Consider the following 266,252-nt stretch of genomic DNA (forward strand, 5'->3'; position numbering starts at 1 on the left):
GTTCCTGCGGTGACGCGTGCTCCCAGTAGGACGGGGAGAGGTGTGTGTCTCAGTGAAGCCGGGCATATGGCATCGTGGAGGGAGACAGAGCAGGAAGTATTGTGCTCAGCTCTGGCAGGGGCTGAGGACCATTTGCCGTTGTCTTCAATGAGGCAATTAGATTTCTCACACGTGTTTGCTCTCCAAGGGCTGAAGGGTTTGCAGTGGGGTGGAATAGTTTGCCTAATAGTTTAAATATGTATATATAGTTTAAATATGCACGTGCACGCACGCACGCACACACACACCACTACCCACACACCCCGGGATAAGATAGGCACCCTGCTTTTGAAAGGCAGAATGAAGAAAAGCAGCTCTTCTTTTGCACACACTAACCCAGCAGCAGCACAAGAGAGCTGGGCCTGCTCAGTGCTCTCTTCTCTGGGAGCCACTTTTGCTTTTGCCTGCTAACCTAACCAGCAGAAACTGCACTTACCGTATTTCTCACTTATAACATGCAGTAACATTTCCATTGCATTAGTAGCATTGCCCGCAAATCAAGGGAAGTGATTCTTCCCCTCTATTCAGCATTGGTGAGGCCACATCTGGAGTCCTGTGTCCAGTTTTGCGCCCCCCCTGCATACAGAAAAGATGTGGACACATTGCAGAGAGTCCAGCAGAGGGCAATGAAATGGTTTGGGGCTGGGGGACATGACTTGTGAGGAGAAGCTGGAGGAATTGGGCTTATTTAAGAGAAGACTGAGGGAGGATTTAATAGCAGCCTTCAACTCCCTGCAGGGGGGTTGCAAAGAGGACAGAGCTGGACTGTTCTCAGTGGGGGCAGATGGCAGGAGAAGGAGCAGTGGGCTCAAGCTGCAGCAAGGGAAGTTGAGGTTAGATATCAGAAAAAACTCTCTCACTAGGAAGGTAGTGAATACTTGGGCCGGGTTACCCAGAGGCAGGATCCGGCCCGTGGACTGGCCCCGGGGACCTAGAAGTTGAGCACCACTGCTATAGCCAATGGCAGCCCTAGGAGTAATGTTGCCCCACAACCACCAGGGCATAGGGTGTGTTTGATACCCCTGCTTTAGCCATCAACAACGCCATCATGGCCCTGATCCTCCAGTCTCTTGGCATGCCCTCATCTCCTCGCAACCCCCCCAGCGCTGTTATCCCCATTTCACAGAAGCCTGGTGAGGCAAAGTGACTCTTCCACATCCTAACCATAGGCTCATCCATCCTTGCTGAGATCACTCAGCTGGAAAGTCAATTGTCCTCAGTCCTTTCCCTACCCCCTTCTCCGTGCTGGGACAGCCCCATCTCTTTTCCAGCATGAGGGGAAGGCAGTCACCCCCCTCAACACCTGTTTATCCATTTCCCACGTTGAAAACCCCTGTAGTAGGTGAGGGCAAAGGGGGTTGCTATTCCTCATGCCTCTGTCTGCTTTCAAAGGGATCCTTTCAAACACAAGGCATCTGTGTGCATGTGTCTCTCCCGACTCAATAAATCTACAATTCCGTTTTATAGGAACCAAACGAACTATTGAGCCAGCCCAATTGGAAAACTCAGGGCTGGCTCGCGTCCCCTCAACGTTTACCTAACAATGCGCATGCCAATCGCAACACCGCCACCCCACCGAGCTCAGAAAGGGCATTTTTGTCCAAGGTACTTTTTTTTTTCTTTTCCACCCGGAACCTTACTTAATTCTGCATGCCCGTCAGCAGAGGTGGTGTTTGTTCGGTCAACACCAAGGCCCGCCTACGGGAAATAGCTCTTGGACTCTGGGTGATAAGCTCAAGTCAGGACTTCCAGCTGTGTATTTGGGAGGGGTCTCTTCCGGGTTTTAACAGAGCTGTTCTCTGTGTGGCTGCCGTACGGCCTGCTCTCATCTCTGCAGGGACGGTAGATAGCACAGAGAAAACTTAGCTGGAGCCTTCTTCCAGGTCCGGTCAAGATCGGCTAGGATAGGCCTCCAGAGGCTGGTGGGGGGCAATCTCCAATAGACTTTCCCACCAGTCTTGCATAAGAAAATCCTTGGACTCTCACTGCCATGACATTTGAGCATGGCTAGAGGCAGAGGGGAGGGGTGCTTTGGTGTTGAGGCCTGGACTCTCGCTTCGGTTTCTCATATGGGACAGAGCTGCCTCCGTATCCAGATCCTGGTGGAGGTGGGGAGAACGGCAGCACGCCCCCAGACGGAGGAGCGGGGGGCCTTGGTGAAAGGAGACCAAGAATGGATGCTGTTCGAGCCAGCGAGTGAATGAGGGACATGCTAGAGGGAACTCATCAGAAAGTCCCTATGAGTAGTTCAGGGAGGACGGATGTGTCCTAAGACCCCAGAAAACAGGGAATATCCCTGCTACGGTGTGCACTGCGGGAAAGCTCCGGTGGATATCCAGGCTCTGCGGAGACTCACGGGCTGAAGTTTGCAAACGGGACCAGGGAGGGCTTTGCGGCAACAGTCGCATTGAAAAAGCCTGAAAACCTTGGCCAACGTTAAGAGCCAGTCGCTGCCCGACTAAGTGGGGAACTGAAATCAGGAGGGAGGGGAGGCATTCCCAGGAAGCGGCAGAACGGAGGGCCTTGACAGCTGGGCCAGTGCCGTACCCACTAAGCCACATTGCCTCTTGGACAGCATAGTCCTTAAAGGCACCAGGCAAGGGTACTATGGGGAGGGGCCCATATAAATGCCACGTTGTCCCTTCTGCACCCCCATTACAGAGGGCATAGGACGGTGGGACTGTGAAGGTCATCTGGAGACGCATGGAGACCTTCAGGACGATCTGGGACAAACCTGCAGGAGACCCCCCCCACCCCGAGGGGGCTGTTCCCTGCCCTTAGGCTGAGAAAACCATTCCTAATAGACAATGCAAAGCTGCCTGGCTGCACATTCAGCCCATGGAAGTGGCTGCAGCTCCTGGCTAGGGAGCCACGGTCGTCCAGCTCATGGTTTGAGTCTGGAGGTGTCCTGTTCAGTGCCCACCATGGCAGACAGGCCTCATCACATAAATGCTTAGCAAGAGGAGACAGCCATCTTCTCATGTACATGAAACAGAGCAGGTCCTTCCACCCTGTCTGCTTTCATCCATTTTTCCAGAGCCGTCAGGCCTAAAACTGGTCTGATGTGTCAGCTGGGCATTTAAGAGACTAGGAAACTCATCCCCTGGTGACACGCTAAAGAGATGCCTGCACTGCCAAAGAAAAATAAAGTATTGCTCACACGGGTGAGCCAACCCAGGTTAACCCAGCAGCAAAATGAAGGCCACCTGGGTTTTACTGCAGCTCAGATGAAGGTCTCCGCAGCTGAACTTGAGTTGCTCACGAGTTAAGACCCAACTTGCCTTGTTTTCACTGCTGCTTTAGCCCGAGCTAGCTAACCCAGGGTAGCCAACTGTTCGGACTCAGGGAAGGGGTCACACCTCATCACGGGGTTCAGGCATGGAGGTAAGGAAGCGGCTTAGAGAGCCAGGCATCCGAGGGGGGTGGGGAAGATGGTGAAAAGAGCAGGAATTTGGGATCGAGGACCGCAAGCAGAAATAAAGGGGGTGAGAGGAACCTGTGGATAAGAGCTGCGCTTGAAAAAGTGAATAAAGGTCTGTGACCATCCTAATCCTCCACGGAGCCAGAGAAGGAAGCCAAGACGGTTCCTAGGCACTGCTCTCATCCAACCCGGTCTCCGCCAGTAGACACGAGCATCCAAACCCATTGTCACAGAGCCACGTTCGTGGGCTTGTAGGGAAGGAGGCCTGAAAACCTTGGCAGCCACCTGCCCCCCGGTATTGGACGATACCTGGTTCAGGTCAATATTGGATCCGTTTTAGCTTTCCCAGGTGGAAGAGCTGGACCTGGCTTTGGAAATGGGAGGTGCCAGCTTCAAGGATAAAGAAGGCACTTTGCTCTGAGGCCGCCTCATCCCAGCTCAAACGCAGCTGTCCGCGAGTAAACAGCGGGAGCCCCAGAACTGCGTTGACCCCACTGCAGGAACGGGCCTGGCCAAAACTGGTTTTCAGGTTGGAAAAAACCACTCTTCCCTGTCACCCCTTAATCTTCCTCCTTTAAAAATGTAGGTACTGGTGGGACGTGGGAAGAGTTTCCCCAGAAACAAATGATTTGGGGGGCGGGTTAGTGGAAATCTTCGGGCTTTTTATGCAGAAACCCATCATCTCATTTTCATGTTGGGGGGAAAAATGGGGGGGACCCCCAAAACCCAAAGAAACAAAAAAAAAAAAGCAGCTGATTTTTCCAAAAGAGCAAAGCAATGCTTTCCATCTTACAGCCAGGGAAAGAGGTCACAGGTGTCTCTGCTGCTATGCAGGGCCCCCCACAAGCCTATACCTGCCAGTCCTTAATCCTGAACACACCTGAGCTCGGGTCCCAGCCTGCACGACCACTGGCCGGAGGTCAAGGTCAAACCTGCCTCCTGGCCCTTTTCCTCCCTGCAGTATGCCTGGGCCACATCTGCAGGCTCAAGCACCAGAAGTCATCCGGATGTTACCCACACATCCTTGGGCCTGACTCCTGGGCCTTCTGCTCCCCACTTTCTGTCTCTGCTGCCTGTAAGTAGAGCCAAGCACAGCTGGAGAGACAAATCCTGGACACATTGATTCCTGGAAGGGCTTCGCTCCAGGAACGGACTTACTATGTGAAGCAGCTGTAGGATAATGTAGAGATGGGGAAGGCTGGGCTCCTGAGACTCCATGCAGCAGCACAGAGAGGTGCTGGGTCCCTTGTCCAAGGCCCCACAGGATGTGAGGACCCAGGTGAAGAATACATGGTGGTCCATGGAGGGACCACAGACTTTCCTGTGTCTCATAGGGGCCATTATACCTTTCATGTGCTCATATCTAAACACAGCTCCAAATTTTGCTCCGTACGTTGGGCACGCTCTTCTTTAAGGAATTAGATTGTATTCACATGTGATCCATAACCAAGCCGGCTGGGGTCACTGCTTTGCTTTCCAGTTGGTGGATTGGTCGCAGGCAGACACGTGCGTGATAGCTTCGCTCTAGCCGAGACAGGCAAGGTAATGCCAGCAACAAGGAAACAAGGACCCCCGTGCTGTATGCAGGGTCTCCGGTGGGTGACAATCTGTGCTGAAGGCTATGCCTCTGTGTCTTTGCTGTCACACGAGCCAGAACGGGCTAGGCCAAAGTATGGCCACGCAGGACTTCACGCAACCACCGTGAAGACAAGGCATTTTCCCCATTGTGGATGCTTGGGATGGTGAAATCCTCAGGGATTTGAACATGGCAACGAAGGTGGTATTGGGGTATGGGGTCCTAGGAAGAGACTTATGGACACCTGGGGTCTAAGTCCTCATTCAACTGCCCAACTTGCTTCCCTTTCTGCCTGCGAGCACTTGAGAACCAGAACAATCTTTCCACGGGTTTACCCAGGATCTAGCACAGTTCTGGACATAGGCTCCCCTTTGCAAGACGTACCTCAGCAGTTCAAAACTACTTGCAAACTTGGGAACGTTCCCCAATAGGAACGATACTTTACCAGAGCCTGCAAAATCTAAATTGCCCTTTCTCCCCAGCTGCCCTTCAGAGTCTCTGTGCCTTGCTCTGTGCTTTTGATTAGACCCACATGCTGTGAAAAGGCACATCTGGTTTAAGCCCATGGGGATCCTGGGCAGGTTTGAAACCACAGCTGTATATAAATAGGCCTCTGCAAGGACCCCACTTTAACCCACAGGATGCAGGGCCTCATTCTGCCATGGCACAGACTTCCCTATGCGTTAACGAATAGAAAACATGACCCATTCCCATGACTTTCATTTCATAAGGCTCTGAGTTCTTCTTACAGCTCCAGTTCCCGGAGTCAGGAGACATCAGACCCTTAGCTTCCCTCTTAACAATAAAGGGAGACTCTTTTAAGGCCTCGGTATGGCAATTCTCAGCAGGGTGCTGGGGCACCCTGGATGCTGCCAGATTTTCTGAAGCATGCCATGAGGTGTGAGGCGATAAATGAAGCATTAGGACAACAGCAGCTCCATTGAGCAGAGCAGCACAGGCTCGGGCTTGTCCCCATTCCCACTGCCAGGCCCTTCGCCAAGGAGGTGAGTACCAGTCTATACATTAGTGATTGAGACTGGACTGAAGGCACCTTCCACCACTCTTGTGAATGGAGCCACACCCAGTCAGGGGCATCTTGAGGCCACAAAGGGTGAGAGCCACTGCCGTGGTAGCTGCTAGGAAAAAGCTTGCACCAAGATCTAGGAGACAAACAACCCTGTTTCCAGTTCTCTCCCTCGGCCTGTATCACCTTTGACATCCGTGGTTTATGGGAGTCTGGCTTGAGCCTGGTAAAGACTAATGGGTTACCTTCAACTCGCTATTACTGAGTGTTGCAGGGTCCAGGGCCCTGCTACCAAGTTTCACCCCAGAGCTTTGCCCTCCAAACTGTCTCTGGGGTCACCCCCATGCTGGGTCTTTCTTGCAGGGCGGTAGCTCAGCTGCTTTCAAGTTACTGGGAGCTCCCACTTGCTGCAGTGGAGGCTGCTCTGATATCAGCACCCCACTCAGCCAAGACCTGGGGGACAGCCCAGGAGCCAGCAGCCCAAGCTGCTAACTAGGTTCACAGACCAGAGCTTATCAGAAACCTGCGCCATGCAGGCCTGTCCTTGCCGTGGTGCCTGCAGTTCAGGCCTAAGCCAACTTTAAAGATTAACCCTTTAGCTCAGGGGTGTCAAAACCTTCTGGGCCTGCAAACTGGAAGAGCAGTGTGGGACTGGTCCACAGGCCAAAGGAGGGGTAGGGGCTCAGCCCCGCATGGGGTCCCCATCATGCTGGATCCAATGCTTGTTCCAGGACCATACTGACCACCCCGACTGGCTGGAGTGGCAAGGGGCTCATATGCGACTTGCATGCCAGTGCAGGCACTACACAATACACAGCGTGGTCCTGGAGGGGCTGGATCTGACATGCAGGTGCTAGGAGCAGCACGTCCTGGAGAAGACACGTGCTACACCTCCCAGAGGGGCTGGGGCAGGCACCATGGGCAGCTCAGGCCCTGCGCACAAGGCTGGTCAGGTATGCGCAGTGTATGGATCAACTCAAGACTCAGGGGCACCAAGGGCCAGATGATGAGGCTCAATGGGCTGCACTCAGCCCACATGCCAGACCTTTGACACTCCTGCTTTAGCTCCAACTCCTACAGTTGTTCAACATTCAAGGCCCAACTGCATCCTCATGACACCGACACCAACACCAGATACAGCAGCTGTCACAAGAAGCTAAAACAGACCCTCTTCCTCTGAACTCTGGGTGGGCCCAGTCATTCTGGGCCTGCTCCTTGAGCTATACATTCATTTAACGTAGCCTGAACGTGGAAGGGACTGTTCTCTGCCTCCACACGGCAGGCGCTGAGAGCGGCGGCGAGAGATGAATGGAGCCTTGTGCCTTTGGGTGGGAAAGAGCTACACGGGCTATTTACAGAAGCTGCTTGTGTTTGTGCAGTGTTTTAAAGATGCTAATTTGGAAATATTGGGTAAAACCCTGCTCATGTCTACGAATAAGGATGTAGGAAGGAGGGGAAAAAAAAGTCAACATGACCTGAAAATCCCCAGACAGGGATGGGCTGGCAGGCTAGGCGACATGATTTATTCTATTAGTAGGCCTGAAGGAGGGGCAGGTCTGAATGCTGAATGCTTAATTTCATGGCTGCAGAGAGAAGGGAGCCTGGTGTGGCAGTATCTGGATGCAGTGCTTGTAGGTGACAAGCAAATCTTTGCCACAGGCACAAGTGACTTTTGACACATTAGTTCTCCTGTTCTTAGGAGCCAGTAAAAATAGTACAGATGCTTTCTGAGTGTCAGGACCTGAATACAGGGCTCCTGGGTTCCCAGCTCAGAGCTTTGGCTTGGACAGCCTTGGAGCTCAAAGAAGCTGAAGCAGAAAGAAAGAGGCAGTGATGCCCAAACCACCTTAACTCTGCCCTAGCTTGGCACCAGAGTCAACCCCACAGCCAGAACAGCTACATGATACCCTATTCATGGGGACGTGCCATCTATCACAGATAGAGCCAGGCTGCAGGACAGGTCACATTCTGTTGGTGTGAACAATCATATCAGGCATCTTGAGAGGACAAAAGAGCTTTTAAGCACCATCCCAGGATGCCCCCAACTCAGTCCCCATTGCCGATCGAGACCACAAGCGACTCTTTCCTCACATTGTCACTGTGGCCATGCAGAAATGATGCACCGGCTTCTCACTACCTATGAGACACCTCCACGATATTCAAGATGTCCCCTGGCACAGAAAGGACCATGGGGAAAAATACCTGAAACTAGGCCACAGGTAAGCTTACTGAAAGTGATACATGTTAACACACAAAAGAATTATGTTAACCATTCAAAAGTGAGAACATTTTGCTAGCTATATAAAAAAAAGAAGTCTCTTGGCTTGCCACTTAAGAGTTTTACAGGCAATTTTATTTAACAATAAACCATTACAAAAAAAAAAAAATACAGGTGTGGAGGGTGGGGTTTTTTTTTTTGTTTGTTTGTTTGTTGTTTTTTTACTTGCAGTAAAAGATAGAAAAGGTACTAAAATGAGTTTGGTATAAAACACAGAGACAGAGAGAAAGATACAAACCTGTCTATGAAGAACACAACCTGGTGGGGAGAATATCTCTTTTGTACAAAACTACTGCTTACAGGTCCAGCAAAAAATGTATAAAATATTATTCCCTATTTGGAGACAAAAATACAAAAAATGGACATTATTTCATCCTTTGCTCATTTTTAAAAAGGTCTGTACACTGGGGAGAGGAACCGGGCGTAGCCGTTTGGGAAGCTGCTGTCAAATATTCTCTACTTCCCGCCTTCCCTTCCGCCTCCCCAACCTTGCTTTAAAATAAATTATACAGCTGAGTCTATCAGCAAAGACAGAGGCTGGGACTTTCAAAGGAGCCCAAGGGTGTTAGGCGCGCTGGGTACGTTTTTAGAAGCATGGGTGTGATGGGATGCCAAAATCCCTTTGGTTTTTAAAATCCAGGTTTAAATTCTTCTGAAAAGTTTCCTTCTTTCACTGCCACATGGGTGCCTAATTCCCACACACCCCTTTGCGAAAGTCCTAGCCTGAGTGTACTTAAAAATGCTGCTGTTGGAAGCACAGTTTAACCTGAATCCAGTTCCCAGAATTAAAACACAGCCTGTCGTCAGTTATGCCAAGGCAAAGTGTGTGCAAAACCATACTGAGAAGTGTCGGGGTGTAGGGGTTACCTATTTGGGAGGACTTGACACCCCTTGCTGCTCAGCTGAAGCTGCCTGCACAAGGAAAAACATCAGGAGAGAACCAAGTCCTTTGGCTTTTGGTAGGAATTTACATCAAGGAAGCAAGAACACAGGCACAGAGTAAGACACATGCTGCAACGGTGTGTTCTTTGTTGCTTTGGGAAGTGCTCCAAAGCATGCCTGACAATTCCCCTTAGCTGGGACACCATCTGAACCCATGGCAACACGTGGCTGTACCCAAATTCCATGAAGGTTTGCTGCTAAAAACTGGGAGGTGTCTGTTTTCCCTTTGGTCGGGGAGGGAAAAAAAAAAAAAAGAAGTGATTTTGCCAAAGCCGCACCCAATCCAAACAGATCCATTCTCAGGGATCTTACTTGGCTCTCAAAATGTCACCTGCACACTCAGGTTTCTCTCTCAACGCTGCCAAACAACAGAGGAGTATTCTGTTCTGCCTTGGGCACTACGGACGCAATTAAGAGGCAGGTCCTGATTGCAGGATTGTCCCTGGTGGTGATAAGAGGCTGAGCTCACGATTAGAAAAAGAGAATGCTGGCTTGGAAACAGAGAGGAAGGAACACGGGAGTCACCTGAGGGGACGGGCAGAGAAAACCCAGAAGCTCCTTATGCCAGTCACCTTTGTGACCAACCTTGAATGCTATTTTTTTTTTTCAGTTCTACCAGACTAGCCATTTAGTGGCCATAGAGCACCTGCTCAATGTGCTGGCTTCTAATAGGGCTTCCTCCTGTACTTAAGGGTAAGCCATCTTCACGCATTGAAAACCTACCCCCCCTTAATCACCCCTGCACCCACTGTGCAACTGCCCAGCTCACTAGACATTCAAAGCTGAGGATTTCCCACTTGTGGGAATGTTGAGATCCATGTAAATGCTTCTCCCTTCCCTGAAATCCCTGTGAAGCAAAGCACAGTCAGCCCTTTGAGACCGACAGCAAGAGATCTTAAAATAGCAGAGAAGGTCCTTGAAAGTTCCCCAAGCTGCCCCCTCAGTCACAGCACTGGCAATTGCTTGTTTAAAAAAAAAAAAAAAAAAAAAAAAAAAATCAGTTTCAGAATGAAAAAAAAGAAAAGAAAAGAAAAAAAGGCAAGTGTGCTTCTGAAAGTCTCCATTGCACATTGGTCCATGAATGGAGGTTACAAAAATACTATACAGAGTCCTTTAAGATGTCTCTGATTAAAAACCCGTGTGAGTGACGGCGAGAGCTGAGAATGCTGAAGGGGGCAAGTCTGAGCATTTCCGATATGAACTCTGAGGGAGCTGCCTCTTGGCACAAGGTCATCAGAGGAGTTTGCGATGTAGGATCTCCCAGGCCATTCTCTTCCGGAAGTAGGGCATGTGTTGCTTTGGGCACGAGGGAAGAGGAGAGAGGAAAGAACACGTCAACGCCCTTTGCTTTGGGCTAGCTTGGGTTTCTACACCAGATAACCAGAGAGCCCCCACAGCCTGAATGCTCCCAGCCCAAATCAGAAGGGGAAAAGCAACCAATTTCTCTGGGAATCATTTGAAACTGGATAATCAGTATGATGGGATCATTTCACACTTCCTCCATTTCCAGCCTCTAGGACTGAAACCTCTATGCATGGAGCTGGAGGTGTTACAAGCCACCCGAGGACGCTGGGAACACAATGCCCTTCAGCATTCAGGGAAGAAATTGGGCTGCAACGCTTCATTTGAAAGCCCCTGCCACAATCCTTTCCCCAGCACATGAGAGATCTCATCATGCGATAGCTCAATTCTTTTCTGTTCCTTATGGTACTTTTAGTTATCAACCCTTGAAAAGCAAACACAGTGATGTGGTGGAGTCGGATGGTGGCACACTTTGGCACAACCTGGAGAAATCCTGTTTCAAGCAAGTCCCAGCTTATTCTGAAAGGGATATCCCTGCAGAGAGGTAAATTTGATCGCACGCATGAAGACTAACACAGCTAATGACAAGAAGGCCAGTATGAAGACACTACAGGAGCAACTCTTGACATAGCAAAAGCTGCTAGGAAAAACTGGAGGTTCCAGAGAATAGATGTGCAATGAACTAAGATGCAGGCAACAGGGGAAGTAGACAAATACTTAGTATTGAATTGCAACACGGGGAGCAGGACAGACCCTCACAACATTGCCCCATGAGCAGGCAGCTTCCCATGGCAGAAGACCCCAGCCTGGCTATCAGAGGACACCTGTGGGCAGCTTACCTGAGTGAAGTTGATGGGTTTGTCTTTGGTGATGCAGTCTGCATACTTGCAGGCAAACATGCCACAGTCGCTGCCATTCATCTGCTGAGGGATTTCCTTATGAAATGGAAACAAACCCAGATTTTTACATGGAGGCAACAACAGACCTTTCACGTGAGCCTTCATGATTTCCCCCAAATACAAAGAGCCCTGAAGGAGCCAAAGACGCCTCTCCTTTTCTGGGGATTTCAGGTGTCATGACAAGACAGACCTTCTAAAGAGTTGAACCAGCAGCTGCCTAGTCAAATGGGGAGGAAGGCAACTGGGGCAGAGATATTCTGCAATGTATCCCACACTCTTGTTCCCAGAGCTGGCTGGGAACGTTTTCAATGGAGTGCTTTTTCCATTAAAAAGCAAAGCTTATCTTTAGAAGATCCCTAGTTCAATCAAATGTTCAACAGAAAAGGCACATTGAGAGGCCCAGGAAGGAATTCCTGGTCAAAACAAGAATGAGGAAAACACTTTCTATGGAATAAGCCAACAGCCCAATGTTCCAGGTCCTCACCAGGTGCAAACCCACTGCTCTGATAATTTCAGAACTGGGACTTGAAGCTCGGCATCCATCTACTTCCCATGGAAGCAACTTCACCACCAGACTGCTGGCCATCATGGGGGTCTAGCACCACTTTCTGAAGAGCCTCTGCTTCATCCCAACACAGAACAGAATAGTAAGTGTGGTACCAAAATGGTTCTGCAAGATGGGGAAAGTTTCCTTTCTGGCTGTGCTTGCCTGCCACCCCCATCCCAATCAACACCTCGCCTGAACACCTCCGCGCTTAGCTTTTACAACACGTTTGAGAAGCAAGGCAGAGATGGCCCTATTGTAATAACAGGAAAACGTGACTTGCAGTCACATGCAGTCTGTGGCACAGCCAGGAACAAAGCCCAGGTTCTTCCCAAGCCAGTCCCTGAATCACAAAGCTATCCTCTCTTCAGGGCAATGGTCAGCAACAGGTTTTAGCAGTGGTCTGGAATGACTCAGCTCAGGTCTAAGGTGAGCCAGTGCTAGGACTTGGTCACTGCAGTCGCTTTTCCTAACCGCAGCATAAGCAACACCTTCACTAGTGCTGTGGCCTGGATCCAATGGCTCCATGGTTGCTGGCCCCTGCTCTAGAGGGACAGCACTGTGTGCATGGACCACATACCCTATCACGAAGTGAAATCCTTTTAGAGGTGACAACTGCTGCTAATATATTTGAGAGGAAAGCAGCTCCATCAGACAACTTTCAAGGGATGCTGGAAGACCAACACTGGGAAATGCCCTGAGTCGGCCATGATGGATGTATCCATCTCTCCTTTCTATGAGCTCTTCTCAAAGCACAGTGGAACCAACTTACCTGGCTCTTCTTGCACAGCTGAAGCCAGCCATTATCATCAAATTCTTTCCGTTTTTTGTCCAGACTTTCCTGCTTTAAGTATTGCCTGCAGGAGTCAGAGGATAAAGAGAATGTGTTTAGAGGGAAGCAAAGAAAAATGAATGTTTAAAAAAAAAAAAATTAAATTAATCACAATTTATCTAATTTTTCCATTTCCAAATAATTCTGAGAACTGGGCTGGAGAAAGTCAATATTTTCCCCTCTCTCAAAGCTGGCAGCTCTTTCGTCTTCTCAGTGCAGTAATTTCAAGCCCTATACAATCAATAGGAGGACTGAGCAAAGTTTCAGTGCTCATCCTAAACAAATAGCTGCTGAGCAAAGGGTCAAAGCCGCAAAAATGTAAGCAGAACTCTCCCGATTCATTTAAAAGGAGTGATTCATGGCAAAGCAGAGCCAAAACTGACAGGGGCTGTCTAAGAAGCCTTCTGCAAATGGGGCTTTGCATTCAAAGAGAGACTGAATTCACTTCTCCCATGTATCTAAGGCTTCCAGTACACTTGGTGCTGCCCTTATTCATCATCTTCCACTTCACCTGCTGCCATCCGTGAATGTGGACAAACAGACATTTGTCACCATTTCAACAGCGCAGAGGTAGGTGTTGAACAAGCGCCCAGCAGCTGAGCGGTGATGGACACCAGCCACACACCACTGCTAGCATCTCCTCCAAGCCTCAGGTCTTACTTCCAGACCTCTCCCACCCACGACTCCCTTCAGCTGTTAAAGGGCTTCAGAGATCCTTTTCTTATCGAAATGGAGGAACTGAGTGAGGGTGTAGGCCAAGTCCAAAAACCAATAATAAAATATGGAAACTCAGAGCCTGACACGGTGAATTATAGAATCACAGATCATGAGGGCTGGAAGGGACCTCAGGAAGTCACGTAGTCCAACTCCCTGCTCAAAGCAGGACCAGCCTCAATTATAACCTGGTAAAGAAGGGAAAGTTCATACAATGAACCAGAACTTAAGGGGATTTAATTCTCTTCTTGAGAATTCAATCTAGTGAGCAAACAGCACTGAGAGAAGACTGGACCCAGAAGCAGAAAGAAGGGTGGGGAAACCAGAAATAACTGTGTTATCAGCATTGGACCATGAGGTCAATAGGAAAATGCAGAACAAGTAGCAGCTAGAATAACTCAATGATGAGAAGAAAGACCTACAAGCCAGTTTTGGGAAAAAACTATACCTACCGACATACAGACAGCTGCCAGGGCACAGCAAAAGGAGCTAATCCTAACCAAGGGGCTTCTACAAATCTACTCAAGGAAGAGAAGCAGCGAGTGGAAAGCCATCACTGAGTGTATTATGGCTTCTCTAGAAAGGCCCCCAGGGGACCAGGTGCCTTAATTGCTTTGCAAAATCTGCTTGCAATAGAAAGACTAACAAAGATACCTACTGCGATGCAACTACATGCAAGGGAAAAAGTTAGGAGGAAACCACAATGAGCCTGCCTCAGCATTCACACCTGAACCATCACTGGAGCCGTGGGCAGGAGCTCAAGAAGGGAAGCACGGTCCCAGGAATGAAAATCTGTTACCCAAGTACTGCCTTTTGGGGAGTGAGCTCTGCCTCAGGGAGACATTTTGGCTCCCTCACTTTCCCAGGATAGAGAGGCAGCTTAGGCCTCGCCAGTAAGTGCCAAACCCCAGAGCAATGCCTTTCAGGGCGAGTGCTTTCAAGGCTAGACTGAAACTCTAGGGCCAGATCCTATTCCACCTATTGGGTGTCTACGTGGATTTAAGTACAGTTCTATTCCACTAAGTTCAGGTCCCTGAAAATCCATCAATGCCTCCACCACTTTTGTGGCATGCCACGATCTTACCTTTCAGACTGAGCCCAAGAAAGTACGGAGGAAGAGGAGAACCCACCCACCTACCTACCTTTGGCCTTATTTATTTTTCAGGGAATCAAACGAGATAAAATAGGAGCTCACCTAGGTGCCCAAGTTCACTTACATGCCCAAAAATCTAAACAGACAACATACAAACCACGTTCCTCCTACATTAGCTGCCATCTTTTCCAGTGTATAAAATGTTCCTGCCCTTCAGAAAAGTTCTAAAATTAAAGTTGCATTATACCTCAAACCTATATAAAAAAATCCCAACTGAAATCACTGTAATAAAAACACAGACCAAAACTTAATTATGTTTAAAAAAACCCCAAAAAACTCTTTTCCCTACAATTATAGCTTCTTTTGGATGATGCATCTTAGCCACTAGAACATGGAATCTAATATAATGGAATACAAGATACAGACATGGACTTTGGAAAGGACTGAAGGCCAAGCCTTGGAGGGAAGAGCGTTGTTAGGAAACAGATTCTCAGTTCCATAATTTGATCAAGAGATCCATTCCTAGAACAGAAAGCAGTAGGTAGCTGTTAGGAGAGAAAAGCAGGTTCAAAAGAATGCGGTTCCCTTTCCCCCACAAAAATTACTATGGTTGTAAGGTATTTCAGAACTGTGTTTTCTCCAGAAGGTCGTCTTTGCAGGTTGAACCTAAAGGAGAAACAGGCAACAGCTTTCTTCTCGGATAGCCAAGATGTTTTCAGCTCAGTATCCTGGGATGCGCCAACAAAGCTCTGATCCATACAGTCAAATCTGCACAGCACTGGTGTTGTACAGTTCTACCTACATGTGGACATTCCTCCAGACAGGCATCAAAGGGTGAGATGTGAGGAACAAAGATGTTTCGCCTCAACGATTTGCTTGTACAGGGGCAAGTTTCCAGGATCTAGCTAATGGCATCCGTTCATCGGCAAGTGATGGTGGACAGCGCAGCTATTCTACTGACTGGTGGTGCCTTCTCTTATGGCTGTAGAGACCACTGTTAGACTTGCAGGTCTTGCTACAGCAGTCGCACGTGTACATGGCTTTAGCGGTCATGTTTCTTGTCACGATGTTGGACTCCATATTAAGAAGAGAGCGCCATTTTGTCCCCTCTCCTGCCAAGGCTTCCCAAAGGTTTGGGTAGATTCCAAAAGCCTTCAGATCCTGCTTGCAGGACATGTTTAAAGCGAAATTTCAGGCACCCAACTCTTCTCTCCTCACCTGCAGCTTGCCCATAAGGGATATCCTTTGGGGTGCACCCATTGTCCATCCTGCAGAGATGGCCAAACCAGTATAGGCACTGCTGCTTGAGTAGTGCAGTGATGTTTGGCAGGTTGGCTTTGGTGATGACCTCTGTGTTGGTGATTCTGTCTTGCCTCTCAATGTCAAGGATGCATGCACGCACCATAAGCAGCATAGGTGGATACTGTTTAGCTTCTTTTTTTGATATGCTATACAAAAGGACACTGAGGACGCAGGCTTTATACCCAAGCGGGTTAGTTTTGATTGTGAATTTTGCATTGTTCCAGACTCGTTTGGAAAGCTTACTGAAAGTGGTAGCAGCCTCTCCAATGCGCACATTTAGCTCTTCATCCAGTGATAGGTTGTTGCTCACTGTGGATCCAAGGTAGCAGAACTTGTTCTCTGCCTCAAGAGGTGTGTTGTCAAAGCTGATAGATAGTGACTGGCAAACACCTTGTTGGGACCACAATCATCTTGATGCTGATGGTCAGGGCAATCATCCTGCAAATATGGTAGGGTCAATTCATGAGTATGCATAGTTGGCTTTCATGGGTGGTGAGTGCAGCATCATCAGCAAAAAGGAGATCCCTAATGACCACGTGCCTCACTTTTGTCTTGGCCTTTAGATATGATGGACTGCAGGGTCTGCCATCTGATCTTGTGCGAAGGTACATGCCTTCCTCCAAGCCATCAAAAGCACAGTGCAGCAGCAAAGCGAAGATCCCAAAAAGTGTGGGTGCCAGAACACAACCCTGCTTCATTCAACTCTTTATCTTGAACCTGTCAGAGTATCTAGCACCTGCCATGAAACAGGGATGATTACAAAGGACTCTTGGGAGGAATCTGAAGAAAGCCACATCTGTCTGGAAGGTGACTAAGGGCTGGCTTCTTCTCAAACCAGCATTTTGAGGACTTTCCTCGCTGTTGTGACTGTGATCAGAAAGCATGGAAAGGACAAACAGAGGCTTCAATACCATTGACTCAAAAGGATGGGTCATCCGAGCATCCATCTCAATGGGACGCCATAAGGTAGGTTAGGCCGTCAGCTTGGATAGATGCGTCATCCGAGGGAAAGCCAATTTGCTACCAACATGGCTACCCTGGAGTTTGATGCTAACAAAATGGTTTGATGTGGGAGTCAAAATGGTTTGATGTGGGAGTCCAAAAGCCAGGAGTGGACGTCCAGGAGAGCGCGAGTCTTTCTGCCTTGGCTCTCCCAAAGCTTTGGAGAAGTATAAAAAGGGAGAAGTGGACTGCACTGTGAGCATCACTCCAGGAAGGCAGGCACAAGATGACACACAGGAACCCTCTGTGTAGACTCAGCTATTATACAAGGAAAGAAACAGCCCAGAGATGGAAAGAGCTGCACAGGGGTCACAGCTTCTAGACTGCCTCCTCTTTAATTGATTTTACCTCTCCTATTTCAGCCCCAGGACAGGGGGTTTAGGGAGCAAACTAAGTCCAAACCAATGGTGTGGGAAGAAGAGCCGAATCCTTGTACCATGCCATACGGCTCACCAGAGGGGGAGGATTTTGAGAGCAATTTAGGGGGTAGCAGATCCCCATACAAAAGCTGCACCTGGCTGAGGAATATACTGGATGATGGGCACTGAACAATCACAGGACTGAAGAATTGGGATGTGGGGGTAGGAAAAAAACCAACTTGCTCTTATCTCTTACAGTCCAGGGCTGTGTGTCCTTCAGTGCATAAGCCAGGGGTTCCCAAACTGTGGGTCATGACCCCAAATGGGGTCACAACATCAGCGGATGGGGTCGCAGGGGTGGGGGACCATGCTGAGGAAAAAAGTTTAGGAAGCACTGCCATAAACTTAAGTTAACAGTTGATAACTTTACTAAAGAAAAGAAGAAATTTTGGCCATTACCACCTGACAGCAAGTCTTACATCACTTGTTAGTCAAACAGTGTAACCTGGAAGGTCTGTAAACAGGTTAAAAATAACTAGGGGTAGGGACAAGAAACGGCCCTGATTTATAGAAGAATGTGTCACGTGAAACCGGAATGCACTTCAAAACAATGCTTTGACTCTGCAGTGCAAGCTGTCTGCTGAAGCCCAGGCCTGTGACTGCAGGTCTGAGCCTGGAGGAGAAGGGGCTCAGCCAGGGCCTAGGTGAGCTTCAGTGAAGAAACTGGTTTGACAGCTCAGTTAGTTCTGCAGCTGCCATGTACAGAGGCAAAAACACAGCAGTCAGAAAACTCCAAGCAACGGTTTCTAGAGCAGCACTGGGAAGAATGCACTACGTATTTTGTATTGGTAGTGGCCATCTACCATGACCACTGGAGTCCTGTGCCCAGTTTTGGGCTCCCCACTACAGAAAGGACGTGAACAAATTGGAGAGTCCAGTGGAAGGCAATAAAAATGGTTTGGTGGCTGGGGCACATGACTTGTGAGGACAGGCTGAGGGAACTGGGCTTATTTAGTCTGCAAAAGAGAAGAATGAGGGGGGATTTGACAGTAGCCTTTAGGTACCTGAAGGGTGGTTACAAAGAGGATGGAGCTGGACTGTTCTCAGTGGTGGCAGATGACAGAACAAGGAGCAATGGTCTCAAGCTGCAGCAAGGGAAGTTGAGGTTAGATATTAGGAAAAGCCTCTCGCTAGGAGGGTAGTAAAACACTGGAACAGGTTACTTAGAGAGGTGGTTGTATCTCCATCCTTGGATATGACCCTGCTTGGAGCAGGGGGTTGGATTAGATGACTTCTGGAAGTCCCTTCCAAACCTCATATTCTACAATTCTACACCGATTTTTTCTGCCATGTCAAAGCATCCTATAGTGATTTAGGGGCTACATGTAAAAAGGATCCCTGAACCAGCATGAAACTGCTGGCCACACAGAACACGGAAAGCACCTGGCATAGGTATCAATAAAGAACAGGCTTTCAAACGGGGAAGGGAAGAGGTACATCTCCAACTGGAATTCACGAGAAACTTTAAGGAAGCAGGATTGAACTATTTGGGCTGAATTTTGTTAGGATCCTGGGGTTCAGGACAAAAAAAACGATGGAGGTTCTTCCTGGTATTCATTCCCGCTACAATAAAAACTCACAACTTCCCAGCAAGTTGCTGTGGGTTTTCCACACTCCCTAATCCTCAAGGAATGTTTGCTTTCAAAAGACAGTCTAACAGAAGAAATCAACCAACCCCGGTGGTAAAACACTGGATCTGATTATGCATTGTTCTGTTAAATGATGCAACGCACACTTCTAAACGGTGAAACCCCCCCCTACCCCCCCCCCAAAAACAACAACAACAACCCACTCACTAAATATAACACTATCCCCTCTCATAAGCACCAGGCATCCTTAAAGGTTCTTCTAACAATTGGTAACAAGCTTTCAGAAATAGTTTTAGATGAATGCACCCATTACTTGTCCTAAAGCTCCAACTATTGATAACACAATACCGAGCTTTTTAATGACCACAGCAGGTGAGAATTTTAGTCTCCTATGAGTCAAAATGCTGCATCTGCCACCAGAGCATACCAGGCCCCATGAGATGGAGCCCTGGATTTACAAAGGGAGGGTCTAACACTCAATGCCTAAACCAAATTGCTAACACCCCCCACTTCCTAGACACTTTCTGGGAGGTCTTCCATTCACCCACTGACCAGATCCAACCCTGCTAAACTTGAAAGCTTTAACACACAGCTATATTGGCAGCCAACAAGGCCCAGGTCTCTCAAGAGCAGCTGACACCACAGCATTCAACCTCCACAAGGCTGTGGACTCTGTATTCTGCTACCTGCCAACTACATGACCCTTCAGTGAGCCATGCAACTCCTCTCTGCCTTGCATCTTCCCATCTGTGAAATGGGTCTAATTATTTAAGGACTCACCGCCTTCAGGAAGCTCTAAAGATTGAAAGCATGAAAGGGTCACTAACCATGAATAGGACCTCCGTCCCCTCTTCCCGGTGTGATCCTCCCAGTGCAATCAACCAATAAAAGCCTCCTGAAAGGAAACAGAAAGGGAAATGCAGTTACGGCCACGGCAACAGCAAGCTGACATGCTGGCTCCCTATCACCCTTCCCAACCACGCCGTTAGCCAAGAGGCCAAAATTCAGGGCCCTTACCTTGCATCCTGGCTAGCAGATAGTTCTGCTCTCTACAATGCCCTCAGCCCACACTCAACACAGCATGGGCTAAGAAACAAAAAACTCCTGGGGTCTTTGCTACTTAATCATGTTTGTATCTCTTTGCATCTTGCACAAGGCCTGAAACCACTATGTACAACCCCACTTCACATCATTTTTTCCCCTCTCCTCCCTTTCCGAATGAAGTTCCTCAAGGGCTCACACCAGACATTGGGACCTGCATTGTATTATTGAGGAGGTAATACTGATATACAGAGCTTGAAAACACTTGAAGATCTTAACATGATGAAAGTGTGCTGAAAAGGATTCTTCCCTGAACATGCATACTGTATCCCTCCCTCACCTCTGGGTCTCTATTACACTGTACTATCAACGTGGTTGCAGCCTGCTCCCATTTGACGCCTAAGTCAGTGAGAGCGTGCTCGCAGACAGCAGAAAGGATTTAAGAAAGGTACCTACGTGTGCTTCCAATACCCAAGTTCATTTTCTGAGCACCAGGATTAGGCACCAGAGCCATTCAGCCCCTTTTAAAGAAGAGAGGCTGAGCTGACTTTTCAGAAGTGCTTACAGATATAGGACCTTGCCTCCTGTTTTTCATTGCTGGGTGGTACGTTCATGCTGACAGCTCCATCTGCATCGCAAGGTCATTCTCATGGGAATGTGAACAGGGCCTTGAGCTCAGGACCAAAGGGGAGAATCTCTCAGTCCCAGCTCGGATTTCTAATGGTGGCTGAGACCATTACATCCCCGGTAAGACTCAAGAGAGGAAAGATATGCCCAGATGTTTTTTGGGAGGCCCACCATGTAAGATACTCCAACAACCCACCTCAGTCACCACAGGATTTACTTCTGCCGTGGAAGAGCTAAAAGTACTTACTCGGCTGCCTCTGCCATGGACAGGCCAAGGTAAGGACACAGGCACTACGACTGATAAACCTCAGTGGAGAAATGCCAGATCCAAGCCTGGAGGAGATGGCCAACAGGGGCCAGCTCTTACAGAGAAGGCCCTGCTCAAGAATGCCTCCGAGCAGCTGACTGACAAGTACCCTGCTCCATCTCCCTTCCAGGGAAGATCACCAAGAATACTGGCCTGGACAACAGGCGCTGTCAGAGTGCTCCATCACCCTTCATGCACAGGTCTGTCTGTTCTTAAGCCATCTGTCTGAGACAATGATCTTGTTCTGGCTACAAATAAAAATCAAGCATCCATCTTTCACACCTGCCCTTCAAGCTGCCCCAACTGCTGCAGACAAGACACCTACCAAGACAGACAAAGATGGACCCACATGCTTGCAGACTCCATTGCCAGGCCCTGAGAATGGCACGGTGCAACAGACTGAGCACCCTGACAGACCCACAGCATGGGGTCATTGCACAGTTCAAATTCATCAAATTCTCCCTGCAGCGTGGGAGGCTACTGGAGGGGTGAGGCATCATGGGCTACAATGGCTTCAGTATACGGGTGTCACAGCTGTACGCATTTACTTCATCAGGCTCAATGATCAATTTTCCTGGCAGCCAGCCGAGGTCAGGTTTCTGGATGACAGCAAGCTGAGCTAAGCTCACTCGAGACAAAGCAGAGGTTCACCACATGGGGAAACCACCGGAAAGACTGAGGGTAGTAACATCTGCTCCTTCAGTATGGGAGGACGCCTGTTCTTGGTTCTGTTGGTCACTCCGAGGGGGCGAGGGATCTGGCAGGAGCTGTGGCTGCCTCTGGATAGCCATAGAGCAGCCCAGGCTGAGTATGCTGTGCTCCATCTATTCTTGGAGCCTTGGTTTTCTAGTGAATGTTACAAGCATCTGTATTTCTCCCCAGCTGGGAAGCCAAAGAAAGCAACCCCAACAGAAACCTGCTACTCACAACAGTATGCTGCAGGCTTCTGTGTTTCTTCCACCCATGGAATCGTAATAGGTGATGGTTTTTTTCCTGAAGTCTACAACCTGCAAAGAGAGAGGCTTGTGAGATAGTAAACAAGGGAACCGATTCTTGCTCTGGGGGGTATTCTGCAAATCTAAAGCTAAGCTCCTATAAAAGAAGGAATCTAATCCATTGACTTAGTTTTCCCTAGTGACATGGAGAATTTTCTGATGACTCTGGTACTCCTACAGCTCCCATCAATGCAGTCTTTAATGCAGTTCTCTCCCTCCCTCACACAGGGCCGTGCTGAGTGAACAACATAGCATATAAAGGATAAATATGCTTCCTAACAGTCACATGGGAAGTCTACACCCAAGCACATCTCCTTAGTTCCATTCTAGGCACTGTCCCATCCTTTTCCTCCACTACTACTCTACTCAGCCTTGATCTTGGATTACCAACCTCTATTGCTATCATAAGGTACAAAGGCAGCTGATAAATTCTGCACTCCCTGCCACTTGTCCACATTGTTTGGGTACTGGAAAACCCCAAATAGCAACTACTATGCCAGGACTGCTGAGAGAGATTCATCTAGTTTTGCTGTTGATAATCACCTACAGCTCTGCTGTTTTACCATGCTGCTTTCACCAGACAGGTTTAGACACGTGTGACAATGTGAAGGTGACAGGGCACTGTGATTGTAAGATGGACAACAAAACAGTGCTACCAGAAGTGATGGTTAAGATCCCAGCCTGACCTTGGAGCCTAAGATGAGTTTTGCAGAACTGGCAGAAGGGAAAAGGAGAGCTCAATTCATGGAGTAAGCAAGTCTGACATGAATCCTAGCAGGTCCTTTGCCCTCTTCCACCCCACCACACAAACAGCAACTTTTTGGGGTAGAACTGCATATTAAGAAAAATACATGCATTTCCAGCTTGTCTCAGAATTGCTAATCTTTGGCAACAGCCTGACTTCTGTACAGGTCTGCCTAGTATGTGCATTGCATACAACTGTAAGGATGATGTAGGGTGAAACAACTGAATTCAGGGTGAAACAGTTGAATCCAACTGGATCACAGACAGATACAGGAGGGACACCAGCCCACCAACTGTTAGTGCAGACTTAGTGAAGGGGCACTTGGAGGGGCTGGATGTGTTCAAATCAACAGGCCCAGATGAACTTCATCCAAGGATGCTGAAGGAATTGGCCAGTGTCACAGCAGAGCTGCTGACATGGCTGTTCAAGCACTCATGGTGCTCCGGTCAGGTCTCAGAGAACTGGAAAAGGGCCAATGTGGTCCCTATTTTCAAGAAGAAGAAGAAACTCAGAAACTATAGGGCAGTTAGTCTCACCTCTATCCTTAGGAAAACTCTGGAAAAAATCATTAAGGATCACATTTGTGGGAGCCCAGCAGGGGAAATATGGCTGAAAGAAAAATTGGCATGGATTTGTTGCCTGACTAACCTTGTTTCTTTTTATGACCAGGTCACAAAATGTTTGGATGCAGGAGTCGAGGTAGATGTCATCTACCTATACTTTAAGAAGCCTTTCAATACGGTATCTCATTCTGTTCTCATAAAAAAAAAAACTGACAGGCTGTGATATACATGATTACACAATAAGGTGGGTGGCAAATTGGCTTAGGGCTCATACCCAGAGAATGGTTGTGGATAGGTCAACATTGACCTAGAAAGATGTGGGCAGTGGAGTCCCGCAAGGCTCAGTCCTTGGACTGGTGCTACTCAATGTCTTCATTGGCAACTTTGACGAGGGCGTGCGGAGCACCCTGTCCAAGTTCGCAGATGTTACCAAAACATGGGGCAAAGTTAATATGCCAGAGGGTAGGGAACGGATCCAGGCAGATCTGGACAGGTTGGAAAAAAAATGGACAGAATGAAATAGAAGGCAGTTCAACAAAGTCAAGTACAAAGTGCTGCACCTGGGCAAAAAGAACCACCAACACACTTACAGGCTGGGCAAGGATCTTCTCAGAAGCACAGCAATGGAAAGAGATCTTGGAGTCATAGCTGACTCCAAGATGAACGCGAGTCGTCAATGTGATAAAGCGATCAACAAGGCTAACCGCACTTTATCATGCATTAGCAGATGAACAATGAACAGGTCCAGGAAGGTGATGCTTCCCCTCTATGCAGCACTGGTCAGGCCAAAGTTGGATGACTTCGCCCAGTTTAGGCTGCTGTACTTCAAGAGGGATGTGGAGAATCTTGAAAGGGTTCAGAGGAGGCTACTCGTATGGTCAGAGGCCTGCAGGCAAGGCCCTACAAGGAGAGACTGAGGGACCTAGATCTCTTCAGCCTGCACGAGAAGGCTGAGAGGTGATCTTGTGGCTGCTTATAAATTCATCAGAAGAGGGCAGCAGGAAATAGGAGATGCTGTATTTACTAGGGCACCCCCTGGAGTAACTAGGAACAATGGCCATATACAGATGAAGAGCAGATTTAGGTTGGATATCAGAAAGAACTCCACAGTAAGGGTTGCCAGAATCCAGAATGGGCTTCCAAGGCAGGTGGTGCTCTCCCCTACTTTGGGGTCTTCAAGAGGAGACTGGATGAGCACCTAGCTGGGGTCTTCTGACCCCAGTGCTCTTTCCTACCCAGGGCAGGGGGGTTGGACTCAGTGACCTACTGAGCTCCCTTCCACACCAACATCTATGAATTCATGCTGCTATCCATTTTAGTTACCCACAAATTTTAACACCACTTTAACAACAAAACACTCACTGCTAGACACCAATGGACTCCAAGATGAATAGGCACCAAGAGAATGTCCACAGAGAAGATATCCACTTTCTTAGTCCACCGTTTCACAGCTTGGTACCCAGCAGTCTTTAATTTGGTAAAAAAGAAGGTGTTGAATGCGTGAACTGTTGGCAACCCCTTCTCTTTGCTTCGCTCCATCAGCAAATTCATGTAGAAATTTATTATCTGGAAAGGAAAAGTTCCCCCACACATATGTAACTGTTTTTGTTGGGCAACCTTGCAAAGAGAATCATCTGCCTTGCTCTCAAAACAAAATAACATTTTTTTATTTTTTTAAAAAAAAGCAATCTTGTACTTTGTTACTCATGTGTAAAAATTTAAGCAAGGCAATGGTATCTAGTATGGTTCAGCATTTTTGAAAGGCCCACCTGCTAAAAAGCCAGAGCCAATGAATGAGGAATTTAGTTTTCATAGTTTCATAGTTTCTAGGGTCGGGAGGGACCTGAGCAGATCATCTAGTCCAACCCCCTGCCATGGCAGGAAAGAGTACTGGGGTCAAACAACCCCAGCAAGGTGTTCATTTAACCGCCTCTTGAACACCCCCAGGGTAGGAGCCTGCACCACTTCTCTTGGAAGTTGGTTCCAGACCCTAGCCGCCCTGACCGTGAAGTAGCGCCTCCTGATATCTAACCTAAACCTACCCTCTGCCAGCTTGTGACCGTTATTCCTGGTCACTCCTGGCGGTGCTCGGGGGAACAGTGACTCCCCCAATGCCTGCTGATCCCCCCTGACTAGTTTATAACAGGCCACAAGATCCCCCCTCAGCCTTCTCTTTTAGAGGCTGAACAGGTTCAGGTCCCGTAGCCTCTCCTCGTAGGGCCTGCCCTGCTGTCCCCTGATCATGCGGGTGGCCTCCTCTGGACCCTCTCCATGTCGTCCACATCCCTCCTGAAGTGTGGCGCCCAGAACTGGACGCAGTACTCCAGCTGCGGCCTGACCAGTGCCGCATAGAGGGGGGGGAAAATCGCCTCTTTGGATCTGCTCAAGATGCATCTGTGGATGCATGACAAGGTGCGGTTAACTGCCTCCCCACACTGCTGGCCCATGTTCATCTTGGAGTCAATGATGACCCCAAGATCCTTTTCCGCCTCCGTGCTGACAAGAGGGGAGTTCCCTAACCTGTAGGTATGGTGCCGGTTGTTCCTCCCCAGGTGCATCACCTTGCACTTGTCTGTGTTGAATCCCATCCTAGTCTCATCCGCCCACCCTTGTAACCTGTCTACATCTGATTGTAGCCTGTTGCTTCCTTCTAGTGTGCCCACGTCCCCCCACATCTTAGTGTCATCAGCAAATTTGAACAGGGTGCTTTTTACCCCCTCGTCCAAAATCACTGATGAAGATGTTGAACAGTGCGGGCCCGAGGGCCGAGCCCTGGGGGACCCCACTGCCCACGTCCTTCCAGGCTGAGAAGGACCCATCCACCACCACCCTCTGGGTGTGGCCCTCCAGTCAGCTGGCGACCCATTTGACTGTGTGGGTGTCGACACCACAGCCCCCCAGTTTCTTAATGAGAACGGGGTGAGAGACAGTGTCAAAAGCCTTCCGGGAGTCCAGGAAGACGATGTCCACTGCTACCCCTGCATCTAATGATCTGGTGATCTCATCGTAAAAGGCCACCAGGTTGGTCTGACAGGACCTGCCACTGATGAACCCGTGTTGGCTGCCCCTAAGCATGCAGTCCCCTGCTGGCCCCTCCTGGATGTGTGCCAAAATAATTTTCTTGAACAGCTTGCCTAGGATCAAGGTAAGACTAACCGGCCTATAGTTTCCCAAGTCCTCCTTCCTCCCTTTTTTGAAGATGGGAACCACGTTGGCCCTCTTCCAGTCCTCTGGCACCACTCCTGAGCACCAGAGTGCTTGTAAAGCCGTGCCAGGGGTCTTGCAATGACCTTGGCCAGTTCCTTTAGAACTCTAGGGTGGAGATCATCCGGACCGGCTGACCTGAATACGTTCAGCCCCTCCAGAAGCTCCCTAACTAAATCCTCGCTACACCATGGCCCAGGTGTGCCTCCCCCGGGGCCCGAGGGGGGCCCAGCAGGGAGGTGGCTGTTCTGGTCCCTACTTAGGAAGACGGAGGCAAAGAAATCGTTAAACATGTTAGCTTTGCCGTCTGGTGTGACGACCAAGTTTCCCAACACATCCTGCAAGGGCCCCACATTACCCGGGACCTTCTTTTTACCCCCTATGTATTTAAAAAAGGACTTCTTATTGTCCTTAATCTGGGAAGCTAGTCCCAGTTCCATCTCTGCCTTGGCCTTCCTGACTGCCCCCCTACATCCCCGAGCAACTGCAGAATAGTCCTCCCTAGTGATGACCCCTTTCTATTGGGTGTAAGCCTCCTTTTTAGCAAGGAGACATTCCCGGATGCTTTTGGTGAGCCATGGAGGCTCGTGTGCTCTCCTGCTCCCTTTGATCCTGGTTGGGATTACCTTCCTTTGGGCTTGGAGGATCGTCTCCTTAAGGAGCGACCACTCTCCTTGGATACTTTTAAACACTCAGGATTTGGCAGTTTTAACTCCAACAACTTCTGTTGCTCTTCTAGTTGTCATGGAGGTGGGTCAGTATGTCAGTCTGAAGCCAAGCAGAAGATTGCACAGAGGGCATATGACATAGCAGATTGTTGCCTATGAAAGCTCATACCTCTCTGAACCAGTTAATCAGAAGAGGTCACCTTGTCCAACCCCTTGCTTGAGGCAGGACCTTCCCTTTCCAAGCCATCCTATACAAATCCATAACCTAAGCTCTTTGTAAAACTACTGTCAATCTGGACGCAACAGGACATCACACCCTAACCTGCCACAGGTAAAGCAGGTGAACCACGGCAGCCAATGTCCTGCTTCTGTAAAAGGTTGTTAAGTTAGGCTCTAGAGATGCCAGGTAGAGGGCCATGCCCCCCATTACAGAGGAAGTCCGAACCCCCCGCCCCCCCGAGCCTGTACCAATCTGAGTTTGTGGTAAACTTCCTTGCTGATCCTAAATATGGTGACTGGTCTGACACTGAGCAAAGGGGCAAGATCCTCTAGCCAGGAACCTCTGCCCTGCCTAGACATCATAGGTGATTATCCTATAAATTAAGACCCTCCCCAACCTCTTCAGGAAAAAAAAAAAGAATAAGCACTGCCTTGGTACTTTAGTCACTCTTGGCCCAGGCCCTCCATCTCAGAGGAAAGAGGAAGAGGTTTATTCACTTCAACTTGCTACCCAGCATGCTTCCCTTGGTAAAGGAAGGAACCTGGCATTACCTCATCATTAAGCCAATTCAGGTGGTTGAGGGTCTGAATGTCTTTCCGAGTGATTGTTAACCGAAAAGCTTCACTCAGGACCTCATCCTGGTGCCCACCACGGAAGACACTCCTTATTTCCTTCTCCATTTCCTACAGAGAAACAGTAGCATTATGAACTGGAAGGAGAGTTGCTATTTCAATCACATAGACTGCACTCAAGACCAGATTAACTCCCTGAACAAGAAAGAACTAGTTCCCATCTAATGGGATGATTGGTTCTGTGGCAGCACAACAAAGATCCTGAATGCTGCCCAATGCTAGGTTGAAAACAATTGCCTTTGAGAACATCCAACCCCTTGGGGAAGGCTGAATCATGGAGGCTTAAAGCTAAAGACAAGTCCACCGACATCTCTGTGAACTGAGCAACAGGATCACTGTAACAACAGGAGGAAGTCTGCGCTGCTCACTTGTTTGGTTCACTGGAACAATACTAAACAGGTTGGAAGCAATGGCACAAGAACAAAAACAAGGCAAAAGTTCTCCGTGCCGATACTTCTGTCTTTGGGATTTGTAGTTTTTAAAAGCTGAAAAGGACCATTACAATGATTTCACCCAGGGGTGCTTAACCATCAACCTGCAGGCCAGATCCAACCCATACTACCATGTCCTCCAACCCATGGGGCATCCCATAGGTCCAGAAATTTGGTGGTGGTAGAACCAGCAACACTCCCCTGCTGCCAAATCTTTAAACCCACAGAGCCCCAGGACCTCTGTCCTGGATCTGGTACCTGATAGCTGCCTGCAGGGCCAGCATGGGGCCCCAGGGCCAATCCTGGTGGGGACTGGGAGGGGGCAGTGCCAAGCCAAGCCCCTGGAACCCAATCCTAGCATGTGGTTGTGTGATTCTGGGCCCCCAAGAACCAATCCTGGTACACTTGGGGGTGGGAGGGAGAAAGAGTAAAGGGCCCTAGGGTCTTATCCAGCTTGCAGACTGGGCTGAGCCCCAAACTACTGGGCCAAAAGTTGAGCACTGCTGATCTGGTCCAAACCTCCAGCCTAACACAGGCCAGAGGACTTCTGTCAGCAAGTCCCATGTCAAGCCAAAAAAACTCCTCTGGGAAATGCAGCATATTTTTCCAAAGCTCATGGGAGCCTTCACTATATTGATTTTCCTTTCTTCACCAAGACATCCTGCACTTAATTCCCACCTCTACAAGTCCTTCTCCAAAACCTGGGAAAGGCCACCTGCAGTAACAGCCTGTGCAGATTTACCTCCGTGATCTCAGGGAACTCCTTCTCATTATCAGCTGACTTGGTGTCCTCTTTGACTGTGACTGGGATTTCTTTCTCAAGAGGCACTCGAAGATGTAAGTCCACCTGTTCCTGCACTGAGTGTTCCTGCTCCTGCAATCTCTGAAAGAGAGGTCATTATGTTAGAATGACAGCACCCACCGTCCAGCAGTCTGTCCCCTGTACGGCCCCTGACTTGCTTCTGCCCTCCTGTACAGTTTAAGGTAACATCTCCTTATCATTGCTTCAGATCCCAGGGACCAGAGGTTGCTGCACAGGCCTAGATATCACTCACCTGGCTCTGCAGCTGCAAGGCCAAAGCTTTTTGCTCTTCTATCTGTCGCCACCTCTCCCGGGCTCGTGAATCATAGACACTGGTTCTGGAAAAGCCAAGGAGTTTGGAACAGAAGAGTGCTTAAATACTTTAGGGGTTAACGAGGAGGAAGGAGAAAGGAAGACAGATCAGGTGAAGCCACTGAAACCCAATGGATGAAATCCTTGCTAGATCAATCAACGTGCCCAACACCAGACACATTCAGCTGGCACACAGCTCTGCTGCCAGCGGAGATGCAACACTGTCATTTGTGTTTGCTTACTTGATTTCTGGTGGCAAAGCCATTAACAGGCATCCAAACCCCATGGGCTGAACTTCCCTACATCATAGAGCACCAGGAAGTGCCTGAATACAGATTTCAGGCACAGGGCAAAAAATAATTACTCTCTCAACCAACAGCCATGTTGTCTCCCTCCAGCCCTAAGACATCCAGTGCTGGGGACCCTGACCAGGCAAACCAGCCTGGATAACTACCTAGGCAGCTATACCTCCCTTGAGTCAGTGGCTAACAAGCTCTGCCCCTGTTTAGGAACTGGGGTAGTCCACTTTGGCTCAGCTGTAGCCATAGGCTTCCACACCAGCCAACCATTTTTAGTCTGCTGTGGCAAGCCTCCTGTGCTATGATTTTCTGCCTGACAGCCTGGGGCCAAGAAAGTGTTACTATAGCACATCACCTGCAGCTTAATCCTGCACAGCGCTGAGCGCTAAAAAACATGCCTGTCGGACTTGACAGCACGCAAATATTTCTGCTGGGCTGAGGGTGTGTGCGTTACATAGCTTCCTATTTGATTCACAGATATCCCCTGGCAGTAGTCTGTAGGCAGCTTAAGGGAATCTTGTGAAAGGACGCAGAAAAGTAACAGCACATCTCAGAGTTTATACCAAGCTTAAGGGACCACAATGGGGAAAGCACTGAAGTGCTTAAGGAATAAGCCTGGTAGGGAGACAGTCGATGATGTGATAGTAGATCCAACAGATTGGGATGAGCTAAACTGCAGTGGGCCTAAGAGGCAAGGACAAGAAGCCAGTAGAAGATGGATCCAAGACAGAGCTGAGGAAAGGTTCAAAGATGGAGAGGATATAACTAAAATGCCAAGACAGGGGGTGGATTTGTGAGGCAGGGTTCTTATGGCAAGCAAAGCTAAAGCATGCAAGCAGAGGAAGGAGGTAGGACCTGAAAGCCTGGGTGAGAACCTGGCCATCTGGACAGAGACAGGGGCTGGATTTACAAAGCTATTTAGATTTCTGAAGACACGGAGATGTGCGTTTATAAGTCATGCTGGCACAGAGCACCTAAAATACTTCTATAAGCCTGTCTCTGTGTCTTAAGGTATTTGCCGACCTTCTGAATAAACAGCAAATCAAGGCAAATAGAAAAAACAAACTGAAATATTATAAACATGGAAAACTTACAGTTCTTTAATCCACAACTCTGCCTGGAAGAAGGGAGGGCTAAAAGAAAGGAAACAAGACAAGTGTAAACAACACCGTGTGCATGGGCATTGATTGCTTTAATTGCTCACAAAATGAAGAAATATGAGCAGAGAACAACATTATCCTTGGAGAAACAGTAAAAATATTACAGTGAAATCTTTAATAATAAGGTGAGTGGAGTGCATGCATCTCAAACCAAAAAATTGTAAGTAGAAAAAAAAGTTTGGCATAAATAGCTTGTTACAGCATCATGCAAGTATCCATAAGCACAGGAGTTCACATAAACTATTACATCCTGAACTCTCTCTTAGAAATCAAAGAATTAGAAGTAGGGCTTGAAAGGGACCTCCAGAGGTCACATCTAGTCCAAAGCCCTACCTGAGGCAGAATCAGCCCTGTCCAAAGCCTCCCAGACTAATCCATTGTCTAACCTGTTAGACAAACTACACAGTCAACCCTGACAGCCACAAGTCATATCACCCTCACCTGAGACAGGTAAGAGAGAGGTATAACAGTGGCCAACATCCTGCTGCTACAAAGATTGACAAAATATGCTCAAGAGGTCCAAGAGAGCCATGATCGCCATTACAAAGGAAGGCAAGCACAGCCCCCAGTCCATACCAATCTGATCATGGGGTAAAATTCCTTTCTGATGCCACATATTGCAACTGATCTGACCCTGAGCGGAGGGGCACGACCCTTTAAGCCAGAAACCTCTGGCCTTAAGTCCCAGCAGAAGCAATGGCACACCAAATCAAAATCCCCAGGCTTGACTGCAGCCAACACCCAATGCTTCCTCTTTTAATGCAAAGAATATTGCATTATTCTTTGCAATAACACTGTGAAAAAGTGCTATTTGTGGATACCTTAGGCAGAAGAGCTGCTGAGAGAACCAGGGGGGTAACAGAACTGCTCTGTGTGTGTCACCTCTGGAAATCCCAGCACTGGAGTCTTCAATTGAAAAGGGACATGAGGAAAAATGGAAGGAATGGACCATGCAATACCGTGGTGAGACAGAGCATGGAAGCTGGGACTCCAAATCCACAGAATCCAGGCAAAATGGATATGTCACAGAACCACACCAAGGGAAGTTGTCCAGTAAAGGAAGGGAACTGATCACAAGCCCAGACACCTACCAGACAAGAAAGACCTCAGCTAAAGAGGGAGGTGTTTAGATTAGATATTGGCATACAGTCCTAACACAGTAACTGGGCAGAGAGCCTTTCACAGGATGCGCTCAATGTATCCTCATTTCAGGGACATGCTCTGTTAGGGGAGTGATGGAGAAATGTACCCAACGTGCAGGTTATTGGAATGGAAGACAATCAATCCCAAACAATCCATGGGATTGATTGTCTTCCGTTCCATGTGTGGGGTACAACCCTTTGGAACAAAGAGAGTGCCTAATTAACCCCAGAGAGCGCGAGACACTTCAGTGCATACAGGAAAAGCTGCACGTGTTCACGCTGTACAAACCTACCTCGGCACTGGAGTTCTGGGATCTTTAACCTTGAGCACGATGACGGAGTCTGAGCCTATGGAAAGCAGAATTAAAACACTCAGGAAAGCCTCACAAAATTTTCACTGCAGTCCCTACAAATCTCAGTAACTGTTCTCCACATTAGGGTTTCACTTCACTTTCACCTGCCCTCCATTTAAATCTTCAGCCTGTGTTTTGCAAAATCTAAGGGAATTTGGTACCCAAGTTCAATATGCTATGGGTGCCCAATTCCTTTGAGCAGCTCAGCTTGTAAAGTGTGTTAAGTGGCAGATCATAAAATCATTCTCATCTGAATTTTGTTTGGTGCATCGAAATACCAACTGTGTTTGAAGTCACAAAAAATAACTTGGAAATAAATTCATCAAATTGGCACTAGGTTCAAGCTAATCACGCTTATTTTTACCTTCCGACTGTGTGTTAGATGCTGGTAAATTGTCTTGCTGATGCTGGGTTATGGTATTACTGGACTCAAAGGTGTTGGAAGGATAACTGGAGACAGGGTAGAGGGGTGGTTTGTGTGACGGCTGCTCTTGTGTTCTCAGGATGCTGGGGGGCTGGCTGGTTGGAGTGATGTTGTAGGTTTCAAACAGCTTTGCATTCTTGCTTGAGGCTTCTTTCACTACCGTTTTATTGGAATTCACACACCTGGACCTACAAAACAACAACAGGTTAAAAATGCCAGAGCAGACAAATGGTGCCAGGTTAGTCACTGGTGGCTGGGGAGGGTTTCACACACTCACGGGTGGAAGGGAAAATGCGAGAAGGGTTTGGACATGAAGAACTGCTTTCCTGTGACCATCTGAAGCAGCCGCCTGTAGATCTCTCGCTCTTCCTCCCGAACAGTCTGCAGAGAAATAAGCAAGATGCCTTGCAACTGTAGACTGAGGTCAGGTGTGAGTGCTTTGCAACACTGAGTGAGCAGGAACAGAGACAAAAGCTATGAGGTAAAGGGACTATGAGGCAGTGCTTCTTGACCTAACTCAGGGCACCCCTCCACAACTTTGAATGTGGCAGCACCCCGGGTTGAGAAACACTTACCTACTGCAATGTGCTTTTCCTACGGAAAGTGCTTTAAAGGAGGCATAAAGGCGCCATGAAAACCTTGCTGTGCTGAAAGGGAGGGTTGGACCCGACTGACAGAAAGGGATTGTGGAATCACCCAGCTCTAAACCAACAGTATTTTCTCTCCTCTCTGACAAGGCTTCTGATTTTTTTTATCAATCAGAACAGAGCGGCATTGACGAGCTAAAAGCAGACACTGCACAGTCTTATTTTTCCAAATCTGGGATAATGCATGTCTAGCTCTACCTGTTTTAAACAGCGAACTAACTGCACCCATTTGGGGAGTACACATGGAATTGTTATAATGTCCTGTGATCAAGTCCCATGTGAATCTCCTTCAGTTCCAGCACACAGCTCCACCAGACTGAAATCTGCTACCACAACCTACCTCATGGCTCTCAGCCAGGCTGCTGCCATTGCCACCACAACCAGATATGCATGTGTTGCGTGCCTACTGTGGAGCCAGACCAAGGCAGGTGAAACTGTTCTACATGTCTTTGTTTCTGAAAGGAACATGGCTGGGGAGGGTTTGGACCAAGAAGGGTTGTAGCACCAGCCTTTAAAGCCCATAGAACATGCTCCCCCTCCACCCCTGCAAACCTCATTATGCCTCATGAGGCTGACACGGGCTGTGCATCCCATTATGTCATTGTATTCAGTATATAGGTCTTCCTTTGCTTTTCCATACCTCTTCTACAGTGCTGATGAACCTCCGGGGGGTTTTCTTTGGGCTCAACAAGCTCCGACGACAGGAGCCGCTCCACGAGGGGCTCGTAACAGGTTTGATTGGGAAGGTTTTCTCATAGGCAGATGCATGACAATGATGGTTTGATTTTCCTACAAAGCTATTGGATGACCCACTGTGGAAAGCAGAAAACATGAGATTAGCCTGTTTTAAAGGTGTTACTCAAAGGCACCGATTTTTCCCTCCCACCTCCACCTCCACCCTGGAAAGAAGCTGGGAGCAAAAGGAGACAGAGAGGCTGGATTCCCTTTATTCTCTCCTTTCTCTCCTGTGTAGAATAGGACCCTCTTGTCAGGGTCCTGTGTGGAGTCAGGGAGCAATGGTTCTCTTGGGGTAGAGCAGGAAATGGGATGTTCTGCTTCCTGGGACTTCTCTGCAAGGAGCCTAGGAAAGCACTTAGATGTGTAGAGGCCCTGCCTAGCCTAGGCATGGGCAGGAGGGCAGGGTTAGAATACATTTAGTACTACTGATCTCAGAGGAGCCTTTTGACCATCACCAAACAGAAAATCCCTGAAAAGAGCTTTTGATCTCTTGTAGAAAATAGCAAGCCGTCCAATTATGATCAGAAGCTTGCATTTAGGCTCGTAGGAAAGTTGGGCTGGAAGGGACCTGGTGAGGCCATCCAGACCAGCCCCTTGCTCAAGGCGGGATCATTCCTGACCAAATCATCCCAGACAAGTGTCTGTCCAACCTGCTCTTGAAAGCTTCTAAGGATGGGAGATTCCAGAGTTTCTCTAGGCAGCCTGTTCCAGTGCGTGACCAGCTTCAGAGTCAGAAAGTTCCTCCTCATCTCCAACCTAAATTTCCCCTGCTGAAGCTTGAGGCTATTGCTCCTAGTCCTGCCCCTATGGTGACAAAGAAAAGCCCATCTCTATCCTCTCTATAATCACTCTTCAGGTATTTAAAGACTCATCAAATCTCCCCCCTCAGTCTTCTCTTGCCCACAACTTTCCTGAATTGTAGAACACAGAACTGAACACAGTGCTCCAGGCAAGGCCTCCCCAGTGCTGAACGGAGTGGGAGAATTGCTTCCCTTGATTTGCAATGCAAAGCAAGTGCTCTACCATTGAGCTACAGTTTCAAAGCCAAGAGTAAAGGCTAGGAACAACTGCTGCTCAGGGACAGCTCATTAGCTCGAACACCAGAGGGCACCGTGGCTTTGACTAAAACAACAAAGAAACTGGAGCTGGAGGAGATCTTGATGGAGACACCCCAGTAAAGCAGCTGGACTCATGCCACAAAATGGCTGCAAAACCATCTGATGGGAAGAACCCCAGCCCAGGATAAAACATGCAGCTGTTCTGCAGCTGGCAGCTTAGCGACTCATGCACATTGAGGAAAGTAGCGTGCTGGCACTGGGCACTAGTCTAGAACTAGTCTAGGCAAGTTAAGTCTTCCTGCACCTGAGTTCCCCCTTGGCGATATCAAGGCTGCCCTAGCTTGCAGGTATGTTGTGGGAATAAAGATATTAACACATTTCATGTAGGATAACCAAGGGGGACCAGGGGAGTTTGAGACAGATGAACGCCATGCCAAGCGTGATCCGTGCTAGGCTCACACTGGTAAGACGGCCCTTTCATTTATCTTCCGGGCCAGTCCCCTTTGCACCGGCCTCTCCCCCCTACCCACAGCCCAAAAACTGTTCCTTTAAAATAATCTCCACATACTGCCAACCTTCTTTCACCTCCAGTACGACACAGTATATTTCTGTGCTTGCAACACGGGGGGAAAATCCTTCGGAGTGTGATCTCCCTTATTTTTATTTTTACAGCGACTGCCACACAAGGATTTTCTACAGGCCCAAAAGGCAACAACAAGGCAAGTGCTGCACATCCAGTTTCTGGATTTTCAATACAGGCTCAGCACATCTGTGATGAACTTAATCTTCCCTTGAACAGTCATGAAGTCCCTTCTCACTCAGAGGTAATTCTCCCCCCCTACACACACACTTTGCTCATCTCTGCCTATGGGAATAATTAATGAGTTCACAAGGCAACTCAGATAGGAACTCAATAATTACTTCTAAAAGCAAAGGGAATTTGGTTTGAAGTCAGGAGTTTTGTTTTGTTATCATAGAAATAGTTCATCTGAGGAGGTAATTTTTTACTGAGCTAATTCAAGTGGTAGCCACCACTATGATTCCAGTTCTTATATTGCTTTAACTAGGCTGGGAAAATGCAATAGCTTACGTATACACAGACGAGGTAACTGCCGGGACTAAAATTGCCCTAACTGGTTTTATCATTCGCTTCATTGGTTAGATTAACAGCAATCATTCTGAAACCCCCTCCCCTAGGCTGTTAGGCTGCAGTGGTAATCTTATCAGAGACCTGCCAGATGCAGCCAGGAGCTCAGGTAAGCCTTGGGCTATGAAAAGTGAGAGCAAGTTCATTAGCCACTAAATCAGCTCATTCTATACAATGCTGAAGCTTGTCAAAACCATTTACTGACTGGTGGCTGTTATGAAAAGCAAGTCAGACTGATCGCACCTGCAGCCAGTGTACAACCTTCGGGACATAACCGCTAAGTGACTGAGGACCCCATGCCCAAGCGTGAGAGAACATGATGTACCTTGGGGTCTTGCGGGCTTCGAGATATGAGCCCCGGCTCGTCCTAGCTTTCTGAAGTGCGGGACCCGGGCTGGGAACCCTCCACTGCCCATTGGCACTTAGTCCAAATATTTGAGGCTCTGTTGGTGCTCGGTAACTCTCTGAGGATGGAACTTCTGCATGGAGAGAAATATTAAAGCAGTAAGGATGGAACCACACTTGTGCCTCCAAACAGCATAGCATCAAACACCAGAAGACCTCAGGTATCACATGCCTTGAGCAAGGCTGTCAGGTCTCTGTGTGCAGACAAGTGAAAAAGCTTGCAAAACTGGGGTTTTAATGCTGCAGTAACATCTGCGTCCTCCACCCCCAGGCTACACAATTTATATGGCTGCAAAATGTTATCCTACCACTCCAAAGCACACCTCAGCTCTGCTCTGATTTGAGACTGAGCATGAGGAACATGGGCACTGAATTTCAGCAGGACTTGGGCACTTAACACCCTTTTATAGATTCACAGCTGTTAGGGTCGGAAGGGACCTCAGTAGGTCACCAAGTCCAACTCTCTGCCCTGGGCAGGAAAGAGCACTGGGGTCAGACAACCCCCGCTAGGTGCTTGTCCAGTCTCCTCTTGAAGACCCCCAGAGTAGGGGAGAGCACCACCTCACTTGGAAGCCCATTCCAGATTCTGGCAACCCTTACTGTGAAAAAGTTCTTTCTGATATCCAACCTAAATCTGCTCTCCATCAATTTGTGGCCATTATTCCTAGTTACTCCAGGGGGTGTCCTAGTAAATAAGGCATCTCCTATTCCCTGCTGCCCTCCCCTGACGAATTTTTAAGCAGCCACAAGATCACAAGATCTGGGTCTCTCAGTCTCTCCTCGTAGGGCCTTGCCTGCAGGCCTCTGACCATAAGAGCAGCCTCCTCTGAACCCTCTCAAGATTCTCCACATCCCTCTTGAAGTGCGGCGCCCAAAACTGGGCGCACTACTTCAACTTCAGCCTGACCAGTGTCACATAGAAGGGAAGCATCACCTCCCTGGACCTGTTCGTTATGTATCTGCTAACGCACGATAAAGTGCAGTTAGCCTTTTGAACACTTTGTCACACTGACGACCCACGTTCATCTTAGAGTCAACTATGACTCCTTCCTCCAGGATCCCTTTTAGCATTTCAGCCAAAAAGGATATTAGAGAGCAAAGCAGCAGCTTAATTTTCACAAGAGCATTTTTACCATCATTTGAAAACAGTGAGGAATCACAGAATCAAGGACCTTCAGAGGGCACATCTAGTCCAACCCCCTGCTTGGGGCAGGATCAGCCCTATCTAAGCCATCCCATACAAATCCATAATGTAAACTCTACATAATACTACCATAAGCCCTGACCCAACACAAGACATAACAACTGAACCTGCCACAGGTAAAGCAGAGGGACAATGGCAGCCAATGTCCTTCTATAAAAGATTGTTAATATATGCAAAAGAGAGCCCTGATAGAGGCCGTGCCCCCTGCTACGGCGGATGGCAAAAACCCTCACAATTCGTGCTATGGGGTCGGTCTGAGCCTGAGCAGAGGAACCTCCGGCTTTAAGTCCCAGCAGGAGCACTGACAAGAAGGAAGTTCTTGTGAGCCTGATCAGCAACCAAGTCACTGTGCCTTACCTGGGTAGTAACTGGGGCTGCACGACGCATCTCCAGCTGGACATGTGAAAGCTTGTTCTGAATTGCCAAGCTTGTCTGGTGAAAACTAAATGAAAAAACAAAATGAAAATCAGGATTATGACCTGCCAGGGACCAGTTTTATATACAAACTACCTACAGTGCATGCCATAAGCTACACAACAGCAACAGCTTTTAAGGTACTAATTTACAGCAATGTGAAGCAATGTGATCATAGCTCAATCGTGCCTTATGACGGCATAGATTGTCTGACAAGAGGGCAAATTGTTAACAATCTACCCCCAGCTGCCTGGCAAAATTGTACCCTTGGAGATAATGAAGGGAGCCAACTACTCATTTTCTCCTTGCTGCACAGAGCAGGCAAGTAGATTTCATGCCTGAGCTAGTATATTTTCTGGTAAAACTGCACACTTCTTTTGCAAGGGGTGTCAAGAGGATGCCCCCCCTCCCTCCCGTTTGTTAAGCTTCCACAGGATGTAGTCATGGACAGGTTTGCCAACCTGAAGATTTTGTACGTGCATATCCACAGGCAAGTATGCACAAGTGTAGCCTCCACAGAGGAGAGGTCATTTGCACGTGTGTACACAGGCAGGCAGTTTTCTATGCCGAGTATGCCCAGACTTCAAGCTCTTTGCAAATGGCAAAGCAGAGTGACACCTTAGAGACTAACTGGTTCAGAGAGGCATCAGTTTTCATAGGCAACAGTGGACATCATCATCAGATGTCATCTTTTGGCTAGTGAGGTTCAAATGGCACTTGGCAGAACAGGGCTTGAGTACAAGCATCATCACAGTCCAAACAGTAAAAAGACCATGATTCTGCAATGTGCAAAGTGCCTGAATTGGGACTAACATGCACCACTACCATGCATCATCTGTTATGTGGGAGCCCCTGGAGATAAGCTATGCCAGGTGCTATATGAACATATCAAGAAGTCAGAGAGTTCCTGCCCCCCAGCAGCTTGTAACAGACTGGCAGGCAGATGGGACGAGCAGAAGAAAACTGGTCAACATAAGGAGGCCGCGGGACACCACACACTTAACCAGTGGCGAGGCGGTTGGCAAGCATCAAGGCAGAACTGTGAGGACTGATTTAAACGCCGATCCTGGCTCCTCAAGAGGTTAAGAGCCAGTTGGATTCACCAAGGATATGCGTCCCGGCAGTGCACATGAGCTGCCTGAATTGCTAGAAGGGAAAAGGAATGGCTCCCAAACCTTGGTTCCAGGCAGCAAAAGCTGATTCCCCAGAACTGCCCTCTGTGATGGTGGAAAGGCCTTGAACGTGGAGCTGTGGTTAGCCAAGGTTGCATCTCCAGCATCCATCCTCACAGGATCAGCAAACTCATCTGAGGAAACAGACAGTGCCCATGGCCACACACAGGATTGCTCCCCCCACACTCAAGCAGCATGGAGAGATGCAAGAAAGCCCCTAACGTCTACACACTAAAGTAATGACATGGCCAAGGACCATGTACACACCAGGACAAAAGCAATGGTCTCAAGCACTGAGCTGCAAGTGCAAAGCCCTGAGTTCCATACCTGGCTCCGTCAGGGACCTACTGTGAAACTCCAGGCATCTCTCATGGTCTCTGCTCCCTCCTCCCTATCATTTCATTTCTATTTTATCATACTCCTAAAACACAAAGGTCCTAATCTCAGGAGGAACCTCCAAGCACTACAGACATATTAATATTAATATTAATAACAGGAGGTACGCACCAGGAAGGGAGAGGAAGCTTCAGACTGGTGCCAGGGGATAGAACCAGGAGAAGTGAAACAGGGTGAACATCAGGAAACTTTCTTTAGAGCAAGGAAGCGATTAGTCTCTACAAGGCTCACATGAAGAGATGCAAGCCTTATCGAGACACCTACAATTTGTCTCAATCTCATGCTCACCTGTTTTATAGTCCTATATTCCTGTGCCCAATTCTTCACTCCTACTCACTTCATCCCTTGAACTTCTACACATTTCTCACCAATTTATATTCTTTTAGCAGGCCTGCCCTTTGCATCTCCATGACAAACTGCAGCAGCACTTGGATACTGATGCTACCAATGTGCATCACCATAAGGAAAAAAAAATGAACACCAGAAAAAAAAGCACCACACAGTTCAAATGAAACCCGTTCCTACAATACATCATAATTACGGACAGAGAAACCACGGACAGATGCAACATTGGCTCCTGCACATTTCACTCCTTCAGAAAAACTGAGAGACTAACATGTTGATCGGAAGTTGCTTGGTAGCCACTTGTTCAAGTGATTCTTTAGGTGATGTTATGCAGATGTGAGGTCCACACGGTCCACAGCGGGTTCCAGCGGCTGAACGTCCCTTCTATATTCCCCACTGGGTTCATACATTGGGCAGCATAAACCCTCCAACCTGGCATGGAGAGAACACACTCACTCACCCATCTCCAGGCTGCTCACATCCCTGACACGGATGACATAACTTCCAGAGGTCTGGGGGGAGGGAGGGAAACAAAAGGACACAATGACTATGTTTGCAAACACCCTGTATACAACATGAGAGTCGACGTCAGCATAAAACTCTGGTCCAGAACAGACACTCGCTTTTCCCAGCTGAAGAGGAGCTAGGAGCAGCAAATTGAAGCACAAGTCAAAGGCTTTCAAAGCTTCTGCTCCAGGCTGTGACACTGCACACCCCCGACCAGCCTGCTGAGGAATCAGAGGACAGCCAACGCACCAACACTTAGAGAATGGCTCGGACAAGCAGCACGGAGGGCACGGGTCAGCAGGCTCCCTCGAGCACAGCTGTTCACCCACGACACACGCCAGCTCCCTTACCACCCCCCCAGCCAACATGGAGCAAGACAGACGCCACTCACGCTGGCCCCGTGGACAATCTCCCAGCTCTCCGCTTAAAACAAGCAGCTCTTGCAACAAACCAGGTGCATCCGTGCTACATGGGGAGAGCCGATCTGAGGAGCAGGACGAGGGCAGAGCTCCCTGCTAGGTTCTGGGCAGACAGTGACCTGAAACCGTGCCGCCAGGGCAACCCCATCTGTCCCTGCGGCCCGGACAAGTCCCGGAGAAGCCCCGCCAGGACCAGGCAGGGCTTCCCTAGGCAGGGAAGCACCTGCCAAATGAAGTAAGGCGCGAACTGAAAGCGGAACAGGTCTCCTGCACTAACCCCCTAAAGGTGAAATGTGCGTGCTGGGGGGACCCACCCCTGGAGCCCAAAGCAACCCCAACCCCTCTGGCAGAGCTACCAGGACGCAGGGCTCGGGGCTCCGGCTTGCGGCCTCGCCTTTAAACCTACCTGGCCGCAAGAGGAACTTCAGCTCATTCCTTTCCGGCCAGTGACAAGCTCCTGGGCTCTGCTGCCTGCCCGCCCCCTTTCCGCCCTTCGCGCTGCTACGGGGCCTCGCCCGCTCCCCCGGCCCGGCCCCAAGCGGGGGCAGGCGGGGAGCGGCCTTCCGGGCCCGGCCCGGAGCTCCGCCTGCCCGCAGCGAGCAGCGCGACCGGTACCTGCGAGCGGGTCCAGCAGCGGCGGCGGGGCGGGGCGGGACGGGGCCGGGGCCGGGCGAGCCGAGCTGCCTCGGGCGCCTGTCGCCGGAAGCGGAACCGGCCAGAGCGCGCGGATTCGCCCCGGCCGGAAGTGGAAGACGAAGCAGCGGAAGCGGAAATGGCGCACAGGAAAGACACCGGCCCCGCCCCCTCTGTATATATGCAAATAAGCTTTTTTTCTTCCATTTGCCCTTTCCCCTTATTTCCTCCCTTTTCTCCTTTTCCCATTTGTTTTTCTCCCCTTTCACTCCTTTTCCCATTTTTCTCTCCTTTTCCCCCTTTTTCCCATCTTTACCCATTTCCTCACCCTTTTTCCCCATTTCTCCCTATTTCCTCTCCATTTTCCCCACTTTTCCATGTCCAGTAATAATTGGTGTTTAAGGGGTTACAATATAAAACACATGCTGGTAGGGTACGCGGGCAGCTGCGAAGTCTGGGAGTGGGGCCGCGAGAAGAAAACATTTGGGAATCTGTTCCAGGCCAGCTGAACCGGAGCGGCGCAGAGCGCGAGTTCCCTGAGCTCATGGGAGCTTAGCTCTATAGAAATGGGACACGGCCTCTGAAGTGCAGATCTCCCTTGCCTTCTACCTGGCTCCCCACCAACACAGCTCCCCACTTCTCTCTGCTCTGGGTCCAAACCATCCTGGAGCTTCAAACAAGCCAGTCCTTGCCCTTGGTCCTTTTTTTTTGTTGTTGTGATTTTTTTAAAAATTACTTACGTGCTTTTTTTCTTCTTGTGGCTTTAATTAAAACTGGTGAAATGCAGAGGCCTGAGGCTCATGGACCCTTTTCTTGCTCTTCAAGCAGGAGCAGAATGGAAGCTGGGAGGGAGTTTAAGGCAGTGATTCTTAACCGGGGAGCCATGGCACCTGGGGGTATCTTGAGATGCTTTTGGGGTGCTGCCAAGCACCAAGGAGTGTTAGCACTGCTAGGTGTGCAAATAGGATTCACAAGATAAGCCCAGAGATTTCAGATAGGAATCCCTAGGCATAGGCTTCCTGAGTTCTTGGCAACAAAAAAACCTGTTCTTTGGTTTTTCAAAGACAGAGTCCAAAACAGAGTGAAAACAAAGAGCTGGCATTTTCCAAGGGATGTCATGAGTTTAAAAAAGGCTGAGAACCACTGGTTTGAGGTACTTTACACCACCTTTCTGGTCTTCCACAGCTGTGCCTTGCCTGACTCTTTATGCTCGTTAGAACAACCTTGAGGCTGCTCTATACTCTGCTTCCTGGAAACCAGAAATGCCCCCCTTTCAGCATGCTCCACCCTCTCCCCATGTGCCATGCAGCAGCGGTGGAAGGGATGTAGACACCCTGTGATGGTTCTCTGCTAGCCAGGGAGGTCCTTGGCAGGGAGGGGATTCAGGCCAGGATGTGTTGCTATCTAGCATATGGCATTTTTGTGCTGGCAAACTGGCACCTAGAGGCCTTAAGCATAGGGCCTCAGGCCCTGTTCCTTTAAAATCAATTTGCAAGGCAATCCAACTCAACCCTTTCAAGGTAAGGCCATGCCCTTTATATCTGCCAATGAGGCAGCAGGAAGACAGAGGCAGCTGCTGCAGCGGGCTGATCTCATGTCTATAAATACCAGGCTGGAGAGCTGGCCCCTTCTGGTCATGTGGGCTCCCCTGAACCTCATACTCCTTTGGTCCAAACTCTTCCTTTCTGTGTCGCTCACTTTTGCTGCCGTTTTCTTTTTCTTCACCTTCTTCCCGTTTTCCCAGAAAAGGAAAGAGTTGCCAGGTGAGTGGGGATGGGCAGAGCATTGAAAGCATCTGGCTGTGCACAACCTGGATCCTGCCAGCGATCGCCCTCTTGATTTCAATGGGGCGACCGATCGCCTGAAATACACCCAGCCATGGGAGCTCCAGCCTGTCCTCAGTTCTAGCTCTTAGTGAGTGGAACCAGGGGGTTCTGGCCAGGATGCAAGTGTGCATGTACAGTGCACGACGGGAGGCAGCAGGTACATGAAGAGGTTGGGTATTTGGGGATGCAAGTTGGGGCCAGCAGGAGCAACAGCAGGGCAAATCTAGTGTGGGAAATGGTTCTTCAAATGGATGCATGGGCAGATATTTCAGAGGATGCTGGACTGTATGGAGAGTGAGCAAGACAAAGTCCCTGGAGCTGGGACTAAGCCTATGAATGGTGCATTAGAAGGCATGGTGTGCCTGGCTCTTAGGTGGAAGGGATCACAAGTAGGCTGGAGGGGTGGGGATTTCAGCAGGGTGTGGAAGAGAAGGGTCTCAAGCGTGGGAATGTCAGGCAGCAAGATCGGGGAAAGTACGCCGTGCAGGACTGCCAAGGTGAATGCTGTTTCAGGAGGCTGTTCAGAGTGATAAGCACTGAGAGAGCTCTGGCATGCCCCTAGAAGGAGGCTGGAGCAACGGCCTTCTGCTCCCCATCACCCAAGCCCCAGTGAGACGGACACTTTGCCAACAAATGCCTAGCAGTGAACACCAAGGGTCCCGTGCCACGCTGAGACTGGGCCGATGATTCAGCAGGCCGGTGTTACCCCAGCTCTCTCCGACTGGGTACTCTGGGCATCTACAGCTGGCTCAGGATGCCAGGAGTCCCCATGCTGGGAAGGAAAGCCTGCTGGCACTGCTGCGGAGGCCTGGGACTGGGCCCAAGGGGGTTCACGGACTGTCCCGATTGAAGCCCAGGGAGGCGCTATTGATCCTGATGCTGCAGCTGCTAAGTGAACCCCAGGGCATGTCAAACGATACAGTGCAGTCTCTGAGCAATAGCTGGTCGTTGCCCAGATGTGGGATGTAGAATGATCCAGATGTTTGGGGGACAGTTGGGATACAGGCAGAGCCTTCTCGGAGCAGAACAAGAGCGAGGAGGACGGTCTCAGTTACGAGAGGGGTTAGACAAGGCTGCTGCCTGCAGCGACAGACTGGATGACCCAGTCCTGTGCTCCTTGTGGCTAAGACGCTGGACTGAGACTCGAGAGGTTCCCAGCTCTGTCACATAAGCACCTTCTCTGACCTTGGGCAAGTCACTTAAGCCTTGATTCAGCAAGGCTCGATACCCCATTGCTGCCAGCATAGCAGGGCTGTGGGCTGAAGAAACCTCCATCTGGCTTCAGGGGGTGGGATATGCATGAGAAGGACCATCACAAAGAACAAAGGCACGGGCTTCTAGCGGCATCACAACCCATGCTCCATGCAGGGGAGAGAAAGCTTGTGGGGGCAGACTGACGCTGTATGGGGCAGAGGGCTTGGCCTGAAGGGTAGGAAGGCACTAGAGGTGCCTGGCCAACCATGGCATTTTGGAGGGTAGAGAGCCTTCAGCAAGGTGCAGCTGTAGGTCATAAGCCCCAAGCTTGCCCCATCTCTTTCTGGGTTGTTGGCTGCCTCCATGGTGCTGCCCTTGCCCCGGTCTGATTTCTGAGGGCGTCAGACATATGGGACAGGATGGAGCCAGGAGCTGGCAGAGCCCAGGTCTGGCCCTGGGTGAAGAAGGCATCAATTTGTCTCCAGCCAGCTTCTGAAGGGAAGACAAATGTGCCCTCAAGTTTCCTCAGCCTAGCCCTCCACCCTCCCGGCAGCAGGGGCACAAGGCAGATGTCAGTCACTCCCCTGGATGTTCCTCTAAGCAGCTCAGGGTGCTGCTGGAGTTGCTCCCAAGGGGTCCTCTGGGCTGCCCTCTTTCTTTTGCCTTGGGACAGCCCTTATCCGTCTCCTTCCCTTTGGTCCCCAAGTACTGCCATTCCCCTGGATGGCATCGAGGGCAGAGTTTAAAGGGTCTTTGATTCGGAGACAGCTGCAGGCCTTACAGAGCAGACAGAGGTGCCAACCACTTTTCAGGCTCTGCAGAAGCAGTGAAGCCCCTTTGTATAGAGACGGCTGGGATGGTAAGAGGCGAGCGCAGAGGCGCCGGGCTGCAGCCAGAAGATGTGCAGATGCTCTCCTGTCTTCTGCTGGCTCCCGGGGTCCTTCTGGAGCTGGCGTCTTGCTGGGGTGCAGCCTAGCAGCTTAGTGGTGGCGACTGCCACCAAAAGACCTGGTGGGAAAGCACTGCCTCTGCACAGATGAGGCCACAGAGGCAGTTTCTCCCTGCACCTTGCCTCAGCTGCAGCATCGCCCCCAGTTCAGGCTGGGTGGGCAGAGAGGACGGGGAGGTGCTTTGTATGCACAGACGTGTGGGTCTGTCCTCATGCCAGAGCTTTGTGTGGGGGCCAAGGAGCTTTGCATCCACCCTCCCTGTTCCTGGCCAGGCTGGGAGACCCAGATCTCCATTCCTCACTGGCACTACACTTGGGCTTTTGCTAGGCATGGGAAGGATAGTCCAATGGTTAGGACACTAACCTAAGGCTTGGGGCAGCCAGGTTCAAGTTCCCTCTGCCACATACTCCCAGAGTGACCTCAGGCGCATTACTTAGTATCTTGGTTCTCTCTCCCCATGCCTCGCCGGGACGGGGAATGCCTCTGTGATGGCAAGATGCAGCTGTCGGTAACATGGGGCAGCAGGGAAGCATTTCATTGGAACTAGAGCAGCACCTCAGGCTGAACTGGGTTGGGGAGGGGGAACCGATACCCAGCTCCACGGTGCAAAACCTATGTCTTAGACCATGCCCAAGAGAACTTGCTGTTTAGCTCCGTTTGTCACCTCAACATCAGGCCCCCTGATGTGGGGCTGGGGTGGAGGGACCAGCACTCATGGATCTGTTCCTGCTTCTTCCCTGAAGATGTTGATGTGTCGGTGGGACTTGGGACTCCACGGAGCCCAGGCAGGAGGCAGCATGAGGGTGTCCCATGTTGGCGGTGTCTTGGGGATGGCATGAGCAAGACCCCCTTGCAGTTAATGCCAGGCTGGTGCCTGCGTGGCCAGGTTTATCTTTCCCCTTTGATCTCTAACCCTCATTCAAAAAAATCCCTACTGTTCTGCAGAACTTCCCACCTGGTACAACAGGGGACACCCTTGGCAAAGCTTTCTGAGCACAGCAAGCAGCATCTCAGCCAAGTTCGGGTTTCATTGCTCTCAGACGGAGACCCTGTCCCTGGCCAAAAGCTGTACGGCTTTCACTACAGGGAAAGCACAGCCACCCTTGAATGCAGCTAACCTAGCATCAAAGTGCTTAGCCTGAAAGCTCTCCATGGCAGGAACCATGTTTCGCCATATGTTGGTACAGCGCCTGGCATGACAGGGTCCTGCTTTTGTCTGAGTCAGTGCAACACCAGCAGTAACCGTCCCCATTCCTGGTGTTTCTACAGATGTCTCACCTTGGGGTAGAAAGAGTTGGCCCAGTTTCACTTCTGTTCCAAGCCCCTTTCTGGACAGCTGCCCTTCCTCATTCTCGCATCCAGCACTTCCATGGTTCTGGGGGCCAACGCTGCAGAGAAATGCTCAGGAAAGGTTTCACTGGAGAGAAAAAAAAATCTGACGACATTTCTATTAACTTCTATTAATGTTAGACCATCATTTCTTTGAGACAAAACCTTAAAAAGCTGCCTGAAAATTCCCCTTTCGGTAAAAAGGGCCTGATTCTTAATTCCCTGAAGGTCGTCTTCACAGCAACTATAAAAACGGGTCTGGAAATGAATAGAAATGTCATTCACCTTCATTTTTGATTGATCCTAATCTGGCCTGGTGCAGCTGCTTTCATCGATTCATTTCACTGCATGAGTCTGGACCGTGATCTGTGCTTTAGGAACAGGGAAACTGAGGCAGAGGGCAGTGCCCGCGAAGTCGCTCAGCAAATCAATAGCAGAGCTGGAAGGCTTTTTCCACTCCCCAGCTAATGGCCTGGGCAGGACTGCTAATCAGTGCTTCTGTTTGGATTTGCAAAACCCTGTCTGTTGGACTGCAGGAATTTGGATCAAAGGCAGCTAGTGGTAGGTGCATGCTGCTTTCAGCAGTTAGGAGCATTCGAGGACAATATCAACGGGGGTGATATTAGGTTCTGCCATCTGGTTATTGTGTGGGGTCCTGGTTATTGTGCGTTGCAGCGTTCACTCCCAGGGAGTGGCTCTGCAGGGCAGTGGTGTGTAAAAGAACTTGAAATGCCCTGGCATATGGCCTGCTGCCGCGTCCCATCAGGCGCGCTGAGCCCTCTGCCCATACACACATCCCGATTTAGGTGTGGCTGACACTGCACAAGGCAGTGACATTTTGGCTTGTCATTCGCTGCAGGGAGGCACATCGAAAGGCGATAGCGCCGGCTGCACGAGGCGCATCTGAGCTCAGAGGCAGCACGGCCGGCAGGCGGGCGGGAGGCACCAAGAAGGGGCTGCTACGCCTCAGTGCTATTAGATCTACTCTTGTTTTCCAGCTAAGAAAAAGATGCAGCCACAGGAAAGAAGCGAGCATGCGTACAGCCTGGGGACCGGGAAGGCCATCGCCGTGCTGACCTCAGGAGGAGATGCCCAGGGTAAGAGGCCATGTCCACAGGCTGAGTTTGCATTTGGAGTTTGTTTGCTTGGTGAAGAGTCGGTCTGTGGCTGCCGTGGGTTTCTGGGGGCCTCGATCCTTTTTGGTGGGTGGAAGTGGAACAACCATGGTCCTGAGACTCTCACTCATTGAACGTCTCGCTTAGCTGAGCATCTGAAAACCTTCAGTTGCTTTTGTGCTTGCCCTAGAAATACGTTGGCAAAAAGCATTTGGGGAAATCCAGTCCTAATCTTTTGAAGAACTCCAGTCTTGAATCCACTATTCCTCCAGTGCTCTAAGTCATGCATCCAGCCCTTGAAAATCCTAAAATTGCCTTAGAAGTCCTGAGATAAAAACCCCAGGGCATTCTGGGTTCTTTTTAATTTGCCTTTTAGCATTTGGAGCCTTTACAGGGTCCTGTTTTTAAGCTGTAACCAGAGCTAGAAATATCTGGTTAGAAAGGGCAAGGGAATTCCCACATAATCACGTGGCTCCAGCAGCTGGGATCTGGAGAATACTAATTAGACCAGGACTCATGATAAGCATCACAGGGTGTTAGTTTAGATCAGATTCCTACTTAGCTCAGATGGTCAGGAGTTTAACCCCCTCTGGGGGAGCAGTGGAGGGCTTTATGCCACAGGATGGCACCACAAGTGTGTTATAAACTGAAAGGGGGCATCTCATTTCAGGGGCTTTGTTTCAGAGGGGAAGATATATAAAGCAGAACACTCCCCCAAAAAAGTAGGCATCATTAAAAGTTGCACCGCTATAATATTGAAACACTTCAAATGTGGCTAAACAATAAATTAAAAAAATGGGTTTTTATATATTTATGCACATTAGCATTTTAAAATATGCACATTTTAATCTGCATTCATTGGTTGGCTTTAAAATGTACCTTATTTATTCACATACCATGCTCACTTTTCTCCTCAAAAATTAAAAATTGAAAATTAGCATGTGTCTTGCACCAGGACATTGATTCAAAGCAGTTTGGTTAAAAGGAAAGGACCTCAGAAGATCACTGAGTCCCCCAGGGCAGGAAGTCAGCAGGGATCGTAGGATCCCAGCAAGAAAAGCATCCAAATATTTCTTGAAGGCATTCAAAGTAGGTGCTTGAACCACCTCCGGCGGCAGGCTATTCCAGGCCTTGGGGCCTCCGACAGTAAAGTTCTTCCTTTTGTCCAGCCTGAAACAGTCATGGAGGAGTTTGTGACCGTTCAACCTTGTCATCCTCGGGGTGCTCTGCTTACATCTTTTTGTCTTCATTCTGTCTTCCCCAAAGAAGGCATGTGTCTTATTTGGAGGCGTGTAGTATATGAGTAAATACGGTAGTTGAACTCAAAAGCAGCACTTTCTAGCATGGATCACTACGTAGTTCTGAAAACACGGAGTTGACCAATACCCTTCCAAATAGAGGATGGCATTTTCAAGTACTTTATTGCTGGGAAGGATTTTGGAAGTGGTGGGTTTTTTGTTTTGTTTTGGTTTTTTGTCCCAAATCGTGAGAGATTTTCTACTGAAACAAGAATTCTTCACAAGACTCGAAGAGAAGGCAGAAACCTGCCCTGCAGAAGCAACGTGCAGCAACAGGCGGTGGATTGGCATGTGATGGATTCGAGTGTGGTTGTTCAGCGTTCAACTGTGTGTGGTTCTTCTGCAAGGTGGCCCTGGGATATTGCCCCTCTGGTAGGCAGAAGGGGCAGGAAAGCACAGACAGGCTACCCAGCCCTCAACAGAAAGAAGCGGGGAGCAGTGGAGGGCCTCTGGGGTCTGTCGAGCCAGGGGAGCAAGGGCGATAGCTTGGGGTAGCCTGCCAGGATGTGTATATAAGGCACGAGGTAAAGCAAGATGGCAACGTCACTACCCAGTTGGAGGAGACTCTGGAGAGATGCAGATGGGGCCTGCTACGTGCACAGAGCGGGTGAGTGAGCTGCCCAGAGATGGCTGTTAACACTGGAGATGAACGCAGGCTCCATGCATATCTAGATGCATGAAAGCTACTGCACATTGCACTGAAGCATGGAGAAGTTCCCTGCGTAACTGCAGAGAGGCTGAGATGGGCTCCAGGACCTCCTCAGTAGAAGTACAAAGCAAACCGGGCATTGGCCAAAGAGCCCCCTGAGACAGCACGAAGTAGATGAGACAGGTTGGAGCACTTGGCAAGAGCTGGGAGCTGTTGGCGCCATTTTGCAGAAAGAGCCTGGAGTCTCGGTAGTGCTCCAGCAGCCTTGGCAAACAGAATTGAGGCTCCCACCTTGAAGCCACACTGCTGCAGGACAGAAATGAGGGAGGTGAGAGCCCTGGAGCTGGTCACCTTGGAAGGGCCACTCTGGGCACTGCATGCAGGTTCCCAGTGCCCCACTGCCTGGGGGTGCAAGATGAGCAGCTCTGAGATGAAGAGTCCCAGGAAGGAAACGTGCCCTCCCCTGCAGTCGTAACACCTGCCAGCCAGCCCATCGGGGCTCAGTGGGCACTGGCAGACCTTGCTGAAGCAGAGGGGCCAGCTCACTCCCTTGTCTCCAAGCTTAAATGATGGAGCCTTAAACACCCCTTGGTGCAGTGACAGCTCGCACAGCAGAAGCCACCACCCAAGGCACCAGGCTGAACCAGTGTGGGGCACCAACTGGTGGAGCTGCACACGTGGCAAGCCGAAGAGAGCCCCTAAGCAAGCTGAGAGCAGCTGATGGTGCAGCCAGGGGGGATCTAGGCTAGAGGTCCTTTGGAGCAGGGCTCCAGTGGGAAAGGCAGGTGAGGAGACTGGGAAACTGGGAGCCAGGAATGGACCCTGCTGTTCTTTGCATGGCCGGTGGTCGAGCTGGAAGGATGCCCAGTCTAGAGCCCAACACTGCAGGGGCGGAGCTCAAGCAGCCACCTCCTGTCTGAATCCGCTGGGCATGACTGCCTCTTCTGGATCCCCTCCGTGGGTTGAGGATTCAGCCAGAGTTCAGGACTCAGGGTGCCTTCTGACTGGCTATCTGATTTGAACCAAGCTGCCAGCCCTGTGGGAGACAGTGCAGGGCCTGTTCCTCTCTCTGACACTGCCCTACTGTGTAACCTTGGCCGGGTCCCTTGTCCATCCTGATGCCTCTGTTTCTCCAGGCCTTGAGCAGGTCAGAAATGGCCTGGATATACTGGAGCCTGCTTCAGTGCAGGGGCTGAGCCAAAAGATCCATCAACATCCTTCCACTCCTAGATTTCATGGATTAATCTCTGCATTCCCCTGCTGTTCCCTCAGCAGCCGTTTGAGGAGTTGAGATGAGGCTGGTTGTTAGCTGGACTTCTCCCCATCACCCTCCAGCCTAATGAGCTCTTGTCCTAACGATGCAACAGGCTGGCAGCTGTGGCTGCAGCCTCTCCTTGAGACAGTCACATGAGCATGAGGTGGGGGGAGGCTTCCTGGGCAGGCAGGGGCTTGGGTTACCTCCCTGGCAGGGTATCTGCAGGCAGGCTGGGCATCAAGGAGCATTACAGGCACTTGCTGGTAAAGGTCAGTGCCTCAAAAATAAAACGTGAAAGTCATGCCCAGGATCAGATGCAGGGACTGTGTCGTGTTGGAGCCACCGGCATGAGCGGGGAGCAAGGCAGGGCTGGGTTATGGGCAGAGGCTGGGGGCTCTGAGACACCCCCGTGAGAGGCAGAGGGAGGTTTTGGGGTGGGCTGTTGTTGCCCCTGAGCAAAGCGCAGGGAACAGAGGCTGCAGAGAGGACACCAGGGGGTGGATTCCTCCTTGTCCCCTGCTCTGTGCAGCCAGCCGGCCCCTGCAGACATGGGGCCTAGTCTCAGCCCTGCCACTGACCTGCCATGAACCTTGGGCAGGTCCCTTCTCTTCTCTGTCCCCTCCCATGCTTTGCCTCTCTTGTCTGCTGAGGCTCTGAGACAGGCCTGAATCCCCAACAGCCCCTAGCACAGAGGGGCACCCTCCCATCTCTCCCACGCTACTATGCATGAGGGGCAAAGCCCGCTCTCCACCTGGCTTTGCCGGCTGGGACCCTGATCTGGCGTGGAGAAGGCTGCCAAGCGGAGAGTCGGCCACATGCCTGGGTTCTACCCGTAATGGCATTGGGGATGAAGTCACACAAGGGCTCGGCCCAGGTCTGATGTGCCCAGGCCTGGTCCGTGCTCTGCTCTAAGTCATGGGTCTGCTCTGATGCTCGCGGCTTCTGTGGGATCCTCTCACCTAGGATCCCTCTGAGCCCAGCCCAGCCGGGACGTCACTCTGTACAGTCCCAGGCAGCTCCTTCAGGTGCCTGCTGTGAGGCCACATCCCCGGGCAAACCGCCTCTTGCCCCAAAGCTGTGGAGCTGTTTGGATCAGCTCTCCTGGCACAGCCTTTGGAACAGAGATACTTCCCCTACCCAGTCAATGGGCACCAGGGCTGCATGGACGGTGAGGCTGAGCGCTGCCAGCATAACAAGCACCACGGCCGGTGTGTCCTGGCCAGGGAATGGGGCCCTGGATTGGGGCCTAAGAGACTTTGGTTCACAGCCTGCCACTGACTCCCTCTGTGACCGTGAGCTTGTCACTTAGTGCAAAATCCAACCTGACCCCCACTTAGGCATTGCAGCAGCTAAAAAATAGGTCCCAAGAAGCGATACAGAGACATGGGGCTGGGGGCTGAGGTCCAGAGGGGAAAGGTGCCTCTAGGGCCATGCAAGGAGCCCAGAAGCTGGGTGGGAGCTCCCACAGTGGGGGGGAAGGCAGCAGAAGCACATCTGCCAAGCAGGCATCTCCATCCCCTTGGGACATGGAGTGCGGAGTCCCCTGGTGAGCGCCAGCAGTGCTCTGGGCAGTGCAGGGGAGTCTAGTGGGTAGAGCAGTCGCCGTAGAAACAGGACCCTCCATAGCCTGTGGGGATTCAAACCCTATCTCCCTGATGCTAAGACCAGTGAGGGGACTTGGGGCACAGGGAGAGGCCCCTGGTCTTCAGCTGGGGTCACCAGCCATGCCTCTGTCCCCAGGGTTCAGAACCAGCTGGGGCTGCTCTGAGCCTCTGGTGCAGCTCCCGGCACAGCCCTAGCCCTGTGGGCAAGCAGGTGGCCCATCCCGCATGCCCCAGCCTGCTGCTCCCGGGTGAGACTCATTTCTCTGTCTCTCTCTCCCTCCAGGCATGAATGCAGCTGTCCGGGCCGTGGTCCGAGTGGGCATCTACACAGGCGCCAAGGTGTACTTCGTTCATGAGGTTGGTACGCTCGCTTCCTGCTGAAGCGGGTTCTCCCCTCTCTGCCCCCTGGCCAGTAGCCCGGCCCCTCTCTGGGGCTGCATCCTGGAATAGCATTGCACAGGACAGCAAGGAAACCCCACAGCAAGGGGCAGCAGCCCGTGAAACTGCAAGAGGGTTCACTGGGCGCTTCACATACCCCACTGCATTTAGTCTCTAACCCACCTCCACCTAGGAACTGGAACTGCAGGTCAAGGGACCTCCAAAGATTAGTGGCCCATTGGGCTACTGTGGTTCAGGTAATGCCAGCTACTGCAGCCCTCAGCACGCCAGGAAGGTGGTTGCTTCACCCCCAACTGTCTTGGACTCCCCAGCCTGAAGGACCAGAAGCCACTGATGGGGGCGCAGATCAAAAGACATCACATGGAAGCGGTGCTCCTCTCCTGACCAAGATGCATGGGGCGGCAGTGAAATGCAGGCCAGGGCATATCTGTTGGTCTGGCAGCACCTGTAGGAACCATGCACCATGGAACATCTTGCCAGGGCCCAGGTCATATTATGCACTTAGTACTGGAAATATCCATTGTTGTGGCAGGATGTGAGAAGAAGAGACATGGACCCAGAAGGACCTTCCTTCACCCACTGGGAAAGATGAATAGATTCACTCTGCACCAGCCCCAGGGACCACATGTCCCAGAAAGATCCTCCAAGCACCATCCTGCATCCAGTGACAAAGCCAACAGGAAAGCAAGAGGTCACTTGAGGCCAAGACTCCCAAATGCTGATTCAGACTCATGGTGATGTTCTGGAGTTCAGGATATGCTACCTCAAATGAAGAGACCAGCATTAACCGTGCTTTGTTAGCTCCAGTCTCCAGCTTTGGACCTGACTTTGGATAGGAAGAGTCGTCTCTCTGGGTGGGAGTGGGTCAGTGCAAGGAGAAAGCTGGTTATCTTTAGACTGTAGCTTGCTGTTGACTGTTAAATATAGTCTGTCTCTCTATATATGCTCCCATATGCATCCATCCACTGCTATATGTAGCCGTCTCCCATATTTCTAACATCCCCATCATTGTGGTATCCGGGCATGAGAGATAAATTACCCTAATCCAAGTCTGCTTCCTAATACTCAGAGCTGCAGTTGCAAAGGCCCCTTTCCTACAAAAGCATCTTGAGCAGAGGCTGCTTCTGACTTGCCCTCACCTCTCACGTTTCCTTCTAGGGTTACCAGGGGCTGGTCGATGGCGGTGACAACATCAAGGAGGCCACATGGGAGAGTGTGTCAATGATGCTGCAGCTGGTAAGTCCTGGCAGAAATCTCCTTCTTCCCGGCAGAAGGCAAAAGGGAGAGGGAGAGAGAGACCCAGACCAGCTGAGGCTCAGGGGTTTTCAGAGGAGCCCAAGGGACTTAGACACTGAACTTCATTGAATTTCAGTGGGGTTTAGTTGCAGTTTTGTGGAAGTCAAAACCTCCTGCAGGAACTTGATGGTTTCACTGCAATTTTATTTTGAGAAAAAATAATTGAAGGAAATTCTTCGTTGAGAACAAAACATACCAGGCTTGAGAGGGGTCAGGCTTGAGAGACGGCGGTTTCTATTGGGAACGTATTGTGCAGCATGCTATGAACTCTAATCTAAAAAAGACCCTATTGAAACAGAATGATGCCATTTTCCCAAAATAGAACATTTTAAATTGCACCATTTGTTGGTGGGGGAATAACTGTTGTTCGGTTGGAGGTGTCACAGCAGCATTGGCCTGTGCCTTGGATTGCACGCAGTAGGAATACCATGTTTCAGCCCCCTTGTTCACTGCATGTGGAACACAGGGTACACCAGCCCTGGCTTTGCCCCCATGCCCGCACCTACTAGGCAGGGCTGGAGAGAGGGGGTGGGATCAGAAGCTGAATCTGCTTCTCATCTCCCCACTGCTACCAGCTGTGGGAATCAAGGTTTAGGTCTTAGTTCAAATCCCAGAAGAAGCTAGGAGTGTAAAACAGGCCGTGCCCCCTGTCCCTGACCCCTTTGAGATCATACAGTCACAGAATCATAGAAAATGAGGGTGGGAAGGGACCTCAGGAGGTCACATCTAGTCCAACTCCCTGCTCCAAGCGGGACCAGGCTCAGCTATATCATCCCAGCCAAGACTTTGTCTACTCGGGTCTAAAAAACCTCCAAGGATGGAGAGTCCACGGTCTCTCTGGGTAACCTGTTCCAGTGTTTTACTACCCTCCTAGCGAGAACATTCTTCCTAATATCTAACCACTGGACTTACACTGGACAGAGGTGGGAACGGCATTCAAAGTTCCCGCAGAAGGGCAGGCAAGGGGAGGATGCGGCTGCCCTGTGGCCTTAACCAGAGTCCCCTGGACTCACCAGCACCCAGACTCGTGTCTCCCACACTCCCCTCCTCCCTGGAGCTGTTTACTTGTCCATCAGCTTTAAATGTCAGGGTGATTTCAGGGAAAGGTCCCTGCGAGGAGGGAAATGAGTCAAACTTCTTGACCTTTTCCCACCAGGGTCATTGACAAGCATTTGGGCAGTCAAGTGTCACCCGATCCCTGGGGGTGGGGTACCTCCAGCCCCTGGGCCCAAAATAACAAGAAACTGGAGAGCCAAATGGCTGTGCTTGTGACCGGCCCCACACTTGGGTTTCACAAACAAGGACCCCAGGACCCAGGATTTGCCCTTCTCCTCACACTGGGCCATGCTAGAGACATGAGGGCTGGTATCTGCTCCAAAGCATGCATTCATTGCTGTCTGGGCCTCGAGACTCTCCTGTGGCATGGGAGCATAAAGGAGGACTCTGGAGTGAACCCAGACCATGACAGCGATAGCCCAAGGGCAGAACTGACCCTGCAGCAGGCTCTGATGCTGCCACAACAGTAGCACGGACAGAGTAAATGATGATGTTGGGGAATCAGCACTGTGTCAATGTAAAGTGGTAGCAGACAGATGAGCTCTGAGCTAGGGAACTTTGCCAAAGCTGATGAAGAATGAGCGCTGAAAGAACCAGGGGTAAAAGTTACACTGGAGTCGGTGTCATCTGTCTCCATCTATCCTGGGGTAGCTGTTCAGCAAAGGCAAACTGGCTACCTGTTCCCCTACCAGCTGGCAGGAAAGCCCTCTCATAGTCAGGCTAGATATCAGGAGGCACTACTTCACTGTCCGGACGGCTAGGAGCTGGAACCAACTTCCAAGGGAAGTGGTGCTTGCCCCTACCCTGGGGGTCTTCAAAAGGAGGCTAGACAGCCACCAAGCTGGGGTCATTTGACCCCTGCATCCTTTCCTGCCCATGGCAGGGGGTCAGTTTAGATGATCTGCTTAGGTCCCTTCCGTCCCTAACAACTATGAAACTATAGTCGCTGCCCATGTGAGCTACCCCAGGACAGTGCATATCTGTCCATGCCACTTTTCTATTGGCTTCTGTACCTAGATCAGCTCCCAGGCAGGGTCTACAAAGCCCCCCTGGGTGGGTCGGGAGAGTTATAAGTGCTCATTCCCCACTGACCTGCCTCATGCCCCCTTCCCCCAGGGTGGCACCGTGATCGGGAGTGCCCGGTGCCAGGATTTCCGCACACGTGAAGGCCGCCTCAAAGCTGCTCGCAACCTGGTGAAGAGAGGCATCACTAACCTATGTGTCATCGGTGGCGATGGCAGCCTCACTGGAGCTGACACCTTCCGGGCCGAGTGGAGTGGCTTGCTAGCAGACTTGGTGAAGACAGGTAGCACTGGGGATGGGGAAGATGCTGCCAGGATAGCTTGGGGCCCATAGCACATGGCACTGCCCTTTCTCAGCTGGTTCTGGCTGCTCCCTTCCCTTCCCTCCCTCCATGATGAAACCTGCAGCCCATGAGCGCAACAGCTCGGAGACACCGTCATGCCCACAGGACACAAACTCATCTAGGTACACGCAATCCCTGAGGCCCACTCTGGCCCCAAGACCCCTCTCTCACCAGTTCTCTTTCCCACAGTGCCCTTTAATACCCGCTAGTCCATGCATGTTACACTACTAAGGCCACTCCTGCCCATGCCTGCCCTATTCCCACCCCCAGGCATACACCGGAAGAAGGTGGGAACGGCAACCAGAAGAGCTGGCTGGGAGGTTGGGCAGAGATGAGGGTTGGGTTGGCCACCTCCCATGTTCCCTGGGCCTGTCGGTCCCTCCCTGCAGGTGGCATCACGGCGGATGAGGCGAAGAAGTCCAGTTTCCTAAACATTGTGGGCATGGTCGGTTCCATTGACAATGACTTCTGCGGCACTGACATGACCATCGGCACCGACTCTGCCCTGCACCGCATCATGGAGATCGTGGATGCCATCACTACCACAGCCCAGAGGTAATGCCTCGGGGCTCACATCTTCCCTCTCAGCATCCAGAGTGGAAGCTAAGACTGTCCGGAGCCCAGGGACCACAAAGGCTTAAGGGAGACAAAGCAAAATCTGCCTTTATTAGTGACTACAATAGCCCAAGGAAAATCAGGCCCAGTCCAGGGCCCCAATCCTGCTGTGAGACCAATGCTGGCACAAGAGTCCACCAGGGTGGATTTAATGCATTGGCAAGACAATGATGATGCTGATGAAGTTGTGGGAAGGCCCAGCTGAGATCAGGGCCCCGCTGTACTGTGAGCGGTTGGAGCAAAGACCATCTCTTGCGTGGTGTGTTTGTACAGCTCCAAGCACCCTGGGGTCCTAGTTGCTGCCTGCAGCTTCCGACCATGACTGCAATACAAATGACTACTACTAATTGGTGCATCTACACAAGGTGCTTACTGCACATTGGCCTAATAACACTGTGCAGCTAATAGCCTACTATATAGTGTTATTAGGCTAATGCTCAGTAAGTGTCATTAAAACTACTGTGCGCCAGCACTAATGCATTGTAACTTTAGGTACTGCGCAGTTAGTTTGTCCTTTGTTAAGGAAGTAGTAAACTAAATGTGTAGAATCTAAGGTGCATTAATGAAGTGTAGATGCTCCCGCTAAGTAGTAAGATTATGCAAATGATATGTGAAAGCCAGGCCCAGCCCCAAAGCTCATGTGCTCACAAGACAAGCCAAACACATGGGGGAAACTGAGGCAGAGAGAACAGACTTGTCCATGTCATGCAGCAGAACCCAGGCACCTGCAGCCCCAGGCCTGGCCCCAGCATATGAGCCTCATGCCCCCAGCTCTGTGGGTGTGGTGCAGTGTCCATGCTAGCTGCTGTAACCAGCCCTGCTCTCTTATTTCTTGTAGCCACCAGCGGACGTTTGTGCTAGAGGTGATGGGCCGGCACTGCGGGTGAGTGACCGTCTTCTGCCATCCCCCTGTCCTCAGAGGCAGCCTGCAGAGAGGTGCCCCTGGCTTGGAGGAAGGACCGGTGTACTCTGTCCTCTACACACCAGGCCTATTGCTCCCCAGCTCCCATGCCTCCCACCCCCTAGCTGATAACATAGCCCCAGGGGTGTTTCTTGTGGAGCTGGCAGGGGTCCTAGCTGGATCTGTGCTGCTGGAGGGAGTGTGGACCCCAGTGCTCATTACGCATCTCCTTGCCCCCAGGCTGAGGCCCTGATCCACCCCCCAGGGCAGGCAATGGGCCTGATCCTCGGCCTGCGTGTGGATGTGGCTCTGTTGAAATCCCAGCTGCACTCCAGCCTGTGTTAGCCAGGCTGGAGGAGCACAATGGACCCGGTCAGGGTTTGCTGCTGGTGAAAGCCTGCCCCCAAGGCACAGGGTCTCGGCTCTCCTGGGGGTCTTCGATATAGGCCTTGAATTGAGGACCGCACAGTGCCCAGGGCTGGCTCTGCCATGCCCAGGCTCAGGTCTCTGAGCCTGGACGAGTTCTGTTCCCAGCCTTGACCCCCCAAACTACATGCAAATCAGTATAGCGAGGAGGTGGGGCACTTCCTGTCACATCGAGGCTGACACGGAGCCTTTCATATTAATATTATTTTATATTAATATTTATAAGTTGAAATGTATATATATTTATATTAATCACCCAACAGTGTTTCTGCAGTGTCCCAGCATCCCCACACTGCTCCTCCCCTTCTGCATGACCCCCGAACCCCAGCAACTGCCCATCAGCCTTGCCTGGTGCACTGACCCCTCTCTCCCTCTAGCTACCTGGCTCTGGTGACTTCTCTGGCCTGCGGCGCTGACTGGGTGTTCATCCCTGAGTCTCCCCCTGAGGATGACTGGGAGGATCACTTGTGCAGGAGGCTCACTGAGGTAAGGGGGCAGGATTCCCACTCAGGTCCCGCTCATGGTGAAGCTCATTGCCTTGCTCCAGCTTCTTGCTGGATGAGATTCCTCCCTGGAAAGGTTAGACCTGGTGTAGACGTGCAGATGAGCTCTGGCTATTGAACTGTTCAAGGACTCCACCAATGGTTGGGATTTGGAGGAGATGCAGGTGATACAGGTCACTTATTTCCTTGGGGCATTTGCTGTTTGTTCACGGGGTGTGACTACAGAGGCCCCAGACAGCAAGAACAGCAAGGATCAGGCTGTCTCCTTGTTCGCAGCTCCCACATTTGCCTCTCCAGTGAGCTCTGTGCTCCAAGAAGCTTTGCCCTGTTGCGGAGCCTTCACCCCACTGCCTCTCAGACACTCTTGGCAGCAGCTTAGCAATTGCCTCACTCTGGCATCTGTAGCAGACGCTGGAGGAACCTCCTAGCTCTGCTTTGCTCAGCATGTACCTGGGGCGGCAGCCTGTTACTGAGCCAGTTGTCCTGGCACAGAGGGGCATTTAATTGCTTCTTCCATTTAGCCTGAGTGAAGGGTGCTGGATGGCAGCTCTTTCACAGGTTCTAGGCTCACACAGGGCAGGGGCTTTATTGGAATATAAGAAATGTCCTACTGGGTCAACCTGTCTAGCCCAGCAGCCCATCTGCAGGAGCGGCAGCTTCAGAGGAAACTGGATATATCTAGAGTGATATCCCCTCCCTGTCCTCCACTATTACTGGCCTAGAGGTGCCGAAGGAAATATCTCCAACCACTCCATTCAACAGCTCTTAACAGAGTTCTCATCTGTGAATTTGTCTAGTCCCTGGCTGTGCTATATGCCTCTACCACCTCCTGTAGCAATGAATTCCACAAGTAAATTATGCTTTACATAAAATAGTACATTCTCTTGTTAGTTTGCAACCCTTCTTCTACTAATTTCAGTGGATGCCCCCTAGTTCTAGTGCTCTGGAGCCTGGAGAACAACAGAGTTCCCTGTTCACTTTGTCCATACCACGCCCTCCATGATTTTATAGACCTCTGTCAAATCCCCCCTCAGCTTTCTCCTTTCCAAACTGAAGAGTCCTAGCCTTTTTAGTCTCTTCTGGCCTGGCAACTGCTTCAGGTTCTGGTCATTTTGGTTACCCTTCTCTATACCTTTTCCCATCATACTACATCCATTTCTACTGTATCCTATTCCATGCCGCTGTATGGGGTGGATAACTCCCACCTTTCCTGCCGTGTTAAGAGCATCACCCCATCTGCTTGCCCTCTCCTTCCTTTTTTTCCAGACCAGAGGCCGGGGATCACGGCTGAACATCATCATTGTGGCTGAAGGTGCCATTGACAAGCATGGGAAGGCCATCACTTCAGAGGACATCAAGAGTGTGAGTGGGGCCTAGGGCTACTGGGTGCCCACAGGATGCATCTCGTATGTACATGCTTTACCAGACTGCACTGGGTAGCTCCGGCACTAAAACAAAAGGGCCAAATCCTTGGTGGAGGCAAACCAGCATTGCTCCGCCACCTTCAAGAGGGACCCAAGTTTGCCCCAAATGGGTCCACTCAGAAAGGTCCAAACACAATGAGGATAATGCAACCTCTCAGGAGGACACCCCAGGAAGATTTTGCTCAGTGAGGCGTGGGGCTGGGTGAAGTTTTCCCTGCTGTTCCTCAGGCAATAGATAAACCAAGGCAACATCCAGCCAAAAGCTTTGGCTTAGTTTCAAAGCAATGTTGTTCTATGTCAGCGTTGATGGCATTTGCTTTTTTACAGCAGGGGAAAAGGGGAGGGTCTCACAGCTTGGAAATACAGTGGGGCGACCCAAAACAATGGGTTTATTCAAGCTTTTCAGGTCAGCCACTAAATGTCTCCTTGTTGTGTGGCTGGGCTGGGCAGGCCCTGGCTTCAGATAACTTCAGCACGGCTGCCATTCCCACACACAGACCACATCTACTGTGGGTTCAAGGCATGTCAGGGAAGCCCGGTGAGGGGTCCATCTCCACCCCTGCAGTGTCCAGCCCAAACACTGGAGGTGAAGGACTCTCCCATGTTTGTCTTTCCCCTTCAGTTGGTGGTGAAGCGCCTGGGCTATGACACGAGAGTCACCATCCTCGGGCACGTGCAGCGTGGCGGGACACCCTCCGCCTTCGACCGCATCCTGGTATGCACTGGGGGATGTCTCCTTGGCGGCCAATGTTAGGTGATGAAAGGAGGCTGCGTCTCGCACCAAGTCTCAGCGCCTCTGGGCAGCAGCTGGGGATGGGAATGTCTGCCAGGGGCTAGGATGAATGGGTTTTCCCCCCCAGACACAGCACATGGCCCAGGGGGAACTTGTACCCTAGACCTCCCTGGCATGGAGAGACCAGGGAGGAATCCCAGAGCAGAGAGAGGTCCCAGGACCTTAGTGGGGGTCTTCAGTGATGCATTTGCCCAGGGTTCGTCTGGCTTCCTGCCTACACTACATAACCTTGCCCCGTAATCCCTGAACCCAGCCTGTGTCTTGTAGTCAAGCAAGTGCCAGGTCAGCTCCAGGCCACTATAAAGAGAGGGGGGACTAAGGACTGGCCCCGTGTTTGGGGCACAAATGGGAACAAGGACTTCAAGGAGGGATTGAGCTATCCAGTGTGGAACAAAGCTGTGTCTCTTCTGCTGCCTCAGGGGAGCCGGATGGGGGTGGAAGCTGTCATGGCCTTGCTGGAGGGGACCCCTGACAGCCCAGCGTGCGTTGTTAGCCTGTCCGGCAACCAGGCTGTCCGCCTGCCACTCATGGAGTGCGTCCAGGTGGTGAGTGTTGCGGTGGTGTGAGCCACGCTAGATGCTGCATAGATGTGTGGTGAAGGGCCAGGCCTGCCCCAAGAGCTCACAGCCTGGAGCGATGAGACTGAGAGGTGGGGGATGAGGTCAGCATTCGCTTTAGGATTGATTAGCAGCCTGTAGCCAACAAAGAGCTGCCACTCACAATGTACCAACCACCTCCCCAGAATCGGGGAGCACTGTCGACCTCAGGGGGCTCCTGCTTCCAATTAGCCAAGTGGCTAATCAAGGCAGTCTGCAGTTTTACGCCTGGCTCATGGCCACATCTCCATGCATGACCCCACCTCTCCTGGGGGCAGCATCAGAGTATGATACAGCTCTGGGAGCTATTGTATGAAGCTCTCTGCAGACTCAGGCAGGCATCAATCACGTTCAGGCTATGTTTCCTCTGAGAGCCCTTGGCACAACCAGCCATCCCTATTCCTTCACCCAGATCTGCTCCTGGTTAGGCTGAGGTGGGTGCGTCAGGCAACTTCTTTCCTTCCAACAGACCAAAGACGTCACAACTGCGATGAAAGAGGGCCGGTTTGATGACGCCGTCAAGCTGAGGGGAAGGTGAGTGCCCAGCTACTTGAAGCAAGCACTGCAATGATCCCAGAGCTTGGAGGTCTTGAAATATGCTCTGTGACGATATCGTATCCCCAGCCCTTCTCCATCAGTTGACCTCACAGCCCTTCACTCGGGACTGGAATCATCATCCACACTTTCCATGTGGCAGAGTTGAGGCACAAAAGGGAGAAGTGACTTGCCCAGGATCAACCAGCAGGGCAGTGGTGGAAACAGAACAGGACCCAGGTGTCCTGGGACCCAGTCCAATGCTTCATCATCAGGCCGCTCTTTGATAGACAAACAGTTCTCTAAGGAGACCTGACTGGGAGATTTTCCAAGGCAGCCATGAGAACAATCTCATCTGCTAAGAAGTGGGTGCTGGGGAAATGATCCTTGCGCCCGGGCATGGGGTCTTATCTGTGGCTTCATTAGACATCCCGTTTGAAGCAATGCACTCCCAGACAGCAGGCTCCGGGCTGTGTGCAGGGATTGAGGACAAGGCCCCATTAGCTTTTTGCCAGTTGTGTAGTCATGAGTCCTTCACTGTTTCCTCCTTGCAGGAGTTTCCAGAACAACTGGAACGTGTACAAGTTGCTGGCCCATGTGCGCCCACCCTCCACCAAGGTATGAGGGGATCGGGCTGGCTCAGGGCCCCCTGCACTGCCAGCGGGGCTGGGCGCTCAGAGGGGCAGGCTCCTGACAGCTTTACTCTCAGCAGGGGTAGGCAGCCTTGTGTCCCTGAGGACTGCTATGGCCAGGGGCTGCGGGAGGGCCAGGCCATTGGGGAACGCCTGGGACAGCTCCAGAGGGTCCTGCTATGGAGCTATGCCAACATCACACCCTGGGGTTCCCTCCTGCCACATGGTGCCCATGCAGGCACCGCAGCATGCGTCATCAGTGGGACGTGGCCTGCCTCTTCCCTGGACAGGGATTTCCAATGCTGGGCAAGGGCTTTCTATTGTCCCCATGTCTGTCTTCCCCCCCAACCTTTGCAGAGCGGTTATAACTTGGCTGTGCTGAATGTCGGTGCCCCAGCTGCTGGCATGAATGCGGCTGTGAGATCAACTGTCAGGATTGGGATCATCCACGGGCACAGGATGCTGGCAGTGCACGACGGGTTCGAGGGGCTCGCGGAAGGAAAGGTACCACTGAGGGCAAGGCAGCTCCCCCTCCACTGGTCTCCCCCTGCCCTGTGCAGGGTCCTGGCAGCGTAGGAGTGCTGGGGGGAGAGGGGACAGCTGCAGGGAGCTGACGACACGGGGGTATAGCGTAGCTGTTCCACTTGGCAACAGCTACAGGGCAAAAGGTGCTTGAACCAAGGATGCTGTCGGAAGGCAGGGCTCAGGGGACTGAGGGGTCAAGTCAGCAGGCCAGGCTGGGAAAGCACTTGATAGATGAGCTGAGCTGCAGCCTAAACTGTGCAGGGAAGCCAGCAACAGGGCTGCTGCCTTGAGGGATGGCAAGCTCGGCAAGGCAGGGAACGAATGACATGGAGGAGGGAAGGCTCCCAGGCTGCGTGGACTCAGACACCGTGTCGATACCCAAAAGGTGCCTTTAGGTGAGCAGCAGTGGCAGCTGCTCCATTGGCCGTGACAGGCCGTAGGGAAAGCCCTGCGGGTTCTCCAGTGCTGGTGGAAACACTTCCCAAGGGCAGAGGCAGTGGAGAATCAAGCCCCATCTCATGCTGTCACAGCTACCTGGCCCCAAACCCACAGCAGTTCTTTTGGGGCAGTCTGCAGGCTCTGGTTCTGGGAGCCGTATCCACGGCTGCCACATTGTTTGTGGAAGCCTCTCTGCCTTTCCCTTTTTGCTAGTAGATTATGGGCTTTTCCTCTTCCCACAGGTGGAGGAGATCGGATGGGCAGGCGTTGGCGGCTGGACTGGGCTGGGCGGATCGAAGCTTGGGACAAAAAGGTAGGGCAGGCATGGGGGGCGGGAAACAATGGCTCGATCTGTCACATGAGGGGACCTCAGGCACATCACAGAGCAAGGCTGTGGCCCTAGGTAGCTTGGTCTTCACAGATCCTGCCTCGTACCAACAACTGGTGCTCTACATTTCTCCCAGCGAATGCTGGGCCCTCTGTCTGCCCACCCCTGCCAGGCCCGGCAAACCTGTCCTGCTCCCAATGCCTTTGGGGTGGCCTAGTCCCAGGAGGATGAGCTGATACCTCCTCCTGTATTTCTGCTTCCAACAGGACCCTGCCTAAGAAATACTTTGAGCAGATCAGTGCAACCATCAATGATTTCAGCATCCATGGGCTGATCATCATTGGGGGCTTTGAGGTGAGTCTGATGAGGCTGCAGTGAGTCTCTTCATGCCAGCTGCTGAGTCTCCTCTGGAGCAGGGCACAGCCCGTAGTCAGATTCACCAGGGCACTAACAAACTTGGCTGCTGTTAACAGTGGGCTGATCGCTTCTGGGCCCCTTCCCTCCACCTCTTCTCAGCTTCTCAAGCTCAGGGTCCTTCCCATCTTGCCATTGCCATGGGTAGGATTTCCCACAGGCTCCACACCCTCCTGCTCCCTAGTGCAGCTTCCAAGGTGCATTAGATCATGAAGCTCCTGAGCCCTCCAGTTCCTGGAGAGAACCCAGATGTGCTTGTGTGGGATACCTTCAAGGGAGCCTGGCCTTCTACCTTTAGGGGTGTGAGGATCTCCCACAGGATTGCTGCTGCCCCAGCCCTAAGTTACAATAGAAATTGTCTTGGTTCTTTGTCGTGGGGGTCAAAGAATCCCTTTCTGGTCCTGGCTGGGCTCGTGCAGCCCCTAGCACAGCAGGGTCCTGGTCCACACTGGGACTCCTGACCACTGCAGCCTTGCTAAACATTAAGCCAGTGGCTCTCGACCAGGGTGCCACAAGAACCTACCAAGGGTGCCATGACACTGCCACTGCCCGCTGCCATTGCCGCAGGGTGAAAGTCCCCCGCATGCCTGCTTCTGGGAGATACCATGTAGGGTCAGACCAGCAAGGGCTGCATTCCTACCACCGCTGGTTTCCACCCCGGCTTTGCAAGACACACATAGTGCAGATCCACCTGGCCATGGCAGCAGCGGCAGTGGGGTGAATGCAGTTATAATGACTGAATCAATTAAGAGCATGATAATTAATAACAGAATTATATTCATATTATAATATTCATAAATTAGTTGGCAAAGAGAACACCACTACATTTTGAGACACTTTGGAGGGGGCCTTGAGTCTCAAAAGTTTCAGCAGCACTGCCCTTGGCATTATGAAGAGCTCTCTACTCAGAGCTCCAGGGAGAAGCGTGACGCCAATGAGAAGCCTGGGTCTGCTCCATGCCACTCAGCCTCCCTCCCTGTGCTCTGCAGGCTTTCACCGGGAGCCTGGAGATGATAGATGGCCGGGCCAAGTTCGAGGAGCTGTGCATCCCTATCTGTGTGATTCCAGCCACTGTGTCCAACAACGTCCCTGGCTCTGACTTCAGCATTGGCGCGGACACTGCCCTCAACACCATCACCATGGTAATGCCCTTGGCTTCTTGCCTTTGCTAAAGAAACCTCCACGCTGGCCCCAGCTGATGCCAGGCTGAATGGAAAGGGGCCCAAGCAGTTCCAGCTCTGGCAGGGGACCCCAAGGGCCTGTTGTTCTTGCAGCCCGATGGGACCATGCTCTGGGTTAACGAGACACAGTGGGTTTGAAGGTCTCTCCCCTCCAGTGAAGGGTTTTGCCAGGTGTTGCTGAAAGCCCTCCCCCCACCCCACGAACAAGTGACTGTAGGCCATTCGAGGTTCCGTTTCATCCTTTCCCCTTCCACAGACCTGCGATCGGATCAAGCAATCTGCAGCCGGCACCAAGCGGCGGGTCTTCATCATCGAGACCATGGGAGGCTACTGTGGCTACCTGGCCACCATGGCTGGCCTGGCCGCTGGCGCTGATGCAGCCTATATCTATGAAGATCCCTTCACTATCCGGGACTTACAAGTGAGAATGCATCCAAGGGGAGTGGGCAGCGAGGGGCCTGGGATCCTTCTCTGAACACCCTTCTCTGTGCTCAGCCCTGTACAAGGCAAATGCATCCTAAAGGGATGGATTGGATTCACCTGGAGTCGCAGCACCCCCTGCTGGCCAGGCTTGGGTGACTAAAGGTGGGGTGTTTTGAGAGCCAGAGGTTTCGATCTCTCTCCCCACCAGTGCTCTTCACTGGTCACTCCCAAGAGAAGGGTCACTGTACTGAGTGGAGTTTGCTTGCTTGGTCTCTTAACTGAAACCGCTGGAGAGGGGATCTGCACTGATTTCTTACTCTGAATAGCTGCATTCACAGCCCTTTTTCCAGAGGGTCTAAGCAACCATCCACCATTTCCTCTGGTAACAGATCAACGTGGAGCACTTGACTGAGAAGATGAAGACCACGGTCAAGAGAGGCCTGGTGTTGAGGTAACCAGCTGGCGGACTGCTCTGCCTGTGGACAGGGTCTCAGGCTGTAGTGCTAGACCGAGAGCCAGGACACCTGGGTTCTACCCCCAGTTCTGCATTGGTACGATGGATAACCCCGGGCAGGTCCCTTGCAACCTCTTCCTCATGTAAAACCAACTGCAGCTGAAGAGGGATGCATATATGCCACAGGATTGGGAGAAGCCAGACAGGCCATCTGAATCCCAGGGCAAAGATCAAGAGGTGCTTTGGCAAACTGACCCATTCTCTGCTGCCAAATGATTCCAGTGCCTAAGTCTGACAGTCTTTCAATGAGGTTTAGGAGCATCTGTCACTTCAGCCCTTTGGGAAACGTTCCCTGCTGCCCTCTCAGACCTTTGCTATAGAAATCTCCCTACAGGACACAACAGTAACGAAGGAAATCCAGTCATAGTTGATCTCAAAGGCAGGCTGTTCCAAAAGGGCACAGCATCATAGTTGCTCCTTCCGGTCCCACCATATCCCTGTGCTACTGAATTTCCTCCCCATACCTGGTTCTTCCCTATTCATCTACTACTTGCAAGACAGGTTTGTTTCTAGCGTACCCTCACTCACTGCAGTGAGGGGGATGGTGTTGTACTTCCACAGGAATGAGAAGTGCAATGACAACTACACCACGGATTTCATCTTCAACTTGTACTCAGAGGAAGGCAAGGGCATCTTTGACTGCAGGAAGAATGTGCTGGGACACATGCAGCAGGTACAGCCAGCAGTGAGGGCATGAGGTCTCCCAGTCCCAGCTTGGGCTACATAAGCAGGATTGCTCCAATGGTGAGCAGCTGTGGGCAATGCCTGTCTTTGTCCCAGTGCTCAGAGCTGAGTCTATCAGGGGTCTGGGGATGGTATGGGGAGCATCTGACCTACCACAGCTGTGATCTTCCCTAGCTGTTACTTAATAAAAGGAGGGATTCTCCTGTGAGGCAGGGGGAAAACATGCTCCTCTCCCACTTCAGTGCCATCTACCAGCTGCCCAATGGCATCCTCCTCTGGGGATAAGCTGCCTCCAGCGCTGCCTTCTCACCAAGACAGGAGCAGGTTTTGTGAGCTCCAGTGGAGAGAACAGCACTGGAAGGAAAGCACCTGGTGGGGTCCTGCTCAAAGGAACAGGACAGGGATCAGGGCTGCTGGGGAGGTTGTACTGTCCCCACTGCAATAGATCCAGTCAGTGAAGGATCACAGAGCCTTTGAGAGGCAGCAAATGACACCCCTGCCTACATGAAATCATTGGCTCCCTTTTTTTCCCCTCCCACAATGGCAGGGTGGGACCCCAACACCCTTCGACAGGAACTTTGGCACTAAAATGGGCACGAAGGCCGTGGCCTGGATCTCTGGGAAGATCAAGGAATGCTCCCGGCATGGTAGGTGATGCTTCTCAGTGCTACGGTCGGTGCTTCTGGCAGATACCTGTCAGATGAACTTTGTGGGGCAGGGAGGGGTGCAAGGGCAGGTTGTTTCTCTCCTGCTGCTTGTGGGGGAGCCTGTTGCACTTGCAGTCAGTGCAGCCAGTCCCCAGAAACAGAAATTCACCAAGCAAACCCTCAAAAAGTGGCTAGATCTAGCACTATGATTGCCCAGTTGGCAACACTGCAGAGCTGGAGGCAAAGGTGCTTCTGCCACCTAGGAGCAGAGGTTGACCACTGCAAGCAGCCCACAATGCATCCTCCCACCAGATAAAGTTTTTTGCACCCATTTAGTCTAATAAAAGATATCACCTCTACCAAGAGTTCTTAATACTTTTGCCTGTAGACTAACATGCCTAAAACCTGTAGCCTCTTCCCACCAGAGGCCTTAGGACTTAAGGCCCCTGTCTTAGCCAATGTGATTTGCTTCTTCGTGTGGGGGGATGGAAATACTGAGTGGATCTCACTGTTCTTCCTCTGCAGGGCGCATCTTTGCGAACACCGCGGATTCAGCCTGTCTCCTGGGCATGCGCCGACGGAGCCTTGTCTTCCAGCCGCTCGCTGAACTCAAAGAGCAGACAGACTTTGAGTAGGTTTTCCCATTCTTCTCCCTGGTTTCCTGGGCTGACCCACTAAGGACAGGAAATTAGTCTTGGAAAGGATACAACTCTAGGAGCAGACCTGGTGACAGGGTTAAGATAGGGCACAGCTGGACATTGGGTCAGTTTCCCCATCAGCAAGGCCTTGCAAAAGAGAGTATTGCAAGGGGGATGGTGAAAGTGCTGTTGCTTCAGGAACAATCTGCACATGCTCAGAGCAGCTACAGCTTGGTCAGCATGAAAAGGAGGCTTTCTAAGCCAAAAACCAAACATGAGCCAGGGTGTGGAGGCTGAAACCAAAGCCACCTTGCTGGACACAGGGTGCTAGTTTAATTGAGATCCTTAGTCCACAAAGCCAGGTTTCCAAGGCCTAGACTGGACTGGCCACTGCTGTGAGTCTTTGCAGTAACACGGAGGGGGTTTACTTAATGTCCTACTCTGGCATAGAGCTGGTGGTTTCATGAGCTGTTACATGGAGGTCGGACTTGATCAGAACGGTCCCTTCAAACCCTAGGAACAAATCATAGAAAATGAGGGTTGGACGGGAGCTCAGGAGGTCACATCAAGTCCAATCCTCTGCTCAAAGCAGGACCAGCCCCAGCTACATCATCCCAGGAAAGGCTTTGTCTAGCTGGGTTTTAAAAACCTCCAAGGATGGAGATTTTACCACCTCTCTGGGTAACCTGTTCCTGTACTTTCCTATTCTCCTACTAAGAAAGTTTTTTGTAATATCTAACCTAGCTTCCCTTGTTCTGTCAGCTACCACTACTGCAAACAGTCCAGCTCTATCCTTTTTGTAACCACCCTTACAATCAAAACATCATTTTTGAGCCCAGTTTTTTCTCCTGCCCAGGCGGGGGGTCGGACTTGAAGATCTACAAGGTCCCTTCCAACCCTACTTCTACGATTCTATGATCAATACAAGTTAACACGTCCCTGCCCATTCCACATTACTTCCTCTTGAGAACCGCATCTGCCACAGACCCAGGGTCACAATCAGTGTTTTATCCATCGTGCCAACACCTCCAAGTCTTTTCCAATCGCACAAGCAATGCCAGAAATATGTCTGGTGATAAAGATTGGGGGGTCAGCAGGTCCCTTCCTAGCATGTCGATTCTTATCATACACCATTTCTCTCTTCCCACCAGCCATCGCCTCCCCAAAGAGCAGTGGTGGCTCAAGCTTCGTCCCATCTTGAAGATCCTGGCCAAATACAAGATTGACTTGGATACCTCAGAGAAGGCTCACTTGGAACACATCATGCGCAAGAGAGTATCCATGGAGTCCAACATCTAAATAGGCTGAGGGGAAGCTACACAGCAGGAACACCCTGAGATCTTGCATTTTGTTTTTCTTTCATTGCTCCAGGGACCTCTAAAATAAATTCTTGCTCACTTCCCCACCTCTGCAGGCAGCAGTCTTGCCTATAGGTAGGAGAGACTGCCACAGCCACATGTGTGCAGAGGGAAACAATGAAAACGGCATCACACCGCAGTAGATACAGATGCCTGGATTTATTGGTTGTAGAGCAATTGTGAAACAGTTCCTGTTTATAGCTTCTCCTGCATGACTGAAATGGATGTCAGGCTTTTATTTTTATATATCCAAGTTAATCTTTCTAAAACACTAAAAGTAATTTGTTTTACTGTTCTGAAAACACACCGTGTTTGTCAACTGCCTCCTGTTACAGCTGGAGTCTGAAGTGACACAAAAATAAATGCTACAGGTAGAATTGCTGTGATGCCTCATTTTAATCCAAACTAAACAGGAACCATTGGCTGATGGTTTCACATGCAGGTCTGCGTGAAATCACTCTGAGATATCTGATCAATGGCAGGTGGACACCATGCCACATGTATGTACCCCTACCACCAGCCGCTTATGCCCAGCTAGCAGCATACAGCTAAGTACAGACCTGTTTCTGAGCTCACACATGCACTAACAGGCTCTACCCCCAAAAGTAGGGGAGTTGGTTCTATGGTACAGATATGAACTGAAAAGACTAAGATGTATATAGAGCACAAGCTTTCATAAACTGAAGTTTGTGTAATCAGATGTTGTAAAACAATAGCATAGTGTACAAAGTGAAGTCAGTTATCTGAGTACAAAAGGAAGAGACGAAAGGGTAGAGGAAGGGGAGAGGAGATCAAACAGGGTCCCTGACTACTGAAAGCAGTCTTGACCAGGGCAGGTTGGGCAGGACAGCTAGACATTTTCTGCCACTGGGACAGATGGGATGCTGGACTTGACAGACCTGCAGACTGACATGGGACAGTATTTCATGCTCTTACAATGCTGAACACTCAGTATAGATTAAGTTAATGTGGACAAAAAGTGTTCTCCTGGCTGTATAGCAAACCCTAGTTCCATAGGTGCCAAGTACCTTTGACAGGTCCTTTGCTTGATAACCATGGCTAAGAACTTATCCATACACAGCATGTTTGGCCAACTGAGAAGTGTCACCCCTCCACTTCCCCCCAGTCGTAACTCAGATGCTCCCCAAGAAGGACAAAGCTCAAAGAGCTTTTACTCCAAAGACTACTGCTGGGCTCCTGCCCAACTACATGAGAGCAGAGGCCTGGATACAGAGACGGGTCCCACAGTGCCCAGCATCAGCAAGAAGGGACATTGGCATAGAGGGGGCTCACAGGATGCTCAATGCACTGACAACTTGTGTTGAGTGATTTATTTCTGTCAACAGAAAACACAGACAGCCACAACAAATTGCTAGGGAAACCAGAAGGAGGGGGGCCACGCTATTCTCAGCAAAGTCTGTTCATTCTTAGGAGAAGCAATTCAACCCCGTGGTTTCCTTGTGTTGGCGGGTTCTATCAGGTTGCACATTGCCACCCTCAGTTGCTGGAGATGTCCCGTTCACAATGGAGACGTGGTACCAGACAAATGGCACTGCTGGATTTCTGCCTGGCTTCCCCCAGCAAGCGCCATGAGCACCTGCATCTGTTGCCATCCTAAGTTTGTGAAATGGGGTGTAGGACAGTGCCAAACTTCAAACCTGTTACTGTGTGAATGAGTGTTCCAGAGAGGCCGAAACTCCTGGGATGATGAGCTGTGAACCACCCGTGCTGTTCCAGGGTGCAAAAGCACCAGGCTACATTGGAACTGATAGTGCAGAGTACCACATGCATGCACACACGTGCCCAAAAGAGGTGAGAGGTGTGTTCTTGGTGCAAACTCCAGAGAAGGTGCAAACTCTCACTGCACTTCGGCATTTCCTTCTTTCAGAAGATGGCTTGATCTGCTTGAAGTGGCTCTGTGGAGCTGTTTGTTAGGGTCAAGAATGGTGAGGCATTACTGTAAGGGTCCACACAGAGATGCAAATGTGCTTTAACCCACTCTAGTTATTTCCCAGCGTCCCTGTGTTGACACAATTTGTATCAATGCAAGGAGCTGACACCCTTTCAGGGAGCAATTATGTTCCTTCCCCCACAACCAAAGCGGATGCCTCTGGAGGATTCTGAGCAGGAAAAGCAGAGCGTGCTGGGGAGGAGAGACCAGAGTGTACGTAGGGCTTCCCTTCCCTCTCCTCGGCCATTTCTGCTCCCGATAGGGCGCTGGGCTGGAGCTGTGAGGGGTGGTGGTGTAGGAGACATGGTGCTGAGAGCATCAAGTACATGTGCATGTGGGCCATGGGATAGCATTACCTTCCCCTCACTATGCAGAACACACACATAATACACATGCCTAGGGCACCTGTTCCTGGTTTAGAGTTAAACCATCAATAGGTCTCGCAGCAAGCTGGAGGCCTGCTTTTTGCCCAACTGGCTCAGCTGAGACCACATGGATGCTAACTGCCACCATACACACTTACTACAGCGGGTCACATCAACCACCACTACCCAGGTTCTTCCCATGCTCCTTTCTTTGTTTCTCCACATTGATGCCTCCAAAGGAAACAGACCCCTTTGTCTACTTGCTCGGCTGACCACAGAAGGCCTCTCTCTAGTGAAGTCTCAAGAAAGCAGGTTAGATGCAGTGGCAGGGAAAATGAGCTATGCCACAGGAGAAGGCAGGACCCTGGAACTGAAGAGAAACCCTGAGGGCGGAAGGGCAGAACAGGCACCTGCTGGAAAACCACAAGGAGTTTCGCCTCTTAAGACACAAACGGTACCAGACATCATGGTGGAGGATGCCATCCCAGGCGCTGCTCTGCAGCAGGACTCAGCTGGACAAAGCAGAAGGAGCTCTAGAACTTGGAGGGGGGAATCTTGCACAGCAATTGGTCAAGAGCCTGCCCGTCAGAGCGAGGGTGAGGAACCCAGCGCGCGTGAAGTCACAGACCAAGCCACACATCTAGCTACTACCACTGTCCCCACACAGCACAGGGACTGGGGCCAGGAATCCAGGCCAGAATCCACTAGTGCTTCACCTCTCCCTTATCTAAGCAGCAAAAGATAATCTTTCAGGGACTGCGGCAAGGGGAGTTCCTTCACGGCATCCGGCAGGAACTGCACGCCCAGGCTGCAGCGCACGGCGTAGCGAGCCAGCGTCTTTAGGGTCCCAGGGGCCGAGCAGAGTACTGTGAGTTTCTCACAGAGCTGGGGATCCCGTGTCACTTCCCGGGGCATGTTCCCATTCTTCCGTAGCTCGAAGTGCCCAACAGCTTGCTGGAGAAGGTCAAAGCAGGAGTCTTCGCGCTCAGTGCCCAGACCCCGGACCAGCAGCGCCACCAGGCGGGAGATGGGCGTCTGCCCTTTCAAGTTCACCACCCGCACCTCAGCACCGAAGTCAAGGAGGATGCTCACACTCTCCAGGTTCCCCTTCATGGCAGCCCAGCTCAGGGGCGTGTCGTTGTTGTAGTCCCGGGCATTGACGAAGGCACTGTTCTCCAGCAGGGCACGCACACATTCAGCATTGTTCTTGAAGGCAGCCCAGTGCAGGGGAGTGTCCTTGTTCCCATCCAGCGCATTGGGGTTTGCACCATATTCCAGCAGGATTTCCACGCATGTGTCATCCTTCTCAGCTGCATAGTGGAGGGCTGTCCGGTTGTACCCATCAAGGGCATTGACCTGGAGGGGGAAAGAGCAACGAACCTCAGGAAGCATCAGGAAAGGGGGGGTGCCACTGAGCTCCCACCAAAGTACAGCACTGTTTTACTGGGGTTGGCCCACTCAGCTAATGCAAATCTACCTGGGAGGCCAACAGCTCTTGCTTCTGTCTTCTAGACAGGGAAGAAAGATGCACAGGAGCAAGGTGCTCACACGATCTTTGTGCAAGCAACCTCAGTCTTCAACCCCCTGCTGCTGGGTGCCAACAAACTCATCTGCTCATCCTTCCTCCCCAGATTGACCTATCCACGAGACCCCCAACAGCTGAAAGGCACTTTGCAAAGCAAGGAAAGCAGCCATTTCCTTATTCAGTGGTTTCTCTACCAAAGCACACTGGCCAGACGGGTTCGAGGTACACACCAGTAGTGCCATACAGACACATACTTTTATGTGTTTGAAATCAGCATTTGTGCATCCCTTAAAAAGAGCCAGAGTCTGGCAAAACCTCCAGCTTGCTGAGCATGTGACAGGCCCAGGCTGAAAGCCAAAAGCACAGCTCTTTCTAAGCTGCACGATGCTGTGCACTTGCTGCACCTTGCACCCAAATGCGGCCCCAGATTCGTTTATGAGGGGTGTTTCTAATGTGTTTACCTCTGCCCCCTTCTGCAGCAGTAGTTCGACACAGTCAGCATCAGCCACCATGCAGGCGCAGTGCAGCGGCTTCAGGGTGCCATGCATGCAGTTCACGTCCGCTCCCTGAAGCGACACAGGAAACCAAGAGTGGGATTATTGAAGCCAGCTGCCCTGGGCCCCTCAATGTTGCAGCATCTGTAGCTTGCACAAACCAGCTCAACGGAAGACAGTTTTGAGCCAGGAAGTGTTGCCCTTTCTTAAAGGAACGTTATTAGACAGAGGTTGTCAACAGATGTTCCACAAGCAGCATATAATGTTTATTCCAATGCTGCAGGCACCAGGGCCTTCTGGTGCTGGACAAGAGAGACCAAAGAGATGCTTCCTGCACCCAACTGCATTTCCTCAGGATCTGGGAATCCCTGGCAGCCAATCACTTGCTACTACATTACTTGTAGCACCTTTAGCTTGTATCCTTACACCCCACCCTGCTGCCGCTACCACCGCCTCCCACCCCCCCACACACGTAGTCTGACCACCTGGTCATTTAAAGGGAAAACCATGACTGCAGATGTGAGCCTAAAAATCAATCCTGCCCCTGAATCAACACCAGCACAAAGCCTCTGGTTCTCTCTGTTTTGTGATAGCTTGTTCTGCCTGTCTGAGGTTGCAGAGAGTCCCTCAGTGCCGAGTCTGAAGCTCTCTCCAGCTGCAAGACACAGCAGAGGAAGTGAAGGATTGATTGTGCCTACTTTCAAAGGCTCTCTTAACCACCAAGCTGATCTGCAGCATGTCTGCTGAGCCCTCATAACCTTGAAATACCTAGGGATTAAAATAGCTTGGCAGCTGCCTGGATCAGTCAAGCCTAATCTAGATCCTCTGCCAAGTATAACAGAGCAAGTGATCTCACCCAATGGTGAGTTCCCCACTGCGCCTTTGCAGGGGCTTAAAGAAGGCCTCAAGTTTAGTTTTCAAAACAAGAGTTTAACACTGAAGTCTGCTGGAAGAGGACTCTGGTTTGAGGTGCCTCAGTCTGGACTGAACTGGACAAGAGCCTTCTCTCTCTCCTCCCACCCCTAAAGTGGCTAACAGGGAAAACTCCTGCTCTTTGATTGCAGCTGGGAAAATATCCCACCCTGACTCACTGATTACAGGGTTGAGTCAACCTTGGCCCCACTAATTCAGTTCTAAGAGTTCTCGATATCCCCCAGATGTCCCCACACACTGAACTTCTGCAGCAGCTCAAACTAACAAAAACCTCAGTATTTTAATTTCATTAACTAGCATAGACAATAGGAAAACTAAATGTATTGGATTATTTAAAATGCTTCTACTTTTTTGTTATTTAAATACTTTAATCAGCTAATGCATAGGTCTGGAGTGCTTATATGTGGGGGCAGAAATTTCAGGACAGCCTTTACTACTGACAGTACAATCAGTGGGGCAACAGGCTGCAGGGCTGTTTTTTAAAATGTTGTTGGAGGGCTAGGAGTGTCACAGAGACAAAGATTAAAACAATAGGGATTTTTATTGCAGAGAAAGGCAGCTTTGTGTGGCTCCAGCAGCAGATGTGAGCAGGAAACGTGTGTAAAGCCATAGGGCCAGTTTTCAGCACTATTAAAAGCTCAGACTAGCTAAATGTTGAGGCTTTGAACTATTTCAAGTTTTTGCCCCTCCTCCACCAGCTTTCCCTTGAAAATAAGATGGTCAGGGGAAGATAAGAAAAGGTTTTGGTAATGGGTCCAACAGCTGAAGAGAATTACTTTAAGGAAAGAGCAATCACAAACTTGACAGCTGAGTCTTCAATTTCAGCTTTGCCCTTCAAAACAGTCCCTCTAGTCCAGGGGTGGGCAAAATGGCAGATCCTGCCAGCAGCCGGACTCCATTTCCCAGCAGCCCCTGCCCATGTCCCTGCAGCTGGTTTCCATGGAGATCTGGCACCAGGGTTGGGATCTTGCAGCAGTGACAATGTGGTCTAGAGCCAGGGCAGAGCTGCAGTGCACTGCCTGCATGACCCTGTCCAGGGGTGTGTGGACAGAGGGCTGCAGCTCTGCCCAAGCTCTGCTGCAAGATCCCAGCCCTGGAGCAGCTCCCCGCCCAGCCAGCACTGCTGGAACCAGTCTCCACAGAAGCCCTGGCCCCAAGCTGTCATGGTCCCACCACTCCTGGAATCTCCATGGAAGCCAACCACAGAGATGTGGGCAAGGGCTGCTGGAAAATGGAGTCCACCACAGACCCAATCCAGCCCAGGGACTGGACTTTGCCTGCCTCTGCTCTAGTCTCTTGATTTTGTGCGCTTTTTTCTAAAAAGCAAATTCTCAGCCTTGTGATAGTGACCAAAAAGGCAGAAAAAAAACCCCAACCTGATTCTTGAGACTCAAAATCCCAAGACACACCAGAACTCTCTCTCTCTCTCTACCCCCTTTTAAATCTAAATTTTTGAGGCTGTGCCCCACGGTGACCTCTGCATGCTTCCTGTCAATAACTCCATTCTGTTCTGAAAAGGGATGAGGGAGGCGAAAACAGAAGTGAGAACTGGAAGTGTGTAGCAATGTGAACTGCAGTGGCACAAGACACGTAACAGAAAGCCCCGTGGCAGCAGAAGCAGCGCTACAATCAGCCAACAAAACTACGTTCCCTGAAGGGGAAGAGGCGAATCTTGCTCTCCTGGAGCTATCCACAAGGTGCTCGCAACACCCCCGTCATCCCCGTCTTTCAGTCCATCTGCCGGGCCTCCAACCGGCCTTCCCTTTTGTTGACAGCTCCTGCTCTCCCTAGATGACGTTCATCTCCATGGCACCTGCCTCCCTGCGGGCACGGTCTCACCCAGGGGAGAGATACGGATCAACCAGAGGGAGCTCAGGCTGGAAGCAGTGGATAGTGAATGCACAACACAATGCAACACACAACAACGGGTGACTTATCTCTAGAATCGCCCCGAATTACACATCCAAGCGCTCGGTGACTATACATCCACCATGGCAGTGCTGCTCCCGAGTCACACTTCCCAGCTACCATGCTATGAAACCAGAGAGCCGTTGTGTTCAAGCCCCGTAAGAGCGCAATAAAACAATCACTGCCTTGAATCTAAGTGGATAAGATGCAAATAGCGGAGGAGAAACAATACTCAAGAGAAGCACCGACTGGGCCCAGGTCCGCACCGGCAACAGCCCGCAACAGGACGCCAGCCCCTGCTCGACCCGTTGGCTTATGCCTCACGCGCACGTAGGCTGAGCCCCCACCCCCAACACCCCCCGTGTGCGGACGTACCCGGCCGATCAGGTCTTCCACATTATCGTGCGGGAAAGAGCGTATAGCTGCGATGGTCCGGATCAACCGCTCCGACAGGGAGTATTTACTCTGAATGCTTTGCATAATATACCACATGCTGGAACTCAGGCTCCTGGGATTTCTTCACATGCTCTAAAGAGTCTGGGAGAAAGAGAGCGAAAGTGTGACTCGCCTCCACCGACAGACCTGCCCTACCAAGGAGATGCCATCGGCCCTGGCCTGCCACTGGCATGCCAGCAGCTCATCTCCTGCCAGGGGAAGAATGTCGAGACTAAGAAAATATTTCAGGGCAAGTTTTAACCACCTTGCTGAGCTACCTGGGAATCCCGGGCCTGCTCCAAACGCCTGGCAGGGGCCAGCCGGCTTCTCGCGCGGGGAAAAACCCCGGGCCCACGCGAGACCCAGATAAGCCGACTTTCCTGTTCGGAAAGGGGAGGGGAAACACTCACCCGCGCCGCCGCCCCTGCTAAACCGCTTAGCTCAGACCGGAAGGGGTTGTCAGCGCCACCCGGAAGTGGAAACTCGCGACCGGAAGTGGGGGCAGGGACACGAGCGTTGCTGCAGGGAGGGGGTAGCGCATGCGCAGCACGAAAGCGGCGCCCCGCCGCCTGCGTTTCACCCTCTCCCGTCTCTTTCTGCCTCCCCTCCCAGCCCGGCCCTGGAGATCCGCCCCTCCCCCAACTCTCCTCCAATCGCCACCTCAGTTGCTTCACAGGCTCCGCCCCTCACCTTGCTCTCCTCCAATCCTCACCTCAAGTGTTTCACAAGTTTCTCCCACACCCTGCTCTCGTCCAATCCCTACCTCAGTTGTTTCACAGGCTCCGCCCCTCACCTGGCTTTCCTCCAATCCCTACCTCAGTTGTTTCATAGGCTCCGCCCCTCACCTTGTTTCCTCCAATCTCCACCTCAGCTGTTTCACAAGCTCCTCCCACACCCTGCTCTCCTCCAGTCCCCTTGGCCCCTGCTCCCTTCTGCCCCCTGCAGCTCAGAGGCTGAGCAGGGGCGGGGGTTGCCCTGCACTGGGGTAGCTGGGACACTGCCCCCAAAAGCTGGGCAATAGGTGCCCTCCTGCCTGGGGCCAGAGCCGGCTCCCCAGTGGGTGTGGGCCAGGCCATGACCTCAACCCCCTGGAGCCCCTGCCAGGGATATAATCTACCCGGCGCCTGCTCCTCTCTGCGAGGCCGTCCCTGCCCTTCCACCTCGCCCAACGGGTCTGGTCATGCATGGGTTTGGCAGCGTTTCCCTCTGCTGACGGGCACCAGGTCAAACAGACGCTGCCAGGGAGAGGTCTCCCAGCTCGATGGGCCTCGGCGCGGTGTGCTGTCCCCAGCCCAACGGCTGCCACTTTGTTTTGCCCTACGGATATGTCAAGCCTGTCTTCAGAGGGCCTGGATCGTTCCAACCACTGCCCCAACGTGTGGGTTGTGAGCAGGGCTCGAACTGGGGAGCAGCAGGATGGAAAGCCTGGGTTCAGGCCGCTCGAGTGGAGTTACTGCCTTGCTGGGAGATGTAGCAAACCCTGGCTGAAAGCAGCAGGGCTGAGCAGCGTAGGGAGGACAAGACCAGGGCTTGGATCCAGCCCACAGCGCTGTGTGATCGAGTGCACGGGGCTCCATGCAAGTATTGGAGAGTGGCGCAACCACACACCTTATGCAGCTGGATTGGCCTTGGCCAGGTGGGCCACACACGGAGGGATTGAGCCCTGTGCAGGTCATTTCTGCATGCTGGGATCAGGCTCCAGATGGGCTGTTTGCATGCACCCGGACCATGCCTTAGGTAGGCTATTGCTGCGTGCTGCAATCGGCCCCTGGTCGCATGGTTACTACGCACCAGAACTGGACCCCAGGCAGGTGGGGACCAGGCCCCAGGTGGGTGGTTGCTGCCTGCAGTAATTAAAACCTGGCCATGCCCACCCCACTCACCAGATCCAGCCTGTTGTCAACCTGGCACCACGCACCCAACCTGTGGGGCAAAAAATGTGGGCACCACTTCCACAGACCACTAGCTTCACAAGGACCACACATCACCCGCAGTGTTTAAACGTCTCGGCCATGTAGTGCCAGAGCAGGCCCCAAACACATCTATATTACTAGTTTTTACAGGGGCATCTCCCTGTTCTTTCTTTCCCGTTGCCCTTTTTGGCGGCTGTGCCTTTTTGACAACAGGCAGGCGGGAGAGGTGAGCAGGAACAATTCGTTTTTTTGGGGTTGGGCCCATTGCTGTATTCTGCAGCATGCAGTACCTAATACAGTGGAACCTTGTTTTGACTGGGCTCCGGGGTGATGCCACAATTCAAATAATTATCAGCCATAAATCATTTTTAAAAAACAAGAAATAAAATGCATTCATCTCACTCGGCATTACTGTATTGTCTCACATACAACACACCTTTCCCCCCAAAAAATAACTGCTGGAAAATCAGAAGGGAGGAATTTCGGTACCAGCACCTTCTGTCACTTATATGTCGGCCAGGCTACAGCGCAAGTAGCCCTGCTTGTGATCCCCAGGGTGGAGAACACCGAACAGGCTCTGCTCCCTTGCTGCTGCTCAGTTACTTATTATAAAGAAAGAGGGTTTTTTTTCCCTCATTCAAAAACAAAGTGTGTATCTTCTTCTGGGGCCCGTGTATGTAAGAAAATAAAGTCGTTGATATTGCGAGGACACTCAGAGATCTGACGAAGAGCATTTTGAACCCCAGCCATTCCAAATAACGGGCCTGGCTTGCATGATTTGCTTTAAAATAATGAGATTAGCCCTAATAGGTTTGGGTCTCTGAAGCTCTGATTTTTTAGCCTTATAGTTCATACTTTTAAAGTTTTCCTCGGCAGCTGTCAGCTCTAGCAATGCCCCAAGCTGAAATTATTGCATGAGATCACATGATTCCAGGAGCTGGGGCTTTATGGGGAGGGGGAAAAAACTCACAAGAATTTGCAACAAGACAAGACAGTTGTTTAATCCCTTTTGGCAGAGTATAAACCCAAAGGTCCCATCAAATGTATAATCCAGACAGACAAGACTGACAGATGTCAGGTCAGAAGTAAAATAGCTTGTGTCTGGCAATATAGATCAGTGGCAGAACCATGACGACACACAGCTCTCCCAACTCTTTGTCTAGGGGTCCTACCTCCTTAGATCCTCCTGTCTCTGCCCCATCTCACCCTGCTCCCCTGCCCATACCCAGCTAAAGGCAAGCAAAACTTGGGGATATCCGAACCCCAAGCCTCCGGGCTTGGGCCTGCAAGTAGGATGCCTGCCAAAGGATTTGGAAACATCTGAAGCCCCAGGGGTGGGTGGAGGATGTTTGCCAGTAGTAGGGCTACTTATGGTTCTGGCCTGCTGCATGGATTTGAAATTTGATTTGGCTATTTTGGATAGGAACATGGATACATTTAATTAAAAAAAATCTGTCCTACCCGCTTGTTGCAGCCTGTCATAAATCAAGATCATGCATGCAGCACTGTGTACAACAAGTCCTGGATCCCCTTGGGATCTGAAAGCTACTGTGATGCATGTCAAAAATAACAGCTCGTCTAGGGACTGGGCGTGGGTAGCTTTCCACTAGCCCCAGTGGTTGCAGGGCGACTGTGAGAGCAGTCACACAGCATCCGTGCCTGGATCAGTGAGCGATGCAGCCCCTTCAGACCAAATATCTGTGGTTTGACATGCCCAGTCCTGCTATTGCAGCCTGTATTTGCAGGAGTGGCAATAAGCTCATTTCCCCCCTTATTTTTATTGTGCACATGGACCCCTGCAAAGCAAGCCCTGGATTGGCAGCACTGTGACCGCAGGCTCTTTGTTTGAGGTTTTTCCTTCCTGCCTGGGGCTTGAAAGGGTTAAAACCATAGAGCTCCCAAATCCGCCTCTTGGTGGAGATGAAGAAGCACAGCAAAGGGGGAAACATAATAAAGAAAGGACCTTCCGGTTCCTAGCCTTCCCCTAGCCTTCCCCTGACCCCAGCCATCTTCAGTCTCACTGCTCCTCTCCCCACCCAACCCCACACTCCTGCCATGTGCTTGCAATGACCCTGATATAACTGTGACACATGCAGGTCTGATTCATTCCTGCAGGGAAGGAGAACCAGCGAGGCTGGTCCAACACACATCACACTGCTAGACCTGCATCCACACGCGGGGTTCTCCTGAAGCAGTCAATAATCACTCCCTTCACCTACACGGTTGCAAGTTTAAACCAGTTGTACTTACATGAGCAGCACCTGGGGGTGCCTGTTTTGGGCTTGGACAGCTCCTAGTGCACTGGAACCACGGTCTGAAATAATGATAATAATAGTAATAAGATGAGGGCTTCTAACTCCTTTAGGCTCCCACAGAAAGCCAAGCTAGGGACCTTAATTCACAGCTTATTGCAAAGCCTGGGGACATAATAATAATAATAATAATAATAATAATAATAATAATAATAATAATATGAAGGCTCCTAACTCCTTTAGGGTCTCACAGAAAGTCAAGCTAGGGACCTTAATTCACATCTTCTTGCCAAGGCTAGGGGCATAAGAAGAAGAAGAAGATGAAGGCTCCTAATTCCTTTAGGCTCTGACAGAAAGCCAAGCTAGGGACCTTAATTCACATCTTCTTGCCAAGGCTAGTGAAATAATAATCATAATAATAAAAAGGCTTCTAACTCCATTAGGCTCCCACAGAAAGCCAAGCTAGGGACCTTAATTCACAGCTTCTTGCCAAGACTAGAGGTTTGTAATAGATCCCTCTTGCTGCTTCTGATAGAGACTGGACCCCACCTGACCTCCAGGTCAAGACCGACACCCAAGGGAAAAACGTGCCCCAGTTCCCTGACTCTGCCCCCCGAGTCCTCCCAGTTTTAAAATCCTCCTCATTCACTCATGGCTAGAACGAGACAAAGGCCATTCTCAGCACAGCTTAGACCAGCTTCGCCAAGCTAGGTAGGTCTGTTGACGCAATGTCTCTACCTTCCACCCTGGTCCACGACGCCACTGCATTGCGCTGTCCTCAACCCCAGGGTATGGGCAGACCCCTGCTGTCCTGTGAGTGCTGCTTGTCAGGCCGGCCTCAGCACCAGTGCTGCTAATTGTGCTAATGAAGCAGGCACCACAACCCACAGATATCAGTGAGTTTGGCGCCAACCTCCTGGAATTATTCACTTCTTTAAACATTGGGGTGTGTTTGTCTCTGGGAAACTAGCTCGTCTAGGGGAAACAGCAGTGCCATCCCGGGACTCCAGGAGCTGGGGACTTCTGGGTGGTGGTGGGGGGAGGGAATAGCACGAGGCTGGGCTGTGTCTGCAATGGCAGCCCCCTCCCTGCTCCCCCTGCGCTAAACCTTTTCACTCCAGTGACACCACAACTGATTTACCCCACCAGGAGGGCCCTGTTCACAGTGAATACCATGAAGCTGAGGCTGATTTGCGCTCGTGGATTTCAAGGGGGCTCTGTCTGATTTGCCCCAGCTGGGGATTTGGCCCCATGGCGACTCTGATTTGCAGCAGCAGAAAGCCCAGCCCTGCTGGTGCCAGCGCTGCCCTGCAGCTGAGCCCAAGGCAGGGATCAGGCCCCCCATCTCCCCACCACCCTGTGCAGGGGCCCTGCAGCTGCCCAGCCTGCCCACTCCTGGCTGCTGCACGGCTCTGACAACCATAGAGCTGCAAAATCCGCCACTCCTAGAGCTCACGGGCAGAGCTGCTGGTGGGGGATGGAAAAAAAGCAAGCACCTTCCTGTACCCAGCCTCCTCCGGAGCCTGGTGCCAGAGCCCGGCTGCTGGGAGCCCTCCCAGCCCCGCCGGTCTCCGCAGCCAGGCTTGGAGCCCCTGGGGGGGTGGGGCTCGGTCCCTGTCTGCAGGGAGAAGACCCCGAAATCCAGCCTCCCCTGGCTGCAGCGGTGAGTGCGCTCCGGGCAGAGGCAGCCCCAGGGGAGGGGAGAGCCCAGAGCAGGGAGCCCAGAGCTGGAGCTTCGGCAGGTCCTTGAGGGGGGGTGGGGGCTGGCTGCAAGGCCTTCTCCACCTGGCTGGAGGGAGAAGCAGGGCTGCCCAGACACCCTCCTGCCCAGACTGGGGTGTCTGGGCACCTCCCATGCATCTGACCCAGCCCAGCCAGTGCCAAGGAGCACGGTGTCGAGCCCGGCAGCCAGGCTGCAAAGCCCAAAGCCCCAGGGCCTCTGCAAGGAAAAGCTCTTTCACTGCACCCGTGGGGTACTGCAGAGGGCAGAGGGGCTCTTGGGGTGCAGAGCACAGGCTGGGGTGTCCAGGGCAAGGAGCGCTGAAGGGGAGCAGGGGCTGAGATCCCCAGGTCCAGGCTGAGGTGCTGGGGGGAGCCTTACAGGGTGCCAGCCCTGCGTTACCACCCGGATGCCCAGACCTGGGGCTGCACAGACAGCGACGGGCAGCCCTGCCCCAGGGAGCTCCCATCTGAACAGGCAGAGTTGGGAGGAGAAACTGGGGCATGGCAAGGCAGTCGGTGGCAAAGCACAGCGTCCTGAGCTGTCTGTGCACCTCCCTCCCTGAGCCGACCCTGCTAAGCCCCTTCGCTGATGCCATCACCTCCCCGTCCCCCTCCACTGGGGTTCTGCTCCCTTTACCCTCTGGATCCCCTCTGCGCCCCCCAAGCCCTGCTGTCAGCCACCTGCTTGCTTTACCTCTCTCCCTCGGGCCAGGATTTCCTCCCGCTGAGCCCAACGCGGTCGCCTGGATGGAGCACGAGGCAGAGCTGCGGGCCCGGGACTCCCAGGACACTGGGGCGGCCGAGCTGCCGGGCGGCACCTGTGCAGGTGAGGGGGTCAGGGATGGAGGGATGGGAAAGGCTGTCTGAGCAATATTTGCCCCCAGCCCCCAACCCCAGGGCAGCTGAGGGGTCTGGCATGACACCAAGTCATCATGCAATGCGCTGCCCTGCTGATGGGTGCATCGTGGCTATCCTAGACCCCCCGCGGTGAAACCACGGGCAGACTCAGTGGCGGTGGCTGCTGCTTCTCTCCCCGCCGACCTGTTTTCCGGGGGCACTCAGGGACCACAGGTAGGATGGGGCAGGGGAGGGATTGTTTTGCTCATCAGTCCATTCACAGCCTCCCCTTTCCCTGTGTTATTTGTAGAGCAGCTGAATCCCCCCAGCCAAACTGGGGGGAGGGTCCTACGCAGGCAAGGCCCCTGAGCCAGCCTGTCCGGGCATCTCTCCTCTCAGCACCCCCCAGCCTGGCTTGAAGACCTACCCAACGCCACTGGCAGAGCTGGGGAGGGAACGCAGGTGCCTCACGGGCCAGCTCAGCCCCCTACATGCCCTCCCTTCTCTGTCCCTCCCAGCGCCCGACGGGCTCCTCACAGACCCCGAGGAGGAGGAGACCCCGCTGCTGGGGGACACAGAGGCCGGCGCACCACCGGAGGCTGCCTCGCCGCCCCCCGCCCTAGCCGGGCAGGCCAGGCCGCGGAGGAAGGCGCCAGCGCGGCGGCTGGGCAAGGCGGCACCGTGCGAGCGGGGGCTGCGGAAGCTGCGGGACCTGCTGGTGCTGCGGCGGGCGCCAGCCCGGCTGCGCCCCACCATCTGCGGGGAGTGCGGCAAGGGCTTCAGCCGTAGCTCGGACCTGGTGCGGCACCAGATCACACACACAGGCGAGAAGCCGTACCGCTGCACGGCCTGCGGCAAGGGCTTCAGCCAGCACTCCAACCTGGTGACCCACCAACGCATCCACACGGGCGAGAAGCCCTACCAGTGCCGGGACTGCAGCAAGCGCTTCAGCGAGAGCTCGGCCCTCATCCAGCATCAGCGCACGCACACCGGTGAGCGCCCCTACGCCTGCCCCGACTGCGGCAAGCGCTTTAGTGTCAGCTCCAACCTCATCCGCCACCGCCGCACCCACAGCGACGAGAAGCCCTACATCTGCGTGGAGTGCGGGGAGGCCTTCCGCCACAAGGCCCAGCTCCGGCGCCACCAGAAGCTGCACGCTGCCTAGGGCGGTGGGAGAGTAGGAGGGGCATGGGGTTGGGGTGGGGGGCTCAGGGCTTCATTGCAGGGGGTGTTGAGGCATTGGTAGATCTCTCCCTGCCGCGGTGGTAAGGTGTCCAAGGGGGTTAGGCACCCTGGCAGGTTGCACCCGTAGGTTTTAGGTGCCATCAGTACTCGTGGTTCCTGGTGTCCTCAATCCCTGCTGCTTTTGCTTCTAAATCCTACAAGAAGCTTGTGTCAACCCTGCCTGCGGTACCTAATGCCCTTGGGCTCCTTGGAAAAGCCTTTCAAGCTTCCCTCTGGCCACAGACTCCACCCTGGAGCAACTGCAGCTTTGCCAGTAAGACTGGAGGGTGCTCAAGAAGCTGAAACAGCTGGAGGGGGGGATCATCGAGGCAGCACAAACTCACATCCCGGCCAGAAGGAGCCGTGAGGGCCTGAGGTATCGAAGAGCGAGCCGGACCCCCATGGAATAGCAGAGCCACACGCTTGCTCCAGCTGCCTCTGTGGGTGAGAGGCGAGAACTGGCCCTGCATCCGACCCATCCCTGACCGAGCGGTGATGCACAGTGTTCGTTCGCACCTGTTGCCGCAGAGCCACATCCCCGATTCCCGAGGCATGGGCTCGACTTGGGGCTTGAGCTTCAAGTCTCCCTGAGCTCAGCCACGTTGGTCCCGATTCAGGAGAGCGCAGGATGGAGCCACCTCTCCTGGCTCTAGACATTGCGACTGTCGTGAAGGCCCACTCCAGGAGCCTACGCATCATCCCAGGAGCTCGCCGGATGGCGTGACGATGAAGAGGAAGAAACAACAGATTACTGCTTGCGAGGAGGAGAGCGTTCCCTGAGGGAGAAACTAAACCCAGACACGATGGACAGAGGAGGGGCGTTCTAGGCTGGTAACAGGACTGGCGAAGACACCTACAAGAAACACTGTCAAAGGGAGCGCAACCAGCCATCCGGCAGCCAAAGCAGCGCACGTGGGGCAGACTTCAAGGGGTGGCAAGGGACCCCGGGCCCTCCGCATGACACAGGCAGATCCCCATGCAGTGGGGCAGCAGCAGTTGATGTAGTGCCTCCTCCGGCGAAAGGAGATCCCTGGAGACCTGCTATAGATAGTGAAACCAGGATGACTCTCTTGGGGGAAGAAAGGGCTGGAACAAGGGGGAAAGTTCCTCTTCAGTAAGAAAATCATCTAGTGGACACTGGGAGACCTAGAGACCATCCTTGCTCCCTGGTGGCTTCTCAGATCTCAGCAGAGGTTGCTGGCTCTGATCTAGACGCAAGACGAAACCCACCAGCTACCAGGACAAAAGGATTTTGGAAGATCCCAAGGGGGGAATGTCAAGGATTTCTCATTGATGTGGAAGAAAGCGGTGGGGCGGCTTAGAGATCCCATCTCAGAAACCCAACCCTCAGGTGTCGGCGACACCACGGTGCAAGTGCTGTAAGGATCAATACGTGGAAGATGGTGAAGCCCTTAAAATCTCGGCCTGTGACAATGCCTCTCGTGGCCTGGGAGACGACTGGAATTTGTTCCTGAAACCAGCTGCCTTCCTGCAGCGTTTAATAGGCAAAGCTCTCCAGAAGCTGACAGGCCAGGGAAAACTTTGGAGGGCCGGGGGGAGCGGGGCCTGAAAAACTCACAGACTCTCCCCAGCATGGAGACCTGCCTGGTAAATGGACAGAGACAGACCCAGCGACAAGGGCATTCCTAAATGCACATATGTATCATAGTGCTGTAACGGAGGCAGATGTTAGTCAGGTCCAAGGCAAACCTGGCATCAGGCCCTCCAGGTCGGGGTGTCACTGTATATACGAGTTGCTTGTGCAGCATGGCTAGCCGTGTGGCAGCGTAAAGATAAGCATAGAATAGTTTTGTAGGCAGATCCAAATTAACGTAGTGATGAGGTCGTCAGGGGGGACCCCGAGCTCTGGATAGGTTCATTCTTGTCCTCAGCTCTACAGGAGCTTCTTTTGCAAGCCAGGAATGGGTGGGGTTTTGGGAGACATACCGGCTCCTACTGATCTCAGGCTGGGTTCCTAACTCCCTTAGGCGCCTTTGGAAAACCCAAGCACTTAACAGCACCAGCAAGGACCAGCTGCCAAGGTCAGAGCAGGCAATGGAGAATACTCCGCCTGCTCTTAGCTAAAATAGGCAGGGGGGCCTTTTCCAGACACCTCTTCAGCATGCAGGAGATTAGACGGTGTGGACATGGGGCGGTTGTACCAGCTGGGCAACGAGGACAAGGGTATTAATGGTCCAGATGGCCGATCCGAACTCCTGGATCCCCGATGCCAGTGTGGCGAAGGCCTTGAGTTGCGCTGCTTTAAGTAGCCCAAGAAACACAGCCCCTGCCAGTACAGGGAGGGGATCATGCCTTCCTAGGACTAGGAACCTTTGTGCCTGTATAACTGTTTCCATGCTACAGGGCTGTGCTGGTCTAAATCTACCAGTAAAATAAATCCCTGCCCCCCCCACCAGTATGGACCAGCATATGTCCTGTAGAAACCAGGCCAAAGGGTGGGTGACTGGCAGCTGGGCTGAGATGCAAGGGGTGGGTGTGAGTGGAGAATAAGATGGGTCCAGTCCCAAGGGACAAGGGGTCTGTGCAGGAGCACAAGCGAGCAACAGGAGCACAGTTGCTCCCATCTCAAAAGGGGTGGAGAAGGGGGCCAAGCACAAAGATGAAGCCTGTGGGAAGGGGTCCTGATCCTACCCAGGGTACGTCCCCCTGCAGAATGGCATTGGGTTTTCAACTGGCTTAGTGAAACGGGGGCACGAGTTAGGAGCTCTTCTGGTATCCACCAGGCTCGTCCGGCTGCAGCTCATTAGGCCTGATTCACACGAGCTGTGCTGAGACGCTTTGACGGATACCTGGGGCAAGTCTGAGCTGCTGCATGCCCGCTCCCTGCCGTGGTACGAGCCCAGCCATGTGGCACCCAAAGTGCCACGGTGGGGAAAATGCATTTGCGGAGCATGGTGGGCCAATCTCCCCTGCTCCTTCCTGCTGCACCCTTTAATCCGCCCGCCTCCCGCCAGCCTGCCTCAGGCCTTCAGCAGAGCTGAAGTGGCAGCGTCCGCACCAGTTGTGACCCCGCAAATCCAGGTGGAGGGAAACGCATCCAGGGAACTACTCCAAGTGCGACAGAGCAGCAGCAGCCAGGCTGCTCGTACTAGGGCAAGCGTACGGCGGTTGGGAGGTGCTGACTAGCGCATAGGACTTTGGCTAAGTGAACCCGTGGCTACTGTTTTCTAATCAATAAAACAGCCTGTTCCGCGACTGCCTGGCTTCTCTGACGCCTGCTGCAAAATCGTGAGATCGGGATTCAAAATCCTGAGATGGCATCTTCACTGGGGGGTGACATCATCACTGCAGGGTGACGTCATCATTGGGGGGGACACCATCATGGGGAGGTGACTTTTTTTTTATGCCTTGGGAGGAGGGGGGCATGGTTTCTTGCTCTGCCCTGCAAGAAGGGGAGAAATGTCTATTCTGAGCAGGCTCTTTGGTGCTGCGTGGTTCAAGCTGCACATGCCAGCAGCACCAACCTCCCCTGGGCTGAGAATCCTCCGGGGGGAGCCTGGCTCTTCCCAGGGGCATCGCTGGCCTGCCAGCTGCTCAGGTGGGCCCCCTGGAGCTGATCGCGCCCGAGCTGCCTCTGATCACAGCAGGGAGGCTCCTTGAGGCCAGTGCTGGGGTGCAGGGAAGCAGGCGTGACCCTGTCCCCCTGCCTCAACAGCAGCAGGGGTGGAGAAGCGGGGCAAGCACAACGCTGCCGCGGTCCTGATCCTGGAGCCTGCTCCTAAGGCCCAGCTGTATCTGCAGCCGCAGCTGCAGGCTAAGCCGCCAGGAGGGACAGGGCCCCTGGGCAGGACTTCGAGGCGGTCTGGAGCAGGGTTCCAGGTTCCCAGGGAGTAGGGAGACTTTTAAAAAGCCCCATCTCCTGGAGTCCTGTGATTTCATCACCAGCCCCCAAGTAACACTTGACAGGCTGCAGAGTAGGTTTCCTGACCCAGCCTACTTTCAAGCCAGGGTATGTCTAGACAGACAGCTGAGCAGCGTCTGATTAATCTCAGTCATGATGCAGCCACAGCCAGCAGTGCCACGATCCCCAGTGGCCCAGCCGGTCACATGTGGCAGGGGACCTGGCCACCAGCCGTAGATCTGGAGGGCCTGCCTGCGTGAGATGAGGAAATCCAAACGTAGGCCTACTCCTTGGACCCCCAGCTGGGGACCACACGGGGCTGGGGAGAGGAAGCAGGGGTTGTGGTTCCCTCCTACACCCAGCTCTGTGTGGCAGGGAGGTGAGCTGGGTGCTGTCAAAGCGAACATCCAGCCTTTTGGGCCCCCAGGCTCCTACAGTATGGCTAGGACCATGCAAGTTCCCTTTTTTTCCAGGACTTGTGCACACGAGAGGGTTTCATGTTTTGAAGGGCTGGATTTAAAGCAACTGGGAGAACTCGGTGCAAAACCCCTGCCTCAACATGGATTCGGGTGAAAAGGCAGCTTCCTCCAAGTAACGGGGAAGCAGTGGAGCTCAGCTGGAGTAAGAGCGAACCCACATGCCTGAGTCAGCTAAGCTGGCGTCAAAGCGATTCGGCGCCAAGGCTTCTCAAGTGCCCCTTCCACCAGGGCACTTGCCGCAGGGAGGCAACCGGCCACGCCAGCCTCTGCGGCTTCAGACCTCGTCCCCGCAAAGGCCACTGCAGGCTCCTGCATTTTCACCTGGACGGCAACATCCCTTCCCGCCGCCTGGTCTGAGCTATTCCCACAACCCCACCATCAGCCCCGGCGAATGATACCTAGACACCTGGAGCCCCCCACCTTGTCCCGGGCCAAGCCGGGAGCCAAGGGCTGGCACTGCCCGCCCCGGCAAGGGGCGCTAAATGCACTGGAGAGACCCCAGGCGGGGGCTGTGCCCCCCACCGCCGAGGAAGCCCACCTCCCCCAGTTTGCGCCAGTCTGGCCAGAAGCTAAACTCCCTTCCTGAGCCAGCGCAGCGGCAGGAGCAGAGGCAAGACCCCCTGCTTCAGTCCCAGCAGGACCCTTTGGCACGGCCGGTTACAACCCGCAGCCAGAGGAAGATAACCCTCTCCCGCCGCCGCCGCCCCTCCCAGAGCCCCTCAATCCCCAGCCGCCGGAGTCCTGGGGCTGGCCGGCGCGGACGCGCGTGGGAGCCGCCGGCAGCGGGCGCTGGGGGGCCGCGCAGGGACCCTGGGCTCGCAGCCCCGCGCCCGCCTCCAAGCCCGGCCCCGGCCCGGGGCGGCGAGATCCGGCGGCTCCCGGCGCTCGCGGGCGGGGAGCGGCGGCACCTTCCTGTTCCCGGCCTGCGCGGCCGCCTGCTCCCGCAGCCCGGCGCCCGGCGGCAGCGGTGAGCCGCGGGGCGGGGGGGGCGCGGGGCTCCCTGCGCGGGGGCGGGGGCGCGTGCCGTGCACACGTGTGCACGCGCCTGTGCGCGGGGGGGGGAGGGGGAGTATGCGCCTGGACATGCGGTGTGGGGGGGGTGGATGCGCGTGCGTGTGCGTGCAGATGGAGGTGCGTATTGCGGTGCCTGGACATGCCGTGAACACTTCATGCGTGCATATGGAGGTGCATGTGTGGCCGTGGGTGCGTGCGTACACACGGCGCGTGGGGGGGGGGGGAGGGGGATGTGTGTGCCTGCACGTATTATGCACATGAGTACGTATGTCGGGGAGCATGTATGCATCTGCGCATGCTATGTCTACGTGTGTGCATGCGCATGTGTGGAGATGCGGGTGTGCATGTGTGTGGGGGTATGGATGTTTGTGCACACACTGCACACGTATGTGCATGCGTGGGTATGTATGCATCTGGACATACAGTGTATGCATGTGTGCGTGTGCAAATGCGGCTATATGTATGTGTACACACTACACACGTGTGCATATGTACGTGCATGTGGGGGGATGCGAGTGCTTGGACGTACTATGCACGTGCGCGCCTGTGTGGGGGGGGGCCACGTATACGTGTGGACATACTTTGCAAAGGTGTGTGCATATGGGTCTGTATGTGTGTGTACATGATATGCACGTGTATGTATGAATGCACGCCTTTCTATTTATGCACAGAGTGTGCATTTGTATGCACGCGCGTGTGTCTTCGCCGTGCATGTGCCAAGCCCCCCAGAGCAGGCCGGTCTCCCCTGTCGCAGCCCGGCTGCCATCTCCTGGGCTCCAGCCTTGAGGCCCAGCCCCAGAATCAGGCCCGCTCCCTGGGCCGTGACCCCCGCAGGGACCAGAGCAGGGAAGGGGAGCCCGGGGGGGACCAGAGCCAGGCCGAGCGGGGCTGGGCCTGGGCTCACAGCCTTCCCGAGTCCTGGGACACCCTTCACATGCCTCTGCAAAAGGCAGCACGGTGTGTCCCAGTCCCACACAGAGGGTTAAAGCAGTGGAAAGAGGAAGTGTCGGTCTGGCAGGGAGAGCTGCTGGCTTGGCAGTGCCCTTCCTGGGCCGGAGAGAGCAGGAGGGGGAGCTGGGCTAACAGCAGAGAGAACAAAGTGTGTGTATTGCCCAAAAGCCCTTGGCCTGAAGGGATGGACTGCCAGGGTACTTTACAGCCCTGCCTCCAAAGCAGAGTGCTCTCATTTGCAGATTGCCAATACACAGGCTTTGTCCTCTCTCTCTCCAGCTCAGGCTTCAATCCCCTTCTGCCTTTGAACCAGTTATCTGGGAGGTGCCACCCTGCCCTGTCCTGCCCTGCGGCAGCCGGGGCCTCAGACCTGCTCCGGCATCTCCCAGCCTCTAGTGCAGCCCGGCTCCAGCCCCACTTCCAGGCTGTTGAACCCCAGGTTTTTTGTGGGGGGAAGAAAAGGAAACTTTTCCTCTAAAAAGAACCAACTCGGCCCCACAAAAACCAACAGGCCCTTCCCACCCGCCTCGCCTCGGAGATGCCACCAGCTGCCAGGAACAGCTCGGCAGTGCTGCTTGGGGCTTCCTCTGCGTTGGGGTCCGTGAACCCCTGAACTCTCTTGAACCCCAACCCTTTTTCTGCATCAGTGTGCTTGAACCCCTGAGCCCCACTGAACCCTAACTCTTTCTCTGCATCAGGCTCCATGCACCCTTGAGCCCTGTTGCATCTTAACCCTAACCCTTTCCCACATAGGGGTCTTCAAACCCCTGAGCCCCACTGAACCCTAACTCTTTCTCTGCATCAGGCTCCATGAACCCCTGAGCCCCGTCAAACCCTAACCCTAACCCTTACCTGCAGCGGGGTCCCCGGCCCCCGGTTGAACGCCGTCTCCGCGGGCGGCGGGGGGCCGGCGGGGCTCGCCCGGGGGGCGGGGGGCGTTGACTCTGGAGCCGAACGACGGCGGGGCGGGGCGGGGCGGCCGCGGGGGCGGGGCGGGGCCGGGGGAGGAGCCGCGGGCGGCGGCCTGGAGCCGGGCCCCGCCGACCCTCCGCGCCGCACCGAGCCTCCGCCGCGGCCCCGGCGAGGCCCCGCCGGCCCTGGGCCCGGCTCCTTTGTGCCGGCGCCCGCCTCCCCCGGGCCCTGCGGCGGCTGCTCGGCGGCCCGCGGGCAGGCTGCGGGCGGGCGGCGCGGCGGAGGCCGCCGGGGCGGGGGTGACTCCCGGGCCGTGCCCCCGCAGGTGCCTCCCCCATGGAGCCGGAGGACCCGTGCGCGGCGGAGCTGCAGGACTCCGACGACGGCAGCATCGTCCGGAGGGTCTACATAGGTGAGCCGGCGCCGGGGGGGCCGCGGGCGCCCACGGCCCGGGGTGGCCGGGAGCGCGGGCACGCGCCCTATCGGGGGGCGCGGGGGGCGGCCCCTCGCGCCCACTCCTCCCTGCCTTGCAGCCGACGACGGCATCGTGAGCGACTGCGAGGACCTGCAGGACGAGATCATCCAGACCATCGTCCCGCACAGCCCGCTGCCCCGCAAGCCCCGGCGGAAAGCGCCCCCGCCGCACCACGACGGCCCCCCGGCTTGGGCGGGGGGCGACCCGGAGGGCGGCTCGGCCTGCCTGGCGGGCCCCCAGCCGGACGTGGCGGGCGGCTACGGCGCCGAGGCAGGCGAGGGCGCGGGGGGCGGCGTGGCGGTGTCGGCCCGCGCCCGCGGCGGGGGGCGGCCGCGCCCCTTCATTTGCAACGAATGTGGGAAGAGCTTCAGCCACTGGTCCAAGCTGCTGCGGCACCAGCGCACGCACACGGGCGAGAGGCCTAGCACCTGCACCGACTGCGGCAAGAGCTTCAGCCAGAACTCGCACCTGGTGCAGCACCGGCGCACGCACACGGGCGAGAAGCCCTACGCCTGCCGGGACTGCGGCAAGCGCTTCAGCTGGAGCTCCAACCTCATCCAGCACCAGCGCATACACACGGGCGAGAAGCCCTACGCCTGCGGGGAGTGCGGCAAGAGCTTCACGCAGAGCAAGAACCTCATCAAGCACCAGCGCACGCACTCGGGTGCCCGCCCCCACCGCTGCCCCGACTGCGGCCGTGGCTTCGCTCAGAGCACCAACCTGCTCAAGCACCAGCGCGTGCACGCCGCCCGCCCGGCCCTCGCCTGCCCCGACTGCTCCCAGGCCTTCCGCGAGGGCGCCGAGCTGGAGCGACACCGGGCCGAGGCCCACGGCCACGAGCCCTACATCTGCGTGGAGTGCGGGGAGAGCTTCTCCAAGAGTGCCACGCTCAACCGACACAAGCGGGTGGTGCACAAGCCCCTTTTTGTGCGCTGAGCCCGGGGCCTTCCTGTGGCCCTGGAGGATGCTGCTGAGCGGGGCCGGCCATGAGATCCACGCGCACTGAGCAGGCCCAGCCATGGAGCCAGTCATGGATTTGCCGGATGTGGCTACAGCTCATCACTTGGCCACCTATGGGCTTGGCATGCCTGGAGCGTGACTGCGGCTGTCACGTGGCCCTACTGGATGCTGCTGAATAGGGTTGGCCATGGGATCCACAGGCATTGTGCAGGGCTGGCCACGGAATAACTGGACGTGGCCAGAGCTCACGGACTTGGCTGCCCACAGGATCAGCAAATCCTAAGAGTGACTGTGGCTGTCCCGTAGCCCCATAGGATGCTGATGAATGGCCCTGCCATGGGATCCACAGGCATTGATCATGGCGGGACGCAAATCGCTGAACGTGGCCACAGCACATCACTTGACTGCCCACTGGATTAGCACAACTGGAGCAGTCACGTGGCCATGTAGCATGCTACTGAGCTTGCCTGTCACAGGGTTGCTGCACGTGGCCACGGACATCCAGCCACAGCACCCACAACTGGAGCCAGTCACGTGACTACCCTCAGGATGGCTGAAACAGGCCATCTGCTGCATCACTACGAACATGGAAACCTCCTGGAACGCCAGGCGGGGCTGCTGGCCCATCCGTGGCACTGACATGTGGCTGGCCGTGGCCAAAGCCTTTGGAACCCAGACCTCAGAAAACCCTTAAGGGACAGAGCCTATAGATACTACAGGGGGGGTGGGGGGGTGGGGAGTGCTTAAGGTAGAAGCCATAATACTCCACAAGGCGGCTGCTCAGCCCCGGCACAGCCGGGCAAGGGTGTCCTCTCCTGGCAGGAGGTGGCACGATGGCGCGTGGCTAGACGGGGCCTCGTCTGTAGAATAAAGTTCTCCTGTTTGGGGAGTGTGGCTGGTTTGTGACTTCGGGGAGGGGGCACTGGATGGGAGAAAGCGGGGGCGGAGGGATCACACCTATCTCCCCTCAGAGGGGTTGACCCCAGAACTGGCACCAACCGAGCCTTAAACAGCGGTGAGGAATGGGTGGTAAGTAGCAGCTCTGCCCATGCTGTGTCCCTCATGGGCAGGGCAGGGCAAGGCTCAGTGGTGGGGCAGAGGGATGTACCTCCCCAGGAGTTGTCTCCCCCACCCAGGCCTGGACCGGCTGCAGGGAGGCGACAGGTCCCTGCAGCAAGCAATGGTCCGTGCTGAACCAGAGGCAGCTGGGAAGAGCCCTAGTTTTGTGGCCCAGGCAGGTGCTCGGCTCCAGCCAGGGCCCATAACACCTGCAAAGGAGCTGCAGGGACCCCCATCCTCCCACTCCCTGGAAGTGTCCCCCAGTCTGGGGAGGATGTGGTGCTGGAACCTCACCTGCTGCTCAAAGGCTGGCAGGGATCATCCTGCCCCTGTCTTGTGGCCTCTAGCCAGTCCCTGACTCCAGCTGCTCCTTGAAATGGGAGCACAGGCACTGCTCATCAGAGCCCCGGACTTGGACCCTGCTCATAGCGGAGGGGAAAGGGGGTACCAGTGCCTGGCTCCCTTTCAGCACTGCCCACCCTGAGCTACTCCTGCCACAGTTCAGTGGGTTGCCCATCTCCCTCCCCAAAGGGTGCAGGCCCTGGGAGCAGAGCTCTGGCCTGTGGCAACTGCAGTGCTGGCCCCTCACCTGTGTCCCACGTCCAAGTAGAGACCCATGCCCCCACCCCCAAAACCAACCTATTGTCCCACTAGGCTGGGAACAGCTTCCCCTCATCCCTGCCCTTTCCAGCCCCCTCCGTCTCCCAACCAAAAGCTCATGGACACAGGCAAGGCTGGTTCTCCATTCTTTATTTCTCCCAGACACCAACAGCATGTGCAACGTATAAAAAAAAAGGAGGGGGTGGTCCCCTGGATGGACACGGCACATATGTAACAGGGCAGAACCTGCACGACCTCCCACAGGGGGTAGGGGCTCCATGGCTCCATCCCCAGCAGCTTCTTGGCTTCTGCCTGAGTGCAATGTCCCCAGGCAAGGCTGAGGGCTGGCGCAGGCCACGGCTGAGGGCTATGCCTTGGTGGTGGCCACCTGTGAAGCCCCCACGGCCGCGAGCTGCTGGATCTTCTGGCTCAGAACCTCTGCCACAACTGCAAGGGGGAAAGGTGCATGGTGAGCAGAGCTGGCATCAACTGTGGACAAGGCCCTGGTGCCAGACCTGGGCTGCCCATACCTACCTTGCTTCATGGTGTGCTTCTCCTGCAACGCCGGCTGGATCTTCTCCATCTGCTTGGTCAGGAAATCGATCTTCCGCTTGAAGAAATCCCGGGCATTGTCAGCTGACTGCAAAGGGGAAGAAGTTACAAGATCCCCACTTCTAGGCATGTAACATGGCAAACACTGGGCTACCCAGGTAGCCAGGTGCTATCAGTGAACCCTGCATCTGTGCAGAGGGTTGGATTAGGAGACCCTTGAATCCCCCAGACCTGAATCCTACCAGGGACATGGCCAGTCACTCATGAAGCAGCTGGACTTTGGACAGAGATGGGTTGGGGTGGGATTAAACAGTTTTTTGGGCAGGTATGACCCCCTCACCTTCTCTACGTAGTAGCCGGTCCCCACATCGATGAGGACGTGGTTAACATCTGAGAGCTTCCCCGGCACATACATCTGATGGGGTTAAGGAAATCCCAGGTGGAGGGAAGTGGGGGGCTGTATAAGAGCAACATGGTTATAATGGGAGCTACCAGCTGAACTCTGGGGGCCAGATGATTTATGTTACAGCCCTGAGGCCTTGCCCTGGCTCAGCCTGCTGTGCTGGGTGCCATACACACAGTGAGAGTATCACTGCCCCAGAAGCTCGCTGCCTAACCATACTGGATGCGGGGAGGTGGCAGAGGAAGCGACGCACTCTAACTCTCCCAGCCAGCGCCCCAGCCACCAGTGTGACCCCTGCTAATAAAGACCCCTGGGGGGCCGAACAGGCTGCTTCCTGGGGCCTGAAGGGTTAAGGGGTGGATCAGTACAGGCCGCACACGCCGGCTGAAGGATACCGAGCTGGTGAGTGGGACCAGCAGCTCTTTCCCTGTGGAGGCAAAGCAAACGTCAGTGCTTTCAATTACCATCCCCTTTGCAGCACTGGGGGAGCTGGCAACCAGCAGCAGGACACATGGGGCCCTGGTGGGCTGGGACACCTGCAGCTCTGCAGGGGAAGGACGTGGAACAAGATCCTGGAGCCATGTAAGCAAAGCCCAAGGCCATGGGGAACCTGAACAGAGACTGCCTTGCCCTGGGCTGTGAATCAGCACAGTGGCAGAGGCGGGGAAAGAACCTGGGAGTCTGGGCTGCCAGGCAGACGCCCTCCCCTGGGGACCTAGGTGCAAGAGGAGGCGGCTCCAGGTGGCAGCAAGCCCAAGAAGGTGCATGGGGCCAAACCAGGTGGGGCTGGGCCCAGTGCTGTTTGCCCAGGGACACAAGCATGACGACACTTCCTCCAGGGGGGCGGGGGAAGGCTGGGGGCACTCGCCTTCGTTGCTTTTGTTGAGCACGTTGAGACAGTCCTTGGCTTCCACGTACTTGTTCTGCACCACCTTGAGCTGAGCGATGGACGTGGACAGGAACTCCACCTCCTGCAGGGCCGCACAGCCGGGAGATCAGCCCCTGCGCACGGGCAACAGCCAAAGGGACGGCCCTCCCGGGACAGGGGAAAGACCCCAAAGGGGGATGATGCAGGCAGGGGAGGGCCCAACACTGTCCACAGTGTTGATGGGGGGGAGGGTCTGCATCACTGCATGGGGGGTCAGACCCTAGAGGTGGGGGGAAAGGGACCCAGCACAGCCTTCAAGGGGTTCATAGGGGGAGGTCTGCATCACTGCACGGGGGGGGGGAGGGGGGGTCAGGGACCCAGCACTGTCCACAAGAGGTTAGTAGGGGGAAGAGCTGTATCAATGCATGGGAGGATCAGACCCTGTGGGGGGGAAGGGACCCAGGACTGTCCACAAGGGGTTAATGGTGGGGGGCAGCAGAGCAGGGTGCTGAAGGGGTTAGTGCCCCCCTCCCGGGGGCGGGGCCTGCCCGGGCCGACCTGGTCCAGCTGGCTCTTGACCACCTCGAGCTGCGGCAGCGATAGCTCCGCCATGTTCACCTGCGCCATCTTGGGGGGGGCACGGCGCCGCTCTGGCCCGCGGCCGCCCAGCTCGATGGTCAGCTCCGCCCCTCCCGTCGCGCTCCACTCTATGGTTAGCTCTGGGAGGAGCGGCGACGACGGCCGCGTTTCCTTCCGGCCGCTATTGGTATGCGAGGGGGTGGGACTTATTTCTCAACTTCCGCCCTCCTTTCCCTCGCTTCTGGGGGGTGGAACTTATTTTCTAACTTCCGGCCGCCATTGTTGGGGGGGGGAGGGGCGTGATGCTCCGGGACGGATTCAGCCCCAAGGTGCCCCCCCACCTCCTCCCTCCCCCACCCTTGGGCGGAGAAGCGCAAAGAAAGCCCGGGAGGGTCAGGCTTTAAGAGGAACGTTTGCATATGCAAATAAGGGGTGCACGTGGGATATATTTACCTATGCAAATTAACGGGTGCGCATGGGTGTAGCTGCATATGCAAATGGGGTGCACATGGGGTGTAATTGCATATAAAAATTAAGGGGCACGCGTGGGGCATAGATTTAGAGACCATGAGGGTAGGAATGATTACTCACTTCCCTGGACCTGCTGGCAACGCTCCTACCAGTGGAGCCCAGGATGCCCTTAGCCTTCTTGGCAACAAGGGCACGCTGCTGGCTCATTTTCAGCTTCACCCCCAGGTCCTTTTCTGCAGAGCTGCTGCCCAGCCAGTCAGCCCCCACCTGTACCCGTGCCTGGGACTGCTCTGTCCTAAGTGCAGGACTTTGCACTTGTCCTTGTTGAACCTCATGGGATTTCTTTTGGCCCAATCCTCCAATTTGTCGAGGTCTCTCTGAATCCTGGCCCAGCCCTCCAGCCTATCTACTACTCCCCCCAGCTTGGTGCCATCTGCAGACCTACTGAGGGTGCACTCTGTGCCATCTTCCAGACTGTTGATGAAGATATTGAACAAAACTGGCCTCAGTAGGGCAGTCCACTTGGCACCAGCTAGCAGCTAGCTGTTGAGCCACGGATTATTAACCTGAACCCGACAACTCCAGTCAGTTTTCTCTCCCTCTTATAGTCCAATCATTCAACTCATACTTCATTAGCTTGGTAGCAAGAATGGTGTGGGAAATGGCATCAAAAGCCTGCCGAAACAAACCTCAAAAGTCTTGCTATAGAAGGGGGGAGGGTCTATATCTGCTCCCTAGGCCCAAGACAGAGCAAACATCCATGGCCCCTGCTCCCCTCAGAATGTCTGGACCTGGAGGTTTAGTCCCAAAGTGGAGAATAGGTATATGGAAATAGAAACAGTTTGGGCTTGATAGCCGGAGGCATTATTTTACAGTGAGGGCTGCCAGGCTCTGGAATAGGCTCCCAAGGGAGGTGGTGTTCTCCCCTACCTTGGGGGTCTTCAAGAGGAGGTCGGACAGATATCTGCCAGTGGTGGGGAAGGAGAAGAGCATTTCTTTAGGCCTGTTAACAGCCAGGTGCTCTAGTGCCATTATTGTGGCAGTGGGTTGTGCAGAGCTGGACTGACTCTTTATCAAGTTTGACAGCAGGGTGGGGTCTATATCCTTTGCCTTCACTGCTGCAGCCTCCCAGCATTCAGGCTATGGCTCAGGGAATGACACAGCAGGGCCCTGGGCAGGAGGAGCTATCCAAATCCCTGCACTGGTTGTAAAGAGGCCTGGGATATCAACAAGCACTAGAGGGTGCAAAGGGAATCAGGAAGCAATGCAGCCTCAGCAGGTTGGATTTGCCAGGGGCTGTCAGGTTTGAAGCAGGGCTGAGCTGTACCATACAGACTAGCTGCAGAAAAACTGATTCAGAGAGGCACAGTGACAGCTCACTGGCAGATGACAAAACCCCGGCCCTGCTCCAACCAGTCAAGCTATGCTTAGTTATAAATAGGGAGCCCCTGGCTGCCCTCACTTAGTGTGAGCCCAGCACTCACGGAAGGCTCAGGGCTGGTATAAAATTGGCCTGGGACCACCCCCTTAGCTGACATTACTGCTAAGCTTCAAATAGGTAGTTGAACTCGATGTGACCTCCTGAGGTTCCTCCCAACCCACATCTTGTACAATTCAAGGACACAGCCACTAGCAAGGACACTGAGGGGTGACAGCTATTAGTGCTCTGCCTCAGGCCTGGACTCAAATCCAGTGCAAGAGCAGCAGCAGTGAACCAAGCATCCACACTTGTATCCTATGAGCAGTGACTGCAGCATCCTAGAGCCATGCACTTCCCCCTCCCACCACCCACCCTCCAAAGAAAGGGCAAGCACATTTTAGATTAGCATATCTGAACTTGTCGGTCAAGGGGCTGCTGCAAGCACCCACCCCAGCATTGTGGGGGCTGAAGGTCAGGAGCAAGGGGTGCTAACCTAACAGATCCTGGTATAAAGGAAGTTGAGAACCACTGCTTTCGACCAATGCAGCTGCCTAGGCAGGAGGCCTGCTGACAGTGGCACCCACAGCCAGGGCCCCAGCCTGCCCAGAAGAGATGGGCAGTGGCAGTGCCAAGTTCTTATTTAGGTGAAACCTCAAGGCAGAGAAGTCAGGCAGTGCCAGGTGAGGAATGAACGCCAACTGCCCTTGTGAATTGAGGCCTAAGAAATCCATGTGGGCCAAGCGAGACTCTACAGCTTTATTTCAAATGGTACAAAGTGCAACATACACCCGATGGTGACATAAGAAAACTGGGGTTTTTAATTAAAATAAGTTAAAATTTTGGGAATGCAGATTCCAGGGTCAGGATCCCCACAAATCAGCCCTTGTGCAAAAGCTGCAGGGCTAAAAGTCCCCTCCCTAGGCTCCAGCTGGGACCTTCCCCTAGGATCAGCTGAGGCCAAGATCAGCTGCAGAGTTCAAGGCACTTTAGGCACAAGGCAGGTTTGGCTTCAAGGTGGTTTTACAGTCAACTGCTTTGTGGAAGAACATAGGGCTGAGGCACTGAGCTGGGCACCCCCAGGGAGCCACTCCTGGCTCCTCAGTGCAGAGACACAGGGAGGCCATAGGCCACGGGGGCGGCACCGATGAGGTACTTGAGGCGTGGCGCTTGACGGGCCTGGATGACATGGTGCAGGAGGGGGGCACCTGGCCCTGCCCGCAGCCAGCTCTGGAGCAGCGCCTCCGTGTAGCGGTCAATGTCGCGGTCAGTGACATCCCAGAGGTTGCCCAGGACTAGGGGACTAGGGGAGGGAAAAGCCAGGGGGTTAGTTCATGGCAGGGGCTGGAGCTCTGCGACTGGCTGACAGCCATGGAGCTCAAGAGCCTCAGGTTTGGGTTTGCCCTGGTGGAGGCATGCACTGGGGCAGGTCCTTTACAAGGAGGGTGCTCGGCTCACAGCCCTGTTAGCTAAGCAAGAGGCAAGCAGATCTCAAGCTTCAGGACCAGGCCTCTGCAGGGACCAGGAAGGAGACCCTCAGTTTCACAGGCAGTTGCCTCAGAAGGGGTTTGGCCCCCACTGCAGGGTCCAGCAGCCATAGGAACCCCACCACCCCCATGGCCCATACAGTGCTGGGCATGAACTCACCACCCGGCCATGATGTACTTGAGGACAATGCCAGACCCCTCGAGGCTGCCACGTACAGCCAGGGCAACACTGCTGCATCCAAAGAGCAGGGTCACAGCCGCACAGTCCAGCTTCAAGATGGAGTGGCCGTCCAGGAAGCGGGCACCTGCCCCGTGCCCAGCATAGCTACAGAAGAACAATGGGTGTGGTGGTGAGCTAGGCAGCAGGGAGTGGGCTGATTTCTGATGGCGCTCAGCTCCAGCATCTCACTGTATACCTCAGAGCAGCTCAAGAAAGCAACAGGCTCCTGGTCTGGCTGGAAACCAGCTCTGCCACTGTAGAGGGCTCTACCAGTAGCACAGATGCTATCGTGGCAGACATGCAGGCCTGGCCAAGGGAATGTCCCACAGTACTAAGACATGGGGTCTGGGCTGCTTCCCTGCACCCTCCTTGGAATTGGAACAGGGCAGGAGTGCAGCAGCCCAAGCCTGGGACACTTACATGTACAGATCATGCTCCATGAGTGCCGCCTGCATCTGCTCCCGGCTTGGAACAGTGCCTGTCACCCCTGTCCAGCCAGCCTCACTACAAGAGATGACAGGGACTCAGAGCCAAGGTCACAGGGCACCCACCTAGTGTGTCCAGCAGTGCTGGCAGGGACCAGGGCAGTGTGCTATGCCCGGCTGGGTAGGCAACAGGTGTGCACCCACCTCTCAAACCATGCACGGAAGCGCTCCTCTGTCCCAGGCAGGTTGCTGTGGGGGTTGAGGACATAGAAGGCGCTGCTGGGATCCACCCCACGGGTCAGCACTGAGCCCGCCTGGTCCTGATGTGGGGAAAAAGATGGTCCTGTTGGTTCCACCATGGGGTGCCAAGTCCCTCAAAGCCGCTGATAAGGGGTGGGACTGAGGAGGCCCTCCCCATCTAGACAGGTGCTGAGCAGGCTAGTCTCCAAGGGGAGGCCTGGGTGCTCAGCACAGCCAACCTGGCTGGGTTCATCCCCACAGGGACCATCCCCTGCCCGCCACACCCCTTGGTCCAGCTTGATCCCCCAGCTCTGCTCAAGGGGGCTTCTGGCCTTGCATGAAGATCAGATGGGCCATCTGCTTCACAAGAACAGCTCAACTAGAGCCAAGCTCAGCACCTGGGTGCCATGTCTCAGCCCCCAGCACCTCCCCGCCCCTGAACACACCTGGCTGCGGAGCGAGTAGCTAAGTAGGAAGCGCAGCGAGGGCAAGCGGGTGACAGGCAGGGCCTGCAGGCAGGGCATGTTCTCCCAGGGCAGCTTCTGCAGATGCTATGGGGAGAAGAGCCATCATTAGCCTCAGAACTGGAGGCTGCAGGTGGGCAAGGCCTGAAGGCTCAGAAAGCTACCACTTACCTTATCCAGCACGAGCAGCAGGGAGCTGCCAGCTTGCTTGCCACAGGCCCCCCGCTCCTCCACCGCCACCTGCAGCAGGGCCTGGGCAGCAGCTGGCTGGGCTGGGCACAGTCCCAGTGCCAGGCGCTGCACATCAGGGGGGGCCAGGAGGTGGGCGCCATTCAGTACTACCTGGGGGAAAAGAGGGAATCTAGTGAGCCAGCATCCTCTGTGCTGGGGCCAGTGGGGGGAGGTCCGCTACCCTCCTTCCTCTCTTGGAGTCACGCTTCCATGAAAGCCCAACAAGCCCCTCCCACCAACCACAGGCTCCACCCACTGCAGGGAGTCCTGCCTACTGCTCCAGCTGAGCCCAAGGCCTGGCTGCCTTGGGGTTTCTCCAGCCTCACCTTGAGCAGAGCTGGGTCTGGGTCCTCCAAGCCACACTCACGGAGGCGCTTGTGTAACTCCAATGCTGCCTTGGTAGCAACTGGATCTGGGCCAGCTGGTAGCAGGGCCCCCTTCCAGCAGCCCAGCACCTGCTTCTCCAGGGTCTCTGTCAGGCTCTGGAAGAGGCAGGAGGGGGAGTGTAAGGTCACCAGCTCCAGCCCTGGGGGTGGGGCAGAGACCTTGGTACCACCTACCTTCATCCTGCGGTCCAGCTCTGAGCGGCCCAGCCACCAGTCCCGCTTGTCCGTGCAGTTGTTGAATTCCTTCTGCTGGGCCTGGATGGCATCAAACTCCTCCAGCACCGAGCTCAGGGGCACCTGCAAGACAAGCCACCTGTGACCCCTGCCCTGCCTCCAACCCACCAAGCTGCCCCATCTGCCCCCACCCAGTCACCTTGCTGCCTGCAGTCGGTATCCGGATAGTTACGGGGGCACCACCCCTCTCCAGCCGCGTCAACAGCAGTGTGTCCCCCACGGCACTGGGCTGGACACTCCCCAGGGCCAGGATGCACACAGTCACACCTGGTAGACAAAGCAGAGGGGTTGTAGGTACTCAGTGAAGGGCCCCACAGCTGTCATGCAGCACATGGGCTGCAAGAGCGAGTGTGGGAAGGGCCCTCCGTCCACAGAGGAGCGACATGCAGGCTCCCCATGCCCAGAGGACAGGGCTCAGACACCCACCCCCATATGGCTCTGATTAACCAGGGCCTCCTGCCTGGCCAGTCCCACTCAACCCTGGGGCTGCCCGCAGGTTATTGTTACTACATACAACTCCACACCCCACCACACTAGAGGCTGGGTCTAGCTGGAAAAAGTAGCCCCCCTTTCCTCCTTCATAGTTTCATAGTTTCTAGGGTCGGAAGGGACCCGAGCAGATCATCAAGTCCGACCCCCTGCCATGGCAGGAAAAAGAGTACTGGGGTCAAACGACCTTGGCAAGGTGTTCATCCAGCCTCCCCTTAAAGACCCCCAGGCCCTTACCACTAGGGATTTGACACAGCTGCTCCTGGAAGGCCTCCATCTCCTGCTGTCCTAGCCCAGCTGAACTGAACTGGAAGAGGTGCTGGAGCTGAGCAAGGCGCTGGCTCTGGGGATCAGCAGGCACCCCATGCAGGCTGAGCTCCTCCAGCTGCTCTGCCATGTCTCGTGACTTCTTGGCTTTGCTGGGAGGAGGGGTGACAGTGCTAGGATGTATAGCTCAAGGCCCAGTCAGGCACAGAAAGACAGAGGTAGCTGCCAGCCTGATGCTAACTGGCAGGGACCTTCCCACCCACATGCTCCAGTGGCTCCCAAAGGGTTTTTGCCCGGCACTGGGGTCACTAGAGGACCCAAAGGATGCTCTGCCAGGCAGTCGGGTTGCTGGGAGGGTGGCTGGGGAATGCTGTGCCAAGGCTGGGGTTAGGTGAGGAGGATCTTACTGGATTCTCCTGTGAATACTGCTCAGCATCTGGTGGCGGGTGGTGATGGCGACCGACTCTGAGACCAAGCAGGCAGTGGCAAGCGGGTCCCGGCTGCCCCTGCACAGTGCCAGGAGGCGGCAGAGCTGGCAGTACAGGGCACTCGGGGGGCAGTGGCTGATGGAAGTGAGGGCAGCCATCAGGGATTCACACACCAAGTCCAGGGAAGGAAGTCCTGCAGGCAGAGGGAGAGCCCAGGGGGCCTCCTTTAGAGGGAGGAAAGATTCGCCCAGGGCTTTGTCTGCCTGGAGGGGCATGGGGACCAGGTGGGAAGTAGGAACACAAGTTACTGGGGGGGCTGGGGGGAGGGGGGGAGGAGAGTGTGGAAAAAGCAAGGACATGAGCAACACAAGTGTCTAATCCAAGACCAGCCCTGCTACAGGGCCACACAGTAAAAAGAGGGATAGACCCAGCCCAGAACCAAGCCCTATCTGAACTGGACAGGAGTCTCTAGAGCCCAAAAGTAAGTCTTGTGGGGGTCCCTGGGTCTGTGCCCAGGGTGGGGTTTGATGGACCTACCCAGAAGGGATGCTGGGGGGCAAGGAACAGGGATCCATCTCTTACCTATGGCAGCTGACAGGGCAGAGGGAGGTTGCAAGCTGAGGACATCCCCGCTTCCTCTCCTGCCAGCAGCTGGGAAGGACTCCCATGGGCTGGCACTGGCGTCTCTCCGCAGCACCTCACGCTCACCTGGTGCCCAAGTCACACCCTTCTTTATGTCTGCGGGGACAGGCTGTGTATACACATCGTGCCCCTCCCCAGGATCCCAGGCTCCGACTTGCAGCAGGGGCTACCCAAATCCTGAATGAGAGGGGAGTGCCTGTGCCTAGCCCTGGTACCGCCTCCCTGGCCATAACCCCTCAAAGCCTCCCTGAGCTACAAGCCCTAAAGGCAACACAGGCAGCTCTAGGGCACAGGGTTTGGTCCAACACCTCCAGAGCCCCCTTTTGGGGCTGCGCCCACAGCCCAGCTGGAGCCTTGTCCACAGCAGCACAGCCTCCATTGATGGAGGCCACCCTGTCCCCATACCCTCTGCTCTCCCCCAGCCTACCTGGAGCTGGGCCCTCTTCGTCCGAGCCCCGCAGCACCTCAAAGCTGAGCTCCAGCTCCTCTTCCAGTGTTTCCTCCTCTGCGATGGCTCTCAGGAGCTCCCTGTCCTCTTCCTGCTCCCTGCTGGGGGCTCTCAGCACAGTTCTGCCCCTCAGAGCCTTCTTTGTGCCTGCTCTGCCTCGCTGCGGTCTGGCCATGCTGCCCTGGGAGACGTTATCCGAGGAGCTGGCCTGGGATCCCTTCCTCTCTGCTGTGGCCTTCTTGCTGCTGCCAGAGGGCTGTGTCACCTTGCTGCTGGCCACTGAACGCACCCTCCTGGGTGCCGGCCCTTTGTCCTCTGGTTGCAGAGCTGCTGGAGGATCATCCAGGTCACTGTCATCACTGAAGTTTACCTGGGAAGAGAATGCAACAGCAGTCAACTGCAGGGACCTGGTTTCTTGTTCCCTCAAAACAGGGAGGAGGGGGGACAGAGGCCATCCTAGCACCTCCAACTGGCCAGAGCTGCAATGCTGGTGGGGAGACTGACCCAGCCCTGTGACAGCACTGCAGGGCGGGAGATGTCCTCTGCAGGCAGACACCAGATGGCTGCATTCTTCACCCCTGACCCCTATGCTACTATGTGTGGGTGTCTGCTCACATCCAGCTATGCCTGTGGCCAGTGCTAACACATGGTTGCAGTCCCACTTTCCCCACTGGAAGCTAGACAGGACCTGGTGCCTGGACCAGGGGAACTTGAGGCAGGAGGGGACAAAAGGAGACATGACTAGGGGTTGGTCAGTCCAGCCTCTCTCCCAGGAGCAGCCCAAGAGCCAGCTGTGCTAGGCCTGGCCAGCAGGAGGTACCCTCAGTACCAAGCACAGCACCCACCCGCTCACCTTCAGGCGTGACTTGACTCTCCTGGAGGCCTTAGGAGCCTTGGCCAGTTGGGCCTTGGCCCCTGGCGGGGAGGCCTCATTAAACACAGCGAAAGGAGCCTGGGGTTGTGGGGCTTGCTTGGGACCCTGTGAGCGGGCCATGGGGGGTGGGCAGGACTTCTGGACCGGGGTGGCTGGCTCCAGCACAGGTTTGAGCACGATGCGAGGTACGTCAGTGTCCGAGTCCCCCAGAGTGAAGACATCCAAGTCCACTGGGGGCAGGGCCTTGGCTCCCAGGCCCCGCTTCACTCTGGGTTTCATGCTAGCAATAGCCACTGGCTGCTTCTTACTCCTGCTCTTGGGGGGCTGGGGCTCTTTGGCCTTGGGGGCTTTGGCTGCCACAGTTCCCTTGGTCCCAGCAGGTGGTACAGAGGGCTTCCAGGCCCAGGTGCTGGAGAAGACGTTGGCTGTGCAGCCATCATGTGCAGCGGCCAGGGTGTAGATGGTGGCCACGGCTTTTGTAAGCAGCAGGCTTGCAGCATGGCACTCAAGGCCAGGCAGATGTGGCGACCGGGAGGACAGAAAAGCCAAGCCAGCCTCCACCAGCTCCCACAGCTGCTTCTGCGGCTGGTGGCCCCTCAGGCTGTGAGCAGCCAAAGCAGCGTAGACACGGCCCATCACGTCATCCAGGAGCCCCAAGTTGGGCTGGGTCCCCAGCACAGCTTTCTTGCCCCAGGACACAGCCCGTATGGCACCAGAGAAGCGCACGGTCGCTGGGGCGCAGCGCTCTAGTGCAGCCTGCAGTAGGCCAAGGCCTTCTGTCACGTTCCCCAGTGCCAGCTCGCCTTGGGCAAAGGTGACAAGCCAGCGGAGGCCAACCACCATGAGGGCCACATCAGAGCAGAGGGGGCAGGAACAGGCAGGTGTATGGGTCAAGAAACGCAGGCGCTGTTTCCGTTTGGGCTTCAGTTCTGGGGATGTGGTGAGGGTAGCTTGCTTCTGCTCTGTTCCCACTGTGGCCACAAACTCCAAGTTGGGCCCCTTCAGGAAGGCTTCGTCCTCTGCTGCAGACTCTGCGCTGGGGCTGCGGTGCTGCCTGCCCTGGCATCTCCCTTTTGTCAGCTGGATCTTAACCTTGTCTTTGTGCTTCTCCTCCGTCTCAAAGGCTGGAGGGAGGTGGGGAAGGGGATAGAGGCAGGTTAGTCCAGGGCCTCCTGCCTGCCACAAAAAGCACCTCAAGCTAGGCCCCGCTTTGTGGCTATGCTGGAGATTAGGCTGTCTGTCCTGGGGCACATGTGCTCCCCAGAAACCACCCCTCCCATGAACTTGGGGAGGACTTAGACCCCTGACCCTGAAGCAGGACAGCAAGCCCCCCCCCCAGCTCAGGTTAACCCTGCCTGCCAAGGGGCAGTCAGTGATTCCAGGAGGAAATCACTCAGGTGATGGCAAGTCATGCCTTCCTCTCAGATGTGCTTCCCAACCCCATGGCCCTGGGACACTGGGAAGCTCACAATGATTTACTCAGCAGAGCTCTAGTAAAAAGGAGCCCCAACAGCAGTAGAAGCAAGACACGAGCCCTGAGAGAGAAGGGCCAAGAGACAGGGCTGGTCGTTCCTGGTGCAATGAAGCCTCTGCTCAAAGGGCAGGACAAGGGAGACCTGCAGTGGGGGCTCACCTGTGCCAGATTCCAGCAGGAACAGGGCCTGTTGCAGGTCCGACTGGCAGAGCTCCATGTCGCTGCGCTGCAGCTCCAGGTCACTCTTCTGGACCAGGAAGCCAGCGCACCTAGGAATGCACATGGATGTCATGGGATCCAAGCAGCTGGTATAGAGCTGCAAAGCCCCAGCCTCTTTCCCAAGAAGCACCAGAGATGCAGCAAGCAAAGAAGTCTGAGCAGCCTGCGCCAGTTCTACTCTCCTCCTTCCCAGGCCAGCTAGAAGAGGACCAAGGTATGGCCAACATGCCTGGAGGCCTCCTCTGCCAGTAGCTGCTCACTTGAGCCTCCCCTCCCGCCAGGGTTGCATCCAGCCCAGCCGAGACCCAGCACGTGAGCTTCCCCCTGGGAAGTGGCTGTAGGGAAGGCCTGGAAGGCAAGTTGAACCCTCCCAGAGTCAGGAGGTGCCCAGGCCGCAGCAACCTATGCTGAGTGTGCAACAGCATGGGCAGGAGCCCCTGGACAGAGGACACCCAGCCTCAGCAGGAGGGGGATGATGCCAAGGGACCCAAGTGTGCTATACATGCAGGGCCGGCTTCAAAATGCCCAAGGCGCCTTGAACACAAGGTGCACGGCTGAGCTGCCAGCCATGCATGCACAAAGCATGAGGTGGTTGGGCATTCTCCCAACTTGGGAGACAAAGCAGCTCCCCACCCCCCCGCCAGGATCCTCACCACCGAAGGGCCTGGAGTTTCATGGAGAGCTTGAGAGCTTCCATGCAGAAAGCCTTGGCTTCGCATACTGTCTCCACCGTGCCCAGAAGGGCGATCAGCTTCTCCGAGCAGGCCAGCATGTCTGCCAGCACCTGCCACTTCTGCAGCAGGTTCTCCCCTGTGAGGGAGGGAGAAGCAGGTGAATGTCACCCCACCACAAGCCAAGAAGCCTGCAGGGGTGGCCCCAGGAGTGGATCCTTGCACTGCCCCAGGCATCAATGCCTGCTCCCTAGAGCTCCTGGCAGTTGTTTTCATCATCTGTTGTCACTCCTCGGTCACCAGCAAGCAGATCCTCCAGTGCTGGAGTGGCCTGCTCCAATCCCTCACCTCAGCCTTTGACTTCAAGAGTCTACAGAGCACCGATCACAGAAACAGGACTGTTCCATGGGGATCTGGGGGACCCTCTTCATTGCATGGAGGATACCAGCCCTCTTGGGCTCCAAGGCCCACCCAGAGTTATTAGATGCCATTACCACTCTCCAGACCTGAAACCAGACCCCCTCTTCCCCCCCCAGCATGCTCTCTGCCCATGGTGTCTGACCCTAGGGTGCACCAGGAGCAGCGGGACGACCAGAGGAGACCCGATGCGGAAGGCACAGAGCACTAAAGGGCTGTGAAGCACTTTGCACTCAGCTCACCATAATCTACAAATGGGGCATCTGTACCCGCTGTGGGGGAGGACAGCACATCGCTGCCAAGCAGGAGGAGAATGATGCTTCGGAAGAGCTTGTGGGCATCAGCAAGAGCCGTCTCGGGGGTCTTCCACCCTGAGTGTGGGGAATGAGTGTCAGACAGCAGCAAGCACCTGTGGATCTCATGACATGGGAAGGACACCCAATGGGAGAGGTACCCTGTAGAACAGCCCCAGGACCCAGACAACAGCCCAGCAGCGTAGTTATAGAGGTCAACACAGACCTCATCTGGCTGCAAATCACCAGTCCTTTAGGGTCCATGTTCTCCAAGCCTTGGGGAACACCCCTGAGGCATTGCCACAAGTCCAAGCCATTGTGGGCAGCTGGTTGTAGCTGCCAGGCTGGGATAAAGCCAGAGGGAGGTGGCTGCAACTGCCCTGGCCCAAGCCACAGAATGCCTGCCGATGCATTTCATGCCTACAGCCCTTCCCAGAGTCCAGGCTGCAGCCAGGCTTGCCTTGCCTTGCCGTGCACTTGCCTTCAGCCCAGATCTGTTGTCGGAGCTCCGTTGAGAGGCTGGTAGAAGGGAGGCCCAGGTAGACCGCCACCAGCTGGAGGATGTGGGCTCTGAGCAGGTACCAGACCTTGGCAGTTTTCTGCAGGGTGGGGCTCTGAAGCACCTTGAGCAACAGAGCAAGGCCCTCTTCGATCTGGAGGACAAGTAGAGAAGGACTGAGGCTTGCTGTGGGGGGCAGAGGGGGGTAAATAAAGCAGCTCCCGGGGCAGGTGGAAAAAGGTAAGGAGTGAGGTTAGCAAAGAGGCTGTCTTTTGCCTGGTCTCATATAAAGGGAGGAGACTTCCTTTACAGAAGAGTTTGCTGCTCCAGGCAAGACCTGGTGACCAGGCTACAGAGTTTTAGAGTCAGGGACACCATGGTAATATTTGGAGTCCACACCAGAGCTTTTGCATTCCCCTCTCAGGAACCCCGTTTCCCCCAGCAGGAAACATCATGGCCCCTAACAGAGAGCACAAGCCATCATATAGGGGTTCCAACCAAAACGCAGATAGAGTGCTTTCATGCCAGCCCTTGGCTGGCCTCTCGCTCTGCAGAGTTACCTTGTGCTCCATGCAGCAGAGCTGGCTGCGCAGCACAGCACATGTCTGCTTCAGCAGCAGGCTGGGCTCGCTGCTGCTGTCAGTGTTTTCCAAGCAGGACTCTGCTTCTTCCAAGAAGAGCTGGAAAAGCCAAAACTTCGGAGTGTCACACACATGCGCACATCCCCACCCCCTTTCAGAGACTGCCATGGGGCAGTGATCAATGTAGCTGGGCCTGGTTGTACTAGAACCTCAGGTCCCTGTCCCTATTCTTTCAAGTAGAGTTGACATGATGGTCCAGATAAGGTCCACTGCACATGTGGTAACGACCCTACTTAACGAGCTTTTTCCCATCTGCTCTTTAGCTTAGTTGAGTTTGCTTCCCTCAGAAGCCTGAGGAAGGATACCGTGACACCTAGAAGTCTGCCTATGTCTGGATCAACTGTACAGTTGGGTGCAATAAAAAAAAAAGCCATCACCCACAGGACTTCTTGCCTCCCCCTTTAAGGAATGCTTCGTTTGTCCTATAGCTGCGCCATCGCTAGCCTAGTTCTTGCCTTGGCATCACTGGGACACCCCAGGTGGAAGAGGAGCTTGGTCACGTGACATAAAGCACTGGCGGTACCCAGCTGGTCCCCGAGGGCTCTGCAGAGGGTCCGAAGCAGCAGATAACACTCCATGGCCTGCAGGGGCTACAAGACATCAGGGAGCACACACACATTATTAAAGGTCCATCCCCCCACTTCAGAGGCAGTGCACCTCAATCCTTGCCCCCACCCCCAAATACCAGCTAACTGGTCTGTGGGAATGCAGCCGTTCCAGGCCCCAGTCTATAGAGGGAAGGAACATAGCAGTCAGGATCTATTCACAGCTCAGGACCTGGGGGCTGGGACCCATCCTGCCTTGGCCAGAGCAGTGCACAAGTGAGACAGGCTGGGCTGGCTCTTTTGAGGCACAGCCCAGAGGCAAAGAGCTGGTTGTTTTGAAAAGACATCTGAGAGCCAGGGCTGGTGAGAAGCCCTGCTGCACACGGACCCAATCTGCAGGCATATCCGACATGCTCACAGCTCCCTCCAGGCCAACCACTCTCCCCCAGTACCTTGGCCATCATCCTGTAGAGAGCAGCTGCAAGGTGCAGGGAGGCTGTGGTCTGCTCCACATTGCGCACTTGCGGGATGCCCTTCCTGGCCAGGAGCTTCTTCCAGAGGGCAAAGGCGTCATCCAGGCTCTTTGACTGGGCTAGAGATAACGAGCAGCAGTCACTCAGCTGCTACTGCCTAACGCCTCTGCCAGGGAGGGAGTAGATGGCAGCTAAACCCAGCCCAGGGGACTCTTTGGGGCAGGCAGTTCATTGATCCCTGAAGCCATGAACAGGTGGATTAAGGGAGGGGTGGGTCCAGGCAAAGCCCAGTGAATTAAGCGAGGCCAGGCTGAGGTCCCCCAGCCACCCCACTCATAACTCACCCCACTAAGATCCTCCTCACTGGGGAGGGCAAAATGGACAGCTCTGCCCCATTGGGTGGTGGTAGAGCAGCACATGCCCCCAGTGACCCAGTCAGGGACATCCCTTCCTTGCCACAAAGCCAGCAACTCTGCCCATTCAGAGTTCCTGCAGTGCCTCAACATCCCTTCCCCGAGGGGCCTCACCAGCCTCGGCCGCCAGATTGAAGGTGATGCTGTTGTACAGGAACTTGTCGTCCTGGAGCTTGTCTTCATAGTTGAGGTCATTGGGTTCAAAGTCCTCCAGGTTCTTCTGGTCCTGGGTCCAGGCTCTCTGCTCCTTCTCAATGCTCTGCAGGCATGTGAAGAAGCCACAGCTGTTGTTACAGCATATTGATGGAGCAGAGCCAAGACAGACTCCTGCCAACACCCATCTGCTCCTTGGGCCAAGAAGGGGCTGAAACAGACCCCCAAGAAGGGCACCCCAAGGCACTGCAGAGACAGGGCAGACCTGCACATCCTGGGCACATCCCCTGGTGTACAAAGGGGAGCAGCCACCACAGCACCACCTGTCTCCTACCTGCTGCATCTTGGACTCCAGACTGCAGATGTACAGCCAGAGCAGGGCTTGGGCTCGGTCATCCAGCAGCTGGTCCTGGCTTTCTGGGCTCTCAGGCATGTAGTCCAGCAGCTGCAGGGCCTCTCGAATAGCATCCAGGGCAGAGCTATGGGGAGAAGGACTGGCTGCCATGATGCACCCTGGGATCTCAGACTGCTCCGCAGAGGTGGTGGAAGAACTGGCTTGCTTAACCCTTCCCAGCCACAGGGCAGCAAGGAGAGGCAGATGCAGGAATGCATCTCCCATGCACCAGCCCCTTCTAGCTACCAACCTTGCCCACACTGAGTCCAGAGGGGCTGTTCAGGCCCCGTGGCAATAGTGTAGTCCTGCAAAATTCACAAGGAGGATGAATCTTTGCAAGGCTGAAACTAGAGACCAAACTGGAGCCCAGGGCACAGCTCCAGCCCTGGGGCAGCTCTCCCAGTGAAGAAAGCCAGTGGGATGGTTTCACATGCCCTGCAGAACCCCCTGGGTGCTCTGGTTGGCATGACATGACCTGGCTGGTTACACAGCAGAGGCTGCAGTATCCCATCTTTCTCCCCTGGTGCCCAGCAGCACTCACCACTCAGTCTTCTCTGTGTAGTCATGGTAGCACAGCACCTGGGCCAGCTCTAGGAGGACCCCCGCACGCTCCTGCACCTTCCCACTCTCCTCTGGGCACAGCTCCAGCAGGTCGCAGATGACATTGAAGCGCTCGTGCCCAGTGTTGGCCCGCACCGTCTTGTAAGCCCGCAGCTCCTCGGAAAGCAGGGCCACCAGAGACTCCGGGGCCAAGCTGTGCCCCTCCAAGGCATCCTTCAGAGTCCTGTGGCAAGGCAGATTTGGCAGTGGGACAGGAGCTATGGCTCACGTGCCACTTTCTACCCAGCAGCTCTTACAGCAAGTTACCCCTGAGGCATTTCCAGTGCTGACCCTTGGGCAGACAGCCAGGTCCATGCTGTGTGCAAGGGTAGGCAAGTCACAAGGTGCTGGAAGAAGCATCCCCATTTCAGATAGGGAGACAGACACAAAGGACACTGACCACACAAGTCATGTGGCAGAACCCAAGAGAACCCAGGAAGCCAAAGCAGAGCTCTCCATGGGATTAGGTCTTTCAGTCCAACTTGCATCATAACCCCAGACACCCTCCCTGCTCCATTTCCTCCTGCAGCAGCTTCCCACCAGGGACACCAATGTTTTAAATAGGCCAAAGCTGATTCCCGAGAGTTCCCACAAGCCAGGTTTTGTCCTGCCTGCCCCCCAGCAGAGGAGCACTATCTCCACCTTGCTCCCACCCACCTCCTTACTTCAGTCTCAGGTCTTCATCCCCCTTCTTGCTCGCATCCATCTTGACTCGGACCCAGAGAGACACTGGCTCTACCATGTGCTCCGTGACCCGGCCACGCAGTGCCCCCAGCCACAGTGCCACCACCTCAAGGCCCTTCTCAAACTGGCCCAGCTTCCGGTAGCTCTCCACCTGCAGCTTGAAGCACTTATCAGGCTGTGGAGAAGGGGAGAAAACATAGGAGCTGGCACCAAGGAGAATCACTTCGGCTCAGTGCCTGCAGAAAGAACTGGCCTGTGTCTGGAGTTTCCCCACCTGACAGAGCTGGGCTCCAGGTAGCAGCCACTGCCCTGACAGAAGAACATCAGGGACTCCATATCTGCTCCAGAAGAGAGCAGAGTGCCTCACCCCTACCACACCCAGGGCCCGAGCCAGGAACTTCAGGCTGCATCTCTCAGGTCAAGCCTAAGTTTCTGACCTGCTTGCCCCACTTCCTACCCCCCAAGCCTTCCCACTCACCCTCTCCGTGGGCATCTCTGGATAGGGGCAGGGCTCCATCGCCAGCCTCTGGCAAAACAGCTCAACAACAGAGCAGGCCTCTGCATACAGCTTCTGGCTGTAGAAGCCATAGGCCAGCTTGAACACACATGATGCTGCCATGGAGAAGAACAGGGTTGTCAGCAGCTGCCTTGCATGGTCATCCCTCCCTTATCCCATCCCTGATGTGGGCCAGGCCTTCACCATCTTAGTTCTACGTGGCTCAGCACAAGAAAACTCATTTGCCCCACCTCTGTGCAGAAGAGACACAGAAGCAGCTGATGGGCTTTACAGCTTGGAAGAGCTGGTGCCAGCCGTGATGGAGACACTATGAGGGACACAGCTTGAAGTGTGTTGATAAGGGGAGCCCAGCAAGGTTTGCTGGGGGTTGAATGACACTGGCATGGGATTGAATGGCTACTGGCACTAGGTGGAGGGGAGCACTGGCTGCAGGTATGGCCAGTGCCAGTAGCCTCCTCACGTGAGGGAAAGGAGTCTAGGCAGGCGAGCATCCTCCCACACCCCTGGGCTGGAGACACCTGTGGGGCTGCAGGGCCCAGAAGAGAGCAGGCAGACACAGAGTAAAGGTTTTTTGGCCACACCAAAATCGTTGGTTGACTTTGCACTGTTTCGTGGTGGTGCCCAGCTGCTGGGAGGAGCTGCCACCTCTAGAGCTGGAGGCAGAAAAGGGCGCTCCCCTCACTTAAGGGCCACAGTCCCACCCCTCTTCCAAGGCCCCTCTCAAAAATCCCCTTGTCCTCTGGCCTGCAAGAGGCAGGGCATAGATGCTGCTTGCTCCTATGGAGAGCAATACTAGTCCCATCCTACACAGGGGCATTTTTGAGGATCTCCTCTCACTGTCTGGTCTCTGGACCCTGTTGCTGGCCAGAAGACAGGAATGGGAAGAGCTGGAGGGACTACGGGAGGTCAGGCAGCATGCAGTTGGATGTGAGAAAAGCCACATGAATGAGACCAGCAGTGGCAGGACTGACCCGTCACATCGAGGTACTCTGCCTGCTCCGGTTCAGGGAGCCCCTCAAACAGCTGTAGCATCCAGGTGACGACGTCTCGGCACGGCCCTGCCAGCTTCTCCAGGCCGGCTGCCTGCAGGAGGCACAATAAATACACTGAGCAGACAGAGTGGAGGCAAACAGGGTTACAGAGCCCCTCAAGGAACAGATAGCTCCATTCCCAGGACTCCATGGCTGATCCAGAAACAGGACCTGATCTGCCTGGTACCTGAGCTGGCTCTCTGGGTCTGGGTGTGTGAACCCAGGAGCAACTATGCCCAGGCTGGCTGATGAGCACCATGACCCATCCAGCCAGAATCCTGGGTGTTCAGGGCTGCCCAGGATTCCCACGGCTCTGGATTAGCACCAGAGATGACTGGTTCCCAGGAGAGCTCCCTCTTCCACTGGTACCTGGGAGCCCTGGAAGGCATCGTATGCCAGGCCAGCATAGAGCTGGAGGCAGTGGGACTGTAGTTGTTTCACGGGCTGCTGCTGCTTCGGGCTGTCAGGAGGCATCTGCTGAGGGAAAAGGAACGTGTTAAGTACTGTCACAGCCAAGGCCAGACCAGGGGCTGGCAGCCACAAAGGCCATGCTGAAGGGGCGTCCTGTCTGATCTACAGCACAGGGCTGATAGGTGGGTTATAGGGACCCCAACTTGTGCTGTCTCCTTTTCACCCCTGCCACCATCAGCAGAACCCCGGATCCAGCAGACATGCCTCCACTCCCCCACCACAGATAATGCCCCTGCACGTTCCCTTTTGCAGTGCCCACATGCTGCTGAGCCAGCCCAGCAGTGGGCAAGGCCCAGCTGGATGCCAGATGCTCTTGTACCCCAAAACCTTAGTCACTCCCAGATGCTGCCCCCAGCCCAGCCAGCAGAGTCCTGTTGCCTCAGGCCAGGTCCTACGCCAGAGGCTGCACTCACACTCTCCAGCAGCCGCCACAGGAGCTGAAAATAGCTCTTCACGAAGGCCGAGGCACCCAGGGCATCTTCCAGCCCAAAGGGCCTGTGCTCGCTCCTCCTCACATATCCGCTGAGGGAGGAGACCATGAACTGGCAGCTTTCCACCAGTGCCCGGAGCAAGGGGTCCTGGGCTTCAGAGGCAGCATTCAGAGCCATGGCAGCCTGGGACAGAAGGGACCCGGTCTGGCCCTCACCCACGGCCAGCACCCGGCTCAGCTCTACTCCAATACGCAGCAGGTCCAGTGCAGCACCAAATCCCTCCTTAGCACCCCTGAGTACGCTCAGGTGGACCTGAGCTTGCTTCAGGGCACCCTTGGCTTCTTGGAAGCAGCTGCTCCTGCAGAGGCGACGGCAGCGCTCCAGCGTGAGCTCCAAGAGGCACAGGGAGGACTGGAGGGGCCAGGGCTCCATTCTGCCTCTGGCCTCCAGCAGGACTGCGAGTGGGTGGCAAGCAAGCTGCTCGCTGAGGTAGTGGGCATCCTCTGGGCTTAGCGGGGCTCTTTGAGCCTCAAACATCAGAGCGGCCGCCGCAGCCTGGCGCGCTGTCTGGGAGGTGAAGAAGGGTGGCTCCTGGGGCAGTAAGGGGGACTCGGCCTCTTCCAAGAGTGCCAGGAAGCACGTCGCCTGCAGACGCCCTGAGAGCACCGCCCTGGCATCCTCAAGACCCTGGCTGGACTTGGCAAGGGCGTCTGCCCCCTTCCACAGCACACTGAAGCTGCTCTTGGCAATAGCCTCAAAGTCTTCACTGGGTACTGCCAGACGCTGGCACTGCCCAAGCTGGGTACGAAGGATCCCTGCGAACTTCAGGCAGGCAGCGTAGGGGCCCGAGGCAGCCACACTTTTCAGCAGGTGGTAGAGGATCTTCTCAAGATAGAGGGGAGCGCGCGGAGGGCAAGCCACAATGTAGCCCTGGCACGCCAGCTCCGCTAAGTCCAGAAGGCTCTGGAAGTGCACCACGCAGCCCTGTGAGAGCCCCAGCCAGTGGATGCAAGCGCGCAGGACCTTGTCGCACACAATGCCCTGGCAGGAGGGCTGGCCCAAGCTGGCTAGGTCTTCCGGGGCAGAGGCCAGGCATTCCTGGAAGGAATCGAGATTATTAGAGCAAGTACACGCCCCTCCACCCCCCTGGGCTCTGAAACCCTCGTGTTGGAGGCTCCACAGCCCCCTCCTGGGGTAAGACTTGTGCAATTCCCACTGCGGTAGGGTCACCCAGGAGGTTCAAGGAAAGAGCTAGGAATGCTCCTCACTTTCCCCCCAGCCCTTGACTGCAGAACACCCCTGGTCCTTGGTGCCCCCACGCAGCCTCCTCCATGCCGGCACCCCCGGTCTCCGCGCGATGCATCTTCCACCACTGCGCCATGCCTCCCCTGACCACCACTCACACAGGGGGCGAGATGGCAGGAGGGCCGGGTACACGCGCGGCCCGCAGAAGGGCTGTCAGGGGCAGCCTCACCTTCAGCTCCGCCAACAGCGCCTCGGCCTCCTCCCGGCTGCCGACCTGCGCCAGTAAGTCTGCTCCTTTCAGGCGCTTCATCCTGCCCATGGCCTGGGGCAAAGCGGAGTCAGTCCCGGCACAGAACGGCATGACCTGCTCTCCGGCCCGTGCCCAGCAGGGACGCAGCCGCGGTCGGTCCCTCCTTCCAGGGCTCGCCACAGGATCAGAGCACCCGGCTCCCCATGCAGCCTGCGCCCAGCCCCTCTCCCCACGGCCCTAAGCCCCCAGGCCCCCCTGAGCCAGGCTTCTTGACCCCTGACCCCCATCCCCGTGCCCTTTGACTCCGGCCTCCACAGTCCCCCAGGCGCTCTGACCCCCGACCTCCCAATCACAGCCCCTCTGAACCCTGATCCCCAGGCCCCGCAATCCCTCAGTCTCATCGAAATTGACCCCTAACTGCCCATGCCCATGCCCATGCCCATGCCCATGCCCATGCCCATGCCCATGCCCATGCCCATGCCCATGCCCATGCCCATTGATCCTAGGCCCGCGGCCCGCACTCACCACCACTCAAACACACCGCCAGCCGCAGCCCGGCCCCGCGCCCGGTTCAAATCCAGGCCGCAGCCAATCAGCGCGCGCCTCCTCTTCCCCGCCCCTTCCACCGCCGCGCTGCATGCTGGGCACTGTAGTCCTGCTGCCACGGCGGCGGGGAGAGGGAAGGGAAGGACTGCGCACGCGCAGCTCCGCCGGCGCCCTCAGCCGTTGACTTCGGGCGGCGCGAGAGACAAGGGCGGTTTGGGAGCGCGCGTGCAAACCTGCGCGTGCCCCTAGCGTCCCGCGTGTGCAAACCACTTGTGCAACGCTAGATGTGCTCCCAATCCTCGTGCGTGCAAACCTCTGTGTGCAATGCTTGGCATGTCCCTTTTCCCCCACATGTGGGAAGTGCTGTGTGCCTCATCCCCCTGCGTGTGCAAGCCTGTGTGCAAAGCAGGGCATCTGTTGTGCAAACTGGGCCATATTCAAGGCACCTGCGTGTCCAAGCCTGGGTGTGCAAAGCTTGGTTTGCACTGAGCCATCCCCAACATGCCTGCCCTCCCTCCCCCGCATGTAACAATAGGTGTGTATGCGTACATGCCTGTGCAACACATGCAAACCCTCTCAGGGCCCCACGCAAACTAGAGCGTGCCCAGCCGGGTGCGTGTGCAAGCCGTGCGGCACGGACCACGTGGGGAGCAACCTGGGTGGGCCCCAGGGGCCCTTCTGCTCACTCCCTCTTTGCTCTAGTCTTCGTGGTTTCAGGGGCCGAGCTCTTGGCTGCGGGGGCTGTTTTGTCTGCTCCTTGTCCCCCCTCACTTGCCCTCAGTCTGGCTTCATTGGAGCAAAACCGTAGGAACAGGATGCCTTACACCAAGGGAAGAGATGGGAATGGGGAAAAACCTCACTGGACATTCGGGCACTTCCAGGCTGGTTTCGTTCACCCTCGTCAAGTCCGTGCCTGTGCTCAAGGCCTTTGGCACCAAGACAAGTGAGATGGCAAAATGCCGGCAACGAGCAGAGACACCGAACGGGCCCAGCAGAACCCGGCCCTGGCTGCTGGCAGGATTCAATCGCAGCACTTGATCCCCCTCCACTAAGCACCTGCTCTCGGCTTCACTGTATCAAGGGGAACCTCTTTTTATTGCAAAGATTTCCAACTCTCACTGCAGGCAGAAAATCTAGGAACCAGGATCCCAGCCTGACCCGGTGAGAGGTGCACACCCTAGGTTTTCAGTTGCCCCTCTGCTTTTTGGCATGCACCTGATGACTTGTTGAAGGCTCGGGGGCTCGGCCTCACCTGGAATCTGGCACTACTTGAGTCTTTATTAAAACTTCATAGGCTCCTGAGTCGGCCGCGTCCCTTGAAGCCAACAGCGAGAGCCGCGACCTGCCCCGTGCAGCCGGCTCTGTTGAAAGAAGCCATGTATTAAAGGCTCAGAAGCAGACACGGCAACCCTGGGAGAAGGCTCCTGGTGCTGGGGTTGCTGCTATCCAGCCCTTAGATCCACAAAGTGGAAGGGGTCATGCACTACAAACTTGAGGGGAACTGAACGCATTGGCTATTTAGTGCCCAGGCCAAACATGGTGCGAACCTTAAACAGAAAGGTGTAGAGCAGCAGCAGGCAGGTGAATTTCTAGCCTTCCCCCTTAAGGTGCTGCTAGTACAGGGGGGTCCAGCCTGTGCTCTGGAGCCATGTGCAGCTCTTCAGAAGTTAAGATGCATCTCCTGAAGCTGGTCACCATGTGATTGTGCAAAGATTCAAGGAGATGCATATTGACTTCTAAAGAGCTACATGTGGCTCTGGAGCTATAGGTTGGCCACCCCTGTGCTAGTAGCACAGCTAAGAGGGGCTTGTTGGTGCACAGCTTTCAGATCCCAGTGCTGTGTGGCTTCACAGCTGCATCCCAAGTCTTGAGACACTCAATGTTTATTCTTCCAACTGTTTTGGGGAGAATCAGTGATCCTGCATCCACAGACATGTCTGGCACCCAAGAATGCACAGAAGCCTGGAATCAGGACTGGGGCTTGACCGTAAATCTCAAGAGACCGAGAAGGCGACAGAAGAAAACAACTGCCTAAGTTTATTACGGAAACAATTAACCACACCGCTTTATGGGACACCTGGCTCCTAAGCCCTTGAATGGTGTAGGATGAGCACAGTTCCAGATGTTGTGCAGGAGGTTCTGGCCGGTTCACTCCCAGAGCAGGGTCCCAGCACTTCTGTACAGGCCTTTATCCCACAAACGGTTCCACCCAGTGGGACTGAGAGATGGGCCAAGCCACATGCCACCCTCCAACAGCTTAGCCCCTGTGGCTGTCAACTCCCTCCTCAGGTGAGTGGGAGGCACAACAAGTCAAACTTGCCCTTCCAGTCAGGGAATACAGGCAGGAGCAGGGGAAAGAGCTGGGAGACTAGCCCACCAAGGCTCTGGCTTCCCCAATGTTAAACACTTATAGCCAGATAAAACATTGTATGGCCCCGTTAAGGCTCCTGTTAAAACTACCTCAATGCTTGAAGCCCTCTGAGCTTTCCCACTGCCACTATTATACAGATCAAACATCAAAACCTCTCCTGTGTTGGCTTAACCCTAATAGCACATATCTGGGGGCTGGGGGAAGTAGGCCTGGGGCAGGGACTAGGCAGCATTTTGTCAGCAAGGGCAATTGAGTTGGAGGTACTGGGGATGAGGCTGGAAGCCTGGGAAGGCCCTCTCCAGCTTGCAGGCAACTACTAGCATCCTGTGCTGGAGGACTGGTATAAAGGCAGTTGCAGCAGCCATAGCAGGAGCCAAGGTCCAGGCCCGGGGGCCATGAATGGACTGGGAGTCCAGACCCGGGGTATGGTAGAGCCTGAAGGGACCAAGGCAGCCACAAACAGGAGCCCTGGGCATGTGCCAGGTCCATGAGTCCAAGGTTTAACCTAAGGGTAAAGGAGTTGCTGAGCTGCAGCAAACTGGATGGAGTCCACGTTGTGGCATGGCATGTGCAGGGACAACGGCAGCGGCTACCTACCAAGGAGCAGGGAAGGCCCCTGAGCTGTGCACTGATGCAAGCACTCCCACATACCCCCTGCAGCTGGAAAGGAACCAGGACAGGGATTGGCAGCCAGTGCTTCCCCAGGAAAACAGAAGGAAAAGAGTGAGAAAGAGGGAAGGAGAAAATCTGGGAAGAGGATGGGGGAGGAGGGTGAGTCCAGACACACTTCTGGGCAATGACCTTGACCTGCTGGGTACTCCCAGGCCTCAGGGATTCTCAGCCTCTCCAGCAGCCCCTTCTTCTAGGAGACGTACATGAGGTTGCGAGTGCACCAGGTTCTCCAGCGCATGTTGGGCTGCCTGCCCCTCCAGCAGCTGCATGCCCAATCACCTTGGGATGGCTTCCAGCACCACAGCTCCTCTGAGCATGGGGAGAAGCCAAGGCAGCACTGCAAGGTGTCATGCAAGAAGCAGACTGGCTTCCCTCTGCCTCTGCCACCTTTGCCTCCCCACGCTCTGCAGACACAGCAAAGTGGGGCTGGTCCTTTCTTGCTTGGATCCTGACCGTCCACAGCCCAAGCCCAGAAAGAAACCTCGCGGGCTCAAAAACTATTCTGTGGAAGCAGTTTTATTTTTCTTAAAAAATAATAACCAGAGTGGAGGGGGGCCCTTGGCTTCTGCAGTGACAGGGGGTCAATACTTTAAATACACAATCCCCCTGCTGGCAAATGCTGGGAACCAGGTGGCTGGGCCCTGCCACCAGTGTGTTGCCTGCCACAGGCAGGCCCTTCCCCAGCACCGCTGACATTGGCAGCTTGAGAAAAGAGGTAGAGGAGGGGAAAGAGAATTGGGAGCACCAGGGGTGAGAGGAGAACCCGGGGGGTGCTGCACCACGTCAGAACAGCAAGTTCCCCAAAAGAAGTTCCCCAGTGCTGTGGCCTGGGCCTCAGAGCCCATTTCTCCTCAGCAGCCCGGTGGCCTACAGAGCCCTGCCCTCTACAGGAGAATCACAGGCATCCGCACTGCCCTCTGGGACCATGCCGGCTGGTAAGGGTTGTTCCGTCATGCCAGGAGGCCGCCACCCTGCTCAGAGCTCTGGGGATGACAGCTCTGTTTGTCCCTGCAGGGGCGGCACCCGCAGCTCAGCGTTGTTCCTCACCACAGTGAAAAGGCTGACGACAGCCAGCAGTGCCATGACCATCATGACAGAGCAGATGGTGAACATGTTCCGGGTGCCTGTCTTATAGTCACTGTCGTGCAGGATGAGCATGCCCAGGCAGGCCAGCAGGTTCAAGGGCACCCGAAACCAGTTCAGGACACCCGCTTGGTCCTTTTCGGGGATCACCTTCCGGCGGAGGAAGCCCATGGCCGGGAAGTAGAGCCCACAGGAGAGCTCGATAAGCAGGAAGGCTAGGAAGGACTCAGAGGGATTCTCCTGCCCTGGGTTGGTGGAGAACGTCAGCATGAAGAGGGAGAAGAAGACCATGAGGACAGAGAGGGAGAGGATGTGCATGGGCTGTAGGTGGTACCGCTTGGAGGTGGCGATGCGGTACAACGATGAGCCCACCATGCTGGCAGCCATGAAGCTGGAGAAGACGATGCCCAGCGGAGGCCCATGGGGGTCTAGCACAGGTGTCCAGAGGAAGATGAAGATGTAGATGACGCTTTCAAACAAGGCCTGGATGATGCCCAGCAGCAGGACACGCCGGTCCGAGAGGAGGCACTTCAGGCCATCCATGCAGGTCTTGGAAAGCGCCCGCTTCTTACCGTAGTTCTCCTCCCAGTTCTTCATGGCAAAGATGCCAACCAGGGCGAGGAAGGGGATGGACACCATGAAGGGTGCCACCGGGCCCAGCCCTGCCCACTCAGCAAAGAGGTTGGCCACCACGCCAGCCCCCACGGCGATGACATTGTTCCAGAAGGCAGCTCTGGCGAAGGTGGAGGGGATCCACTCAGCGGGGAAGTCGTGCCGCTCCATGTGCTCATGGACATACCATGCCTCGAAGGCGGAGAACAGCAGGGCCGTGGACAGGCCGCCCAGGATCCTCCCTACCACCAGCACGAAGTAATCCCATGACAGCTTGGTGAGGCAGCAGATGGAGTAGGTCAGGGAGAAGAGGATACAGGATTTCTTGCGGCCCAGCCAGTCCACCAGGGAGGTGGAGACCAGCCCAAAGAGGACACTAGATGCAAAGCCACACACGTAGATGATGGCGATCTGGCCCTCCAAGAAGTGGTAGTGCTGGTACAGCTTGTAGAGGTAGGGGCCCTGCAGCCAGTCAGCCGCCAGCGCCAGGAAGTACACCTGGTAGTAGTCCAGCTGGAAGCGCAGGAAGGCCGGGTTGGTGCAGGCGCTGCCCGTGAGCCTGGAGCGGCAAGGGGAGAACTCCAAGCCCAGGCATATCGCCAGCAGGACCACAAAGGCCACGTACGCCGTGAAGAACATGGTGCCTCAGAGCATCCTGCGCGCCCCTGGGGCTCAGCTCCTCGGCTCCTGAGGCCAGAGAGGGACACGCTGTGGGACGGGTGGGAGACAGCCAGCTGCGCGGCCTTGCCGGTCCCCAGGAGAGCCTCCTCCCCTGGAAACACCGAGGACCCTCCCCGCTGGGGCCCCCGGGACACGGACTCCAGCTCAGCCCCAGGTCTTCACCTCCCGCCGGCGTCGCCACCCTGCGCCCGCCCCCACTTCCGCTTCCGCGTTTCCTCTCCTGGCCGCCGCCATGTTGGGCAGCGTCACGTGATCCTCCTCGCTTCCGCATTACCTCGCCTGAGCACCGCCACGTTAGGCGGCGTCACGCGATCCTCCGTTTCCGCGTTACCTAGTCTGGGCGCCGTCACGTGAGCCCCACTTCCAGGTTGCCGCTTTCGGGCGGCGTCACGTGACGCTCCCACTTCTGCGTTGCCTCTCCCGGGCGCCGCCATGTTGGGCGGTGTCATGTGACCCGTGTCCCCCCCCGTCCCCCCCCCAACTCTGTAACCTTTTCCTTTTTTTGTGGCTTTTAACTCCCACTTTTCCTCTATGCCTCCCCCCGCCGCCCTTGGTTGTCATTAAGAAAAGACCCACTGCCCCCCCATGCCATCCTTGCATTGCCTGCGGGGGAGTGTGGCCGTGGGCAAGCACGGCCCTGGCATGGGCACAGCACAGCAATGGTGTGGGCATAGCATGAGCACAGGGCAGCATGGGCACAGCCGGAGAGTGCTGCAGGGCAGCCATTAGCAGGGGCCACAAGCCACAGGGCAGCTCCCAGCCTGGTCCCATGGTCTGGCACGCCCAAGTGGGCCCCAGCCCCAGCAGGGCAGGGAGGCCGGAGGTGGCGTGGCCCGCTCCTGGGCTCCTGTGATGGACTGGCTTCTACCCAGCTCGTCCCCAGCTCCCCTGGCTCCTGACACTGGGGGTTCACGGTGCAGGATTACCACCCCCCCCATTCAACCCAGCCCCAGTCCCATGACAGCCACGCCTGGGACATGCTGCCACGCACACTTCTGTTTTCCGTCAGTTTATTGCACTTTGATATTCGAGAAAAAATAAACGCTCTCTGTCCGCGGCGTCCAGCCACCCCTGGCCTGACTCCGAGGGGGCAGGGGAGGATTCACTGTGCATCATTCCTCATAAAAGTGCAAAGTTTGGGGGCTTTTTTCTTCTGACGACCGAACAAAGCAGCAGCAGCAGCAGCAGCAGCAGCAGTTCCACATGGGACGCCTGGCTCCTGCAGAGAACACCCCCTGCTCGTGCCATGCATGGGGTGGGCTGGGCATATCTGTCCCCCCCCTCCCCACAGACCTGATATGTATGGGAATGTGATGGGGGGCGGGCATTGCCCTGTGCTTGGACCCCAGCCCAGTGACTGTCCCCCACCCAGAAGGGGAATAGAGTCTAGTGGTTAGAACAGGAGGTCAGGGAGACCGGAAGAGTTGGAGGCAGGTTTCCTAAGTTCAATGTGGGCCACACAGCTTCTTCAGCAGGGAAGAGTCCATCTTCAGGAAGCCCCATGGCCCAAGGCGGGACCTGTGTGGGCAAAGGAAGGTCCCCAGGGAGGTCAGCCAGCAAGTTGCCCCCCTCGGAGAACTAGGACCCCTCCCCACAGGCTGATGAGCCCCCTGCGAGCCACAGAGACGCGGGCTTAGCTGTGCCAGGCATCAGCAGAAGCCCCATTTTTGCATGAGATGTTAAAAAAAAATCCAAGACCAAACAAACACAGCAGGTGGGGGGAACAGGGAGACGGGAGTGAAGGAGCTGTGGGACAGTCTCTTTGCATGGCTCTTCCCCACAGCTGGAAACAAATGCAGGCCCCCAGAACCCCCACAGGAGACAGCCTGGGCTGGGAAGGGGTGGGGAGGGGAGACATGGGGGAACACAGCATGCAGCTGGGGGGGCATCTGTCCCCTGGGACCTACTTGGCATGTACAACGCAGGCAGGCTGGATATATACAGACGCGAGCCTCGGGACAATAGAGAGGCTTGCACATGCACGTTTGCACGTGCTGCCGGAGGAAAGTAGGGCATATGTACAGTGCCGTGCACAGTGTGCCACGGCGGGGCTCAGTCCAGGCCACCATGCGGGGCGGGGGGGCCAGCAAGGTCTTGAGGCAAGCAGAGCCCAGCTCCACGGGGCCCTGGGCTGCCCAGCAGCACCGGCCACCCCCTTCCCTCCGCCCGGTCCGCAAGTGACATTGGCTCCAGCTCTGGCTCAGGGGTCAATGCGGAAGGCAAGGAGCTTCTCCGAGTGCTGGTTGTTGAGGGTCCGTAGGTCAGGCAAGCGCAGCAGCAGCTTGGGGAAGAGGGTGGAGTCATCGGGGTGCTTCTTGGTGACCAGCGTCCGCAGCGCCCGGATCAGGGTCTCCTGCAGGATCTCCACGGCCTCCACGTCTGAGATGCCCGAGCGGTCTGTGGAGCATACAGAGCTGCCCGGTAACACCCTGCCCGGTCCCAAGAGGATCCCCTGAGCAAGGAGGCAGCCGTACGGGGTGTATGACACATGCAGCCTCTCTCAACACAGGGACCAAACTCTCTGGGGGAGGGAAGGGAAGAACAGGACTTATAATACAGACCTGTGAACCCCCTGCCCCTCTCTCACACCTGTGGAAGCCCCCAACAACAGCTCGGCAATGCTTATTTGTGAAGGCCCTGGGACAAACCCCACCGGGGCTGGAAGGGGCCAGGCTTTGGCTGCCCTGATACCCCCAGGCTGAGCTGTGCCTTGTCACCAGTGAGGCTTGTAGCCTTCTTCCTGCCTAGGGGTAGAGAGCGGGATCCTCCCCCCCTCCACCCAGAGCACTCCCCCACCTGCGGAGACGAGCACAACGGCCATGAAGAGAGCCATCTCCTGGGCATCGAGCCCCAGGGCGCCCAGCTTCTCACTGAAGTCGAACATGGCATCGAGCAGGGCACCCATCCCCATGGCCTGAAGCCCTCCTAATGCGTGCGTCTCCCCACTCAGGAACGTCACCGCCTTCTCCTTGGGGTCGAAGAGCGCCGCAAAGCGCACCATCAGCACCTGCGGAGAACCCTGGTCAGTGCGCCTTGACCTGCCCCAGCCTGGCGCACGGCAGGGAGCACCTCTGCGGGCAGCGCTGGAGCTAAGCCACGTGGCCCCAGCAGCTCAGACGGTGGCTGGGAGCAGGGCTTAGGAAATCCGTCTGCGCGGGCGGCGGTGGGGATACCCACAAGGTATGGAGGACTGCAAATACATACAGAACTGGACCCCTGCAGCAGGAGACAGCATGCATGCATACACATGCATATACATGCACACACACACATGTGCCTGCACACACAGAGAACAGGGCCCGATCCCTCCAGCATGGGGCAGTGCATGCATACACACACGTGCACACGCACGCACAAAGCTGGGCTGGCTCCCTCCAGCAGGGCAACATGCATGCACACATGTGTGCGCACACACACACACAGTTGGATCCCCCCTGCAAGGGGCAGTGCATTCACACACACAAACACAGACACACACACCTGGAAGGTGCCGGCCTTGAGCAGCATGACCTGGTCCTGCTGACAGAGACCCTGGAAGCCGGGGATGCTTTTGGCGAACTCCACCACCTCCTTGACAGCGGGCGTGAAGCAGCGCGAGAACTCCTCCCACGCCTGCTGCCGGCTGGTGCCCGGGCTGCAGCAGGGGCTGGCGTTGAGCGGGCAGGCCTGGGCAGCATGGCATGGCAGGGTCAGCTCTGCCACACTGGGGTGCCTGGCTCCCAACCCCCCACAGGGTCCATCCTGCTCTGCCCAGCCCCCTGCCCCCCAGGGTGACTCTGGTTTGTCCAGGGCTGGAGGGAGCTGCACAGCTATAGCTGCTGGGTTGTATTTCCAGCTCTGGGAGAGTAGTTGGGCCTAAGGAGGGTGGTTTGGGAGCGCAGACTCCTGGGCTCTATTGCCAGCTCTGACTCCAGTGCATGCCCCAGATGCCACTGCTGGCCTCTCTGTGCCTCAGTTTCTCCCCAGATGCCCAGCCGTGCCTGCCCTACGTCCCCCTGGACAAGGGCCCTGTGCTGGGCTCCCCCACTCCGCCCAACTGGGGCCAGCCCCATACTTACAATGCCTCTGCTGGCAGCCCCCCGCCATGGGCAGGTGCGCGGGGGGCTGCCCTCAGCGTAGCTGTACTCGAAGGCGGGGTAGCTCCCGGGGCTGGGCAGGTAGCCAGGCTGCTGGGCACCGTAGAGGTCCTGGCTGTAGTGCCGGGAGGTGTTGTCGGGGTAGCCGGCGGGGTCATACCCGGGGAGACGCAGGCTGGCAGGGTCGTGCTGCCCATAGCTGTAGCCAGGTGAGAGGTCGGCGTAGCCAGGTGGGGGGCCAGGCCCGCCCGCCCGGTCCTGCCTGCTGCCGAAGATGTCATGGTAGGCGCGGGAGATGGCGCCAATGGCCTCCTCCTCCTGGGCCACGGGGCTGGGCGGCGCCTCGCCCTCGGGCCCCAGCCCCGCGTCCAGGGGCGCCTCGCCCAGGCTGCTCATGTAGCTCTGCATCTCATCCAGCAGGCGCTGCTTCTCCCGCTTGGGGATGCGCCCAAAGCGCACGGCTGTGGGGGGCATCGGGGGTGAGTGGGGTGCAACCAGTCCCCGGCAGGGAAGGGTGCAGAGGGGGCCCTGCAGGCTCTGCTTGCCTCAAGACCTTGCTGGCCCCCCCGCCCCGCATGGTGGCCTGGACTGAGCTCCGCCGTGGCACACTGTGCACGGCACTGTACATATGCCCTACTTTCCTCCGGCAGCACGTGCAAACGTGCATGTGCAAGGTCAAGCAAGGCTGCAGTGTGGGGGGAGCTGCTTAACCCACCCCCCACAGACCCCCTCACCTCCCGTCCCAAAGTGCCCGGCTGGGCTGGGGGGTACTCACCGTCGCGGGACATGCCGACGGCCAGGCACTTCTTGAAGCGGCAGTGCTGGCAGCGGTTGCGGTTCATGCGCACGATGAGGCAGCTCTCGTTCTTCACGCACATCTTGTAGTGGATGTTCTGCTGGATGCTGCGCCGGAAGAAGCCCTGCCGGCCCCGGGAGTCAGACCCAGCAGCCCGCACCCCAGCCCCTGGGGACCGCGCCATGGTGATGCCCTGCTGGTTGCTAGGAGGGTTTCCCAGCCCCATGGTGCCCCATCGCTTGCTGGCCTGCCCCCCACAGGTGGGTTTCCTTGGAGACAACTCCATGGAGACACCCTGCTGGTTGCTGGCCAGGGTATCCTGTCCGCATAGCGCCCCATCACCTGCTACCTCACCGCCCAGGGGTGGGATGCCCCAGAGACAATTCCATGGCGATGCCCGGGTGGTTGCCGGGGGCATCCCGTTGCCAGGGCCCCACCAGCCCGCCTCACCTTGCAGCCCTCGCAAGCGTGGACGCCGTAGTGGAAGCCGGAGGCGATGTCCCCGCAGACCTTGCAGAGCAGCACCATCCCGCCCGCCTCTGCAGGGAGGAGGAGGGAGGCAGGGAGGGGTAAGCGCTGCCCGGACCCCAGACCCGCCACCCCGCCTGCCTTGGTCCCCCCCCACCCTTTCCTGCTGCTGTCTGATGCTCCCCCAGCCCTTCCTATTGCTCTGCCCCATAGATGGCTGCAGGGCAGGAAGTGGGGGGAGAGGGCTGGGAGCCTGGACGCCTCCTGGGAGAGGAGTTGGGGCCACTGGTTGAAGCAGGGAAGAGGATGGGAGGCGCTCACAGCATGGGGAACTGAGAGTCCTGTCCCTCACCCCCACCCAGCCTGCCTGTGCCTCAGTTTCCCCAGCTGGGGGCACTTACTGGAGAAGCTGCCTGGACACTGGGTTCTCCCCCGCCCCCCACCTGCCCGTGCCTCAGTTTCTCCAGCTAGAGGCACTCCCTGGGGAAGGTGCCCGGACGCCTGGGTTCACCCTCCCGTGCCTCAGTTTCCCAGCCCAGAGCACTCACTGGGGAAGGTGCCGGGGGCTCCGCCCTGCTTGGCTGCCCGGCTCTGGCTCTGGCTCTGGCTCTGGCTCTGGCCCGGGCCGGGGCAGCGGCCACCGTCGGCGAAGGGGAAGGCGAGGCCGGGCGAGGCCGGGGAGATGCCCGGTGGCGGTGGCCCGAGCTCGGCCAGCGACAGCTCCTCCAGCGCCGCAGGCAGCACGGCTGGGCCCCCAGGCGGGCTACGGGGGCCGGAGCCCGCGAACAGGATCACGCCGCCTGCGGGACACGTGGGTCAGGAGCCACACGCGTGCGCTTGCACACCCACGCTTGCACGCGCACGTTCGCATGTGCCACCGCAGGAAAGTAGAGCAGAGGCGGGGGGGGAATGCACTGAGTCTCTCTGCAGGACACCCCCCTCGTGCCCCACACTCCAGACCTGCCCCCCTGCCCCTACGTGCACCGGTGCCCATGTGTGGGAACGCGGCCCCGATCCGTACAGGCGCGACCTGCCGCCCCTGCCCCCAGCTGCCCCACAGGGGAGGCAGGAGCCGCAGGCAGGGCGTGAACCCATTGCTTGGAGAAGCCACAACCAGGTCAAGCAGCATGTGTTGGCGGGGGGGAGGGGGTGAGAATGGGGTCTGGAGGTGGTGCACAGGGGCTGGGGAGGTCATGTGCAGTGGTGCCAAGGGCTGGCACCTGCCCCCTCCCCCCTGTCCCCATTAACACACTGGCACCGGGCTGCTTGCCAGCTGCACATGCCCACGTGCCCTGCCCACACGTGCAGCTCAGCCCAGCCACCTGCCCTGCCCCCCTCCCAGGTCCCTTTTGAAGGCGGGGGGGTTCCCTCTGGAGGCATCTGTGGAGACTGAGCCCTTCTCTCCTGGCTGTTTGCCTTCCAGCAGCCCTGGAGCGGATCGGGGCCAACTCAGGCAGCTCCTAAAGCAAAACCAAGTCCCTGTGCCAGGAGCCCGTGGCTCCAGAGCTGAGAGCCAGGCAGAGAGAAGCCAGGTATCCCCAGCCCCTGCTGTCTGAGGCGCTTCTAGCTCCCAGCTCCCCCCCACAACAGCCGGGGGGGCGGCACTGCAGGCCAGGAGAAATCCCCCGGCGAGGACAGGATGCAGCTCCAGAAGCAGCAGCAGCCCCATGGACCTGGTGACCTGGATTCTCCTGACAAAGGCAGTCGCAGGCACGTGCCTGCTCCCTCCTGCCTGCCGCGGTGCCTAAACCTCCTGCTCTTCTCCAGGGGTGGGAGCAGCAGGATGGGGATGCCCCCCACTCTGGTGCTTGCGCCTGTGCTCCTGCCCCCCCCCGGTCCCGCTGCCCCCACGCAGCCAGCCTGGATGGCAGCCCCTGGGAAAAAAGGCAACGGAGCCAATTTTGGCTGCAGGGATGTCAGGAAAGAGGAAGCGACCTGGTCCCAGCTTGCAGCTGGCTCTGGGGCACAGCGTTGTGGTGGGGGCTGGATCTGGCCAGCCCCCACTCCAGCAGAAGTGCTAAAAACCAATGCTGTGCGGTGCACGTCTGAGCAGCGCTGGGAAGAAGCTGCCCGTGTTTCCACCCCGGGGCCGGTTCTGCCCAAACAGGAAGGCGCCCAGACCAGACCCCCGGGCTGCGCGATCCCATTTCCAACCCCCAGCTGGGAGCTGTGGCTCTGAGTCCCTGAACCCAGTGCCCAGAGCAGCCCGGGGCCATGGGGCAGCTCTGGGCCCACTTGCAGGGAACCAGGGAGCTACAGGCAGCTGCCCAGGGCAGCTGGAACTGCTGTGGGACCGGCCCACTCCACCACCCACCTGGGCAGTGGCATGAGCCGGACAGGAGCATATCTGCGGGGTGGGGTAAAGGAAGCTGGGGCAGGGCTGGAAGCATAGAGCTGGGATCCCTGCATAAGCTGCTGCTTTGTTCCACCCCAGAAGCAGCTACATCTTGGCACTGGCTGGGTAGCCCCTGGGGGGCTTCAATTGGAGTAAGCCTCCGGGGGGACATCACACAGGGAAACCGAGGCAGTGCCAGGCCCCATGGCAGCACACCCAGCCCGCCTCCATCCTTCGGGTGCCATGGCAGGCAGGGATCATGCCAGGCTTTCCCCACCCACCCCTGTAGGGACCCGCTGGCTGGTGGGGGGCTGCACCCCGCCCGGGGCAGGAGGGGCAGGCCTGCCCGCTGCAGCAGCCAGGGGCATCCCCTCTCCAGCAGGGACCAGACCCCCGCAATGCTGCAGCCTCAGCGAGCCCCGGGCCCTCCCGGCACCTGCGCCCTGCAGCAGCCGGCGCAAATTAGGTCAATGTCACGGTGGCGCTGGGAGACACAGAATGAGGTGACGCAGCCCGGGGAGGGGGGTGTCAGGCCCAGGCCCCCCCTCCCCCTCACACGTGGACACATGCATGCCCGCCTCCCTGCACTCTCCGGCCCGGGAACGGGGGGCAGCCCCAGCGCAAAGAGCAGGGAAACAAAGGGGATGGCTGCAGCAAGGCGGCGGAGAGTGAGCGGGCCATCTGCTTCCACCCGGGCTTGGGGAGGGGGGTGGAAATCAAGCCAGCTGCCCCCTCCTCCCTTTCCCTTCCCTGCATTAGGGAACCGAGGTCCTGTTTTCAGTGTCAGCTACCCTGAGGTCCCCTACCCGCTCCACCCCTGGGAGCAGCATGAAACTCCAGGGCAGGGGAGAGGAGAGGGCCAGCCCCGGGGACAGCGGGGAGGCAGGGGGCACCGGACCATACAAAGTGGGGGCCAGGGGCACCTGGAGTCCATGCTCCCCCCGCTGGGGAAGCTGGTTTCCCGCAACCTGCCAACAGGAAAACAGGGGAGCCAGAGCCAGGCGTCTGGGCAAGGACAGGAGGTCCCAGGGGGCAGGGAGCAAGCCCGGATGCTGCTTACATGGGAACCCCCTTCTCCAGGGTTGTTTGGGGTCCCACCGGCGCCGCATCTCCAGCACCTGCTCTGAGATCCGCTCAGTCCTGCCTGCCACTGCAGCCTTGCAGGTCTCGGAGGCCCCTAAATCCCCTGGACACCTCTGAATGCCCCCCTGCCTGTGCCTTCAGCAGGCAGCACAGGCTGGATGTGCCAGAAGTGACTTCTCCCAGAACACATGGGCGAGACAGCGGCCGCAGCCGGGCAGGGGCACTGCGATGCGCGCGCGGGCGGCCGCGGTGTCCCGGGGCGGGCGAGCTGTCCGGGGTAGATGTGGCCACGCGTGGCCCCCGGAGACTCGGCCCTCCTGAAACCTCCAGGGCTGCAGGGCCGCGATGGGGTAAAGCCCAGGCAGCAAGGACGTTTCGGGGCTGTGCTCAGCACAGGCGGGGGCTGAATGACCGCAGCGTGGGGGGCCACCGGGCTCCGCTGCCCCTGGGCGTGAGGCACCGGCTCCAGCCTCTGTGCCTGGGTCCTCCCTACTGGCAGCCACACACCTGGCCCCCCACTCCCTGGGTTAAGTGTCGGGTTCGGGGTCACCCAGCCAGTCAGTGGCAGAGGTGGGAAGGGTTCCTGCTCCCAGCACAGCTCCCTCCCCTGCCTGCCCAGGCCAGCCGGGCACAGCTCCTGCAGTGGGGTGGATCCTGGGGGCTGCGGCCGTCTCTTCAAGCTGCCCCCGACCTGAGGTCATCGGAGCCCGGCCTGGGAGCTGGGCACTGCTAGAGCGTAGCTGCACCCCTCAGCCTTGCACACGCATGCCCGCACACATACGCGTGCTTGCAGGCAGACGTACGCATGCTGCGGGGCCTTTCCTGGGGCCCCTCAGCTGCCCCTAGTGCTCCGAGCCAGGGAGGCCTCGGGCCCTTGCTGCGGGCAGCCGCAGCAAGGGCTGCAGGAGGTGGGTGTAGCCCAGGTCAGGGGCTGTGCCAGGCCCCCGCAGGGACGAAGAAGCCAGCCAGGGAGCGGTGGCACAGAGCGGGACCCTCGCCGGGCAAGGCGTGGGTCCGGCGGGTGCAAGACGGGAAGAGTCGCCACGCCAATACCATGCAGCCCCCCCCCCCCCCGCCTCACGGTGACATCACGGCGGGCCCCGAGCAGCAGCCCATCCCTTGCCCCAAGCGGGCATGACATCACTCCGGGGGCACGGTGACACCACAGCCCCGCCGCGAAACGCTGACGTCGCCGCCGCGCGAGACACGCGTGACATCACGGCACCCCCCCCACGATGTCACCAGGGCCACGGAGAGAACCCCCCCATACCTGGTGCAACCCCAAGGCGTGATGTCACCCCCTCCAGGGGCGACGTGACATCACCCCCATGACATCACGCCCGAGCTGCGCGCGGGGGGCAGCGGGGCTCCGCGGGGCCCCCTCGCCCCCCCGGCGGGGCTCGCGGCAGCACAATGCGGCGGCGGCGCTTACCGGAGCCGGGGTCCATGCCGCGGCGGGCGCTGCAGGCGGACGTGCGCGGGGCGCGGCGGGGCGCGGCGGGGCGCGGGCGGCTGCGCCGGGCTCGTGTGCGGGCGGCATGTGACGCGGCCCGGCTGCCCCACTGACACACATCCCGGCCGGCACATGGCGGGGCGGGGCGGCGGGCGGGGCGCTGCGGGGCTGCGGCGGCCCCCTCCCCGCGCCCCCGGAGCAGCGGCGGGGGCCGGGCGCCCGCTGATGGGGAGGGGAGGGTGGCACTGCAGCGAGGAAGCTCGCAATATTGGCCTTGCAGCTGGGGGGGGGGGTACTTACCGGTGGGGGTCACTTCCTGGCCCTGCGGGCTCCCAGCCGGCGGCGGGCGGGGCAGCATGGGGGGGGGCAGCCGGAGCAGCAGCAGCAGGGGGGCAAAGCCATGGGGCAGCAGCAGGGCGGGGGGCAGCAGGGGCAGGGCGGGGGGCAGCACGGAGGCGGGCAGCAGAGGGGGCAGCGGGGGCCGTAGCAGGCGGGGCAGGCCATGGGGCAGCAGGGGCCCCAGGGGCAGCAGGCGGGGGGGGCGCAGGGGCAGCAGCAGCAGGGCAGCCGGGCCCAGCACGCCAGCCCCATGGAGCCGGCGGCGGGCTGGCGACCCCAGTATTTATAGCCCAAAGCCGGCTGAGCCTGCGGCCCCTGCTTAGCCTCGACGCCCGGGCCCGACGGCCGGATGGGGCGTTCCCTGGCCTGGCCTGCCACAGACCCCGGCCCGGGGTGCCCCACACCATGGCAGGGCAGGCCACGGGGCACCTGGGTCCGCGGCCTGGCTCTGGGGGGTCACGGCGGGGCGGCCGCCGGGCAAGCGGCGCCGCCCTCGTGTCGCGCGAGGGCCCGCGTGTCGCACGACCGCCCTCGTGTCACACCACGGCCCCCGCGTCCCACAGCCGCCCCCGTGCCAGCGAGCAGATGGCGCGGGGCTGCGGGCGGCCGCCGGGGCCTGGGCTCCAGCACGTTCCTCACGCTGCGCTCCGCCGGCGGCAGCTAAATATATCTGGGCCACGGCACGAATCTGGGTCAGGCGCGAAGGCGGGCGCCGCAGCGCAGCCCGGGCCCCCGCTCCGCCCCCGCAGCCGCCCTGGCAAGGGGGGGCTGGAAGCCTGGAGCTGAGCCAGGGCACGCTCGCTTCACCCAGTAGCCCTGGGTCCTGGTCCACCGCAGCCCCTGCCCCTCTTCGCCCCTGCACCCCCCAGCCTGCCCCAGCTCCCAGGAGGGCGCAGACCTCCCCCCGCAGGCCGCTGGGGTGGGGGAGGTGGCCAAAAGGCCCAGCTGGGCAAAGAGCCCAGGCGTCTGGGTGCCCCCAGTGCTGGAGGGTGCTGCCCCATGGTGCCAGGCCCAGCCGGGGCGAAGGGGGGAGGGTGACCCTGGGGCTGGTGCCCCTGCAGAGTAGGACCCCCCCCAACCAGTTGGGGGGGGCTGGGGGCACTGGGCCCCCCCAAAAGTCCTGGGCTAGTGCGGGGGGGGCAGAAGGCAGGGCTCAGTGGGTGGCTGCTGCCACACTGTGGTGAGCACGGGGATCTCTGCGCAGTGTGTCCTGGCTGCAGCACGGCGCACAGTGCGGGTTGGGGGGGTCATGCATCCTATATATTATGCGTGTACATGTGTGTGCATGGGTGTGAGTGTATATGTGTGTGTGCACCTGTGTGTGCAGGAGTCTATGTGAATAGGTGTGAGTGCCTACAAGCGTGTCTGTGTGTGCGTGCGGACATGCGTGTGCATGAGGTGGGCAGGTATCTGTATGTGTGTGGGTGCGTGCAGGTGTGTTCACGTGTGTGTGTATGGGTGTGTTCTTGTACATGCATGTGTCTGCATGCATGTGCACGGGTGTATGTGTGTGGGTGTGTGCAGGAGTGTTCGTACGCATGTGCATGCATGTGCGTGCATCTGGATCTGTGTGTGCATGTGGGTGTGCATCTATGTGCATATGTGTGGGTGCGTGCAGGTGTGTTCATGTGTGTCTGCATGGGTGTGTTTTTGTATGTGCCTGTGTGTGCATATGAGCATGTATCTGTGTGTGCAGGTGTCTGTGTGCATAGTTGTGTGTGTGTGCAAATGTTTCCTTGTTTGTGCATGTGCATGTAGATGCATGGGCATGCATGTGTGCACATGCACAACTGCACCGGGGTGGTGTTCACATGTGTGTGCACATAGGTGTGTGCCAGTGCCCGCTGGCCTGGGTAGCATCTGCAGCAGGGCCAGGCTCCAGCAGGGGACGCTGCACTCTGCTCCCATGCCAGAGGGGGCCCCTGCAGCATCCCCGGTGTGACAACACATGAGTGAGTCACACACCGGGAGTTACCATGGCAACCAGGGGCGCCCCGTACACACAGAAACGCACGGCTCCAGCACCAGTTGCACATACACCAATCACACATGCACAAGCATGCATGGCCATGCACACGCATCACACATGCACACACACACAACGCGCATGCAACCACATGAGATATGCACACGTGCACACATACCGGGCACATATGCACACACACCAGACACATGCATGCACGCAGGCATGCACACCCACAGGGCACGCACACACAAGACGCACACATGTGAACGCACACACGTACATGCACACACACCAGATACAGACAATACATGCATGGTCACACCCCAGAAACACACGTACACACAGACAGACACACATGCACAGCCTCATGTGCGCAAGCTCACACAGACTCATACCAGAAGCATGTACAAACACGCGGCCAGCCCTAGGGAGGTGCACACGTGCTGACACGCACCCAGCCACCTGCATGCAGGTGCATGCAGACACGCACGTGCATCTGTGCACATGCATCCACTCACACACAAGGGACACTGGATTGCCTTCGGTGACGGGACAACTGGCTCTGTGGATGCAGGGGGAGCGGTGGATGTGATAGACGGTGACTTTAGCAAGGCTTTTGATATCTTCTGTCACAGCGTCCTCACAGGCAAGCGGAGGAAGTACGGGCTGGATAAGTGATCCGTAAGGTGGATAGAAAACTGGCTGGAGCATTGGCTTTGGAGAGTAGTCATCAGTGGCTCAATGTCTATTTGGCAGCCGGTATCATGTGGAGTACCCAGGGGGTCAGTCCTGGGGCCGGTTTTATTCAATGTCTTTATCAATGACCTGGAAGATGGCTTAGAGCGCACCCTCAGCAAGTCTGCAGATGACACCAGACTGGGGAGTAGTAGATACGCTGGAGGGCAGGGCTAAGGTTCAGAAAGACCTTGACAAATTGGTGGACTGGGCCAAAAGAAATCTCATGAGGTCCAACAAGGACAAGTGCAAAGTCCTGCACTTAGGACGCAGCAAGCCCATGCACCGGTACAGGCTGGGGGCTGACGGGCTGGACAGCAGCTCTGCAGAGCAGGACCTGGGGGTGACAGTGGACAATAAGCTGAATACAAGCCAGCAGTGTGGCCTTCTTGCCAAGAAGGCTAACGGCATCCTAGGCTGCATTGGTAGGAGTGATGCCAGTGGGTCCAGGGAAGTGATTCTTCCCCTCTATTCAACACTGGTGAGGCCACATCTGGAGTCCTGTGTCCAGTTTTGGGCCTCCACTCCCGAGAGGATGTGGACACATTGGAGACAATCCAGGGGAGGGCAGCGGACATGGTTGGGGGCTGGGGCACAGGACTAATGAGGAGAGGCTGAGGGAACTGGGATCATTTAGTCTGAAGAACAGAAGACAGAAGACTGAGGTGGGGATTTAATAGCAGCCTTCAGGTCCCTGCAGGGGGCTTGCAAAGAGGATGGAGCTGGACTATTCACAGCGGTGGCAGATGGCAGGACAAGGAGCAATGGGCTCAAGTTGCAGCAAGAGAAGTTGAGGTTGGATATTAGGAAAAACTCGCTCAAGAGGAGGGTGGCAAAGCACTGGAACAGGCTCCCCAGAGAGGTGGTGGAGTCTCCATTCTTAGAGGTTTTGAAGACCCAGGTAGACAAAGCCTTGGCTGGGATGATGTAGTTGGGGCTCGTCCTGCTTGGGCAGGGGGTTGGACTAGATGTGACCCCCTGAGGTTCCTTCCCACACTCATTTTCTCTGATTCTGTGACACACCCAGGCCCTGGGCACACACAACCCATAGATGGCTGCAGCGTCAGGGTCATGCGTGAGCACTTGAAGCCAGGGCCTGCGGCACACTGGGGCCAGGGTGTCCTTTGGGCATTACACCCCCGCCCTGAGTCCCAGAACCCCCCTTTGGAGCTTTGGTTTCCCCACTAGTTTTACAGGTGAGGCACCCCAGCACATGCAGACGCATACAAGCACACACACACATGCACTCACACATGCCCACACACATGCATGCACTCACACACATGCAGAGGCATGCTCATGAAGACACACACATGCGCACGCGCACATGCCCTTGCACACACAAGCATTCACATGCATGCTCATGCATACACCCATGCATGTACATGCACAGGCATGCCCATGTAGGCACACACATGCACACACGCATGCACACTCACCCACACATGCCAGGGACACCTGCAGGCGAGGCACTCCACTTCCCCCAGCGGCAGCAGGAGCACACCATGGTGGCGGGGGGCTGGTTTGGGGCCCAGGAGTCATGGTCAGAGCTTGCCCTGCCCTCCAATGCCCCTAGCCCCAGCCGGGATCCTGGCAGAGCGGATGGGGGTGGGGGCTGCAGGTCAGGAGTGAGGGGCATCACGGGGCTGGGGGGGAGATCCAGGCCTGCTTACCCCCCTGGATCCAGCCCTCTGAAGCGATGGGGAAACTGAGGCACGAGGGACAGGGCAGCAGCAGGACTGGGGCAGGATGCAGGAGTCCTGACCTCCTCCCTGTGTCATGAAGAAGCCAGGCGTCCAGGGCCTGGGGCTGGTGCTCTACCTCCTCCGGGCAGCTCTGTGGCAGGGCCCGTGTGCCCAGCGCTATCCCCGGAGAAGGCCAGGTGGCGGGAGGGGGTTGTTTCCTGCCCCAGGGGTCTGGCCCTGCCTGGGCAACTGAGCTTAGATGAGCCCCTGCCTCAGTTACCCTCCGGGCTGGGGTCTGTTGGAGCGCCCGGGGCTGCGCTTCTTCTGCCTCAGTTTCCCCTGACTGGGGATCAGCGGCTGGCATGGAGAAGGGGCAGGTTGGGCTCCTCTGATGGGGACACCTGGGCTCCAGGCTTCCCTCTGCCACTGCCTGGCTGAGGCCTTAGCCAAGCCCCTTTCCTGCTTGATGCCTCAGTTTCCCCTCCTGCCCTTGGCTTGGGACCAGGCCAGGAGGGGGCACTGAGCCAAGCTGCCCGTTCTCTGCCCCCAGGGGCCAGCAGCTCCCCCGGCTTGGCTGGATGTGGCCATGGCCCGGCAGACCTGTCCATCTCTATCCTGTGACAGGTGCAGCTCAAGGCGATCAGAGATGGGTGGGCAGGAGGAGGAGCAATGCGGCTGCAGCTGGGGGGGGGCAGCATGGGGGGGCTTTGGGACAACTTGGCCCCTCTCTCCCCAGGGTAAATCAGGAGTTGTCCTGTGGGGACTGAAGCATGTGGCTGGCCGCCTGGCTCCCCCAGCTGCCAGTGCCCAGCTCTTGTGCCAAACACTGTCTTCCCACTGCCGGCCTGGGCCTTTGCTGGCCCCTTCCCTGTGCTGGCTGGGGGGTGGGGGCACTTGTGGGAGCCCTTTCCTTCCCCCACCCCCAAACCTCCTTGCCTTCATTAGAGCTGGAAATTGGCACCTGGGGCAGGTTGGCGCCCACAACCCCAAGGCGACCTGCGCCCAGGGGCTAACAGTGTCTCCGGGGAATTGGATTAGTCACTGCCCGCTCGGCCATGCGCAGCTATTGATCATCCCAGGATGGGTGGGGGGCGCTGCACCCAGAAGGCAAAGGGTGCCCGTGGTGGCTGCATGGAGTAGGACAAGGTCGGGGGGGTGAGGGGGGGCAAAGGGAGCTGCTGTCCCCTGCTGGGTCAGTCAAGAGGCGGTGCGTGCACAGATGTACTGTGCAGGCACGGGTGTACATGCGCCATCGTGTATATGAGTGCGCCTGTGTGCAGTGCTCCTGAGTGCAAGTGCATGTGTGTGCATGCAGGTGTGCATGTGGATGCAAGCTTGTGATTGCACAGGGGAGTGTATGGAAAAGCGTGTGCCTGTGTGTATGAAAGGGCATATGTGTGCCTGCATGCTCACATGCATGCACCTCTTCATACATGTGTGTGTGCAAGTGTGTGTTCATATGCATGTGCCTCCTCCTGCGTGCGAGCGTGCGTGTGCAGGGGTGAACTGGTGCCTGAGCCCATGACACTGCCCCGGGCCGGCCGCATTCAGCGCAGCGGGTCGGTGCCAGCACGGCGCGCTCAGGTGCTGGGGTTGGGGTGCAGGGAAGCCCCCTCCCCCACCCGGCTCCGTCTGCACCACCCTGCGGTTGGCCCTGCAGGAAGGGGAAGCTTCAGCCTTCGTGCGAAGGAACTTCACGCACGCGTGAGTGTCACGCCCAGGCCTTGTGCAATGGCAGGGGCGCAGTCCTTCCCGGCAGGTTGCCTCACCCCAGGCTTGGTGGGGGGACGACCCCCACCCCTGCTGCTCTCTAACTCCCTGGAACCAGGGCCATGGATCCTCACGGGCCCTGGGGCACTGGGCTTACTGGGACGTGCTAATCCGGCTCAGCCCGCCGGGGACCCTGCATCTGCCTGGCCCTTCCCAGCCAAGCCCGGCCCGCGGAGGAGGGAGAGCCCGGGTCAGAGGTCCCGGCTGTGTTTGTCCGGCCGCGGGGGGCGGCTGCACGCCGGTGACAGCTGGGATTTATGGCGCCCCGTCCTGATGGAGACAGATGGCTTCTGGAGCTGGGCTCCCAGCCCCTCATTCCCTAGCACCTGCTCCCCCCTTGCGTGGCCGTGGGCGTTCCCTTGGGATGTGGCCACTTCTGGGGCGCAGCGTGGGGGATGCTCGCCCAGCCCCGCTGGACCATATCTTTCCCCCACCCCGCCGTGGCAGGGGGATGAGATCTCCGGCCGGGCCAGAAGTGCCAGCCCCTGTCCAGGAGTCAGCGGGGAATCCCCCTGCCCCCCCCCGCAGCACAGGGTCTAGGGCGTTCTGAGTCGTCCCAGCAGAGGGTGGGGGTGAACACATACGTGTACACACACACACACACGTGCACACCAACCCATGACTACAGACCCCTGTGCTCCCACCCTGGCTGTTCCATACCTACATCTGGTCCTCCCACCCCTTTGCTAGGACCGTGATGGGGGAACTGAGGCACAGGGCCTGCAGAAATCCCTACCCTGAGCCTCCCCAGCCAGCCAGGGGCAGAGTCCAGGAGTCCGGGGCTGGCGGGGTAGAGAGCTCATGATTCCTGGTCCCCCACATCTGCATTCATTTGCAGCTGGCAGAGCACAGGGGGCTACCTTCCACCCCAAGGACACCCCTCCCACCAGATGTTGCCCTTCCCTGTGGGACGGGGGCCAGCAGAAGCTGCTGCGGGGAGGGGAGAGAACTGGGGTTCAGTGGGGTCCCCCTATTGCCTCTGTCCAGGCCAGGGGTCAGTGCAGTAGCTAAGTTTCCCCTCTTGCAGGCAACACTTTTTGGGCACTCTTTACTCCATCTCTGGGGGGGCGGGGGACCCTGGGGGGGCCCCCACAGGTATGGCAGGGCAGCTGTGATGCAAAGTGGTGGTGCCAGGCAGCACGGGGCTGCGGGTGGAAAGAGGAAGCTCCAGGCGGGGATAGGGGGGCGGTGGCCACCCGGGGACGTGGGGCCCACCCTGGGGTGGGGTTGCGGCCCCCTCTGCAGTGCTGCAGGGGAAGCCTTGCAAGGCGGGGGGGTGGGGCGGTACACAGAGGTGCTGGGGGTTGCACACAGGGACAGGCCCCTGCTGCAGGGTGGGGGGTGTTGGCTGCACAGAGGACCCCCTTCAGGGTCATGCTGGACCTGCGCTGCCTCCCCCACCTCGCACACATACATGCACACACATACACATGCATGCCTTTCACTGTCAGAGCACACTGCAGCTGTGACCTGTCTGAGTCACGTCACCACGTGATCCCCCACCCGCAAGGTCAGTTTTGGTTTGAGCTGGAGCCGAGCAGGGTGTTTGGGCACATCCTGCACTCGGGCTGGGGACCCGCCAGCAGCCTGGCCCCCTTCCTAGGGCTGTGCGGGCTCGGCCAGGCAGGCCTGGTGCCCAGGCTTCGGAGTTTGTGGCAGCAAGGCCTGTCCTTCAACTAGCCTCATCCTTGGAAGCCCAGGCTGCATGCACACGCGTGTGGAAATGCACACGTCTGTGTGCACATCCTGCGCGGCTCTGATTCCCCTCTTCCGCCCAGACCCAGTGCAGGGGCCAGGCGTCACCCATGAGAGTAGTGGTGCTACCAGCCCCCCGGCTCCCAGTCATCTCTGTGCCCACATAGCGGGTGTTTGCCTCGGCGGGGGGGCAGGGGACATAACCCCCACCTCTGAGATGGGGGCAGGGCTGGACTCGAACTCACCACCTCGCGGTGCCTATCTTGGCCGGCCCGGGGAGACTGCAGGGAGCAAACCCCAGGGAGCAGGGGAAAGCTGGGCCGCGAGTGGCGCTTCCCAGAGCCGATGCCCGCGGTAAACGAGGCGGCGCGCGGCCGGCTCAGCCGCGTCATTTCTCTCCTGTGAAGCCAACTGCCACGGGCAGGTTCCCAGGCCCGGCTTCACCACTTCCTGCCAGCTCATGCCAGCCGGCCCGACGCAGCGCACGGCGCAGCACACAATGCGAGCAGCCGCTGCACCAGGGCCCGGCTTGGTCATAGCGAGAGTCGGGCCCAGCGTCTCGCACACACGCACGCTGCAAGCATCCTACTGCTCACATATTCACAGATGTGCGTCTGTTAGATCCAATACAACACACACGCACGCACGCATGTGTGCATGAGCCAGATCCAATGTCACGCCCTCACACAATCCAGATACAGCATTGCATGCACACACATGCACCCCCCACACACAAACACACAAGCTAGATCCAATGTCACACACACACACACACACACAGCCGCCCCCTTTGTATACATGCACAGCCCCCCACATGCATGCACACACATGCACGCGCGCACACGTGCACATACAGCCCTGGGTTCATACGTGCCCCTCCCCACACACACATACAGCCCCTTGGGTAAGTGTGTACACACACGTGCGCGCGCACATGCATGCACAGTGCCCCCTGGATGCACACGCGCGCGCGCACACACACACACACACGATATGGCAGGCACTGGGGCAGACAGGAGGAAGGGAGGGAGGAGGTGAGGGCATGAGTCAGAGGCAGGGAGATGGTAGCACTGATTGAGAGGAAGAGGAGGGGAAGGAGGAAGCCACTGGGGAAAGGGCTGGGGGGGCAGAGCTGCCTGCCCCCCCAGAGAAACTGAGGCCCTGGGAGGTAGGGGGAAGCCCCATGGCGGGGGGCCCATCTGGGCTGGGCATGGAAGGACCCCCCCAGCATGCCCCATGTAGGCAGCACAACACAGTCCCACACAGCTACACACACAGATCTGGGACACCACAACAGAGAGTATCACATGGCCCCAGGGGACACCACAAGACACAGTCCCACACTGCCTCACAACCACACACAGAGCTACGTCTTCCCTGCACACACACAATCAGACACACAGCCCCTGAACAGCCGCCACCACGCACAGCCCCAGAATCGCACTAGAGCACACCAGCCCCCAAAACACACCCAGCACCACCGCCTGCACGCACCCCTGGAGCCCTCTCCACTGCACGCCACGCACAGCTGCACTCCCACAACACATCATCACACACTCCCCAACATGGCAACACAATCACAGCTCAGACCCCCCCTTCACATCCACCACTGTGATACACACGCAGGGCACACCCCCCCACGCCACACACGATTGCAAGCTCATGGTCCCACACCTCCAGCACACTGTAACACACACTGGCACCTGCTGCTTGGGGCATGCACGCACACACACACACATGCATGCACGCACATGCCCCGGGACTGTCTCCTTGCACTTAGAGGTCTTGACAAATGGCGCTGTCTTGTTAAGCCAACACCATCCATCATCATCATGTCTTCCCCTCCCTGGGTGATTTATCTGCCTGTCTGGCCCCGCACAGCCCCGGGCAGGTGCCTCAGCCCTAGCATGGGGGTAAACTGAGGCAGGAAGGTGGTGGGGGGAAGTTCCCAAGGGCAGGGTGCAACTGGGAAGTGAACCCAGGAGTCCAAGCTCCCGGCCGCCCCTGCTCTGTGGCCTGCACTCTCGTGGGTGACCCCAAATGCACCCAGGGGAGGGGGGCAGGGCGTGAATTCCCTCTAGATGTGGTGCAATAACACTGCCCCTAGAGGGGCTATGACACACAGCTGGGGGCACCTGCATGCCCAGCACCCCCCTCCTCTCTGGCACGGGGAAGGCGGGTCCCGGTGCATCGAGCGAGGGCTGGCCTCCCCGTGAGACGTGCCAGGTCTCACGGGGGGGAGTGTGGGGCTGTGCTGGACACCACGCAGGCCAGCCGCACCCCTGCCATGCCCCCATGGCTGGGCATCACCCCGGCATGGGTTCCCGTGGGGCACTGGCAGCTGGCAAGCTGGGCTGGAGGGTGACGTGGACTAGCGTGGGGAGGTCACGGTCGTGACCTTGGCCACAGCCACGGCCATGGCCTGCACCCGTGGGGGGGGGTTGTCCCCCCCACCGCTGTAAATCTCGGGCTGACAGCTGCTCGCTGGGAGGTCTGAGCCTGCCTTTGAACCAGCATCTGGCCGTGGCGGGAGCAGCTGTGCGGGGCGTGGCCGCGGGACGGCGTTTGTTCTCGGCACCGGGGGAGTTCAGGCTTGTTCCAAACATCCCCCCCCACCCCGCGCCCGCCCCCCGCGCCCATTCCCAGGAAGCCTCCAGGCAGGTGAGGTGGCAAGAGACTCCACGGAGCAAACCCAGGAGTCCGGGCCGCCTCCCCGGGCTGGCGAGGGGGGTCCCCGGCATGGGGGGACGCGGGTCATCTGGGCCCCATGCCAGGGTTGTGCCAGGCCCCTCTCGCCAGGGCACGCGGTGGGGAGGGGGCCACGGAGCGAGGGCCATGTGTTGCCCCAGAGTCTTTTCTGCCCAGCCAGCAGCCCTCCTCCCCAAGCCAGGCTGGGGCTCCCCTGCCCTCCCCCACCCCCGCCACGCTGCCCTTCCCATCCCCCACCGGGCGCTGCTCCCCCTCCTACGCAGCGCCCGCTCCACTGGCACCAGCGATGGTGGTTTCACAGTGACTGAGACGCCAGGGATGATTCAGCCCAGCTCAGCCGCTGCCCCCTCCCCCCCTGCCTGCTCCTGTGCCACAAGTCTGCCAGGCCTCAGCCCGTGCCCTGCGTGGCCACGCCGGCGGGGGAACTCGGAGCAGGCTGTGCCCACCTTGGCCTCGGCCCCAGCCCCAGCCCCAGCTGCCCCCTGCTCTGCTGCTGTTCTTCGGGCCCCACCCTGGGCTGGGCTGGCGTATTTCGTGCCAGTTAAACCTGTTTGCAATTACAGCCTCTCCCAGCATTTACCAGTCATGGCTTGAGCTGGGTGGGGGGGCCCCAGAGCCAGAGTGAATCCAGGGGGAGACAGCCGGCCAGGCCCCCATGGCAGCCCCCAGCCTGGGCAGAGATGGGCGGATGCACCCCACCCTCGGGCCCGTTTTCCCCCTGCGACAAGGCTGAGCCCCCCTCCACGGTGCCCCACGCTGCCTGCCACCCCACGGCTAGCCTGATGCTATGGACAAGGATTGGATCAGAGATGCAGGGGCACACGCGTGTGCATACGGACCGGCCGGGGGGCTGCGTGCCAGCCCGGAGGGATCTGCCGAGACCGGCCACTCCGGCTTCCCGAGGGGAGCGGAGCAGGTCCCAGAGACCTGTGGGTCCCAAGCTGGATCCAGGCCCCAGCTTTGCATTTTGCAAGGGGGGCCGTCAGGAGGGAAAGGGCCCTGATTCTGCAGTGGGGGGCACAGGATGGTCCCCCCCAGCCCTCTGGGCAGGGAGGGGCCGGGCCCTGGAGCGGAGGGATATTTCTCCTTGCTTTGCCCAGCAATGAACTAATCTCTCCTCATCGGGAAACTATGTCCTTTAAGAGAGGGCTGCCCCCCCCTCAGCCCAACCCCCCCCTGCCATGTCGTTGAGGCGCTGGGGGGGGGCGGGGGGGGCGTGTGCGTGTGTAAATTAGGCCCTGCGTTTCCCAGCGCCGAGGCCCATAAATTGGGTTAAATGGAGCTCTTGGCCGCGGCCCATCGCCGCTCCCGGCCCCGCGGCTTCGCCTTCAGTATGTTAAATGAAAACATGTGTCTCTGCAGCGCCGGCCTCGCTGCTCTGCGCCTGCCGTGGCCTGCCGGGGACCCGCGGCAGTGCCAGGGCCGCCTGAGCTGTCGGGGGGCAGGGGGTGCCCAGGGCACCGGTGTCCAACAAGCTGGGGTACCCATTGCCATGCACCCCTGTCTGCCCCCGGGGCTCAGCTCCCATCGCCTTGGCCCCGCTTCTCTGGGGAACGGCGTCTCCCCTCCTGCTGCACCCGAGCGTATGTGTGTGTGCATGTGCAGAAGCAGGCGGGGGGGTGTGTGTGTAAGTATGGGTGCCTGTGGGAGTGTGTGTGACTACCTGTGTGTGTGTGTATGAGCATGCATGAGTGTATGTGCAAGGAGGTGTGTTTATGGGAGTGTATGTGCGTGACTGTATATGTGTGTGAGCATGCATGTGTGTGTGCAAGTAGTTGTGTCTGTGGGAGTGTGTGAGCGTGTATGAGTGTGTGTGCATGTGTCTGTGGGAGTGTATGTGTGGCTACACATGTGCATATATGTGCGCCCGGGTGAGTGTGAGTGAGGGTCTGTGCATGCACAAGCGTGCACATCTAGGAGTGTATGTGGGTACAGCCGTGTGTGTGAGTAGACATGTGTGTATGTGCATGCCTGTGCAAGTGTGCATGAGTGTGTGCACATGCAAGTATGTGTGTCTGGAGAGTGTGTGTGTGTCTGTGGGAGCATGTGTGAGGATATGTGCACACACACAAGTACATGCTTTTGTGGGAGTGTGTGTATGTGCATACAACCGTGTGTGTGTGAGTATACACATGCGTGTGTGCATGTGTCTGTGCGAGTGTGCATGAGTGTGTGTGGGTGTGTGTGTGTGGGGGGGTGTCCCGTGGTGCCAGGCCAGGGGGCAGGCTGCAGCCGTCTAGTGGTGACCTGGGGAGCCCGTCAGGGCCCGGGGCACCCGTGGCAGTTCAGTGGAGCCCTGCCTGTGGCTGGGCCGGTGCCCGTGCCACCAGCCTGTGCCCCCAAGGGACGGCAGGCCCTGGCGGGCGCTGAAAACTCCCTGCTCCCTTCCTGGGGCCTGGCAGAGAAGGAACCCAGGAGCCCTCCCGCCTGCTCTAACCAGTAGGCCCCACGCCCCTTTTGCAGAACCAGGGAACCACAGCAGGACCCCTGCAGCCCCTTGTTCTCCTCACACCATCCATTTCCCATCCAGAGCCCTGGGCTCCCCTGAGTCCTGACTTGCAGCCCCCCTCCACTCCAGCTCGCCACCCCGCCTGGGCCACCCCTGCTCCCGGCAGTGGGAGGTGCCAGCAGGGCGCAGGTCTCGTGGGGGGCGCTGTCTGGGCGCCTGCTGCCAGGCGGATGATCCAGCCTCAATGCCCCTTTTGTTGCGCTGGGCTGTGCCCTGGGGGGTGGCCGGTCATGGTGCTTCTGGGGGGAGCTCGTGGGGGGCCCGTTGCCTGGTCCCGAGCTCCCTGAGTGCCATTAACCCTTTACTGGGGGGCACCCCCCTCTCTGCATTTCCCTTGGGGCACCCTCTGCCCATGCCACAGCCCCCCCCCCCGGCTCTGGGCACCCACTGGTTGCTGTGTTTGGAGTGGGGCTGGCTGGCTGGCAGGATGCCTGGGTTATCTTTCTGGCCGGGGCAGGGGGCTTCGAGCACCCCGCTCTTAGCCCAGGCCCTGTGCTGGATTTGCAAGCACCCTGCTGTCCTGCCCCTCCCTTGCCCTGATCTCAGACCCAGGCCCTCCCCAGCCCCCCAGAAGCAGCGGGTGCCTGCAAAGCACTTCAACATGCAGCCCCCCGCCCACCCCCCTGCCTTCCTGCCTGCATGGAGGCCCAGATGCAAGTCATTAGGGGAAGCCCAGAGATGGGCATTCACTGCAGGCCCTCGTGCCCAGGAGGGGCTTGGCACAATGGGCATCCCCTGGTCTGGGACTGGAGACCCTGGGGGAAGGTGGGGATGAACTGGGGGCTGGTGGCAAGTGGAGGTGGCTGTGGGGTGCAGCTGGCTCTGGGGTGTGGGGGATCGGAAGTCTCTCCTGGGGGCTCCAGGGGTGAGAGCAGGCCCTGGGTGCCCAGAGAATAGGGAGCAGCCTGGGAGAGGGATGCAACCTGGTTTACACGCCTGTGGACTGCAGGGCTGCTCACAGCTCCACCCCAGTGGTGTAGGCATGAGCCACAGGCTGTCACATAAGCTCTGTGGTCAACGTGGCTGGCCTTACGGGGGTGATGGGCACTGGCTGGCATGGTGGACAGTGCTGAGGCTGGTGCACTGCGTGCTTGGTCTAGCCCTGGGTGCCTTGGTCCATGCTGTGTGTGGATTGGGCCCCTTGGGGGCAGGATTGGTGCTGACCATGCCCACTGGCTGCCCATGGCCTTTGCTGCCTCAGTGCTTGCCAGGCTGTGCCCTGCCCGGCCACTGGCACAAGCAGTGCTTGGCAGGGAAAGCAGGTGGCAAGCTTGGGGCTGGCTGGGGCCAGCACAGTGTGAGCCCTTGCTCTGCTGGCCATGGTCTACCTGCCCCACTTGGCCTGGTGCGTTAGGGCATTGGTGGCACTGTCCTGGCAGGCGCTGAGCTCCTGCCCCCCACCCTGAGAGAGGAAGTAGATGGATTGGTAATGCCACCCCCCATGAGGCCCATGGTTAATAAAGGGTTAACAACTCCCTTTCTGCTCCAACTCTCCCCAGGGGAGGATTAAAAGTCAGCACAGGCAAGTGTGAGCGGGTGTGACGGGGATCTGGCTTGCACATGTGTGTGAGGGCATGGCCTCGGGTCTGGCTTGCGTGCCTGTGTGTGTGTGACACTGGATCTGGCTTGCATGTGTCTGTGAGGGTGTGACATTAGAGGTGTGTGTGTGTGTGATACTGGATCTGGCAGATGTGCATGTATGGGTATGTCAGACATGGGATGTTTGCAGTGTGTGTGTGTGTGTGTGTGTGTGTGTGTGTGTGTAAGAGAGACAAGAGTCTGGTGTGTGTGGCTGTGACATCTTGGATTCCGGTGTGTGTGAGAGCAAAATAAAGACCTGGCCCCTGTTTGTGCATGCATCTGTGCGTGCATGCATGTGTGTGCGTGTGTGTGCGTGTGTGAGAGAGAGAGAGTGGGGGGAGAGAAACTGACTTATGGGATGTGTGAGAGAAATTGACTCTGGCTTGTGTGTGGTTGTGGTACTGCATCTGGTGTGTATATGAGAGTGTGTGGTTGTGATACTAGATCTGGAGTGTGTGGTTGTGGTACTAGATCTGGAGTGCACGTATGCAGTTGCGATACTGGTTTTAGTGTGTGCCCACGTGGCTGTGCCACTATATCTGAAATGTGTGTGTGTGTGTGTGTGTGTGTGTGCAGCTGTGATACTAGATTTGTAGCGTGTGTATGTGTGTGTGTTACATGTGTACACGCACACAGTTGTGATCCCAGGCCCGGCATGCGCGTGTGCGACTCTGGACTCTGGCAGGCGCGTGCGCTCCCAAATCTGGCACGCACGTGTGCTGGGGGACTCCCAGGCCGTGTGCGTGCGCGCGTGCGAGCGTGTCCCGCAGGGCCAGGGCCTGAGAGGGACCTGTGCCCCTGCCTGCGGGGTGCGTCCCTGGGCGTGCGGGTGCCGCGGTGGCCCCGCGTGGAGGTTCCTGGGCTGCGCGGAGCCGTGCGGAGCGGGGAAGGAGGCGCGGGGGGGGGAGCGCAAATATTTTCCGTGTCTTTGCCTGAAGTCATTCTGTGGTTTCTGAAAAAATGTGCTGTATATTTTCAGGGCTGCGTCACATGACCGGCCGGGGTTATGAATAGACGAGTATAATGATTTCTTAGTGAATGTTAGAAAACACACACACACACACTCACACACACACACGCACACACGGCACCGCGGCCGGAGGAGACGCAGACGCCCGCTCGCCGCCGCCGGGGCCCACGGAGGCTCCCTCTGTGTCCTCCCCCCGTGCCAGGTGTGACACCCAGGCCCAGGTGAGTGCGTAGGGGGGGCTGAAGCTGTGATTTGTGGTAGGGTGGGGGGATCCCCACGGGGGCTGCATGGCGTGGGGGGGCGGAGGGTGATGGGGCAGGCCCTGGGGTGCTGAGGGCACGGGGATGTGGGGCGGGAAGCGTGGGGTGGAGGGATGGTGGCAGGGTGTGGGTGGGTGGCCGGCGGCAGGGAGTGAGCGGGGGGGTGTGTGCATCCCGGCAAGCAGGAGTGAAGGGTACAGAGTGTGTGTGTGTGTGTCCCGGCAAGCAGGAGTGAAGAGTATACTCTGTGTGTGTGTGTGTGTGTGTGTGTGTGTGTGTGTGTGTGTGTCCTGGCAAGCAGCAGTGAAGAGTATACTCTGTGTGTGTGTGTGTTTGTGTGTGTGTGTGTGTGTCCCGGCAAGCAGCAGTGAAGAGTATACTCTGTGTGTGTGTGTGTTTGTGTGTGTGTGTCCCGGCAAGCAGGAGTGAAGAGTATACTCTGTGTGTGTGTGTGTGTGTGTGTGTGTGTCCCGGCAAGCAGGAGTGAAGAGTATACTCTGTGTGTGTGTGTGTGTGTGTGTGTGTGTGTGTGTGTGTGTCCCGGCAAGCAGCAGTGAAGAGTATACTCTGTGTGTGTGTGTGTGTGTGTCCCGGCAAGCAGCAGTGAAGAGTATACTCTGTGTGTGTGTGTGTGTGTGTGTGTGTGTGTGTGTGTGCATGCATCCTGGCAAGCAGGAGTGAAAGGGTGCACTGTGTGTGCATGTGTGTGTTGGGCTGTGTCCCAGGGAGAGTTGGGGGGTGAAGCAGGAGGGTGGGTAGAAGGGTGCGTGTCTCTGTGTGTTCATGTGTGTGTGTTTATGTGTGTGCGCGCGCATCCCAGCGAGCAGGAGTGAAAGGATGCACTGTCTGTATATGAGTGTGCTTGGGTTTGGTCTCAGAGAGGGTTGGGGTGTGAGGCAGGAGGGTGGGTAGGAAGGTGCATGCCTCTGTGTGTGTGTGTGTGTGTGTGCCTCCTGGCAAGCAGGAGTGAAGGGGCGCACTCTGTGTGTGTGCATGTGTGTGCATGCTGAATCAAGGCAGTATGTGTGTGGTGTGGGTGCATTGGAGCATGCACAGTGAAGTGGGGATGCGTTGGTGCATGCCTAGGGACTGAGGTTTGTGTGGGGGGGGATGAGCTTGGGAGGGGCTGTGTGTTGGGGGGTGATGAGGTGTGTCACGGCGTGCGTTGGTATGCCCCACTGCCCCCATCCTTTCCCCCCTCGCCCTGGCCCCCCTCCCCCCCGGCACTTTGCGGGGTCAGGACAGGGGACGCCGGGACCCCACAGCCCCTCGTACCACAGCACTCTGGGGGGTCTGCTTGTTGTCGGGGTGGGGGCCACCACAGGCCAGCAGGCAGGGAGAAGGCCTGGGGAGTGGGGGCGTGGCGCAGGGCTTGAGGGCATCTCAGGCTGCCTAGGGGATTTAGACACCCAGCTCCTGCCAGCTTGGACACCCAGACACCTGGGTTCTCTCCTGAGCTCCAGGCGGGTCCGTACTCTGAGCGGTTACATGGAGGAGCCCAGACTCCTGGGTCCTCTTGACAGCTGGGCTGCAACATGCCGTGCCTCGGTTTCCCCACCGCAGCTGCAGCTGGAGAGGGCCCTGGGCAACAGGGCCCTGCAAGGGTCCAGGGGGTCCAGCCGGCGGCTGCCCCATTCAAAGAGACACCCGGGAGCTAGGGTAGGGTGGGGGAGTCAGGCAGGCCTAGGGTGTGGCAGACTGGGGTGCACCCCAAAGACCTGGGGTGTAGCCATGTCCCCGCTCAGGCCTTTGTGTACCCGGGGCAGGAAGCACTGCCCTGGGATGGGGACGCCGGGGGCTGGCAATGCCCTGGACCCTTCGTGGGGGGGGGCAGCAGTGTGGCTTGGTGGTTAGAGCGGCGAAGCCTGACTCCAGCGTTGCGTTCCCGTCTTGGGGGCAGGCCTCTGGTTTGCTGGTGGGTTGGGGTCTGAGGGGGGCACGCCGGGCATCCAGGACTCCTGGGTACTCGGTCATGGACGGAGGCTCAGAACAGCTGGGTTCAGGCTCCGAGGCCCGGTGCAGGGTGCAGCTCTTGTGCCTCAGCTTCTCTGTGGGGCCATGGGGCCTCTCACACCCCAGGCAGGGAGCTCCCCGCATGCAGCCAGCTCTGGGGTGGAGTGGGGTGGGCAGAGGGGTGCCTGCATAGAGGGGCCTGCAGGGGGGCCTGTGGAGCTGCTCGCCGCCACCCCCTGCTGCCTGTGGTTTGGGCCCGCAGCTGCGTGTCCTAGCCCCAGCACTGCCAAGGGGGAGTCTCCCAGAAGGCAGCAGGTCCCATGGAGAGTGTGGGGGTGTGGGCCAGCTCTGAGCTGTGGCGCCTCTGGGGTAACCGGGGTTCGTGGATTGTGTTTCCATTGGGTGCCAGGGCCAGAGCAGGGGGTGCCACACATGGCTGGGTCCCGGCTCTGCCGCCCCTCCTGGCTGCCCCCCAGCAAGGCCCTTCCCTGCCCCTTCCCCTCTGGCCTGTAAGAGCGGCTAGACGACGGGACAGGTGGGCACCAGCCCACGCCGTCTCTCCCCCAGGACACCTGGGTTCTCTCCCTGCCACCAGACACTTCCCACGCCTTGTGCCTCAGTTTCCCCTGGCCGCTTCATTGGCAGAGGGCAGAGCTGGGGCTCCCGGGAGGGAATGGCAGGGACACGACTTGCCCCGCCGCCCACGCCAGGAGCCTCCACAGGGTTCCCACACCACCGCCCCGCCACGCCCCGCCTCACCAGGGCCTAGCTCTGGCCCCAATGCCCGTGGGCTGCAGCCCCAGCTGGGTGGATGTGCAGAGAAGGGCAGAGCAGCAGGACGCCTGGGCCCCTGCGGCCCCGAGAAGAGCAGAGGGGTTCGGGGGGTTGGTAGCCAGGACTGCTTGGCTCCATTCCCAGCTCGTGGCGGGGAGGGGTGGAGCAGGAAGGTGGCAGGGCAGAGGGCCACAGCTGCTGGCTGGTGACTCAGCGCCGGGCCCGGCCCAGCGCCCGGGGCAGCAGGAGTGAGTCAGCCCTCCAAGAGGCAGGCAGGCAGCGGCTGGGGGCACCACCCACTTGGGCCCAGGGACGCTGTCGCATGAGGGCACTGTCGCACGAGGAGCTGCACACCAGTCTGCTAGTGCCAAGGACTCAGCCCCCTGCCTCTGCCCCCTGCCCCCGCGCCGCCCCTCCCAGCCCCCCGGCCCCCTTCCCCGTCCCAGTGCCAGATGTCGGTGCTGACATGCCTGGCGGAGGGGGGTGCCGGGGGCCCCGCGACTCAGACGCTCCTGCCCCGCTGTCTGCCGACAGGCCCCGGCTTGCTGCCCATAAAGGAGAGAGGGGGGAAAGAAAAAGCCCGAGCTAATTCGGTCATGGAAAAAGGTTTGGGTGGAAATACCTTCCCCGCGCGGGCGCCGCAGTAAAAGGCAGCTTTGTTCGCCGGCTGCAGCAGGGAGGCCCCAGCTGGGCTGGGGGGAAGCCACTGGCAGCACAGCCCTCCTGGCGCCCCCCACCCTCCCGGGGGGCTGCAAAAGGGGCAGGGGCTTCATACCCCCTCCAGAGGCCTTGCACTTGGCTACAGGCAGATGGGGGGGAGCTGGGCTGGGTAGCTCTACCAAGGGAATGGGGGGGCCTCTGCCCCGTGCCTCAGTTTCCCCCAGGTGCAGGCATCCAGCTCTGTGGCCAGCCTCCCATGGTGGCCGGGATTGGGGCGCACACGGCTCTGATCACTGCAGGACCCACAGACTCCTGGGTTTTTGTCTTGGTGCAAGGAGGGGAAGGGGGCACAGCCGGGACTCCTGGTCTCTTTTCCCAAATCTGGGAGGAGAGTGAAGACCAGGGGTCAGGAGCGGGGTAGGGGCTGGCAGCTCAGACACCTGGTTTCTGTCCACAGATTTGGGGGAGCTCCATGTTCAGAGTCCTGCTGGGCTGTGGGCTCACAGGGGGATGATGGACACATCGTGCCTCAGTTTCCCCAGCAGGGCGAACCTTATGGGGGGGTGGGACACTTCACATAGGCTATGGATGGCTGGATGAGGCTTGAATGACCCCTGGGAACTAATTAGCCAAGGCAGTTGCTTCCCCCTGATTAGTTGCCCACCAGGACCCCTTGCCCCCTACCGCTGACTCAGGGGGACCAGTCGTGCCCCTGCCCTGCTCACAAGTGCTCGTGCAAGGTGTGAGTTAGTGTGGGGACTCCCACCCCCTGGCTCCAGACCAGGCTGGTCAGCTGGCAATGGGGAGCCCCCATCCCGGCTCAGCCACCTGCGCGGCTCTGACCCCCCCCGGCCCCCCAGGCATGGCAGACAGGGTGCCAGCCCCAGAGCTGCAGGTGTGGGGGGCTCTGGGGGCTGTTGCCTCCCTCCGTCACTGCACCACGGGTCCATGGGCCTTGTTCTGGGGGGGGTCCCAGGCCACTCCAGCCCAGCTCTGTGCTGACCCTGAGCCCCAGGGTCCCGATCCTTTGGGATCCTTTCTGGTGGGGCCTGCAGGGCCCGTGGGGCACACAGGTTGGCGCGGGCGCAGGAATGCAGCGCTGCAAGTCAGGGAGCAGCGCAGGGCTGGGCCCAGGAAGCTCCAGCTGCCTTTGTTCTTCTCGCCCCAGCCGGGGGTTGGTCCCAGGCGGGCGGGAGAGCAGGTTCTGCTGTCGCCCCCGGCGGGTGCAGGCCCGGCACTCCCAGCCGAGCGGGGCGGCTGCCATGCGGCTGCGGCAGGGGTGGAGTGTGGCAGGGAGAGGTGCGCTCGCAGGCCCAGGCCCAGCATGCACACAGAGACCCGCACACACGTGCATGCACCCCACCCTAGCACACGCACACACCAGCCCACCACACAGGCATGACACACACAGAGACCTGCACGTACACTCTAGCCTGGTGCACATACATGCATACACACAGAGATCTGCACACACCCCCCAGCCCAGCCCACAGGAATGACACACGCAGAGACCTGCACACCCCCCCTCCCCCTGCTGCCCAACACATACACACATGCATACACGCAGAGATCTGCACACATGCCCCCAGTCCAGCACACAGGCATGACACGCACAGAGTTGTGCACACTGCCCCCCAGCTCAGCACATGGGCATGACACAAGTGGAGACCTACACACACCTCAACCTGACACACACACACACATACATACAAGCAAAGATGTGCACACACACCCCAGCCTAGCACAGAGGCATGACACACACACAGGTGTACACATTCCCCCTAGCCCAGCACATAGGCATGGCACACATGGCAACCTACATACACACACCAGCTGAACACACACACACAACGAGAGATTTGCACACACATGCACACTCCATCCCAATGTAGATGCATGCACACACCCCAGTCCCCCCGGTATACTCAGTCAGCAAACAGCCCCACATCACCGTGCCCAGTCAGCTCACACACATCCGTACAGCCACCCCCCACCACCCAGAGACAAACCCAAAACACTCCAAAACACACCACAACAAACACCTACGCCTGCCAACAGGCAAATGCACAGATACATGGACAGATGCATCAAGATACACACATACTCCCAGTCAAAACATGTGGGATACACCCCCGACACACCCATGAATGGGACAGCCCAACATCCCAGCATACTCTAACACACACTAGACATCTCTATTCCCATACACATGTTGTAACACCCATGCACATGCACCCCTGTTGTAACCCACAGCCCCCCAGGCCTTCCCTGAACCAGGTCCAGAACCCAGATGTCTGCTTGCCCTGTGCTATGGGCCGGGTGCTCCCCCTGGCCCGCCGATGGTCTGGGATGGCCTGGTGCTGAAGCCTCTGATGCCATGCACTGGGGTGCCCACGGGCACTAGGGGCAGGGGTGGATACAACCTGGAAAGTCTCTCCTTGTTTTCTTCTACCTTTTCATGCAAACATCCCCCAGAGAAAAGGGCTCAGCCCATGCCCCACCTCGCCCATGCAGCCTCCCCCTTGCCATGGGTGTGTGCCAAGCCTTTGGGTCTGAAGGGATCACACCTCCAGCCATGCTCCCCTCCCTACCTCACCAGCAGGGGCTCCAGGGCCAGCTTCTGCAGCTGGGAGATGCAGGGTAGATTCCTTCCTCTGCCACTGACTTCCTGTGAGACCCAGGGCACATCACTTAGCCTGGGCATGGCAGGGGTTCCCCAGGGGCATGAAACTCCAGGAGTGAAATCAGTGGAAGTTTGGTCCTTGTGGGATGGTGGGTCTGGGGCTGTATGTGCAGTTCCTAGTGCAGAGGCAGTGGGGTGTGGGATAATGGGGGGCAGTGGGGCTCCTGGCATGGGTAGTGCAGGAAGGCACTTGCTGGGGCAGAAGAGGTGTGTGTGTGCGCATCTGCACGCATGCTGGGATGGGTGAGTGTGCATGTATGTTTGTGTGTATGCTGGGGCCAGTGTGGGTGCATGTGTGTGCATGCACATGTGTGTATGTGCTGGAGCTGCCACATGTGTGCGAGTGTGAATTGGGGCTACTGTGTATGCAAGTGTGCTTGTGTGTGAGTATGTAAGTATGTGTGTATGTGTTGGGGCCAGTTTGTGTGTGTGTGTATGGGATGGGGCCAGTGTGTGCACGTGTGAGCTGGGATTGGTGTATGTGTGTGTGCTGGGACTGGTGCATATGTGCGTGTGTTGGGGGGGTGTATGTGTGTATGCTGAGGTTGGGGTATGAATGTGTGTTGGGGTATATGTATTTGTGTACTGAGGTCAGTGTGTGCATGTGTATGTGTTTGTGTGCTAGGGTTGGTGTGTGTGTGTATGTGTTCTGGGATTGGTGTATATGTATATGTGCTGGGGATTGGGGGTGTGTGTGTGAGCTGCAGTTGGAGTGTGAATATGTGTATGGGTGATGTGTGCTGGAGTTGGTGTGTGAGTGTTTGTGTGTATACTGGAGTGCTGTGTGGATGGGATGGGGTTTGTGTGTGTTCTGGGACTGGTGTATATGTGAGTGGATTGAAGGGTGTGTGTATGTGTGTGAGCTAGGGGGTGTGTGTGTGTGCATGCCAGTTGTGTGTACACTGGGGCTGGTGTCTGTTAAGGGGTGTGCATGTGCATGCTGGAGTTGGTGTCTATGTGCATGAACTGGGGGCTGATGTGTGTGTGCGCGCACATGTGTGCACTGGGGTTAATGTGTGGCATGATACCCGCCTCTGCTGGACCTAAACCCGCCCCTGGCCCCCAGCTCTGTGAGCTTCCCCCAGCAGTGCCCAGAGAGGGTTCCAGAGCAGTGCACACTGGGCGTCAGTCCTACATGGTGCTGCACCCCCATGGGGCGGGGTGGGGGGGAGGTGGTCGTGGCCTCCTCCACGCAGGAGGGGTTGTCCCGCTGGCTCCCGCGCTGGTTTCCGCGCACCGGACACCTCGGCCTGACAGCGGTTTATTTTTGGAAGGCGAGTGCAAGGGGCCGCACATATGGAAACGCTTACGGAAACGAAGGCCTCGAGCAATCGCCTCCTCGCTCCCCATCTAGTGTCTTTCCCAGCTCGGGTGCTGGGTCGGGGCAGGCAGGACAGGCCTGGCCCAGCAGCCTTAACATTGCAAAGGTGCCTGGCGCCACCCTCCTGCCCCCCAGCCCCAGGGTGATCTCAGAAGCAGACCCACTGCTCTGCTCCCAGGTTGCTGCGGGGTGGGGTGCTGCTGTGCGGAAGCTCACACCATTGCTGTTCCCATGGGGCACTGTTATGGGGAAGTTTGCAGCCCTAGGGCTGAGCTGGGCGTTGTGGTGTGGAAGTTTGCAGTGCTGGGGGTGTAGCCATGCACTGCTGGGAGAAGCTCACAGCTCTGAGAGTCCCCCGTAGGCACTGCTGGAGGAAGCTCGCAGCTCTGAGTCCCCACTGGGCACTGCTGGGGGTAGCTCACAGCTGTAGAGTACCTGCTGGGCATTGCTGGGGGCACCCCATGCCCTCCTCTCCCCCCCGGGGGGGCTTTGTCCCTCTGATCCAGACCACCCCTGTGTGCCCTGTGGGGCTCACCAGGCCAGTGCCAGGCTGTTCGCCTCACCCTACTGCCCCCGACCTCCAGCGGCCCCTACAACTGGGGGCCCAGCAGTGGCAGGGGGCAGTGGTGCTAGAAAGGGGCAGAGATGGAGAAGGGGGCCGCGGGCAGGGGTAGCCGGGGGGAAGAGGGGCCGGCTGGGGGGGAGCGCAGGAAGGCGCGGGGCTGTTGTGAATTAGGGCCGCGGTGTCGGGTTCCCCGTGGAAGATGTGAGCTCACATTCTGCCCCCGGGGTGGTACGGCGGGCGGGCGGGTGCGGGTGGGGCCGCCCGGGCCAGCGCTGGCACCGAGAACATAAGCTCCATTTATCTGGGAACCTGAAATGACTCTTGATTTGAATCATATGGTGAAAGCGCAGCAAAGCCGGGCTGGGCTGCCGCTCAAGAGGGAAACGCACACACAGGCACACACACACGCACAGGCACACACACATGGCCACGGAGTCACACAGGCACATGCATACACACAAGCACACAGTTACAGAATCACACACACACACAGGCCCAGTTACACACAAATACAGAGACACACAAGCACACAGTTACACTTACAGAATCACACACACAGGCCCAGTTACACACAAATGCAGAGGCACACAGGCACACACACATACACATGGGCACACAGACCCCCACAGAGTCAGGCTCACAGACACAGACAGTCAGGTCCCCATATACACACAGAGGCACAGTCACAAGCGCACATGCACATAAGCACACACGCACTGAGAGACACACAGTCTGAGTCACACGGACACACACTTAAGCGCAGGTACAGAATTGTACACACACAGACAGACACAAAGGCCCAGCCACACAAATACAGAATCACATAGGCATGCGCATATTACACAAGCACACAGTTACCAAATCACACACACAGACACACAGTCCCAGTCACACACAGAAGCACACAGGCACACACACATACACACCGGCACACAGACAATCACAGTCAGGCTTACAGACACACTCGGTCAGGCACCCATATACACACAGAGGCACAGTCACAAGCACACATATGTACACAAGCACACACATATGCACTTAGAGGCACACAGGCACACACATAGGCACACATATACAAGCACACACACACAGAGAGGCATGCAGGCACACAGTCACAGGCACACACAAAGAAGCACAGTCACACAGGCACACACATACACACAAGCATACAGTTACAGAATCACACACACAGACACACAGGCCCAGTTACACACAAATACAGACAGATAGACACATACACACAGAAGAACACAGGCACACAGACCCACACAGAGTCAGGCTTACAGACACACAGTCAGGCACCCATATACACACAAGCCATATACACACAAAGGCATAGTCACAGGCACACATGCATGCACACACTCAGAGGCATACAGTCACAGAGTCACATGGGCACACACATACACACAGGTACAGAATCATACACGCACAAACAGGTACACAGGCCCAGCCACACACAAATACAGAAGCACACAGGTCCACATGCGTGCACACAGGCACACAGACATACACAGTGAAACAGTCACACACATGGCAGTCATGCAGTCAGTCACACACAGGCACACACAGTTAGTCACATATGCATGCACATGCATATGCACATGCCCTGGTGCAGAGGCCTTTAAAGGGCCAGCATGCTACACCATTCTGGTTCCAGGTGTGGGTACTTGGGGGGTTGTCCCGATGGGTGTGAGGGAGCTGGGGTCTGAGTGACACCAGTTTGGGTGTTGGCTGGGGGTGGGGGAAGGCAGGGAATGGGGGTCTGGTCTGTGTGTGTGTGTGTGTGGCAGGGTGAGCGTGAGCTGGCATTTGTATGTGAATGTGTGTGTATGTATGAATGTGTGTGTTGGCATCTGTATGTGGATGTGGTGTATATGAGTGTGTATGTGTGTGTGTATTGGTATTTGTATGTGAATGTGTGCATGTGTGCGTGTCAGCTGGCATTTGCATGTGAATGGGTGTGTACATGAGTGTGGCAGATGGTGCTTGTATATGAATGAGTGTTTATGAGTTTGTATGTGTTGAGTGTCTATGAGTTGATGTTTGTATGTGAATGTGTGCATGTGTGAGTGTGTCAGCTGGTGTTTGTATGTGAATGTGTGTGTGTAGTATGAGTCTGGCAGCTGGCATTTGTATGTGAATGTCTGTGTATGTGTGTGTCGGGGTTTGTGAATATGTGCATGTGTGAGTGTGTGTCAGATAGCATTTGTATGTGAAAAAGCGTGGTTATGTGTATTGGCATTTCTATGTGAACATGCGTGTGCATGAGCATGTGAGCTGGCATTGGTGTGCGCATGTGTGGGTTGGCATTCGCAAGTGAGCATGCATGTGTTGCCGCATGCATGTGCCAGGATCCCTGCTTTTGCATCCTGCTTGTGGCTGAAGAAGCCCCGGGCTCAGCTCGGGGGGTGAGAGAGGATCCAGCGTGGCCGTGGGCCAAGGCTCCTGAGTTTGATCCACAGCCCTGCTGGGCAATTAGCCCCTGCCCTGCTCCGTGCCTCAGTTTCCCCTCCTGCAAAATGCCTGGGGAAACCGGGAATGGGGCCCTGGAGCCCAGGGGCAGAGAGGGAGTGTGGGGGACAGAGGGCTGGCTGTGGTGTCCCATGATGCATTGCAGTTTCTCATGCTGCCTGGGGGGCTTTTGGCCAGCCCATGCCCGCTCTGGTCTCCCATGATGCACTGGGAGGTGTCTTGGCTTCCCCAAGGTGACGGAGGAGCTCTTGGGCCAGCCCATGCTCATGATGCCCACGCCCTGGGGTTGCCCTCCCTGTGTGTGATGTAGCGGGGCCAGTGCGTGTGTGCCCATACATGTGCAGGCATGTTTGTCTGTCTGTGTGTGCACTGCATGCATGTATGTGCGCGTGCATCCCAGGCAGCACTGCCCAGCAGCGGGAGCTCCCGCACGCGCATGTCCGGCTCCCCTGGGAGCAGGAAGGCGGGGGTGGGAGTCTGTGGCACTAACCGGGGTGCCTGGGCAGTGCTGCAAGTGGGCACAGCAGGGCTGATGCCCCGGGGCTGGGCGGCGCCCACGCTCCGGCAGCCGGGCAGGGAGGAGCTGCACCGACACGGGCGGCTTTTCCCTGCCGCCTCCTCACCTTGCTCCTCTTCTTCCCCAGCCGACACGAAGCCGGCGCCGAGTCTCCCACTGGGGGCACCTCCCGGAGGACGTGGTGCCCAGCCCCGGTGCGCTCGGGCCCTGTCTGGGGGCCATGGGACACTCGCCCCCAGGGGCCTTTACTCCCCACCACGGCTGAAGCCACCTTAGGACCGGGTTTTACCTGCTGACCGCGGACGCCAGGCTTCCTCCCCCCGCACCCTCCAGACATGGCAGCCAACAAGGAGCGGATGTGCCCCGGTGGCACTCCCCTGGGACACATGAATGGCTTCCCGCCCGCCGTCTACCCCTTCGCCTTCCCCAGCAGCCTCCGGGGGTCCCCCCCCTTCGAGATGCTGACGAGCAGCAGCTACTTCCGCGGCTTCCCCCCGGACCTGCCCAAGGAGATGGCATCGCTGTGTGAGTACCCCGGGCCTCAGCTGGGGCGTGGCATCGTGCCGTGGTGCCAGGGATGGCACACGTGGGCATGCGTGGCACAAGGATGTGGCGGGGAACAGGCAGGGGGTCACGGCAGGTCAGCGTCGGGGCACGGCGAGGTTGGCGTGAGGCCGTGGCGGGGTGTGGCATGGAGGCGGGGCTGGTGCTGGGTTGCCATAGTGATGCCTCAGTGATGACACCCGAGTGGCGGCACCCCGGGGACATGGTCCACCCTTCCCACAATGCTGTAGGCTCTCAGACCACCCCCCGGGGGCATGGTCCACCCTTCCCACAATGCCGTGGGCTCTCAGACCACCCCCCGGGGGCATGGTCCACCCTTCCCACAATGCCGTGGGCTCTCAGACCACCCCCCGGGGGCATGGTCCACCCTTCCCACAATGCCGTGGACTCTCAGACCACCCCCCGGGGGCATGGTCCACCCTTCCCACAATGCCGTGGACTCTCAGACCACCCCCCGGGGGCATGGTCCCTGCTTTCCCACAGTGCCCTGGGCGCTCAGGCTGGGGGGGACGGTGCAGGGGGGCAGCCAACCTGCCTCCTCCCTGGATCTCAGGGCCCTGATGCTGCACCGGCCGTGCCAGGTCCCGTGTGCGGGGGTGTGTGAGCAGCGCCGGCCCCCCCCAATCCCAGGCCTGGCTCCCAAGATGGCTGCCACCCCCGCGCCCTGCCCCAGTGCATTGTGGCGGGGCCGTGGCTGGCTGCCAGGGCTCGGGGGCTGAGCACGGCTTGCCCCGTGGAGCCCAGCCTGCACCCCGGCGGGCAGATCCCGACATGCCGGAGCTGCGTCCCCACGCCGCTGGGCTGTCAGTCAGTCACTCCCGTGGCATGTGGCTGCCCTGCTTGTGGGCGGAGGATTAACCCGTTGGGCACCAGCCCTGCCCTTTGCAGGGCTCCTAGCCCGGGGGTGGGTCTGGCAGAGCAAGGGGCTCTTCATGTAGCTCTGCTGGTGCCCTTCAGCCCCGACCCACAGCCCCCACCATTCCTGGCCCCCTTCTTTGCCGCGGATGCTGCCGCCATGACCTGTATTCCCCAGGACACCTTGGCCATGTGTCAGATGAGCCCAGGGGCATGCAAACCTATGTGTGTGCGTGTGCATGCACATGCATACCTGTGTGTGAACGCATGCAGCCTTTTATGTGTATGTGTGTGTGCAAACCCCTAGTGGCACGCACGTACGTGCATTTGAGCCTGCATGCATGCCTATCTGCGTGTGTGCATTGCAAACCTGTGCAAACCTCCACAGGTGTGTGTGCAAACCTATATGTGTGCGTGCATGTGTATGCATTGCAAACCTGTGTGTGAGCATGTGCACGTGGAAGTGTGTGTGCGCATTGCAAACCTGCATGGCTGTGCGTGCACCGTGTGTGCATTGCAAACCTGTGTACGTGTACACATGAAATCTGGGTGTGTACACGTGTGTATTGCAAACCTCTGTGTGTGTGTGTGTGTGCGCGCGTGTGTGTGGGTGGACAACCCTGTACGTGTGTGTGTGTACACTAACTCATGCCCCCATCCCAGGGTACCAGCAGACGGCTGGTGTCTGTGGGGGTGTTGGGTCCCAGCAGGGCACCCCATGGTGTTTAGTGCGGGTCCAAGTGCCCTGGGCCTGCTCTGGCGCCGGGGGGGAGGCTCTGGGGGTTGCGGGGCTGAGTCTGTAGGGAGGGGGCCGCGCCTGGGGCTGACCCGGTGACCTTGGAGCTTGCTGAGAGAAGGGGAAAGACGGGGTCCCGGCTGGGCCCGGCAGGGAGCCCCCCGGGAGGCGAGGGAGCCAGGCCCAGCTCAGGCTGGAGAGCGGAGGACGAGGGCTGGAGCCGCGGCCTGAGTGACGGGCGCTGGCAGCGCCGCTGGAAAGAATTATTTCATCTGGCTCCAGATGAGACGCGGGAGCGGGGCCGGCCCGGGGCGGCCGTGAAAGGGGCTCTGTGCAGCCCCTCGCCAGCCAGCCGCGGCGCCCCCACCGCCCCCTCCTTTCCTTACCCCCATTTTCCTCCCCTTGAACTTTCCCTGGTGTTTCTGGCCATCACAAACCAGTTCCTCCCACCCCCCGGCCCCAGCGGTGACTGGGCATGCTGGGCGGGCGGGCGGGCTGGCGAAGCAGGCCTTGGGGCAAGGGCCATGCCCACCCTGTGGACTGGGCCCCCTGGGTGGGTCCTGAGCAAGTGGCCAGGGCAGTGGGGGACTCCTGGTTTCTCCTGCCAGGGCCCAGGGGAGTGGATTGAGCCGGGAGAGGGAAAACCAACCAAGGCTCAAAGGGACGGCAGTGACTAAGGGAACCCAAGCATCCTGGCGCCTAGCCTGCTGCTCTAACTGCTGTGCCCCTCCCTCGTGCCCCAGTGCCTAGGCCGTGAGCCACCCACCCAGTGGGGCCAGAGCCAGCACCGTCTCCCCACCCCCATGGCCTGGCCGGGAGCTGGAGCAGGGCCGGGTGCTGGCAGGGACTCCCCAGCCCTTATCTCATCCTGGGAGAGCCCGTCCCCCCCCACTCCTCCTCGTGTGAGCAGCCCAGGACAGGCGCTGACAGCCCTGCTCAACCAGGAAGCCAGTGCTGCGAGCTTCCTCCGCAGCAGTGCCCCGACAGGCCTGCAGGGAGCTAAGGATCGCCCTAGATGCTCCCCCCCCACCCCGCTCAGTTCTTGCCCCAGCTCCGGGCTGGCCAGGACCTGTCTTTGCCCTGAGTTCAAAGGGGGTCGCCCGCACCTCTCGCTGTGGAAATCCACCAGGGATCTCTGTGCCAGTGGTGCCATGGGCGTGCGGAGATGAGTCAAGGCGTGACACAAGAGCGCTGAGTGCGTGGCTGCGATTGTGAGCGTGGGGTGGGGCGGAGCTCCGTGATTGTCAGTGGGTGAGCAGGTCTGGCTGGGGTGAGCAGGGAGTGTGGCCACAGCCATGCGAAGGTGGGGATGGGGGTGTGGGAGGAAAGCCACTTTTGAATGGCGTGAACATCATGGTGGCCAGTGGTGACCGCGGCTGAGGACTGCGGCTGGCTGAGCGGCATCAGTCATGCGACGCTTGTGTGAGAATCCGTGTGACTGTGATGATGGACACGTGCGATGGCGACTGCAGCTGTGAACGAGCGTGGCCCCGATCGCGCGCATCCGTGTGATTGCGGCGGTGCCCGCGTGTGCACACGCGAGGAAAGCAGAGCAGGCTTGCATCCAGGCGTGTGAAAGCCAGACACCAACACCTGTGCTGGGTGAACAGGTGTGAACACGGTGTGTCTGTCCGCCCTGGGGCTCAGAGACCGGGCCGGCAGGGCAGGGCAGGGCCCTGACCCGTCTACTGCCAGCGCGCCCATGTCCCTCTGCTCAGAGCGAGTGCCTGGCAGCTGTAGCCGGCAGCCGCAGGGCGTGCCCCAGGCTGGGGCTGGCTCAGGGCCATGCGGCCAGTGCAGGAAGTCGTCAGCGTGCCGCAGCAGAAAGCAGCCATGCCAGCCTGCCCTCCGCATGGGGTGGTGCTGCGCCGTGCACCCAGCCCCGCTTCCTGGAAGCACAGCCTCCACGCAGCCCCGGGGGGTGGCGGGGGGTGACGCGCCTTCCCCAGCAGGGCGTGCCATGCCCAGGGGACCAGCCTGCCCCCCCCCCGCCCCCCCCCGGCCTGCGTCATTTCAGTCACAGAGTTGCTCAAGGCTCTTCTCAGAAATGCGGACGGGGTAGGGAGCGCAGGGCCAAGCCCGGCCCAGTCAGGGCCAGCAGGAGGCGCTGCGGAGGGCAGGGGTCCCATGGGAGGGGGATGGGGGCAACAGGGCGTCATGCCCCCTTGGGCCGGGGGGGTGCTGTGTGGGTGTCAGGGGGCTACGAGCTCCCCCCGAGCCCTGGCAGGGCCCTCCCGGCCGGCGGCACGTGTGCAAGTGGGCACATGGGAGTCAGGAGCCAGCAAGAGGAGGGATTGGTTTCCGGCCTGGGGGGGGAGAGCGGGGGGGGGGGATGGATGGGGGAAGCAGGGAGGCCTCCAGGAGTGAAAAAAAAAATCAGTGCGAGCGTCTCGGTGCCAAACAAACGGGGTTTTATTCAGGCAGGAAGCCCTGGGGGCCGCAGCCTGCGAGCTCCCCGTGCCCCGCGGCCTCCTCCCGGCGCCCCTTGGCCAGCCCTGCTCCCCACAGCAGAGAGGCAGCAGGGGCTCAGGAGAGAGGTGAAACCCCCCCCCATCACAGCATGGGGCCCAGGCTGTCACCCCCCAGGCCTAGAGGGTGTCTCCATCCCCCCTGTGCGGGGCAGGCACCAAGGGGCGTCTCTGGGGGCGCTGGCGGCGGTCCAGCCCTGGCGGGGTAGCTCGGCATGCCCAGTCCCTTGCCCTGGGCGCCAGGGGCAGGGCCGGCTGTGTGGGGGGTGGGGGGGGGCCGGGGGAGCCTGCCGTGCGCCCTGCCCCCCTGCCGCCCGGCGCGGGGACATCTGGTTCTCGTGAAACATTAGAAGGCTAATCGTTTTAATTGCCACAGGCGGGAAGGGGGGGGCGTTGAGTCCTTTGCAGCTGGGGGGGGGACGACTCTGCAGATCCCTCCCTTGCCCCCGGCCAGGCCCCCTCCATCTCTGAGGGCCGCCATGCTCCATGCTGCCTAGCCTGGGAGGCTCCTGGAGGGACCCGGTGAGCACTGGTGGGGTCCCGGGGACCCCAGCACCCCGGAGGGGTCCAGCAGAGCATAGCTGCTGGGGGGAGCCATAGGGGCCGGGCTGCGCGGGCTGTGGTGGGGGCCCATCCCAGGCCTTACAGCAAGGAGGCACAAGCCCAGGTGTACACGCATCACACTAACACAGGACATCCATGTGCGCTGCCCCACGGACACGTGCACACTCCAGGCACCAGCACGCGTGCGATCACACGGGCCTGGGAAGCTCCCTGGTGCCATTGCGCGGGGGCCTGCCGGCATGGAAATGGTGCCGGGTGACAGCCGCACATGAGGTGCAGGAGTGGGACCCCCCCTCTCTGAGTGACAGGGGCAGGGGGCCACGCTCAATCAACGAGTCCTTGCAAGGCCTCGGCTTCGTCCCCATCACGGCCTCAACCCCAAGGGCAGGGACGGGGGGCTGCGTCCAGCACGGAGGGAGGACATGAGCAGCCCCCCGGCCCTCCCTGCCACCGGACCCCCCCACTCCCCGAACTGGGACCTCCTCCGGGAGCCCGGGAGGGCGTGTGCCGTGCTGTGCCGGGGCAGTGAGGGAATGTCTGCAAGCCTTAATAGCGCCTGTGTGAGCCGGAGGAGAGCGGGTGCCCGCCCCTCCGCGCTCCGCCTGCCACAGAGCCTGGGTTTGTGCGCGGCAGCTTCTGGTTTTAATTACCCGGCAGGCGGGTCAGGCTAATTGGGACCTTTTGGATCGCAGGCGGCGGGGAAGGAGCAGAGAAACCCTTTCAGGCCCTGGCGCACCGCAGCCCCAACGTGGCATGTCCCGCGTGGGGAGCGGGCATTGGTACCTGCCCCTGCTCCCCAGGCCTGGGCAGCGAGGCCTTGGCACACCAGGGCGGGATTTGTGGGGTGCAGGGTCGGCAGTGCGGGGCAAGGCATCAGCTTGGGGGAGGCACTGCTGTGTCCAGGGGGCTCCTGCTCCCATGCCCAGGCCGCAGGGCAGGGACCCCTGCTCACCCCCGCCACTGCCGGGCCCCTATTCCCGCGCCCTCCCCCTTGGCAGCAGGCGCCGGGCTCTGGCCCCGGCTCCCGGCTCTGTGGCCAGCACGCAGGGCGTGTCCGTCTCTCTCCCGCTGACGGTTTATTTTTTCCAGGCAACTATAAATTGCTGGAGCCGCCTGCCCGGGGGCTGTGTGCGGGAGCCACGTGGCTCCTCTTGCCCGGGGCAGGGCCCCCAGTGCCCCTGCCCTGCAAAGAGACGGGGGAGATGGGCGACCCTGCCAGCGGCTGGGCAGGAGGCAACGCGAGGAGGGGGTCAGCAAGGGCCGGGGAGCACGGGGGGCAGTGGGGAACCCCTTTCCCACCCCCCGGAGCCCCTGCAGCCCCGGCGAGATCCTGGCTGCGACCTGAGCTCCCCCACCCCAGGGACCCGGGGCCTCCAGCTACATGCGCCAAGCCTGGACCGCCGGCCTGGCTCCAGACACCCCGGCCCTGTGCCGGGCCCCGAGTCGGCCCCTGCGGGCGGGGGGCAGGGGGGATTAGCCTGGGCAGGGGCCCACGGGGCACGGTGTGGCCCCAAGAGCCCCGGCTGGGGTCCGCGGGCGCGGGGGCCCGGTGGCGGGCCCCACGCTGGTGCTGGGGGGCTGCGCGCTGCAGGCGGGGAGAGGAAGGGCTGCCATGGAGCTGGGTCAGTGGAAGGTTACGGTACCCAAAGGGGGTTCTCGCAGAGTTCACGCTGAGCTCGTGCTCGCTCCTGGCTCGCTCGGCCTCCGCGCTGGAAGGAAAGGGAGGGGACGGGACAGGGGCTGGCCCGGGCAGCCGGGAGGGGGGAGGATGAGGGGCAGTTTCCCAAGCAGAGGGGCAGGCAGGGGGCAGGTCAGGACAGGTAGTGGGGGGGGGTGTAGGAGGAAGGAGCGGGGTGGGGTTGAGCCAATGCTGGGGTGGGCAAAGATGGAGGTGGGGGGCACATGGGCTGGGGCAGGCCTGGGAGCGGTATGGGGGGCCAAGCCTGAGGGGAGAGGGGCTGGGCCAGGTTTGGGAGGTGTGGGGGGGTCCAAGCCAGGCTTGGGATGGGGCCAGGCCTGGAGGGGGAGGGGGGCTGGTGCCTGGTGGGGAGGGGGGCCAGGCCTGGGGGGGAGAGGGGTTGGCTGGGCCAAAGGGGGGGGTTGGGCCAAGCCTTGGGGGGCGGATCTAATTTTTACTGAGAGGCAACTGAGATTGAAAGGAAATGGAGGCTTTGCAGCCGCAGGAATGTCCCGCTGCCCGGCCCGGAGGGGCCTGGGGGCACCGACAGGGTCTGGGGCTCCCCCAGCTCCTGGGCTAGGCCGACAGGGCGGCACTGCAGGGACCTGCCCCTGCCCTCGCTGCTGCGGGCATCAGGACTTTGCCAGGCATGTCCCTGCTGCCCGCTGAAGGCACCTGGCTAGGGGCTGTGGGGGGAGTGGGACAAGCACACGTGTGTGCGAAACAGGGCAGAGGTGTGGGGCGGGGTGTGTAGGAGGAGTGTGTATAGGAGACTTACACCAAGTGCATATAGGAGACTTACACTGCTGAGCATGTGCGGCTGTATCAGTGTGCACATCCTCGTGTGTGTGCATGGGAGGCCCTGTGTAATGGCATTTGTGCAACAGTGTGACAGCATGTATGGGTGTCACTGAGTGTGTATGCCAGGGACTCTAATGGAGTGTGTGTGATTGTGTAATGCTGTAATTGTGTACAAGGCCATGGTGATGATGTGTGTGACAGTGCGTGTGTGTGTAACTGTGTATATAGATGCTGTGTTACTAAATGTGTGTACGACTGTGATGTAACAGTTGTGTAACTCTGTGTGTGTGTGTGTGTGTGTGTGTGTGAGAGAGAGATAATGTTTCTTATGAGATGCCATGGGAGAGTGATTGCATGTGAGTGAGTGATAGACTAACTGTGACTGCAACTGTGTCGGGACAGTATAGCTGAGTGTGTAACCATGTGCCTGTAACCTAGTGAGAAAGGGGGTGTGAGAGGCTGCAGAGACTGTGTGTGCAGCTGAGCATGTCACTGTGTCACAGAGGGCTCCGTGTGAGTGACACTACCGTGTATGTGTGTTTGACACCTTGTGTGTGAAAGATTGTAAGAGACTTTGTGTGAGATGGTGAGTGGGGGAGAGATGATGTGTGAGAATGGGGAACTTTGCGTGGCTACTTGGGAGTCCTGGTGTGTGTGTGTGAGAGAGAGAGAGAGTGGGTGCACGCACATTGGCTGTGCAGATGTGTCTGCAAGTGTGTTTGGCCACTGTGACCACAATTAGCTAGTGTATGTATGTGGATGTCTGTGTGACTACTCTTTTATCCACCCTGTGTGCCTGTCATCCTGTTTGGTTGGGCTCTGTGTGTGTGTGTGTGCTCGTGTGTGCGTGCGCGTGTGATGGTGTTTGGCTACTGTGTGTATAACCACATTTGGCCAGAACGTGTGTGTTTATGATGGTATCTGATCTGTGCGTGAGTGTGTGTGTGGCTGAGGTGTGTGTGCATGTGTGTTTTTGTGTGTGTTGGTGTTTACTCACTGAGGGTGCATGCACTGGGGCTGGTGTGTGTGTGTGTGTTTGATCAAGGCGCATGTGTTTGAGACAGTGTTTGATCACTGTGTGTGTATGTGTGTATGTGGGATAGCGTTTGATCACTGTGTATGGGTGTGTGTGTATGGGTGGAAATGATGGTCTTTAACAGTGTGTGTGTGTGAGGGTGTTTGACTGCTGTGTGTATGTGTGTGCGTGCATGCGTGATGGTGTCTGATCACTGTGTGGACAAGTGCAATGGTCTTCAACCCATGTGTGCAATGGTGTGTGATCCCACCCATGTATGTGTGTCCATGTGTGATGCACTGTACGCACGCGTGGGATGGTCTTAGATCAGTGTGTGTGTGTGCGTGTGTGTGTGCTGGTGGTGGGTCACTGTGTGTGTGTGAGAGAGTGCCTGTGTATGCGGGTGCAGGGTCACACTTGGTGTGTGTGTATGCGTGTGCCGGTGCAGGGTCACTCCGTGTGTGTGCATGTGAGAGTGCCTGTGTTATGCGCATGCAGGGTCACACCTGGTGTGTGTGTGTGCGTGTGCCGGTGCAGGGTCACCCTGTGTGTGTGTGTGTGTGCGCGTGTGAGAGTGCCTGTGTATGCGCGTGCAGGTCACACCTGGTGTGTGTGTGTGCGTGTGCCGGTGCAGGGGCACCCCGTGTGTGCGTGTGAGAGTGCCTGTGTATGCGCGTGCAGGGTGACACCTGGGGTGTGCGCGTGCGTGTGCCGTGCAGGGGCACCCCGTGTGTGCGTGTGAGAGTGCCTGTGTGTGCGCGTGCAGGGTGACACCTGGGGTGTGCGCGTGCGTGTGCCGTGCAGGGGCACCCCGTGTGTGCGTGTGAGAGTGCCTGTGTGTGCGCGTGCAGGGTGACACCTGGGGTGTGCGCGTGCGTGTGCCGTGCAGGGGCACCCCGTGTGTGCGTGTGAGAGTGCCTGTGTGTGCGCGTGCAGGGTGACACCTGGGGTGTGCGCGTGCGTGTGCCGTGCAGGGGCACCCCGTGCGCGCGCACGCGAGAGTGCCCGCGGGGGCAGGGTGACACGCGGGGGCGCGCGCGCCCGTGCCCGGTGTAGGGTTACCCCGCGCCGCGCCGCCCAGGCCCCACCCCGCCCCGCCCCGCCCCGCCCCGGCGCGGGCGGCGGCGGCGGCGGCGGAGTCAGTCGCGGCGCGGCGCGGGGGCGCGATGCACGGCTGCGTGGAGCCGCCGGCCCGGGCCCCGCGGCAGCTCTACGATGTCACGAACCGCGGGTCGTGCGCGCTGCGCCTCGGGCTCGGGCTCGGGCTCGGGCCGTGCTGGGAGCTGGAGCGGGGCTGGCCGCGCTGTACGTGGGGCGAGCGGGGCGGGGGGGGGGGCTCCGCGGTCCCCGCGCGTGTCCGTGCCCGGCCTGCCTCAGTTTCCCCGGGTGCGCGGGGCGGGCGGGGGCTGCCGGGACCCCCGGGGGGCTGGTTTGGGTGGCCCGGGGGGGGGCCCACCCCGCCTGCAGCCGCCCAGGCACCCCTTCCCCTGCCCCCCCCCGCCCTCCCCTCGGTTTCGGCCCAGCCCGGCCGCAGAGATGTGGCACGTAACCCCCCGCCAGCCCGGCCGGGCCGTGCCCCCCCCGCAACGGGGACCCCTGTGCTTTTCGAGGGGGGCCTCACCTGCACTACCCCAGGGGTCTCCCAGGTGGGTCACGGACTTGAGACTCCCTTCCAGCTCTCCCAGCTACTGGGGTGGGAGCCCTGCCCCAAGCCGGGGACCCTCTGCCCCTTCCCCACCCCAGGTGCCCCCCTTGCAGGAAGGGTTGGGGGGGGAGCCCAGCTTGCCGTGCCCTGCCAACCGCCCCTGCCTGCGGGCATGTGGGCAGACTGTGCAGGAGCCGGGGGGGCCCCGGGCCCAGGGTGGCAGCTCCAGCAGGGGCCTGAACCCCAACCCCAGCACAGCCAGGTCCCTCGGGCACAGGATCCAGCCCCACGGGCCTCTGGCAGGCCAGCATCGGGCATAGCTGCTATATGGGAGCTGAGAGTACAGTGGAGGGCACAGCATGAGTGTGTCCCCCAGAGTGTGCGCACACACGTGTGTTCCCGTGCATGCACGACAGCTGGCGATGTTTTTGGTTGTGGCATGTCCATGCGCTTCCTTGGCAGGGGAGGGGGCTCCAGAGAGGCGTGTTTGTACAGAGCTCGCACACATGTGTGGCTGTGATGCAAGTGCCAAGCCTCTCGTGCAAGGGTCGGCAGGGGTGGGCGACACTAGAGATGTGTCTCCAGCGCATGATTGTGCTGCATGTGTCACAACCCGGTGTGCAGTGGTGACGCGTCTCGCGGTGTGCGCTGTCCCTGTGGTGATGGCGGGTGGTGACCTGCCTCTTGTGTGATGCAGGTGATGGGTCCCCGGTGTGTGCCACGTCTCTGGCCCGTGATGCGCAATGGTCTTCCCGGCGCGTGCTGTTGGTGACATCCCCGTGCCGGCGCCTGTCTGCTGGCGAGAGTCTCTTGGCTGCCATGTACCGCGTCTCTAGCACGTGGTGTTTGTGCCGTGATGTTTGTGTGCTTCTGGCGTGTGACACTCGATAGTGGTGTCCCCGCGGGGTCAGTTGTGACGCATCTCTCATGAGCCAGGCATCTTGGTGCCATGAGCACGCTGGCAGGGTGCGATGCGCCCGGCTCAGCGTGGGGCGCGGGGGACCGCACGTGTGCCCATGGGCGTGTGTGCGTTGGAGCGTGCGGGGCGCCCCTTCTCCGATGCTCAGGAATGCGGCTCAGCCCGGCAGACAAATGGGGCCGGCCCAGCTGCAAGCAGTTTATAGCTGGTTATAAAGGGCCATTTGAAGCCTCGCAGGGGCAGGAATTTCCTCAATTTCAGCAATTTAGGCTTTAAAAAAAAAGAAAAGTACCCTAATACCAACAACCAAGCTTCCCTCGGTCAGGCCCCGGCAGAAGGGTTGGGGTTGGGGCTGGGTGCGGTCCTGGTGCCGCCTGCCTCACGCCTGTAACCCACGGCGGGGGGTGGCATCGGCTCCATCTCTCTGCTCTGCTGCCCTCAGCATCCAGGGGGATCTGGTGGCCGAGGAAGCCGGGGGGAGTGAGCATCCGGTGCTGCCATGCAGGGCAGGGGGCACCGGCGGGGATGGAGATTTGGGCAGCCCTGGGCACGCCCTGAGTGTGCGTTGCCAGCTGCCAGGCCTCGTGCAGGGCTGTTTGAGTCAGACAGGCCCCCCTCTCCGCCCCCCACACTTCCTGACCGCAGGTGCAAGCTTGGCCCATGCTCGCCTGCTGGTGCCCGTGAGCGGGCACCCCCCCGCCCCCAGCGGGCAGCCTCTGATTGGCTTGGGAGGGCTCCTGCTGTGACACCCCCCGGTACTGCTGTGATTGGCTTTGCGGCAGGGCGGGCGGGGGTGGCACCTGCCAGGCTGGGAGGAAATGAGCCAGCAGTATGGCAGCGGGCTGGCAGCGGTGCCCACGTGGCATCTGGGGCAGGGGGGGATGGGACTGGCGTGCCCGGCTCTTGTGGGCATCGGTGAAAGGAGCTGGAGGCAGAGGGGCCCGGGCATGCCGCGGACGCTGGCACCGGGGACCCTGGCCTGGTCTGAGACCAGCCGTGAGAGCGGGGAGGGTCTGTCCAGCCCTGGGGAGGTCTGCCTGCATGTACGTCCGTCTGTCTAGTCCTGTCCACCGTATCCGCCTGTCCATCCATGCACGTGCCCTTCTGCCCGTCCACCTCCAGGCACCGTCGGTATCTAGCTATCCCCGTACACTGTGTGATGTATCCGTCCCCACCCGTCCCTCCATCCATCCCCATCCATTTTCTTCATCTGTCCTCCCGCCCCGCTGTCCCCATCCGCTGGTCTAAGTACCCGTGTGCCCATCTGTGGGTCTCTCTGTCTGTCCGTGCCCATGCGCTGCCCCGTCGGGCCAGGCCCAGGCCCAGGGGCTGCTGCGGTGGGCTCCGCTGCCGCCCCCCGCCCTGTCCAGAAGCTCTTGGGGGATTAGGTTAGGGCTGTAATGTGATTCTTGCCAGGAAATGACCGGCCTGAGAGCGGCAGCCAGAGCCGGGCAGCCCAAGGTAAATTTGCCAGCGGTCCCCAGCTGATAAGGGCCTGGCTCCTTCCTCCCCTGGAGGAGGGGGGGCGTGGGGAGGGGAGACTGCGTTCAGCTCTGGGTTTGGGAAACGAGGGCACCAGGGGAATCAGGGAGACTGGGCCATGGGGGTCCTGGGACATGGGAGGGAGGTCTGGGGCCTGGGCAGTGGCCATGGCGGACTGGCCGGACTTGGGACACCTGGATTCTGTTGCTGGACAGTCCTGCCTCCTGTTGTGCCTCAGTTTCTCTTCTGCCTCTTCCCTGCTGGGCTGCTCAGCCGGCTCTCGGGGCTCAGGACCAGGACGGCTCACTTCTGGTTCAGCTGCCCCCCGCCCACCCCTAGGACTCCTGGGTTCCCTCCCCAGCACTGGGCAGAGGGGGTTCACTGGTAATAGCAGGGCCTCTGGGCTTGAGCTCCAGATCTGGGCAGAGCGGGGTTAGCACGGGGCTCCCGGGCTCTGTCCCCAGCTCTGTGCCCTTGGCATAGTCCCTGGCCTCGGTTTCCGTCTCCCTGAGCTGAGCCCCTTTGTACCCCCCTGCGCATCAGAGGTGGCGGGGTGGACCCGGCAGGGTAGCCACCACCTGGCAGAGCCGGTCAGGGCTCTGGTGCCAGGCTGCCCGGACCTCGGGCAGTCCCTGTCACAGGTGGGACTTGGGGAGCTGCACGCTGTCCCGGCTCCACGGCTGTGCCAGGCCTGGGGCTGCTCTTCCTGGGCTGATGGAGCGATAGAGGCGCCTCCACAGAAATGCAAAGGGCCATTGTCTGGCTGGAGCCAGGTTGCTGGGGGGGTGGGCTGCTGGGGACTGTTTGCTTTCCCTCCAGGAACAGGGAGCTGGTGGATGCAGGGACATCAGGCGATGGCTCCAGGCAGGCTGCTCCCTTGGCCCCCCAGCCCCGCTGCATGCCCGTGTTGGTGGGGTCATGGGGAGCCCAGTGCTGGAGGGGCAGACAGGCTCCCCTCTGGCACTCGGGGCTGGCCCCCACAGGGAGAGGCAGCACCCGGCTGGACATGAAACCCAGGAGTCCTGACGCTGCCAGCCGGGAGCCCCTGTCCCCACAGGCCCTGTTTTACCGACTAGGAAGCTTGCTGGAGGGTGGCCCAGGGGTCCTGGCATCGACCCCTAGCATGGCATGAGACTCCGGGCATCCGGCTTGTGGGGCCATGCTTCCCCAGCTCTGGGAGAGGAACCCAGGTTTCCTGGTTGCCTGCCCCAAGCGGCGCTGGGGACTTGTGTTTTGCCTTGCACGGGGGGAGCTGGCACCCCTGCCCCCTACCCTACCTTGGCAGGGCATCAGAGGGCTGGGGGCTGGTGGGAGGGAGGTGGGTGATGGCCTGCTCGGGGCGAGGGGGCTCCCACAGCTGGTTCTGGGCCTGGGCTTATTTCCTCCCACCTGTTGCTGGGTTGGGGTTATCACAGCTAAAGATGCTGCAGCCACTGCGTGTGTGGGAGGGGGATGGGGGGGATTGCCCGGCGGTGGGGGGGCAGCTGGCTGGGGGGAGCTGAGTGGAGGGGCCTGCATTGCTTTGTGTGTCCGTGTGTGCCACATGCTCCCCCCCGACCCAGGCCTGCTCCAGGCAGGAAGGAAGGAGGTTGTAAAATGCTTCGGGAAGGCAAGGGCTGAGCGGGGTCTGGTGGGGGTCAGCGGGGTGGGGGAGCATCTCAGCCCCAGGGCAGCTCCCAGCCAGACACAGCCCAGCGCCACCCTGCTTGGTGACATGAACCCCAGACAGACCTGAGCCACCGACACAGGGCCACACACGTCCAATCGTGCATGTGACACGTGTATCCACACATGCATTTGCACACACACATACACCTCCCAACACACACACGCTCTCAGAAGTGCCATCACAGTTGTGCGCCTCCACACACACACAGTCTAAGCAATAGGCACATCCAGCCTTGCGTCTCCACCCCCCACTTTGTCCTCCCAGCAGTTTTTTTTTGGCGGCCCCTGGGGTGTGGGGATGGGTGGACTGCAGGTAAATAAAGCCAGGGTGGGAGATCTAATCACTGCACCTCCCTGCCTTGTCTGTCCTCTCCTCTCCCATCCCATTGTTTTATCTCAAAGACCGGCAGAGGGTTAAAATTCATGAGCTTCTAATTGCCCCGGGGCTGGAGCCCTGGGGGGAGGGGGTGGCTGAGCAGTGTGTACGCACACACCCACACACACCCACACACACTTCCCCGGGACACATGGATTGTGGAGTGTTGCTTGTGCGTGCACACACGTATGCACGGCAGTTCCCTGGGGGCACGCAGATTGCAGAGTGTCACCCCCCCACTGCCTGTGCCTGTGCTGGGATGCAGGTGTGTTGGCTGGGCGGGGAGGAGATGCAAGGGTTGCCGCCGCTGGTCTGGGGGGCTCAGGAGCAGCAAGGAGCTCGGGGGAGAGGGGCGGGGGTCTGCGCCTGGGGGGCTAGGGGGGCTGGGGCGTGCCAGGTGTGGTCACCAGGAGGTGCCGCTCCCTGTAGCCTGGTCACGGAGGGAGAGATTGATGCCAGGGCCAGCACGCGCCTTGCTTTGCTCTGCTGAAGGCTCCTCAAGGCAGGACACTGGGCTCAGGGCTGGGGACGGGTCACCTCTGTGCCATTCAGGACCACCCCTGTCCCAGGTTTGAGACCCAGTCCTGGAGTCTCCTGAGCCGGAAGATGATTTCACCCGTATCAGGATGTGCCAAAGGCATCTGCAAATCCGCCTGCGGCCATGCCAGGTGCTGACCAGGCTCTGGTGACACGTGCGGTGGCAGGAGGCACCGTGTTGCTGGCTCCCATCCTGCACAGCCAAGCTATGGGTGCCCAGAGCAGACTCACACGTGTGCACACGCTTACGTGCACCCCAGAGGGTCAAGTGGCTCCCAACTGAGTGGGCTCCTCTTTCTGCACCCCAGGGCACGTGTTTCTTGGCTGTCACCCGCTTGACACCACAGAGCTGCCCTGCCCTCGGGAGCGTGTGGGCAGGGGGAAACTGAAGCGCCCTGTAGGAAATGACTCGGTGAGGGTTTCCCAGTGCGGCTCCTGATCTGGGTCCTGCTCTGCTCACCCCGAGCCTCCCTCTTGGAGGGTGGGCAGTTCCCTGGGGAGGCACCTGCAGCTGGGGGTGCAGCTTGGGGACCACATAGGAGCCAAACAGCAGCAGGGCCTGAGCTCAGATCCCTTCCCACGTTGCACAGGGGAATCCCCTTTCCCTGGCTGCCAGTACCGGGGCTAAGACACACAGTGGAGCAGTTCCGCTCTCAGGCAGCAGAGGGCAGCAGTGCTGGGCTGGGGCTGGGTGTGGGATGGCTCCGGCTGGCCCCAGGTCCTGATGCTCAGCCCTGTGCCTCCCGCAGCGGTGGAGACGCAGAGCACGAGCTCGGAGGAGATGGTGCCCAGCTCGCCCTCGCCGCCCCCGCCCCCCCGGGTCTATAAGCCCTGCTTCGTCTGCAACGATAAGTCTTCAGGCTACCACTACGGCGTCAGCTCCTGCGAGGGCTGTAAGGTGAGCGCACACGTGCATGCGCACGCATGTGCACACACAAGCATGCATGTACACGGTGCTTCCAAGGGGCCAGGGGCCTGCTAGCTGCCCCCACCCAGGATGGGGAGACGAGGGTAGGCAGGGTCGAGACACGCACAGAGAGTCCCTGGGCCCTCCTGATGCCCTCCCTACACCCAGCTCAGGCACAGCCAGGCCCCCCATGTACCCCAGGCATGGACCAGCCCTTGTGCCCAGGGTCTATGCAGTCAGGCCGGGGAGTGGGGGGACGATCCTGGGTCCTGTAGTGCCCAGGGCAGGAGGGAGCCCACGATCAGTTGGGGCTGCAGGGTGGGGGTGAGGTTGGTGCCTGCCTGGGGCGCTGGGCCCCGCTCACTTCCATGCTCCCCACAGGGCTTCTTCCGCCGCAGCATCCAGAAGAACATGGTGTACACGTGTCACCGGGACAAGAACTGTCAGATCAACAAGGTGACGCGGAACCGGTGCCAGTACTGCCGGCTGCAGAAGTGCTTCGAGGTCGGCATGTCCAAGGAAGGTGAGCCCGGCAGGGGGGGCTCACGGGCGCCCCCCCCCACGCTCCTGCCCCTCTGTGGCTGATTCTGGGGTGCGGCTGGGTCCCATGTCCCGGGTGACGGGACCGGCGGTCTGCTTGGCCGGCAGGGCAGGGCTCAGCTGCGGGGTCACGCTGTTGCCTGGGCCCAGTTCGGAGCTGCAGCCCCAGCCTCAGCTGCTGGGCTGGTCTCGGGCTTGCTAAATGTGGCGCCTCGACTGGGACATGCTGGCACACGCTGCCAACATGTGTGGCCGTGGGCATGTGTGGGCAGGCCAGCCCTGGGGCACCAGAGCCATGGGGAACCTGGACCTTGATCCCAGTGGGCCAGGACACGGGGTCCGGCTCGTGTTGCTCTCCGAGGGCTGTCAGTGGCTGGCGGGAAGATGGAGCGTCTCTCCGTGCTGTTGCTTTTACTCCCCCTGGCGAGGGCTTGTCCCCGTGCCCGTTAGGGCAGGCCCCCCATTCATCACCGTCTCCTTAAGAGCCCCTAATTAGCCGTGTCTGTGTCTGCTGAGATTGATTTCCGGGCGCCTGTCACTTTAAGTGGAAGGGGAGGGGGGATTATGGGATGCAGGGAGACCTGTTGCCTAGCAGACAGGAAGTGGGGGGGGTGTTAGAGGGGGTTTCGGGGTGCCCCGCTATGGGCCCTGCAGCAGGGGAGGGGGTGCTGGAGCTGGGGGAGAGCTCTCCTGGCCCCCTCCCCAATGGGATGGAGGATGGGGTAGGGGGGGTCTCCCAGATCCACAGCCCCTGCCCCGGGGCTGAACAGGGTGGGGGGTGCCAGCTGCCCCCGTGCTGGAGGGGGATTCTTCCCCCCCCGGCGGCCCTGTGCCGGGGTGGCTATAAGTGGATATCCTGCCGCTGGCGCATCCTGTTGGCAGCTCCCGCCTGGTGCAGTCGGGTTAGCAGGAAGTGCAGCCCGGCGAGCGCCGCGGGGGAGCAGCACGTGTGGGGGGGCTGCTGTGCTGGGTCGAGTCTGGGGGGGCACATGCTCCCGTCTTGCACAGGCTGTGGGCGATGCTGCCTCCCAGCCCAGCTCCCCCAGGCACCTGGGGGCAAAGGGGGGGTCATGTTGGTCCCCCTCCTGCCCCAAGGGAACCCAGGTGTCCGGTCTGGGCAGAGCCCTAGGGAGGAGGCAGCTGGGAGCCTGTCCCCTCCAGCCCCTTGGCACCAGCCGCCAATCGCCCTGGGGTTTTCCGGGCAGGCAGCCAGTCTGGGGCCGTGCTCCCAGCTGGCAGGTGCCCGTGCAGCCAATCAGGCCCAGTTGTGACCCCCCCAGTGCACACCTGTGGGACACACCTGGGTGCAGGGGGGGAGCAGTGGGGTCTACGCCCTGGCTGGGGGGCAGAGAGGGGTGGGAGGCTGGCTGGGCTGTGCCCCCCCGGGTGTGGCGCTATCCAGCCGTCTTGTCCTCGGCTTCCTGTTTTCCTGCGGCTGAGAGCAGAAATCTCGGTGGTTTCCAAGCCGGGGCGGAGGAGGGGGAGGGAGATCGAGGCCTCTCTGGCACAGCTGATACCAGGCTGCCCCTGTGGTGCCCGGTGGCTAACGCTGCCACCAAACCACCCTCCCTCCCTGCCCCTCAGTGCTGCATCAGGGGGAGAGGGCTCCGGGGAAGGGCCGGCCTGGTATGACCCGGCTGGGGGGCGTCCCTAGGAAGCAGAAGGTGGCCGCCCATGCAGAGACCAGGGCCCCGGGAAGCCCAGCCGTGTAGGCAGCCTTTCACAGAGCCCAGGGGAGGTGGGGAAACTGAGGCACGGCGCCACCCTCAACGGGAGTCTCAGTTCAGGCCACATGGCTGCCCTGCGTGCTGACCCCCACCCCTCGCCTGCTCTGCCCCCCAGCCGTGAGGAACGACCGGAACAAGAAGAAGAAGGAGGTGAAGGAGGAAGCAGTGGGGGACAGCTACGAGCTGACGCCCGAGCTGGAGGAGCTGATCCAGAAGGTCAGCAAGGCGCACCAGGAGACCTTCCCCTCGCTGTGCCAGCTGGGCAAGTACACCACGGTGAGAGCCTCTCCTCGAGTGTGAGTTGCACATGTTGGGCTGCTCACTGCTGTCACGAGCGGAGGCCGTGCTCAGCCCAGCTGGGGGATGGGGGAGGTCCCCAGACACAGCTGCAATGCTGCAAGCCGGGCGCCAGGTGGCACCTGGCGCGCTCGCAGCAGGACGCCTGGGTTCCTTGGACACCCAGGTTCTCTTCCCCAGCCTGCGAAATGGGTGCAGAAGCCCCCAGCGTCTCTCGGGGCGCCGCTCGGCCTCAACCCCTTCCCCTCACACAGAACTCGAGCGCTGACCACCGGGTGCAGCTGGACCTGGGGCTGTGGGACAAGTTCAGCGAGCTGGCCACCAAGTGCATCATCAAGATCGTGGAGTTTGCCAAGCGCCTGCCCGGCTTCACCTCGCTCAGCATCGCCGACCAGATCACTCTGCTCAAAGCCGCCTGCCTGGACATCCTGGTGAGGGGCAGGGGGCAGCCGGGAGGGGACTGTGGCAAGGAGGGGGCTGTGCAGGGCTGACCCCTGCCCGCTCCCCCAGATGCTGCGGATCTGCACGCGCTACACGCCGGAGCAGGACACCATGACCTTCTCAGACGGGCTGACGCTGAACCGCACACAGATGCACAACGCCGGCTTCGGGCCCCTCACCGACTTGGTGTTCGCCTTCGCCGGGCAGCTGCTGCCCCTTGAGATGGACGACACTGAGACTGGGCTGCTCAGCGCCATCTGCCTCATCTGTGGAGGTGCCAGGGGCTGTGGGCTCGGGGCGGGGGGAGCCCCTGGCTGTGCCAGTCCCAGCCTCTCCCACCAGGTGGGCGCTGGGCGTTGTTCCCGGCTGCTCCATTCCCCAGCGGTGCCGGCAGGGGGTGCTGCGAGTGTTGGGGGCAGGGGGGCGGCAAGGCTCAGACCGCTGGTGCCCTGCAGACCGCATGGACCTGGAGGAGCCCGAGAAGGTGGACAAGCTGCAGGAGCCGCTGCTGGAAGCGCTGAAGATCTACGCGCGCCGGCGCCGGCCCAACAAACCCTACATGTTCCCCCGCATGCTCATGAAGATCACCGACCTGCGCGGCATCAGCACCAAAGGTAGCGCGCGCCACTGCTCAGGGAGCTCGCAGCCTTGGGTCTAGGCATGGCACTGCTGGGGAAGCTCACCGCCCCGGGGCTGGGTGCAGCACTGCCGGAGGGCAGTGGGGGGCGAAGCTTGCAGCTCACAGCTCTGGGGCTGGGCATAGCATTGCTCGGGGGGAAGCTCGCAGCCTGGGTGCCGCAGCAGAGAAGCGCTCTCTGCTTGTGCCCCCCCACCCCCACCCCTGCGACACTACCGTGCGGATGCTCGCAGCGTGGCCCCCTGCGCCAACTCTGGTCCCTGTGCCGGCAGGTGCGGAGCGGGCCATCACGCTGAAGATGGAGATCCCAGGGCCGATGCCGCCCCTCATCCGGGAGATGCTGGAGAACCCCGAGATGTTCGAGGACGACGTGTCACAGCCGCCCGTGGCGGCTGAGCCCCCCCACGCTGCTGACAGCCCGGGCGGGGGCCACAGCCCCGAGGAGGCCCCATAGCGCCCAGGTGCGCCCCTGCCAGGCTCCCTTGCCCGCCGGGCCGGACGCTCCGACCTGCCCTGCCCCTGGGGGCCACGCAGCACGATACTGGACGCTGACTTGGGCCCAGAGGCCCACCCAGAGGTATAGCCCTTGCCTTAAGTGGGGTGGGGGCAGCCTGGACCCCCGCCCTGCTCCAGCCCAGCTTCTCATTGCCAAAGTCCCGGGCAACCTCAAGCCAAAAATGGGGGCAAGGCCGAGCCCCGGATAAGGACCAGGGGGATCCCCTCCTCCTGCATTCGCTGCCCCCCCACACCAGCAGAGACAGACCCTGGCCTGTGTCCCTGGGGGGGGGCATTGAGGCGCCCCGTCCCCAGTGGATCCCCGCCGAGAAGCCGACCAGCTGCATGGGACCCAGGCGTCCGGGGCTCTATTTATTCGACTCGTTGAAGACGAAGAGGGATGGGGCCAGGGGACGACATGGGGGGCGCCAGCCCCCGCCCTGCCTCACGGAGCTGCGGAGGGGGGGTGTAACGGGGGTGGGAGGGACGCGGACCTTGGGGCCGAGGTCCAAGTTTGGGAGGGAGCCGCTACCGAGGTTGTTGCTGTATAAAGTGTGAGTGGGGGGGGCTGGGAGTGTGTGTGGGGGCTGCAGAGAGGTGCCTGGGGTGGGGAGCGGGGGCTGGGGCTGCCCTGAGCCCATGGGTGCTGAGGGACATGGGACCAAGGGGACTGGGGGGGGGAGACAGGTGGATTCCTCCAACATGGACTCCCCAGGGACCCCCTCCCAGCACATGCCCCCACTCTGGAGATCCTAGGGCCTGCTGAGCCTTGCCTCGCCCAGCCTCTGGCTTGGTCCTGCCCCGGGGGGGCCTGGGGGTCCCAACCTGCTACACTACAAGCTGGAGGGTGCAAGGCGGGGTGTGCTGCAACGCTATGCACAGGTTATTTATTCCCTTGAGTTTACATGGGATGCAGTGCCCCCCATCCCCAGCCCCCCCGCTGTCCCCCTGTTGCGAGGAGCCCACCCGCAGCCCCAGGGCAGCCCAGCACCCCCAGCCGGGGGGGCCGCACCCCGGCATGTTTACAGCCCCCCGCCCCCTGCCCACCCGGGCAGCACTTTTCTATTTTTGCAAAATAAAGCGATGGAAACATGCCCGTGGCCCGCACGCTGTCTGTGTCCGTGTCCTCTGAACGCTCCTGGGCCGCTGCAGCCTGCCACGCGTGTGGCTTCACGTCACTGTGGGCTGGCGTGTCCCATGCCACAGCCCTGCCTTGCCTGTGGGTGGCGTGTCCCTGCCATGGCTCGGCTCCCTAGCGTGTCATCTGTGCATCCTGATAAGGCCCCAGGCGGGTGCAGTGATCAGGCCTGGAAGGACGTGGAGGGGGGGGCCTGCCAGCACTGCCCCCTGTCCCCAGCAGGAGGCACCTGTGGCACGAGGAATGGGGGCAGAGGCAGCAGCACCTCCTGGTGGCGGCCGGCAGGAGCCAGGCCCTGGGCCCCACGCGGGTTCGTGGGGGGGGAGGTCCTGTGTGTACCAAACCACCGGCAAAACAGGAAGGGGGAGCTGGAGCAACTGCTGTGGGCAGAGCCCCTCCCCCCCGGACACGCTGCCTGGACACTCCCCTGCCCACACAGGGAGCTCCCTGTGCACACGGAGGGTCTGCATTGTGTGTGCTCATAAGCAGTGTGCACCACTGGTGCATGCACACGCCTGCAGGCCCTGGTGCCAGCATGCAGTCCCCCCCCGGGCGCCCCCCACCCATGTGGCACGTCTCATGCACACACACGTACATACGCAGAGCCCTGCCCTACAATCTGGGCACTGCCAGGTAGGGGCACAGCTTCCCCTTCCGTGCACAATGCAACCCCCTCCCACCCCCCGACACACACAGATACATGCACACACGGCACCCACGGGAACCCACTGCCCCCCACACACCCCTGTGCGCACACACCTTGTGCACACACACTGCCCCTGCGGTGACCAGGCTGCAGGAGGGCCCGGGGCAGGGGCATGGGGCTTAGGGCTGCCAGGATGGACATGGGGGCAGGATGGACATGGCCGTCACTGCAGATGCTCCAGCTTGGGGTCCAGGCCTGCACATCCCCGCAGCTGCCCCCCTGCATCTGGCGGGTGATCCAGGGCCGCCCCCTGCACCCGATGCAGTGACCTAGGGCAGTGGCGGTGACCCCAGCACCCTCGGGCCTAGCCCTAGCGGCCCAGCCTGGGTGATGCCCCTCTGCTCCCCAATCCCCCCGCTGCCCCCAGCCCCTCCTGCCTCCATCCCTGCCCCTCAGCCCTCCCCCACGCGCTGCGCCCCACCCCGCGGTTGTGGTTTCCTATCACAAAAACTTGATGCAAATCGCGGTGCAGCTGCCTGGGGAGTTACGGTCAGGCATACCGGAGGCTCCAGCCGCCACCCCCTCACCTGGCACCATCCGTGGCCAGACCCCGGAGCCAGCCACACTGCCCCCGCCAGCGCCAGACACCTGCCACGGAAGCGGGGTGAGCGTGCACGGGCAGGGCCCAGGGCTGGGGACAGAGACAGAGGCCAAGACCTGGGGCTGGAGAAGGAGGGACGATGCCACTCCCAGGCAGACCGGACCAGGGGTAGACAGGGGTAGATAGAGGTCAGGACCTAACAGAGGGAGGCGGGCAATGGAGCGCAGGGGCAGGCACCACAGCTGCAAGAGGAAGGGAAGAGGAAGGGGAAGGGGAAGGAAAGGGGAGCGCGACGGCCAGACGGGCCAGGCCTGTGCCGCTGTCCTGGGCCCTGCTGCAGGGTGGGGATTGTACTGTGCCGTGTGCGGCTGCCTGGGTCCCTGCCGGCTTGGAGTGGGGTGCTGGGTTTCAGCTTCTCCCGGGCTGGCAGGGCTGGGGCAGGACCGGGCACTGGGCATGGCTGCCCCGGCAGGCACACAGCATGCCATGCATGACACCCGACTGCAGCCTCGAGGCCCCATGGGTGCAGACAGCCCTGCCCAGCCCTTGGAGCCAGGAGCGGCTCTTGCCCCCACAAGCAGGTCCTAGTGTCTCCGTGGGCGGCTCTGGTCATGGCCTGGCCAGCCCCGTGGGCAGCCTGGGTCCCACCACCCGGGTCACTGAGGGGGAAACTGAGGCAGGGAGTGCCGGGGCCAGGGAGGGGATCCAGGAGTCCCGTACCTGGTGGTGTGCTGCAACTGCTGGGCTCCGCTTCCTGCCCTGCCGTATGGAGCCCCTGGGTTTCGCGTGCAAGCAGTTGGGGTGGGGTGAGGCAGCTTACACGCACACGTACACGTACACGCTGTGTGCACAGGAAATGGGCGGGCGTGGGGGGGGGCACAGGCCTGAGGGGGGCACCTACGAGCCCTGGCCGAGGGTGTCGCAGCCTGTGGGAACCCCTCGTGCGACTCGCAAGGGTGTGACACTCCCTCGCCCCTGTCCCTGCAGGCGATGCCGCGGGACGCGCTGCGCGTGGGCCTGGCCCTGGCGCTGCTGGGGCTGGTGGCCGGGACGAGTCCGCAAGAGGCTGGAGCAGGTGAGCAGGGCCGCGGGGGCCCGGGGGGCCTGGGGCAGTGCAGGGCCGGCGCTGCTTCCGCAGCCCCTGGCCCTGCCGAGCGTCACTCCCGGCTCGTGCGGTCCCCGCAGGTGCCTGCCAGCCCCAGGCCTCCTGCCAGGATTGCATCCGGTCCCACCCCAGCTGCGCCTGGTGCAAGGACCTGGTAAGTGTGTGTGGCGGGGAGGGGGGTGGGCTGCAAGTAGAGCAGGGCGTCCCAGCCCTGCTGTTGCCCCTCGCTCCTGACCCCCAGCCCTTGCTGCCCCCAGCCCTGCTGGTGCTTCTCCTGACCCGCAGCCCCCTGTCCCCCCCGGTGCCGCTCACTCCCGATGCGCAGCCCACCTGCCTGGGCTCCGTGGCTGCCCCGTGGCCTGCCCTCGGGTGATCCCTAGCAGTGGGAGCTGTGACCCAGCCGAGCCGTGGCCCCTGGTTCACCTTCACTCTTCTCCTTTCAGTTCTCGGTCTTTCTCACGAAAAAGCCAGGGGAAGTAACAAGCTGAGTCAGGGCATGTCCCCCCTCTGCCCCCCCACCTCAGATCCAGCCCTTCCCTGGGAAGCCCCCTGCTCCCACCCCCAGCCCTGCCGGTGCCCCTCCCTCCCTCCCTACCCGCAGCCCCCTGCCAATGCTGCCAGTGCTCCCTGTGACCCCTGCCTGCACTCCCCCAGCCCCTGCTAGCTCAGGCCTGGTTGTCCTCCCCCCCCCCCCCCCCGCCGTCTCTGGCAACCTGCTCCCTCGGGCCCTAAAAACGGCCTGGAACTAGGTCAGCTCTGGTACCCGTGGGAGCTGGGAACCGCTGTGAGCCCCGCAGGTGCCGGCAGCCCCCCCCCCCCGGAAATCCTCCGCGGTGCTCCCCCAGCACAGGGCAGGAGTGGGGGCTGCCTCTGTGCGTGACAGCAGCAGGCCACATCCTGCCCAGCAGCAGGGAGAGTGGGCTGGTGGGGCTGGGGCCGTTGGCCCGCGTCTCACTTGGCTCTGGTCTCAACAGCCAGCACTGTGCTGGGGGAAACTGAGGCAGAGCTGCCATGGCAGGGCAGGGTGAGGAGGCTGCGGCTGGCCTGGGGTGCAACCCCCGTCTGTCTGTCACCTCCGGCAGCAGGAAATGCGGGTGGCAAACGGCCACGATAAGGATCTGCACCCGTGCTGCATGTCTTGTGCGTCGCCGGGCGGGGGGGGTGGCAGTGCCCGTGGCGGGCACGAGATGCCCCTGACTCGGCCCTGGCCCTGCATGCTTGGCAGGGGTTCCCACAGGCGGGTGAGGGCAATGGGGCACGCTGTGCCCCGCGGGATGTGCTTCTGCGCCGTCGCTGTCCCCAGGATGAGGTGGTAGAGGCCAACAGCGAGACCCGGGTGCTGGAGGATGAGCCCCTGAGCCCCAGTGCCAGCCATGGTCGCATCACCCAGCTCGCCCCGCAGCGCATTGCCCTGCGCCTCCGGCCCGGTGCGTGTGGGGTTTGGGGGGAGATGGGCCCAGGGGCCCTGCAGCCTGGCAAGCATGTGGTCCTGTGTCACGGGGGGCTGGCGTGTCCCTTGCCACGGCCCTGCCTTGCATGCGGGTGGTGTGTCCCTGGTATGTCACTGGGGGCTGGCATCTCCCTGGTATGTCACCGTGGGCTGGCATGTCCCAGGCCGTGGCCCCGCGACTCCTGGTGGGCTCCCATGGTGGGTGCATGTTCCCTGGGCCTGGGCAGACAGATAGTCGAGCGGAGGCTTGTCCCACCGCCCTCCCCCGCCCATTGTGCCCCAGGCCCTGGTGACCCCAACCCTGAGCCCTGACCCGGGCTGTGTGCGCAGGGGCGGCGCAGCGGCTGCAGGTGCGGTTCCGGCGAGCCGAGGGCTTCCCCGTGGACCTCTACTACCTCATGGACATGTCCTACTCCATGCGCGACGACCTGGCCAACGTGCGGCGCCTGGGCAGCGCCCTCCTGGACACCCTGCGCCGAGCCACCCCCTCCGTGCGCATCGGTGTGGCCCCCCGTCCGGACGCCTGGGTTGCACCCCCGGCTCCGGCAGGGCAGCAGAGTCTGCTCGGAGCCGGGACCCCTGGGTTTCATGGGCAGAGGCATCCCTCAGGGTGGGGGATCAGGGTTGCTCAGGGTGGGAGGGTTGGGGAGGGCTCCTCACGGGCATGGGCTTGGGGGAAGATCCTTTGGGGTGGAGTGGGGAGGGGTGAGGTGGGAGGGGTCCCCCAGGGTGGGGGGTCCTTTGGCACAGGGGGGTTGGGAGGGTCCCTCTTGGGGTGGGAGGGGTCCCTGAGGTCAAGGGGGGGGTCCCTCAGGCCAGGGGCCCCTGGGGCAGCCCCCCGCACTCCTAGGCTGATGGGCGTGCGGCCCCGCAGGCTTCGGCTCGTTTGTGGACAAGACGGTGCTGCCCTACGTGAGCACGGTGCCGGCCAAGCTGCAGAACCCGTGCCCTGAGCGGGGCGAGCAGTGCGCCCCCCCTGCCAGCTTCCGCCACGTGCTTCCCCTCACCGCTAATGCCAGTGAGTTTGAGCGCTGCGTCGGGCAGCAGCGCATCTCGGGCAACTTGGATGCGCCCGAGGGCGGCTTCGACGCCATCATGCAGGTGGCTGTGTGCAAGGTGGGTGCTCACACGCGGGTGCAATGGGGCCCTCGTGTGAGTGGGGGAGCGCTGCCCAGCTGCGTGTGTGTCCACACACGTATGAGCCAAGGGGGGGCTGAGTCCACAAAGGTGCATGTGCACGGCAGGGCGTGTGCACAGCTGGGAAGGAAGGCAGTGCATGGGTGTGTGAGCACACTTGTGCAGACAGGCATGGGTGTGCTTTCATCTCACCTTATGTGTGCATGTGTGTGTGCATGCACAACTGGGATCATGTGTTCACAGGCGTACCAGTGTGTGCATGAATCAAAGGATGTACATATGCATGGCTATGAGCGTGAATGGAGGAGGGGTGAGCACACGTGTGCAGACAGCTGTGGGTGTGCATTTGCCTTGCCTCGTATGTGACTAAGGCTGTGTGCTCACAAGTGTGTTGGTGCATGTGTGAGTGAAGGGGCATGCTTGTGCACAACCATGAGTGTGCATGAGTGTGAATGGAGGAGGGCTGAGCACACGTGCAGACAGCTGCGGGCAGATATTCAAGTGTGTGCTGTGCACAGCTGTGTGCTCACAAGCCTACAAGAGTGCTCAGGATGTCTGTGCACAGAGGTGTGTATGGAAGCAGGGTCACACATGTATACCCAGGGGTGTGTGTGCACAAGCGTGTGGGGTGCATGGGCCTGGGCATGCCGAGGCTGGTGCCCATGCAAGCGCGTAGGGGGCCGCAGTGCTGCCAGGCCCTCACCTCCTGGCCCCCCAGGAGCAGATCGGGTGGCGAAATGTGACACGGCTGCTTGTGTTCACCTCGGACGACACCTTCCACACGGCCGGCGATGGGCGTCTGGGCGGCATCTACCTGCCAAGCGACGGGCGCTGCCACCTCGGCCCTGATGGCCTGTATGCCAAGAGCCACGTCTACGTAAGCCAGGGCCAGGGCCAGCCTGGGAGTGGGGCCAGACTCCTGGGTTCTTTTCCTGGGCCCAAGAGTGGTGGTGGGTGGGGGGGTCTAGGGAGGGAAAATGCATGGGACTGGGGTGGGGAAGGAGCTGGATGCCCCCAGCTCTTGGAGGGGAAGTGAAGCTTAGTGGTTATAGCAGGAGCCAGGACTCCTAGGTCCTGTGCTGGGCTCTGGCACAGGGGCAAGGTGGGCACCAGGACTCCTGGGTCCCTCTGGCAGGGTGGGCACCTGGACTTCTGGGTCCTGTGCCCCGCCTGGCACTGATGCCTGCACCCGCTCCGGCAGGACTACCCTTCGGTGGGGCACCTGGCCCAGGTGCTCTCGGCCGCCAACATCCAGCCCATCTTCGCTGTGACGGCTTCGGCACTGCCTGCCTACCAGGTGGGTGCTGGGGGAGGCGGCCACCTGGGGCATGGAGCAGGGGTCGGAGGCCTCTGCCTCGCTCAGCTGCCCCCACCTGCAGGAGCTGAGCAAGCTGATCCCCAAGTCGGTGGTGGGGGAGCTGAAGGAGGACTCCAGCAACGTGGTGCAGCTCATTGCTGATGCCTATAATGTGAGCCCGGACCCCACTGGGGCTTCAGGGGGCTGGCTGGGTGTTTAGGGGCATGACTGAGGGTGCAGGGGCCTGGCTTCAGGTGCAGGGGGTTGGTTAGGGTTGCAGGGGGCTGGCTGGGGGGTGCAGGGGACTGTCTGGGTGTGCAGGGAACTGGCCACAGGTGCAGAGGGATGGCTGGGGGTGCAAAGGGATGGGTTGGGGTGCAGAAGACTGGACATGGGTGCAGAGGCTGGGGGTGCAGGGGGCTGGCCATGAGTGCAGGGGGGTGGCTGTGGGTGCAGGGGGCTGGCTGGGGGGGTACAGGGACCTCTGACCTGCTGCCCCATTCCTTCACAGAGCCTGTCATCCACGGTGGAGCTGCAGCACTCAGAGCTGCCGCCCGGCGTGTCCGTGACCTATGAGTCGCACTGCGGGCCAGGGGCCAAGGAGGCCGGGCCCCCGCAGGCTGAGGGTGGGCGCTGCTCCGGGGTGCACATCAATGAGCAGGTGAGCCAGGGGTGTTGAGGCGGGATGGGGCAGGGGGTCTCTGTGGGGTCCCGCGGCTCACCACCCTCCCACCCACAGGTGGAGTTCTGGGTGACAGTGCGGGCAGACGCCTGCCTGCAGGGCACTCAGGGCTTCACGTTGCGGGTGCTGGGCCTGGCCGAGGAGCTGCACGTGGAGCTGGAGACGAGTTGTGGCTGCAACTGTGGCCCTTCCCAGCCCCATGCCCCGCACTGCGCCGGCCTTGGCAACCTCACCTGCGGCATCTGCAGGTACTGCCCAGCATGCGTGGGGGGAGGCATGTGCATGTGGGGATGTGTGTATGCAAGAGCTTCTGTACATGTACACGGGTGTGTGGGGTGTGCACTGGGTGGTGCATGCAGGGGTTTGTGTGCGAGAGCACCTGTGCATGTGCATGAGGATGTGCGCACAGGGGTGTGCGTGGGGTGTGCATTGGATGGTGCTTGGGGGGGCATGTGTGCATGTGGGGTGTGTGCACATGTGCATGGGAGGTGTGTGTGAGGTGCATATTGGGGCATGTGTGCATGGGGTGATGCATGGGGGCACATGTGCAAGGGGCATTTGAACGGCTGTGTGTGTAATGCATAGAGGCATGTGCCTGTGGGGGGGTGTGTGCCAGGAGCCACCATGAAGGGTGAATGACATGGGGTGGGGGTGCCTAAGGCACAGAGAGGGATAATGGGGGAGCAGGGGCCACCCCCAGCCCCGTGTGACCCTGGCCCCATTCCTGGCAGCTGCCCGGCAGGGCGCATGGGGCGGCACTGCGAGTGCGAGGCAGCAGAGCAGGGTGCGGTGGGGCACGGCTGCCGGGCGGCCAATGGGACAGGCCCCGTGTGCAGTGGGCGGGGGCGCTGTGTGTGCGGCCGCTGCGAGTGTGACCCCCACGTGCGCGGCGACCTCTGTGAGTGTGACGACGCTGGCTGTGAGCGCCACGGCGGGCTGCTTTGCGCAGGTGAGTGGGATGGGGGCTGGGATGGGCTGGGGGGTGAGAGCGGGCGTGGGGCGGGGTGGGGGGTTGGCGCTGGAGCTGCAGGCTGACAGCAGGGTCCCCCATCTCCCCAGGGCATGGACAGTGCATGTGCGGGACGTGCCAGTGTGAATCAGGGTACACGGGCAGAGCGTGCGAGTGTAGCCGGAACACCAGTGCGTGCGAGCGTGACGGGCAGCATTGCAGTGGGCACGGGACCTGCCTCTGCAACCAGTGCAACTGCGACCCTGGCTACTTTGGCAGCCTCTGTGGCCGCTGCCTCGCCTGCCGCACCCCCTGCGAGCAGCACCGGTATGGGCCTGGGGGCAAAGGTCAGGGGTCAGAGATGTGGGGATAAAGGGCAGGGGCCAAAAATCAGAGGACAAAGGGCAGCAGGCAGAGACCTAGGGGCAAAAGGGGTAAAAAATCAGGGGCAAAGCTCAGGGATCAGAGGGCAGGGGCCAGAGATCGCCCAGAGGCTAAAGCCAGGGGTCGCAGACTGCCGGAAGGCAAAGGCCGGGGCCCAAGCTGGGCTGGGAGGGGGCAGTGCCCAGCCGTGACGGCTCGGGGGTCCTGGCAGGGACTGCGCAGACTGCGGGGCCTTCAGGACAGGGCCACTGAGCAGGAACTGCAGCGCCGCCTGCGCGGAGCAGGGAGTGGAGGTGACGCTGCAGCCTGCGCCAGCCGTGGACGAGACCTGGTGCAAGGAGAAGGCGGAGGACGGGCACATCCTCATCTTCCTCATCGTGCCCCACCCTAAGAAGGATGGCGTGAAGCTTATCGTGAAGGACAGGGAGGGTGAGCCCCAGGCGGGTGGCGGATAGGGGTGCCCCTGGGGGGTCTGGCATAGGGCGAGCACAAGGCGGGGGGGGGGGGTCTCAGATGGCTGCTCCCCTCACCCTCTCCTCCCGCCTCCCCCAGCCGCGGCTGCAGACCTGACGGCCCGGCTGGTGGCAGGGCTGGTCGTGGGCATCGTGACGCTGGGACTGGTGTTTGTGGGGGCCTATCGTTTCATGCTGTGGTCCTACGACCGCCGGGAGTTTCAGCGCTTCCAGCAGGAGCAGCAGCGCAGCCGCTGGAACGAGGTCTGTGCTGCCCCGTGCCTCGGCCCCCCCCAGCCAGGGCAGGGATCCCTGTGTCCGCGGCCCTGGGCCCAGCTGCCCCCCCGCAGCCGGGCTCAGCTGCCTTTCTGCTCCCGCAGGTGAACAACCCGCTGTACCGGAGCGCGACCACCACCGTCGTCAACCCCAACTACAACCAGAACTGAGGCAGCGCCGGGGTTGGCTGCCCCCTCGCTCCGTGTGCCGGGGCCTCCGCGCCCCCCGGCTCGGCCCGCGTAACTCGGCTCCCTCGTGCAAGCTCCCACAGCGTGCTGATGCCACCTGCGCCCTTCGGGCAGCAGACCTGTTGGGAAGCTAGGACTGCCCCCCAGCCCCGACCCTTGGCTCCCTCCCTAGGGTGCCCCTGGGGCAGGAACAGCCCGTGGTGCTCCAGGGGCAATAAAGGGCTCCGGCGCTACCCAGGCCGCTGCATCCTGTGTTGTTTGTATGTGTGGAAGGTGAAGGGGCGTGGGGTGCAGGGGAGGCCTGTGTGCACATGCAAGGCCTCTGCCCTGTTTCAGAGCATGCTTCTAGGAGTCCCCCACAGCCACAGCCCACCACCCGCTCCCAGGGAAGGGGCCGGCTGCCACATCTTCCTGCCCTCCCCCGCGTGGGCGCTTGCACAGTTTCCCCTTTTCCAGCTGGCCATGCAGCCTCGAGGCCCAGCTGTGTCCCCGCTGCGCAGTGCTGTCAGGGTGCTCAGAGGACCCAAGCCACAGCCCTGCTCCACCTGGGGCAGTTGGGAGGGCTGGGCTGCGGGTAGGACAGGCCCCTGCTTTCTCTCAGCACTGCAGCTTCCCCTGCTCGGAAGTGGAACGTGCCCCACCCTGCACGCGTGCATGCACATGTGGGTGAGCTCTTGCACCCGGGACAGGCGTGGGGGGGCGAGGCTGACGGGAGCAGCCAGCGCAGCTGGGGGCAGAGCTGGGGACAGGGCCGAACCGGCTTATTGTGCAGCACCCTTGGGCCGAACCCTTACACCGGGAATTAGCTTGGCACATCCAGCTCCTGCAACACCCCAAGGCTTTTGCTTAGTTAATAAAGCCGCCCCCATGAGCCAGGGCAGGCTTGTGGCTGCTGCAACCGTGGCTCCACCACACCAACAGCCTGACGCTGGGGAGAGGGAGCCCCCATGCTTGCCCTACTCCCAGGAGAGCCCCACTGCAGGGCAGGAGCCTCGTGGACAAGCTGAATGGGCTCTCATGGGCTTGCCTGGCCATGCCAGGGGCTGCACACGCAACTGGCAGGACTCGCCTCGGGGACTCTGCTCGCTGCAAGCACAGGCTCCTTTAGTGCTATAACCCGCACAGGCCTGGGGGAGCTCTTCCTTCTCCCCCCGCCACCCCCCAGCCTGTGAACGGAGAGAAGAAGCAGGGCAGTGGGTTTAGAAAAGGAAAAAAAACCCCACGAGTTTTATTTAAATACCCTCAGTGTCTCAGGCAGGGAGGGCCGCCGGGCGCGGTAAAAAGAGACACATTTCCAACAGCTTAGAAAAACTACGGTTTAAAAGTGACCCCGGCTTATCTGATCTGTAACACGCTTCCCCGCTCCCTCCCGCCCCATAGCAAAATAAGTATATTTAAAAAAAAAAAAAAAAAGACAACAAGCGACAGGACGCGGCAAAGGCTGTGAGCTCTTGGTCTGTCCATCCCAACCAAGGTGGGATGGCGCATGCCCTGCCTCATCAGGGCCAGGGTCATGTCACCATGTGGCTGAGGGACCCAGCTTTGCTCCTCTGGACAGATGGACCATGAGCTGCCAGCACGGTTTCCTGCCCTCACCAGCGCAGACGTGCCCCCAGGAGTGCGAGCCCCGGGGGCTTCTGAATGAGGCAAGCTGGGAAGGAAACTAGGCTGGCTGGCCGCACCAGGAGCAGCTGGGGTAGAGAGCACACCCCCCACCTCAAGGGGGGGAGGTCAGCTGCTTTCCCCAGCCAAGGGGTGCAGGAAAAATAAGCTGTACATGAGGAGGGGGGGAGGGAGCTGCCCCCTTGCCCCTGGTGCCACATGAGCCCTGAACCCCTGACCTGCAGCACCACACATCCAACCCAGTGCAGGAGCTAGGGAGGATGAGTTTGGGGTAGTGGCTACCCACAGTGCAGGGATGCCTTGTGCCTGCAACTGGGCCCTGCCCGAGACTAGACGCCTGCAACTCTGAGCTACCCTGGGAAGGCAGCACTGGGCTCGGGCCCACAGTGGAACCAGGCCGTGGCCCTGGCCTGGGGCTGCTGCTCCCGTGTCACAGCCGCCGGTGTGCCCTTTCGTTTGCCACGGCTCAGACAAGTGTTTTCAGTTCATGTCATGTTTCCTTTTTGTCACTTGTTGCGGTCACTGCCCCCACCTTTCCCATGCCACGGCTTTTGAGGGGAAACCTAGAGAGTCGTCATACACATACATCAACAGTGCACCCGCCCCCCCGCGCGGGGCGGCAGGGGGGGAAGGGGACAATTAAGTGCTGCAAGGGGCCGCTTCCAAGAGAACAAGGAGCCGGCTCCAACTGCGGACGTTCACCCATTTCATACGGGCGACAAGTTTACCCCGTTTCCCTGAGGCAGGGGGGCTGTGGGACACAGGCTTTCTGGGGAACCCTGAGCCCCTCTGCCTGGGGGAGGGGGAAGAAATGCTTCTGTGATGGTTAGGGGGAAATAACCCGAGATGCAGAGGGCCCAGGCTGCCTGCCAGGAGCTCTCCCACTGCAGAAGCGATGAGAGGTGGGGGCTGAGTTTAGACAGGGCACAGATGAGCAAGGGCCCCCAGGACGGGCACACTTAGCACCCCAGTCGCACACCTGCCACTCCTGCCTCCCCCAACCCCTCCCGCAGCACTGATTGCTCCCCATGCGCTCGAGCTGGGACATTCCCGCCAGCAGCTCTGCAACAGGTGGCTCTGACCACGAACCCTCCCCCGGCTCCAGCCTGAAGTCTCACCTACCCCTGCTGTTAGTACCTGGCTGAACTGACCAGACCGTTGGCCAACGCCCTCCTGCAGGGGATCAGCGTGGGGCCCTTGCGGCAGGGATGGGAGCTGCCACATTGCAACTGAGCCTGAGAGATGCGCCTACAGCCTATCACCAGCCCTGCTAGACACATCTCATCCCTCCTCGCTTCTATGCTACGCTCCGATGCCTGTCTGTAGGCAGTGGCTCCGGCACAATCAGCCGCCGTGGATAAAGGCAGAGCGGAAATCAGAGCTGGGACATGAGTGCCAGTCCTCCTGGCTCCCAGCCCACCATACCCCCACCTGTCCCAGCACCAAGCACATTAACGGGGACTGGCTGCAGCTATAGCTCTTGCTCACAGGCACAAAATGGTACAGACAAGCTGCAGGGATGGGATGGGGGGGTGGGAAGAGAGAGACTAATGCCCCACACCCACTAGGGTGAGAGGCTGAAAGCCAGGAAATCCCAGCAGCACCCCATAAGCAAATCAGCCTCCTCTATGCTCAGCAATGCCATCAGCACCCCCCCCCCCTGCAATCCTGCAAAAGCAAGAGACGCAGCAGGTAAGGAGCTGGCGCTACGAGAAGCCGCAGCTGCTGCGGTTCCTTCACCGGCTCCTTTCTGCAGTGAGGGTAAGGGCGGGGGCAGGCGCTGGCCTCAGTGCTGTGCGGCTGCTTCGGCATGATAAAGGGGGGTGTGTGTGGGGGGGGGGCAGGAAAAGATGAACCTCGCCGCTTTCAGCCCCACAGAGTCAGGAGGAGGGGGGAGGGCGGCCAACTCCTACTTCCTACCTGAGGAAGGTGAAGGCAGGGGAGGAAGCCCAGAGGGTTCCTTGCTCCCTTAGAGCCTCCTTGATAGGAGATAAGCAACCACTTGTCTTCTCTCAGGTTTTGCCCTGGCTGGGTGGCCTGGGGCATGCAGAAGCAGCAGGCAGCGCCACCAGCCGTGATGGAAGTGCTACACCAACTTCCCTCTTTGCTCCGTGCACAATGCAGTCGTCCTCCTACCCCGCCACGCAACGCTGGGCATCCAGAGGCGCTGCGCTTGGTCCGATGTTGCAAGGCTGCAGCCTCAGTTTCCACTGCTGTCCAGGGGACACGGTGCCACAGCCCAGCATGCCTCTGGGCACAGTGGGACGCTTGGCCGATGCCAGGTGCTGAGAAGCTGCGATTCCTGGTGCAGGGACTTGCATGTTGGGCGTGCTCCGAAATGGCCTCTTCATGGGGTCAAGTGCAGGCTCAGCCCCCAGGGGGCAGTAGACCTGGGTCAGGAGCTGCTGCTGGCAACCCCCAGGAAGGCCCAGGGATCGCTCAGGTTGCTGACGGAGGCTGCATGGGCTGTCTTGGGTCCCTGTGTATGAAGGCTGCAGCTGGAGGCAGGAAACTGGCCCCTGCTATTTTGAGCTTGGTAGAGTTCAGGCACCTTTCACTTTCACCAAGCAGAAAGCTGCTGCTGGCAGGGACTCGACTCCCCGACTGACGCATCTGGCATCTCGGTGTCGGCCCGTCTGGCTGCTTCTCAGGGCTGCGATGGACTTGCAGGGGCCTCCAGACCCCAGATGCCAGCCCAGGACGGCCCTTCACAATCCACTGAGATGAATGAAAGCTCAAGGACAGGCCAGCAACCACGACAGCAATATTCCTTCCAGTGACATGCTGGCCATGCCAGACAGGGTGAGGCCACGGGCAAAGCCAGGGAGGCAAGAGATTGGTTTGGAGCTCCTGGATCACCTTGCTGATACGTGGACTGAGTACAGAAAGGGTGTAGCCGAAATGGCATGGGTGAGCTGACTTCATATGATCATTGGGAACAAGACCGATGAGAAAGATGGAGAGCTGAGGCCACCACTGGGCAGCGGCAAGAGGTTTGGTGCATTTCCCTGCCACTGCAAAAGGGACGTAAAGAAGTGCGGGCAGCGCACAAGCAGGTGTGAAGGCTGCAGGAGGAGACGGCGCAGAAAGGACGGGGTTCTGGGAGGAAGCATCAGAACCAAAGACACGCAAAGAACCAGCAGGATTCATTCCCGGGGAGGGGGGCTTGTCTCTGATGCCACTGTCCCCCCTCTCCCATGTCACCTGACCCATGGTGGCCGCTTGGAGGGGGGCAGGGAAGCAGGGTGAGATCTTGGACTGCAGCGCGCAAGCACTACTGGGCCACAGTTTCAGCACCAAGCAGGGTCCACATGCCCTGCTGTCACGGACACCAACACAGGGCAAGGTTGGGAGCTGCAGGGCTCGGCGGTGCACAGAGCTAGATGCCAGGGAGGGAGGGTGGGGGATGCAGCTGCACCCACCCAGAGAAAAGCGGGTGCTTTATTCTCAGAGCCGCCAGGCCAGTGGGTCACAGCAAGAGGCTTCTCACAACAGAGTCTCCCTGGCTATGTGGCTAGATTACCTACTCCACACTGCCCCACATCAGCAAAGCCCCTCTTGCCCCATCTCCCCATCAGACGGAGCCAGTTCAGCACCTAACACCAAAGCAATACTCTCTGCCCACACAGACCCACTGCTCCAGCTGAACACCCCTAGCAATCCCTCCTCTACTTCTCCTGACCTGGCACCGGAAGGCAAAAATGCACAGGCCCCAAAAGCAGACGAGATACGAGTCCTGCAGGCCCCACTCCCAGACGCTCAGCTTGCACTGTGAAGCCCCAGTGGCGCCCTCGTGAAGCCAACGTCCCCCTCTCTCACAGCAAGACTAATTAAAGAGGAAAATTTAAGTCCCGCCCCTGCTCGCCTCCATACCTGTGAGCCAGGGTCCGCGCAGGCCAGGCAGTTAGTCCGAGGCCAGCGGAGCCAGCTTCCTCTGCTGAGGCCTAGCGGTCCTCCAAAGCCTTTCCTGAGACACCCATTGTGGGACTTCAAAACCAAGGGGGATGGGAGTGGGGGAGTAGGAAAGGATCTAGAAGGTTTATACACAGCTGCCGGGAGCTTCTGCTGGTGGGGGAAGGAGGGAGAGAAAAGGATTCCAGATCATCTTCAGCGTATGTACAGTGTCAGGACCTCGACTGAAAGTCTGGGACAGTCCTGGCTTGGCCCCCTTCCCTGCCCCCCCGGCCAGGGGGCTGGCCAGGCAAAACCCGGAGTAGGAAGGCGCCAAGGGGTCGGCTTCCTGGCTTGTCCCACGGCGGCTCGGCCCCTAGAGCAGCAGCTGTGAGTCGGGGGTCTTGGTTGGGCAACCTTGGCACATCCGTTTGTGTCTCAGGAGCCGGTCTGTCCTGGAGAAGCTCTGAGGGAGGGGAGGGGAGGGGAGGGGAGGGGGGTTAGAGTGGAGCCTGTGGACAGCACCGTGCTGCAGCTCCTGGCCTGCTGCAGTTAGGGCTGTTCCTATGTATGCCGGTGGCTCGGGGGACTAAGACCAGGCTCTGTCTCACCTGCTTGCCCCAGGGTGGAGAGCCAGTACTGAAATGGGCCCTGCCCAGCTGGGAGGGCAGACGTGGGGGTCCCCACCCTCCCCAGGGCATGGCCTGGGGTTGATTCCAGCCAGGACCCAGCTTTTGAGTACAGTCTGAGCAAGGTGGAGGGGCTGTAGTCCTGCCCCAGCACCCAGGAACGCTGCAGCCTCCAGGGATGGGACACAGATATCTTGTCCTGCTGGAGGAAGCCAGGTCCCCCCGGAGTCTAGCCTGGGTCTCCGAGGGAAGCCACAGATCAATGGCTGTGCCTGGCAGAGAGGAATCGAGCCAAGGCGCAGGAGCAGAGATGCGGGGCCAGGCCCTCAGCCTGTGGAATTAACCCCACAAAGCCCGGGGAGTGGGTGGTACCTGCAAGCAGCGCTCGCACTGGTAGGGCTTCTCCCCGCTGTGCACACGCTTGTGACGCTCCAGGTGGTACTTCTGGATGAAGCGCATGTCACACACGTCGCACTCAAATGGCTTCTCACCTGGGCGGGGGGGGAAAAAGGACTGTGAAGGTAGTTGTGGTGTCACCCCGCTCCCTGCAGTACAGAGCCTGCCTGCCCTGGATCAGGGCAGCTCTGTTTTCACGCACTGGCCTCCAGGACACCACGCACTAGAACATGGACCATGCATGTGCCATCCAACACCTGCCTTCGAGGATACCCCACCCCTGCCACAAATCACAGCACCACAACGTGCTCCCACTGGATGCTGGCTGGGGTAGGGGTGGAGTCCTGTGTCGATCCCATGCCAGGCCTGCAGCAGCCACAGGCAGGGCAAGACCTCAGCTTCCCCCAGCCCCGTACCCATACCCGTGTGGATGAGGATGTGTCTCTTGAGGTGGTAGCTGCTCCGAAAGGCTCCATAGCAGTGCTCGCAAATGAAGTTCTTGGGGATGCGCAACTGGAAGGAGCCGTTCTGCTCGATCACCACCACCTGCAAGGCACAGGGGTTTAGTCAACACCAGGCCCTGGAGAACTGGGGGGGAAGTGCCAGTCTCCTGGGGGGACAGTGCTGTCAAGACACTCACCAGCTATTCAGCCACCTTCTTACCTGCTTGAGGATTCTAACGAGAACGGGACCCAGGAGTCCTGGATCCCAGGCACGTGCTCGACTTAAAGACCTGTGGGCTGGTGGCTCAGCACCACAGAGAGTGCTGGGATGGGTGGCAGGATGTGGCATCGATCTGCCCTGCCCCTCAGTGTTCCCTCCAGAGCCTGTCTCGCTAGTCATGCAAGGCAGGGAAACTGGAGGTGGAGCTGTGCAGGCCAGGCTGGGCCCTGGCATCTGCTACAACTCCCAGCCCTGCTTGGACCGCGCCCGATTACCTGCCTTTTTGAGGGATTTCTTTGGCTGCGATGCTTCCGCTGCCTCCTCCTCCTTCCGGTTCCGGGGCTTCTCGCTCTCCGTGCGCAGACCCTTCCAAAAAGAGAAACCCCAGTCAGAGCATCCCCCAGAGACCCTCCCTCTTCTCCTACCAGACTTCCCCCTCCCCCAGGCTCAGAGCAGAGCCACTAAACCTTTACACACACTGTGGGGTGTGCTCACAGTCGGGGGCATGTCAGGCCGAATCATGACAGGACAGACACCCCTCCCCTCCACCCCATCTTGCCTCCCCCGTACCAGCATGTCTGGGCTGTTCCCACGCTCGCCATTCTCAGCCTGTTTTGAGCTCTGTTTTGGCATCATCTTCTTGCTGGCAACAGTTGGCACAAGGCACACACCAGACAGCCCCTCACAGGCTAGGAGACTTGCCTGTAGAGAGACAGATTGGCACGAACAATGCAGGGGCGAGCTGGGCATGGGCAGCCGACTGTCCACTGCTAGCCAGTGTGTGACCAAGCCGAAAGCCCTGTGCCACCCGGCACGGGATGCGCTCCATCCCGGGTAAAAAGCCAAAAAGTGGCTCAGGGAAGACCTACAATGACTAGCGGGAGAGTGTCTTTGGAGGTGCTCTCCTTGGGTGGCTTTGAAAAAGGGACAGCCCCGAGGCCGGGAAGCAGCCCACAAACATGTATCCACGTGTGCGCGCACTGAGCCACCCCTCGCATGCCACTGCCGCCAGATTGGGTGACGACTCAAACTGCTTGTGTTACGTAGAGCTTTCTCCCTCTAGCAAGTGGGGCCCCCGCGGCTCTGCAGCCTGTTCAGCTGGACGTGGGATCCCCGCGTTACCGATGGGGAAATTGGGGGCTCATTACCTGAGCCATCTCGTCTGTTTGTCCTCAACAAATGGACTGTAACAATTCTTTAGCCTTAATTCTCTCCCAGGAAAGAATTTTACGATTAGAAAGACTGTGTCAGTTAATCATTTTTTGCTGGTCTTGTCCAGTACCCTCCACTTCGCTGACATCTTGCTGGGATCTGGGAGCCCGGGGTTGTGCGTGATGCTCTAAAGCCGTCCTCCCCCCGCGGGGCGAAGGGCTGCAAAAGCTAGAGGGGAAGGCAATGGGGCTGCACCCAGCAGACAGACAGGTCAGCCCGAGCCTAGTCCCTCTGGCTGGATGAAGGCCACAGGTCGCGCTGCAGATGCTCCTGGAACCTGGGGGGGGAAAAGAAAAGAGAGGCTTGTGACAGGACCCGGAAGAAGAGGCAGGGTCTGGCGTGATGCTTCCGACACCAGCCTGCGAGCAGCTGCCAGGTGAAGCGAGCCGCTTGCTACCGAGGAGCAGCATCAACGAACCTTCGCCTTGGTGCTGAGGGTGCACGTACGGAGGGGGAATGAGTACAAGGAGAAGTGATGGGCCCCGGCGCTCCCAGGCTGCGCCACGGGACTGACCCCGCACGTCCCTGCTCCTCTGAGCGCCCCATGCCATGGCACCCAGGCTGCCTGTCCACACAGTGGGATGGGTGATGGCCGCCAGGGCATGAAAGGGGCTCCACAGGGGGCCGCACACCCCATGTGCAAGGACAACCGTGCACGTCTCTCCTGTGTGTGCATCTCACACAGGCACACGCACCTTGCACGAGCACTTTGCATGTCCACGAGCTGCAAGAGCACCTTGCATGAGCACACCCCGTTTGCAGGTTCACGGGTACACGGAGTTCTTGCGGGGGGAACGCGCCTCCCCGCGACAGCGCATGCGCGGCCCGTGGGGGGGCGCGCAGTCCGAGGCCCCCGGGCAGACGCATGCGCGCTGGGCGGCGGCCGCGTGCCCGGGCGGGGTCGTGACCCGCGGGAGAGACGGGCGGGGTGGTCGCGCTCGTCTTTCCCCCACCCTGGGCGGAGAGCTGTACCTGACCGCGCCGCTCCCGACGCCGCCGCTGCCGCCGCCGCTCCCCGGGGAGGGAAGTTTACAAACAGCGGCCCAAGCCCTCTCGCCCGCCGACCCGGAACCGGAAGCGCTCCGCGCCCGAGCGCTTCCGCCCGCCGCGCCCCACCCGCGCCTGCGTCGCGTTTGCGCTCGACGCCATCTCGCCGTCATCTTGGTGCCGGGCACGGGGCAGAGCCGTTACCTGGGCAACGTAGAGCGAGGGGGGCCGCCTTGTTTCCCAGTGCGGAGGGCGGGGGCGGGGCCTTGTCTGGCCCCACCTTGAAATCCCCCCACCGGGCAGGGGGAGGGGCCTCTGTTTGGTCCCGCTCGCACCCCCCTACAGGGGGTGTCTGTCCCTCTAACACGTGTGTGGGCTGCACTTGCCCCCCCACGAGCAGCCCCTGTGAATGGGAAGGTCCAATGCACCTCACCCCCCGGGGCAGGAGCTTCCCTACCCCCACCCGTAGGGCTGTTTTTTGTTCGAGCACCCCCAAGTCCCCCTGGGTCTGGCACCCTTTCTATGCCCCCCGCCCCCCCAGCTTCTGAAACCAGGAGCGTTTCACCTCACTTTGCAGATAGGGAAACTGAGGCACGGAGCAGGATGGCACTGGAGCCGGGGGCGTGGGAAGGTGGGAGCCGAGGGGCACCCGGGGGCGGGTGCTGCGGACAGCGGGCGAGAGAGCAGCCGTGCCCCAGGACTGTGCAATGTGCTTTTTACCAGCGGTGGGGGGTGGTCCCTTCACAGCTGTGCGAATGCGGAGACCAACACAACAGCCCTTCTCCATGTCTCGTGAGGCGATGGGCACGTCCCTCCCGCAACCAGAGAGGTTTGGTGCTTTGGGATGAGCTGGGCAGGAAGAGCATCTCTCCCTTTTGCTGACGTCTGGGTTAGCCCTTTGCCAAGCGCTGGCGCGGGCGGGCTTCTCGTGAGTGCTGGTGGGTTTTTCATGGGGGCCCGTATCCCAGTTAGTCCCTCGGTGGGAGCTGTAGGCTGCGGTCCTGATCTTCCCGTGCGTGTGACCTCTGTGCCAGGGGGAGAGAGGAATCCCATGGACGCCTCCGGGGCAGGTCAGCGGGACGAAGCCGCAATTTTGCCCGGGCTCCTGGAACTGCCGCCTGGCCTGGCCCCGCCAGGATCAGGCCCCCGGTTGACAAGGCACCGGGGCATTGTTCTGCCCCGGCGGTTTCTCTCTCCGACCTCCTGGAACCGAAGGTGGGCATCTGAGGTCCAAAAAACGTGTCCCTGAAAATCTCCGCGGACAATCACACGCACGGGATCTGCCTTGGACGAAGCACCTCGGCAGGTATGTGAGTGGGGGTGAGGAGGGTGCAGAGCAGAGCTGTAGGAGGACACTGGCTCTACTTGCAGATGTCAGTTGCTCCAGGGGCAGATAAGCATGGGTTCAGAAGTTGGCGGTTTAAAATAGAATCGGAGAACATGAGGGTAGGAAGGGACCTCACGGGGTCGCATCTAGTCCAGGCCCCTGCTCAAAGCAGGACTAGCCCCAACTACATCATCCCAGCCAAGGCTTTGTCTAGCCAGGTCTTAAAAACCTCCAAGGATGGAGAGTCCACCACCTCTCTGGGTAACCCGTTCCAGTGTTTTACTATCCTCCTATTGAGAGAGATATTAAAAAATACAAACTTAAACTTCCCTTGCTGCAATGTGAGCTCATTGCTCCTTGTTCTGTCATCTGCCACTGCTGAGAACAGTCCAGCTCCGTCCTCTTTGTAACGCCCCTGAAGAGAGTTGAAGGCTGCTATTAAATCCCCCCTCAATCGTCTCTTCTCCACATTAAATAAGCGCGGTTCCCTGAGCTGCTCCTCTTCAGTCCCGTTCCCCAGACCTCAAACCATTTTCATTGCCCTCTGCTGGACTCTCCAATCTGTCCGCATCCTTTCTGCAGCCTGCCCCTCACAATTTCTTTGCAACTCTTGCTATAGCACAAGCTTTCCCTCTCTGGATCTTATGTGCAGAAGAATCAGGTTTGGAGGCTCCCTGCTTGTAGGGAGTGGAGAGCTTGTGTGTGTGAAGTGAGCACCCCCTGAAGGCAGGAAACCAAAAGGCAGTGAAAAAAGCCCATATCTGACTATTTTTAAAAAAAAACAAACTCTCATGACTTTTAAGCCAATGCTGTGATTTGGCTGACATGGGGGCTGAGGGATGCTGATGTGGCAAAGCAAATGCAGGCAGGTATGGGCCTATGAGCATGTTTCCAGTCTGACTGGAAGTGATTTGTCCCTTGGAAGTGAGCCCTCAGCCTGCAGCGACACTGCTCCCCACACCCGTCTGCCTCTCTATCCTGCTCTGTGGCATCACCCGCTTTTAGATTAGAAGACCTCTCCGGGCAGGGATATCGACTTCTTGCATGGCTGGGAGGTGCCCTTGTGCCTGTGTGGTGCTGTGTGCCACAAGATAGTATCTCTGCATGTGAACGAGGAGTGCTGGAGGCAGACGTTCCCTGACTTCAGGGAGAGACTTGGATGTGAGCTGAACACATGTCCCAGGGTGAAGCAAAGGACTCAGACCCGAAGGGCAGCTCTGAGGAGTGGGAAAGGTGGGTTTGGAGCCGGGCGGCACTTCACAGGACCATGCACTAACATCTGGGTTCTTGCCTTACAGCACGTGGAACGGGGCAGCTCTGCTACACCACAGGGCAGGCCGGGGGCAGGTGGAAAGTCGGCGTGCTGATCTGCCCACGGCCTGATCTAGGGTTCACGGAAGGCACAGTAGAAATCTCTTAAGACGTCTGGAATTTCTGAGCCCCTGGATCAGGACTCGGCACTCAGATCTGCCTGTGAAGGCTGGGAGGGGCATCAGTGGCACGTGGCTTAGCCTGGCTCGGCCCTCCGTCTGCTCCCTGGCATGCCAGCGATGCACCCTGCAGCGACCTGCCCTCCCACCCCGGGGCAGATGTTGCTTACCTGCTGCACTGAGCCCTCAATGCTGCGGGAAGATGGGGATGGGCTGCAGGGCAGGCAGAGGGCATGGTGCCCCACTGCTGTCTGATTGCCAACCTCTGTCCTGGGCAAAGGGAGGGTGAGTGAGTTTGCACCAATTGCAGTATTTACAGCCTGTCCCAGATAAGCAGAGCACCTGACAGCCAGGGTGGACCAGGGCTGTGCAGTTGTTACTGCCCAAGTCCCTCCTTGGGGTCGTCTCCTTTCCTCATGGGCTGGAGCCAGGCTTGAACTGGATAAACCAGTCCTCGTATCCTTGACAAGGCAGGGATTGTTCCACTCCTGTCTGGGGAGGCGTGAGCTTTGCCCCGGGGCGCTGGTAGGAGGCAGGAACTGGGGTCATCCTCACAGGCGAGGGGAGACCTGGTGCTGGGACAGGTCAAACCCAGGGACCGGACGTGAGAGCAGGATGTCTGCAGCCCAGAGCTGCCTGCAGGAAATCAGGTGAGTGCATGGGAGGTTCACTGGGCTCTGTCCTGGGCATCCAGAAGTCTCTGGGGGTCTTGCCCATGGACCCCTGGAGGGTGCGGTGCGGACATTGGATGCTGCCTGGCCATGCCCGCAGCCCACCCTGGAGAGGTGCAGGGGGGCTTTGCTGTAGGGCATTGCAGTGAATGCTGGGCTATGTAGTGCTACCCCGCTCCCCTCTGTATGGGCTTATTTTGGGCCACGAGTTGTAACTTAGTGAGAGCTGCCATTGCTCCTGGCACACCGGTTCTGCCTCCGCTCTCAGGTCTTGGCCAGGGGGAGAGGAGACAGATTGAGGGAGGGAAAGGCAGAAAGGGGCCTGGTGCGGGGGTGGGGTGGGGTGGAGCTACACTCATCATCCCCACCCCAAGCTGCCCCCCTTGCCCAGGGATCCTGCGCCACGGCTGCCTGCACTGGTATTCCAGGCACGGAGATCTTTCCAAGCCCAGATCCCTGGAACGAGCCCAGGAGGGGGGATGGGGGGAGTCCATTTGTGTGCAGCAGACAGAAAGTCCCAGGAGGTAGCTGCGTGCCTTTAAAAGCAGTTGTGTGAAGATCGTTTCTTGTGGACTTTGCTCCTTTGGGGGCTGGGACAGGTAACAGGAGTGGGACCGGGACCGGGCTGAGGCAGCCTTCCAGCACTGCGCGCTGGTGGGGTGAGGTCTCTGTGCCACGTACAGCTCCAAGCACAGCCCCAAATGGGTCGTGAGGAACTCTAACAGGTGCAGCCAGGCTCCCCCGGGCACCGGGCTGGCACTGTGGGGCTGGCAGGTAGGGGGGAGGGCGTGGGGGGGCAGCACAGCTGAGGAGTTGGCTGGGCCTGGCACGAGGAAAGACATTCTAGCTTGCGCTGAAACCACATCTTCTCCTGCCTCTTCCTTGGTTCCTTGTGCGCTCCCTCCATCCCGTCTGTCTGTCTGCTGGATCTATCCTTTATGCTTAGCACTGTGGGCCGTTCTGCTTGTACAGCACCGAGCACCTGTCCTGGTCCAGGGCTGTCTGCAGGCAGCTGGTACTATGACGGGGTGGGGAGGGGAAGCTGTAGGCAATGCGTCTCCCTGGGGACTGTGCTACATCTTGGCTTCCCTTCACTCCCATGCTTACTGTCAGCTGCATGCAGAAGGCACCCAGAGCCCCCCAGTTCATGTCTCCCATGGCATCTTTCCCACCCAGCTTTAGATCCTGAGCTGCTCCAGAAAGCAACAGGCATCTGCCGTGCCCGGCACAGTGCCATGCGCAGCGGTGATGGCCGAGGCCGACCTCCTGGATGTGCCCGCCCTGGACAAGGCAGCCGGCGAGGAGTTTCTGCAGGAGGCCTTTGGGGTCATCCTGGAGGAGGCCGTCAGGAGGGGGACAGATGTTGCTGAGAAGGTGGGGCTCTGGTGGAGCTGTGTGGGGAGCACTGGGGGGGGGGGCGGGGTGCGGAGAGGTTTCCTGCTCACTGTGGGGTGCTTTGCATGGGGTTTGGAGCTGTTCCCAGAGGGCTGCTCTTGCCACTAGGCCACAGACCCTGTGGGCAAAGGCTGTGGCAGCAGCTGGTTGGGAGCCCCCAGCCCCTCTAACATGGGATCCCGTGAGCCTGTCAGAGAAGGGCCCAGGGGGAAGGGCTCAGAGCCCCCTCCGTGGGCTGGACCAGATTGTCCTGTGCCCCCACAGGTCTGCAACTGGAAGGAGCCTGAGGAACTGCGGCACCTGCTGGACCTGGAGCTGCGGGGCCACGGGGAGCCCCGGCTGCAGGTGCTACAGCGGTGCCGCGACGTCATCCGCTACAGTGTGAAGACGTGTAGGTGACGTGGGCACTGGCTCCACCCCGGGGCTACCCCAGGGGACATGGCTCTTCTGTACAGAGGGATATGGTGATGCATCCCCACTGTGTCTGTACCAGAACGCACGGGACTGACGCTCCCGGTAGCCACAGCCCAGGGAGGATAAAAGCCCTATCACTGCTACAGCTGAGAGCACAGCTCCAGGGGTCAGAGGGCTGTGTCTGCAGCTCCTGGGTCCCCCCAGTACTGGACTCTGATGAAGTTGCCTCACGTCTATCCTGGTGGTAGCACAGACCCGGCCTCTGTCCCCATCTCTGGTGTCCTGCTACAGGCCCTCTCTGTCTCCGCAGGCCACCCCCGGTTTTTTAACCAGCTGTTCTCTGGGCTGGACCATCACGCGCTGGCTGGACGGATGATCACGGAGACCCTCAACACCAGCCAGTATGTCCCTGTGCCCCCTCCCCAGCCTGGAGATACATGAAGGTGTCCCATCGTGCTGGAAGCTGGGGGCGGGGATGGACAAGGCCCTCATTAATCTGGTCCTGGGCCCCAAGAGCTCTGCTGATGCCCCTTGCTCCCAACCCGCAGCTCCTCCTGCCTCCCTGGGGTCAGACACCTGCCAGGTCTCACTCCCCTCCTGCCCCCCTGTGTAGCCCCAGGTATTTTATGGCAAGGCCTGCTGCCCCCTGCCTCACTGTGGGGGGGTGGGGGTGCTGCATGTTGCAGGTACACATATGAGATCGCGCCGGTCTTTGTGCTCATGGAGGAGGTGGTGCTGCAGAAACTGCGGGAGCTCGTGGGCTGGAGCAGCGGAGACGGGATCTTCTGCCCAGGTGTGCCAGGCCTAGCCGGGCCCGGCTTCTCCCCCCCCCGGGTTAGCTGTGCCCAGCCCCGAAGCCAAGCAACTTCCAGGGGGTCCTTGGCCCAACCTGCCCCTTCCCTGCCCTTTGTCCCCTGTCTCAGGGTCCCTCCAGCCCTCTTATCCCCTGGGCTGGACCAGGTGCCTCTGTGTCTGCTCAGGCAGCCCCATGCTGAGTCAGCAGAAGAGCCCACAGAAGGCGAGCTTCCTCCCAGCAGTGTCCTTGTGGTCCTTGTCCATAGCAGTGTGCTGTCTGTGCCTGTGAATCCCAGCTCAGGGCAGCCCTTTCTGTTCCATGCCCCCAACCCAGGCTGAGCCAAGCTGGGTTCCTGGTGACCTCAGTGTTTTACTTCCCTGCAGGTGGCTCCATCTCCAACATGTATGCCATGAATGTGGCCCGCTACCACCGTTTTCCCGATTGCAAGCGCCGGGGCCTCTGGGCACTGCCACGGTTGGCTGTCTTCACATCAGAGGAGGTGTGGCTGAGTGGGGTGATGGGATGCCAGATCTCCTCTGCTCCCTGGGCGGGAGCCACAGTGATGGGTGGCTGCGGGTCCATGCTAGGGATTGCTAGCTGTTGCTGCAACAAAGGAGATGGCCTGGGCACCCAGCAAAGCCTGGGGCAGCCCGTGTCTCCGAGCCGTGGGAGCGGGGGCGTCTAACGCGCCAGGGCCTGCGCTAGATCCGGTCCGTGGCCTGTACGCTTGACCCCCACCTTAGCTCCTCACCCATGCAGTGCAGCCAGTGCCTGGTGGGCAGGAGCTGACCCTTTTCTTTGCCACCCCAGTGCCACTACTCCATCCAGAAGGGAGCTGCTTTCCTGGGTATCGGCACAGACAATGTCTACCTGGTCAGCGCCGACGAGAGGTGCAGGGCAGGCGCAGGGACGGCTGGGGGGATTGGACAGATCCAGGGGTCCCTGACATCCTCCTCCTGCCCTGACATCCTCCTCCTGTCCCTGACATCCAGCTCCTCCTGCCCTGCCCTCTTCATCATGCCCTGCTGGCACTGCAGGAGACCTGGAGACCTCCCCCCACAGCTGGGAGAGGATGGGACCAGAGAATGCTGCTCCCCCTCTCCCACACACACAGCCATGCCCCCATCCCAACTTTTGGCAGCAAGGGGCAGGGATCGCAGGACCTGGAGGGGCTGGGGTCCGGGCAGCGTCCCAGTAGCCTGGGTGGATTTGGCTGGTGCATTCTGTGGGTTTGGGGGTTGTGGAGGGCTGGCACAGACGCTTTCCAGGACTTAAGATGCCCCAGAACCCCCTCCTGGTCTAGAGTCCGAGCCTGGCCCTGACCTGAGCTCTGCTCCCAGGGGCAAGATGATCCCGTCTGAGCTGGAGAAGCAGATCAGCCAGGCACAGATCGAGGTGAGTGGGTGGGGGGCACCAAACCAGGGCTGGGAGCTGCAAGGGCAGCCCAACACGCTGCCCGGCCTCCAACCCGCTCCCTCTTGCTTCCAGGGCGCTGTGCCCTTCTTTGTCAGCGCCACCTGTGGCACCACCGTCCTGGGGGCCTTTGACCCACTCGTGGCCATGGCTGACGTGTGTGAGCGCCATGGGCTCTGGTTTCATGTGGATGTGAGTCCCCAAGGGAGGAGAGAGCGGGAGGTTCAGGGTGGACTGGGTTCTTGGGCCCGGGGATGGTGGCAAGGGGCCCGGGGACTCAGGATAGGGAACGTGGCTGGTCACTTGACCCCTGTCTACCCACCCCTGGATCGTGGCCTCTGCTGGTGGCTCCTTCAGTCCTCCAGCGCCTTCCGGCAGTCCCCCTGGGTTGCTCAGACGCTTGTTATCCCATGCAACCAGCCTCTGCCCCAGCCCAACTCCTATATGAGCCCATTCCTGGGCTTGGAGCCCCAGTGGGGATGCCAGCCAGTACCACAGCCCGGCCACCCTGTGCTGCACTGCTCCCCTTGGCTGGTTGTGGGGGGTGGGTGTTGGGCAGAGACTCCCCAGGAGGGGTGCCACTGCCTATTAGCAGCTGCTCTGGCTCAAAGGGCCCATCTCCCCCTTCCTCTCAGGCTGCATGGGGTGGCAGCGTCCTGCTGTCCCAAAAGCACCGGCACCTCCTGGCTGGGATTGAGAGGTGAGTGCTGCCCATGTGGGGGAGGGAGCAGAGCAAGGCGCAGGTTGCAACACAGGCCTGTAAATGGTTGCGAGAACATGGGGATGCAATAATGGGGCCAGGGCTAGGCCTGGGGCTGCTCCGACTTAGCACTAAAGACCCACAAAGAAGCATCTTGTCCTGTGCAACCCACAGCTCCAAGCCCCCGGGGGCTGCATCAGTCCACAGCCCCCCCATGAGAGCCCACCCCCAGCCCCTGCATCCAGCCCTGGTCACCAGCTCCAGACCCCCAGCCCCAGCCAACACTGATCTCTGAGTCTGTCTGTCCCTTGCAGGGCAAATTCGGTGGCCTGGAACCCCCACAAGATGCTGACAACCGGCTTGCAGTGCTCGGCCTTCCTGCTTCGCGACACAGCTGTATGTACCTGCCCTGCTGCTCCCCACACCCCCTGCGGGAAGAGGCTGGGACCAGAGTAGCTGCTGGGCAGGGCTGGAGTGGAGAGTGCTTCCCCTTCTGCCCCTACAACATTGCTTGCTGGCTGTGGCTGGAAGCAGTACTGCTGGAGGCACCTCGAACCATCCCAGGTCTCACTGGCCCTGCTCCTGGGTGGCTGACCCGCCGCCTGGCCCCCTTCCCTTGGCAGGGCCTGCTGCACCGATGCTACAGTGCCGGAGCCACCTACCTCTTCCAGCCTGACAAGTTCTACAACGTGGCCTGGGACACAGGCGACAAGACAGTGCAGTGCGGGCGCAAGGTGGACTGCCTCAAGCTGTGGCTGCTGTGGAAGGCTGTGGGCACCGAGGGGCTGGAGAAGCGTGTGGACCGCGCCTTTGCCTGCACCCGGTGAGCACGGGCAGGGGATGCCTTGGGAGCTGGCCCCAAGCCCCACGGGGCAGACACAGAGCATTGACTCACGCTTGTTCCCTTCGTCTGCTCCAGGTACCTGGTGGAGGAAATAAAGAAGCGGGAGGGTTTCCAGCTGGTGATGGAGGTACGTATTGTGCAGGGCTGTGTAGTGCAGCCAGAGTGACCCAGAGCAAGGGGGCCCCATCAGGTCATGCCCCCCCATTCTCCTGGCATGGGGCCATGTTCATGGGCAGCAGCTGGTGTCCCCTATCACCTGACGCTGCAGGGCAGGCTGGGGTGTGGCAGTTAGCAAACACCAGGCTGGACTCCTGGGTTTCTCTCCCGCTTGGCTTGCTCTGGGACCATGGTCCAGACACACTTTATGCCTCAGTTTCCCCACTTGTAACACTGCCCTGGTTCACTGGGGCCCCTTGGAGACTCTTAGCTGGTAGGTCAGGTGCTGGAGAAATGGGTAAGCCTGGTTCCCGGACCCCGCTTCACCCCTAGGTGAGATGATGCCGCTTTGGGGGGTGCTTGGTGGCTAGTGAACCTCACTGCAGTGCAAGCCAGCCCTGGGGTGCTCCAGGGCAGTGCAAGCGTGGCTGCTTGTTGAAGACCCCAGGAGTGTCCCTTGACATGCAACGGGGAGTCCCTGTATGCCCTTAACGGAGTTCCCTGTGGTGACCCCTTCTTCCCCCCCTGCAGCCTGAATTCATCAATCTGTGCTTCTGGTTCGTGCCACCCAGCCTGCGGGGCAAGGAGGCCCAGGCCGACTACTGGGAGCGGTTGGGGAAGGTGAGTGCAGGGGGCCTTGCTGGATCTCATGCTTCTGAACATCATGGCAGGGACTTCAACAGGTACCTAAGGAAATTAGGTATCAACTCCTGGTGAACCTCAGTGGGACTTGAGTGCCCGGCTTCCTCCATCCCCTTTGAAACCGTCTAAAGGTGCTGGCTGGGGGTCTGCTCCGTGCCTGCCCCGGTGCCAGGCTGATCCCCCCGCCCTCTGCGCCCAGGTGGCCCCCGCCATCAAGGAGCGGATGATGAAGGCGGGCTCCATGCTGGTGGGTTACCAGCCACACGGCAGCAAGGCCAACTTCTTCCGCCAGATCGTCACCAGCCCCCTGGTCACCAGGCAGGACCTGGACTTCTTCCTGGATGAGATCGAGAGGCTGGGCAGGGACCTGTAGGGAACCAAGCTCCCTGCCCTGTCCCCATCACTCCTCCTCCATGGGATGCCCCCAGGACACTCATGCCCACGATACTTTCTACTCTACCCATGGAGGCCCGACTCCTACGCCAGCTGGGCAGAGGTGCCGGAGCTGCAGGGAGACACGTTGGTCCTTTGCAGATACAAAGCCTGGTGTTTATTGAGAATAAAAAACCTTTGTACGTTGTCCGAGCGGGGTTGAGGGAGGGGGCCTCCACCCCACTTCCATCACACTAGGCTTCATTGGCATTGGATCCCAGCTCCTGAGACATCCTCTTCCCCCCAACCCCTTGTCATGGCCTCTCCATCCGGGGCCAGCCCCAGCACATGTGCCACCTCCTGTCCCGCTCAGTCCTGCCCTGGCTCCAGGAGGCAGTCCAGGGCCTCAGGCTGCAGGGGCACTTTCTGGGCAGAGAGGATGCTGTGCAGGTGGGCGGCTGTGGCTGCCCGCCCCTGTTGTTGCCTCCACTCGAGCAGCATGCCGAAGGCCTGCAGGACCAAGTTGCCACGGTGGTCCTCTTCCACCTGCTCCAGCTGGTGATACTCCAGCCCAAGGAACTGGATCCCAATCTGGCGCCACTTCCGACCCATGCAGCTGGCTAGGTTCATCAGCTGTGACTGTGACACCAGCCTCGGCCGCCCTGCTGTGGAGGGGACTGGAATCAGCCGGGCGGATGCTGGGGGTGGCTGCCTGGGGCTCCTGCCCCCCTGCCTGGGGCAGAGTGGGGTCAGAGCTCCCTCACATCCTCTGCCTTTGTGTCATCCCCTCCTGGGACTGGTGTTCCTGGGAGCTCCCCCAATGCCCCTTGCTGGGACAGGCCAGCTCTCCCTGGCCCCGTTACTTACCTGGGGCCAGGGCTGGCTCGTGGCCCTTGGCAGCATCCCCACCGGGCGTAGTTCTGTTCTGTGGGGGCTGGAAGCACTGGGCCAGGTCAAGCCGGCAGATCAGCTCCAGCAACTGCAGGGTCAAGTCTTGGGTGTTGTGAGAGTGGCACCGTAGCATCAGGTTGACAGTCTGCTCGCGCGAGGCATTGGCCAGGAGCTCCCAGGCGATCCGGGGCTCGGGGGCTGAGTGCCGCAGGAAGAACTTGAAGTTGTTGAACTGTTCCTCATTCAGCTCCTGCAGGAGCCCTTGCAGCTGCCTGGCCATGGCGACTCCTGAGGGCCTGGTCACCGAGCATGGCCAAGGTCATAGGGGGCTCTGGGGACCCCTGCACTTCTGGTTGCCCCCAGACCCCAGTGCCCCACTCCTTGGCCAGCCTGGCTCAGCCCCATGCCCTCTCCCCTGCACCCCCGCGCCCTCCCATAACCTCAGTGCCCCTCATATGCCCCCCGCCTCTGCACAGTCTGCCCAGCTCGACGCTGTGCCACCCTCCCCACCCCAGTTGCTTCAGCGCCCGCCCGGTGCTTGGCACTGCACAGACTCACCGTGCCCAGATTGTGCCCCTGGGAGAAGGGTCGGAGCGTGTGACATTCATGTTGAAGCACGGAAAAAACCACTGGTTTCACTTTTGCTTTCGCTCTGGCTCTTTCTTTCTCTGCTGCGTGGGGCCCGGTGGGGACTGAGGCACCCTGAGCACAGGGGTGTTATCCCCCAGAGAATGGGGGTTCCCTTTGGAGGGGGCACTTTGCTGCTATATGGTGCCTTTGGAGATAACCCCCAACCCCTGACACTGGATTTGCTGCCAGCCAAATGCCAGTCACCTGGGAAGGGGCATTGGCTTCATGCATGGGGAAAACTGAAGTGTGTGGCTGTGGGCAGGGCAGGTGGCTTTTTGTGGCTGTATCCTCGATCTGCAGCAGTGACGCATCCTGGATGTGCCAGCAGGAACAGCAGTGCATGGATGCCCTCGTGTGAATGGTGCTTTACTGGCAGCGGGTGCTGCGGGGCACAGGTCTCCTGTACAGAGCGATGAGGCAGCATCATGCCAACAGCAGGAGCCAGAACCACCTCAGGGGTAGAAACCAGTCCTCAGTGCTGTGCCAGCCCAGCTGGGAGAGCCTGGCTGAGCAGGCAGGGAGCCTCAATTGCCATGCCTGTCTAGAGGGGACTGGCAGCTGCCTGAGCAGAGAGGGGTCTGCAGGGGCCCCAAGGTCAGGCTGGGCTGTGGGGCTGGGAGGTTTCACAGCAGGCGTTGGCAGGGGTTGGGAGACCTGTGGTGCCCAGTGCGAATGGAGCTGCAGTCCCCAGAGCCAGGTCCAGGATGCAGGAACGAGCTCAAGGGACTGGGAGCAACAGCAGTGGATCCAGACTGGAGAGTGAGCGGTGCAGAACGATTGCACATGGGACCAGATGTCCAGAGATGCCAGGCCAAGCGGGGCCAGCTACCTCCCTCACACGGGGCAGGATCAGGAGCAAGGTGTCAGCAGCCCCTGAGGACCTGGGGCACCTGCTGGACCTGGAGCTACGGGGCCGCAGGGAGCCCTGGCTCCAGGTGCTGCAGTGCTGCCGCAACGTCTACAGGGTGAAGACACGGAGGTGACGTGGGCACTGGCTCTACCCCCTGGGCCGCTCTGCAGGACACAGCTCTTCTGTGCACAGGGAGATGGCGATGCATCCCTAGAACGTGGCAGGTGGGCCGAGCCCAGCTCACTACGTGGGACTGGCAACCCCAGTGGCCACATCCCAGGGAGGATAACAGCCCTAGCACTGCTACAGCTAAGAGCACAGCTCCAAGGGGTGGGGGGCTGCGTCTGCAGCTCCAGAGTCCCCCCAGCGCTGGCCTCTGTGTTGAAGTTGCCTCACCTCTATCCTGGTGGTAGCACAGACCCAGCCTCTATCCCCCTCTCTAATATCTGGCTACAGAACCTCTCTGTCTCTCCAGGCTACCCCTGGTTCTTTACCCAGCTGTTCTCCGGGCTGGACCATCATGCACTGGCTGGACAGATGATCACGGAGACCCCCAATACCAGCCGATATGTCCCTGTGCCCCCTCCTCAGCCTGGAGATACATGGAGGCATCACATTGTGGTGGAAGCTGGAGGGGCTGGGGGCGGACAAGGCCCTGGGAGGGAGCACGTGGGGGCTGTTGGCGATGCAATGTGGGCACGAGGTGGCTGCTTTGAAAGGCCGTGGGCGCCAGGGGGTTGGAGAAGCACGTGGGCCATGCCTTCGCCTGCACCCGCTGAGCACGGGCGGGGCATGCCCAGGGAGCTGACCCCAGGCCCCACGGGGCAGCCACAGAGCACTGACTCACAGCTGCTCCCTTCATCTGCTCCAGGGACCTGGCAGAGGAGATGAAGAAGCGGGAGGGTTTCCAGCTGGTGATGGAGGTATGTCCTGTGCAGGGCTGTGAAGGGGTGGCAGAGTGACCTACAGCAAAGGGGCCTCATCAGGCCATGTCCCCCCATTTTCCTGCCACAGGGCCACGTTCATGGGCAGCAGCTGGCATCCCCGATCCCCCAAGTCTTTGCAGGGCAGAGCAGGATGTGGCAGTTAGCAAACACCAGGCAGGACTCCTGGGTTCCTCTCCCTCTTGACTTGCTCTGAGACCATGGCCCAGACACGCAGTGTCATGCAAGCAGTGTTGCTACCGGTGCTTCTGTGCACCGCACTGGTCTTCCCCCCTCCAAAGCGTATTGCCCACGAAATCCAGACAGCCACGTGCATTTTCTTCCGGGGATCCCGAATGGAGAAGCTGGCAAGGAAGACCCTATGCCAAGGGAAATGTGCTGGGGGCAGGAGGATGCCAGACATTCACCTGTTCCTGCGGGCATGGTACACGACTCAGGTCTGCAAGCTGGTGGCCGGGCCAGTGACTGAAACAGCCTGTCTAGTAAAGTTTTTTGCAGGTCTCCTGAGTCGGTGGGGGGTGCCTGCACCAACCAACGGGAGCCTGTGGACCATGGAGCCGCCCTAGGTCTACAGGGTCCTGAACGAGTTTCGGAGTGAGTATGGGCTACAGAAGGAAAGCCCGGCGACCGTGTCCAACCCCAGGAAGATACAGTCAGAGACAGACACCAACTATCAACCACAGCGATGCCCCCTGAAGATGCCTCCCAGGCTATCTGGGACTGGGTTTTTCATAAGGACCAATGGAAAGACCACAACTGGACCATAACCTACGGAAAGACTAATAGCACACGGCGTACTCCAGTGAGGGCATGGAGGCACAGAGAGGGACGAGGGATGAAGGACTCGACCCCACTGCCCCAGGGAAACCTGCCAAGATGAAAGCGAGACCATCGACCACCTCCTATGGCTCTGTCCCTATGCCAAGGGAGCGTGGAAAAAGGTAAGCCAGCTCCTTCAAGAGGTGACAGGAGTCAGGCTGATGACAAGGGAGGCAGGGGTCCCCGACAACCCACTTCAACCAGTTTGTGTCTTGTGTTAGGAGCACCCTGGGGCAATGCAGGAACCTACTGGGGTGCCGACACACGGAGCTTGAGGCAACGGACTGTGTTAAAATGTTCCTGAGTGAACGCCAGTCCTACTACCAGAAATCAGTGGGAGAAGATGGAGAAAGCGTGTCCGACTCCACCTGGAAAAGGGACTCTTGGCAAACGCTATTCCAAAACACTCTGAGAGGCGAGTGGTTAGCAATTGCTGGGGAAATGGGTAAGCCTGAGTCCCCGACCCCACTTCACCCCCAGTTGAGATGCTGCAGCTATGGGGGGTGCCCGGCAGCTAGCGAGCCTCGCTGCAGTGCAAGCCAGCCCCGGTGTGCATCAGGGCAGTGCAGGCGTGGGTGCCTGCTGAAGGCCCCAGAAGTGTCCCTGGACCTGCAGCAAGGGAGACTACAGGTCCTTACTGGGCTTCCCCGCAGTGATCCCACCTCCTTCCCCCACAGCCCCAGTTTGCAGTGCTTCTGGTTCGTGTCACCCAGCCCCCAGGACACTCACGCCCACAATACTTTCTACTTCACCCATGGGGGCCTGGCTCCAATGCCAGCCTCAGCTGGGCAGGGGTGCCGGAGCTGCAGGGAGACACCTTGGTCCTTCGCAGATACAAAGCCTGGTGTTTACTGAGAATAAAAAACCTTTGTACGTGGGCTGAGCGGAGTTGAGGGAGGGGGACTCCACCCCACCTCCATCGCACTAGGCGTCACTGGCATTGGGTCCCGGCTCCTGAGACATCTTCCCCTCAGCCCCTTGTCACGGCCTCTCCATCTGGGGCCAGCCCCAGCCCACGTGCCACCTCCTGTCCCGCTCAGCTCTGCTGGAGGCAGTCCAGGGCCTCGGGCTGCAGGGCCACGTCCGGGGCAGAGAGGATGCTGTGCAGGTGGGCGGCTGTGGCTGCCCGCCCCTGTTGTTGCCTCCACTCGAGCAGCATGCCGAAGGCCTGCATGACCAGGTTGCCACGGTGGTCCTCTTGCAGCTGCTCCAGCTGGTGATTCTCCAGCCCCAGGAACTGGATCCCGATCTGGCGCCACTCCCGGCCCATGCACCTGGCCAGGTTCATCAGCTGCGACTGCGAAACCAGCCTCGGCCGCCCTGCTGTGGAGGGGACTCGAGTCAGGCCGGTGGGGGCTGGGGGCGGTTGCCTGGGGCAGAGTGGGGTCAGAGCTCCCTCACGTCCCCTGCCCTTGTGTCATCCGCTCCTGGGACGTGTCCTTGGGAGCTCCCCCAATGCCCCTTGCTGGGCCAGGCCAGCTCTCCCTGGCCCCGTTACTCACCTGGGGCTGGGGCTGGCTTGGGGCCGTTGGCAGCACCCCTGTTGCCCTGAGTGGGCGCAGCTCCACCCTGCGGGGGCTGAAAGCTCTGGATCAGGTTGAGTCGGGGGATCAGCTCCAGCATCTTCAGGGCCAGGCCCTCTCGCCCGCCGGCCCGGACCCAGAAGCGCTTCTCCCCGACACCGCCCCGGGGTCATCTTGGACCCGGGCACGGGGCAGAGCCGGTACCTGGGCAACGTGGAGCGAGGGGGGCCGCCTTGTCTCCCAGTGCGGAGGGCGGGGGCGGGGCCTTGTCTGGCCCCACCTTGAAATCCCCCCACCGGGCGGGGGGAGGGGCCTCTGTTTGGTCCCACTCGCACCCCCCTACAGGGGGTGTCTGTCCCTCTAACACGTGTGTGGGCTGCACTTGCCCCCCCACAAGCAGCCCCTGTGAATGGGAAGGTCCAATGCACCTCACCCCCCGGGGCAGGAGCTTCCCCACCCCCACCCGTAGGGCTGTTTTTTGTTCGAGCACCCCCAAGTCCCCCTGGGTCTGGCACCCTTTCTATGCCCGCCCCCCCCCCCCCCAGCTTCTGAAACCAGGAGCGTTTCACCTCACTTTGCAGATAGGGAAACTGAGGCACGGAGCAGGATGGCACTGGAGCCGGGGGCGTGGGAAGGTGGGAGCCGAGGGGCGCCCGGGGGCGGGTGCTGCGGACAGCGGGCGAGAGAGCAGCCGTGCCCCAGGACTGTGCAATGTGCTTTTTACCAGCGGTGGGGGGTGGTCCTTTCACAGCTGTGCGAATGCGGAGACCAACACAACAGCCCTTCTCCGTGTCTCGTGAGGCGATGGGCACGTCCCTCCCGCAACCAGAGAGGTTTGGTGCTTTGGGATGAGCTGGGCAGGAAGAGCATCTCTCCCTTTTGCTGACGTCTGGGTTAGCCCTTTGCCAAGCGCTGGCGCGGGCGGGCTTCTCGTGAGTGCTGGTGGGTTTGTCATGGGGGCCCGTATCCCAGTTAGTCCCTCGGTGGGAGCTGTAGGCTGCGGTCCTGATCTTCCCGTGCGTGTGACCTCTGTGCCAGGGGGAGAGAGGAATCCCATGGACGCCTCCGGGGCAGGTCAGCGGGACGAAGCCGCAATTTTGCCCGGGCTCCTGGAACTGCCGCCTGGCCTGGCCCCGCCAGGATCAGGCCCCCGGTTGACAAGGCACCGGGGCATTGTTCTGCCCCGGAGGTTTCTCTCTCCGACCTCCTGGAACCGAAGGTGGGCATCTGAGGTCCAAAAAATGTGTCCCTGAAAATCTCCGCGGACAATCACACGCACGGGATCTGCCTTGGACGAAGCACCTCGGCAGGTATGTGAGTGGGGGTGAGGAGGGTGCAGAGCAGAGCTGTAGGAGGACACTGGCTCTACTTGCAGATGTCAGTTGCTCCGGGGCAGATAAGCATGGGTTCAGAAGTTGGCGGTTTAAAATAGAATCGGAGAACATGAGGGTAGGAAGGGACCTCACGGGGTCACATCTAGTCCAGCCCCCTGCTCAAAGCAGGACTAGCCCCAACTACATGATCCCAGCCAAGGCTTGGTATAGCCAGGTCTTAAAAACCTCCAAGGATGGAGAGTCCACCACCTCTCTGGGTAACCTGTTCCAGTGTTTTACTATCCTCCTATTGAGAGAGATATTAAAAAATACAAACTTAAACTTCCCTTGCTGCAATGTGAGCTCATTGCTCCTTGTTCTGTCCTCTGCCCCCACTGAGAACAGTCCAGCTCCGTCCTCTTTGTAATGCCCCTGAAGAGAGTTGAAGCCTGCTATTAAATCCCCCCTCAATCGTCTCTTCTCCACATTAAATAAGCGCGGTTCCCTGAGCTGCTCCTCTTCAGTCCCGTTCCCCAGACCTCAAACCATTTTCATTGCCCTCTGCTGGACTCTCCAATCTGTCCGCATCCTTTCTGCAGCCTGCCCCTCACAATTTCTTTGCAACTCCTGCTATAGCGCAAGCTTTCCCTCTCTGGATCTTATGTGCAGAAGAATCAGGTTTGGAGGCTCCCTGCTTGTAGGGAGTGGAGAGCTTGTGTGTGTGAAGTGAGCACCCCCTGAAGGCAGGAAACCAAAAGGCAGTGAAAAAAGCCCATATCTGACTATTTTTTAAAAAAAACAAACTCTCATGACTTTTAAGCCAATGCTGTGATTTGGCTGACATGGGGGCTGAGGGATGCTGATGTGGCAAAGCAAATGCAGGCAGGTATGGGCCTATGAGCATGTTTCCAGTCTGACTGGAAGTGATTTGTCCCTTGGAAGTGAGCCCTCAGCCTGCAGCGACACTGCTCCCCACACCCGTCTGCCTCTCTATCCTGCTCTGTGGCATCACCCGCTTTTAGATTAGAAGACCTCTCCGGGCAGGGATATCGACTTCTTGCATGGCTGGGAGGTGCCCTTGTGCCTGTGTGGTGCTGTGTGCCACAAGATAGTATCTCTGCATGTGAACGAGGAGTGCTGGAGGCAGACGTTCCCTGACTTCAGGGAGAGACTTGGATGTGAGCTGAACACATGTCCCAGGGTGAAGCAAAGGACTCAGACCCGAAGGGCAGCTCTGAGGAGTGGGAAAGGTGGGTTTGGAGCCGGGCGGCACTTCACAGGACCATGCACTAACATCTGGGTTCTTGCCTTACAGCACGTGGAACGGGGCAGCTCTGCTACACCACAGGGCAGGCCGGGGGCAGGTGGAGAGTCAGTGTGCTGATCTGCCCACGGCCTGATCTAGGGTTCACGGAAGGCACAGTAGAAATCTCTTAAGACGTCTGGAATTTCTGAGCCCCTGGATCAGGACTCGGCACTCAGATCTGCCTGTGAAGGCTGGGAGGGGCATCAGTGGCACGTGGCTTAGCCTGGCTCGGCCCTCCGTCTGGTCCCTGGCATGCCAGCGATGCACCCTGCAGCGACCTGCCCTCCCACCCCGGGGCAGATGTTGCTTACCTGCTGCACTGAGCCCTCAATGCTGCGGGAAGATGGGGATGGGCTGCAGGGCAGGCAGAGGGCATGGTGCCCCACTGCTGTCTGATTGCCAACCTCTGTCCTGGGCAAAGGGAGGGTGAGTGAGTTTGCACCAATTGCAGTATTTACAGCCTGTCCCAGATAAGCAGAGCACCTGACAGCCAGGGTGGACCAGGGCTGTGCAGTTGTTACTGCCCAAGTCCCTCCTTGGGGTCGTCTCCTTTCCTCATGGGCTGGAGCCAGGCTTGAACTGGATAAACCAGTCCTCGTATCCTTGACAAGGCAGGGATTGTTCCACTCCTGTCTGGGGAGGCGTGAGCTTTGCCCCGGGGCGCTGGTAGGAGGCAGGAACTGGGGTCATCCTCACAGGCGAGGGGAGACCTGGTGCTGGGACAGGTCAAACCCAGGGACCGGACGTGAGAGCAGGATGTCTGCAGCCCAGAGCTGCCTGCAGGAAATCAGGTGAGTGCATGGGAGGTTCATTGGGCTCTGTCCTGGGCATCCAGAAGTCTCTGGGGGTCTTGCCCATGGACCCCTGGAGGGTGCGGTGCGGACATTGGATGCTGCCTGGCCATGCTCGCAGCCCACCCTGGAGAGGTGCAGGGGGGCTTTGCTGTAGGGCATTGCAGTGAATGCTGGGCTATGTAGTGCTACCCCGCTCCCCTCTGTATGGGCTTATTTTGGGCCACGAGTTGTAACTTAGTGAGAGCTGCCATTGCTCCTGGCACACCGGTTCTGCCTCCGCTCTCAGGTCTTGGCCAGGGGGAGAGGAGACAGACTGATGGAGGGAAAGGCAGAAGGGGGCCTGGTGCGGGGGTGGGGTGGGGTGGAGCTACACTCATCATCCCCACCCCAAGCTGCCCCCCTTGCCCAGGGATCCTGCGCCACGGCTGCCTGCACTGGTATTCCAGGCACGGAGATCTTTCCAAGCCCAGATCCTTGGAACGAGCCCAGGAGGGGGGATGGGGGGAGTCCATTTGTGTGCAGCAGACAGAAAGTCCCAGGAGGTAGCTGGGTGCCTTTAAAAGCAGTTGTGTGAAGATCGTTTCTTGTGGACTTTGCTCCTTTGGGGGCTGGGACAGGTAACAGGAGTGGGACTGGGACTGGGCTGAGGCAGCCTTCCAGCACTGCGCGCTGGTGGGGTGAGGTCTCTGTGCCACGTACAGCTCCAAGCACAGCCCCAAATGGGTCGTGAGGAACTCTAACAGGTGCAGCCAGGCTCCCCCGGGCACCGGGCTGGCACTGTGGGGCTGGCAGGTAGGGGGGAGGGCGTGGGGGGGCAGCACAGCTGAGGAGTTGGCTGGGCCTGGCACGAGGAAAGACATTCTAGCTTGCGCTGAAACCACATCTTCTCCTGCCTCTTCCTTGGTTCCTTGTGCGCTCCCTCCATCCCGTCTGTCTGTCTGCTGGATCTATCCTTTATGCTTAGCACTGTGGGCCGTTCTGCTTGTACAGCACCGAGCACCTGTCCTGGTCCAGGGCTGTCTGCAGGCAGCTGGTACTATGACGGGGTGGGGAGGGGAAGCTGTAGGCAATGCGTCTCCCTGGGGACTGTGCTACATCTTGGCTTCCCTTCACTCCCATGCTTACTGTCAGCTGCATGCAGAAGGCACCCAGAGCCCCCCAGTTCATGTCTCCCATGGCATCTTTCCCACCCAGCTTTAGATCCTGAGCTGCTCCAGAAAGCAACAGGCGTCCGCCGTGCCCGGCACAGTGCCATGCCCAGCGGTGATGGCCGAGGCCGACCTCCTGGATGTGCCCGCCCTGGACAAGGCAGCCGGCGAGGAGTTTCTGCAGGAGGCCTTTGGGGTCATCCTGGAGGAGGCCGTCAGGAGGGGGACAGATGTTGCTGAGAAGGTGGGGCTCTGGTGGAGCTGTGTGGGGAGCACTGGGGGGGGGGGGGCGGGGTGCGGAGAGGTTTCCTGCTCACTGTGGGGTGCTTTGCATGGGGTTTGGAGCTGTTCCCAGAGGGCTGCTCTTGCCACTAGGCCACAGGCCCTGTGGGCAAAGGCTGTGGCAGCAGCTGGTTGGGAGCCCCCAGCCCCTCTAACATGGGATCCCGTGAGCCTGTCAGAGAAGGGCCCAGGGGGAAGGGCTCAGAGCCCCCTCCATGGGCTGGACCAGATTGTCCTGTGCCCAGGCTGGCTACTCAAACTGGCTGGGGAAGGTGAGTGCAAGGGGTCCTGCTGGATCTCATGCTTCTGAACATCATCCATGGCAGGGATTTAAGGGAATTAGGCACCAACTCCTGGTGAACTCCAGCAGGACTTGGGTGCCCTGCTTCCTCCATCCCCTTTTGAAACCCCCTGGAGGTGCTGGCTGGGGGTCTGCTCTGTGCCTGCCGCAGTGCCAGGCTGATCCCCCTGCCCTCTCCCATCAAGGAGCGGATGATGAAGGCGGGCTCCAAGCTGGTGGGTTACCAGCTGCACGACAGCAAGGACAACTTCATCTGCCAGATTGTCACGAGCCCCGTGGTCACCAGGCAGGACAAGGACGAGATTGAGAGGCTGGGCAGGCCAAGGGAAATGTGCTGGGGGCGAGCTCCCTGCCCTGTCCCCATCACTCATCCTCCATGGGGTGCCCCCAGGACACTCACGCCCACAATACTTTCTACTTCACCCATGGGGGCCTGGTTCCAATGCCAGCCTCAGCTGGGCAGGGGTGCCGGAGCTGCAGGGAGACACCTTGGTCCTTTGCAGATACAAAGCCTGGTGTTTACTGAGAATTAAAAACCTCTGTAAGTGGTGCCAAGCCCAGACCTGGTGTGCCTCCATCCACTGGGCTTCACTGGTGGTGGATCCCTTCTCCCACCCCACATGGTGGCTTCTCCAGCTGGGGCCAGCCCCGGCACACGTGCTCCTGTCCCGCTCAGCCTTGCCCCAGCTCCAGGAGGCAGACCAGGGCCTCGGGCTGCAGGGCCACATCCGGGGCAGAGAGGATGCTGTGCAAGCGGGCAGCTGTGGCTGCCTTCCCCTCCTTCTTCCACTCCAGCAGCACGCCAAAGGGCTGCAAGACCAGGTGGCCACGGTGCTTTTCTTCCACCTGCTCCAGCCGGCGGTTCGGCAGCCCCAGGAACTGGACCCCAATCCGGCGCCACTCCCGGCCCATGCGGCTCGCAAGGTTCATCAGCTGTGGATCTGCAACCAGGCTTGGCCGCCCTGCTGCAGAGGGGACTGGAGTCACCAGCCGGGCAGGTGCTGGGGTGGCTGCCTGGGGCTGCTGTCCCCATGCCCAGGGCGTGTCCTTGCCCTGGACAGAGTGGGGTCAGAGCATGTTGGCTCCTGGGCCTGAGCAGGCGTGGCTGGGATCACGGGGGGCTCCAGGGACCCCTCTGCCCTGTGCTGCCCACATAGTTTCCCCACCCCGGCATGGAGTCCCAGCAGCGGGGCCGGGCCGGGCCAGGCCAGGTGTGGGTGGCGGGGCCCGAGCACAAGATTTTTTGAGCGCGGACAGAGGCCGCTTTTGCTTTTGCTCCGTTCCTGCCTTTTGCTACATGGGGCTGGGCTGGGTGGGGTCTGGGAATGGGGACTGGGCACTCTCAGCACAGGATACAGGGGGACCCATGGGTGGGGACTCACTGCTGGAGTGTGGAGGGCTTGGAAGTGGGGGGTCACCTTTGGAGTGAGCGAGTTATCCCTGCAGTGGGAGGGGTCACCACTGGATTGACAGCAGCAGGGGGTCACCCCGGGAGTGGGGGGTGTCCCTGGATTGGGGGTATTATTCCCTAGAGAATGGGGGTTCCCCCTGGAGGGAAATCCCCAGGGGAGTTTGCTGGGAACTGGCTAGCACGGGGCCTTTGGGGATAACCCCCAATGTCGGGCACCATGGTTGCTGCCGGCTGGATGCCCATCCCCGGGCGAGGGGCACTGGCTTCGCACACTGGGAAACTGAGGTGCGTGGGGGCAGGCGGCTCTTCCTGGCCTTGTCCACCTGCCCCTCCTTTAGCTGCAGCGGTGATGTGTCCTGGATGCACCAGCTGGAGCAAGGGTACACGGACTTTCCCGTGCAAATGATGCTTTACTGGTAGTGGGTGCTGCAGGATGCAGGCCTCCTGTACAGAGCGACGAGACGGCATCATGCCAAGGAGGCCCTGCCCACAGCAGGGGCCAGAACCAGCCTGGGGATAGGAACCAGGCCTCCGTGCTGTGCCAGCCAGGCTGGGAGCTGGGTGGTCAGGGAGCTGCTAGGGGAACCCCAATTGGTGTGCTTGTTTAGCGGGGACTGGCAGCTCTCTGAGCAGAGAGGTCTGCAGGAACCCCGGGAGCCCCCACAGCAAGTGCTGGCAGGGGTTGGGGGACCCATGGTGTCCAGTGCAAGGGGAGCTGCAGTCCCTGGAGCCGGGTTCAGGATGCAAGGACGAGCCTCAAGGGCTGGGAGCGACGGCAGTGGATCCAGACTGGAGGAGCAGTGCACGGTGCTGCATGCAGGATCAGGTGCCTGGAGATGCCAGGCCAAGTGGGCCCCAGCTGCCTCCTACAAGCAGGGCAGGACCTAGAGCAAGGGGCATCGCCAGCTCCTGAGCACCTGCAGCACCTGGAGCTGCGGGGCCACGGCAAGCCCCGGCTGCAAGCGCTGCCGCGACGTCATCCGCCACAGTGTGAAGATATGGAGGTGTTGTGGGCACCGGCTCCACCCCTGGGATGCTCTGTGGGACACGGCACTTACACACACAGGGAGATGGCGATCATTTGTGCCGCCCAGTTTGTGGGGCAAGCAGGCCTGAGCCGGCTACTGGGAGCAGCTGGGGAAGGTGAGTGCAGGGGACCCTGCTGGACCTCGTGCTTCTGAACATCATTCATGGCTTCATCCAAGGGACATCTACAGGTGCCAACAAAGGGACTTCTACAGGCGCCTAAGGGAATTAGGCACCATCTCCTGATGAACCTCAATGGGACTTGGGTGCCTGGCTTCCTCCATTCCCTTTGAAATGCTTTGGAGGTGCTGCCTGGGGATCTGCTCCGTGCCCGATGCCAGGCTGATCCCCCTGCCCTCTGTGCCCAGGTGGCCCCAGGCATCTGGGAGCGGATGATGAAGGCGGGCTCCATGCTGGTGGGTTACCAGCCACACGGCAGCAAGGCCGGCTTCTTCCATCAGATCGTCACCAGCCCCCTGGTCACCAGGCAGGACCTGGACAAGATTGAGAGGCTGGGCATGGACCTGTAGGGAACCAAGCTCCCTTCCCTGTCCCCGTCACTCCTCCTCCATGGGATGCCCCCAGGACACTCACGCCCACAATACTTTCTACTCTACCCACAGGGGCCTGGCTCCAACGCCAGCTGGGCAGAGCTGCTGGAGCTGCAGGGAGACACCTTGGTCCTTTGCAGCCTGGTGTTTATTAAGAATAAAAAACCCTTGTACGTGGGCGGAGCGGAGTTGAGGGAGGGGGCCTCCACCCCAACTCCATCACACTAGGCTTCACTGGCATTGGGTCCCGGCTCCTGAGACATCTTCCCCTCAGCCCCTTGTCACGGCCTCTCCATCTGGGGCCAGCCCCAGCCCGCGTGCCACCTCCTGTCCCGCTCAGCTCTGCTGGAGGCAGTCCAGGGCCTCGGGCTGCAGGGCCACGTCCGGGGCAGAGAGGATGCTGTGCAGGTGGGCGGCTGTGGCTGCCCGCCCCTGTTGTTGCCTCCACTCGAGCAGCATGCCGAAGGCCTGCATGACCAGGTTGCCACGGTGGTCCTCTTGCAGCTGCTCCAGCTGGTGATTCTCCAGCCCCAGGAACTGGATCCCGATCTGGCGCCACTCCCGGCCCATGCACCTGGCCAGGTTCATCAGCTGCGACTGCGAAACCAGCCTTGGCCACTCTGCTGTGGAGGGGACTCGAGTCAGGCCGGTGGGGGCTGGGGGCGGTTGCCTGGGGCAGAGTGGGGTCAGAGCTCCCTCACGTCCCCTGCCCTTGTGTCATCCGCTCCTGGGACGTGTCCTTGGGAGCTCCCCCAGTGCCCCTTGCTGGGCCAGGCCAGCTCTCCCTGGCCCCGTTACTCACCTGGGGCTGGGGCTGGCTTGGGGCTGTTGGCAGCACCCCTGTTGCCCTGAGTGGGCGCAGCTCCACCCTGCGGGGGCTGAAAGCTCTGGATCAGGTCGAGTCGGGGGATCAGCTCCAGCATCTTCAGGGCCAGGTCCAGGGCGCCGCGTGGGTCGTGCTCCAGCATCAGGTCAGCAGTCTGCTCGCGCGAGGCATTGGCCAGGAGCCCCCAGGCGATCCGGGGCTCGGGGGCCGAGTGTCGCAGGAAGAACTTGAAGCGCTTGAACTGCTCCTCATCCAGCTCCTCCAGGAGCCTCAGCAGCTGCTCGGCCATGGCGGCCCCTGGGCACCGGGCATGGCCAGGGTCATGGGGGGGCTCTGGGGACCCCTGCGCTTCTGGCTGCCCCCAGACCCCAGTGCCCCGCTCCTCGGCCAGCCTGGCTCATCCCCGTGCCCTCTCCCCTGCGGCCCCCCTGACCACGGTGCCCTTCATATGCCCCCTGGCCCGTCTGCCCAGCTTGACCCCGTGCCCCCCCGCTCCCCCCATTGCTCCAGCGCCCGCCCGGTGCTTGGCCCTGCATGGACTCACCGCGCCCAGGCCAGGCCGGGGGCAGCGGGGCAGGAGTGTGTGGCACTCGTTCCGGAGTAGAAAACGAACCACTTTTGCTTTCGCTCTGGCTCTTCCTTCCTCTGCTGCATGGGGCCTGGCGGGCACTCGGGTGCCCTGAGCATGGGGGGGGCACCTCTGGGTGGGGGGCTGATGTTGGGGAGCACCCCTGGAGTGTGGGGGGGGTCATCCTTGTCCCTGGAGTGGGGCTAGCAGGGTGGGGAGGTCATTCACAGACCGGGGGTGCGGATTTGGGACAGCACCCCTGGAATGGGAGTTTACCCCAGTATCGGGGTCACCCCTGGTGAGGGTGTTATCTCCCAGAGACTGGGGGTTCCCCCTGGAGGGGGCACGTTGCTGCTATACGGCGCCTTTGGAGATAACCCGAACCCCTGGCACTGCATTTGCTGCTGGCCGGAAGCCCATCCCCGGGCTTTGCACACAGGGCAACTGAGGTGCGTGGGGGGCAGGCAGGGCAGGTGGCTCTTCCTGGCCGTATCCCCCCGCCCCGCCTGATCTGCAGCCGCGACGTCTCCTGGGCCCCTGGGCACCGGGCACGGCTGGGGTCATGGGGGGCTCTGGGGACTCCTGCGCCCCGGCTGCCCCCGGTGGCCCACCCGTGCGCCATGCCCCCGCCGCTACCCACCACTGCCCCAGCCCCCGGGGCCACGGTGCTCGGCGCTGCACTCACCGGGGCAGGCCGGCGCTGCTCGAGGCTCCCGAGTGAAGACAAAGGCGTTGCCTTCGCTTCCGCTCCCTTCCCGCCACTGCTGCACCGGGCGGGGGGGCCAGGGCGCCCTCAGCACTGAGTGAAGGGGCATCCCTGGATGCAGGCTGGGGAGTCACCGCTGCAGTGGGGGGCTGGAGTGGGGGGAAGGGGTGGGGGGGTGCGCCTGGAGTGGGGGGGTGCCCCTGGAGTTGAGGGTTGGAGTGGGGGGCACCCATGGAGTGGGGGGCAGGAGTGGGGGGCACCCCTGGTTTGGGAGGCAGGAGTGGGGGGGACCCCTGGAGTTGAGGGGTGGAGTGGGGGGCACCCATGGAGTGGGGGGTAGGAGTGGGGGGACCCCTGGAGTGAAGGGCACCCCTGGTTTGGGGGGCAGGAGTGGGGGGGAACCCTGGAGTTGAGGGTTGGAGTGGGGGGCACTCCTGGAGTGGGGGGCAGGAGTGGGGAGGCCCCCCGGAGTTCAGGGTTGGAATGGGGGGACACCCCTGGGGTAGGGGGACCTCTGGAGTGGGGGGGAACCCCTGGAATTGAGGGTTGGAGTGGGACGACACCCCTGGAGTGGGGGGCAGGAGTGGGGAGGCCCCCTGGAGTTGAGGGTTAGAGTGGGGGGACACCCCTGGAGTGGGGTGTAGGAGTGGGGGGACCTCTGGAGTGGGGGGCACCCCTGGTTTGGGGGACAGGAGTGGAGGGGACCCCTGGAGTTGAGGGTTGGAGTGGGGGGACATCTGGAGTGGGGGCTGGAGCGTGGGGAGCACCCCTGGAGTGGGGGGGTGCAGTGGGACACCTCTGGAGTGAGGAAGTTATCCCTTGGATTGACAGCAGTAGGGGTCTCCCCTGGTGGGGGCTCTGGAGTCGGGGGGGGGGGGGGTCCCTGGATCAGGACTCTGGAGTGGGGCTTTATCCCTGGAGCGAGAGGAAGGTCACCCCTGGAGCAGGTATTATCCCCCAGAGAGTGGGGGTCCCCCCTGGAGGAGGGCAATCCCTGAGGAAGTTTGCTGGGAACTGGCCAGCACGGGGCCTTTGGGGATAACCTCCGCCCCCGGGCACCACATCTGCTGCTGGACGAACACTCGTCCCCTGGCAAGAGGCAGCAGCCAGGCTGGCTTTGCATACAGGGAAATGGAGGTGCATGGGGGTGGGCAAGGCAAATGGCTCTTCTCAGCCATATCTGCCTGCCCTTCCACCCCTTTAGCTGCAGCAGTGATGCATCGTGGATGCACCAGCTGGAACAACGGTGCACAGACACCCTCGTGCAAATGGTGCTTTACTGGTAGCAGGCGCTGCAGGGCACAGGTCTCCCATACAGAGCGACAAGGCGGCATCGTGGCAACGCAGCACTGCCCACAGCAGAGGCAGAACCAGTACAGGGGGTAGGAACCAGGCCTCAGTGCTGTGCCAGCCGGGCTGGGTAGGTGGGGAGATGCCAGGGGAGCCCTGCCTGCCCTGCCCGTCGAGGGAGGGCTGGCAGCTGCCTGAGCAGAGGGCAGGCAGGGCTGTGGGGCAGGGAGCCTTCACAGCAGGTGCTGGCAGGGGCTGGAGGCCCGTGGTGCCCAGTGCGAAGAGAGCTGCAGTCCCTGGAGCCGGGCACAGGATGCAGGAGCAAGCCCAAGAGGCTGGCGACGGTGGCAGATCCAAGCTGGTGGCATGAGCAGTGCCCAGAAACGCCACGGCTGAGCAGGACCTGGCAGCCTCCCTCACATGGGACACGACCAGGAGCAAGGTGTCAGCTGCCCCCAGAAGGTGTCCTGTGGAGAGAGCTCCCGGTCAGGGACGCAGCGGGCTCTGGACAACCCCAGACCTCACTGCCCGCCGGGCAGACAGAGGCTGCCATTGTGCAGGGCTGTGGGCATGGCCTGCTTAGGCCCCACACAGGGCAGTGTGGCCGATGGCTGCCACGAATACCTCTGGGCCCACCTGGAGTGGGCAGTGGACACAGGCGTAGTACTCCAGGCTGTACAGCGCAACCTGCAGGCCCTGCCCCACAAAGAGCAAGGCCCACACGGCCACGTTCCACGCTGGGTGCATGCGCTTGTCGCTCAGCACGAAGTTGAAGAGCACTGAGGAGATGAGAAAGCGGGGCTGGGGGGTGGTGAGGCCCCGGACCGAGTCCCCTCATCCCTACTGGCCCCCGATGCCTCCCCAGCCCCATGTTTCGGATGCAATTCAGGATGAGGCAGGTGGCCTTAAAAGGCCATCACCCTTGCCAGCCGCCGGCAGAAGGAGACGTGGCCAAGGCACCACTGCCTGCCTGAGACTGGGGGCAAGGGGCAGCATGGTAGGGAGAAACTCAGGGCTTAGAGGGTCCTTCCCCTCAGGCCACGGTAGCTGAGCTGGGGACATGAGGGACTTGGGGCTGAGCCCGGCAGGACCCTGGGGGCCCCGGGGATTCAGGGCATGGGGCTCAGCCTGGTTGCGGTGCTGGGGACCATGGTGCGCTCACCTCCGAAGATGGTGTAGGTGCAGAAGAGGATGGGGTAGAAGACGCCCAAGCAGAAAGAAACCACGTACTCATGGGCGACAGCAGAGAGGAGGAAGGTGGCCAGCATGGCGGCCACCCGCCACTTCTTTCCAAAGAGCTGCAAAGCAAGGGTGAGCTGCCCTGAGCCGGAAGGCCCGGGGGCAGGAGCTTGCCCCTGCCCAGCTCCTAGCAGAGCGGGCCCACAACAGCTGGGCTGGGCCCCAGCTGGAGCCGGGAGATGGCTGCGGGCAGAGTCCCCTTGGCAGCCAGACCGCGGCTGCAAACGCAGATGGACCCCAGAGCTCAGGGCTGGGCTCTGGGCAGTGTCCCCCTTCCCTGCCCCACTGACAGCCCAGCCCACGTACCCAGAACAGGTCCTGGTAGATGTAGAGGTGGAGCCAGTTGTGGACCATGATGTTCCACTTGCGGTAGTAGGTGGCGAAGGACCTGGCGTTCCACCAGTCCTGGGGGGAGATGCGCGTGACCTGGGGACCGCTTGCCTGCACCCCCTGCTCCTCGGCCCCTGTGGCCAGGCCTCCGGCACGGGTGCCTGCCCCCCTGGCAGCACTGGGGGGGCACTGCCAGGCAGCCCAGCCCCACTTTCCGGCCCCCGCCTGCCCTCACCTGGTAGAAGCCCCTGTCGGCAAAGCGCAGCACCTCAGCGAAGATGTTGAGCCAGCAGTGCAGGACGCCATAGAATGAGACCAACAGCATCACAGTGGCTGCAGGGGGGCACAGAGGGCACATCAGACCCCTGGGGGCCCCTGGCACCGCCTGCCACCCCCACCTCCGGGCTCATGTCACTACCCGGTGACCCTCACTGGGGCCCTGCCATCCCCTGCAGCAGCCATGCCACCCTACCCAGTACCCCAGCCCCAGCCCGGGGGAGTAAGCGGGCCCCGCGCACCAGGCAGGATGGTGCTGCACAGGGCTGGCACGAATGTCTGGAGGCGGAAGGGCTGCAGGCTCAGGTGGATGTACACCGGGTTGGACAAACGGCGCAGGATGAGTGCCAGTGAGAAGACGAAGCCCAGGAACTGCAGGGCACAGACAGGTGTGATGCTTCCCCCTGTCCCGGCCCTGTGGCGATCCACGGGCACCCAGGCTGCAGGGACAAGTGGGTGCGGGCCATGCCGGCAGGAACCCATAGGCACCCAGGCCACAGGGATGAGCGGGTGCGGGTCATGCCAGGAAGGATTCATAAGCACCAAGGACACAAGGACGGGTGGGCATGGGCCAAGCCAGCAGGGCCCGGCTGCTCTCACCTTGGCACAGTTCTCCACCACGACTCTCCAGCGGATGATGGAGGTCCTAGTGGGACCAGAGGGCTGGTCAGTGCCCAGGACACCCAGGGCAGGCTGGAGTCCTCCCGAGGACTCAGTCCCCTGAATCTGTCCCCTCGGCCCCCGGCTGGCAGCCCCAGTGCCCTCAGGTTCACCTGGGGTAGGTCTCCTTGTAGAGCAGCGTGGGGCAGCACAGGAAGTACAGGTAGGTGGACCAGGCCGGCAGCTTCACCTTCCCTGGTGGAGAGAAGCAACTGGGAGCTCGGGGTGGCTGCAGGGGTACCCTGGTGCGGGGGGTGGCACTCACCAGCTGTCATCTGGGCACGGAGACCGGGCACCGTCTCCCGCAGGAACGAGTGGCTTTTCATCAGGAACCGCAGCTGAGGAGCAGAGGGCATGAGGGGCTGGGTTGCAGTGTCGGGAGCCACCGCCCCAGCCACGGCTGCAGGGGGCATGGGCACCTCTTTCCTCTGTCCTGGGGCCTGTCCCCACATCGGGGCAGCTGCTGCACCCTGTGGTGCTGGCCCAGGCAGGAAATGGGGGTAGGGTTTTTGCTCTAAGCCACCTGCCTGAGGCCCTGGCCCCACTCTCTGCACACCTGCTCTGTCACGAGGATGGTCTTGGGGATGTATTGGATCTGCTGGTGGACCATGGAGTAGATGGGGAAGATGCCCAGCATGACGGTGTGGCCCTCCAGCAGCGCCCCCACCATGCTGGCCACCAGAAGCCGCGGGTGGCGTGTGGTGCGGGATGCGTGGGCCCAGAGCGCCAGCGCCGCGTAGGGGGCCAGCAGGGTGTAGATGCACATGATCAGCCAGACCCCCAGCGCTGAGCCCATGCCCTGGGAGTTGGCGATGATGAACTCCAAGTCCTCCTTCAGGCAGCTGCAGGGCGGGAGGGGACAGTGACCTCAGCACAGCGCCAGTGACCTCTCTGGCCCTTATAGACTGCCCTGGGCAGGGCCATATAGACTCTCTGGACCTTATAGAGCTGGCTTGGGGGTGTGCATGGCCCTATAGGCACTCTGGACCCTACAGCACCTCTTTGGGGTATGCATGACCCTACAGAGGCTCTGGCCCCTATAGCACCTCCTGGGGCTGTAAATATCCCTACAGACTCCCTGGATCCTCCAGCACCTCCCTGCGGGGTGTGCACAGCCCTACAGACTCTTTGGGCCCTATAGCACTTCCCTGGGGCTGTGTGTGGCTCTACAGACTCTATGGACCTTGTAGTACCTCCTGGGGGTATGCATGGGCCTACAGACTCTCTGCATCCTATAGTACCTCCCCAGGGGTGTGCATGGCTCTACAGACTTTCTGGGTCCTATAGCACCTCCCTGGGGCTGTGTGTGGCTCTACAGACTCTATGGACCCTATAGCACCTCCCTGGGGGTGTGCATGGCCCTACAAATTCTCTGGTCCCTATAGCACCACCTCGGGGCCCGGTAGGGCTGTGCTGGCGGAGGCAGGGACCTTCTCCTCCGCAGGCACATACGCTTCTGATTAGCCAGGGCAGGGCTTCAGCACAGGCTGTGCTGGATCAGGGTGGGGCTCCCCCTCGGGGTGCCCAAGGCTGGGATTGCCGAGGGTGGAGATCCAGGCTGGAAGGGTGCTGAGAGGTCATCCCGGCCGGGGGTAGGATCGGTGCTGCCAGGTCCCGCCCAGGCCGCTCCTCGCCTGCCTGCTCCACAAGCTCCTCCGTCAGCCCCGTTGCACAATGACCAGGCCGTTGCCCAAGACACCAGGAGCCCCCAGACCTGCCTGCATGAAGCTGGGGGCTGCGGGCGAGTGCCTGCCACTGCAAGGGGGTGTTAGGTGCATTTAAGAGTTCCCCAGCAGGGAGGAAGGCAGCTCCCCCCACTAGTCTATACAGACCTGACATGGGCTTTAACCGAGGCAGCATCAGGCAGACCCTGAGCTGGGGGGCAAGACCCTTCAGCCAGGAGCCTCTGGGTTTGAATCCCAGCACCTGAAAACCCGCTGACCCCTGGAGCAATAAGAGGGGGGAAATTTCCCTCCAGACCCACGCAGCAGCTGGCAAAGCCCAGAGGTCTGGGAACCGCCCCCCCCCGGCTCTGCTCTGCAGCCTGGGGACAGAGGGCAGAAAAGCCACCCCTCCCTAGAAAGCCATAGCTCCCCAGTGCACGTGCCACCCTGCGGACCCATCCCAGCTGCTTGGAGGCCTGGGGCGGTGCCCCCGCGCTCTGCCCTACCACCGGTGGTTGGCGAGATCCGTGGCGGCAGCGCCCAGGGTGGCGATGCAGAAGGCGGTGATGCATAGGTGGTAGAGGCTCCGGAAATGCTCCACCGCCATCAGTTCGCTGCAGGGCAACGGGGAGGGGGCCCCAGGTAGTCAGTCGCCCGCCGCAGGCCCCTCCACGTGGAGCTCAGACCTTCCCCGCTGCTCCCCCTCCTCCCATTTCACACCGGAGGAAACCGAGGCACGGAGGGGCTTGCAGGCACACCGGGCACGTTGCAGGCCTGGCCGTGGAAGCCGGGAGTCCTGGGCTCTCAGCCTTCCCTCTAGCTCTAACCACCAGGCCCCACTTCCATCCTAGGGCCAGGGAGGCCCAGCTCCCAGGCAGCTCTAATCACCAGCCTCTACTCATCTCCCAGAGCCTGGGAAAGGACCCAGGAGTCCCCACCTGCCTTCCACAACAGGCACCTCTGGGCCCACCCCAGCAGGGATCCCCCCGCCACCCCGCCCTCCGCTAACCCCTGCTGGACTCACTCCAACAGTGACTGCTGGGGGATGAAGACCTTCTGCTTCTCCAGCCAGGCGCCTCTCCCCCTGCGTGGATCCCAAGGGGGGCTGTTATTTCCAGGGAAGGGTCTTAGCCACCCCCCACACTACTTCCCAAGCAGGATGCAACTGGGACATAAGTGTGTCCTATGCCCTCTACTGCAGAGCGGGGTTCTCCAGGGCTGTTTGGGAGCAGGGTGATCTAAGCCACCATGCGGGACCTGTGCAGACACTGTGAGAGGCAGAGGGGGAGAGGGGAAACCGAGGCGCGGAGCGGCAGAGTGACTTGCCCGGGGCTGCCCAGGCAGGCAGAGGCAGGGGTGGGGATTGAACCAGGTGTCCTGCCAGGCGGTGCCGAGGGAGACGGGTCTAGGAGGGGTGGGGCGGAGGGATGGGCTTGGCCTCCAGCCCCGTGTGGTCACTTTGGGGGGGGATAGGCTCCCCCAGCTCTCACCTGGCCTCGCTCTCCAGCTGGCCTGTCTTCGGGGGTGGGAGGTCTGGCTGCGGCCCCTCTTTCTCGGCCCCATCCTGCGCTGGGGACTGCGCTGCCTGCCAGGCCAGTGCAGGTTATGCCCCTCAGGGAGTTTCCCAGCATGCACCTGGGCATCCGTCCACCCCCTGCCCCATCTTCCCAGTGCCTCCCTCCTGCCCCCGTCTTGCCCCCCTAGCCCTTCTTGGCCCTTGCAGCATCCTCCCCTCCTCCACCAGGTCCCTGGTGCCTGCAAGCAGCCCCCCACCCCTGCCCAGGGAGGCCTGGACTGCCCTTCCCCCTGCTGCGTTACCTCCATGCGTCTCCGGCACTGGGCGAGGCTGGGGATGCCATCCAGGTGGGCAGAGGTACCTGGAGCAGGGTCAGCGGGTCAGCGAAGCCTTGGGGTGCCCCCCAGGCAGCCCCAATGCCATGGCAACCCACAGCCTCAGGGGACGTGCTGGGCTGGCAGCCCCACAGTCACCCCCACCCTGGCTGTGCCAGGCAGGGGCCATCTAGTACCATGGGACAGCAGCTGTGGACCATGGGCCACGGGCACTGGCCCTGCCCAGGGAGCTGCTTGCTCTGGTCTTGTGGATAGAGGTGGGGGGGCCAGCTGGGCTCCACCTATCAGCTCCAGGGGCAGGGAGGGTATCAGTGCACCCACCCAAGGGGGCTGGGATCATCTCCCACAGTGCCCACGCTGCCCCTGCCCTCTGCGCCTACCAGCAGCCCGGCGGTCAGTGCACAGATCTCTGCAGCCAGCGATGTGCCGGGGCTGCTCCATGCTGGGCACCTGCCCAGGCGCTCTCTGCTCCCGCTCCCGCTCCCGCCCTCTGTCCCCGGGTGCAGGGCCTCGGCATTTGAAACGCCATTGCCTCCCACCAGCGCCCTCCCACCATAGACTCCAGGTTAGTGCTCACTGTTGGGCACCCAGAGCTTGGCCGCTTCCTCGTGCCCCTCCTCTTGGCCTGGCCTCCGCCTGGGCATTGCAGTGCTCCCTGGCGCTGGCTCCATGCGTGCTGGTCCACTCACCCAAGCAGGTCAGTGGGTCTCCGCAGTCCCACCTCCTCCAGCCGGATCAGCTGATCACAAGCAAATCCTTGAGGCAAGCCCACGTCCTGTTCCTGCCTGCCCATGGAGATCAATCATTACCTGGGCAGGGAACAGCCTGTGTCCCAACCTCTGGTCCTGTTGGCTCCATCCCTGCCCCTCACCACCATTCAGCTCTTTGGCTTATGGCACTGACTCTGGGGCCAAGGCTGCACTGGTGGCAGGACTGGGCCATGCCCATGCCATCCCATGAGTGAGGTTGGGATGCTCCCAGCATGCTTTGGGCTTGCTCAAGCTGCCACAAGACAGGAGTGGGAGTGGGTGCCTGGTGGGCAGGTAGAAATGCCAGGGCGGGTGGGGGCTGGCATGAGTGCCACGGAGCCAGCTGTGTGCGCTGTGCTTTCCTCCGGGCGCGGGGGCCGTCTCTGCGGGCTGCTCTACTCTGCTGCACCCGAGAGCCCCTCCAGAGGTGGGTGCAGCAGCTCTGGGGAGGGGTCATGACAACGCAGGACAAGGACCCAACGGTGCCCGAGTGCCTCTGGCCAAGCTGTGCTGTTGGCAGCAGTCCCGCTCCCACAGGGCACATGGAGGAGTGATTTCCCTTGGGACACCTGGGTACCTAAGGGTATAGCTGTGGGGCAGCGGGGGTCCCTGCGAGGACAGACTAAGGGACCTGGCCCTTCCACTCGAGGGGGAACAGGAGACGGGCTTACAGACTCCCAGCACCGTCCCGGGGGAGTTGCGAGGTCGTTCACGAGGGGCTGTGCCAGCCCTCACAAAAGGCAGTTCTTTCCCCCCCCGTGGGTCATTAAACAATGGGGGCTCGTGGACACCGGCCGCGGTGGAAGAGGATCGCTCAGGCCGATTTGCCAAGCGATCAGACGTGGTCTTGGAGGGAAGGGGCATCGGGAGCTCTGGAGCCAGGGAGTGAGGGGCACAGCCTCTGAATCAGACCCGCCTGGGCCTTCAAATGCTGGAGGCTGCAAGGGAGAGAGGAATGAAGGGGGGACCCCGGCGCCTCCCTTCCAGCCTCCACTCTCTGCCACCGGAGCCTGGGCAAGATGGACAGGGTCCGACCCGGGACGGGGCAGTTCTGCCCGTGTGTGCCTACCCAGCATGGGGGTGACCGGGGCTCAGGCCCTGCCTGTCTTGCTGGCTGCAGCCAGCTGTGGGTGGGGGGTGTTACACAGCCTATGCCGCAAAGCCGCCGCATCGTTCTTGCAGACCAGACAGTGCCCTGTGTCCGGCTGGCACGGGCTTCCCCAGGGCCTAAGGTTCGAACTCCAGGGCCACTGCGCTGGCTCCTGCCCAGTGTCCCCTGTCCACTGCAAGGGGAGGGGGCTGTTTGCTCACCGGCAGCCACAGCCCTTGCAGTTGCTGCCCCTTGACCCCTGCTCCAGTCTGGCCCAGCCCCCAGCACTTGCCCGGGCACAGCCTGTGCTGGGGATGCAGTGCCTGGCAGAGAGGGCAGGGGAAGCCCCCAGTTCAGCGGGCACAGCCCCCCACCCTCCCCAGAGCAAGGGCATGGAGTGGGACCAGAGGAAGGGCGGGCACTGGGCCCCGCCAGCACGAGGACAGGGCTAGAAGCAGATGCTGCCGAACACAGAATATCTGCCGCGCGCCCAGGAGATCCTGGGGGCATCTCTGGGGGCAGAGAAGCGGGGCAGGTGCTCCCTGGTTCCTGCGCAGAAACTCCTGGGCTGCCCTGGACCGGGCCCCTCCAGGCTGCAGGGGTGGTGAGGGAGTGCGGGCAGCACCGGGCTGCCCCTGCCACGAAGCACATATGGGCAGATGTCGGCCACAGCAAGCAGTGCAACGATTTCTTCTGGCCTCTGGCTGTGGCCCCGTGGCTCGGGCAAAGGGCCCCGCTCTGTGCCCCACAAACACAACCCTGTGCCCCGCAAACTCCTACCCTGGCCCTCCGCGCACAGCCCCAGGGAAGGGTGCCCTGCGCAGCGGAGTCAGTACCCCTGGATGGGGGGGAAGAAAGGAGGAAGCCGGGAGCAGCCCCCCAAAACACAACGCGGCTTTATTTACAAACAGAGCAGTTCAGAAGCATGAGTACATGATTCACACCCCCCTGCCCCCCCCTGCAATGGCCCACGTTACATGCATGGATCAGTGCACCAAACCCCTGCCCGCCCCCCGCCCCCGGGGAAAGGGGGCGGTATGGAAAGGCCACAAGCCCCCCCCCATAGCTGAGGGGTGCAGACTGGAACAGGTAGAAATGCCCCCAGCTTGCAGCAGTAACCCCCCCCCCATGTCCACTGTGCCCCGAATCCCCCAGTCAGCAGCCCCCCCACCCCTGAAAAGCAGCTTAGGCCCCCCCCTCCCTGGGAACGCATCCTCCAGGGGGCAGCAGTGGGACAGGGTGCCCCCCCCAAGCCCTTAGTGCAGCCCCCACATAGCTTATGAACCAGGGCACTTTGTACAGGACCCGACACAGCCCCAGGGAGAGGGGTCTGCCTCCCCCTGCTGTAGCTTAGCACTTAGCAGCTGCAAGGCACTGCTCATCACGCCATCCCGGCAGCCAGGACCACCCCCAGCTCCTCCATCCAGAGGGGCTGTCCCCCCCCTTGCAGCCCAGCCCCGGCCCCTCAGTCTCCACTGGGGGGCAGGCAGTGGGGCATGCCCTCCGCGCCCTCCATGCCGGCCAGTGGGTGGCCCTTCTTGTCCACGCACCAGCACTGGCCGCGCTTCGGGCCCTTGGACGCCCGGCACTGGAAAAGAATATGGGAGTGGGTGGGTGGATGGGCCACAGGCTGGGAAACTGAGGCACAGGGTCGGGGAGGACACTGGCCAGCATCACTGAGCAGGTAGAGAAGGACCCGGGAGTCCTGAGACCCCCCCCCAAAGCTGGGCCCAAGCCCCAGGGGATGCCTTTCAGCCCAGCGTGGGGGTAGGGGGGTTCAGGGCAGAGGTGCCTCTGAGTTTGGGTAGGGAGGGACTGGGGAAGGGCAGGACACCAGGACCAAAGGGGGCAGGGAGATGGGTGCCAGGGGTCCGGGCCGTACCTGCTTCCTGCGGTAGAAGCCGCGGGTGTCGCAGTTGGGGATGAAGAGGTCCTCGCCGCTCAGGTACAGCGAGGCCTTGAGCTCCTGCATGACGGCCGCCAGGTGCACGCGGCACGGCGCCTGTGGGGACGGGCACTCAGTGCCGGGGCCTGCAGCCCCCCCTCTGCCTGGGACCCCGCGGGGCCTCTGCCCTCCTGCCCCTGCACGGCCTCGCCCAGCACGGGGGCCGCTCCCGGCTACCCGGGCCCAGCTGGGGGGCTGCGAAGGAGCTCCCTGCAAGGCGCTGGGGCCGGACCCTCTGGGCCCCCCTGCCCCACGCACCGTCTCGAAGGCTTCCTTCGCCTCGCTGCTCAGCGAGACCTGCTGCACCCGGGCCTTGGAGCCCTCGGGCTCAGGGGGCTGCGGCTCCGTCGTGGGCTGGGGCGGGCGCTGCCCCTCCCTTTGGCTCTCCCCTGCAGGGAGGGAGACGCTCAGTGCTTCTGCATGTGCCGGGGGGCTGGCAGCCCCCACCAGCCACCCCCCTAGAGCAGCCAGCCTGCCCTCCACATCTGCCCCGGGCTCCAGGGCAGCGCCTGACCTGGGGGGCTGGGACCCCAAAGGCAGCCCTTGTGGAGGGCACCCCCAAACAGCTCTCAGGGACATCCCCCCAGTCCCCAGTACAGCTCCCAAGGGTGCAGACATCCCTAGTACAGCTCCTAGAGGTGTGCCCCCACCCTTGCAATAAGGGTCCGCAGGCTGCCCCTAAGCAGTCCCTGAGGTGCCCTCCAGCCCTATAATAAAGCTCCCAGGGGTGCCCCCCACCCCCAAGCAGTCCCTGGGGTGCCTCCCAGCCTTGCAATGCAGCTCCCAGGGGTGTCCTCCACCCCCACAACAAAGCTCCTAGGGGTGCCACCCACCTCCTACGCAGCTCCTGGGGGTGTCTTCCCCACCCCAATCCAGGTCCCAGGGGTGCACTCCCACCCCCTCATAAAGCTCCCAATGGTGCATCTCCACTCTCACAATACAGCTCCTACGGGTGCTCCCCCAGGCAACCCCAGGGTGCCTTTTAGCCTTGCATTACAGCCCCGCAATAAAGCTCCCACCCCCGAGGCAGCCCCCAAAACAGGACCCAGGGGTGCCCCCGCCCCCACTACAGCTTGTGTGGGCGCAACCACCCCCCAATACAGCTCCTAAAGCTGCACCCCACCCTTGCAATAAAACTCCCCCACCCCAACACAGCTCTGAGGAGGGGGGGGCACCCACATCCTCGCAACGCAGCCCCGCAAGACAGCTCCTATGGGTGCCCCCCCGGCAGCCCCAGGGTGCCTTTTAGCTCTGCATTACAGCCCCGCGATAAAGCTCCCACCCCCCGGGCAGCCCCCAAAACAGGACCCAGGGGTGCCCCCGCCCCCACTACAGCTCGCGTGGGCGCAACCCCCCCGCCCAGTACAGCTCCTAAAGGTGCAATAAAACTCCCCCACCCCAACGCAGCTCGGGGGGGGCGCCCAGGCCCCCGGCCCGCAGCCCCCAAGGGGCGCCCCGCAGCCCCCCGGGTGCAGCGCCGAGCACGGCCGGGCGGGCACTCACCTGCGGGCTCGGTGCGGTTGCGGGCGCGGCGGCCCCCCACGGCGCGGCACGCGCCCTCCCCGCGCAGCAGAGCCCGCAGCGGCGCGCGCTCGCCGGGGCGCGGGACGCAGCGCAGCCCGCGGGCGCAGCCGGCCGTGTAGACCCCGCACGGCTCCCCCGCGCCGGCCGCCGCGCCGGCCCCCGCCCCCAGCGCCAGCAGCACCAGCAGCGCCAGCATCGCCCCGGCCCCGGCCCCGGCCCCAGCTCGGCGGGGGCGCCCCGCCGCGGAAATGACTGCCCGCCCCCCCGGCCCCGCCCGCCCCCGCCCCGGCCCGGCCCGGCCCGGCCCGGCCCGCCTGCCCCCCCGGCCCGCGTGCCCCCCACGTGCGCGGGGCCCCTCCCGCTCCCGAGGGTCGCGGGCCCTGCCTGCCCCCCGCCAGCACTCGGGGGGGGGGGCGGCAGGGGCGTGCGGGGGTCACTTCCAGCCCAGCCGGGTGCCAGCGTCCCGGGCGCTGAGCCCTGGCACGGCGGGGGCCATCGGGAGGCCCCCGCTCCGTGCCAGTCTGGCCCGGGGGGCATCGTTGTGTCCCCCGGTGGAGGGGCAAGCCAGCTTTGGAGCATGCGCGCAGCCTGCCCCCCACCAGGCCCTGTTTTCCCAGCCCCCCCATTTGCAGGCCAGGGCTGGGAGTGGGGGGGGCAGGGCAGAGAGCAGGGGTACTGGGAGGCATGTGGGGCTGGAGTGTGCCCCCCGCCCCACTATCCACTGACAGAGCCCCGGTCCCGCTCCCGCTTACGCCCCAGCCGTGTGCCCGGCGGCCTGCGGCTGGCGGAGGAGGAGGGAAGCCGGGCGCCTGGGCGCTTGCCCTCTGCGGGAGGGAGCCGGCTTTGGTGCCTGGAGTCAGGCTGGCAGCCAGGATTCGCTTCCCAGCTCCGGGAGGGGAGTGCGGTCTGGCGGTTAGAAAGGGCAGCTGGGACGCCGGGGTTGTCTCCCAGCGCCGAGGGGAGTGCGGTGTAGTGGTTAGAGAGGGCAGCCAGGACGCCTGGGTTCTCTCCCTCCCTGGGAGGGGATTGTGGTGGCGAGGTCCGGGCAGGGCATGGGAGTCTGGACTTGGCCTGCGGGGCGGGCCTTGCGGTGGGAGTGGGGCGTGGGAGTGCGGCTCCGTCTGGCCTGGGTCAGAGCTCTCCGGTGTCACCGCTGGCTTGGGGCTGCTGGGGGTGGGGTGGCTGGGGCAGGGGGTCAGGGCTCCCGGGTTCTCGGCCTGGCTTGGAGCTGCGCGGCCCGGCGGCGTGGGCGAGGAGACCTGGTGGCTCTGGGGCAGTGTGGGCTCGTGGTCGGGGGGGGGGACGGGACTCCTGGCTGCCCAGGACCGGTTTTCCCCAGTGACCCGGTAAGGGCCTTCCCCCAGAGCTGGCTGGAGACAGGTTTGCACCCGGCAGGCAGGCAGGCACCATACACACTTCATCCAAGCCTCAGGCTAGCTGCAGCTGGAAGGAGCTTTGCGCCCATTGCCCAGCCCCTGGCTGAGGCTGGGAGGGGCAGAGTGACAGTCCCAGGGGGTCACCGGGAGGTAGCAGCAGAGCCAAGTGTTGCCCCCCACCCCTCCAGCTACACTCCCCACCAGGTTGGTGCTGTGCCCAGCTCCCCTCTTCCTTGGGGCAGCCAGAGACCAAGACATAGCTCCCTGCAGGCGCTGGTGACCTCAGGTAAGCCCCGTGCCTCAGTTTCCCCAGTGCCCAGGAGGCTGAGCCATGCGGGTGAGGAGCTGGCATCCAGCATCTTTGCACTGGCAGCCCTGGGCCAAGATGCAGTCAGTTGACACCGGGCCATCGCACCCCAATTCCTTTGTGCCCACCAGGCTCTGGGGGGAGAAACCCCAGCTCCCAAGCCTCACAGCCTCTGCCCATGGGCAGGGTGCCCCGCTCTCTGGGGCCGATGACGGACAGGCCTCCTTGCCCCGGGCCCAGGGCCTGAGCCACGTCCTGCTCAGTGGGACAAGATTTGCAGCCCGACTTGTGAGCCCAGGCTGTGCCAGGAGGCTGCCGCAAGCTGCTTCCATAAACAAGGCATTCTTGGGGCCTGAGTGGATCAAGCCGCCTGGGCTCTTTCCCCTCCAAACTTCTCTCCGGGAAGCCCCATGCATTCCTCCCCTCGTGGGACCGAAGCCCAAGGCCGGATCCTGATTCCCTGTGACTGCCAGGAGGAATTTGCTGGGGTCCTTCCAACGGGAAATGAGATGCAGACTCTGAGCAGGGAGGGGGGATGGGACAGCGGGCCCTGCTTTCCGCTGGTGGCGCCGGAGATGCGAGATCCTGCCCGCATGGCCGTACCCGGGCAGCGGTGCAGGGTGCTGAGCCCGGGGCAGGCCGCGTCGGGGATCAGCATCTTTGTCGTGGTAGCGGGAGCAAGCAGGGAGCGGGGCCATCACTGCAGCTGGGCACTGCTCTCTTTACTCCCAGCCCCCCGCCATGCAGCCGGGGGTGCCCCCATCCTGCACCGGGGCACAGGGCCTGGGGGGGGCCCAAGGCCACACGGTGAATCGGTGGCAGAGCAAAGGGGCTGAGGCATCGGCCCCTGTCTCTGCCCTGCAGCAGGCTGGGCAGGGCTGGCGGGCCCAGGCAAGGTGAGCCCTGTCATAGCCCCTCTGCTGCTCCAAGCCACTCCCCCCCGCTTCAGGGGCTGGTGCCGGGGGCGGCGGGGGGCTGTCTCCCCACCCCGGGGGCTGCCGGGCTTCAGCCCCGAAGTTGGCGGGGTCTGGGCCTGCCGTGGGGGGAGGTGCCTGCACTAGGCCCCGCCCCCTGCACTAGGCCCCGCCCCCAGGTCAGCCTACAGCCCTCCCTTAGACGTCATCAGCCCGCGACCACAGCCCCCTCCCTCTGGCGTCCCCTGTGACCCGCCCCCTTCCTGCCTTCCTTGGCGACGATTGGGATGCGGCGCCGTCCGTATGAGGGGCGCCTCCTCTGATTGGCTGGGAGCCTGAGTGGGGTCCCGGATGTGAGTGGGGGGCGGAAGCAGGAGCCGGTCCGCAGAGGAGGAGCAGGGGGGCGTCCATGGAGCCAGCGCGCGGGCCTGGCGGGGTGAGGGGGGCCAGGCTGCTCGGGGGGGTGGTGCCCTGGGTGGGGGGCTGCCCTGGGTGGAGTGGGGGAGGGGAAAGGAGGGGCTGCCCTGGGTGGAGTGGGGGAGGGGAAAGGGGGGGGCTGCCCTGCGAGGAGCTGCCGGGCAGGGATTGGGGAGGAAGGGCCCGTCTAGTATTTGAGGCGGTGGGGGTGGGGCTGGGTGAGGCGTGAGCCCCTTTGCGGTCTCCGTCAGCCGATTGTCGGGTGGATCCGAGACCTGCTGAAGCCCGGTGAGGTCGTGGAGCCACCCAACAAGCAGGCGTCTGCCTCTCAGCTTGCTGGTGCAGTGTGGGGGGTTCCCCCTGCATTGATTGGGATCTGACCCCAAAATCACGTGCCCTGCCACACACTTGTGGCATGGCAGGGGGTGGGATTGTTGGGATCGGGGATCTGATTCGAGGGTGCTTTCTAAATTAATGTTTGTCCGTCCCTGTGACCCTGATCCGCCTTCTGTGGGATGCTCTGTCGCATCCCGCTGGCGCTGCCCAGCAGACACTGGGGCTGCAGTACAGTGCAGAGGGGTGCGGGCTGCATTTGGAAGTTTCTCCGCTCACCTGATGGAGGGACAGAGCAACTTAGATTGGCGCCGCTTTTCTGGCTGAGCCCTTTAGGGCTGCTCACCTTTGGAGGGTGATGGTTTTCAGCAAGCTGGCGGTCTTGCCTTTGGGTTGTGCTGAGTTTGACCTCCTGTTCGAGGTCGCTTGGGGCCGGGTGCTTGGCTTGATCCAACCCACCCAGCAGCAGCTAGAGGGGGAGAGCCCTCTGTGAGGCTTGTGGGTGAGGCCAGTGTTGTGGTATAACCACGTGCTGCTTCTCTTTGTGTCTGGATCTTGCAGTTCATCTGTTTCCAGGCTGCCACAGTCCAAGTTTCCCTGGCAGGGGTTATGTTGGATAGTGCAGGGAAATGGCTTTGGCATTCAGCTGACCCTCTGGATCATACCTTGTTCCTGGCATGTGGACGCATTTTCTGGGGATCTCTGCTTAAGTGGGTGCTACAAAGGTGTTGTCTCCTGGCTAGAGCTGTGGCTAGAGTCAGGACTCCAGGGTCTTGAGCTAGAGGTTGGAGCAGGGCCTGAAACGTCTAGTTTATGGCCTCCTTGCCTGGGCACCCATAGCACAGCAGTAGCAAGTGACCATTTCTCTAGTCCTCTAGGAGGTATCAGATCTGAGTGGGGTTGGTACGGTGTTTTTGGACTGAGCTCACATTCTTCCACCATCCTGGGTCTTGGGAGAATATCAGGACATGTCTGCCTCTGAACCCTGCTCCCAGGGTAATGCCACCATCCTGACGGCACATTATCAGGCATGGGATGGAGGATGGCTGCTGTAGCATGGATGCGTGGCTCAAAGTGCTGGGCCCTGTGGGGATGAGGGTCATGGCATGGGGGTGCATTATGAGCCTGTATCTCAGAGTGAGACCCCAGCCACATAGGGGTGACTCTGCTCCCTCCTGTCCCCAGCTCGACTCTTTCAGCTGCGATGGATGACCTGAACCTGCACTACCGGTTCCTGAACTGGAGGCGTCGGATCCGGGAGATCCGTGAGGTGCGGGCCATCCGCTACCAGGAGCGCTTCAAGCACATCCTTGTGGATGGTGACACATTGAGGTAACTCCAGGCCTGGTACCTGGGCCAGGGGGTGGCTAACAACCTCCTCATTTGGGTACAGGGGCAGCTTCAGCTGCTGGGGGGCAGGGGTCTGCTTTCCAGCTCTTCCCCTCCCTCCCGCGATGACAGTGTCACAGCACCTGAGGCCTGTTTCCTCTTCTGCAGTTATCATGGGAACTCTGGTGAAGTTGGCTGCTACGTGGCCCCCCGGCCGCTGACCAAAGACAACAACTACTTTGAGGTAACTGTGAAAGCTCCCTGTGCCTGAGCTGGCTCTCTCGTGCTCCCTGGGCAACACCTTCCCCCTCCTCTTCCACTGATCCTGCACGCTGTGCCCTAGGCTCTGCTCCCTTGACTTTACAGCTGGCCAGGGGTTTCCCACACCCATGTATAGTCTGATCGTCTTTGTGTCCCTAGCAGGGAGTCTTGGTCCGTTCCCACCTCATTGTTCCAGTGGTATGAAAACATAAACTGAGCAAGTCTGGCTCTACACCAGTACCCTGTAGTCCTGTCTTCCTTTGCTAGCCAGTCTGGGAGGTCAGAGGTCACCTGAGCCTAGCCTTTAAGGCTCTTTCAAGGGTGGCAGGCCAGCCTTGGTAGCCGGTGGCAGCTGAGGGAGTGATGTGGTTGGTGCGTCCCTGGACCCAAAAGAAAAAAATCTAACTCTATGGTCAAGGCCCTGCCTGGTTGTTTTCCTCCCTGGCGTGGCTAGGCCTGGTCCGTGCAGCTACGAGGAGCTGCACGCTGCAGTCCCCCAGCTTCCCATCATTCTCTTTGCCCCCAACAGGTGTCAATTGTGGACAGCGGTGTGCGGGGCACCATTGCTGTGGGCCTCGTGCCGCAGTATTACAGCCTGGACCACCAGCCGGGGTGGCTACCGGACTCCGTGGCTTACCACGCTGATGATGGCAAGTGAGTTGGGAGCTGCCCTCTTTCCTGGCTCAGGGAGTGGGAGGGAGCACGTGCATCCCCTTTGCACTCCCCTGAGCCCCTTCACATGACAGCGTCCCCTCCTGGTGTCCTGCCTGACTGGATCTCCACCTTCCCTTTGGCTCTTTTCCTGCTGCCTGTGGCATCACCCACCCACGATTCTTGGGTGGGTTCTGGTACTTTGCAGGGCCCCTGCTACTCCCTTCTTCCCACTGCAGCCACACTGAGGTCTGTATCTTCTAGGCCCATCTCCTTGGCTGGGGTTTGCTTGGCCCCACTTGCCACATGCTCAGGGGGGTGGGGCACACGGAGCACTGGCATGGGAGCTGGTAGACCTGGCTGCAGGCTCTGTCCTGTCCCAGACCTGGGTCAAGTTGCTTCAGCTCTTCTGGTGGTTGATCACGTGTATCAGCATCTCCAGTTACTTCAGAGTGGAGATCGTGGGGTGTCAGGCACTGCTGTAAGGGGCTAGATTGCTGTTTCCCAAACCTTTGGTACCTGGGACATGCTTTTTTTTTCTGGTTTGAAATTAGCAGCACATTTCTCGTGTGTGTGTGTGACACATGCAGTGGTGCCCAACCTTTTGGCCCTGCGGGCTCAAGGTAGTACTGGGTTGGCCTGTAGCTAGATCTAGTCTGTGGGCTTGATTCCTTTCTGTAGGATGGGTGCAGCCGGGGTCTGATTGCTCCAGGCAGAGCTTGGAAACTTGGTGGCAGGGGAGAAATAGCAGTGATAATCACCACTATTCCTCCATTGCCAAGTTTCTGGCCCTGTGAGAGCCCTGCAGGCCATGTGATGTGGCTCCACAGGCCGGATCTGGTACTGATCAAGTGTGTCCTGACATGGCCTTTGGGAATTGCTGGGCTAGACAGTATCTTCTCAGATTCAGACCCATGATATGCCCCCAGGTCCTTGCTCTGCTGAATTATGCCCTTCTGCACCCCCCAGGGCCCCAACCTCTATGTCCCATCCTGGATTTCCCCCATGCTCACACCTGCCATCTGCCCCCACAGGCTGTACAATGGGCGAGCCAAGGGCCGGCAGTTTGGGACAAAGTGCAGCTCTGGGGACCGCATTGGCTGTGGCATCGAGCCGGTGTCTTTCGAGGTGCAGACGGCCCAAATCTTCTTCACCAAGAATGGCAAGAGGGTGAGAGCATCAGGGAGAGATGCCTCTTTGGTTCTCGGGAGGGAGGTGGGGTTGGGGGTGCAGAGCAAAGATCTTCCCTCAGCTCTGTGGGTGTTGGAGAAGGCTTGCGGGGTGGGTTGGGGGGACTGAGTTGATCAGCTGGCTCAGCTGATGATCTCATGGCTAGCTGAGGCCCTTACGGAGCCCTTGGGTGGCTCTGCCCACAGGTGGGCTCCACCATCCTGCCGCTGTCCCCGGATGGGCTGTTCCCTGCTGTGGGCATGCACTCGCTGGGAGAGGAGGTGCGGCTCCACCTGCACGCTGAGCTGGGCACCGAGGAAGACGACAGCATCATGATGGTGGACAGCTATGAGGATGAGTGGGGGCGGCTGCATGATGTCAAGGTCTGCGGCACGGTGAGTGGGGTGGAGGGATGGGGAGACGCACAGACAGGGGAGCTGAGGGGACAGCGAGATGGCACCGCTGCCCCCGAGGACCTGGGAACTGGTGGCTTAGACGGACACCTGGGTTCCTCGCTGCTGAGGAGAGGCTGTGCCCTCCAGAGTGGCACAGCTGCCTGGGCAGGCACTAAGCTATTCCTGGCCAGGTGGGAGCAGGGGCAGGTCTTGCCCTGATGGCTTGGCCATTTCCGACACAGCATTGTTCCAGCTGGCTCTGATGACCCTGCCGCAGCATTGCTTTGGGTACCCTGGGCAGCGGGAACTGGGTGCCCTGTCAAGGGAAGAGGCCTGCAGCTTTCAAAGGAGGTGCTGGCTGCAGCCTTGGCCCCGATCACTAGCTGGGGGTGGCTTGTTTCTGCCAAGATCCAGGCTGCAGATGCAGCCTCATTTCAGGGCAGGCTCAGCCCTGCGCTGTGCTTTGAGCTGGGGAGGCAGGGGATGCTGGCAGGGCCTGGCACTTGCTCGCTTCTGGGCTGTCTCTTGTTCTCTGAGTAACGTCATGCGTGGGGATTTCCAGGGCTTGAGAACCCAGGAGTCCTGGCTCCCAGGGCCCCTCTGGCTCCACAGCTCCCAGCCCTGCCACAGTCTGATGTAGCCTGCTGTGGCCAGACGCGTTGGCTGAGCCTGGTGTGTTCATGGCTGTGGGACCCTGGTCTTCTTGGAGCTACGGCGTTCCTTCCCAAATCGACCAGGCCAGCGCCCGCTGAGGCTGCCTGGGACCTGCACACAGCAGGGCCAGGGCACTGAGCTGAGGGAGTGGGCTCTGGCTAAGACCCCTCCTCATGCTTCCACTCCAGGGTCACTGTCCTGCAGCCAGGTGAGCTGATGGGACCTGGGGGAGTCAAGAGCAGAAGCCTGGCTCCCATCTGCTCCCCTCCCCTCCTAGGGGTGGGGCAGAACCCAGGAGTCCTAAAAGCCCTATTTTTACCACCAGGGAGCTTGCCTCCCATCCTCCCCAGGCCTGCAAGAGTCCTGACCTTCTCTGTCCCTCTCTGGGCTGGGGGGGAGGTGGCACATGCCACCTCATTGCCCTCACAGTAAAATCTGGGGCCTTCTTTCCAAATGGGACGTACCTGGTATTGGCAGCAGCTCTGCCTTCCTCTGCTGTGCGCAGCCCGTGCTTGGGCCCTGGCATCTCTTCCCTGCCCAGAGATCTGGCTGCACTGCTCTTTGATCCCATTGTGCATGCACATGTATGCACTGCAGCCTGACCCAGGTGTGAGAGCAAGGCTGACACTTTTTTCACTTCTGAGTGCCTGGTCTGGCCCCTAAAGGAGCTGGCTCTGGGGTGGGGGTGGGTATCGGGGCCTCTTGGCCAGCTGGGGCCTCGGACAGGTGACTGCGTGCAATGGCTTTCTGTGGCATCTGCTTGGGCATGTGTGACTCTCCCTCCTTGCGTCCCAGAGAATACAGAGCCCTGTGCTGTGCCCCTTGAGGGTCCTGTGGGGCCCGAGGTGGGAGTTTCATCCCTCTAGGTTCCATTAGGGGAAACTGAGGCACCAAACATTGCCAGCCGCAGTCTCTTTTCCCCTCCCCGCCCCGGTACCCAATGGCTTTGCCGGTGCTGGAATCTACCCTCCCGGCGGCCTTTCCGCTCCGCTCCAGACGGGCAGGAAATGATAGTGCACATAACTTGCATTCCTCTCCCAGGCGCTTCGCATTCAGGCCCCTTTCTGCTGGGCTGCATGGGGGTGTCAGTGCGGGGGCAGCGGCGGGGGGGAGCTCCAACACGCACAGAAGGGAAACGTCTGGCTGTTCCCAAGCGTGGGCTGTCTTGGCATTCCTGGTGTCAGAGCCGCCAGCGCCCTGGGCCCTTCTCTGCGTGCGGCCTGGCCAGAGATGACGCAGCCGGCTCAGGGTTTTTCCACACCTAGCTGCCAGCTCGGTGATCTCGGCTGCAAGGAGCTGGTGGGGTGGGTGCGAGGCACCCTTTCCCCCAGCTCTGCCTTGGGGAAGGCTGGGAGGAGTAGCTGGAGGGGCGGGTGCTGTGCAGCTCTGGAAGGGGGCACAGGCGATGCCTATGCAAGCCAGGAGCTGAGCTGCTGCTCAGAGCCTGTGATCCAGCTGTTGCCCTTAAGATGCTGACAAAAAAGGGAGCTGGGCACTTCCAGGATGATACCTACAAAGGACCCAGTGCCTATGCCTGCCCCAGGCTGCCTGAGGGAGGCAGGGCCCTCAAGCTGGCATCTGTGTGCCTCCAGCCTGGGGCAGGAGAAGCCCCTGCAACAGGCCAGGGTATGGCAGAGGCACATACAACTCTGAGCCCTGTCCTCTAAGGACCCAGGGGTCCTTTCCACCAGCTCCCAGGGCTGCCTTGGCAGCCAGGGACCTGGCCTGGTGTGTGTGCTGCTTGTCCCCTTCCTGCCCAAGCCCAGCGCCTCCTCCAGCCTTGCTGTGGGATTTGTGTGGCATAGTGAGTAAAAGCCTGCAAGCCCCTGCTGCAGTGCGGGGCCACGTGGCTCAGCATGTTGGTACCTGCGGGCCAGGAGACTTGGCCTGGGGGTTCTGCTTTCCCTGCTGTCCATCAGCTCCCTGCACTTGGATTCCCCCTGGCTGCGGCACGGTGGGGCATGGGTGCACAGCAGGGTGGGGGCCTCTCGTCTTCACGGCCCTCTGAGGAGTGGGCTGGTTCGCGTGCAGCTGAGCGCAGGCCTGGCCTGGCCAGGCGCGGCAGGAAGAATGATCTGGAATGCTGGGTGCTGGCCAGAGCTGGCCGTGTGATATAGGGTCCTTGCCCAGCCCCGGTCCCGAGCCGCGTAAACATCCGCCTGCCGGGGGCTGGACCCGTGGCTCCCCGCCCTTCCATTCAGCCAGGCCATGAGGGTTGTCCCAGCCCCTTTTCTTGGGATGGGAAGGCTGCCCCCAGCCCAGGGCTCTTGTTGGCAGGAGCGGAGTTGGGGCAGGTTGTCCATGGCCTGTGTCAGAGCCGGGGAAAGACGCCTGCGAGGTAGCAAGAACCCGTTGCTCTGCCCCTGGCGGTAGTTGCTGTGCAGGTCTGGGGGGCAGCTGGCTCTGAGCAGAAAGGGGTGCATCTGGCTGTGAGGTGGAATGGAGGAAGGGTTGTATGGTGGGTGGGATGGCAAACAGCTGCCCCTGCTCTCAGCACTAATGCCTTCCTCATCCCTGGCAGCTCCTGGAGTACGTGGGCAAGGGCAAGAGCATCATTGACGTGGGCTTGGCTCAGGCCCGGCACGCGCTCAGCACCCGCAGTCACTACTTTGAGGTGGAGATCGTGGACCCCGGGGAGAAGTGCTACATTGCCCTGGGGCTGGCCCGCAAGGTAATGCTCCCCCTGCCCTCACGGGATTGACCTGTTGTGAGTCGGGTCCCTCACTGACCGGGTGCTGGCTTGCTTGTGCCCACCTGAGTGAGTCCATGCAGCCCCTTTCAGGCCCCCTCCTCCCACTGGCAGTGGGCAGGCACTTGGCCCCATGCCCAGCTGGGGTTCCCCGTGTCACCACAGCTCTGGCCAGGGCCTGCCTGTGGAGTGTTGAGGTCCCAGGTCCACCTCCTCCTCTCCTCCCCAGGACTACCCGAAAAACCGGCACCCGGGCTGGAGCCGTGGATCCGTGGCCTATCATGCAGGTAACCACCAGGACTGCCCCTCTGTGGGCCAGCCAGGGGGACCCTTGCAGATGCCTGAGGGCAGTAGGAGCAGGGCTGTACTGGGAGGTCCCTGGGGCTTGGTGCTACCATGTTTCAGTGTGAGTGTGCAGACAGGAGGGGAAACTGAGGCTCAGAGTGAGGCAGGCCTTGCCTTAGGGACCCACCTAGCCAGGGCTACAACCCATGACTCCCAGACTGCTGAGGGCTGGGCCAGAAACACTGCTTGCCCACAAGAGGCCATGTCTTGAGTGTGCCCGGTGCCTGTGTCCTACCCCCCTGGAGCAGAAGGGCATTGTTTCAGCCTGGCTGCCCTGCATGGAGCTGACACAGGAGCCTGCTGTAGTCACCAGGAGCTCAGCCAGGAGATAGCGTGAACAGTCCCTGTCCCCACCCCTGGGTGCAAAGTGCCCCCAGCTCAGCCACGCCGGTTCTTTCCACACGCGAAGGCAGGGGAACGTTCTTCCTCTGCTCCAAGACATGCGCAGCAGCCGGCACCTGCCCGCTCCTCCCCAGAACCATCCCCTGGCCTCCCCCTCCCCGCGCTGCCCACCCAGGGCTGACCTGGCCCCAGGGCCCTGGCAGGGACACTCCCAACATGAGCATCTTCATCCAGGGCTGCTGGCCCTGGGGATCCCCAGACTTTCTCGCCGAGGGGCCAGGAGGCAGCGGGGGTCTGGGCTACATCGTCCCCACTACGTGATGGTGTGACGCATGACCAGGTCGGAGAGGACCCTGGCGGGTTTCTGCATTGACTGGATTCCCTTGGCAGGAAGGGGGAGCTCTGGGGTCCCCCCGGCCTGGTCTGGCGCCACCTTCTGCCTCCACACGTGGCTGGGCAGCAAGCTGAGGCATGGGGGCTGTCCATCTGCCGGCCCCCGCATTGCACTGTTTACATAGAATTAGTCCCAGTGCGGATCGCCCTGGCAACGGGGAGAAATATTTACGGTCCTGTCACCCAGCGCATCTCCCTTGTTCTCAGGGATTCGGATCCGCCACATGCCTCTTCCCCAGGCTGCCCCATGCCTCCCGCCCCCAGAGTTGAGCTGCCCGTGCCGCAGCCAGCACCAGCCCGTGGCCCTGACTCCCTGGGTGCTGGAGACCCCTGGCATGGAGGGGTGTTGTGGTGGGGTCAGGCTGGGAGGGTAGGCGCAGTCGGGGGGGCTGGGCCGTGGGGCTGGGCAGCAGTGCCCCTAGTGGGGAGGCAGCGTGTGGCAGCGCACAAGGTTGCAGGGGCCCACTTCTCACCTCAGCCCAGCCCTCCCCTGGTGACTGACACCTCCCAGCCCTTCCCCTTCACTCCGTGCCCCTCCAAGTGGCTTTGCCTGGCCCCAGCTCTGGCCCTGCCCTGCTTCCATGCACCCAGCTTCAGCTGCCGCTGCTGGGGGCCCTCGGCCCCATGTGTCCTAGCTCTGCTCCCTCCACAGATGACGGGAAGATCTTTCATGGGAGCGGCGTGGGCGACCCCTTTGGGCCCCGCTGCTACAAGGGCGACATCATGGGCTGCGGCATCATGTTCCCGCGGGACTACATCCTGGACAGCGAAGGTAGGGCACGGGGGTAGGATCTGCTCTGCCCAGCTTTCGCCAGGCCCCTGCACCTACCTCTGTGTCCATGATGGGAGGATGGGAAGGTTGCGATGGGTGGGAGGAGCTGCTGCACCTGGGGCACAACCTCTCAGGCTGCACCAATGCCCCAGTGCTCAGGTGTGGGCCCCCCACCACACTCCCTCCCCCATGCCTGGAGCTGGGTCTGTGCAGCACGGTCACCAGAGGCAGTTGGAGAGCAGTGCCACTCGCCCCTCTTGAGGACCTGGCACGGGGTGACGCAGGTTCTGGCCCTGGCGCAGGTGACAGTGATGACAGCTGTGAGACGCCGGAGGTGCGTGCCCGGCCACGGGGTGTGCGCAACGTGCTGTACCTGCCCCACGAGCCTGACGAGGATGAGGATGATGAGGAAGATGATGGGGAGGACATGGAGCAGGAGCACGAGGGCAAGAAAGTGGTGGTGAGTACTGGGGCCACTGTGCCAGCTCCTGCCTCTCGGGCAGTACCTTCCTAGAGCCCCTGGCCCCTTCCACCCGCCGCAGGCCCCCTGGGGCTGGCTGGCAGGTGCCGCGGCACCTTGGGGGTGTTGGTGCCAGGGGCACTGCTGGCACTGCCCAGGTGTCTTGGCCTGCAGTGCCCCCTGGTGGCTGTTTGGAGATGCGTGCCTGCACCCCCGCCCCAGCTTGCAGCAAGGAGGCTGCGGCCTCCTGCCTGGTGCCCCCAGGACCCCAGTCACTGGTTGGCACCTCGGGGAACCCTCCAGTTCTCTTCAGTGCCCTGAGCTGAGCCCTATACCTGGCTTCCCCACAACACAGTCCTCTCAGCTCTGCCCTGCAGGCTCCGGTCCCTACAGTACGGGGCTGAACGCTGCAGCGCCTTGCAGGCTGCCCCCCAGTGTACACAGGGTCCACCTGGGCTGAGGGGATGGCGGGGCACGGTGACAGCTGGGTGACATTTGAATTCTGTCCCCCAGGTGTTCTTCACCCGCAATGGGAAGATCATTGGGAAGAAGGAGGCCGTGGTGCCTGGCGGTGGGTTCTTCCCCACCATCGGCATGCTCAGCAGCGGCGAGAAGGTCAAAGTGGACCTGCATCCGCTCAGTGGCTAGGCCCCCTCGCACCTTCCACCGCTGGGGCTGGGGCTGTCTAGGGCCAGGGGTCTGGCTGCCCCTGGCCTCCGGCAGGGCACATCCTGAGCCCCCCTGCTCCACGGTGTTGTGTGCGTGCTGGCCTGCCTTGCGGGATGGCTTCCCCTCCTCACAGGGGCTCTGGCTCCCTGCCCTGGGGTGGGTGCACATCTGAGTCTGGCCCCAGCTGACTGTCCTGTGCTGGGGGCCAGGGACGCTTCCCTGCCTGGGCCCCCTGTGCTGCCCCCTGGAGGGGTCACCGCCTCTAGGCTCCCCCCTTGCTGGCCAAAGAGACAGGGCTCTGCTGTGCCCTCCCATGCCCAGGCATCCAGGACCTGCTTCAGTGCAGGGTTTGGGGATGCAACCCACAGCTTATGCCTGCCCAGCTGGTGGGTGATGTGGGCTGAGCCCCCCCATCCCTTGCAGAGGACCTAGAACTGTAGCTGTCCTCCCCCACCCCCCACCTCACTGCAGGCCAGTGCCCCCTGCCTCCCTAGACATTGGGGCCTGCGAGTGGGCAGGAGTGACCCAGTCTTGTTCATGGGCCAGCCCCAGAGCCTGGGCCTGGGGTGGGAGGCCGTGGGCAGGGGCTGCTGCTCATGCTCATCGTCCCTGCTTGCTCTGCTCCTGTGAATGTATCTCCCCACAGCCAAGGGCATAGCTGCGGGCAGGTGGGTCCCTGGAGAGGCCCCTTGCCTGTGGGTCCTGCTGCTGGATGGGAACCCCCCTGTCTGTACATATGAGCTTTCTCTGTGGTTAATAAAGCTGGGACCCTCTGGGCTGGCATCTCCTGGTGGTCCTGGTCCCAGGGCTGAGCAGTGCCAGGGGCCCTGGCAGAGGCTGCCTCGAGTCCCAGGTACCCAGAGGGGTTGTGCCCAACCGTCGGGAGGGAGGCAGGGGCTAGCTGGGCATGGCTGGTCTCCCCCTGCGCATGCGTGGGTTGACATGGACATGGAATAACACGCCGGGAGCCAGCAGTGACTTTAGGGTCTCTTGTTACGTGGCAGATATAAGGCCCTGTGCCACGTGGGGCAGGAGGAACTGATGATACAGGTCTGCTGCCCCATATATATTACTGCTTCTCTGACTAAAGCTCATATAAATTCTTTATTAGACAAAAATAGAGTTCTCTGTATTGGCCCCACACCAGGACCCTCTACTCTGCTCCCACCTTTCCCACCCTCCCCTCCTGGACACGTCCCGAGTACACCCAGCCCTGGAGGAGGGCAAGGAAGTCAGGACACTGCTTTTTGTCTCTTCCCTCCCCCCCTGCCCCCAACCGGCCCAACTAGGGCCAGGAGTGGGGCATGGTGTGCAGATGGGCCCTGTCTGCTGAGGGCTGGATTGTCCGGTGACGCTTTGCACTTGCTAATGGCCTGTCAGACAGGGGAGAGGTGGGCACAGAGCCCAGGAGTCCTAGTGCCCAGTGGCTACCCGCTCGCCCCAGCTCTCCTGTGCTGGGACCTGCGACCTGGACCGAGCTGAGAACAGAACCCGGGTATCCGGGCAGCCAGTCTCTGCATGTTGCCCCCCTCCCCCCCACCAGGCCCTGGCCCCTCCCAGCCAGGGGCTGATGGGATGGCATCTCTCAGCTGCCCCTTTCCCAGCTCCGCTGCCCCATGTGGCCTCCACTCCATCAACTCTCTCTGTCCGGGGGTTCCTGCAGCCGGGGCCTTTTTCTTTGCGGTTCCTTGAGGGATGTGGTAGCATCTGGAGCCTTGCGCAGGGGCAGGTGGGGCTAGTGCCCTGGGTCAGGCCTGGCTCTGTGGTCCCCTGCCCCACTCTGCTCCCTCCAGCAAGGGGGGCAGGGGGTGTTTGCTGTCCAGGGGCCTGGAGGTGCTCCGGTAAGAGGCCCCAGATGGCTGGGTTGCCCCGGGCAGGGGGCCCTCACTTCCGGTGCAGGCCCAGCAGGACCTTGGTGATGAAGTTGACAATGGCAGCGGCCGGCTGCTCGGGGTCCAGCTCGGCGAAGACGTGGCACACGTTCTCGCAGGGGCTGCCCTGCTTCTTGGCCACGAAGCCAAACAGCCTGGGGGGGGGCAGGGGGTGGTCAGAACATCAGATACTATGCCCCCCCCCTCCACACTCCTCCAGGCAGAGCCTGGACCCAGCCCTCCCTGCAGCTGGGACCTGGTTCTCTTCCCATAGAATGAGCTGTGTCCCACCCCAGAAACAGCTGCATTCCCAGCTGCATTCCCATAACAATGCCCATGTCCCATCCCAGAGGCAGCCGCATTTCAGCCCCAGGGTGATGAGGCCCAGGGCAGCTTGTGCACATCCTGGAGTGACAACTGCTGCCAGGAGTGAATGTGGCTGCTTCTGGGGGGGTGCAGCTGGCACTGCATCACCTCCTGCCCTAGCGCTGGAGGGGGAGGCTCTGAGCACAGCCCTGCATACACCAGGCTGGGGGAGGGGGAAGAGACCCTGTCCTGCCCCCACCCTCCGCACTCACTTGGAGGTGGTGCCGTCTGGGTTTGTCCATCTGCAGAGAAACGAAGCGGGGGGCACTCATGAGTTGCAGCGTCCCAAACTTGGGCGTCCCTGGGAGGGCACCGGGGGTGCAGCAGCTCCCAGCCGGGCAGCAGGGGGCACTGCAGGGGGTGGGGTTGGTACCTCCTGTCCTGTGGGTCAGTGCTGCAGTAGGTGATGCTGCTGACAGGGTAGTGGCGCCGGAAGAAGAGCCTGCAGGCCAAGCACAGGGAAGGGGGTTGAGCACAGGGGTCCGGGCAGGGCCGGGGGGTGGCACGGACGCAGCGCGGCACTCACTTGCGCTGGCTGTCAGTGAGGGTGATGCCCTGGGCCGAGACCTTGAAGTGCACGGGAGTGGCAGGTGGGCGCGGGTTGCAGGCCAGGGTGCTGCTGGCCGCCTTGGCCACGGCCTGTGGCCCTGTCAGCGACTCAGTCTCCACCGAGCTGAGGTAGAGCACACTGCAGGCTGCGGGCGGCACCGGGTCACAGGGGTGGCCGGACCCTGCTTGGCCCCTGAGGCCCAGCTGGAGCCGAACGCACCGGGCCGGCTCTGGGCTGAGCATGGCACGGCCTCCCAGCCCCTGCCACAGGTACCTACCTGCCCCCTGTCGCAGCAGGTCAGCGGCCGTGCTCATGTTGGCAGGAACGGCCACCTCCGGGCTCTCCTCCGTGGGGTCTGAGCGGGAGACAGGGCACCAGTGGCTGGGGGAGCCAGGACTCCTGGATCCCATCCCCATGTGGGGCGGGCAGCCCAAGGATGGTGCCAGGGGCAGGAGGCCTGGAGTGACCCCAGTTGATATGAGCTTGGGGGGTGTAGGGGGGTGCAGCCCCCAGCTCCGTGCCCTCATGGTGTCCATGGAGTGGGTCATGGTCTGCAGGCTGGGCAGGGCCCTCTGTGTCCCTACCTTTGCTGGGGATGCGCAGTCGGCAGGGCAGTGAGATGGGGGTGATGGCATGCTGCGACACCAGGGCTGGCAGGCTGCCTGCGGGGAGACCAGCACCCATGGGGTTAAGCCAGGGCTCTGCCCCCCCCACTTCCCCCTCCTCCAAGTCCCCAGGATCTTCCCCCCCCGGAGGTACAGGGGGGCAGGGGTTTGTGCCATGGTGGGCATGTGGGTGAGGCTGCCCCTGCCCCCCCACTCACCGAAGTGGGGCTCATCCTGGCAGCCCTTGATCTTCACACCCTTGGGACCCGTCTCGATCAGGAAGTGCCGCACCAGCTGCTCCATGGGGTCCCCTGGGCAGGCAGGGCCAGGTCAGCGCCCCCAACAGTGCCAATACCACCCCCCGCCAGGGCTGACCACAGGCTGGGGCACAGACCGGGGCCAGGGCTCCTGAGTACTATGCTCACCCCTGGGAAGGGAGGGGGTCTGGGGGTCTGAGCAGGGATGGGGCAGCATCCAGGACACCTGACATCTGTACCCTACCCTGAGAGGGCATGTAGAGGGGGAGCCTGGCCTCCTGGGTTTCTGCCCACCTCGAGGAAGGGAGGGGGCAGCAGCCAGGACCCTGCTGAGAGGGGCCAGGTGGGGTGGAGCTGGCAGCCAGGACTCCCGGGTTTTGGGCCCTGATCCAGCAGAGCCCTGCTGGATGGGTATGGACCAGCCCCTCTTGTGCCTCAGTTTCCCTCCTGGCAGTCTGCAAGGCAACCCTCCGGCTGTGGGGGTGCTGCACAGTGTTTGGGGGGGGGTGCCACACAGGCGCTTACCCTTGGAGGAGTGGGGGGCACAGTTGGGCGGGGGTGTTGCCACCTTCAGTGCCAGCCCATAGGCGCCCTGGAAGGAGTTGCTGTCGCGGATGAGGAAGGCGCCTGGCTCCTTGTCCTTGAGCAAGGCGATAGCTAAGTGGAGGGAAAGAGGCCACGTCAGCTCTGCACTGGGAATAGCCTCTGCCCACCCCACATACCCCAGCCATGGGGGTTCCCCCTGGGCAGGGAGCTGGGAACCTGCATCTTGAGTCCCAGTAAATGATTGGTTTGCACTGGCGGGGGGGGGATAAGGGACAGGACTCCTGGGATCTGCTCCCAGCATTGCGGGGGTCTAGAGGGCAGGGGCAGGACTTCCACCGAAATGGCCCTGACCCCTCCAACCCCTCATACCTTGGTCCCGGGACAGGCTGGGCTTGTGCCAGAACTTGGATGTGTCCTGCACGAACTGGATGTGGCCAGGCCCCTCTGCCTGAGGGTCTGCAGGAGAGAGGTGTCGTGAGCGCCTGGTGCTCTCAGCCCAGCCTCCTGCCCCAGCCAGGGGCGCTACAGGCTGCAGGGGCAGAAGCAGCGGCCCCAGGGTAATTCCCCCTCACCCCCAGGGGCCGTGACTGACCTGGCGTGGTGGTGTTGGGGGCGAAGCTGACGTGGGCAGGGGCCCCAGGGCTGCGGCCGGGCAGGGGGCTCCTCTCCCACAGCCCCGTGGGCACCGCGTGGCGCTTCTCGGGCAGGGGTGGCTGTGGCTGTGGCTGGGGGCTGCTTTCCCGCCCCGTGTAGTATGCTGTGGCCAGCGGGAAGGCCAGCGTGGGCGACCCCTGGGCATCCGGGGAGGCTGGTGGCTGGGTGCTGAGGGGGCTCCCGCCAGCACAGCGGGGCAGGGTGCCTGGCCGGGGCTCGGCCTGGGGGAGCCCGTTGTGGGCCGGCGTGGCCTGGAGCGTGGCCGCAGCTTGGTAGCTGGCTAAGGGGCTCCGTGGGGCGGGGCTGGTAGGTGGGGGAGAGCCCGGGGTCCCCTCAGCTGCCGGCCTGGGGGGGGATGGCTCAGGGGAGGCCGCTGGGGGGCTGGGGGGGTAGCGGGTGCGAGGGCAGGGGCTGTTGGCCTTGGCCCGTGGGGTGAAGCTCTGTGGCGGGGACGGGGTGGGCATGAGGCCAGATGTCCCCCCTGAAGAAGCCGGAGGCCTTTCCAGGGTCCTGGTGGCGCTGGATGGGGCCATAGCTGCAGGGCTGGGGGGTGCTGCGTTCTCCGGGGTGCCGTATGTGGTGCTGTGGACACACAGAGGGGGCACCTCAGTGCTGCCCAGTGCTCCCCAGGATGCCAGCTGCTTGCTAGCCCAGGCCTGGGGGTGTGGGTCACTGGTCCTGCGCCCGGTGCTGCACATACCTGTCCTGGCTCTGCACGGGGCTGCTGGTGTGCAGGGGGGTGGGCGGCTCTGGCAGGCTGGGGCTGCAGGACTCCCACGGGGGACGCAAGGAGCCTGAGCCATTGGGGACATCTCTCCAAGGTGTCCGCTCGCTGGGCGGTGGCAGCTCTGGGGGGAGATGGTAGAAAACCAGTCAGACCCCCCCCGAGACTCGCTCCATGCCTGTTGCCCCCCCCCATGTCGACCCTGCACCCCAGGGCTCACCAGGGTGCACGGGGCCAGGTCGCAGGTATCCGTTGCTGGGCTCCATGCCTGGCGGCTCGTAGCCGTGGGTGCCGTCGGGGGAGGCTGAGCCGGGCCGGGGGTGCGCGTGGCACTCGGGGCTGTAGCAGAGGCGGGGGGGGACCCGGGGGCTGCAGCAGGGGCAGGACCCAGGGGGCAACATCGGTGGGTAGGCGGGGGCATAGCGGGGGTAACGGCAGTGCTCTGGAGGCTCGTAGGCACGGGCGAAGTGCCTGCTGGGCCCCTTGGCATGAGGGAGCTCGAGCTCGAAGGCTTCGGGGTGCCCGCGGGTGTAGGGCAGGAACAGGGGCAGGGCCAGGGGAGGTCGGGGCGCCCAGGCCTCAGGCTCTCGCTCCAGACGCAGGCCGTAGCGGGCACCGGGAGGGGCTCCCTTGCCCTGGCAGTCCTGGCAGGGGCACAGCTGAACCACATCCAGGGGCTCCTCGTCCAGCAGCAGCTCCCTGCCAGGACCAGGCGGCTGTTCATAGGGGGGCACCAGCCCCTCCGACAGGGACCGATACAGCCGCCGCTTGTCGGCCTCGGCATAGGGCACCCCCTCGCCCATCTGGGGCAGCTCAAAGCCGTCAGGGCGCAGGGGGAGCCCGTTGGCGCCGTAGGCTGGGTGCCGGCGCTCCAGGGTGCCCTCGGGCCTGTAGCCAATGCTGGTGGGTGGCCTCTCGGGGCTGGGGGTGCCCAGGTAGCCGGCGTGGCAGGAGCAGTGGCGAGTTAGGCCACGCCGCCGCATGGGATAGGGCCCCAGCGTGGCGTCGTCATCCAAGATGGCTGTCTCTCGGGTCCGGGCACCATTGCCGGGGAGAGAATCCGGCTCAGCCCGGGGGGACGGCACGCCGAAGCCGTCCAGGAGGCGATCGAGCTCCTCGCGCTCGGCGGGCGTTGGCAGGGCGCGGGTGGGTGGCGTGGCCTCGTCTGCCCGCTCTGTCAGCATGGACGAGTGGCCCGAGTCACTGCTCACGGACAGGAGGCCACGTGCCGGCGGGGGTGACTCAGGGCTGGCGCTGCCCCCGGGGCCCGGGAGGCTCCGCTTCTTCTGTACCCGTGCATACAGGCTGCCGTCCAGGGGCCCTTGCATGTGCGACAGGTCTGCAGGGAGGGCAGGGGTCAGAGCAGGTGTGGGGCCACAGCACATGTGCACACCCCCAAGTGCAAGCACCCACACATTACACACACACACCTGTGTACCAGGCAGTGTGCATACATGCTGATGAACATGAACAACCATCCACACGTGCCAGCACACAGAAGCATGCATGCACACACGTGTGTGCGCACACACATGCATGCTGCCTGCTCCAGTCCTACCAGGGGGCGCCAGAGGCTGCAAACCCCTTCTCCCCCCCCAGCAGCCCAGGGGGGTGTTGTCTCATGCCCCCGTGCCTGCTTGCAGCCCCACCTTCCAGGCTGTCCTCATGGTGCACGTTGAAGCTCTCGTACGAGTCCCAGCGCACGGCTGGTTCACTGATGTTGTAGTCTACGCTGACACCAGGGCCGTTGCCCACTGCCTCCCAGCCTGCGACGGGGGGGTCAGGTCAGCACTGTCATGGCCTGGGCACCAGGGGGAACCCACCCCACCCCAGCCCCCCAACCCTTCCCCCACACACCAGCCCTCCCCGCCACACCCAGGCCCTCACCTTTGATTTTCTCGGGGCCCGAGGAGAAGATGAACTCCACGCTGGCCTCGAAGGGGAACCGCTCGTCTGCAGAGTGACACAGAGGGGCTGGTACTAGTTTGGGGCTGAATTGCATGAGGGCTTGGAGAGGGTGGGCGCAAGGGGGCATACAGCTTACACGGGTAGGCATGGGGACATGCAGGGGCTGGTAAAAGGGGATACAAGGTTTGCACACGGTCATGCAGCTTGCACACGGCTGGCACAAGTGGGCACGGGGATTTGCACAGGAGGCATGCAGTTCACACAGCTGGCACAAGGGGCACAAGGTTTGCATTGGGGAGCACAGCTCACAAAGGGCTGGCATGAGTGGGCACGGGGGTTGGCATGGGGGCATGCAACTTGTGCAGGGGCTAGTAAAAAGGGATACAAGGCTTGTACGGGGCGGGCATGGGGGACAAGGGGGCTTGCATGAGGGTAGGCAGCTGGCACAAGGGCCATTGTCAGGAGCACCATCAGGGGCCCGTGTTTGGGGGCATGCTCTGCCCGCAGCTGGGGCTGTCCCCTAGCCCCCACCTCACCTGTCCAGGCCTCGTCGAGCTCGTCCTTGCTGAACCAGAGCTGGGAGCCGTGGACGGTGCAGGTATGGAACTGCACCCGGAAAACCACGTCCCGCTCGGCCCCGTGGCTCTGCCTGTGGTAGCACTTCACCTGTGTGGGGTGAGGGGCGTCAGGCGTGTATGCGGCCCCCACAGGCGCACGCAGGCATGGAAGCATCTGTGCCCCCTCCCCTGTGCCCACCCACACACGTGCAAGCCCATGTTCAAAGCCATGCACACATGACACAACCAGCTGGGCGCGCACAGAGGGCTCTGTGCACCCTCCCTTGTGCCCACCTACCCCTTGCACATTAATTCGCACGTGCAAACCCATGTGCAGATGCCTGGCTCCACCACATGCACACACAGCCACAAGAGCATCCATGTGCCCCCCCCTTGTACACCCATTTGCACATGTGCTCACTGCTCTCACCATCACGTCCCCTTTCAGCAGCAGGGCCGGCTCCAGGGTGATGCAGAGCTTCTGGGTGCCAGGGCCAGTCAGACTACTGCAGAGGCAGAGAGGCAGGGGCTGGCTCGGAGCTGGGGGAGCGTGGCCTGGGTGTACCCTAGAGTCAGCCGCTATGGGCGGTGCAGGGGGGCTCATACTCACTAGATCCCAGAGGTGTAGACGAGCTGCATGGACTGGTAGATCTTCAGGAAGGGGTGGTATCCTGGGGAGAGTGGGGTCAGGGGTTAGGGGGGCAACACATGGGTCTGCCCTCGCAGGGAGTAGCACACATGTGCAGGCACACGCAGGTCCTTCTCTGTGTGCACATCTCTTGCCCAGGAAAGCATGCACGCAGGTGTGGAGGGCTGGGGTATGTGTGCACATGCATGTGTGCCTGGACTCTTCTCCATGCACAGGACCGCACCCCCCTGGAAAGCATGCGTGTGCCCGTGTGCATTGGCATACACCAGTATGTGCCCACACGTGTGCCGGTGGCTCCCGCGAAGGGTCGGGGCTGCTTGTGCACACTTTGCCCAGACGTGGGAGCATGCCTGTCTGGCCTGTGCTGGTGGGCTGCTACATGTGCGGTCACAAGGGTGGCCACGATGCTCCCCCCTTTCCTCTCCACCCCCGTGCATGAGCCCAGGCCTGTGCTGCTCACCTCCACGGGCCTCGAAGGCAGGCAGGGCAGGCACGCGGACATGGTGCAGGAACAGCGTGTGGCTGTTCATCTTGATGGCTCCCGAGAGCAGCCCGCTGAAGTAGTTGATGTACCTGGGGGGGGCGGGGGCAGAGCTCAGCCATTAGCCTGGGGAGACCCAGCGCCCTCCCACCTCCTGACGTCCTCCACTCACCTCCTCTGCGAGGGCTGCAGGGCTGCGGACACCTTGTCCTCGCAGAACTTGCGCATGGCTAGCGTGCTCAGTGCCTGGTCTGGGCTGCGGGGGGCATGGGGTCAGCACGGGGTTGAGGTGTGGGGGCAGGCAGGGTGGGGCAGAAGGGGGCAGCAGGGATTGTGGTGGGGGGGGGCTCCAGGAGCCCCCATGCCCATGCTGAGCTGGAAGGGGTCCCAGCCTCCCAGCCCCGGATAGGCTCTTATCCCTGCACAGCCCCCCAGGAGGTTGTCCTGGGCTCCCTGTACTGGGATGGAGCGGTTCCGGCCCCCCTGTACTGGGATGGAGGGGTCCTGGCCCCCCTGTACTGGGATGGAGGTGTCCCGGCCCCCTATACTGGGATGGAGGGATCCTGGCCTCCCTGTACTGGGATGGAGGGATCCTGGCCTCCCTGTACTGGGATGGAGAAGTTCTGGCCCCTCTGTACTGGGATGGAGGGGTCCCGGCCCCTCTGTACTGGGATGGAGGGGTCCCGGCCCCTCTGTACTGGGATGGAGGGATCCTGGCCCCCTTGTACTGGGATGGAGGGATCCTGGCCCCCTTGTACTGGGATGAGGAGTGCCAACCTCGTACCTGGCGGAGATTTTGCTGTAGTGCATGTAGGCTGCCACGATGACGCCTGTCTTGCCCTTGTTCCCCTGCACCAAGGAGGGTGAGTCAGGGGGGGTCGCACACAATGGGGCCCTGGGGCACAGGCATGAGAGTCCAACCTGGGAGACCCCAGTCCCTGCTGCCCCCCAACCCCTCCAGGGGCTGCCCCCACCCCTGCCAGTCCCCCGGCTCAGCCCCCACAACAAACCCCCCAGCCCTGTCCCCACCTTGCAGTGCAGCACAGCGACGTGCTGGGGGTGCGCATGCAGCCAGCTCTCCATGGCCTTGCAGATGGAGCAGATCCTGTCCAGGGGGGGCGCGTGCCCATCCGGCCAGCCAAACTCCTGCACCTGTGCAGCCGGTGGGGTGGGGAAACGGGGGGTATGAGCCGCCCACATCACTCCCCCACCCCATGCACCTCAGCCCCCCAGAGCTGGGCACCCCCTGCTCACCTTGGGGTTCAGGCGGGCGATGTCGTGGCGCTTCTCCGACAGGTTGAAGAGCTGCAGGGGACAGCGAGAGGCTCAGGGCTGCGGGTGGGGCAGGGCCCCCCCTGCCCACAGAGCATGGACCCAGCCCCCTGGTGCCAGTTGTGGGGAAACTGAGGCACAGCCATGCACCAGGCCAGACACCATAGCAGGGAGCAGGAGCTTGACTCCCAGCACAACCTGCCCCCCTTGCCCCCAGCTCTCACCACTAGGTCCCTCCCCCTCCTAAACCAGGGGGAAAACCCAGGAGTCCTGGCTCCTGCCCCTGCTGTAACCACTAGGCTCCTACCGTGTACTTGTCCTCGTGCTTGGACTTGAGCATCTGGGCCACCTCGCGGAGGTGGCCGCGGTAGCGCTGCTCCTCCAGCCCCGGGGGGAAGAAGACGGAGATGATGCGCTCGGTGATGTACGTCAGGTCCAGGTCGTAGGCGCGCTCCATCACTTGGTCCAGGCTGAAGCTCCTGTGGCGGGGGGAAATTATGAGCAGGCCATGGGGTCTCCCACCCCGCTCTCCCCCCAACAGGCACGGGGGTCCCAGGTCTTCCCCCGGCCATGCCCCCAGCCCCCTCACCTGGGCAGGGTGCTCCTCTGCTTCCCCGTGTTTAGGGACTTAGTGGAGCCCTGGAAGACAAAGGGGCTGTCAGGGTCCTGCCTCGTTTCACGGGCACTGGGCAGCCCCGGTCTCGCACGGGTTCACCAGGGAGCCATGTGCAAGCGCGGTTTCCCCTGGCCCCTTCGTGCCCTGCCAGCTCCAGCCGGGGCCTGGGGGCTTTGGGGGGCATTCCCGATGCGGGGGCCGGGGGACTCACCAAGTGCTCGATGCGCCGCGCCGGAGCCGTGTTCCTCCTCTGGCATGTGGGAAAGAGGGAGAGAAGAGGGGGGATGGAGCCAGATCCCGGAGCAGCCAGGCCGGGCGCGCAGCCAGCGGCCCCGGG

General features: G+C 59.4%; 21 protein-coding genes and 1 long non-coding RNA gene across 57 annotated transcripts in view; 9 read left to right on the forward strand and 13 right to left on the reverse strand.

Moving 5' to 3' along the window:
- Positions 1 to 10,251: 10,251 nt before the first annotated feature.
- Positions 10,252 to 42,107, reverse strand: SENP1 (SUMO specific peptidase 1). Of its 6 annotated transcripts, none has more exons than XM_090050721.1 (18): positions 41,969 to 42,098; positions 40,888 to 40,939; positions 39,690 to 39,820; positions 38,458 to 38,542; positions 36,817 to 36,970; positions 34,189 to 34,360; positions 33,179 to 33,282; positions 32,842 to 33,089; positions 32,418 to 32,472; positions 30,917 to 30,955; positions 29,465 to 29,549; positions 29,152 to 29,292; positions 27,898 to 28,029; positions 24,617 to 24,820; positions 21,879 to 21,958; positions 12,798 to 12,882; positions 11,422 to 11,517; positions 10,252 to 10,576 (listed from the first exon to the last, which is right to left on the reverse strand). In XM_090050721.1, the coding sequence occupies exons 2-18, from the start codon at positions 40,889 to 40,891 to the stop codon at positions 10,514 to 10,516; spliced, it is 1,878 nt and encodes a 625-aa protein (XP_089906847.1). In that variant the 5' UTR covers positions 40,892 to 40,939; positions 41,969 to 42,098; the 3' UTR covers positions 10,252 to 10,513. The 6 variants fall into 6 exon arrangements, 4 of the variants coding, with proteins under 4 accessions (XP_089906847.1, XP_089906850.1, XP_089906849.1 ...); XM_090050724.1 differs by having other exon boundaries at positions 41,760 to 42,095; XR_016442869.1 differs by lacking the exon at positions 10,252 to 10,576 and adding an exon at positions 19,804 to 19,871 and having other exon boundaries at positions 11,455 to 11,517; positions 41,969 to 42,100.
- A 1,458-nt stretch (positions 42,108 to 43,565) lies between these two features.
- PFKM (phosphofructokinase, muscle) lies at positions 43,566 to 71,274 on the forward strand. The gene is made up of 23 exons (XM_090050720.1): positions 43,566 to 43,749; positions 48,284 to 48,382; positions 53,490 to 53,563; positions 54,764 to 54,841; positions 57,074 to 57,263; positions 57,713 to 57,878; positions 58,777 to 58,821; positions 59,643 to 59,751; positions 61,035 to 61,130; positions 61,815 to 61,907; positions 62,405 to 62,530; positions 63,051 to 63,115; positions 63,670 to 63,733; positions 64,105 to 64,251; positions 64,953 to 65,023; positions 65,305 to 65,392; positions 66,442 to 66,594; positions 66,890 to 67,054; positions 67,446 to 67,507; positions 68,132 to 68,243; positions 68,802 to 68,901; positions 69,427 to 69,532; positions 70,691 to 71,274. Exons 1-23 carry the CDS (start codon positions 43,581 to 43,583, stop codon positions 70,836 to 70,838), a joined length of 2,526 nt encoding a protein of 841 aa, XP_089906846.1. The 5' UTR covers positions 43,566 to 43,580; the 3' UTR covers positions 70,839 to 71,274.
- Positions 71,275 to 72,213: 939 nt separating this feature from the next.
- On the reverse strand, positions 72,214 to 93,671 carry ASB8 (ankyrin repeat and SOCS box containing 8). Of its 5 annotated transcripts, XM_090050732.1 has the most exons (5): positions 93,615 to 93,671; positions 82,672 to 82,735; positions 78,449 to 78,610; positions 75,200 to 75,304; positions 72,214 to 74,569 (listed from the first exon to the last, which is right to left on the reverse strand). In XM_090050732.1, the coding sequence occupies exons 3-5, from the start codon at positions 78,563 to 78,565 to the stop codon at positions 73,937 to 73,939; spliced, it is 855 nt and encodes a 284-aa protein (XP_089906858.1). In that variant the 5' UTR covers positions 78,566 to 78,610; positions 82,672 to 82,735; positions 93,615 to 93,671; the 3' UTR covers positions 72,214 to 73,936. The 5 variants fall into 5 exon arrangements, with proteins under 5 accessions (XP_089906858.1, XP_089906856.1, XP_089906857.1 ...); XM_090050730.1 differs by lacking the exons at positions 82,672 to 82,735; positions 93,615 to 93,671 and adding an exon at positions 78,919 to 79,078; XM_090050731.1 differs by lacking the exons at positions 82,672 to 82,735; positions 93,615 to 93,671 and adding an exon at positions 78,787 to 78,923.
- On the forward strand, positions 84,204 to 89,673 carry LOC149860869 (uncharacterized). The gene is made up of 3 exons (XM_090050735.1): positions 84,204 to 84,336; positions 85,108 to 85,221; positions 85,751 to 89,673. Exons 2-3 carry the CDS (start codon positions 85,143 to 85,145, stop codon positions 86,395 to 86,397), a joined length of 726 nt encoding a protein of 241 aa, XP_089906861.1. The 5' UTR covers positions 84,204 to 84,336; positions 85,108 to 85,142; the 3' UTR covers positions 86,398 to 89,673.
- On the forward strand, positions 91,562 to 95,849 carry LOC149860870 (uncharacterized). 3 transcript variants are annotated; one of them, XM_090050729.1, is made up of 3 exons: positions 91,562 to 91,764; positions 94,000 to 94,086; positions 94,208 to 95,849. In XM_090050729.1, the coding sequence occupies exons 2-3, from the start codon at positions 94,011 to 94,013 to the stop codon at positions 95,083 to 95,085; spliced, it is 954 nt and encodes a 317-aa protein (XP_089906855.1). In that variant the 5' UTR covers positions 91,562 to 91,764; positions 94,000 to 94,010; the 3' UTR covers positions 95,086 to 95,849. The 3 variants fall into 3 exon arrangements, with proteins under 3 accessions (XP_089906855.1, XP_089906854.1, XP_089906852.1); XM_090050728.1 differs by lacking the exon at positions 91,562 to 91,764 and adding an exon at positions 91,911 to 91,928; XM_090050726.1 differs by lacking the exon at positions 91,562 to 91,764 and adding an exon at positions 91,983 to 92,000.
- Positions 95,850 to 96,903: 1,054 nt separating this feature from the next.
- Positions 96,904 to 99,306, reverse strand: PFDN5 (prefoldin subunit 5). The gene is made up of 6 exons (XM_090050737.1): positions 99,150 to 99,306; positions 98,592 to 98,694; positions 98,119 to 98,150; positions 97,661 to 97,735; positions 97,303 to 97,408; positions 96,904 to 97,215 (listed from the first exon to the last, which is right to left on the reverse strand). The coding sequence occupies exons 1-6, from the start codon at positions 99,216 to 99,218 to the stop codon at positions 97,136 to 97,138; spliced, it is 465 nt and encodes a 154-aa protein (XP_089906863.1). The 5' UTR covers positions 99,219 to 99,306; the 3' UTR covers positions 96,904 to 97,135.
- Positions 99,307 to 101,803: 2,497 nt separating this feature from the next.
- Positions 101,804 to 119,895, reverse strand: ESPL1 (extra spindle pole bodies like 1, separase). Of its 3 annotated transcripts, none has more exons than XM_090050718.1 (31): positions 119,840 to 119,895; positions 119,294 to 119,386; positions 117,802 to 118,917; positions 117,287 to 117,391; positions 116,858 to 116,969; positions 115,848 to 115,981; positions 115,351 to 115,544; positions 114,627 to 114,869; positions 114,026 to 114,170; positions 113,653 to 113,797; positions 113,105 to 113,244; positions 112,563 to 112,697; positions 112,027 to 112,146; positions 111,449 to 111,620; positions 110,944 to 111,045; positions 110,240 to 110,396; positions 109,527 to 109,636; positions 107,873 to 109,017; positions 106,999 to 107,389; positions 106,512 to 106,667; positions 105,909 to 106,122; positions 105,472 to 105,653; positions 104,885 to 105,012; positions 104,686 to 104,808; positions 104,452 to 104,607; positions 104,066 to 104,236; positions 103,877 to 103,981; positions 103,395 to 103,510; positions 103,186 to 103,269; positions 102,706 to 102,870; positions 101,804 to 102,361 (listed from the first exon to the last, which is right to left on the reverse strand). In XM_090050718.1, exons 2-31 carry the CDS (start codon positions 119,381 to 119,383, stop codon positions 102,160 to 102,162), a joined length of 6,558 nt encoding a protein of 2,185 aa, XP_089906844.1. In that variant the 5' UTR covers positions 119,384 to 119,386; positions 119,840 to 119,895; the 3' UTR covers positions 101,804 to 102,159. The 3 variants fall into 3 exon arrangements, with proteins under 3 accessions (XP_089906844.1, XP_089906845.1, XP_089906842.1); XM_090050719.1 differs by having other exon boundaries at positions 106,512 to 106,637; positions 110,917 to 111,045; XM_090050716.1 differs by having other exon boundaries at positions 110,917 to 111,045.
- Positions 119,896 to 123,401: 3,506 nt separating this feature from the next.
- Positions 123,402 to 125,487, reverse strand: SLC61A1 (solute carrier family 61 member 1). The gene has a single exon (XM_090055223.1). The coding sequence runs from the start codon at positions 125,235 to 125,237 to the stop codon at positions 123,879 to 123,881; it is 1,359 nt and encodes a 452-aa protein (XP_089911349.1). The 5' UTR covers positions 125,238 to 125,487; the 3' UTR covers positions 123,402 to 123,878.
- A 791-nt stretch (positions 125,488 to 126,278) lies between these two features.
- Positions 126,279 to 135,848, reverse strand: LOC149860874 (nuclear receptor subfamily 1 group D member 2-like). Its single transcript, XM_090051645.1, has 8 exons — positions 135,470 to 135,848; positions 131,168 to 131,419; positions 130,602 to 130,690; positions 130,131 to 130,275; positions 129,338 to 129,816; positions 128,760 to 128,945; positions 128,076 to 128,286; positions 126,279 to 127,676 (listed from the first exon to the last, which is right to left on the reverse strand). The coding sequence occupies exons 1-8, from the start codon at positions 135,846 to 135,848 to the stop codon at positions 127,480 to 127,482; spliced, it is 1,938 nt and encodes a 645-aa protein (XP_089907771.1). The 3' UTR covers positions 126,279 to 127,479.
- A 15,440-nt stretch (positions 135,849 to 151,288) lies between these two features.
- Positions 151,289 to 184,103, forward strand: RARG (retinoic acid receptor gamma). 3 transcript variants are annotated; one of them, XM_090050660.1, is made up of 9 exons: positions 151,324 to 151,670; positions 162,785 to 163,182; positions 178,715 to 178,863; positions 179,254 to 179,395; positions 181,255 to 181,415; positions 181,691 to 181,867; positions 181,947 to 182,151; positions 182,333 to 182,491; positions 182,787 to 184,103. In XM_090050660.1, exons 2-9 carry the CDS (start codon positions 162,993 to 162,995, stop codon positions 182,966 to 182,968), a joined length of 1,365 nt encoding a protein of 454 aa, XP_089906786.1. In that variant the 5' UTR covers positions 151,324 to 151,670; positions 162,785 to 162,992; the 3' UTR covers positions 182,969 to 184,103. The 3 variants fall into 3 exon arrangements, with proteins under 3 accessions (XP_089906789.1, XP_089906786.1, XP_089906787.1); XM_090050663.1 differs by lacking the exon at positions 182,333 to 182,491 and having other exon boundaries at positions 151,289 to 151,670; XM_090050661.1 differs by lacking the exons at positions 151,324 to 151,670; positions 162,785 to 163,182 and adding an exon at positions 172,452 to 172,643.
- A 1,186-nt stretch (positions 184,104 to 185,289) lies between these two features.
- Positions 185,290 to 193,552, forward strand: ITGB7 (integrin subunit beta 7). Of its 4 annotated transcripts, none has more exons than XM_090050656.1 (16): positions 185,290 to 185,457; positions 186,382 to 186,469; positions 186,580 to 186,653; positions 187,725 to 187,926; positions 188,280 to 188,450; positions 188,824 to 189,065; positions 189,805 to 189,963; positions 190,288 to 190,383; positions 190,466 to 190,555; positions 190,895 to 191,044; positions 191,123 to 191,313; positions 191,797 to 192,014; positions 192,125 to 192,341; positions 192,610 to 192,827; positions 192,951 to 193,114; positions 193,231 to 193,552. In XM_090050656.1, exons 1-16 carry the CDS (start codon positions 185,308 to 185,310, stop codon positions 193,294 to 193,296), a joined length of 2,496 nt encoding a protein of 831 aa, XP_089906782.1. In that variant the 5' UTR covers positions 185,290 to 185,307; the 3' UTR covers positions 193,297 to 193,552. The 4 variants fall into 4 exon arrangements, with proteins under 4 accessions (XP_089906782.1, XP_089906783.1, XP_089906785.1 ...); XM_090050657.1 differs by having other exon boundaries at positions 189,811 to 189,963; XM_090050658.1 differs by lacking the exon at positions 185,290 to 185,457 and adding an exon at positions 185,677 to 185,735.
- Positions 193,553 to 194,532: 980 nt separating this feature from the next.
- Positions 194,533 to 202,845, reverse strand: ZNF740 (zinc finger protein 740). Of its 2 annotated transcripts, none has more exons than XM_090051140.1 (7): positions 202,701 to 202,845; positions 201,665 to 202,005; positions 201,087 to 201,218; positions 200,796 to 200,882; positions 200,276 to 200,399; positions 199,830 to 199,948; positions 194,533 to 199,294 (listed from the first exon to the last, which is right to left on the reverse strand). In XM_090051140.1, the coding sequence occupies exons 2-7, from the start codon at positions 201,671 to 201,673 to the stop codon at positions 199,205 to 199,207; spliced, it is 561 nt and encodes a 186-aa protein (XP_089907266.1). In that variant the 5' UTR covers positions 201,674 to 202,005; positions 202,701 to 202,845; the 3' UTR covers positions 194,533 to 199,204. The 2 variants fall into 2 exon arrangements, with proteins under 2 accessions (XP_089907266.1, XP_089907267.1); XM_090051141.1 differs by lacking the exon at positions 202,701 to 202,845 and adding an exon at positions 202,424 to 202,661.
- A 151-nt stretch (positions 202,846 to 202,996) lies between these two features.
- Positions 202,997 to 213,226, forward strand: CSAD (cysteine sulfinic acid decarboxylase). Of its 9 annotated transcripts, none has more exons than XM_090051134.1 (17): positions 202,997 to 203,653; positions 203,750 to 205,226; positions 205,341 to 206,122; positions 207,320 to 207,517; positions 207,803 to 207,929; positions 208,263 to 208,353; positions 208,639 to 208,745; positions 209,132 to 209,247; positions 209,559 to 209,638; positions 210,089 to 210,143; positions 210,237 to 210,353; positions 210,797 to 210,861; positions 211,176 to 211,257; positions 211,485 to 211,684; positions 211,781 to 211,832; positions 212,393 to 212,482; positions 212,703 to 213,226. In XM_090051134.1, exons 4-17 carry the CDS (start codon positions 207,392 to 207,394, stop codon positions 212,874 to 212,876), a joined length of 1,482 nt encoding a protein of 493 aa, XP_089907260.1. In that variant the 5' UTR covers positions 202,997 to 203,653; positions 203,750 to 205,226; positions 205,341 to 206,122; positions 207,320 to 207,391; the 3' UTR covers positions 212,877 to 213,226. The 9 variants fall into 9 exon arrangements, with proteins under 9 accessions (XP_089907260.1, XP_089907259.1, XP_089907256.1 ...); XM_090051133.1 differs by having other exon boundaries at positions 202,997 to 203,643; XM_090051130.1 differs by having other exon boundaries at positions 202,997 to 203,346; positions 203,463 to 205,226.
- Positions 213,227 to 213,244: 18 nt separating this feature from the next.
- On the reverse strand, positions 213,245 to 215,850 carry LOC149860879 (uncharacterized). Its single transcript, XM_090051139.1, has 3 exons — positions 214,325 to 215,850; positions 213,743 to 214,062; positions 213,245 to 213,540 (listed from the first exon to the last, which is right to left on the reverse strand). Exons 1-3 carry the CDS (start codon positions 214,372 to 214,374, stop codon positions 213,245 to 213,247), a joined length of 666 nt encoding a protein of 221 aa, XP_089907265.1. The 5' UTR covers positions 214,375 to 215,850.
- Positions 215,851 to 216,714: 864 nt separating this feature from the next.
- Positions 216,715 to 217,887, forward strand: LOC149860880 (uncharacterized). Its single transcript, XR_016443094.1, has 2 exons — positions 216,715 to 217,131; positions 217,231 to 217,887. It is a non-coding gene; the product is annotated as an uncharacterized LOC149860880 (long non-coding RNA).
- A 60-nt stretch (positions 217,888 to 217,947) lies between these two features.
- LOC149860881 (uncharacterized) lies at positions 217,948 to 218,664 on the reverse strand. Its single transcript, XM_090053004.1, has 2 exons — positions 218,512 to 218,664; positions 217,948 to 218,332 (listed from the first exon to the last, which is right to left on the reverse strand). Exons 1-2 carry the CDS (start codon positions 218,630 to 218,632, stop codon positions 218,046 to 218,048), a joined length of 408 nt encoding a protein of 135 aa, XP_089909130.1. The 5' UTR covers positions 218,633 to 218,664; the 3' UTR covers positions 217,948 to 218,045.
- A 1,982-nt stretch (positions 218,665 to 220,646) lies between these two features.
- On the forward strand, positions 220,647 to 224,350 carry LOC149860882 (uncharacterized). 4 transcript variants are annotated; one of them, XM_090050960.1, is made up of 3 exons: positions 220,647 to 221,577; positions 223,140 to 223,337; positions 223,862 to 224,350. In XM_090050960.1, exons 2-3 carry the CDS (start codon positions 223,212 to 223,214, stop codon positions 224,207 to 224,209), a joined length of 474 nt encoding a protein of 157 aa, XP_089907086.1. In that variant the 5' UTR covers positions 220,647 to 221,577; positions 223,140 to 223,211; the 3' UTR covers positions 224,210 to 224,350. The 4 variants fall into 4 exon arrangements, with proteins under 4 accessions (XP_089907086.1, XP_089907083.1, XP_089907085.1 ...); XM_090050957.1 differs by having other exon boundaries at positions 220,649 to 221,942; XM_090050959.1 differs by lacking the exon at positions 220,647 to 221,577 and adding an exon at positions 222,349 to 222,562.
- A 2,444-nt stretch (positions 224,351 to 226,794) lies between these two features.
- On the reverse strand, positions 226,795 to 228,897 carry LOC149860883 (uncharacterized). Of its 4 annotated transcripts, none has more exons than XM_090050953.1 (4): positions 228,744 to 228,897; positions 228,035 to 228,079; positions 227,467 to 227,787; positions 226,795 to 227,287 (listed from the first exon to the last, which is right to left on the reverse strand). In XM_090050953.1, exons 1-4 carry the CDS (start codon positions 228,871 to 228,873, stop codon positions 227,001 to 227,003), a joined length of 783 nt encoding a protein of 260 aa, XP_089907079.1. In that variant the 5' UTR covers positions 228,874 to 228,897; the 3' UTR covers positions 226,795 to 227,000. The 4 variants fall into 4 exon arrangements, with proteins under 4 accessions (XP_089907079.1, XP_089907078.1, XP_089907077.1 ...); XM_090050952.1 differs by having other exon boundaries at positions 226,795 to 227,284; positions 228,035 to 228,169; XM_090050951.1 differs by having other exon boundaries at positions 228,035 to 228,169.
- A 1,126-nt stretch (positions 228,898 to 230,023) lies between these two features.
- Positions 230,024 to 237,633, reverse strand: SOAT2 (sterol O-acyltransferase 2). Of its 3 annotated transcripts, none has more exons than XM_090050948.1 (15): positions 236,652 to 237,633; positions 236,042 to 236,100; positions 235,714 to 235,808; positions 235,248 to 235,307; positions 234,730 to 234,837; positions 233,116 to 233,401; positions 232,825 to 232,897; positions 232,673 to 232,754; positions 232,500 to 232,545; positions 232,142 to 232,271; positions 231,859 to 231,956; positions 231,600 to 231,698; positions 231,217 to 231,352; positions 230,691 to 230,833; positions 230,024 to 230,521 (listed from the first exon to the last, which is right to left on the reverse strand). In XM_090050948.1, the coding sequence occupies exons 1-15, from the start codon at positions 236,743 to 236,745 to the stop codon at positions 230,471 to 230,473; spliced, it is 1,560 nt and encodes a 519-aa protein (XP_089907074.1). In that variant the 5' UTR covers positions 236,746 to 237,633; the 3' UTR covers positions 230,024 to 230,470. The 3 variants fall into 3 exon arrangements, with proteins under 3 accessions (XP_089907074.1, XP_089907073.1, XP_089907075.1); XM_090050947.1 differs by having other exon boundaries at positions 230,679 to 230,833; positions 236,652 to 237,630; XM_090050949.1 differs by having other exon boundaries at positions 230,679 to 230,833; positions 236,764 to 236,839.
- A 1,597-nt stretch (positions 237,634 to 239,230) lies between these two features.
- On the reverse strand, positions 239,231 to 241,622 carry IGFBP6 (insulin like growth factor binding protein 6). Its single transcript, XM_090050956.1, has 4 exons — positions 241,362 to 241,622; positions 240,117 to 240,247; positions 239,796 to 239,915; positions 239,231 to 239,501 (listed from the first exon to the last, which is right to left on the reverse strand). Exons 1-4 carry the CDS (start codon positions 241,576 to 241,578, stop codon positions 239,379 to 239,381), a joined length of 591 nt encoding a protein of 196 aa, XP_089907082.1. The 5' UTR covers positions 241,579 to 241,622; the 3' UTR covers positions 239,231 to 239,378.
- Positions 241,623 to 244,262: 2,640 nt separating this feature from the next.
- Positions 244,263 to 255,635, forward strand: SPRYD3 (SPRY domain containing 3). The gene is made up of 11 exons (XM_090050950.1): positions 244,263 to 244,415; positions 245,915 to 246,061; positions 246,227 to 246,302; positions 246,849 to 246,973; positions 248,005 to 248,140; positions 248,347 to 248,535; positions 251,711 to 251,860; positions 252,108 to 252,165; positions 253,611 to 253,730; positions 254,033 to 254,190; positions 254,704 to 255,635. Exons 2-11 carry the CDS (start codon positions 245,934 to 245,936, stop codon positions 254,836 to 254,838), a joined length of 1,275 nt encoding a protein of 424 aa, XP_089907076.1. The 5' UTR covers positions 244,263 to 244,415; positions 245,915 to 245,933; the 3' UTR covers positions 254,839 to 255,635.
- A 309-nt stretch (positions 255,636 to 255,944) lies between these two features.
- TNS2 (tensin 2) overlaps positions 255,945 to 266,252 on the reverse strand; it is a 14,134-nt gene continuing 3,826 nt past the window's right edge. Inside the window, exons 5-29 of the mRNA XM_090050942.1 lie at positions 266,127 to 266,165; positions 265,889 to 265,938; positions 265,607 to 265,778; positions 265,282 to 265,332; positions 265,057 to 265,179; positions 264,812 to 264,876; positions 264,200 to 264,283; positions 264,007 to 264,119; positions 263,508 to 263,568; positions 263,328 to 263,403; positions 262,877 to 263,006; positions 262,320 to 262,385; positions 262,082 to 262,198; positions 260,653 to 261,771; positions 260,409 to 260,556; positions 259,647 to 260,290; positions 259,424 to 259,510; positions 259,034 to 259,165; positions 258,470 to 258,562; positions 258,231 to 258,308; positions 257,924 to 258,001; positions 257,623 to 257,791; positions 257,470 to 257,538; positions 257,309 to 257,338; positions 255,945 to 256,885 (exon numbers count right to left, since the gene is read on the reverse strand). Coding sequence (XP_089907068.1) covers positions 256,744 to 256,885; positions 257,309 to 257,338; positions 257,470 to 257,538; positions 257,623 to 257,791; positions 257,924 to 258,001; positions 258,231 to 258,308; positions 258,470 to 258,562; positions 259,034 to 259,165; positions 259,424 to 259,510; positions 259,647 to 260,290; positions 260,409 to 260,556; positions 260,653 to 261,771; positions 262,082 to 262,198; positions 262,320 to 262,385; positions 262,877 to 263,006; positions 263,328 to 263,403; positions 263,508 to 263,568; positions 264,007 to 264,119; positions 264,200 to 264,283; positions 264,812 to 264,876; positions 265,057 to 265,179; positions 265,282 to 265,332; positions 265,607 to 265,778; positions 265,889 to 265,938; positions 266,127 to 266,165 — 3,936 coding nt within the window. The 3' untranslated portion in view covers positions 255,945 to 256,743. The remainder of the gene's footprint in view (positions 256,886 to 257,308; positions 257,339 to 257,469; positions 257,539 to 257,622; positions 257,792 to 257,923; positions 258,002 to 258,230; positions 258,309 to 258,469; positions 258,563 to 259,033; positions 259,166 to 259,423; positions 259,511 to 259,646; positions 260,291 to 260,408; positions 260,557 to 260,652; positions 261,772 to 262,081; positions 262,199 to 262,319; positions 262,386 to 262,876; positions 263,007 to 263,327; positions 263,404 to 263,507; positions 263,569 to 264,006; positions 264,120 to 264,199; positions 264,284 to 264,811; positions 264,877 to 265,056; positions 265,180 to 265,281; positions 265,333 to 265,606; positions 265,779 to 265,888; positions 265,939 to 266,126; positions 266,166 to 266,252) is intronic.

The sequence above is a fragment of the Crocodylus siamensis genome, chromosome 6, assembly GCF_052110815.1.
Source record: "Crocodylus siamensis isolate JL-2025a chromosome 6, ASM5211081v1, whole genome shotgun sequence".
Classification (NCBI taxonomy): domain Eukaryota; kingdom Metazoa; phylum Chordata; order Crocodylia; family Crocodylidae; genus Crocodylus; species Crocodylus siamensis.

Bases quoted from the DNA above. Each gene is read 5' to 3' on its own strand.
- SPRYD3 (XM_090050950.1), top strand. From the start codon at position 245,934: ATGGATGACCTGAACCTGCACTACCGGTTCCTGAACTGGAGGCGTCGG. The intron at 251,861-252,107 runs GTAATGCTCCCC...TCTCCTCCCCAG, and splicing joins CCCTGGGGCTGGCCCGCAAG to GACTACCCGAAAAACCGGCA. The intron at 252,166-253,610 runs GTAACCACCAGG...CTCCCTCCACAG, and splicing joins ATCCGTGGCCTATCATGCAG to ATGACGGGAAGATCTTTCAT.
- CSAD (XM_090051135.1), top strand. From the start codon at position 207,392: ATGGCCGAGGCCGACCTCCTGGATGTGCCCGCCCTGGACAAGGCAGCC. The intron at 210,862-211,175 runs GTGAGTGCTGCC...TGTCCCTTGCAG, and splicing joins CTCCTGGCTGGGATTGAGAG to GGCAAATTCGGTGGCCTGGA. The intron at 211,258-211,484 runs GTATGTACCTGC...TTCCCTTGGCAG, and splicing joins TCCTGCTTCGCGACACAGCT to GGCCTGCTGCACCGATGCTA.
- SLC61A1 (XM_090055223.1), bottom strand. From the start codon at position 125,237: ATGTTCTTCACGGCGTACGTGGCCTTTGTGGTCCTGCTGGCGATATGC.
- ESPL1 (XM_090050716.1), bottom strand. From the start codon at position 119,383: ATGGGCAGGATGAAGCGCCTGAAAGGAGCAGACTTACTGGCGCAGGTC. The intron at 106,668-106,998 runs GTAGGCTGGGGG...CTGTCCCCGCAG, and splicing joins CGAAGAGGGCCCAGCTCCAG to ACATAAAGAAGGGTGTGACT. The intron at 102,362-102,705 runs GTGAGTTCATGC...TCCCTCCCCTAG, and splicing joins AAGTACATCATGGCCGGGTG to TCCCCTAGTCCTGGGCAACC.
- LOC149860881 (XM_090053004.1), bottom strand. From the start codon at position 218,632: ATGCTGGAGCTGATCCCCCGACTCAACCTGATCCAGAGCTTTCAGCCC. The intron at 218,333-218,511 runs GTGAGTAACGGG...TCCCCTCCACAG, and splicing joins CAAGCCAGCCCCAGCCCCAG to CAGGGCGGCCGAGGCTGGTT.
- SOAT2 (XM_090050947.1), bottom strand. From the start codon at position 236,745: ATGGAGCCAGCGCCAGGGAGCACTGCAATGCCCAGGCGGAGGCCAGGC. The intron at 232,898-233,115 runs GTGTGCAGAGAG...TCTGCTCCTCAG, and splicing joins CCATCCTCGTGACAGAGCAG to CTGCGGTTCCTGATGAAAAG. The intron at 232,755-232,824 runs GTGAGTGCCACC...TCTCTCCACCAG, and splicing joins CCGTGCCCAGATGACAGCTG to GGAAGGTGAAGCTGCCGGCC.
- LOC149860869 (XM_090050735.1), top strand. From the start codon at position 85,143: ATGGAGCACGAGGCAGAGCTGCGGGCCCGGGACTCCCAGGACACTGGG. The intron at 85,222-85,750 runs GTGAGGGGGTCA...TGTCCCTCCCAG, and splicing joins GCCGGGCGGCACCTGTGCAG to CGCCCGACGGGCTCCTCACA.
- IGFBP6 (XM_090050956.1), bottom strand. From the start codon at position 241,578: ATGCTGGCGCTGCTGGTGCTGCTGGCGCTGGGGGCGGGGGCCGGCGCG. The intron at 240,248-241,361 runs GTGAGTGCCCGC...CCCTCCCTGCAG, and splicing joins CAACCGCACCGAGCCCGCAG to GGGAGAGCCAAAGGGAGGGG. The intron at 239,916-240,116 runs GTGCGTGGGGCA...CCGTCCCCACAG, and splicing joins CGAAGGAAGCCTTCGAGACG to GCGCCGTGCCGCGTGCACCT.
- RARG (XM_090050660.1), top strand. From the start codon at position 162,993: ATGGCAGCCAACAAGGAGCGGATGTGCCCCGGTGGCACTCCCCTGGGA. The intron at 179,396-181,254 runs GTGAGCCCGGCA...TCTGCCCCCCAG, and splicing joins GGTCGGCATGTCCAAGGAAG to CCGTGAGGAACGACCGGAAC. The intron at 181,868-181,946 runs GTGAGGGGCAGG...CCGCTCCCCCAG, and splicing joins CCGCCTGCCTGGACATCCTG to ATGCTGCGGATCTGCACGCG.
- LOC149860883 (XM_090050951.1), bottom strand. From the start codon at position 228,873: ATGCCCCTTCACTCAGTGCTGAGGGCGCCCTGGCCCCCCCGCCCGGTG. The intron at 228,170-228,743 runs GTGAGTGCAGCG...CCCCATGCTCAG, and splicing joins AGCAGCGCCGGCCTGCCCCG to GGCACCCGAGTGCCCGCCAG. The intron at 227,288-227,466 runs GTGAGTAACGGG...TCCCCTCCACAG, and splicing joins CAAGCCAGCCCCAGCCCCAG to CAGAGTGGCCAAGGCTGGTT.
- LOC149860870 (XM_090050729.1), top strand. From the start codon at position 94,011: ATGGAGCCGGAGGACCCGTGCGCGGCGGAGCTGCAGGACTCCGACGAC. The intron at 94,087-94,207 runs GTGAGCCGGCGC...CCTGCCTTGCAG, and splicing joins CGTCCGGAGGGTCTACATAG to CCGACGACGGCATCGTGAGC.
- PFKM (XM_090050720.1), top strand. From the start codon at position 43,581: ATGTCTATAAATACCAGGCTGGAGAGCTGGCCCCTTCTGGTCATGTGG. The intron at 43,750-48,283 runs GTGAGTGGGGAT...CTTGTTTTCCAG, and splicing joins GAAAAGGAAAGAGTTGCCAG to CTAAGAAAAAGATGCAGCCA. The intron at 64,252-64,952 runs GTACCACTGAGG...CTCTTCCCACAG, and splicing joins AGGGGCTCGCGGAAGGAAAG to GTGGAGGAGATCGGATGGGC.
- LOC149860882 (XM_090050960.1), top strand. From the start codon at position 223,212: ATGGCCGAGGCCGACCTCCTGGATGTGCCCGCCCTGGACAAGGCAGCC. The intron at 223,338-223,861 runs GTGGGGCTCTGG...TCTCCCATCAAG, and splicing joins GGACAGATGTTGCTGAGAAG to GAGCGGATGATGAAGGCGGG.
- ASB8 (XM_090050732.1), bottom strand. From the start codon at position 78,565: ATGTGGTATATTATGCAAAGCATTCAGAGTAAATACTCCCTGTCGGAG. The intron at 75,305-78,448 runs GTACGTCCGCAC...GTGTCGCTTCAG, and splicing joins TGGAAGACCTGATCGGCCGG to GGAGCGGACGTGAACTGCAT. The intron at 74,570-75,199 runs GTAAACACATTA...TTCCCCCTCCAG, and splicing joins TGCTGCAGAAGGGGGCAGAG to GTCAATGCCCTTGATGGGTA.
- SENP1 (XM_090050721.1), bottom strand. The intron at 36,971-38,457 runs GTAAGGCACAGT...CTCTCCATGCAG, and splicing joins CAGCCCCAGTTACTACCCAG to AAGTTCCATCCTCAGAGAGT. The intron at 21,959-24,616 runs GTGAGTGTTTTG...CTCTCTTTGCAG, and splicing joins GAGTCCATTGGTGTCTAGCA to GTTGTAGACTTCAGGAAAAA.
- LOC149860879 (XM_090051139.1), bottom strand. From the start codon at position 214,374: ATGAATGTCACACGCTCCGACCCTTCTCCCAGGGGCACAATCTGGGCA. The intron at 214,063-214,324 runs GTGAGTCTGTGC...CTCGGTGACCAG, and splicing joins AGGGGCACAATCTGGGCACG to GCCCTCAGGAGTCGCCATGG. The intron at 213,541-213,742 runs GTAAGTAACGGG...TCCCCTCCACAG, and splicing joins CGAGCCAGCCCTGGCCCCAG to CAGGGCGGCCGAGGCTGGTG.
- PFDN5 (XM_090050737.1), bottom strand. From the start codon at position 99,218: ATGGCGCAGGTGAACATGGCGGAGCTATCGCTGCCGCAGCTCGAGGTG. The intron at 98,151-98,591 runs GCGAGTGCCCCC...TTGCCTCCACAG, and splicing joins GCTCAACAAAAGCAACGAAG to GGAAAGAGCTGCTGGTCCCA. The intron at 97,409-97,660 runs GTGAGGGGGTCA...TCCCCTTTGCAG, and splicing joins CCGGCTACTACGTAGAGAAG to TCAGCTGACAATGCCCGGGA.
- ITGB7 (XM_090050656.1), top strand. From the start codon at position 185,308: ATGCAAATCGCGGTGCAGCTGCCTGGGGAGTTACGGTCAGGCATACCG. The intron at 186,654-187,724 runs GTAAGTGTGTGT...CATGCTTGGCAG, and splicing joins GCGCCTGGTGCAAGGACCTG to GGGTTCCCACAGGCGGGTGA. The intron at 191,314-191,796 runs GTACTGCCCAGC...CATTCCTGGCAG, and splicing joins CTCACCTGCGGCATCTGCAG to CTGCCCGGCAGGGCGCATGG.
- ZNF740 (XM_090051140.1), bottom strand. The intron at 200,883-201,086 runs GTACGGGGGAGG...TCTTTTTGGAAG, and splicing joins GGAACAGCCCAGACATGCTG to GGTCTGCGCACGGAGAGCGA. The intron at 200,400-200,795 runs GCAGGTAATCGG...TGTGCCTTGCAG, and splicing joins CAAAGAAATCCCTCAAAAAG to GTGGTGGTGATCGAGCAGAA.
- LOC149860874 (XM_090051645.1), bottom strand. From the start codon at position 135,848: ATGCTGCCCCGCCCGCCGCCGGCTGGGAGCCCGCAGGGCCAGGAAGTG. The intron at 128,287-128,759 runs GTGTGTGTGTCT...GGTTCTCCGCAG, and splicing joins TCAAGGCCGGCACCTTCCAG to GTGCTGATGGTGCGCTTTGC. The intron at 127,677-128,075 runs GTGGGGGAGTGC...TATGCTCCACAG, and splicing joins CGTTGTGCTCGTCTCCGCAG to ACCGCTCGGGCATCTCAGAC.